Here is a 226,586-nt window from a genome sequence, read left to right as displayed (position 1 = left end):
ATTCCGTGAGATCTAACCTTGCTAATCAATCTCCCATGGGGAACCTTGTCGAACGCCTTACTGAAGTCCATATAGATTGCATCTACTGCTCTGCCCTCATCAATCCTCTCTGTCACTTCTTCAAAAAACTCAATCAAGTTTGAGAGACATGATTTCCCATGCATAAAGCCATGTTGACTATCCCTAATCAGTCCTTGCCTTTCCAAATACATGTATATCCTGTCCCTCAGGATTCCCTCCATCAACCTGCCTGCCACCAACATCTGACTCACTGGTCTATAGTTCCCTGGCTTGTCTTTACCGCCCTTCTTAAACAGTGGCATCACGTTTGCCGACCTCCAGTCTTCCGGCACCTCACCTGTGATTATCGATGATACAAATATCGCAGCAAGAGGCCCAGCAATCACTTCCTTAGCTTCCCACAGAGTTTGAGGGTACACCTGATTAAGTCCTGGGGATTTATCCACCTTTATGCATTTCAAGACATCCAGCACTTCCTCCTCTATAATCTGGACATTTTGTAAGGTGTCACCATCTATTTCACTACTTTCTATATCTTCCATATCCTTTTCCACAGTAAATACTGATGCAAAATTTCACTTAGTATCTCCCCATTTTCTGTGGCTCCACACAAAAGCCACCTTGCTGATCTTTGAGGGGCCCTATTCTCTCCCTAGTTACCTTTTTGTCCTTAATGTATTTGTGAAAACCATTTAGATTCTCCTTAACTCTATTTGCCAAAGCTATCTCATGTCCCTGTTTTGCCCGCCTGATTTCCCTCTTAAGTATACTCCTACTGTCTTTATATTCTTCTAAGGATTCAATCAATCTATCCTGTCTATACCTTACATATGCTTCCTTATTTTTCTTAACCAAACCCTCAATTTCTTAAGTCATCCAGCATTCCCTATACCTACCAGCCTTTCCTTTCACCCTGACAGGAATATACTTTCTCTGGATTCTTGTTATCTCATTTCTGAAGGCTTCCCATTTTCCAGCCGTCCCCTTTACCTATGAACATTTGCCCCCAATCAGCTTTTGAAAGTTCTTGCCTAATACCATCAAAATTGGCCTTTCTCCAATTTAGAACTTCAACTTTTAGATCTGGTCTATCCTTTTTCATCACTATTTTAAATCTAACAGAATTATGGTCGCTGGCCCCAAAGTGCTCCCCCACTGTCACCTGCCCTGCCTTATTTCCCAAGAGTAGGTCAAGTTTTGCACCTTCTCTAGTAGGTCCATCCACATACTGAATCAGAAAATTGTCTTGTACACATTTAACAAATTCCTCTCCATCTAAACCCGTAGCACTATGGCAGTCCCAATTGAGGTTTAGAAAGTTAAAATCCCCTACCATAACCACCATATGTACAGATCGCTGAGATCTCCTTACAAGTTTGTTTCTCAATTTCCCTCTGACGATTAGGGGGTCTATAATACAATCCCAATAAGGTGATCATCCATTTCTTATTTCTCAGATCCACCCAAATAACTTCCCTGGATGTACTTCCAGGAATATCCTCCCTCAGCACAGCTGTAATGCTATCCCTGATCAAAAACGCTACTCCCCCTCCTCTCTTGCCTCCCTTTCTATCCTTCCTATAGCATTTGTATCCTGGAACATTACGCTGCCAGTCTTGCCCAACCTTGAGCCATGTTGGTGGAGGGTTTATTTTCAGACTGGAGACCTGTGACCAGTGGAGTGCCACAAGGAGCGGTGCTGGGTCCAAAATTTTTCATCATTTATATAAATGATTTGGATCTGAGCATAAGAGGTATGGTTAGTAAATTTGCTGATGACACCAAAATTGGGGGTGTAATGGACAGCAAAGAATGTTACCTCAGAATACAACTGGATCTTTATCAGATGGGCCAATGGGCTGAGAAGTGACAGATGGAGTTTAATTTCGATAAATGTGAAATGCTCCATTTTGGGAAAGCAAATCTTAGCAGGACTTATACACTTAATGGTAAGGTCCTAGGGAGTGTTGCTGAACAAAGAGACCTTGAAGTGCAAGTTCGTAGCTCCTTGAAAGTGGAGTCACAGGTAGATAGGATAGTGAAGAAAACGTTTGGTATGCTTTCATTCATTGGTCAGAGTATTGAGTACAGGAGTTAGGAGGTCATGTTGCAACTGTTGGAATATTGCGTGCAATTCTGGTCTCCTTCCTATCAGAAAGATGTTACAAAACTTGAAAGGATTCAGAAAAGATTTACAAGGATGTTGCCAGGGTTGGAGGACTTGAGCCATAGGGAGAGGTTGAATAAGCTAAGGTGGTTTTCTCTGGAGTGTCAGAGGCTGAGGGGTGACCTTATAGAGGTTTATAAAATCATGAGGGGCACACTAGGATAAATAGACAAAGTCTTTTCCCTGGGTGAGGGAGTCCAGAACTAGAGGGCTTAGGTTTAGGGTGAGAGGGGAAAGATATCAAAGAGACCTAAGGGGCAACGTTTTTCACTCAGAGGGTGGTACATTTATGGAATGAGCTGCCAGAGGAAGTGGTGGAGGCTGGTACAATTGCAACATTTAAAAGGCATTTGGATGGGTATATGAATAGGAAGGGTTTGGGGGGATATGGGCCGGGTGCTGGCAGGTGGGGCTAGATTGGGTTGGGATATCTGGTCGGCATGGACAGGTTGGACCGAAGGGTCTGTTTCCATGCTGTACATCTCTATGACTCTATGGCTCTATAACCAGTCTGAGTCAAGATTGGAATATGTACAGACTCTAACCTCATGCCTTTAAAGCATTGTCTGAATTGAGCTGTCACCTTTTTTTAAATAAAACCTTGTGTTATCTTGGGAAATTGAAAGAGGTTTGGGGATTTACATATTAATGAACCAAAACCTGCAACCCATTCTAAAAGATGAAAGACTTAACAGCAATCTAGGTTTGTTCAATATACTGCATCAGTTGTATGACAGTCTGTAATTGCTATGATATCCCTGTCCCATGTTTCTAACCATGCCCTGAGTTCATCTGCCTTCCCTGTTAGGCCCCTTGCATTGAAATAAATGCAGTTTAATTTATTAGTCCTACCTTGTCCCTGCCTGCCCTGACTATTTAACTTGCTTCTGTTCTCAACTGTACCGGTTCTAGGTTAATCTCTTTCCTCACTATCTTCCTAGCCACAGAAACGTCTGTCTGAACCTCAGACAAGAAAGTTCCCTAACACGATCGAACGCTTGGATCCCAACGTACCCCTCATTACATTAGAGCCAGTCTCAATACCAGAAACTTGGCTGTTCGTGCTACAGTCCCCTGAGAATCCATCATCCCCTACATTTTCCAAAACAGCATACCTGTTTGAAATGGGGATAGCCACAGAAAACTCCTCCACTACTGCCTACATCTCATTCCTTCCCTGGAGTTAACTCTTCTATGTGACTGTATCTGTGATTTTTCCCCCTTCCTATAACTGCCATCTATCACATCCCCTTGCACTGACCTGACCATGTGCTTCCTTTGTCTGTTCCACTCCCTTTTAAAAGTGCTGTTGTTTTGACTTTTTTTTCTCCCAAGTTCCAAAACAATGCAACAGCATATAAAATAGTAATTGCTGTTCCTGGAATTCGAGGAAATCACCTTCAACACCTAAAATACCTCAAAAAAAGAGCAGCTGTTACAAGCAGAAATTTTTTCCATCCTCCATCTTGGATTACCCAGAATTCTTTTCCTCTTTCATTATCTGAAAACGCTGCTCCTCAATTCCTGGTTGCGCTACTGTCCAATGATCCTAATCTGTACACACTCAGCATGGATCAGAAACCTTTGGTTTAGGCTTCCCCACCTAGCCAAACATGGCCATCTACAGGTCTGAATAGGAGATGGTAAAGCGGACATTCAACAGAAGATAAACCAAATACTTTTCTTGTGGATTTTCCTTTGTGATATTAATGGTGGTTATTATTTAAACATTGTTCCTTTATTTCTCCCTTAACATTATTCCTTTAATTTTTGGTCAATACTAAGAAAAAAGAACAAAGAACAAAGACAATTTACAGCCCAGGAAGAGGCCCTTCGGCCCTTCAAGCCTGAGCCAATCCAAATGTACTGTCTAAACCTGTTAGTCAATTCCTAAGTATTTGTATCCCTCTGATCCCCACCTACTCATGCATCTGTCCAGACGCATCCTGAATGAATCTACCGTGCCTGCCTCTACCACCTCTGCTGGCAACGCGTTCCAAACGCCCACCACCCTCTATGTGAAGTACTTGCCTCGTGTATTCCCCCTTAAACTTTCCACCTCTCACCTTGAAAGCATGACCTCTGATTTACAAAGATGTTGCCAGGGTTGGAGGGTTTGGGCTATGGGGAGAGGCTGAATAGGCTGGGGCTGTTTTCCCCGGAGCATCGGAGGCTGAGACAGACTTTACAGAGGTTTATAAAATCATGAGGGGCATGTATAGGGTAAATAGATAAGATCTTTTTCTTGGCATAGGAGAGTCCAGAACTAGTGGGCATAAGTTTAGGTTGAGAGGGGAAAGATATAAAAAGACCTAAAGGGCAACTTTTTCATGCAGAGTGTGGTGCGTGTATGGAATGAGTTGCCAGAGGAAGTGGTGGAGACTGGTACAATTACAGTATTTGAAAGGCATCCGGATGAATAGGAAGGGTTTAGAGGAATTTGGGCTAAGTGCTGGCAAATGGGACTAGATTAATTTAGGATATCTAGTTGACATGGACAAGTTGGACCAGTGGGTCTGTTTCTGTGCTGTACATCTCTGACTCAATGATAACTGCCTTTCTGTCTTCCACAGCTCATCCACAGCCAGTTATTTCTGGAGGGAGAGATAGTGAGGTCGACAGATGCTAGAGAGTCAGAGTGAAAAAAGAGTGAAGCTGGAAAAAACTCAACAAATCAAGCAGCATTCAACGTTTTAGGTCGGAACCTTCCCTCAAGTCAGGGGAGGGGAAAGGGTTTGAAAGTAAGTAGAGGATGGGGTAGGGCTAGGGAAAAAGGTGGGTGGGGTGGCGATAGGTGGATGCATGTAAGAGGTGGCTATAATTGGTCAGTGGGAAGGGTGGAGCGAATGGGTGGCAAGGAAGATGGACAGGTAGGGTCAGGTTAAGGGCAGGGTGGAGCGGGAGGGCTGGGCCTCGGATGAGGTGGGGATGTGGGGAGATTTGAAAGCTGGTGAATTCTTTGTTGAGGCCATATGGTTGTAAGCTCCCAAGGGAGAAGATGAGGTGTTCTTCCTCCAGTTTACATTGTGTTGACAATGGAGGAGGACCAGGATGGACACGTTGTCGGGGGAGTGGGAAGTGGAGTTGAAATGGCTGGCAACCAGATGCTGGGGTTGATTGGAGCATACAGACCTTTGATGTTCCATGAACCAGTTCCCGAATTTGCACTCAGTCTCTCCAATGTAGAGGAGACCACATTGGGAGCAATGGATGCAGTAAATCACGTTGGAGGAAATACACGTGAATCTCTGCAGGACTTGGAATGATTCTTTGGGGTCTTGGATACAGGTGAGGGGGGAGAGGTGGGGGCAGGGTTTGCACCTCCTGAGGCCACAGGGGAAGGTTCCAGGTGTGGAGGAGGAGCTAGTGGAGAGTGTGGACTTAACAAGGGTGTCGCGGAGGGAAAGGTCCCTGTGAAAATCAGATAGGGAAGGGGAGGGAAATATCATTTTTGTGTTGGGGTGGTAGAAATGGCAGGAGATGATGCTTTGGACTTGGAGATTAGTGGGGTGAAATGTGAGGACCAGGGGACTCTATCCTTATTGTGGTTGTAGGGTTTTTGTTTGAGGGCAAAGGTGTGGGAAATGGAGGAGACACTGTTAAGGGCATCGCAGGGGAGGGGAAACTGTGGTCCTCAAAGTAGGAGAACATCTGGGCTGTCCTGGAGTGGAATCATCTCTGGAGAGAGCAAGAGGTGGTTGCAACCAGTAGGCATGGGGAACTGGAATCCATCATCAGCCCCTCCCCTGGGGAATATCACCTCAACCTGTGTGTTAATTCTCCTGTAATGCTACTACATCTTATTACAGTGCATTAGACATAGACCTTTCAATGGGAGAACTTAGAGGTTTCTACTTAGCAACCCCTGGTTAGACTGAAAAGAGTTGGACAAACACCACTGTCTTCAACATTACCTTGGGAGCTAAAAGCTCCAATAGAAATGACATAATCAAAAATGTCCTTTGATGTTGATGGATCTGAATCATGGGCCAATGAGCTAAGGAGTGGCAGATGGAGCATAATTTAGATAAATGTGCGGTGCTGCATTTTGGAAAAGCAAATCAGTGCAGAAGTTAGTTAATGGTAAGGTAATTACCATTAAGGGAGTGTTGTTGTTCAAAGAAACCTTGGAGTGCAAGTTTATAGTTCCTTGAAAGTGGAGAAAGTGTATGGTATGCTTGACTTTATTGGCCAGAGCATTGACTACAGGAGTTGGGAGGTCATATCATGGCTGTATAGGACATTGGTATAGATGAAGGTATTAGAAGTAATATTAGCAAATTTGCTGATGACACAAAGCTGCATGGCAGGGTGAAATGTGAGGAGGATGTTAGGAGGATACAGGGTGACCTGGACAGGCTAGGTGAGTGGACGGATGCATGGCAGATGCAGATTAATGTGGATAAACATATGGTTATCCACTTTGGTGGCAAGAACCTAAATGGAGTCAAGTTAGGTAAAGGGGCAGTACAACGAGATCTAGGTGTTCTTGTACATCAGTCAATGAAGGCAAGCATGCAGGTACAACAGGCAGGGAAGAAAGCTAATAGCATGCTGGCCTTCATAACAAGAGGAATTGAGTATAGAAGCAAAGAGTCTTTCTGCAGCTGTACAGGGCCCTGGTGAGACCGCACCTGGAATATTGTGCGCAGTTTTGGTCTCCAAATTTGAGGAAAGACATTCTGGCTATTGAGGGAGTGCAGTGTAAGTTCACGAGGTCAATTCCTGGAATGGCGGGACTATCTTACGCTGAAAGACTGGAGCGACTGGGCTTGTATAACCTTGAGTTTAGAAGACTGAGAGGGGATCTGATTGAGACATATAAGATTATTAAAGGATTGGACACTCTGGAGGCAGGAAGCATGTTTCCGCTAATAGGTGAGTCCCAAACCAGAGGACACAATTTAAAAATAAGGGGTAGGCCATTTAGAACAGAGTTGAGGAGAATCTTCTTCACCCAGAGAGTGGTGAGTGTATGGAATGCTCTGCCCCAGAAGGCTGTGGAGGCCAGGCCTCTGGATACTTTCAAGAAAGAGTTGGATAGAGCTCTTAAGGATAGTGGAATCAAGGGTAATGGGGATAAGGCAGGATACTGATTGAGGATGATCAGCCATGATCATAATGAATGGTGGTGCTGGCTCGAAGGGCAGAATGGCCTACTCCTGCATCTATTGTTTATTGTCTATTGGTTAGGCCACTTTTGGAATGCTGCATGCCATTCTGGTCTCCCTGCTATAGGAAGGATGTTGTGAAACTTGAAAGGGTTCAGAAAAGATTTACGAGGATGTTGCCAGGGTTGGAAGGCTTGAGCTATAGAGAGATGCTGAATAAGCTGGGACTGTTTTTAAGACAGAATAGCCTTTATTGTCACATGCACTTGAATGAGGGCTCAGTGGTTAGCATTGCTGCCTCACAGCGTTAGGACCCAGGTTTGATTCCGGCCTCGGACGACTGTCTGTGTGGAGTTTGCATGTTCTCCCCGTGTCTGTGTGGGTTTCCTCCGGGTGCTCCGATTTCCTCCCACAGTCCAAAGATGTGCAGGTTAGGTGAATTGGCCATGCTAAATTGCCGATAGTGTTATTGCCAATATGTAGATTAGATGCGTTAGTCAGGGGTAAATATAGGGTAGGGGAATGGGTTTGGGTGGGATACTCTTTGGAGGGTTGGTGTGGACTTGTTGGGCTGAATGGCCTGTTTCCACACTGTAGGGAATCTGATTCTGATTCTGAGTAATGTCACTTCTTGGTGCCATCTTAAGTACAGATACTTGAAGTGTTGTCACAGAATTTGAGATAGTAGAAAAGTAGATTAGCATGCAAATGCAGAGTTTAAAGGTCCAGAATGAGAATAACAAGTGTCTATGAAGTACTCAAGCTGCAGTCCTTATAGTCCTTTCCAATCTAAGCCTGTACGCACCAGGCCTCAGAGCACGAGGCCTTGCTACTTCCACATGCTGGCCTCCTTCCAGGACTCGCTCTGCTCCTCACTCCGGGGCTGGTCTACCTTTGTAGGGAGGATAGTTTAAGAACTAGGGCGGGGTAATTTAAGAAGTTTGAAGGAGGGCAAGGAGAAAACTGCTGTAAAGATGAAAACCAAGAAGGAGAAAGGAAAATGAAGTAGCGAGCAGAGGACGTCCAATTGGAGCATTTTATTCTGACGCCATTTTGAACAATTTTCCCTGGAGCGTTGGAGGCTGCGGAGTGACCTTGTAGAGGTTTGTAAAATCATGAGGGACATGGATAGTGTAAATAGACAAGGTCTTTTCCCCCCCACTGTGGGGGAGTACAGAACTAGAGGGCACAGGTTTAGGGTTAGAGGGGAAAGATATAAAAGAGACCTAAGGGGCAATTTCTTTCACACAGAGGGTGGTACGTGTATGGAATGAACGGCCAGAGGAAGTGGTGAAGGCTAGTAAAATTGCAACATTTAAAAGGAATCTGGATAGGTATATGAATAGGAAGGGTTTATAAGGATATGGGATATGCTAGCAAATGAGGCTAGGTTAATTTCAGATATCTAGTCGGCATGAATGAGTTAGACCAAAGGGTCTGTTTCTATGCTGTACAGCTCTGATTCTATGACTCTACAACTCCCTCAGGTACATCTGCTTAGACGCTGCAGTGAGAAGATATTAAATAATATCTGAGTTACATCCTAGCAGCTTTCTTAGTTCACCAGATACAAGGGAACAGATTTGTAGCATACCAGTGTAAAATAAATTATCTATCCTGCTAATTGTCATTTCCTGTCATTTTTTTTATGAGTAGCTTAACATGGCTTTTCAAAGCACAGTCTTTGATACTAACTTATAGAAATAGACATTCTCAAAGCTGGCTACATAGTTTGTTTGATGAGCCTAACACATAACAGGAATTTGGGTAAAGGCTGCTTGCTAACTTAAAATTAGCTGCCTTCCTCTTAATTCCGTCTTATTGTTCAAATTGATCCACATTCAGTATTTGTTTTCCCTAATTATTCACTAAATGTTCAAATGAGTTCTAGACTTTAACTATTACTTTCCTAGTTATGAAAGGTCAAAACATAAAACGTTGAAGTATGCATTTAGTTGCCTGTCCAAAAGACATCCATTTACTCCTACACTTTGCTTTCCATCTTCAAATCATCCCTTTAATCTCAAAAAAAGTCTCTCATATGGCATTTTATCAGAAGTTTTCTGACAGTTCAAATATACCACATGGCAGTCCATTCCCTTCAGTTCCCATTCGGCAACATCCAAACAAAATTCCTCTGGATTAAACAAGGATCAACTATTCTTTCTGAACCTGTGTTAGCCCCCTAATTAGTCCTTGCAATTTAGTCACTGATGGTATGAAATGAACTCATCTGAAGTTCTTTTTGTTTTGCCCTTTTATCAATTTGGATCAGGCAGATAAATTTTGCTTAACTTTAAACTCTTTATTCTATTATTCAAAATTTATAATTCTTGTCTCAGAAGAATTTGGTGGAGCACTAGGTTTCAGTTCATCATTCCAACAACTCTTAACTGTTGGTAAAGCTCCAAGTCTTGTCTATAATTTAAATCCTGTCTCGGCTTTTTGAATTTGTCTAACACCTCTGCCTTGTGCTGCTGGAGATGAAGCAATTAAAAGCTGGTATGATATGTGATCCATCTCCTACATCTAGCTTCCTGAGTCTCACAATGGAAACCTGTGCTTTCTCCCACGCTCTATTTAGACAATAATACTACAGTCAATCCTCTGAACAATGCTATAGTTAATCCATTGATTGTGACCGCAGTCAAGCCCTGAACACGACAATCGTAATCCTCAAAATACCACGATGGTTAATTGTCCTTTGAATTTTCCTTTCTTGTTCCGAATGTGAATAGTGTTCAGTGTCCTGCTGTTGCATCATTATTCGTGTTGCAGTTAACCTGACCACATCACCTCCTCTGTTCCTCAGGCCCCCAAAAAATTAGTCTGAGTATGGTTCCCACATGACGAAAGGGAATGGAATTGTGTGAACTGAGCATGTCCAATTTTGCAACCTCGATTTAATTACATCAATTACTTTTGATTTCTGAGTTTTGTGTGACCAAGTTGCGCAGGAGTTGATGTGGATTTCACGTGGTGCAATTTCAACTGTTGTTAAAGGGACCAATACTTAGGTTTGAGGGTAGATATAGCACAAGGGTCGCATTTAGATTCACATTGGAATTACCGCTGGGGGTGGTCTGAAGGAGAAGAAACAAACTTTCTCTTAGCATTCAGAGAAAGAAAACTGGCACTTACCTTCAAAGTGGGAGAAAATGAGGACTGCAGATGCTGGAGACCAGAGTTGAATAATCTGGTGCTGGAAAAACACAGCAGGCCAGGCAGCATCCAAGGAGCAGGAGAATCAACGTTTCGGGCATAAGCCTTTTTCCAGCACCACATTTTTAACTTACCTTCAAAGTGTTTAGTCCACTTCATCCCATTATTCCTCACACCGTCCCACCATTCTGCTACACATTGCCTTTACATTCAGCTCATTTTATCAGCCCCCACCCCCCAACTTACCCATCCATTGTCCACTTTCCTTGGCCAATGTGTTGCATGCTTCTTAGAGCCAAATTAATCAAAATCACTGAATCCAGCGGTAGAATATCTAACACTCAGTTACATCCTAGACCGTTTCTTCATCCTTCGTAGAAGAGGACAAAAACACAAATGAGAGAGAAAAGACTGGAGGTGGCAAGATATGGATAGTCAAGCTCACTGAGGCAGAGGAGGCTAGCATGGAGACAAGATACTCAGTCAGAGATGGAGAGTCAGGGAGCTGGCAAAAAACTGAGGGCTGGATTACACCTGGTCACGGCCTGACAGGTCATCTGCTCAAGGGTAGATTTCTGTTTTGTCTCCTGCATGTTCTTATCAGATCCACCGATGTCAAGCAGGTGTTCTTCTCTGACCACTGCCTCCTGCTGGCCGACGTCACAATACTGGATGAGCAAGAGAATATGGAAGCTAAACATTAAATTGTTGACCCCAGGAAACATTGAGGGGCTCAAAAGACATTACATAGGTTGAAGAACCATGAAGCCCCTCTTTGAGTCTCCAGCTGAATGGTGAGTAACTGTCAGGGAGAACACCAAGAGGTTCTTTATCCTCAAAGATGTTCAGAAGGTGAGAGAGAGGCACGCAAAACTGTCCAGACTCCAGAAAACCATGCAGACCCAACTCCTGCAGCAGATGATGGGGGTCAATGTCATGGAGAATCTCCAGGAGGTGAAGGGTCAGCAAGCCTCGCTCTTTGCCTCAGAGGCTTCCCCAAGATGATCTTCCAGTCCAGGGTCCGCACTGTGGGGCAGGATGAGATCTGCTTGCACTTCTTCTTCTGGAAGTTTCACAAGGAGAACTCTGTTCTCAGCAGCCTGAAGGAGGAAGATGACTCGGTAACGTCAACTCATCCTGAGGATCAGCAAGTCCTTTTCTGCCAGACTGTATGACACAAAACACACAGTTAGGGCTCCCAGTCATCACTATTCTCTTGAACAATGGCAGGCCGGAGAGACTGGACCAGCCGTTATCTTGGATGAGCTGACCAAGACCATCGAGTCCTTAGAAAAGAATAAAAGTCCTGGAAATGACAGCTTACCGGCTGAGTTGCATTCAGCTCTGTGAGACTTGATTGGCCAGGACCTGCTGGAGGGGTACAACAGTATGCTTCTGGCAGGGAGCACATGCGAATCCATGAGGAAAGGTATCATCATCCTCATCCACAAGTGGAAGGGGGAGAGGGAGGGAATTAGAAATTGGTGACCCGTTTCACTGCTGAATGCAAGTTACAAAATCCTGTCTAAGGTCATCGCCAACCTGATCAGGTCTGCTGTGGGATAAGTGATTCACCCCAATCAATTATGGGCTGTACCGGGCAGGACAATCTCTGAGAGCCTCACAGTCCTCATGGATACGATTGTCTGCGTGCAGGACAGGGGGGGGGGGGGGGGGGTGTGTGTGTGTGTGTGTGTGTGTGGACGCCTGCCTCATCAGCCTGGACCAAGAGAAGGCCTTTGTCTTTTTTTTCGGCCTTGACACTGATTCAGCTCCCTCAGATCCAGCTCTCAGAGTGAACAGAATCCCTGAGACTTCTGTTCTTATTTTTTTCATTTTTTCTTTTTTTTTGTGCTTATTTTCCCCCAGGACCATGTTGTGTGTGTGCAGGTGTGAGACACAGTGAGAGACACAAGGTGCACAAATCTTTATTCAAATTTCCACCACCAGGAAGAAAAGAAACACCCGAGTGGCCAGTGACAAGCAGTGCCCTTGACATCAAAGGGCAATGCTGTGTGATCAAACAGTGAAGGGGAGGGCAGGAATTAAATCATAATAGAGTTGGAGGGGGAAATAATGCACTCCACTCCCCGCAGTGCCCACCTCTCCCTGAACAACTCCAGGGTGTTGGTGGACACCACCTGCTCCTTCTCCAAGGACACCCGGGCTCTGACATAACCGTGGAAAAGGGGCAGGCAGTTGGCCCTAACAACCCCCTCCACGGCCTGCTGCCTGGACCTATTTATGGCCAGTTTGGCCAGGCCCAGGAGCAGACCAACAAGGAGGTCCCCAGAACTGCCTTCTGCCCTCCTTATCAGGTGCCCGAAGATCAGGAGCGTGGGACTGAAGTGCAACCAAAAACAGACAAGGAGGTTTTTAAGAAAATCAAAAAGGGAGTGCAAACGCCCACATCCAATATATACATGGTCCACGGACTCCACAGCACCACAGAACAAGCAGTTGGGCTGGGATTGGTGAACTACCACAATCTGCGGTTGCGGGGGACCGCTGCATGCAGCACCCTCCACCCCAGATCCCCGAGAGAAAGGGGGAGGACTCTTGCGTGGAGAGCCCTCCACTGGGGATCCCCACCGCCCGGTGGCCAATGAGCACGCCAAGGCGTGTCTGGGCGGTGGATGAGGGAGAAGAGGTGGATGGTGTGCAGCACCAGTCGATACAGGGCCCGGCCACTTTATGTCCCTAAAAGGGGCAAAACTAAAATTCCAGAGGCAGCTCAGGTTGTCCTGCGGGAAGTATGGGACCTTGGGGGGAATGTGAAATTCCGTCTGTGCAAAGAAGGCCTTTTTCAGGATATCACACACCCACATGTGGGATGTGCTGTCTTTGAGGAGGGACTCCACAATTGGATCGAACTGCTCAACAACAACATCGTTAGCGCACTCTCAACCAATGGGTGGCAATCTGAAAGCTTCCCGATCAGATCCGGAGTCAGGCAGGGCTGCCCACTCCCTCCTGTCTTGTTTGTATGTTGCTTGGAGCCCTTTGCTGATTCCATCAGGAAGGATGTGCGCCTGAGAGAGTGGACTATTCAGTCAGTGGGGGCCTGCAGGTCAATGCCTCCCTGTACATGGATGACAGTGTTGTTTACTGCTTGGATCCGCTGTCAGTGCGCAGACTGATGAGCACCTGCGACTAGTTTGAACTGGCCTTGGGGGCCAAAGTGAATCGAAGCAAGAACGAGGCCATACTCTTTGGGAACTGGGCCAACTGATCCTTTATCCCCTTCACCATCAGGACAGATTACCTGAAGGTGCTGGGAATACAGTTTGGAAGGACTCTGGCATGCACAAAATCTTGGGAGGTGCGCGTTGGCAAGGTGTAGCAGAAACTGGTCTTTTGGGAGCACTGCACCCTTTCCAATGTAGGCAAAAACCTGGTCATCAGGTGTGAGGTACTCTCTCTGTTGTACGTGGTGCAGGTCTGGCCCATTCCACAAAACTGTGCAGTTGCAGTCACCCAAGACATCCTCCATTTCATCTGGAGGTCTAAGATAGACCGGATCTGCAGGGACACCATGTACAAAACCCTGGCTAAGGGGGGGAAGAATGTACCCAATGCTGCCTTCATCCTGATGGCCACCTTTGTGTGCAGCTGCATCAAATTGTGCATAGACAATCATATGTAAACACTTAGTGTCACTGTGCATTGAAGTTCTATCTGTCCCCCGGTGATGTGAAGGATGGGACTGGCCTCATTGCTGCAGAATGCTCCAAGTAGTTGGACTGTTCCATATCACATTCCTTTGTGGCAAAATTTGCAAAGAAAAACACATATAACCACAAGTCTACAGGAAGTTGTCACCATCCTTGATCCTGTTCCCTGAGCAGACTGTCAAAGTCATTTGACCAAATGTCTCATCACCAGAATTTTCCAACAATGACCCAGACATTGTTCAGCTGGTGGTGAGAAGGCACTACTTGTAAGATCCCTCATGCATGCCTGGTTGGTCTGCACCACCATACGCTGCCCTCAAAATGGCTGCATTGGTTTGGTGTGGGGGGGAGGGGGAGTTGCTGTTGAGACTATCACGCACATCCTTCCGGAATGTGCCTTTGCAAAGGAAGCCTGGAGAAAGGCACAGTGGTTTTTGTCAGGCTCATCCTGAGAAGTTCCATGATGGACTCTGTGCTCAATGGTCTGTTCCCAGGGATGCACACCGAGACAAGCATCGACTGTGCCTGGAGGACCATCACCTCAGTGAAAGATGCTCTTTGGTCTGCCCGAAACATGTTGGTCTTCCAGAGCAAGGAGTTAACCTCAACTGAGTGTTGCAGACTGGTACATTCCAAGGTCCAGGACTTTGTGCTGCAGGACACACTAAAGCCTGGGGCAGAAGGGGAAGGCCTTCGTTTGAGGTCTTTCAGCTAAAGGTAAATGGGGTCCTGTACAGTTATTGGACCCTCCTACTACCTCAAATATACGTAAATGTTGCTATTGTCGAAGAGAAGTCTTTGGATTTTTTTTGGGATCGAGTCAAAGTTCAATGTTTTGTTTGTTTGCTTGATTTGCAACAGTGCAGAACCAAATCGCTTTTGTGTCAATGTACATATACAAAGAGACTTTTTTTTTGTCAATAAAGTTTATTGTTGAAATTAAAATGAAGCTGGATTACAAATGACTCACACATATTGATTTCATTTCATCGATGAGCTATGGCAGGATGGAGAATGATGGTTGCCAACACTGGGACATTGCCACCACTAAGTGACTAGATTTTCCTTTGAATGCCAGAGCCTCGATTTGTGCAGCAAGTAACACAGGACGTCCATGTTTCACAGGTTTTCAGAGGACCTCATTCTTTCTGAGGGTGTACTGTCATAGGATGTCCCACCATGCACCAGTGCTAAACCATGATGGCATGATTGTGTTGTTTGTTAGAGTGGTGGAAATAATTCTCTCCAGTTATGAGCACTAGGGGTATGTCAGAAACTTGGCCAGTATTTACAGACGTGTCACCCACATTATGGAGAGGAAGGAGGAGACAGTAATGAATTGGCGGCATGGGGAATTGTGAGAATGTCTAACATGCAGAGAAAGTAGCCTCCACTACAGAGCTTCTAACTAGCCTTTCAAATGAGTCCCTACAGGCTAGAACTGGAACTTTGCAGATTACAGGTATCCACTGAACTGCTACCACAGTAAGAATGATAGAGACTTACTGTAAATTAATCTTTACCAATCCGATTTGTAAGGGTAGGAATGATCAGGCATTGGTGGCATGTAGGATATGAAATTGGGAACTCCAATCAAAACTGACCTGGATGCACAGATGATTGACCTCCTTCAGTGCTGTAAACATTCTGAAATTCTGTGGTATTCATTAAACCAAAGTCATTGCTGCATGTGAGATTTTGCTGTGTGAAAATTAATTGGCACGGTGGCACAGTGGTTAGCACTGCTGCCTCACAGCACCAGAGACCTGGGTTCAATTCCTGCCTCAGGCGACTGACTGTGTGGAGTTTGCACATTCTCCCAGTGTCTGCGTGGGTTTCCTCCGGGTGCTCCGGTTTCCTCCCACAGTCCAAAAAATGTGCAGGTTAGGTGAATTGGCCATGCTAAATTGCCCATAGTGTTAGGTGCAGGGTAAATGTAGGGAATGGGTGTGGGTGGGTGCGCTTCGGCGGGTCGGTGTGGACTTGTTGGGCCGAAGGGCCTGTTTCTAATCTAATCTAATCAGTTTCCTTAATTACAGCAGAAACTATGTTTCTATAAGTAGGTAGGAGCTGGTACAATTACCATAAGACCATAAGACATAGGAGTGGAAGTAAGGCCATTCGGCCCATCGAGTCCACTCCGCCATTCAATCATGGCTGATGCGCATTTCAGCTCCACTTGCCCGCATTCTCCCCGTAGCCCTTAATCCCTCTAGACAACAAGAACCTATCAATCTCGGCCTTGAAGACATTTAGCGTCCCGGCTTCCACTGCACTCCGTGGCAATGAATTCCACAGGCCCACCACTCTCTGGCTGAAGAAATGTCTCCGCATTTCTGTTCTGAAATGACCCCCTCTAATTCTAAGGCTGTGTTCACGGGTCCTAGTCTCCTCGCCTAACGGAAACAATTTTCTAGCATCCACCTTTTCAAAGCCATGTATTATTTTGTACGTCTCTATTAGATCTCCCCTTAATCTTCTAAACTCCAACGAATACAATCCCAGTATCCTCAGCCGTTCCTCATATGCTAGACCTGTCATTCCAGGGATCATCCGTGTGAATCTCCGCTGGACACGTTCCAGTGCCAGTATGTCCTTCCTGAGGTGTGGGGACCAAAACTGGACACAGTACTCCAAATGGGGCCTAACCAGAGCTTTATAAAGTCTTAGTAGTACATCTCTGCTTTTATATTCCAACCCTCTTGAGATAAGAGACAACATTGCATTCGCTTTCTTAATCACAGACTCAACCTGCATGTTTACCTTTAGAGAATCCTCGACTAGCACTCCCAGATCCCTTTGTGCTTTGGCTTTATTAATTTTCTCACCATTTAGAAAGTAGTCCATGCTTTTATTCTTTTTGCCAAAGTGCAAGACCTCGCACTTGCTCATGTTAAATTCCATCAGCCATTTCCTGGACCACTCTCCCAACCTGTCTAGATCCTTCTGTAGCCTCCCCACTTCCTCAGTACTACCTGCCTGTCCACCTAACTTCGTATCATCGGCAAACTTCTCTAGAATGCCCCCGGTTCCCTCATCCAAATCATTAATATATAATGCGAACAGCTGTGGCCCCATCACCGAACCCTGCGGGACACCGCTCGTCACCGGCTGCCATTCTGAAAAAGAACCTTTTATCCCAACTCTCTGCCTTCTGTTAGATAGCCAATCCTCAATCCATCCCAGCAGCTCACCTCGAACACCATGGGCCCTCACCTTGCTCAGCAGCCTCCCGTGTGGCACCTTATCAAAGGCCTTTTGAAAGTCCAGATAGACCACATCCACTGGGTTTCCCTGGTCTAACCTACTTGTTACCTCTTCAAAAAATTCCAACAGGTTTGTCAGGCATGACCTCCCTTTACTAAATCCATGTTGACTTGTTCTAATCAGACTCTGCTCTTCCAAGAATTTAGAAACCTCATCCTTAATGATGGATTCTAGAATTTTACCAACAACCGAGGTTAAGCTGATTGGCCTATAATTTCCCATCTTTTGCCTTGTTCCTTTCTTGAACAAGGGGGTTACTACAGCCATCTTCCAATCATCCGGGACCTTTCCTGACTCCAGTGACTCTTGAAAGATCTCAACCAATGCCTCTGCTATTTCCTCAGCAACCTCTCTCAGAACTCTAGGGTGTATCCCATCGGGGCCAGGAGATTTATCAATTTTAAGACTTTTTAACTTTTCTAGCACTATCTCTTTCGTAATGGCAACCATACTCAACTCAGCCCATTACAATATTTAAAAGGCATCTGGATGGTATACAAATAGGAAGGGTTTAGAGGGATTTGGGCCAAGTGCTGGCAAGTGGGACTAGATTATGTTAGGATATCTGGTCATGGACAAGTTGGACCGAAGGGTCTGTTTCCGTGCTGCACATCTCTATGACTCTAGTTCAGTGGTTGTAAACTACTATGGGATGTCCTGAGGTTAACCACAGTGCCATGCTTAAAGAACTGTTTCCCTGTTCACATGCTGGAGCTCTGTTTGACTTTCTGCTATCACCTTGTTTAAATTTCCCAGGTTTTGTTTAGCGAAAACTGACAAGTAACCATTCAAATATGTTTTATTCTGTGGATTTGTCATTTATAGGAGTGTAATTTTTTGAACCACAGCACTATAACTGTTAAACTCAAAGTTAGCTAAAATAGTTCTGATGAAGCCCATGTGAACATATTTGGAGGACTGTGCAAAGTCTAGAAATAAGGATATATAAACATAAGCGAAGGTGCAAAAAAAAGGATGAATTGCAGAACTTCGAGCTCCAAACCAACAGTATATAAACTAAACAAACTGGGATTCTTTTTGTCAAAAAGAAAATTTTTGGAGGTGACCTGGTAGACCTTTTAAAATTATAAAGGGATTGAATGAAACAGATAATTTCACTTGTTGTTCAAGGCTAAAACTTGGGGCCATAAGTATAAAATAATTATTGATAAATCCAATACGAAATTCAGGAGAAACTTCTTCATGGAAAAGAGCGATAGAATGATTTGCTATCACATTGAGAGAAATGGCATCGATGCATCTCATAGAATGCCAGACAAGTGTCTGAGAGACAAAAGAGCAGAAGGACATGAGATTAGGGTTAGATGAAAATAAGCATGCAGCAGCTAATGTGGAGCAGATATAATTTATCCTGAATTCAATTTTGTACTCAATCTTTGCAGGAGTGCTTCCTCTGCATGGTGCAGTATTCTATAACTTGCTAAGACTCAGAAGCTGCTGGCTGGAATTTTAATAATTAAATTGCAGAATGCATTATGCTAGTAATGTTGTAGCACTTAGGAGGAAGGAGGTCCACAAGGTGATCAGCTCTGACTTAGAATGGCACGGTTAGATCATCAGGCAGTGAATTTATTCTGCTTTAGTTTTGCAGAGATGCCATTTAACTGAGGGATTGAGATGCGGTGTTTAAAAGCATTCAGATGTTTTTGCTTTTCTCTTCACATTTCCTGCTTTTTGTTACATAGGCTTTCATGTTTCTTTACCTTTCATTTTTCTTTCTTTCCCTTTCACTCCCTATGCTCTTGTTAAATATTTCCAGGAAAGGAGTTGTAGAGAATACCACAGCCCACCCATTCATCAAATTTAGGTTGACTGAAGTGAGCATGATTAATGCCTTGCCGTACAGTATTAAACAGAATGTCAAGCAGTCTTCATATTTATGCTCTCATCCCAACCCCCAACTTGTGCACATAATGCGTTAAAAGAAAAGCTGGAGGCAAAAGAGAGAAATAAGAAATAAAAATGAAATGAAGGAAAGAGTGACATAGAATGTGATGGAATTTTTTTGAGACAAATGCATGCAATACTTTCAATTTACTTCATTTGGTGGGAGTCAGAAAATATACTGTGTTAATTCAATGCCAACAGAAAATGCCCCCCTCCACACCCATTAATGCTGCCCAACTGGATATTAACAATCTGACACTAGATTGGAACAGTCTCCCCCTGGGCGCTAACAATCTCCCTCCGAACATTAACAAGCAGCCTGTGGACATGAATGGTCTCCCCCTTGTCATTAAACATCTCGCCCTGAATATTGACAGGAGTAGGAGGAACGATCATCACTTTCAAAGAAAGCATCATCCACTCAGATCGATGCTGATTCATTTACTGTTGTTGAGTTAGATTTGATAGTCCTTTTAATTTATTCATTTAATAGGAAATGGGCGTCACTGGCTGGCCTGCATTTATTGCCTGTCCTTAGTTGCCCTTGAGAAGGCGGTGGTGAGCTGCCTTCTTGAACTGCTGCAGTCCACCTGCTGTGGGTTGACCCACAATGCCATGAGGGAGGGAATTCCAGGATTTTCATCCAACAACAGTGAAGGGGGCGGTGATATATTTTCAAGTCAAGATGGTGAGTGACTTGGAGGAGAACTTGAAGGTGATGGTGTTCCCATATATCTGCTGTCCTTGTCCTATATGTGTTTGGAAGATACTGTCTGAGGATCTTTGGTGAATTTCTGCAGTGCATCTTGTAAACAGTACACACTGCTGCTACTGAGCATTGGTAGTGGAGGGAGTGGATACTTGTGGATGTGGTGCCAATCAAGCAGGCTGTTTTGTCCTGGATGGTGTCAAGCTTCTTGAGTGTTGTTGGAGCTGCACCCATCCAGGTAAGTGAGGAGTATTCCATCACAATCTGGGTTTGTATCTTATAGATGGTGGACAACCTTTGAGGAGTCGGGAGGTGAATTACTCACTGCAGTATTCCTAGCTTATGACCTGCTCTTGTAGCCACTGTGTTTATGTGGTGAGTTCAGTTGAGTTTCTCGTCATTGATAACCCGCAGGTTGTTGATAGTGGAGGATTCAGTGATGATAATACCATTTAATGCCAAGGGGCGATAGTTAGATTGTCTCTTATTTTTGACAGTCATAAACTGGCATTTGTGTGGCGCAAATGTTCCTTGTCACTTGCCAGCCCAAGCCTGGATATTGTCCAGATCTTGTTGCATTTGAACATTGATTGCTTCAGTGGTTGAGGATTCACAAATGGTGCTGAACATTGTGCAATCACCGGCGAGCATCCCTACTTCTGACCCTATGATGAAGGAAAGGTCATTGATGAAGCAGCTGAAGATGGTTGAACCTAGGACACTATCCTGAGGAACTCCTGCAGAGCTTGTTCTGCTACTTAATGTTGCTGAAGTCTACAGTGAGTTTGTGGGCATTTGGCAAAGACCTTGGGTCTGATCTCAAATGTTCTGTTCAGGGCATGTACTCCCAGTCATAGCTGCTGAAAATTTCAATCACCTTGGCCTGCAGGGTGACACAGACAGGAAAGAGGCAGCACAGAGAAGGTCAAGCTGCATGAAGACACAGGAAGAGAGGGAAGGACTCTTATCGGGAGGCCATTACCTCATGGTATCTTCAGGAAACATCAATCTCAGCAAGTAAATGTCGGTTGGATCTTCCTGGCTCCTGAACAATGTGGGCATTGACAGGCCAGTTAAGAAACAGAGTGAGGCCAGCAGAAATGAGATGTTCATAGCATCTTTGCCACGTCTTTTTGCACTTTGTTCCCTCAGCCAGAGCTAAAAGGCTCACTGTAGTTCTGTCTTGCTTTGCTGTTTAAAGCAGACACAAAGCCAAGTATGTTGTCATGATTATTAGCAGTGATCAGTCAAAGGGATGGGACATGTTGTTGTCCAGCGCCGTGCTGCCTCAATCACACACCTATTTCATATGTCACCCGCCTACTGTGCAAACCTACTGCTTATCTTCAACCAAACAACCACATCTTAAACTCTCCGGGTGAACAGTTCAACAAAGTCGAAGGAGGCAGCCACCAGTCAAGGGAACCAGCCAACCGGGCCCAGTAAGTCAATGGCAATATCGGCCATCAGTCCAGGAGCTTGAGCCTGACTGATTGGCCATTTGGGAAGATCAGAGCCAAGGGCGCCATATCACAGCACTCCAAGGAGTGGGGCCATGGTCAGTCCTGATAGTCCAGGACAACCAGTCAAGAGTTGTCACAGTGAGTCAGTCAGGGAGTTGGACATGGAGGTTGTCTGGTGACTGGTCATTCATTAGTCAGGGCTGTCCTTCCTTGTTGATGAAGAGAGTGACTCATAGGAAGACCTGGGAGTCTGCTCACTGAAAGTCAAGGGAGGATTTGTCAGGAAAGCTGAGGACCACATTTCTGGTGATTGAAGGCAGCGTACTGGGATACAGGGGGAAAATAATCATGAAGGAGGAGCAACTCAAAATATAGATATAATAAAGGATGGGATGAAAATGTGCATTTGGGGAGCGGGATGGGCAGAGCATGAAGGTGTCAGTGGAGTGACAATGCACCATGATGTTTGACATGGTAATGCAATGAGACTGGGCTAAGGCAGTAAAGTAGAGCGACGGACAGTTTAATAGATTAGTTAGGTGGGAATGTGGGGATAATCAAAACAATAGAGTTGACAGGGAAGGCAACCAGGAAGGGAATATGTACATTTGGGGATAGAGAGGTCACGTGAGAGGTTGAGTTTGTGACTCACTCAATGAAATGTGATCAATGTTTCCTCCCACTCTCAACCAAACATGGTAATGGAGATAAAAATGGCTGTTTCCACAACTGGAATGGGCAGGGTCAGGGTTTCATTCTGTGAGCAAGGGGGCTCCACTTCTGTCTGATATGAGGTCATTCAAAGGTCATGAGGATTAAACAGACCCCCACACAAGACACCTTTGACATTACACCTTGACTTCTTCGTGGGCCAAAAATTCTGACCCAAGTTCTGTTGACCACATCATGCAACATTATGCCTGTGAGGCAGAAGCAATACAATGATTCACTTGGCCCATATCAATCTTACTCTTTTCTATTTATATAGCCATCCAGATGCTTTTTAAATGGTGTAATTGTACCAGCGTCCACCACTTCCTCTGGCAGCTCATTTGTTCATGCACCACCCTCTGCGTGAAAAAGTTGCCCCTTAGGTTTCTTTTAAATTTTTCCCCTCTCACCCTAAATCTAGCCCTCTAGTTCTGGACTCCCCCATCCTAAGGAAAAGACCTGGTCTATTTATCCTATCCAAACACTTCATAATTTTACAGATCTTTTTAAGGTCACCCCTCAGCCTCCAATGCTCCAGGGAAAACAGCCCTAGCCTATTCAGCCTTTCCCAATAGCTCATTTCTGTTGGTTTAGGATGTTGAGAGATTTGGAGTAAAAATGAATGGTCGAAGTTACGGTACAGACCAACAGGAATCCGAATAAACAGCATAACAGGTTCCAGGGGCTGAGTGACCTCCAATCTCCCTTGCTCCAGTCTGTATAGAGTTGGCCAATCAGGAATCACCAAGTCTAAGGGCAGAATTTTCTCCACATGGGATGGTGAAATGGTTCTGGAATTACATTGAGAAGGAACAATCAAATTCTCAATGTCAAGGGCCAAATATCTTTTAATTGTGCTCATATCCACCACTTCCTCAGGAAGTTCATTGCACTTGTGAGCCACCCTCCGTGTAAATATTTTGTCCCTCATGACTTTTTAAAATCTATCTCCTCTCACCTTAAAAATATGCCTCCCAGTCTTGAAATCCTCCATTCTCGGGAAAAGACACCTCCCAGTAACTCTATGTATACCCCTCATGATTTTATAAACTCCTGTAAGGTTACCTCTCAATCTCAGACAGTCCAATGAAAGAAGTCCCAGCCTATCCAGCCTCTTGTTATGACTCAGACCTTCCTTACCTGGTAAATCTTCTCTGAACCCACTCCAGTTGAATACTATTCTAATAAAAAGTGAATGGATAATTATCAATGTGAGAACATATTTACACTGAAGTGCCATCCCTGACATCTATTTGCTCTCAGAAGATCTTCCTTTCCTTCCCTCTACATCTTGCGAGAGCCCCAGGTTCTACAAATGGGGAGAAGGGAGCCTGCCCAGTTGTGAAATACAGTGGTCCCCCCAAACCTGCGGGGGATAGATTCCACGACCAACTATGGAAACCCAAAACCCCAGATAGGAGCAAGCTCATTCATTTAAATGTGCAACATACCTTCCCAGCAGCCCCCTGATCCCTGGTTCCGGAAGGTTCCCTATAATATGTTCGGACCACGGAGAACAATTGCACCGAAACTGGGGTGGGGGGGGGGGGAATCGCCCTCTTTATGAAGGACGCAATTGATAGATTTGGGGGGGGGTAGTAAAAGGAATTTAAAGATATGGTGATATTGTGGAATGGTGACGTTGAGGCAGAAGATGTTTTCGACGGTCGATAAGTTTAAACGGTCTAATGGCTTACTCCAGCCTTTGTTCCTTATGATCTCTGAATTTTTCCAATAAATTTCCCACCACTGAGGTTTGGCTGACTGCTGCGTAATCATTCAGTATATCACTTCCTCCCTTTTTAAACAAGTTTACATTAGCAGCCGTCCTACAGCAAGTCTGTAGCTAGGGTGAATTGGAAAATGATGGCCTAGGTCTCTGCTATTTTCCTTTTTATGCTTCACTTAGCACTCAAGGACACATCTCTTTTCAGCTTAGCAATTTATATACTTTCAAAGATGTAAAATCACTTAGTATTTCCTCTCATTCTGTTTATCCCATCCACCATTGTATACCTCCTCCTCCTTAATATTTCAATATTTACATTGCTTTGTGAAGATTTTTTTTTGTTGAGAACCGTGCCCCCATTTTTCATCTCCCCATGCACTGATTATCGTTTGTGATCTCTAATAGACCTTATGCTTTTCTCAGGAGAAGATGTTAGATCAAGTGACAGCAACCATATGAAAGCCGTCAATCAATTCATTCAGAAGGCCTGGGCAGCCACACACAAGGTGTGGGTCAACTCCTTTGCCTGGATGACATTTTGCATTCACTGCAGCCTTAAATGATATTTCAGCGGAAGATAACAAATCAGAGGGTCATTAATTCTTGAACAATCAAATAATCAAATCTCCCCTATCACATTAAAACACGAAGCCCAGATTTTGAGCCCGGAATTCCCTAACCTCTGTTGGAGTATGTTGATTAAATTTGTCATCAGATGTTTTTGAATTAAGGATATTTGGAGGATGGTGATATTTATTGGCAGTCACAAAATAGAATCCCTACATTGCGGGAGCAGGCCATTTGGCCCGTCGAGTCCACACTGACCCTCTGAAGAGCATCCCACCCCTTATCACTGCATTTCCTGTGGCTAACCCATACACAATGGGAAATTTAGCATGGCCAATCCAACTTACCTGGACATCTTTAGAGAAGAAAACCAGAGCACCCAGAGGAAACTCATGCAGACACCAAGTGAATGTGCAAACTCCACACAGACAGTTGCCTGAGGGTGGAATTGAACCCAGGTCCCCAGTGCTGTGAGGAGAAAGTGAGGACTGCAGATGCTGGAGATCAGAGCTGAAAATGTGTTGCTGGAAAAGTGCAGCAGGTCAGGCAGCATCCAAGGAGCAGGAGAATCGACGTTTCGGGCATAAGCCCTTCTTCAGGAATAAGGAAAGTGTGTCCAGCAGGCTAAGATAAAAGGTAGGGAGGAGGGACTTGGGGGAGGAGCGTTGGAAATGCGATAGGTGGAGGGAGGTCAAGGTGAGGGTGATAGGCCGGAGTGGGGTGGGGGGGGTGGAGAGATCAGGAAGAAGATTGCAGATTAGGAAGGCGGTGCGGAGTTCGAGAGATTTGACTGAGACAAGGTGGGGGGAGGGGAAATGAGGAAACTGGAGAAATCGGAGTTCATCCCTTGTGGTTGGAGAGTTCCTAGGCGGAAGATGAGGCGCCCTTCCTCCAACCGTCGTGTTGCTATGATCTGGCGATGGAGAAGTTCAAGGACCTGCATGTCCTTGGTGGAGTGGGAGGGGGAGTTGAAGTGTTGAGCCACAGGGTGGTTGGGTTGGTTGGTCCGGGTGTCCCAGAGGTGTTCTCTGAAACGTTCTCTGAAACGGCTTATCACCCTCACCTTGACCTCCTTCTACCTATCGTATTTTCAACACCCCTCCCCCAAGTCCCTCCTCCCTACCTTTTATCTTAGCCTGCTGGACACATGCTGGACACACTTTCCTCATTCCTGAAGAAGGGCTTATGCCCAAAACGTCGATTCTCCTGTTCCTTGGATTCTGCCTGACCTGCTGCGCTTTTCCAGCAACACATTTTCTCTCCAGTGCTGTGAGGCAGCAGTGCTAACCACTGAGCCACTGTGCTGCCCTGTCTCTGCTGGAGATGTATGTGGGAGGATGGGATGATAGTTAGTGGGATCAACTGTGAAGTTTCCTTCTCCCCAATGACACAAAGCCCACCAAGGCTTACAGGCCATGGAGTCAAAATCAGATTAGCTATGCAAACACGTATAGAGATTGTCATGTGTGATGATTCCATTCCTGTCAATAGAGATGCAGGTAGCTTCTCAGTTTAATATTTCATCTGATAAAGAGTGCCACTGACATTTCAACATTACACCAAACAAGCAGCTCAGAAACAGGCGATGCTTGAGCCTTCACTATCTTTCCTACTTATTCTTCTCATACATCTCTATCCCTGTTCGCCCTCAAACTCATCTCACCTCCCTTTAAATGCACACCATACTACTTGCCTGGACTATTTCCTGTGGTCGTAATTTCCACCCTCTCACCACTTTTGAGATTAATGCATTTCCTCAGAATTCCCTGTTTGATCTCTTGATGACTATTTAACATTGATGTGCCTCCAGTTCTGCTCTTCTCTTATGAATAAACGTATCCCCTCTTTGCCTACTATGTTAAAGTTTTACATGTCTCTTTCAGGTCATCCCGCATCATTCTCTTTGTCTGGAGTAAAGAGACCCTTGGCCGTTCATTTGTTTTTGACACTCATAACCATGCATGTTTGGTAAGACACTTGCAATGTTGTTTTCCTGGTCTCCAGCATATCTACCACTGTTTTGTGACATGGCAACCGAAACTGTGCAGGGTCCTTAAAGTGTGATCTAATCAAGGTTCAATACAGACTTAAGACGCTGAAGAAATACACCTTAACATTTGACCTCATTATCCTGCATGATTCCTTTTGTCATGTGGGTATCAGATCTCTTTGTGTTAAATATTACCAGGTATAAAAGGCTGCCGCAAACCAGAGCAGTTTTGTATGAAGAAGCAATTCAGTGATTTATTTCAGACTGATAACTCAGTGCAATTTGTCCAGCTTTTTTTTAACATAAAAGCATTTCAATCAGCATCAATCCACCATTTAAGAGAAGCTCTATTTGAGATAATTAAAAATTACATTTAGAAACCCTATGGAACCCTATAAGGCACAATAATTAATTTCTTTGCAAATAAATGTTCCTGTTTGCAGACTTGGACCTCCCTCAAAGCCTTACAAACAAATGCAATTAGTGGAAAGTGATTGATTCGTCTTCAGTGAATGGGACTATGCTTGAGCCAGCTTCCAACAAAGTGTTTTTCTCACTCGCACAAGAACTCAGGGAAGCTTCTTTCATGCCAAATATAATTTGCAGTTCACCCTCCCCAATCCTTTATACCAGCGCTGCTGATGTCAGGGTAGAAATTCGTGGTCTATAGTTTCCAATGTATTAATTCAATGTGAACAGCAAGGGCCAAGGATAAGGTTAGTTTTAGAGGCATTTATTACCTTGATGTCGTGGTAGTGACATGAATGCCACTATAAATTTGAATGCCATTGCTGCAGTCTCACTTGTATTTAGCCCAAGTATTCACTATCGGAGAGACTATCGGAGGGAACCCATGAATATATCTACAATACAAAGTTCAATTTGAGATGAAACACTTGGAAACTAGGGATTGGACAAGCAAATAAGGCCATCTGGTCATCAAAAGAATTCTCTTGCAGCGTCCGAAGCCACAGGAGATAGAGACAAACTCTCTATCTGAGGAAAGCATTCTTTCAGTTATCTCCTGTCTGCCGTCTTGGAGGGATGTGTTTTGAAGAGGAGCAGTGGGGTTCTTCCTAGCCAGATTTATCCCTCAACCTACGCCTAAGACATGATCTGATATAATGCAGAGAAATGTGGAAGTGAATTTATACACAGCAAGATCCCACAAACAACAATGTGATGGTGACTCCATAATCTGTTCAGTGATCTTGTCTGAAGGTTGGGAATTTTAGTCTGGATTACACGCTGATATTCCTGGAATAGGGTTTGAAACCGTTAACATCTGGTTTATAATGTTAGCAATGAGATTATGGTCAGCAGTTTATAGAACTGAGAGGCAGTAATGTGTCTATACCGAAATGTTTGTAAGAAGGGTCAGTTTCTAATTATGTAGCAAACCAAATCCTTGTGTTTTTAAAACAAAATCAAACATGAATTGGGGTCAGTCAGTTAAAACGAAGTGTACAAATGATCATTGGAAGCAGATGGTGTAGCAACAAAATCCTTTCCTCGCTGACTGCTTCCAAAACAACAATGTTTAGTTATAATTAAATTTATTTCCTCTAAATTGGCACATTTCTGAGAGTTGCCCATTACTCGGAGGCTTGCTGTATACAACGGGCTAAAAACAGTATTGTTCCATCAGACAAGTGGACACTGAGTGGCTGAAGAAGAGTACCAACAATTATTTATTCGACAAACTTTAATTAGCAGCAGGTTTGTGAACACTTGGCTGCATTCTGACAATGGGGTCTAGGAATGTAACAGCTCCAAGTGTGATTCTGTGCCAATGAGTTTCTGCTGTTTCTCTGAGTGCCTCAGGAATGATATGTTCAAGTCACTGAGGATCATAGCAACCTCATGTCAAATAGACAAGGCAAGAGGTTGGGACCAGAGTTCCTGAATCACCCATTTGCACCAAATCTGACAGTTTGATGTGAGTTTATCTTTGCAACACATTCAACCTAACCTGGCTGGAACACAAGACACAATGTGAATTTGCAAACACATTCCTTTTATTCCAAACAGTCTGCAACTCTTCCAATAAAGGCAAAGTACAGGAGGTGGTGAAAGTCTAAAACAAACAGAAAAATGCTGGAAAATCTCAGCAAGTCTGGCAGCATCTGTGGAGAGAGAAACAGAGTCAAAGTTTTGAGTTTGATATGACTCTGTCAGAACTCACGGCTCTACTTTTTGTATCAGCCTTGACTGACTATATTAAGCCAGGAGGCTATAAGTTCAATTTGTACCCCAAAGGTGTTAGCACAGAATCGAGACTGACAATCAAGTGCAGTACTACAAGAGATTTTGCACTGTCTGTGGTTTTGTCTTTTGAATAAGACAATAAACTGAGGTCCAACGTTTTCTCTCAGGTGGAGCTCAAAGATCCTTTAATGCTTTTTCAAAGAACCAGAAAAGTCTTTCTGATGTCCTGGGCCAATATGTAGCCCTCAGCAAAACCCTTAAACAGTTCACGTTGTTCAAGTTGAAAATGCTGGAAATACTCGGCAGGTCATGCAGCATGTGTGCAGTGAGAAACAGGGTTAGTGCAACACTCTGGCTCAGTGGCTAACACTGCTACCTTGCAGCACCAGGAAACCCAGGTTCAATTCCACCCTCAGCTGACTGTCTGTAGGGAGTTGTACATTCGCTCCGTGTCTGAATGGGTTTCCTCCAGGTGCTCCAGTTTTCTCCGACAGTCGAAAGATGTGCAAGTTAGATGGATTGGCCACGCCAAGTTGCCATCATGTCCAGGGATGAGCAGGCTAGGTGGGTTAACCATGGGAAATGCATGGTTACAGGGACGTGGTGGGATGCTCTTTCTGAGAGTCGTTGTGGATTAATTGGGCCAAATGGCCTACTTGCACCTGTTGAGATTCGAGGGTTAATGGGCTGAGTCTTCAGCAGACTTGGCAACACCCTCCCCCATTGCAGGTAAAAGCCATAGTTATCAGAGGAGGCCTTTATTAAAGGCCTCAATTGATCCATGGTCTGATGGGGCGACCAGGTACTTGCCTGACACAGGAGTAAAAAAAACCGGAGAGTTGGATGAGGGTGGGCATAAACAATTTTACATCCTTCCTGCCTGCTATTGTGCCCTGGGAGGTGGAACCATGAGATTCAACCAAGGTTTCAGGTCTGTGGCCTTTTATTGGAAATAGAAATGTTTTTGGCAAGTCCAGGAGCAAGGAAAGAAATAAAGAAAAGATCTGTTATAGTGTGGAAGGTACTACTGACTGAAACATCAACAGATTGATAGTGTAAGGCAAAAGAGAGTGGCTAATGAGACAAACAAAAGTTGCTTTAGAGGAAGTGTAAATACAATACAAATGAAAACTATCACTGCTTCTGGGAATTTTACGTTTTCCTACCTTCACAACATTGACCCAGTGAAGCTCTAGCTGTTTGGGACAGTTTGAGATTGTGAAAGTCCACTCTTTGCTACCTTCGCTATTTCTCAGTGGAACCCAATCTCACAGTTTACTGAAATTAATGAGATTTTTTTTTAGTGGGAGTTTTCTGGGCCTGTACACTAGATCCAGTGGGTATGGGATGAGTTTGTTCATTGCTGTCAGCTGTCAAATATCTTTCTCTTTGACCAGAGATGTTTACTTCTAATGTCAGTTTCTACAAGTTTACATTTTTGATTGTTGGTCGTGTTTTTCTCACCCTTTCTGAAGTAACAATTAGAGGAATTTAGTGTTTCATATTTAACTATTTCTCAGGAACATCCTCCTTTAACCCCAAGGCAGCAGACTTTCTTCTTCCATAAACAGCCCTTCAAACTCATGATCCCCTCTGATCCCTGGGGTGGATCTCTTCAGAGGCCTGGTCAATTTTCACCCTTGAAACAGCATCACAAAAGCAGATTACCTGGTTCTTAACCCATCACTGTGTGTGAGACCTCGTGGGAATGTCTTGATGTGGACCTCTCACTGAAGACCTTACTTTAATCTTTGCACTAAAAGCCACTGTGTGTGATTGCAGTAGGAGATTGTAAGCCCTGTGTGATTACTGGTGCCTTGTGCCCCTCCCCACTCTCACAACACCCAAGAATGTCAGTATTGTTTATAAGATTGAGTCAGAGGCTCTGCCTGGTAATGAAGATGCCAAAGAACAAACAAAAGAAACAAAGAACATTACAGCACAGGAACAGGCCCTTCATTCCTCCACACCTGTGCTGACACATTTTGCCCTTCCATACTAAACCTGTCTTCACTTACAGGATCCGTATCCCTCTATTCCCTTCCTATTCGTGTATTTGTCCAGGTGCTTCTTGAATGCTGTTGTTGTGTCTGCTTCCACCACCTCCTCTGGCAGTGTTCTCCAGGCACTCGCAACCCAATGTGTGAAAACTTACTTCACACATCTCTGTTAAACTTGACCCCTCTCACCTTGAACCCGTGTCCCCAAGTCATTGACCCCTCCAGCCTAGGCAAAAGCCTCATATTTTCCACTCTATCCATGCCATTCACAACCTCATGAACTTTTATCAGGTCGCCCCTCAACCTCCTGCATTCCAATGAAAACAAACCCAGTCTGTCCAACCTTTCTTCATAGCTACAATTTCACATATCAGACCCATAAATCTTTTCTGTACCTTCTCCAAAGCTTCCACATCCTTCAGGTAGTGTGGTCACCAGACGTGTGCACAATACTCCAAGTGTGGCCTCTCTAAAGTTTGATAAAGCTGCATACGTCCCCTGTGAACCTAAATGAACGTTTGTTGCTTGCACTCACTGTGGGCACCAACATCAAGACTGAGCTTCCACATATGCTTTCGATAAATACTTCAACCCCCAACAATCTAGAAGCAGGCCATTCCACCCCCCTACACTATAGCCCTGCATCTCCCATGGCTCATCTACCTAACATACATATCCCTGGACACTATGTACAATTTAGTATGGCCAATCCACCTAACCTACACATCTTTGGACTGTGGGAGGAAACCAGAGAACCCATGCAGACACGGGGTGAATGTACAAACTCTACCCAGACAGTTGCCCAAAGGTGGAGTTGAACTTAGGTCCATGGCACTGTGAAGCAGCAGTGCTAACCACTGAGCCAATGTCACCCCATTCCCACACACCTCTTCAATTTACATCATCTTCCAACATTACCTCCTGAGCCAAAACCCTACAGCATACTCATGTTGACCATGGTGCTGCACTGCCCTTCTACTGTTGCCAGGGTGGCTATGACCATCGTTTCCCCCCCGACAACCCCCTCACACTCCACTGCAACACATGTCCTCCAATATATTATCATCTCTCTCCCACTGAGTTGTCCCCTTCAGCATTATGCTCTCTCTGCATCGCTGTGTGCTGCCTCCAACCTTCGCAAGTAACTTCCCAGTTTTAAGACCGTAAGACGATAAGACATAGGAGTGGAAGTAAGGCCATTTGACCCATAGAGTCCACTCCACCATTCAATCATGGCTGATGGGCATTTCAACACCACTTACTTGCACTCTCCACATATCCCTTAATTCCTTGTGAGATTAAGAATTTAGCAATCTCTGGCTTGAAGACATTTAATGTCATGCTTCCACTGCTCTCTGGCTGAAGAAATGTCTCCTCATTTCCATTCTAAATTGACCCCTCTCTAATTCAAAGGCTGTGCCCACGTGCCCTAGTCTGTCTGACTGACAGAAACAAATTCCTTGTGTCCATCCTTTCTAAGCCATGCATTATCTTGTAAGCTTCTATTAGATCTTCCTTCAACCTTCTAAACTCTAATGAATACAATGCCAGGATCCTCAGCCATTCATCTTATATTAGATGTGCCTTTCATTCGTGTGAATCTCCACTGGACATGCTCCAGTGCTAACATGTCCTTCCTGAGGTGTGGGGCCCCAAACTGGACACGGTATTCTAAATGGGGCCTAACCAGAGCATTATAAAGTCTTAGTAGCACATCACTGCTTTTACATTCCAACCCTCTTGAGATAAATGACAACATGACATTCACTTTCTTAACCACGGACTCAACCTGCAAGTCAACCTTTAGAGAATCATGGACTATCACTTCCAGACCCCTTTGTACTTTGGCTTTAGGAATTTTCTCACCGTTTAGAAAATAGTCCGTCCCTGTATTCTTGTTTCCAAAGTGCAAGACCTCACATTTGTTCACATTGAATTTCATCAGCCATTTCTTGGACCACTCTCCTAAACTGTCTAAATCTTTCTGTATCCTCCTCACCTCCTCAGAACTACCTGCCTGTCCACCAACTTCATATCATCGGTGAACTTAGCCAGAATGCCCCCAGTCCCTTCATCCAGATCATTAAGATATAAAGTGAACAGCTATGGCCCCAACACTGAACCCTGTGGGACACCACTTGTCACTAGCTGCCATTCCAAAAAAGAACCTTTTTATCTCAATTCTCTGCCTTCTGTCAGACAGCCAATCCTCAATCCATACCAGTAGCTCACCTTGAACACCATGGGCCCTCACCTTACTCAGCATCCTCCCGTTAGGCATCTTATCAAAGGCCTTTTGGAAGTCTAGATAGACAACTTCCAATGAGTTTCTCTGGTCTATCCTATTTGTTACCTCTTCAAAGAATTCTAACAGGTTTGTCAGGCATGAACTCCCCTTACTAAACCCATGCTGACTTGCTTTGCACCCACTGTGGTGAGCTCTGATAACCGCTCTGTGACAAGGACCCTGCTTCTCTCTCCTCTGACTGATTTGGATGGATAAATCCCTGATGATGAGAGACCAAACTCTCTCTCCCTTTAATAATGTTCTACCTTCCAAAGTGGACAGCGTCATATTTGCCCACAGAATATTATGTCTGCTAACCATTTATTACTCTCTCACCTTATCCACATCCATTTGCAGTGTCATACAGTTGGTGCCTCCATCCAAATCATGACTATAGATTGTATCGAATTGAGGCCACATCAGTGGTCTCTGTGGCACTCCCATCGCTAACAGAATGCCAATTAGAAAATGACAAATTTGTGTTGACTCTCTGTTTCCTATTAGTCAGCCATCATGTCTCCATGTGAATATATCTTCCCCAACACTACTTTATGGTGTAATGTAGCAAAGTGTTTTAGAAATCCAAACAGGTTCCATCTGCTGGTTTCCTTATATCCATCCTGCTTGTCACATAGTCAAAGAATTCTAATAAATCCGTCAAATGCATTTGATGGATTCTTAATACATTGGAATGTACTAAGATCTTCTAAAATTCCTGCAACTACCACCTTAATGAAGGATTCCAGTATTTTCCCAATGTTGGACTAGACAGCCTAGTTTCAGTCTCTGTCATTTCTTGAATAATAGTGTTACATGTGGATTTTCCAATCAATTGAGATCTTTGCAGAATCCAGCAAATATTGAAAGATTACAACCAATGTATCTACTATCTCTGTAGCCACTTCCTTTGAGATCCTACGATGTAGTTGTGAAAAATGATTCCTTTAGAGGGACTGCAACAAAGGTTCAGCAGGCTGATTGCAAGGATAGTGGGATTTTCAATGTGGAGAGATGGGGCGGAACAGGCATCTCTGCCTCCCACTCTTCCAAAATTCTATGGAAATCTCACTGAAACCTTTTAGCTGGCTTGACAAGGTTTTTGCGAGCTGGGAGGACCAGGCCATCATCTCAGAATAAGGGGCAGGCCTTATGAGGTCCGAACTAATGAGGGATTTCTTAAAGAGTTGCAAATCTTTGGAACACTGGACCCCAGTGGGCTGCGGATGCCCAGCCATTAGGCACATACAAGGCAAAGATTGATAATCACGAAGGCATTCAAAAAACTTGAGGATTCTGTGGGAAGATGGTGCTGAAGTAGAAAATTAGCCTCTGATGGAACAGTAGAACATACTCAAAAGTGCTGAACTATTCAATGCTGAGAAAAAAAAAGTCCTCAAGAGTATAAAACCTGAACAGAAAGGCTGAGGAATTGGCTACTCCCTTGTCTTCTCAGTTGGGGATTCATTTGCAAAAAGTCCAAAGGTTTGGGAAAACTGGCCTGAATCTTGCTGACAAAGTGCAGTCACATGGTGACCATCTTGTGACAAGTAACAAGTCAGATGATTGGAAAGATGCAATTATTTCATTAGAGGTCATGGTCAGCAGAATGGTTCACAACATGTGAAGCCTGCTCCAACTCCAATTAGAGATTTGAATCCTTAGCTTTGTTTGTAATTTGTTGTGACAGAGTTGGTTTGTGCTGAAAACACTTAAATATGTTTTCTTCTGAGAGAGAGGAAATATCAGGGGCTGGAAATAAATGTGTGCTGATCCAGGCTTCCTGTACGGCACAAGGTCTGATCCGTTTTATCCAAGGAGCATGACACAAGCTCAAAGGTTCAGCTGCCACAGGATGTATTTGTACAGTCAATGTTAATTTGCCAGGATGTGATGATAACATCCCCTTCCATGGAACACTAGCAAATCATGAGCATATACACATAGGTAGATGAAAAATGGAGGCGTGCAGCAGGACAAGAGGGAACACAAGTTCTCATTAACTTCCACTGCCAAGCATAGAAACAACCACCAACTAAAGCAGTGGAACAAGTGAGTCTAGATATTAGCATGAATTCATGTTCATGTTGGTACTTTCATTGGGTTCAGCGTTTGGAATATTTAGACAGTTTAAAACTTGTTCTGGGGTACATGGTAATGTTTACCATCTTCTGCCAATGTATCAGTTTGATTTGATTTGATTTGATTTGTTATCACGTAAGTGAAAGGCTTCACTTGTGAGTAGTACAGGCAGATCACAGTAAGCAAGAGCAGGTGTACCCGAGAACTCTGTGGGTAGCGAGGGAAGTGATTGCTGGACCCCTTGCTAAGACATTTGTATCATCGATAGTCACAAGTGAGGTGCCGGGAAACTGGAGGTTGGCTGACGTGGTGATACTGTTTAAGAAAGGTGGTAAGGACAAGGCAGGGAGCTATAGACCAGTGAGCCTGACGTCGGTGGTGGGCAAATTGTTGGAGGGAATCCTGAGGGACAGGATATACATGTATTTGGAAAGGCAAGGGCTGATTAGAGATAGTCAACATGGCTTTGTGCGTGGGAAATCATGTCTCACAAACTTGATTGAGTTTTTTGAAGAAGTAACAAAGAGGATTGATGGACTTCATTAAGGCGTTCGACAAGGTTCCCCATGGGAGACTGACTAGCAAGGTTAGATCTCATGGAATACAAGGAGAACTAGCCATTTGAATACAGAACTGGCTGAAAGGTAGAAGACAGATGGTGATGGTGGAGGGTTGTTTTTCAGACTGGAGGCCTGTGACACAAGGATCGGTGCTGGGTCCACTACTTTTCATCATTTATATAGATTATTTGGATGTAAGCATAAAAGGTGTAGTTAGTAAGTTTGCAGATGACATCAAAATTGGAGGTGTAGTGGACAGCAAAGAAGATTACCTCAAATTACAATGGGATCTTGATCAGATGGGACAATGGACTGAGAAGTGGCAGATGGAGTTTAATTCAGATAAATGAGAGGTGCTGCATTTTGGAAAAGCAAATCTTAGCAGGATTTATACACATAAGAGTATTGAGTACAGGAGTTGGGAGGGCATGTTGTGGCTGTACAGGACATTGGTTAGGCCATTTTTAAAAATATTGCCTGCAATTCTGGTCTCCTTCCTATCAGAAAGATGTGGCAAAACTTGAAAGGATTCAGAAAAGATTTACAAGAATGTTGCCAGGGTTGGAGGATTTGAGCTACGGACAAGCCAGGGAACTATAGACCGGTGAGCCTGACCTCAGTGGTGGGCAAGTTGTTGGAGGGAATCCTGAGACAGGTACAGCTGAGAACAGAAGTGAGTCAAACAGTCAGGGCAGGCAGGGACAAGGTAGGACTAATAAATTAAACTGTATTTATTTCAATGCAAGGGGCCGAACAGGGAAGGCAGATGAACTCAGGACATGGTTAGGAACATGGGACTGGGATATCATAGCAATTACAGAAACATGGCTCAGGGATGGACAGAACTGGCAGCTTAATGTTCCAAGATACAATTGCTACAGGAAGGATAGAAAGGGAGGCAAGAGAGGTGGGGGAGTGGCATTTTTGAGAAGGGATAGCATTACAGCTGTGCGAAGGGAGGATATTCCCAGAAATACATCCAGGGACATTATTTGGGTGGAACTGAGAAAGAAAGAGATGATCACCTTATTGGGATTGTATTACAGACCCCACAATAGTCAGAGGGAAATTGAGAATCAAACTTGTAAGGAGATCTCAGCTATCTGTAAGAATAATAGGGTAGTTACGGTGGGGGATTTTAACTTTCCAAACATCGACTGGGACTGCCATAGTGTTAAAGGTTGAGATGGAGAGGAATTTGTTAAGTGTGTACAAGAAAATTTTCTGATTCGGTATGTGGATGTACCTACTAGAGAAGGTGCAAAACTTGACCTACTCTTGGGAAATAAGGCAGGGCAGGTGACTGAGGTGTCAGTGGGGGAGCACTTTGGGGCCAGCGACCGTAATTCTATTCGTTTTAAAATAGTGATTGAAAAGGATAGACCAGATCTAAAAGTTGAAGTTCTAAATTGGAGAAAGGCCAATTTTGACAGTATTAGGCAAGAACTTTCGAAAGCTGATTGGAGGCAGATGTTTGCAAGTAAAGGGACGGCTGGAAAATGGGAAGCCTTCAGAAATGAGATAACAAGAGTCCAGAGAAAGTATATTCCTGTCAGGGTGAAAGGGAAGGCTGGTAGGTATAGGGAATGCTGGATGACTAAAGAAATTGAGGGTTTGGTTAAGAAAAAGAAGGAAGCATATGTCAGGTACAGACAGGATAGACCGAGTGAATCCTTAGAAGAGTATAAAGGAAGTAGGAGTATACATAAGAGGGAAATCAGGAGGGCAAAACGGGGACATGAGATAGCTTTGGCAAATAGAATTAAGGAGAATCCAAAGGGTTTTTACAAATATGTTAAGGACAAAAGGGTAACGAGGGAAAGAATAGGGCCCCTCAAAGATCAGCAAGACGGTCTTTGTGTAGAACCACAGAAAATGGGAGAGATACTAAATGAATATTTTGCATCAGTATTTACTGTGAAAAAGGATATGGAAGATATAGACCGTAGGGAAATAGATGGCGACATCTTGCAAAATGTCCAGATTACAGAGGAGGAAGTGCTGGATGTCTTGAAATGGTTAAAGGTGGATAAGTCCCCAGGACCTGATCAGGTGTATCCTAGAACTCTGTGGGAAACTAGGGAAGTGATTGCTGGGCCTCTTGCTGAGATATTTGTATCATCGATAGTCATAGGTGAGGTGCTGGAAGACTGGAGGTTGGCAAATGTGGTGCCACTGTTTAAGAAGGGCGGTAAAGACAAGCCAGGGAACTATAGACCGGTGAGCCTGACCTCGGTGTTGGGCAAGTTGTTGGAGGGAATCCTGAGGGACACGATGTGTATGTATGTGGAAAGGCAAGGACTGATTAGGGATAGTCAACATGGCTTTGTGCGTGGAAAATCATGTCTCACAAGCTTGATTGAGTTTTTTGAAGAGGTAACAAAGAAGATTGATGAGGGCAGAGCAGTAGATGAGATCTATATGGACTTCAGTAAGGCGTTCGACAAGGTTCCCCATGGGAGACTGATTAGCAAGGTTAGATCTCATGGAATACAGGGAGAACTAGCCATTTGAATACAGAACTGGCTCAAAGGTAGAAGACAGAGGGTGGTTGTGGAGGGTTGATTTTCAGACTGGAGGCCTGTGACCAGTGGAGTGCCACAAGGATCAGTGCTGGGTCCTCTACTTTTTGTCATTTACATAAATGATTTGAATGCGAGCATAAGAGGTACAGTTAGTAAGTTTGCAGATGACACCAAAATTGGAGGTGTCGTGGACAGCGAAGAAGGTTAACTTAGATTACAACAGGATCTTGATTAGATGGGCCAATGGGCTGAGAAGTGGCAGATGGAATTTAATTCAGATAAATGCGAGGTGCTGTAATTTGGGAAAGCAAATCTTAGCAGGACTTATACCTTTAATGGTAAGGTCCTGGGGAGTGTTGCTGAACAAAGACCTTGGAGTGCAGGTTCATAGCTCCTTGAAAGTAGAATCACACACAGATAGGATAGTGAAGGAGGCATTTGGTATGCTTCCTTTATTGGTCAGAGTATTGAGTACAGGAGTTGGGAGGTCATGTAGCTGTACAGGACATTGGTTCGGCCACTATTGGAATATTGTGTGCAATTCTGGTCTCCTTCCTATCGGAAAGATGTTGTGAAACTTGAAAGGGTTCAGAAAAGATTTACAAGGATGTTGCCAGGGTTGGAGGACTTGAGCTACAGGGAGAGGCTGAATAGGCTTGGGGCGGTTTTCCCTGAAGCATTGGAGGCTGAGGGGTGACCTTATAGAGGTTTACAAAATTATGAGGGGCATGGATAGGATAAATAGACAAACTCTTTTCCATTGGATGCGGGACTCCAGAACTAGAGGGCATAGGTATAGGTGAGAGGGGAAAGATATAAAAGAGACCTACGGGGCAACCTTTTCACGTAGAGGGTGGTATGTGTATGGAATGAGATGCCAGAAGATGTGGTGGAGGCTGGTACAATTGCAACATTTAAGAGGCATTTAGATGGGTATATGAATAGGAAGGGTTTGGAGGGATATGGGCTGAGTGCTGGCAGGTGGGACTAGTTTGGGTTGGGATATCTGGTTGGTATGGACAGGTTGGACCAAAGGGTCCGTTTCCATGTTGTACATCTCTATGACTTTATATAAAAGAGACCTAAAGGGCAACTTTTTCACACAGAGGGTGGTACGTGTATGCAGTGAGCTGCCAGAGGAGGGGTGGAGGCTCGTACAGTTGCAACATTTAAAAGGCATCTTGATGGGTATATGAATCGGCAGGGTTTGGAGGGATATCGACCGGGTGCTGGCAAGTATGACTGGATTGGGTTAGGATATCTGGTTGGCATGGACGAGTTGGACTGAAGGGTCTGTTTGCATGCTGTATATCTCTGTGACTCTATGACTTTATAAGGACATGCAGATCATAGGGTGAAATAAAAACTTGGGCAGAGTAAAGCATACAGGTTACACCAAGTGCTCACCAGATCAGCATTAATAAGATCAGCATTATTTGAAGTTAGGGAGTCAATTCACCGGTCTAATAATGGCAAGGAAGAAGTTGTTCTTGAACCTGCTGGAGCATGTGCTCAAGCTTCTGAATCTTTCATTTGTGTTTTGAGCCACATCGCTATTTTCTTTTACTATTGGTATACTGTGGCCACGGTGCATAAAAGTTGTGTTGCATCAATGAACCAAAGCTCCTTTGACAGAACCTCCAAAACCCCTAAGTTCCAGCACCTAGAAGAACAGTGGGCTATAGATGCATGGCAACACCAGATTGGAAATATAATTGCCATTCCTTCACTGGCACTGGAACAAAGTCCTGGAACTCCCTCGCTAACAGGACAGTGCAAGTACCTTCACCACATCAGCTGTATCAGTTCCAGGAGAAGTTCTATTCACCTTCTCAAGAGTAATGGAGGATTGGTAATAAGTTGCAGTTCTTGTACACAATGCCACAAGAACAGGTATTAGCAATTAGTGTTATTAGCAGCTTTCTGTGCAATGTCAGTGGGTGAGCATTTAAAGTTTCTCCGATCGCTGCTTGCCCTTTTGTGAATTCCTCCTCACGTTTGTGCTCCATTCTTCCCTGTCCTCAGTTTCCCCTTTGCCCACTCACAGATGGCCACCCTGTCCCTAGAAATTGTTATACAACCACTGCCTGTGTGTAACTGCAAGCAGATTTCCTGAAAGATAAGAGAGGTACAGAACAGAATGGAAAGCAAAGCAATAACAAGGTTTTACAGGATAAACAACAGTATTGTGAGGGTCAGATGCTCAACCAACATTTTCGCTATGGAACAACAGCGGACGGGCCACCATTCTGTTAAACAAGGGTGGAGAATTGGAGCTGAAATTTTTGGCAGTTCAATAACCGGAAAACTAGTCCGCGAAAATTGCAGTGCTTGCTTCAGTTTTCAGAAACCACGTTTTCTGGGAAGTACAGAACCTATTCAAGATTACACCTAACAGTGTGTGAGAAAACATTGGAATATTTTTACTAAAGCAGCCCCTTCAAAGATGTTTACTGAGTTCATAGGAAATAGTTTCAAGTCAGTTTGGCCTTTGAGAGGCAGGTCAAGAAACTGATGGCACTAGTTCAGCTTGTAACTGGACTGTTGAATGACTGTTGGGAGAAATCAGAACAAGGTCAGTAGCAAAGGCAAAAGTCCCATAGGATTTAAGAGGAAATTGTAAACTAGATGCTAAATTGGCTATTTCATAGAAAGCTAAGGGTAGGAATTGTTGGCACAACTTCTAATTGGACAGCAGTTCAGCCTGGAATCTTGCTTATAATATTTGTCATGCTGGTGGAGGAGATTCTCTGAAGAAAAATGTTGAAATTTGGTGGGAAAGCAAGATTTCAGATCGAGAGCTCTGCTAACTTGGGAAGCTGACAACCAGCAGTGTAACAGAGCATGTCAGGATGAAAAATGTGGAAATGACCCATGTTACTACTGGTAGTTGGTAAGTTATAGAAAGCTCTGATCAGACCGAACTGGAAGCACTATGCTCACTTCTGGCAGTGCAACTCAAGGAGGATAAATTGGATTTGGAACTGTGTGTCAGTGTAAATTCACCAATATTCTCTGAACAGGTTGAGTATAAAAGGTTAAAAGGTGGTTGAATTCTCTGTGTCAGCTGGGAGAACAGGTGTACGAACATCACATTTGTTCTTTAAGTAACTAGTAGCACCAGCATTGAGGCCATGAACATGGGAAACCAACTCTGCTGGGCCAGCCACGTGCTAAGGATGTCAGAGTTCTGACTACCAAAGCAAATAGTCTTCGCTCAGCTCAAGGAAGACACTTGAAGGGGCAGAGTATCAAGGAAGCACTTGAAAGACTTTGAAAGTTCATCTTGAGAAATGAAACATAGACATTAATACCCAGGACAACTTGCTCAGAAGAAACCAACTTGGAGGAATCGCCTGTATGAAGGAACACAAGTTTTCAATAACACTCGTTGGCAAAATGAGTGAAATGGCACATGAATGTGTGGCCAAAGAATTGGTGCAGGGGGCAGAGATTCAGATTTTTAGATCTTTGGGATCTTTTCTGAGGTGGAGGTGACCTGTTCAAGAAGGACGGATTACATCTGAACCCGAGGAGAACCAATATGTTGGTGGCCAGATTTGCTGGGTGGTGGGGGAGGCGGGGGGGAAAAAAGAGATGCTCAACAGCAGGAACACAAGTGCGAGGCTGGAAGGAGACACACTAATCAGAAATAGTAAGTTGAAGAGACAAGCTACAACACAACAGGAAACAAGGAGTGCCTGTTGGATTAAATTGCATCTATTTCAATGCGAGAGTGCTAACAGGTCAAGCCGATGAATTTAGGGCATGGCTAAGGGAGGGACAGGACTGATTGCTTAATGTGCCAGGGTATAGGTACTTTAGGCAGAACAGAGGTGGTGGAAAGTTGGTAGTGGGAGTTGCATTTTTGATTAAGGCAAGTATCACAGTAGTAGTCAGAGATGAAATAACTGAAGGATCATCCAGTGAGGTTTTGTGGGTGGAGCTAAGAAGGGGACGATGACATTATTGGGGTTGAACTTATGCCCCCAAATAGTCAACGGGAATTAGAGAAACAAATATGCAGGGAGATTGGGAAGACTTGCAGGAACAATAAGGTTGTCACAGCAGAGGACTTTCATTTTCCTAAAACAGACTGGGACTGCTGAAGCATTAAGAGCTTAGATGGGGTAGAATTTGTTAAATGCATTCAGGAAAGTTTCCTTAAGCAGTATATAGAGGGTCCTATTCAGGAAGGGGCAAAACTCGACCTATGTTGGGAAATAGGTCAGGACAGGTGACTGAGGAGACAGTAGGGGAGCATTTTGGGAACAATGACCATAGTTTTATTAATTTTAAAATAGTTACAGATAGGGAGAAAACTGGCCCACAGGTTCAAGTTCTACATTGGGGCAAGGCGAATTTTGATGAAAGTAGACAGGAGCTTGTAAGGGTTGAATGGATTAGTTTGTTTCCAGGCAGAGGGACCTCTGGCAGGTGGGAGGCCTGTAAGTGTGAGTTAGCTCGAGTTTAAGATCTATATGCTCCTATAAGGGTGAAGGAGAAGGTTGGCAGGAATAGGGAACCCTGGATGACAACAGATCTTGAGGCTTTGACCAGAAAAAAGGAGACATGGCAGATCAAAGGAATCCCTACAGGCGTACAGGGAATACAGGAATTTACTGAAGGAGGAAATCAGGAGGGCAAAAAGGGGGCACAAGATAGCCTTGGCTGAGAAGATTAGGGTGAATCCAAAGAGGCATTTTAAGTATATTAAAGGACAAAGAATAACTGGAGAGGAAATAGGGCCTCTTGAGGACTAAAGTGGACATGTACATATAGAACTGGAGGAGATGGGCGATGTCATCAGGGACTATTTCTCCTCTGTGTTTACCATGGAGAAAGTCATGAAAGACTTGGGAACTTGGTGAAGTTAATGGCGATACCTTGGGGACAGTCCATATCACAGTATAGGTGGTGTTGGATGTATTAAAATGTATGAAGGTGAATAAATCTCCTGATCCTGACCAAATGTATCCAAGAACACTGCAAGAGGCTAGAGAAGAAACTGCGGGGATCTTGCATGATATTCTTGCATCATCGCTAGCCATTGATGAAGACTGGAGGGTAGCTAATGTTGTGCCCTTTTTCAACAAGAGCTGCAAAGAAAAGCCTGGGAACTATAGACCAGTGAGCCTAACATCTGTGGTGGACAAATTCCTTAAGAAGATTCTGACAGCTAAGATGTATGTGCATTTGGAAAGATTGGATTAGATTAGGAGTCGTCAGCATAGCTTTGAGTGGGAGATTTCCCTAACAAATTTGTTAGAGTTCTTTGATGAAGTGACCAGGAAGTTTGATGAGGGCAGGGCAATAAACATAGTCTATATGGACTTCAGTAAGGCCTTTAATAAGGTTCCACATCATAGGCTGCTCTGGAAGGTTAGATCACATGAAATCCAGGGGAAGCTGGCAAATTGGATACACAAATAGCTTGATGGTAGGAAGCGGGGGTAATGGTCACACTGGAGGTCTGTAACTAGTGGAGTGCTTCAGAGTCGGTGCTGGGCCCATTGCTGTTTGTTATCTATAATCAATGATTTGGATGAGAATGTACAAGGCACTATTAGTAAGTTTGCAGATGTCACTAAAATAGGCGGTATCATGGACAGGGAGGAAGGCGATCAGAAATTGCAGCAGGACCTTGATCAGCTGGGGAAGTGGGCTGAAAAATGGCAAATGTAGTTTAATATAGATAAGTGTGAGGTCTTGCGTTTTAGAAAGTCAAATCATGGTAGGAGCTTCATGGTGAATGGTAGGACCTTAAGGGATGCAGTGAAACAAAGGGATCTTGGAATTCAGGTTCACAGTTCTCTCAAAGTGCAGTCACTTGGTAGACAGGGCAGTGAAGGTGGCTTTTGGCACACTGGCCTTCATCATTCAGGGCTTTGAGTACAAAAGTTGGGAAGTTATGTTGCAGTTATACAGGACATTGGCGAGACCGCTCTTGGAATATCATATTCAATTTTGGTCACCTTACGTAGGAAGGATGTTATTAAACTGGAAAGAGTGCAGAAGAAGTTTACAACGATGTTGCCAGGACTCAATGGTCTGAGTTATAGGGAGAGGTTGGACAAGTTAGGACCTTTTTCTTTAGAGAGTAGAAGACTGAGGGAGGACCTTATAGAGGGGTATAAGATCTCGACTGGCATGGATAGAGTGAACACACTCCATCTTTTTCCTATAGTTGGGGAATTGAAGGCATCAGTTTAAAGTTGGAGGGAAAAAGAGTAAAAAGGAACCGGAGGAGCAACTTTTTTTAAAACACAGAGGGTGGTATGCATATGGAATGAACTGCCAGCGGAAGTGGTTGAGGCAAGGTACATTAATAAGATTGAAAAGGTATTTGGATAAATTTGGCAGTATCCTTCTAAACCTTTCCTAGGATAGGAAAGGTTTAGAAGGATACTGCCAAGTGCAGGGATTTGTGGTTAGCATGAATGTACATTTTGGTTGGCATGGACCAGTTTGGGCCAAAGGGCCTGTCTCCTTGCTGTAGGACTCTATGACTCTAAAAAATAGCATGGAAAAGGAACTGGAGAAAGGCATGCCAGCGATCTTGAGGCCAAGGACTAATCGCACTTCCTGGAAACACTGACCAAATGTGCAATTGGAGATATGGCTCAAGGATTGAGCTCATTGGCCACACTAGGAACCACAGAACCCATGACCAGTGATATGGAACTTCTTAAGTGTATAATACTGTTCAGCAGTGAGTAACTGCTGATGACAATAATTGATGCATGACCTCCCTATTTTTATAGCCAATTTCCCTCACGATAAACAAGAAAATTAGTTTTCTAATTATCTGCTGTACATATGTACTAACCTTTTGTGATTCATGCACTAGGACATCTCAGAACTCTCACCATTTTATTAAGTTTCAAAAATATAAACCGTAAGTACAAAGTTAGCCTGGAGCACTATTCTTTTTTAAGAGCAAAATGATGGTGCTATTTTCTGGGTCTATAGATTGTGAAGGAACAAAAATGCCCTTTAGTAGAGTGATTTGCTCTTCTTGTTGGGTGTGGGAGTTTAGGGAGAGTTTACATGTTACTGAGAATTGTGTCTGCAGGAAGTGTCTTTAGTTGTGACTCCTATCAGATTGAATGGATCAGTTGGAGCGACAGTTAGAGGCAATGAGAAATTTACAAGAGCTGGGGGGTGTGATGGATGACAATTATAGGAAGGGAGAAAAGCCACAGATGCAGTCAGGTAGGAGAAAGTGAGGATTGCAGATGCTGGAGATCAGAGTTGAGAATGTGGTGCTGGAAAAGCACAGCAGGTCAGGCAGCATCCGAGGAGTAGGAGAATCAACATTTCGGGCATAAGCCCTTCATCAGGAATGAAGAGCAAAGATGGGTCCAGGAAAGGTGGGAGAGGTAGGCAGGTAGTGCAGGAGTCTTCCGTAGCTATCCCCATTTCAAATACGTATGCTGTCATGGAAAATGTAGGGGGTGATGGACTCTCAGGGAAACGTAGCATGAACAAAGAAGCTTCTGGTATCAAGACAGGTTCTAATGTAATGAGGGTTAGGATTCCAAGCGATCAATTGTGATGGGGCACTCTCTAGTCAGAGGCACAGTCAGTCATTTCGTGGCCAGCAGCAAAAATTCAGAATGGTGTTTTGCCTCCCTGGTGCCAGGATCAAGATAGTCTCAGAGAGGGTGCAGTATGTTCTCAAGGGGGGAGAGGGACCAGCAGGAGGTCATTATACACATTGGAACCAATGGCATAGGAAGGGAAAAGGATGAAATTCTGAAGGGATAATATAGAAAGCTAGGCAGGAATTTAAAAAGCAGGTCCTCAAGGGTAGTAATATCTGAATTACTCCCAGTGCTTCGAGCTAGTGAGGGTATGAATAGTAGGATAGAGCAGATCAATGTGTAGCTGAGGAGCTGGTGTGTGGGAGAAGGGTTCATGTTTGTGGATTATTGGAATCTCTTCTGAGGTGGAAGTGACCTGTACGAGAAGGACGGATTGCACCTGAATTGGAAGGGGACTAATATACTGGCAGGGAGTTTTGCTAAAGCTGCTCAGGAGGATTTAAACTAGTAGGGCTGGGGCGGGGCAGGGAAATAATGAGGAAAAAGATCAATCTGAGACTGGTACAGTTGAGAAAGATAGTGACTCAAACAGTCAGGGCAGGCAGGGACAAAGCAGAGGACTGGGTTTAGGTGGAGAGGAATTTGTTAAGTGTCTACAACAAAGTTTTCTGATTCAATATGTGGATGTTCCTACTACAGAAGGTGCAAACCTTGACCCAGTCTTGGGAAATAATGCAGGGCAGGTGACTGAGGTGTCAGTGGGGGAGCACTTTGGGGCCAGCGACCATAATCCTATTAGTTTTAAAATAGTGAAGGAAAGGGATGGACCAGATCGAACAGTTGAAGTTCTAAATTGGAGGAAGGCTAACTCTGACGGTATTAGGCAAGCAATTTCAAAAGCTGACTGGGACAGTTGTTCACAGGTAAATGAATGGCTAGAAAATGGGAAGCCTTCAAAAACGAGATAACAAGAGTCCAGAGACAATATATTCCTGTTAGGGTGAAAGGAAAGGCTGGTAGGTGTAGGGAATGCTGGATGACCGGAGAAATTGAGGTTTTAAGAAAAAGAAGAAAGCATATATCAGGTATAGACAGAAGAGATCAAGAGAATCCTTAGAAGAGCATAAAGACAGTAGGAGGATATGTAAGTGGAAAATCAGGAGGGCATAAAGGGGACATGAGATAGCTTTGGTTAAGGAGAATCCAAAGGGTTTTTATAAATACATTAAGGACAAAAGGGTAACTAGGGAGAAAATAGGGTCTCTCAAAGATCAACAAGGCAGCCTATGTGTGAAGCTGCAGGAGATGGGGGAAGATCCTAAACAAGTATTTTGCATCAGTGTTTACAGTGGAGAAGGACATGGAAGATATAGAATGTGGGGAAATAGATGACATCTTGAAAAATGTCCATATTATGTTATCCATAAAAGTGAATAAATCCCCAGGACCTGATCAGGTATACTCCAGAACTCTGTGGGAAGCTAGGGAAGTGATTGCTGGGCGCCTTGTTGAGATATTTCATAGAATCATAGAATTCCTACAATGCGGAAACAGGCCCTTCGGCCCAACAAATCTACACCAACCCTCCAAAGAGCAACCCACCCAGGCCCATTCCCCTACCGCATTACTCCACATTTTATCCCTGACTAATGCACCTAACCTACACATCCCTGTACACTATGGGCAATTTAGCATGGCCAATCCACCTAACCTGCACATCTTCAGACTCTGGAAGGAAACCAGAGCACCTGGAGGAAAGCCATGCAGACACAGGGAGTTTGCACAAACTCCAGAGACAGTGCCGGAGGCTGGAATTGAACCCAGTCCCTGGCGCTGTGAGGCAGCAGTGCTAACCACTGCGCCATCATGGCACCCAAAAAACAAATTTTTAAAAGTGGTATCATCGATAGTCATAAGTGAGGACCGGATGATTGGAGATTAGCTAATGTGGTGCCACTATTTAAGAAAGGTGGTAAGGACAAGTCAGGAAACTATAGACTTGTGAGCCTGACATTGGTTGTGGGCAAGTTGTTGGAGGGAATCCTGAAGAACAGGATTCACATGTACTTGGAAAGGCAACAACCAATTAGGGATAGTCAGCATGGCTTTGTCTGTGGGAAATCATGTTTCACAAACTTGATTGAGTAACAAAGAGGATTGATGAGGGCAGAGCCACATACGTGATCTATATGGACTTCAGTTAGGTGTTCAACAAGGCTCCCCATGGGAGACTGGTTAGCAAGGTTAGTGCTCATGGAATACAGGGAGAACTAGCCTTTTAGATATAGAACTGGCTCGAATGTAGAAGACAGAGTGGTGATGGAGGGTTGTTTTTCAGACTGGAGGCCTGTGACCAGTGGAGTGCCTCAAGGATCAGTGCTGTGTCCACTACTTTTTGTCATTTACATAAATGATTAGGATGTGAAAATAAGAGGTAAAGTTTGCAGATGACACCAAAATCGGAGGTGCAGTGGACAGAGAAGGTTACCTTAGATTACAACAGGATCTTGATCAGATGGGCCAAGGAGTGGCAGGAGTTTAATTTGGATAAATGCGAGGTGCTGCATTTTGGAAAAACAAATTTTAGCAGGACTTATACACTTAATGGGAAGGTCCTTGGGAGTGTTGCTGAACAAAGACACCTTGGAGTGCAGGTTCATAACTCCTTGAAAGTAGAGTCACAGGTAGATAGGATAGTGAAGGCGGCGTTTGGTATGTTTTCCTTTATTGGTCAAAGCATTGAGTACAAGAGTTGAGAGGTCATGTTGTGGCTTCCAGGACATCGGTTAGGCCACTTTTAGAATATTGCATGCAATTCTGGTCTCCGTCCCATTGGAAGGATGTTCTGTTCATAAAAGTTTACAAGCATGTTGCCAAGCTTGGGAGGATTTGAGCTATAAGGAGAGGCCGAATAGGCAGAGGCTGTTTTTCCTGGAGCATTGGAGGCTGAGGGGTGACCTTAGAGAGGTTTATAAAATCATGAGAGGCATGGATAGGATAAATAGACAAAATCTTTTCCTTGGGGTGGGGGAAGTCCAGAAATCAAGGGCATAGGTTTAGAGTGAGAGGCGAAAGATATAAAAGGGACCTAAGGGGCAACTTTTTCATGTAGAGTGTGGTGCGTGTATGCAATGAACTACCAGAGGAAGTGGAGGAGGCTGGTACAATTGCAGCATTTAAAAGGCATCTGGATGGATATGTGAATAGGAAAGGTTTAGAAGGTTATGGCAATGCTGGCAAATGGGACTAGATTAGGTTAGGATCTCTGGTCAGCATGGACGAGATATTCGTTTATAGCCTCATGTCCGCTCCACAACTAATTTTCTACCCATCTTTGTACTATCAACAAATTTAGCTAATGTACCTTTGATCACTTCATCCATTTGTAAAAATTGTGAAAGGTTGAGGCTTCACTATTGAATCATATGAAACACCATCCAGTACATCTTGCCAACTAGAAAATATCCTATTTATGGCAGTGTCAGTCAATCTCCTATCCACGTCAATATGTTATGCCCTGCACCATGTGCTTTTGTTTTCTACACCAACCTTGCTTGTTAACTACCTTCTGGAAATCCAAGAATAGTCTATCCACTGATCCCCCTTTATCCATGTACATTACTTCTTCAAAGAAATCCAATAAATTGGCTGAACATGATTTTTCTTTCACAAGACCATGTTGACTCTGCCTTATTACTTTGAACTTTAAGTGCCCTGCTCTGACAAGTTTAATCTTGGGTGCTGACGTCTTCCCTATGCCATATGTTAAGGTATTGACCCATAGTTTCCTGTTTTCTCTCTCCTTCCAGAACCAAAGATTTATATATGTCACAGAGATTTATACTAAACAATGTTTGAGAATGATCTGGGTACAGCGGCTAAGATTTCCAGTACCTTCCCAAGGTGGCCATGTGCAGCTCAAAGGTTGGGCTCTGAGATTGGTTCCTGAGGCAAGCAGGACAAATACCTAGATTTAACAAGATGACAAGCATACTATTCATGTATCACTGGATTAGAATGTTAAAAATCACACAACACCAGGTTATAGTCCAACAGGTTTAATTGGAAGCACTAGCTTTCAGAGCGTTGCTCCTTCATCAGGTGGTTGTGGAGGACACAATTGTAAGACACAGAATTTATAGCAAAAGTTTACAGTGTGATGTAACTGAAATGATACATTGAAAAATACTTTGATTGTTTGTTGAGTCTTTCATCTGTTCGAATACCATGATAGTACATCTCCAAATCATGGATTTGGATGCACAGTGTTCTGTTGATTATAGAACAGACGAAGACACTTAGACCTGGGATAGCAGCTATTGTCAGAGGCAGGGTAATGAGAACATTAATAGATTCAGAACTCATTGCATGTGTTAGTAGCCATCACACTATATCACTAATGGTGCCATGGAATAAGGGACTGAGCAGAATGGTGGCAGCTTGGCTGCAAAAAGAAAAATTCTACTCTGCCAAATCACAAGGTCAGAGTGTCCTGATAGCTATTGTCTAACCAGTGACTGTTTAAATCCACAGGTAAAAGACCAAGAATGTATGGCAGATGATCACTTTTTGAGAATATTCAGGACAAAAATCAATGCTTACTTATTCTCATTAAACAAGTTAAGAGACATGGAAATAGAATGAGAAGGTGGGGCTGAGGTAGAGGATTAGTTAGCCTTGTTGAATGACAGATCAAACTCGAAGATCAAAGTGACTTAATGTAATTCTTTGTAACATTCTTATGCAAGAAGAGGCCCACTTTTGACAATGGTAACATTAGACTACATACAGTACATAAGCACATTTCTATAGAAATGAAACCAGCCACCAACACAATGTTAAAGAAGAAAACAAAGGCCTACTTTGGATACTACAGTGATCTGATACAAATTAGCAAAGCATCTCTTGCCCATATAAACCTGGAGTCAATTCCAATTGAAAGTGCTTCAATTGACTAGTACATATAGCTATACTGTCAAACTTGACAGCCAAGTAGCACATGAAAGAAATAGAACCGAACTATTTGGGGGAAAAAAAACAAGATGATAGCATCCTGTGACAAATAGGGTTGATGGTTTTTCAGGATGAAATTGGGATGTAGTCTTTAGACATCTTTGCCCCAAGGCAATAACTCACTAAATGACTGAAACTAAAACAATTAAAATACCAAGTCACTGTACTCGGTTTTCAAATTGGAATGCAAAGATATTTAGGAGCTGCATAAGTTTCCAGTAGCCTGGACGAGAGTTACAAATGTTCACATGATGGCATTTGAATAATTCGGCATGTAGAGAATTAAACGACTTCATGGAAATTTTAGCACAAGTGAATGCAGGTCATTATAGCTAAGCTAGACCTAAAGTTTAAGCAGAGTCAATCCGATTTAGTCCTTACAACAAACTGTGGTTTATCTGATCTACTCCTAATGATAAACTAGGGTTATTCCGATACAATCCTAATGCTGATCTGGACTTACTTTGATCCAATCCTATACTTGAGCCAGAGTCATTTCAAACCAGTCTCAATGTCAAAACCGAGTGAGACTGATTCAATCCGAATGTTGACCCAGAGTCATGTCTGATCCAATGCTAATGTCAAACTATGGCCAGTGTAATCCAGTCCTAAGGTCAAACTGAAGTCAGTCTGATCCAGATTTCATGTTGAATCAGAGTCAAATCAATCCCATCCTGACATCCAACCACATTGTTTTTTTCCCTGTTCAATATGGACTGCACACAAGCTGTCCCTTCCCACAGGAACCTACCCCACTCCAGACGACTTGACTTCAGAGCTTTATATTACGAATAGTAGGACTTCTGGAATTTGCAAGGCAGTCCCGAAAAACCTAGGGCGAGATATGAAATTAGATAGCTCCTTCAAAAGGATGGCACAGCAGAAAGGGTCAAATGCCTCCCCATGCTGTAAGATTTTATGATTCATCAGTTAGTGACAGTTTGACCCTTTGTCTAGACAGGGTCAATCACCTGCAGCATAATCTGAAGTCCAGGTGAGAAAGTATCTCAAATTAACAAACAGCCAATTTTTGGGCCAAACCAAACCAAAAGATTGAAAGGAACTGTTTTGGGCCCTTCCACTGCAAGGGTGAAACCATGCAGTTTGTCCAAAGTCCAAATACATGAGATCTTTGAGTGAGAAATTTGGTCAGCTGCTCCCATTGCTTAAAACATCAATTTTTAAAGGCTTTGTTTAGATTCCAGGTTTTATTGAGTGACATAAAAGGGAAACTGTTTTGTAGTGGAAATTATCCAGGTGACCAGTGAAGAGGTTATACAACATATACAACCAACTGATATTTTTGTAGCACTGAATCTCATTCCATCGAATAATGGAACAGACTGAGACAGACACCCCTTAGGTTTTAACTCCGGATCTGATCTTTACTGGACATGCATTTTAAACTACTAAGTCACTGCGTTCAAGACTTTTGGGAACATTATAAAACAAAGTTAAAAATCACACAAAACCAGGTTATAGTCCAACTGGTTTATTTGGTTATAGTCCAACGGTTCCTGGTGTTGTGACTTTTAAACTTTGTACACCCCAGTCCAACACCGGCATCTCCAAATCATGGTTTATTTGGAAGCACTAGCTTTTGGACCACTGCTCCTTCATCAGGTGGTTGCCAGGAAGGAGCAGCACTCCGAAAGCTGGTGCTTCCAAATAAACCTGTTGGACTATAACCTGATGTTATGAGATTTTTAACTTTGTACATACACCCCAGTTCAATACCAGCACCTCCAAATTATAAAACAAAATGTGACACCAAGTAACATACCGAGAGCCAATAAAAACCTTAGTCAAAAAGGTAAATTTTAAGGAGCTTTAAGTGAAGGTGAGTTAGAAAGGCAAAGAGTTTAGGAAGGGCTTCTAGAATGTAGGACCCAGGTAACTTAAGGCACAGCTACCATTTAAAATCTGAGACACAAGGAACCAGAATTAGAACTTTTATCTCAAGGGGCTTGAAGACATTTTAAAGATGGTGTGGGGCAAAGCCATGGAGGGATTTGAAAACAAGGATGAAAATTTTAAAATTTGAATGATGCTTGATTGGGAGACGATGTAGGTAAGTAAGGTAGGATTAATGGGCTAACAGGACATTGTACATCTTAAGATGCAGATGGTGAAGGTTTTGAAAGTTTAGATGCTCTTAGTTTTATGCAGGGTGCAATATAGGAGATAAATCAGCTGTACATTGGAACTGTCAAATCGAAAGCTAACAACGATATGAATGAGGTTTTTAGCAGCAGATGAGAAGGACAAAGAAGGGTGATGTTATGGTGTTAGCAATGAACTTAGTGTTGGCATGCACAGGTCATCACAAGGTCATTTTGGGATCAAATGTGACACCAAGATAACAATCAATTGGCTTAATCTCAGTGTTCCCAAAGAAATGGATGGAGTCAGCAGCTCAGAAATGAAATTTGGAGTAAGGGCAGAAAACAATGGCTTCAATTTTCCCAACTGAGAGAAAATTTCTACTAGGTCACTACTGAATATCAGAGAGATAGTGTGACAGATTAGCAAAAATGGATGAGTCAAAAGTATATTATTTGTGTAAATATAATACATTTAGATGTGAATATAGGCGGTATGGTAAGTAAATCTGAAGATGACAAAGTTGGTGGAATAGTGGACAGCGAAGGTTACTTCGGAGTACAACTAGACCTCAATCAGATGGAGTGGGAAGTGGCAGATACAATTAGATAGACGTGAGGTGCTGCAGTTTGGAAAGGCAAGTCTGGGCAGGACTTATACGCTTGATGGTAGGGTCCTGGGGAATGTTGCTGAACAAAGAGACCTTGGAGTGCAAATTCATAGTTCCTTGAAAAAATGCAACCATAGGTGGACAGGATAGTGAAGGCAACATTTGGTCTGCTTACCTTTATTGGTCAGTGCACTGACTATAGGCATTGGGAGGTCATGTTGTGGTTGTCCGTGTCAAAAAAAGGAGAGATATTAGGACTGGGATTATAATGATCACAAAACTGAACAACCTGGGGTCCATTTCTCTAGAAAAAGGTTAAACAATGACTTAACAAGTCCTTACAATTATGCAGATAGTAGTAATAAAAATGTGTCGCCACTTTTGGCAAACACAAAGCTAGGGCCCGTTAAAGTTAAAATAAACACAAATAAATCCAAAAAGTTATTCAAGAATAAATGCTTCATCCAAAACATGATGACAATATGGAATTATAAATCAGAACTGAAAATAGTTGAGATGAACAGCCTATATACATTTAAGAAGCCAGATAAACACAAGAGAGAATGGAATAATAGGGAATGCTGATAAGGTGAGATGAAATACAGTGGGAGAAGACTTATGAGCCTTAAACACTGGTGTAGACCAGTTGGGTTAAATGGCCTGTTTTTGAACTGTACATTTAAATAACCACACGCACAAGATTCCATAGAGATAATGTGATGTCAGTTTGAAATAACATTTGCATGATTTTTATTAGCTTGTAAACATGGATTGCAAAGTATTTCAATACTCATTAAAAACAAAATAGAACAAAACACAGATAAATTAGTGATCATTGGAATACAGCCAGAGAACAAAGCGGAAACATTAACAAATGAATCATTAATCACTTATCAAAGACACAGACACACGAACTGACCCCACCACAAGTAAAAGGAATAAAGTGTACAGAATTCACCAACATTGTTCCCAGGATCCCTTCATCATCACTGAACTCCAGCACCTGAAGGTGCTCAGAGAGGACACTGTTAGAAGAGGAATAGATGTTAAAACTGCAGTCACTGTTCCAGAAAGCAGTCAATGAGGGATTCAGAAAAGCATGAAAAAATAAAAGAACAAATTCAAACAGACACTTCAGTCAGGGATCAGGTAGCTTCACGCATCAAAGAGGTTAAACCAACATTCGTATAATTCTTACCTCAGTATAATTCCTTTTAAATCAACCACAATAAGTTATATCATTTGAAATATTCGTTAATTTTTTCCTAAAAATGTTGATGAATCAAATAGAAAATTACCTAATAATACTCATGTGATGCAGAGCTGATCAATTTGAAAGAAAACCTTGTAAACACTAGCATGGCTTTGCATGGAATATATTTTGATTGTATTTATAGTGAGAAATATATATAAGCCAAGAAATAACTAACTGTGGGGTTTATAAAGAAAAATGGTTGAAAATACCTCAAAATCATAGGTCTTCATAACTAACAAATACTTGGCTTTGCTTAGGTGTTAGTACCATACGTCATTTTTAGTTTGCCTGAGATTCCTTGGTCAATTATTTCATGGACTCTGGTATACAAGAGCACAACACTCGCAACCCTTCAAGGTACATTTGGATGATGTAACAAGGTATTGCAAAGGCATTTCAGTTTCAAAAATCTTAACAAAGATAACTGAAATATGGAGATGCAACATGGAAACAAGTCATTTAATATTAATTGTTTAAAAAATTAAATACTTCTAACAATTGCTGAAAAAATTGTATAAAATTCATTAGATCCATTGGGTAGGTTTCAAAATCTGGATTTAATCTATCAAGCACACAAAGTGGATCAATCGAGGAAATAAAGAATCACATGAACTGGTTACACTCCTCAGAATCTCTCAGGAGAGGTTGAGGGAACCTTGAGTCCATTATTTTCCCAAAGATTCTTTAATATGCAATCAGATTACGTTTGTTCAATTCAGGAAATAGGACAAGATATTTCTGGGCAATCTGAAAGACAAAGAAAATGAAGCTAGCAAGATACAATTTAACGGGCATTTTATAAACCATTCCTCTCCTCCTCCTCCTCCTCTTCCACATTGAATAGGATACCATGTGCCTGTTCATCGATTGCACTCTGGACTTTTGTGTAACAAAGACTCAGGTTCACACACAATAGCTATTAACTGACTCTCAAACTCCTAATTGGGGGGGCATCTGCTTGATACAACTGGCAGTGGTGGACAACAAAAATAACATTCCAGCACCACTCTGATCTAAACAAAAATAACATGTATTTACATAGCTTCTTTAATGTAGTAAAGGTGTACAAGAGTTATCAAACAAAACATTGGAATGGAGTGAAGTATTAGGACAGATGACTAAAATAGGAAGTTTTAAGGAGTGTCTTAAAGAAGCAGATACCTTCCACATTACACAATCAGAATGGTTGCATGGGAGTGCCAGCTTGCATTTTGTGCTCAAGTAATTAGAGCCAGGCTTCAAATCACCATCTTTCACATGAGACTGAAATAACTGATTGAAACCAACATCAGGTCCAACCAGGATTGAATTTCTTCATGCAAATATGTTATATGTTCTGTGGTGGAACACAAGCTCAACCTTGAACTTGCCTTTAACTCAACTAGATTTTACATTACACATAACAGACAAAAACATGGCAAACTGTGACTGCCCTGGTGAGCACAACTGCAAAAAGTTACAATACAAATGAAAACACGTAATTATATTTTCTGCAGTTAACCTACCCTAAACTATTGTTAATACTGTCTGGCATTCTTTCAAAAAAAAGCAAGAAACCTTTTCTTTGATCATCTGGTTGATATACATCTCTCAACTAACACCACTAAGTAATGGCCTGGTCATTACCTCATTGTTATTGAAGTGTATAAATGGAGGTGTATAAATTGGCTGCTGTGTTCCCTATAGCACAACAATGATTGTAATTAAACTTATTCAATGAGCTTGAGAGCACTTCAAGACCTCCTAAAATTATATAAATGCAAGCTCATTCCCCTTTTCATATTCCTGCTACTTATCAATATCTTGCTCTGCACACTCAATTTTGATATCTATCATATTCATAATTACCCTTTCCTGAATCATGATTTGGAGATGCCGGTGTTGGACTGGGGTGTACAGAGTTAAAAATCACACAACATCAGGTTATAGTCCAACAGGTTTAATTGGAAGCACACTAGCTTTCGGAGTGACGCTCCTTCATCAGGTGCTTCCAATTAAACATGTTGGACTATAACCTGGTGTTGTGTGATTTTTAACTTTTTCCTGAATCAGTGATAGTTACAGGTAATGATAACCTGATCAGCAAAAACTGGTCTGGTAATCACACCCATCTTTTCCTTTCAATCGTGATGGAGAGGAGTTCAAATTTTCAAGGCAAATGACAGGAACACGATGCACACTTTAAAAAACAGAAGCCAACAGGGACAAATCCATGGGATGCAAGAGTCTGCTGCAGTACCCACCAGTCTTATCCTATGTTTCACAACAAACATCGCTCCAAATCTGTACGTACAAATTTCTATACTGCAATGCAATTGATTGGATAAAAATTTACATTCTAACATAAATCAGAACTGTATTCTACAATTGTGGACAGGTACATGAATACTAAAGGTTTAGAGGGATATGGGCCAAGTGCAGGTAAATGGAACTAGTTTAGTTTGGGAAACTTGGTTGGCATGAACAAAGTTGGACTGAAAGATCTGTTCTCATGGCTCTAATAAGGGATAAGAAAGAAGAGCCAGAATATGAATGATCTGCAATAAATCTTGCAGGGTTGTGAGAATTGCAAACAGTACAACACTATGTAAAATTGGAGATTTTTAAATGTATCATTTTCCCTCACGTTCCACAATTCTTCAGGCTTGCTAACTGCTACTACCAATTATAACTGAAGTAGGGGTTATTTTCTGTTATAGCAGATGATGCAGTCAGCTATTAGAAAGTTGCCTCTCATGTCTGGATTATAGACTGGGGAAAAAGGCCATTTTTGACCTCCAGTCTGCTCGGCAATTCAACTAAATCATGGTCAAACTGTATCCCACCTCCATTCTCTTTAATTTTAACTTTACAAAAATCTCTATCTCTAAACTTAAGGTAAGAGAAGTAAAATCTGTAGTACTTCAAGGTTTTTAAATACAAAGCAGAATATTTTGTCAGTCTGGCAAGGAGAGAGAGAAAAGCAATACTTCAAAGAGTGATACCTTTAGAACAATCCACTGATTTGCTCCGTGTCTGAATCAATGTCAATGTCATAAAAACAGGACCGAGTGGGCAATCCTGGCATGGTGCTCATCTGTAAGGAATCAAAAAGTAAACAAAAAGCTGAAATGAAGCCAAACAAAACTGAAATAAAAGCAATAACAAAATATATATCAAAACATTCATAGCATTAAGAAAAGCCATTTATGCTGTCATATGCTAGGACAGGTGCCATTTTTACAAACTTCATACTCCACTGTGAAGACAGGTACAAGAACACTCAAAAAGACTTCTATGATATACTCCACAACTACCTGAAGCAGTGTTCTGAAAGCTAGTGCTTCCAATTAAACCTGTTGGACTAAACCTGGTGTTCTGTGATTTTTAAACCTTGCACACCTCAGTCCAATATCGGCATCTCCAAATCATGATAAAATGAAAACACAATTACTGCAATACTGTACTCACCCTTAAGGAAGCTCTCTCAAGCTGGCAGGATCCCTAAAGAAATACTGCTAAGTGATTTCACAGGTCTGGAGATTCAAGAAACCCTTACATCTTCCTTCCCAGCATAATGGATGAACTTACAATCTTCAAATCAATTCATTCACAAACAAATCCACAATTTTTCATTCAAAAGTACTCTCTACTGGTACCAAAATAAAGGCAAAGTTGCCAGAGTCCCACAGATTGCTCTCTCATGAGACAGAGGGGACCAATGATGAGTTTAACCTGAGGGCTACCTCAGGTGAGGGGCAAACCCGAGAGGACAGGACCATTTATGGTGAAGAGTCTAGGAATAGTGAGGTAAGTAATTCACTTCCTGACTCCCCAGAGCCTGTCCACCAATAACAAAACACAAGTCAGGACTGTGATTGAATATTTCCCAGTTGCCTGGAGTGTCGTTGGAGCTACACTGTTCAAGAAGCTTGACATTATCCAGGACAAAGCAGCTTGTTTAATTGGCACTGCATCCACAAGTGTCCACTCCCTCCACCACCGATGCTCGTACAGCTGAAATGATTCCATTAAGGGTCGGTACACCCTCCCCAAATCACCCTTTATTTACACGTGCATAGTACATAACACCAAACCCAGCTTTCTCAAGAGCCGTGTAAAGAGGGAGTAGAACCCCCGACACTCCTGTTTATGTCGGTCATCTAGGACTCCTTGATTGTGCCGTAGAGTCATAGAGATGTACAGCAGGGAAACAGTACCTTCAGTCCAACTCATCCATGCTGACCAGATATCCCAAACTAATCTAGTCCCATTTGCCAGCACTTGGCCTGCATCCCTCTAAACCCTTCTTATTCATACACCCACCCAGATGCCTTTTAAATGTTGCAGTTGTACCAGCCTCCACCACTTCCTCTGGCAGCTCATTCCATAAACACACCACAGTGTGAGAAAACGCTGCCCCTTAGGCCTCTTTTATATCTTCCCCCTCTCACTCTGAACATATGCCCTCTAGTTCTGGACTCCCACAACCCAGGGAAAAGACCTTGTCTATTTATCCTACCCATGCCCCTCATGATTTTATTAACCTCTAAAAGGTCACCCCTCAACCTCCGATGCTCCAGGGAAAACAGCCCCAGCCTCTCCCTATAACTCAAATCCTCTGACCCTGACAACATCCTTGTTAATCTTTTCTGAACCCTTTCAAGTTTCACAACATCCTTCCGTTAGGAAGGAGATCAGAATTGCACGAAATATTCCAAGTAAGGCCTAACCAACATCCTGTACAGCCACATGACTTCCCAAGTCCTATACTCAATACTCTTACCAATAAAGAAAAGCATACCAAACACCTTCTTCACTACCCTACCTTACCTGCGACTTTATTTTCAAGGAGTTATGAACCTGGTCTCCAAGGTCTCTTTGTTCAGCAACACTGCCTAGGTCATTCCCATTAAGTGTACAAGTCCTGCTCTGATTTGCTTTTCCAAAATGCAGTACCTCGCATTTACCTAAATTAAACTCCATCTGCTATTTGGGCAAGTTGCTGGGGGGGGGGGGGGGGGGGGGGGGGGGGGGGAGTCCTGAGGGACAGGATTTACATGTACTTGGAAAGGCATCAGGGATGGTCAACATGGCTTTGTGCTTGGGAAATATCTCAAAAACTTGATTGAGTATTTTGAAGGAGTAACAAAGAGGATTTTTGAGGGCAGAGTGGTGGACATGTTCTATATGGACTTCAGTAAGGTATTCGATAAGTAAGGTAAGCAGATGGCCCACAGCAACTCAAGGATAACCAATTTTGAACTGTTACACCTTTTGAAATCTGTCCCATTTAGTAATATGGAGTGCCACGTAATGCAATGCAGGATACCCTCAAAGATGGATCGGTTTTCACAAGGGATGTGCAGTGGCCACTCCCACAGATACCATAACGTATAGATGCATCAGCAACAGGCAGATTGGTGAGAAAAAGGTGAAGTAGATTTCTCCCTCTCGTTGGTTCCCTCACTACAGCTTCAGAGTAAAAGCTATGTTATTTAGGACACATCCATCTCAGTTAGTAGTGGTGCCAGTGAGCCAGTCTTGGTAATGGATAGAGGAGATACCGAACCAGAGGACATTTTGCACTTTTGCTATCCTCAATGCTTCTTTCAAGTGATGTTCAACATGGAGGATTGTATTGATTTATTAGCTGACGGGAATACAGAGGTGGTAACGAGCAGGTGGTTTCTTTATCTATGTTTGATCTAGAGTCATAGAGATGTACAGCACAGAAACAGACCTTCGGTCCAACCTGTCCATGCTGACCAGATATCCCAAACCCAATCTAGTCCCACCTGCCAGCACCCGGCCCACATCCCTCCAAACCCTTCCTATTCATATACCCATCCAGATGCCCTTTCAATGCTGTAATTGTACCAGCCTCCACTTCCTCTGGCAGCTCACACCACACACGAATCACCCTCTGTGTGAAAATGTTGCCAGTTAAATCTTTCCCCTTTCACCCTAAACCTATGCCCTCTAGTTAACTCCCACCCCCAGGGAAAAGATGATTTGGAGATGCTGGTGTTGCACTAGGGCGTACAAAGTTAAAAATCACACAATACCAGGTTATAGTCCAACAGGTTTAATTGGAAGCACACTAGCTTTTGGAGCGCTGCTCCTTCATGCTCCAAAAGCTAGTGTGCTTAGAATTAAACCTGTTGGACTATAACCTGGTGTTGTGTGATTTTTAACCAGGGAAAAGACCTTATCAATTTACCTTATCTGCTCATAATTAGGAAGTTTGCATAATTTAATATATTTTCTAATTAACCCATTCAGTAATGAAATCGCACACTTCTGGAGCAAGTGGGACTTGAGACTCCAAGTTCAGAAAATGTTAGAATTCTGTAGTGATCAGTGACAGATGAAGGATAAAGGAATGGAATAACTTTATCTCAATGGATGAAGCTGGGTGGAGGGCTGTTTGCAGTCTGAAATTGGATCAGTTAGGTGGAATGGTCTATTTCTGGGTTGCAAAGATTACATATTTCAGAGTACAGTTCTTGCTTTCTTACAGTAACAAGGTGCACCACTTTTCCAGAACGAATTTAAGATTCTTCAACATTGGCAGTAGAGGCAAGAGAAGCAGGGCAAAGAGAGCAGGGAAGAAGGGCAATAATGCAGAGTTGCGTTCGTGAACTCTAATTCGCATCTTACACTGCAGTACTGACAAGATTTGCTGCACAGCTACTCCACCTGAATTTAAAGTAGTGCGACAGAAGAAAAACACTGTAAATCAGACTTTTAATTAGGACGGTAGCACCAGAATGGGCAATAACTCATGAAATCCATTAAAATTTTGACAGTTACGGGATCACAAGGTAAAAAGCACAAGAATCGCATAGCTTCAAAAAATCGTTTCAAAATAAAAATAATAAAAGAAATCCATGGCATTTTCCTGCACCACCAGCCTTCCAAATGACTAAAACTGTATCTTGCAACCTTTGACAATATCATATTTTTCATTCACCTGAGAGATATGGGTACCATTGCCATTTATTGCCTACACCTAATTGCCCAGAGAATGGGTGCGAATGACATGGCCATTTCAAAGGGAAGTTAAAAAGCAACTGGTGCAGGACTGGAGTCACTTATAGGGCACAAAAACAAAATTACTGTGAAAACTCAGCAGGTCTGGTAACATCTATAGAGAGAAAGCAGAGTTTCAGGTTCAGTGACCCTTTTCCAGAATGCGAAACATTAACTCGGTTTTCTTTCCACAGATGCTGCTAGACCTGCTGAGCTTTTGCAACAAGTTCTGTTTTTGTTTCGGATTGCCAGCATCCGGTTCTTTGGGGTTTTTCCTCCCCCACACATTGGTCATATCAGTTATGTTATGGGAACCATACCATACTATTTATGTACTGAATTATAAATCTAAAGGCCTAAGCTAATGAACAGATAAGAGTTCAAATCCTACATTTTAATTCTGTTAAATAAATCTGGAATAAAATGGTGGTATCACTAATGGTGAGCATGTCTCTATCAATTGTCATAAAAACCTGAAGCTAAGACTGAAATTGCTAGAGAAACTCAGCAGATCCGGAAAAAATGGGTCCACAATCACAAGTAGGCATTCCTGGTAAGGATAGCAAACCCCTCCCTGAAGGAAAGTTGTGAACCAAATGGGTTTATATAATGATGTGACAGCTTCATGCTAAATGTTCCTACTGCCATCTACAAAGAATTAATGAATTCAACTTTACAATTTACAGTGGCGGGAATGGAAATCATGGCCTCTGGGTTCAAAGCTCACTGTCAAAATCACTAACTTGCTATACCACACAAAAAAATACTTTTATGCTAATTTCTATCCCTTTAAATATGCTTTCAGTTGAAAACACAGAATAAAAGGTTTCAATAACAAACCAGGCTAAAAGAGGAATAACTGTTCTTCCAATATGTGATTGTAATTACTGCACTGTTGGAAGTAAATGCAATTTAAACTGATAAAAAATGTTAAAAGTTAAGATTATGAACATAAGGCTGCCATAAAATGGCAAGTGAGATGTGTGGCTCATCATTTTGAACTCACCTACATCCATCTCACTCTAATAGAGTCATAAACAATAAACATTGTGTTTATTGGGTGACCTCTCCAAGCCAATCACCATCCAGATTTGGAAATATATTGTTATTCCTTCAGTATGACTGGAATTCCCTCTCTAACAGCATTGTGGATCTACCTACAGCAAATGGACTGCAGTGATTCAGACGGCACTTCGCAACCACTTTCTCAAAGGCAATTAAGGGTGGGCAATAAGTGCTGCTGGACTCAGCCAGCAATACCCATATTTCAAATTAATAAGAAAAAAGAAGTCTCCAATTAAGTATTAGGGATACTGAGACCAACAGGCCACATACATTCTCCCATCTTGGTGGTATGAAGGTAGTGTAGCACATAAAATCCAATGAGTGCCATTTCCACCACCTTCACACCCGTCCTTAAGTCTTCAGAAATTAAACAGAGGCAATGCCAAGGAAGCCACTCCTCAAGCCTATTAAGGCTGTCGCGTGGTCAATTATTGTCCACTTAAGGGCCTCATTCTACTGCCAGTGTTTTCCCAGTGGAGGGAGTTTGTGACGGTGACTCGTGTGGCTCAGTGGTAGTGTCCTTCTGAGCCAGAAGGCCCAGTTCAAGTCCTACTTACTTCAGAAATGTGTAACACCACCACCACCACACATGTTGACTAGAATCTGTAATCTTTTCTGTACCAGTCACAGAAAAGGCCCACAGCAGTCGAGAAACTCAGCAGTTTGTGAGGGCAACTGGAATCTTTGAGGAGCCATATTTAGGCCCAAAGGCAATCTCTCAATAGAAAACCCTGCAGCTCCCTAACAAACTATTCTGGTCTCTAAAATCATTCCTAACTGGTGTCTACTAACGTGCACTCAAAGACACCCCAAACTTATCTGGGCTCCTTGGTGTAACATGGTTGAGAGCAAACAATCCTAGTGGCACGGCTAGGTCTTCAGACTCATTAGCTTACTGACTACCATCTCCATAAAGTGGGATTTCCTCTTGATCAGGGTTGAAGTCTTATGTCAAACAAATTCACACAGTTCCCAGTGTTAAATAGCTGCGGGACGCAATATCAACTTTTCTAATGAGATGGAGACTACGGTATTTCATTAAGTATCGCCATAATCTTTGGTTGCCCACCACATAATCCTTTCCCCCAGAACGGACTCCAGACAGTTACCAAATATGGTATTCTAATTGACCTTGGGATGAACCTCTTAAATTTGACAGGCTTCCTACCTTGGACCAAGGCATAAAATAATTATTGCTGAAAAATGTGCTGGAAAAACACAGCAGGCCAGACAATATCAGAGGAAAATCGACGTTTTGGGCATAAGCCTTTCTTCAGGAAGCCTTCATTCCTGAAGAAGGGCTTATGCCCGAAACGTCAATTCTCCTGCTCCTCGGATGCTGTCTGGCCTGCTGTGTTTTTCCAGCACCACATTTTTCAACTCTGGTCTCCAGCATCTGCAGTCCTCACTTTCTCCTAATAAAATAATTATTCCATACACCATCCACTCCCCAACCAAGGGTCTCCTCTTGAGGCTAACTTTTTGATTTGAAACATACTTTCAGATTATTGATAAACAAATGGTGATACATTGTTGGGCGTAGATGGGAATCTGGAGTAACTAGATCAACCACGATCTAACCAAATGACAGAGCAGACTTGAGGTGCTAAATGGCCTATCTCTGCTCATAATTAGTATGTTCGTATAAAGACATTTTCTAATAACACTATTTAGAGATGTTATCACATACCTATGAAGCAGGTATTTGTGTCGAACATATAGAATTGTTGAACCCTCAGAAGCAGAATTCAAAGAATTCATCAATATTTTCAATAATTATCAACCTCATTAAACCAGAAAATGTAAAATGTAATAAATTCCTAGATACCTCAGTTTTAAAATTAATACACAATAATAGGCGTATGTTAGCATAAGTTCTTTTCAAAAGAAAAGATACTTCGAGCACACAAAAAGACATCACCCAAAACACAGCTGCTGCAGATTGATGAGGTCATAGGAACATAGAAAATAAGAGTAGTCCATTCAGCCCTTAGAGTTTAATAATATCATAGCTGATCATCAAACTCAGCACCCTATTCCTGCTTTCACCCTATACTCTTTAGCCCTAAAAACTATATCTATCTCCTTCTTGAAAACTGTCAATGTTTTGGCCTTAACTGCTTTCTGTGGCAGAGAATTCCACAGGTTTACCACTCGGTGAAGAGATTTCTTTTCATTTCAGTCCTAAATAGCCAACCCACTAATTTTAAATTGTGACCCCAGGTTCTGGACTTGTTGGTCATCAGGAATATCCTCCCTGCGTTTACCCATCCAGTCCTGTTAGAATTGTAGGAGTTTCATTCTTCTAAATTCCAGAGAATTTAATCCTAACTGATCCACTATCTCTTGGCACGTCGCCCTGCCGTCCCAGGAATCAATCTGGTAAACCATCACTACACTCCCTTTGCAAACAGGGAAGGAGACCAAAATTGCACATAATACTCCAGGTGTGATTTGACCAAAGCCCTGTACAATTGCAGCAAGATATCCTTGTTCTTGTGCTCAAGTCCTTTTGCTATGAAGGCCAACAGAACAACTGCCTGCTGCCCCTGTATGCTTACTTCCAGTGACTGATGTACAAGATCTCCCAGGTTTTGTTTCACTTACCCCCTTGCCAAATCTACTGCCATTCAGATAAAACATTGCCTTCCTGTTTTTGCTACAAAGGCAGATAATTCCACATTATACTTCTTCTGCCACTCACTTGCCCACTCACTCAATTTGTCCAAATCACACTGAAGCATTTCTATATCCTGCTGACAGCTCACCTTCCCGTTCAGTTTTGTGCCATCTGCAAACTTGGATATATTACATTTAGTTTCCTCATCTAAGTTATTATAGCTGGGTCCAAGCACTGATTCTTGTGATACCTCACTAGTCACTAGCTGCCATGTAAAGACTCATTTACTTCTACCTTGTTTTCTGTGTGCAAATCAATTCTCTATCCTTCTCAATACAATAACGCCAAACCCATGCACTTAAATTTCACTTGTTAATCACTTATGTGGGGGCTTATCATAAGCCTTCTGAAAGTCTGAGTAAATCACAACCACTGGCTCCCCTTTATTGAGTCTACTAGTTACATTCTTAAAACATTCCAGCAGATTTGTCAAGCATCATTTCCTTTTTGTAAATCCATGTTGACTCACTTTGATCCTGTCATTGTTTTCCCCATTACTGCTATTAAATCTGTTATAATGGATTCCAGCATTTTCCCCACTACTGACATCAGGCGAACTGGTCTACAATTCTGTAATTTTTCTCAACCTCCTTTTTTTTTTAAAAATAGCGAGGTTACATTTGCTGCCCTTCAATCCATAGGAACTGTTTGAGAATCTACAAAACCTTAAAATACAATGCAACAATGCATGCACTATTTTTAGGACCACTTGCTTAAGTATCTTGGGATGTAGATTATTGGGCTCTGAAGATTTATCAGTCTTTAATTCTAACAATCATCAATAATTCTGATTATCCCCTTCTTTCTGAGGGATTGTCCAATGAAGCTATATGTGTTTAACTCAGAAATATCTTCATAAAGTACAGCGGTAATGTTTCCTTAATCAAAAACACCACTCCCCCTCATTTTTTTGTCTGCCTTTCTATCCTTCCAATAGTATTGAAACCCCAGAACATTGAGCTGCTAGTCCTGTCCTTTCCTCAGCCATGTTTCTGTAATAATCCCAGTCACACTTTTATCGGCCTTATCTGTAACACCCCTTGCATAGAAATAAAAGCAGTTTAACTCTTCAGTTACCTTGTTCTCTGATTTGCTCATGCTTGCCTTTTCTAAATAACTTACTCGCTTTAACTTCAGGATCACCACAACTGCATGGATGACCCAGCTCCAACACCCCAATGACTCCTTCACTATCAGCACATCTCATCCTTGCTTGCTGCTGATAGGCTCAGTGGCAAACAGAAAAAGATCCAGCCAGTGATTGCAGCAGCAGTTCCTCACTTCCCTCCCATTCTGGTCATTCCTGGGAGCGAATTTTCCCCAAATGATTTGCAGACTTTCAGATTTGTATGAACCCGCTGCCCTTGTATATTTTTAGGGCTACTTTATATCTCTCATCAACTTAAATTCATCCAAAATAATTCCCATCTCCCAACTAACACCAAGTGCCCATCAATCACGGTCGATGCAAGATATTGGCTCCTGAACAAAATTCTTATTCTGGTTTCAAATCTGAGATCTCTACTTCTAATCTTCTCCTGGTCTATCTTGCTGATCAAGCATTGACATCACCTAAGTGCCTTAAGAAATTTTATGGTCAAGTTGTTATCTATATGCAAGTTGCTAAAGCTTAAAATAGTGTTCATACAATTGTATTTCAATACATATACCCTTACCCTGACAGACACACTCCCCCCACCTGGACTGATAATTAACCACAAAGGAGCTCAAGAGTGGCACTTTAACAAATTTGCACAAAGATTCTACATTCCTATTCACACAAGCTCAAAACACAACAGGAAATCCATGAAGATGTATTCTGCAAACTCTCTTGAGATGTTAAGATTCTTTTCTTGTATTTATAACCTACTTAACCCAATGACACAAAAAACTGTAACAAAACTTGCATTTGAAAGCAAAGGTAAAGAAAAAAAATGTTAAGCCAAGGGAAGACAGATTAGGAATGAATCCAAAATGTGGTCAAACAGATGGGTTTTAAATATAAAGAGAAGAGGACTGGTCCAGATGATCAGAGAAAGAATTCCAGATCATACAGCATGGATGGCAGAAGTCAATGGCTACTTGTCTTGAGGCAAGGAGCACAAGAGGCCAGAACCAGAGAACTCGAGAGTTCAGATACTGCAGGATTAGAGGTTCATGAGATAGCAAAGAACAAGGAGATGGAAGAATTCAAACACAAGGATGGAATTCTTCATCTGAGGTCATGATTTGGAGATGCCGGTGTTGAACTGGGGTGTATAAAGTTAGAAATCACACAACACCAGATTATAGTCCAACAGGTTTATTTGGAAGCACTAGCTTTCGCACTGTTATGTTGGAGTAATAGGAACAAAGCACAATTGGGTCCAGGCATGAAATAAACCACAGGAAGCCAGACAAAGAATGAGCAAATCAGCAAATAATGCAGAAAACTAGAATGCCAAAAATGGTGCAGAAAATCAAGTGAGGAAGAGAAAGCAGCTCAAAAATGGTGATTCTAAATAGTTTGTCTGTGAACATCTGAAAACCTAGCTGATATCTTCATTCAACCTCAAATCAGCACCAGACTGAAACAAGAGCCCAAGTTGTTGGTGTGAACATAAAGCATCTGGCACGTTATTGTTGGATGCTGGGTTTCAAAATAATCCAGTATATGTCTCAATCTAGCAGAAGGAAGGTTAGTCTAATCAAGAGCAGAATTCCCATTCTCCCTCGAGAAAAGACTTGTTATTGCTCTATTCATGTGGTTAGTGATGAGAAGCAATCTTTAGTGACAGTAAAGAAGCACTTTCAAGGTCCAACTGAATCTGGGAAGTGCAAAGCCTGCAGCTTTTAGCTTGGCAGCCTCAATCAGAGGTGAGTGCTGTAGAAACTTGTCTGAGTAATGCAACGATTGACTATGTAATGCAACTCTTGGCATACAGGGAGTCATTCCCACCACACACAAATAATAGTGTGATTTGATATTACTTCCAATATTACCATTTAACATTCTACGTTACAAGCCAGTTGTGAGGGTATTGTTTGCTTACTATTTGCTGACTGAACAGAAGTCTGCAGGTCATTTGATAGGCTTTCATGCTCATCACTGAACAGCAATGCAGTTTATTGTGTTAAAAGGACACTGCTTGCATTGAATTAGACATTCCAACCTAATAAAAATCAAATGATTGGACTGAAATCCGTACCTAAAACTTTTTCCCATGACTTGGGGGTGCTGTGGAGTGTTACTTTGTTTAACTTTACAAAATTCACAGGACACATCTTGTGAGTTCCTGTTTACAGACTTGTACACAAAACTCAAAAAATCCTATCAAATTAAATTAGAACAATCACAAGAGTTCTGTTCTTTGCAAAATAACTGCAACAACTTCCATTTACCCTAGGTTGAAACACAGAAACTCATCACAACACGAGGAAGCTATTCAGTTCACTGGGCCATCCTGCGAAAGAGCTATCAATCAGTCCCATAGCCCTGTTCAGTTCCCACAATTCTGAAACATTTCTTTTCTAAATATATATATCCTTCTCTTTGAAAATTATGATTGAATCTTGTTCCTATGCCTTGAGCAAGGCATTCTAATAAAAACTCATCGTATTCACAATAATTTTTGCCAAACATCTTAAATCTCTGTCATTTAATTATTGAACCCTCTGTCAATGGTAACAGTTTCTTTCTATTTACTCTTATTGTAGGGTCTCACAACACTTAAACAGACCCTTTGGTCCAACTCGTCCATGTCGATGAGGTAGCCTAAATTGAACTAGCCCCATTTCCGTGCGTTTGGCTCACATCCCTCTAAACCGTCCCTATCCATGTACCTGTCCAAATGTCTTTTCAAAGTTATAATTGTACTTGCCTCTACCACTTTTTCTGACAGCATGTTCCATAAACACACCAAACAGGGTGAAACATTGTCCCTTAGGTTCCCTTTAAATCTTTCCTTCCTCATCTTAAACCTATGCCCTCCCATACCCTAGGAAAATATGTTGGCTATTCACCTTACCCATTGTCCGTCATTATTTCATTGACCTCTAAAAGGTCAACATAGAGTGATAGAGATGTACAGCAAGGAAACAGACCCTTTGGTCCAACATGTCCACGCCGACCAGATATCCCAACCCAATCTAGTCCCACCTGTCAGCACATGGCCCATATCTCTCCAAACCCTTCCTATTCATATACCTATCCAAATGCCTTTTAAATGTCGCAATTATACCAGCCTCCACAACTTCCTCTACCATTTCATTCCATACACATACCACCCTCCGCATGAAAAAGCTGCCCCTCAGGTCCCTTTTATATCTTTCCCCTCTCACCCTAAACCTATGCCCTCTAGTTCTTGACTCCCCCACCCCAGGGAAAAGACTTTGTCTATTTATCCTATTCATACCCCTCATAATTTTATAAACCCTTAAGGTCACCCCTCAGCCTCCAACACTCCAGGGAAAACAACCTCAGCATGTTCAGCCTCTTCCTGTAGCTCAAATCGTCCACCAGTCTGAAATACAACCCTCCACCACCACCCTCTGTCTTCTGCTTTTGAGCCAGTTCTGTTTCCAAATGGCTAGTTCTCTCTGTATTCTGAGATACAAACTTATTAACCAGTCTCCCATGGGGAACGTTGAATGCCTTATTGAAGTCCATATAGATCACATCTACCACTCTGCCCTCATCATCCTCTTTGTTACTTCTTCAAAAAACTCAATCAAGTTCACGAGATGTAATTTCCCATGCACAAAGCCATGTTGACTATCACCAATCAGTCCTTGCCTTTCCAAATATGTGTACATCCTGTCCCTCAGATTCCCTCCAACAACTTGCCCATCACCGATATCAGGCTCACTGGTCTACTGGCTTGTCCTTACCACCTTTCTTAAACAGTGGCACCACATTAGCCAATCTCCAGTCTTCTGGCACCTCACCTGTGACCATCAACGATACAAATATCTCAGCACTTAGCCTCCTCTGCTCCAGGGAAAGAAGCCCAGCCTATCCAGCCTCTCCTTATAATCCAAACCCTCCAGTCTTGGTAATATCCCCCTATAACAGGGTGACCAGAATTGAATAGAATACTCCAAATGTGGCCTTACCAACGTCTTGTACAGCCATAACATGACAACTCAACTCCTATGCTCTGATGATGAAGGTAAGCATGCCAAACAATGTGCTCACCACCATTTCTACCTATAAAGCCACTTTCAAAGAACTATGTACCTGCATCCCTAGGTCTTTCTTTCTGACAACATTCCACAGGGCCCTACCATTAACTGTCTAAGTCCTGTCCTGATTTGTCTTACCAAATTGCAACACCTCACATTTATCAGAATTAAACCCCATCTGTCATTTCTTGGCCCACTGGCCCAGTTGATCAAATCCTGTTGTACTCTTACCTTCTTCGACGTTCACTATAATTTTGGTGTCAGCCACAAACATACTAATCATGCTGCAGATAACCTCATCGACATTATTTTATATAAAATAAAGAGAGGACCCAGCACCAATCTTTGCAGCACACCGCTGTTTACAGGCCTCCAGTCTGAACAAACACCCTCTACCACAACCCTCTGTTTCCTACTACCAAACCAATTTAGTATGCAAGTGTTTAGCTCTCCTTTGATCTCATGTGATTAACCTTATTTATCAGTTTACCATGTAGAACCTTGAAGGTTTTACTAAAGTCCACGTACATAACGTCTACGACTCTGCCTCTAAACTACTGATGATTTTGAATACCTCCACTACGTCGTCAGCAAACATTTCTGCAGGTGGGCAACTATTGTAGCTCCTCTCATCTCTCCAAATACCAAGGATGAAGAATTTCAGTTATCACGTTACATAACTGGCGAATTTCATGAAATGGATGAGAGCAAGACATTAATTGTTTGTAATAAGAATGAACAAACTTGCATTTATATAAACGCCCACTTGTGTTCCTGACCATTATTAGCTCGTTATGTCTTGGCCCAGCAGCACCTTGATGTTAAAATTCTAACTTGTTTCAATTCTCTTATTGGTCTCACCATTCCTTAACTTTGTAACCTCCCATTTGTGCTCCTCTAATTCATCTCTTATATATCCCCAATTTTAGTCACTTTAGCAAAATGGCTGACTTCACCTGTTAGGCTACAACATCTGGAATTCTCTCATTTGCCCCTCCTCAAAATCTTCCTCCTTGCCCAAAGTATTGGTCACCTGTCCACTATTTTTCCTAATGAGCCAAAGCATTTCACAAAGCCATAAAGTATAAAGTATTTATGAATACATGACATTGTCACCAGAAAGTATTAATCTGTAAAGACTTAACTAATATACAAATTCAAAAACACTATTCAAAAGATGACTCATCACTAATACAATAAGATACCTATCAACTGTCTGCAATGTTCAGCAAGTTTAGCAATGTTTATAAACAAAACATCCAAAATATTTTTTTATTGACAGCCTAATCTGATTTTATTATAGATTTTATGGAGACTTTGCAAAAAGCTAGCATTGCCTCCTCTGGGAAACCCTGGCAATATTAAGCATCACTCTAGCCAACAGCAGGCTTTTCCATGGATCAAATACCCCAGGGAGAAAATCCTGCTAACTGAGAGCACCTGGCCAGAGGCTGGCAGTTCTTTTGAACTACAGTGCCACTTGAGAGGTTTTGACTGTGGCTGAGGCCCAGGATTGAGGAGCAACTTAGCCCACTGGTGAGTTATGACAGAAGGGGTTTTGTTGGATATCTGTCGCATGAAGAGTTATGAGCACATGGGGGATAGGTCTCTATGGCAAGGATGGCTCTCAGCAACTCTCCCACTCTTTCTTATGTCCTGTTCCTCAATCAGGCATTTGAACAAAGGGTCCCAGCCCTGCTCTCTGCAACAGCACAGGTAGGCTGCACTGACTGGTCAGTGAGATCACCCAAGTTGGCATTAATTGTCTACTTGAAGCCTCAATTGGTGACAGGACAGGAAGTCCAACTATGGGCTTTCGTGCCTCAAGTTAATTCTGGTACAGAGGGGTTAAGGCAACCTACCATGTTGCCCAATTAAATACCCCTCCCATTTCAAAATACATCATGAGGTGCGACATAAAAAATTAAGTGTGGAATTTTAAGTGTAGTTTTGATTCAAAAACCCACCTGGGATTTTGGTTTGTTTTAGTTTCTCCAAACAATTCCATTGAGCTAACCACAGATGCTCTAAACATGGAACTCTGGATGATAAACCATGGAAAAACTAAAAAATTTTAAATCGAAAAAAGAGCTCCATATATAGCACTTCACAATTTCTAGATATCCCAATGGCACAGCAAAATTTGTGGTTCACAAACACAAGCTCTTCCATACACTTATGTGAACAATATTGGATAATTAGTTCTCGGAATAAATATTGACAAGGACAACAGGAATATTCACCTGCTCCCTTTTGCGATAACTGTCCTGGGATATTTTATGTCCACCTATGGGTCAGACTTAATCTTTTTTCAACATGTTTGCCTGGATGACTGCAGGTCCTACAACACCTAAGAACTTTGACATCATCCAGGATAAAGCAGTTCACCTGATTGCCATCCACAAGCATTCACTCTCTCTACTACCAATGCTCAGTAGCAGCAGTGTGTATCATATACAAGATGCACTGCAGTAATTCACCAAGGCTCCTTAGGCAGCATCTTTCAAACCCACAACCACTTCCAACTAGAAGGACAAGGGTAGCAGATACAGGGGAATGGTACCACCTGTGAGTTCCCCTCCAAGGAATTCACCACCCTGATTTGGAAGTCTACTTCTGTTCCTTCAGTATCAATGGGTCAAAATCCTAGAAGTCCCTGCCTCTCGGCATCGTGGATCTACCTCCAGCAGATTGACTGCAACGGTTCAAGGAGGCAGCTCACTATCACCTTCTTAAAGACCATTAGGGGTGAGAAATCCAGCCAGCGATCCCCATGTCCCACGAGTGAAAATAGAACAACTCATCTTGAAGACTATATTCCTGACAGTTCAGCACTCCATATCAAATGCAGTACTGACCATCAGTTAGGACTTTATGGCCATTTTCTAGCACTATGTTCCACCAACTCAGCCACGGGTAACATTTTGTACATGATATTGGTAGAAAGAAACAAAAAAGGTGGTTTCCATTCACAGAAATATCTTTGCAGCAATTGTCAAGAAGAAAAATACCTAACAGAGAAAAAATAAAACAATAGGGCACTACAAGTCAAAGACATGCTTTTTTCCTTGATGATTCCTCTGTCACCTCTGAAGGGTACTGTGTCTATTATGCTCAGAGATTCAGACTGAAACAGGGCACTGGTTCAATACCATCTGCAGTTCATTATATTTTGATCATTAATGGGAATACAGGATACAAGTAAAAAGGCCACATAATTAGTAAAGTATCTGACAGATTGCTTAGGCAAGCTTTATTGCCTACTTAATGAGGCATTGGTGGATTACAACATAAAAATCTAGTTGCCGCTACAAACTTTGTCCACGCAAACTAGAGATTCTAATGAGGTACAGAAACTGTACACGATCCACTTCCAAGATAGACACCCAGAGCAGAATAGAATCCCTCAGCATGAGCCTTTTCTTACTTTCTGGAGAAAAGATTACTCACTGCCTTGTACTGCAGACACCAAGAAAAGTAACCACATATTGTCAAAAAAAGGTCAGACTGTGGGAGAGTTGCTTGGCTAGGTTTATGTTAAACTTAACTCTTCAAATGCTAGGACATAACTGTAGTCAAGGACTAGCCAGTAGTTTAAGCTGGCAATTCTCCGCACTGCTTTGACAGGCAATAAAACCACTTAGTCACTCAAACACCAGTAAGAATTCTTGCCAGATTTTTGTTTGGGTTGGGATGCGGTGTGGTGTGGGAAGGTTGTGTTTAGGGTCAAGACTTTTTGTATGTGGACACAAGTGGCAGTTAGTTTAGAAAAGGTTTTGGTGTCAATCTAAGCCTGCTGCATTGTACCAATTTATATACGTTGATATTGAGGAAATGAATTCTCTCTTGCATGTTGTAGATTTAATTTGAATGATAGTTAATAATTGAGAATATTAATGAATTCTATTTCTGCTTTTGTGTAAATCTAAATATCTCATATCCATCAAAAATGGGCCACTATGTAGCTGCATCACCTAATAAAGCAGTTAGTTAGAATGAAAAAGGAGCCTCTGAAAACCAAAACGTAGCTAAGAAAATCTCAAAAGTAGCCCTGTGGGGGGAAAAAAAAGTGTTATCTTGTGCCTTGCCTTTAACCAACACAGATGATGTAGTCTTTAATCACATTGTTATTTGGAGGATTGCACTGTGCACAAAGGAATGGCATATTTCTAATTGAATTTTGCCAGTAATAGCGACTTTATGTCCATGAACGGCTGATTAGGTCTCAGTTTAACTTGTCATCTGAACATCAAAATTCAATAAGCACTCTCTCTGCATTATATTGAAATGCAGCCTGGATTATATTTTCAAACCTTGGTAATGGGACTTGAGTCTAACATTATAACATGAAGGGGACAGTGCCATCAAAGAGTCAAACTGTCACTTAGTGATACTGGACAAGCTATGTTTTCTTCTAAGTGCATTGTGTTATCTAGCTAATCAACAGACAATTGGTTTTATTCTCCCTAGAGATGCTCATTGATGTTGCTATTAGAATTAGGAAGTTTATTTTGTGCATCATTGGATAATATTTGCATACAGATGTTTTTCATTAAATCTGAAACGAAGGAAACATTTGTTTTGGCTCATGACTATTAGTTAAATTCCTTAATTCCCTCTTCACCCACTAATCCTCTAACTTTCCCCTTTTTCTACCACCAGCTTTCAGAGCTCTCAATGGTTCACATTCTTCACCCATAAACATTCATCCACACTAACACAAATCACTTTGAAACATCCCAATTATGAATTAATCCAATGACCCCCAACTGTTTGATTCCATCTGGAGTCATGTGTTCAGAATGACCAGAAACGCTTTAAACATTCCTCCTTCTGTACATTAATTATCTGGAATGCATAAAGAAAACTGATTACTTCTCACCCACATTGAACTCTTCTGGTTTTGAAAGGTAACCATTCCAAGTTATAGCTTCACACTGAACAAGTTAAAAGGCTTTATGTTTGCATTACAAACCATGGTGAATTACGATGTCTGTTAAAGCAAAACGTGGTCAGTGATCAAGCTGCCTGAGAAATTCTGTTCTCCTTTCCCTATATTTGGCTATTACCACCACAATAGATTGGCACAAGCTAAAAACTGTTACTAGCTAAACAGACTTGTTATTATATGTATTAAGCAACAGTTCCTTTTCCCTTTCCCAAACGCAGCATGACACTCTCAGAACTGGATTCTTAGGGGCATGAACTATGATGAGGAATCAGTTGATCAGCATTCAACTCAGCTTTCATTTAGCTGAAGGCCAATTCTAACTTTCCAATTCCTAACAGTGTTTTGGATCTCTATCAGAATATGGTCTATACATAAATAAATTATTCTTGTGCATTGTAAACCAGAGAACAACACAAAGTTAGGACTTTATAAAGGAACAAGCAATATTCCTTTAAAATGAATGATAATATCTTATCGAGTACAAGTCCCTGAATTTAAGTGAAGTTTAGTTTACAAGAGATGTTTGTTTTAAATTATTAGTATGCGCGCATACTGGTGTTTGAATTAAGACAGAGACACACACTGCATGCTACTTTGAAAGCTTACTGAAAATGTTTAATTTGACCTTTTGCAGTTTCTTTGAAAAACTAAGCAAGCTTTAAGGTTGTGTAAACAATGTACAATGTCTGTCAAGGGACTCCACTATTTAGTTCAGAACAAATAATTTAACCAAACTCCAGAGTTCTTCTACAATAATCATCTTCATTCCTCAGTGGCATTTACTTTAAGTCGACATTTGCCAAGGTACAATTTGTTAACGTCACAGCAATGGTAAAATCAACATCAATATCAAATAAATCTGGGAATGGACGAATTGTTATCTTATCACTTATCTTGAGCCACATACAAGGTAGTCATAGAGATGTACAACTTGGAAACAGACCCTTCAGTCCAACTCGTCCATACCTCTTATCAGGTATCCTAAATAATCTAGTCTTACTTGCTAGCATTTGGCCCATATTCCACTAAACCCTTCCTATTCATATATCCATCCAGGTGCCTTTTAAATGTCGTAATTGTATCAGCATTCATCAAATGTTGTCCCTTCGGGCCCCTTTAAATCTTTCTCCTCTCACCGTAAACCTATGCCAGCCAGTTTTGGTACCACTACCCTGAGGAAAAGACCTTGGCTATCCACCCTAGCCATGCCCCACATGATTTTATACACCTCTAAGGTCAACCTTCAGCCTCTGATGCTCCAGGGAAAACAGCCCAGCTTATGAATTATGGTCCACCAGTTTCCACTCAAATGATATCACAAACATTTGTCTCATTAACAGGTTAAAATTATTACCAAGCTTTTCATGGTCCATTCTACACTGCACCAACAATATTCAAGTTGGTCCATTTGTTTTGCCCCTTTTGAAAACAAATCAACTTTACATCAGCATGTCACAGCTAAATGGATACAACTCTGACAACCAGATGTCTTAAACTTCAAATCGTACAGGGTAATCAATCAGAATCTCTAGATACAAATGGTAATGTATAGATTACATAAATTAGTGCTTATATGTACTTTGGAAAAGTATGACAGCAGTAGACAAAAGTAGAATGTATACCTCATGCAGTGACACTAAGACTACAAGTTACATGGATTCACCAATGTAATAGCAATGGTAAGGTGCAGCTGGCAGAATAATCACTTTCTCCACTAACTTTTGTATCTTTGTTTTAGAAGAAACATTTGCATCTTTGTAGTATAATCCACAACCTCAGGATATCCCAATGCAAAATGAAGTACTTTGAGTGCAGTCACTGCTGTAATGCAGGGAAGCCTCACAAACAGAAATTATGATAAAACAAAATCGGTGATCTGGTCATTAAGTATTGGTTGAGGAATAAGTATTATCGAGGACTTCAAAAAGTGTGCCCCTGCTCTTTTTCAAATGATGCCATGAAATCCTTTACAAATCAGATCAAGGAAGTACTGTATCAATGTATGGGATTGTTTTTGTCAAATACACATGCAACTGAGAGAAGGAAGCCAAAGGCCAACAAACACTAAAACAGAGTGCCATAGCATAGTGGTTGCAGTCACAATCTGGGAAAGGAATTGTGTTCAGTTATTGAAAAAGGGTAGAATTAAATCCAATCCTGACATGCTAATTGGGACACATTCGGAGAAGGAACCAACTACCAAAGCAATTAAAAAAACTAAATTAGCACAGGGTGACTTCAGAATATCAATAAGTTTTCAATGTCCAGACAAAGTAGACAGCCCAGTTTGAAAATGTTGCTCACGTATATCTTGAGCAGTAGGGCAGCACAGGTCTAAAAATTATACTGGGACATTCTAATGGATTGGTTAGCATCCCAGGTTGTGTTTCTGCTCTTACCAGTAGCAACATACACAAATTCAAGTGCACGGAACAGAAGCAAAAGGTTATATTTATATAGCACCTTTAACAGAATAATAGGTCCCAAGATACCTCACTGGAGTATTGTCAGATACCACTTGGTGCTAATATCTATTAGATATTATTATTACAGGTGATCAAAAGCTTTGTGAAAAACAAGCATTTTAAAAAGCATTTTTAAAGGAGGTGTCAGAGTTGGGGAGATTTAGGGAGTGGATTTCAGAGCTTGGAGATTGGACAGTTGAAGCTATGATTATACGATTTACCTAGGATTATAGGTAAAACAGGATGAGGACAAAGGTTTCACTTGAGAAATATAAGCAAAGACCTGAAAATGAAGAGTTCTCCCATTCAGATATATCTAACCACCTTGCAATGATATTCAATAATATACTCCCAATGAATCCTCAGATTCACTTTACATCATTCCCCAATCGTAGTAGCCAGCCACTTGCATCTCACTTGATCTCTCTCTCTCACATCCAGGAGAAAACAATCCATACAACAGAGTACAACAGAGTGTTACAAGGGGACATAAATTTAAGGTGAAGGGTGGAAGGTATAGGGGAGATGTCAGGGGTGGGTTCTTCACCCAGAGAGTGGTGGGGGCATGGAATGCGCTGCCCGTGGGAGTGGTAGAGTCAGATTCATTGGCGACCTTTAAGCGGCATTTGGATAGGTACATGGATGGGTGCTTAATCTAGGATAGAATTTCGGCACAACATCGTGGGCCGAAGGGCCTGTTCTGTGCTGTATTGTTCTATGTTCTATGTTCTATATAAGACAGAAAAGACCACTACAAAGTGATGCTGGTGAACAACTTTCAGCTCCTCACCCCCTTCACCTAGAGGGTCCTGACTAGACCCAACCCCGTTGATTAATATCAAAGGGTGCCCTTGAGTTACTGTGCAATGATATCCCAAAAGGAGGCTGTCGCCACTCCAACTTGAAGACATGGCCATTTGGTTGAAGCAGTTACCATGAAGCTGTTGATGTAGTGTGGTGAGGTGCAGCAACATGTTCATGTCAATTGATTAGCACTGACAAGCATGGCGAATTGCTGGGTTTGTGTCTGCATTACTTGAATGCATTTCTGCATTGCCTTTAGGCACAAGGTGTCCTTGCAGCAGTACTGCAATGAGAGTTGCTATCAGCTTCAAAGTGTGCAGAAACAGATTTTAAAGGGACTGGAGATGTGCCACGATAGTGCAGACAGGCTGGCATTATCTAATGCCATGGGATGTCGATGTGTAAAGCATGTGACTGTTGCCCTAGAGTATGCCCAAAATGTTGGTAATGTTACAGAGTCATAGAGATTAACAGCACAGAAACTGACCCTTTGATCCAACTCATCCAGACTGACCAGATATCCCAACCCAATCTAGTTCCACCTGCCAGTACCTGGCCCATTTCCCCCAAAACCAATCCATGTCTTTTAAATGTTGCAATTGTACTTGCCTCCACCACTTCCTCTGGCAGCCCACTCCACACATGCACCTCTGCGTGAAAAAGTTGCCCCTTTAGGATATCCAAGATATTGGTCCAATACAGTATCAGGAATTCTCAGCATGTAGTTTCTACCTGACATGGTAGAATAGGAACCTACAGGGAAGATTCAGTGCTAATGAAGGTGATAACAAGCAATAATACCTGCCAATAGACATCTCGCTGCTCATGAGTGAGAATCTTGTCTTGATATCCAGAACTCTGCTGGAAAATGCAGCTTGTTGTTCCAGAGGCTGAGAAAGGTCTTGCTGGATTTCTCATAGAATTCTTGCGGATTTCTCAATAGCCCACATTATTCAGGACATATGAAATTCTGCTCTGAGAAACATTGGTAACAACTATTAATGATGGAGTGAAGTCAGAGGGTCAGGTGATTCTAATGCAGTTGGATAATAAACTTGGGTGGGCTGGTCAGAATACTTGAAGGAGAAGCTGAATGGACTAGATTGTGATCAAAGAACCTGGCTTAAAACTCAATGCTTCTTTTGGTCAAAGTTAGCTCTAATTTGCTGTCCATGGATTCACAATGGATTTCATAATGCACAAATTCAGATTCTTGAGGATGATGAGGAGGATGAGGATGGTGAGGATGAGGATGAGGATGAGGATGAGGATGAGGATGAGGATGAGGATGAGGATGAGGATGAGGATGAGGATGAGGATGAGGATGAGGATGAGGATGAGGATGAGGATGAGGATGAGGATGATGATGATGATAACTGCTAAACATTAGTTAGGATCAGCCTATACAAATCTACATCTGGATTAGATAAAGCAAGGTCATTTACAATATTTCATTGTAATTGTTTTGTTTGAACAGGAACCCCAGTTTTAGCCAAAAATGAAAAGCATAATTCATTTAAAATGCTCTCTATTATTTTGAACTCAAGTCAGAGGATACGGTCACTTGCAGAGATTGAGGATTTTGTGTGCCAAACAATTCACAACAGATCATTAGCTTCCTTAAAACATTAAATACTAAATTTCTTTACCTTCACTAAAGAAAAGCAATAAGTACAGTGTATGCATAGAAAAATGAGAGAAATTAAGATCACCCTCCTTTACAGCAAGGGAAGGTTAAGGGAGGTCCACAGAAAGTTAATTTCTATGAATGTCACTTATCATACTCTCAATCTATGGAGTAATAGCAAGCACATACTAGTGTTTATTCAATATTCAATAAGACCATAACAAGGTCCATCATGTATCAAAAAGGTTTATATATAATTATGCTAGTTACATCATACAGGTCTCACACTTAAATTTCTGACACAACTTTATCACGTGAACGACCTTGTATCAAAATTGCCGACTCTCAAGCAGTGACTAACACCTGGGCAGATTGCTAGGAAAACAGACAGTTTATTTCTGCATGACATCTACCATCTTTGCCCCACCTCAGTCCTTCTGCTACGAAAACCCTCAATCCTGTTTTTCTTCCCATTTCAATATTCTCAAGGTCAGTGTATAATTTTGCACCCTCTATAACATTAACTGCATTCAAAACTCATTGCAACTTGCATCCAGCCCTGTGTACCTGTGCCTGGGGATCTAAGTGAAACTAGGAGTAAACAATGACTCTACTTTAGAAGGTCAGTTTAGAGTCCACATACCTCAACATTCCGGTAAATACCTGCACTCCTCTAAAGATAAAAATCACACAACACCAAGTTATAGTCCAACAGGTGAGAGTGAGAGGCGGGGGGGGGAGAAAGAGGGGAGCGAGAGAGATAGGGGGGGGGGGGGGGGGGGGAGAGAGAGAGAGAGAGAGAGAGAGAGAGAGAGAGAGAGAGAGAGACAGAGACAGAGAGGGGGTGAGAGAGAGACAGAGAGGGGGTGAGAGAGAGACAGAGAGGGGGTGAGAGAGAGAGAGAGGGGGGTTAGAGAGAGAGAGGGGGGTTAGAGAGAGAGAGGGGGGTTAGAGAGAGAGAGGGGGGTTAGAGAGAGAGAGGGGGGTTAGAGAGAGAGAGGGGGGTTAGAGAGAGAGAGGGGGGTTAGAGAGAGAGAGGGGGGTTAGAGAGAGAGAGGGGGGTTAGAGAGAGAGAGGGGGGTTAGAGAGAGAGAGGGGGGTTAGAGAGAGAGAGGGGGGTTAGAGAGAGAGAGGGGGGTTAGAGAGAGAGAGGGGGGTTAGAGAGAGAGAGGGGGGTTAGAGAGAGAGAGGGGGGTTAGAGAGAGAGAGGGGGGTTAGAGAGAGAGAGGGGGGTTAGAGAGAGAGAGGGGGGTTAGAGAGAGAGAGGGGGGTTAGAGAGAGAGAGGGGGGTTAGAGAGAGAGAGGGGGGTTAGAGAGAGAGAGGGGGGTTAGAGAGAGAGAGGGGGGTTAGAGAGAGAGAGGGGGGTTAGAGAGAGAGAGGGGGGTTAGAGAGAGAGAGGGGGGTTAGAGAGAGAGAGGGGGGTTAGAGAGAGAGAGGGGGGTTAGAGAGAGAGAGGGGGGTTAGAGAGAGAGAGGGGGGTTAGAGAGAGAGAGGGGGGTTAGAGAGAGAGAGGGGGGTTAGAGAGAGAGAGGGGGGTTAGAGAGAGAGAGGGGGGTTAGAGAGAGAGAGGGGGGTTAGAGAGAGAGAGGGGGGTTAGAGAGAGAGAGGGGGGTTAGAGAGAGAGAGGGGGGTTAGAGAGAGAGGGGGGTTAGAGAGAGAGGGGGGTTAGAGAGAGAGGGGGGTTAGAGAGAGAGGGGGGTTAGAGAGAGAGGGGGGTTAGAGAGAGAGGGGGGTTAGAGAGAGAGGGGGGTAGAGAGAGAGGGGGGGTTAGAGAGAAAGAAAGAAAGAGAGAGAGAGAAAGAGAGAGAGAAAAAGAGTAGAGAGAAGAGAGAGAGAGTAGAGAGAGAGAGAGAGAGAGAGAGAGAGAGAGAGAGAGAGTAGAGAGTGGGGGTAGAGAGAAAGAGAGAGAGAGAGAGAGAGAGAGAGAGAGAGGGAGAGGGAGAGAGAGAGAGAGTTTCCACGAGTTTACTGTGAGAGGGGGAAAAAGTTTAAAGGAGCATGTGAAGAAACCTTTTTTTTCCCTAAACAAAAAAAGTGTAGTAGATGCCTGGAATACACTGCGAGGGGAGGTGGCGGAAGCAGCTGCAATATCAAAGTTTAAGAGGGTCTTAAACAGATAAACACATCAACAGATAGAGAACAGAGGGATACAGATCATGTGCAGGCAGATGGAATTAGTTTAGAATAGCATCGTGATTGGCACACACATGGTAGGCTGAAGGGCCTGTTTCTGTGTTATCCTGTTCAATGCACTATGTTGTCAAATTTATTTTTGCTAATGCTCATGTGATATGCGATGAGAGATTTTACTGCATTAAAACATGCTACACAAATGGAAGTTGTTTGCGTGAACATGATCTGCCCTGTTAATCATGATGCTACTGTAGTCAGCTACTGGTAAAGTTAAATTCAGTACAATTCTCACATAGGAACGAGGTTAGCTGTACTTTATCCAGCTGCAATGGAACTTTAAATCAGGATACTGGCAAGAAAATCATCAGGCACAATAGATTTGAAGCACCCATGATCCAATGTCTACTTCAAGCACGGACCTCCTCTTCAAAAGAAAATCACTGGCCTCTGTTTTTGTATGAAAACAAACTCAGTACTAAACTGTACATCGGACAAACTGAAAATTGATGAATCAAAACAAAAGAAAAAAGGTATTATCTTTCATAACCTTAGGATGCCCCATATACTTTGCAGCCAATTTATATAGTTAGTAAGGTCCCTCAATCAGTAATATGACAACAACCAGATAATCTGTTTTAGATGTTGGTTGACAAGTAAAAGATTGCTCAAAAGACTGAGGAGAACCTCCTTAGCCTCATATCATAGTGTTATGTGGTCAGACAACAACTCGGACCGTACAGCACAGGGAGTGTTGACCTTGATTACAAGCCAAAGTTCTTGGAGGGAAGTCATGACATTCTGAGTTGGAAACAAGAGCATCAGCATGGAGATACCTATTACATGCCCATTAAATGGCCAGTGGTCACCCCTCTCATTTGTTGAAAATAATCCCTTATATCAATCAGAGGTGTTTTAAGTAATAGGGCTGTACAAAGGAGTGTGTTCAAAAAATGGTTGTGTTGGAGACCAGTTAAAATACTGAGTGCTATACTGATAAAGATGAGACTTCAGGTCAAACATGCCAATCTGTTTCAGGAGGAATTGATGTCAACAGTTTCTCTAGCTCTGGGGCAATTGTTCCAGCCAGAATCTTACAGCCATTGTTCAAATAAGATCATTAGCGCAGATATCACAGTTCTGTCCTTTTCTGGTTTGAAGGGAGCTGGTAATGGAACTGTTGCAAAAAAAAGGGAGCAGCTAATAAAACTAGCTTGGAACACAATTGCAATCTGCAGATAGCCTGTCTAATCGATCATTTTAGAGTGCAATTTCACAGCTTTCTGGTTTACCAGTTAGTTTCCCACTTAATGTATTTGATATTTTCTTTTCAGGTCTGCGTTAGAAAAGACAGAAATTGCTTGCTGTTACCACTACAGCGGAGGCAAATGGAGAATGCATATTTGTTCGAGGAATCATTGAGGATTAGTCAGAACAAGCGATATCTTGGGTCAATGGTTAGAAGTTGTGAACTGCAATACAACTGATGTAGAGCACAGAACAGTTTTGTAATGGCCATTTGAGTTAGAAACTAATGTGGCCCCAGATGCTCCTGTTAATATGCAGGGACAACACAGAAGGTCATTTGGCTTACAGTGCCTGTGTCAGCTCTTGGGCTGGAGCTATCTGATTAGTCTCTTCATTGTCAAACTATCCCCCTAGCTCTCAACACTTCACTTATCCAGAGTTCTGCACTGGTTTTCTTTTCAAGCATAAAACCAACTGCCTTCTAAACGTTTGCTTGAATCTTCTTTCACCACCCCTTCAGGCAGTGCATTCCATTCCAGAACTCATTGCAGAAGGAAATCTACAATTTCTCTTTGTTCTCGAAACATTTCTTGAATCTATACTTCCTGGTGACTTACTGCTCTCCCATTGAAAACAGCTTGACCTCATCTGCTTTATCAGAAGTTCTTACAATTTTGTCATTTCAAATCTAAAGTAGGAGTCACTATATATGATGCACAGCAATCAAATGCAAGTTGCCTCAAAATAGACAGCACTCAACTCAGAAAAAAAAAGGGTCTGTGCAAAGGAGAGAAAGAATAGCAATGCACTTGTTCAATGCATTGCATTTTTTGAGATTTGCTGGGCACTTGTACTGGGCTAGATTTACACTCCAGTCCATGTTGCGCAGGAGTATAGCGTCAGTGCACTTAAGATATGAGAGGGACTAAGCAACATCACTGTTGTTCCACTGTTGCGCTATTTGAAACAGCAAAAAAAATAGAAAACAACAGGTACTGAACTAAATGTAACAGCCAGAAGGAGCACACCTTTTAGTATTAAGTCAACGACCAGCATTTTTACTGGTGGTTGTGTTGTATGAAATATTACACACTCTTCTTTACAATAGCATTGGAGTTTTTTTTGGTACAAATCAAATTGGCTGGAAAGTATGACAATCATACAACAACTGAGACATCAAAATGTCTGGATCTAAAATCTTAATCTGCACATAATTTCCTGCATGATACACTCTGCATGTGATTTCAGAAACAGTTAGTATTGTTCATGGCCAATGGCCACATCATGAATGGGGACATGTGCTATATCATCACAAGGTCTGATCAGATGAGATTTATTTTAGTGACTAACAAAGAGGAACACTGGAACAGAAGATGACCATTCAGCCCAATGGCCTTGCTTCAGCATTAATCAGATTACAGTTGATCTATGACATTTACTAATCTTTGCTCTGCATTTAGATCCACACCAAACTGAAAACAAAATCTTCCAGCATAGTGTCTTTTGGGGGATAAAATTTCAGATTTCCACTTCCTTTTGTTTGGAAAAATGTTTCTTGATTACACACTGAACAGCGTAGTTCCAATGTCACAGTATTATGCCCTTATTCTGGGTTCTCCCACCATAGCAATACACCACCACCCATACTATCAAGTGTTTTAAATCATCTTAAAAATCTCCATCAGATAACTCTTCAGTCAGGAAGTATTACAATACCTACTTAAGTTAAACACAACGGTAAGGCATGGCAAAAATGCTTATACTGGACTCAAGTGTAATAACATTGGTCAAATCAGTCATTAAAATAAATAGGCCACCAGACCTTTTGTATGGTGGTGTTCCAAGATCAGGGAGACGGCAGATTTTTTTGTTTTGTCCCAAAGGCCAGACCTATTAGAAACCTCTTTACATGTTTGGGCACAAACCACGGATTGCTTGATGCAATCTTTGATTATTGCTCCTAAAATCAAAGTTAAATGACACAGGAAAATCACCAGCTACAAAGCAAATCCTACTCAGAGTTTTCAATTACATATTTAAACATGGGTTTCACATCAACCCAAAACTTTGCTCTGGTTCACTATCACTCTAGAATACAATGAAAATGGGTGTGGGGAGGATTTAAACAAATGAAGGGGGATTCATTCAAGGGGAAAAAGGGAAATGGAAAGGCTAGGCTAAGGGAGTTCGCCCAGTTTTTTAAGCCATAGTGAATCAGCAGGGAAGTCAGGGGGTATGACAATTAAATATTAAGAGGAAATGTAAATGAAGCAAGCAAGCAAACTTAGTTTTGAGGACTGAGACAAGATAATCTATAGTTCCTAAAATGTGGGTGTCAACTGGCAAGAAGCTTCAACGTTGCAAAGGCTCATCACAGTACTGCCTGAAGGAGTAATAAACTGGCATTTTTTGCAGACCCTTAAAATAAATTTTCCTTTGGAGATTGCCTTATGGTTTAGGAAGTGGTGATTGGGCCAACAATTTAATACAAAAATTGATAAAGACACATTTTACATGCTGCAAATTAAGGATAACATGGCCAATGTAAAATTACATATTAGCTAGATAGAGCACTAGACTAGTGTAGAGCAAATTTTTTTTATTCATTAATGGGATGAGGACGTCGCTGGCTAGGCAACACACTACATGCAACTGAGATAACAACACAGCTGTAAAGTACACGTTTGCAAGTCTTCCTCCAGAATGGGTAGCAGCAACACTTCAAAGTAACATGGGATGTCTATCTTGAGGAACCAAGGTATCATTCTCTCTAGCTGGATTGTCTTTCTAGACCACTTTTGGGAAACAAATTACTTAGAATTTACAACACAGAAACAGATCATTCAGCCCAACTATTCAATGTTGGTGTGTGCGTGTTCAGGCCAAGTACCCTTCTATCATGTCAACATCCATTCTCCCTCAAACATTATCTAGCTTTCCCTTAACTGCAACTAGTAAGTTCCACATTCTAATCACTGATTGAATAAGTTTAAGGTAGAGACTGATAATATTTCTGATTGCCAATGGCATACAGGGTTATGGGGATGGGATTGGTAAAAGGAACAGAAGTGCTTGATCAGCTGTGGTCACACTGAATGGCAAAATGGACTCAACTAAAAGAACTGATTGGTCTATTCCTGTTCCTATGACTACTTAATCTTTATGATTCCTAGTTGTGGTTCAGCCCAAGAAGCAACACAGCCTCTTCACAAATCACATTACCCATTGATTATTTTAAACACTTTTCACAGCTTTCTCTAGAATTAAATAGCCCAAGGCTACATGTTACAAACTCCCCTGATACCTACAGGAATGAAGAATTTAGTTATTATTTGCATCTTCTGCAGTACCTCCATCTCTTTTTTTTTTAATAATATGGAAGCCAGAGCAGCACTCTTAAATGTGGTAATTCAGATGAAATGTAGATGGGAGTGGGAAGGCACATGAACTAAGATGACCATTGAACGTATTATTCTGGATGGAGGAAGCTTGGCTGTTCTTGCAAAAGGTGTTGAAAGGTTTTGCAAGAACAGTTTCCCCCAGCAGTTGCCAGCTGCAAATTACAAAAATGTTCCAGAATTCTTCCATCGTCACAAGAGAACTTGCAAGAAATTCTGAACCAGAATTCTCAGGAAAAGCAGTTGAAATTTAAAATTTATCCTTCCAATTTATGGCACATTCCACAGAAATCTAGGATGAGTTTTCAGTGTCAAAGGTTTAGCTCCATACCTTGCATTTAAAATGGAAAAATAGAGAAATTTTAATTATTTTTCAATGGTGTCATCTGAAGCATTTTGACATCAAACCCTGATACCCACTTATGGCAGAATGTTAGAAAAATAAATAGTTTCCCTCACAAATTAAATATTCACTCACCTCCCAAGTGCACTTGGGCTACAATGTGAACTGTCGACAGAATGCTCTACATTATATTTTCTTACAAAGTACAAGATTCATCAAACAAAAATGAACTAAGTTTGTAATATGATATATGTAGTGTCTAAGCATCAGTTTTACATGCATTCCATTGTTGAAATTTAGGGAATGTGAACGCTTCCTGCAAAAACTCTATTTCCAACTAAGAATTAATAGGCAACTATAACATTGTAACAGCAACAATCTGCATTTTTGGATAGGCATATGGAGGATAGTGGGCTAGTGTATGTTAGGTGGGCTTGGATCGGCGCAACATCGAGGGCCAAAGGGCCTGTACTGCGCTGTATTTTTCTATGTTCTAATATCGTTAATATGACAAAATGTCCGAATTCGCAACTCAAGTGTTACCAATTAAAATGTGACGTCAAGCCACATAAGGAGACATCAGGATAGTTGATTGAAAGCATGGTCAGAGGTAGTTTATGAGGAGGATTCTATTGAAGAGAGCCAAAGTTTTAGGAAGTTTAGTGCACAATAATGGTGAAGGCACAGTTGACAATGATAGTGATGAAAGTAGTGCAAGAGGCCAGAATTGGAGGAACACAGATTTGGGGAGGTTATAGGATGTAAATGTTGCAGACATAAACGGATGACAGTGAAGGCATTTGAAAATACGAATGAGATTTTCGAAACAAAAAGTACTGTGGATGTTGGAAAGCAGAAACAAAAATAAAGCAATGGAGAAATTCAGCAGGTACTGCAACATGGTAAGACAGGTAGATAACGAACTCTAATATGACTGTTTTGGAATTGAAGAGATTTTTAGATAGAGACTTTTCTTGTGTAGGTGTAAATCTAGTTTAACAGTAGAAATGATGGGTGAATGCAACTTGGATTAAACAGAGTAAAGGTAGGTTAGCAAACATTTATTGAGAGAGTTAAAAATCACACGACAACAGATTACAGTGCAACAGGTTTATTTGGAAGCACTAGCTTTTGGAGCGCTGCTCATTCACCAGGTGTTTGTGGAGTATAAGTCTGTAGGATCTTATACTCCATAACCACCTGATGAAGGAGCATCGCCTCAAAAGCTTCCAAATAAACCTGTTGAACTATAACCTGGTGTTATGTGCTTTTTAAACTTTATACAACCCAGTCCAACACCAGCACCTCCAAATCATTTACAGAGTGCAGAGCAACCAGGCTTGTAGTTGAAAGGTCAAGTCAAGAAAAAAACAAAAGACACAATGAGGGTTTCAACTTCAGCTAAACTGAGATAGGGACAGAAAACAGCAACATTATGGAGGTGGAAGCTAGTGGATAAGAATTAATTGGAGGAATTCCAAATAACTTGCACTAGCCTGTATTGCAACAGAGTACCACAGCTGCAGTGACACCATTTATGAATTTAGAGAAGCCGCTTTCCACAAGAAATGTTTTCTTCCAAGCACAACAATCTATAACTTGTATGGAACATTCTTGCAAATGATCAACTATGGTAACTCTCTCGTCTCAATGGAAGAGAATCACAGGTTCCTATTTGACTCTACAGATTAGAGTATAAACCAGACTGACCTTCCAGCACAGTACTGAGGGGGTTCTGCACTCCAGGTGATGGGAGCTCTTCAGAAAAAAAAACATGCAACCTCCTCAGGCGATGCATCAATGACAACATTATTCTTATATAAATCAGGGGAGTCATTCCCAGTGCCTTGGCTAAGATTTACCTTTCAAGCAGATTCACCAAACAGATTACCTTATCATTGCTTATCCCAGCCTTACAGCACAGGGAAGACCTTACAGAATGGAGATAAGGAGAAACAACATCAGCCAGAGAGTGGCAAATCTATGGAAGTCATTGCCACAGAAGACTGGAGGAGGCCAGGTCATTAACTATATTTATTTAAGACTGAGATAGATAGGTTCTCAAGTATCAAGAGTTATGGGGAGAAAGTGAGAGAATGGGGTTGAGAAATTTATCAGCCTTGATTGAATGGTGGAGCAGACTCGATGGGCTAAATGGCCTAACCTCTGCTCTTATGTCTTAATGTGGGAACTTGACAGGCAAAAACTGCTTGCAGTGTTTCTTACATTACAACAGTAGTTGAATTACAAAAGTTTGATTCGCCTCAAGGTTGAGAAAGGTGATATCTAAACACATTCCTTTTTCTCTAAGGAACATCCTATTTACATTCAGATTGTTACTAAGTGCTCCCCTTCCAGTTAATAAGAACACAGGAAACCATTTCACTCATCTAATCTGGGCAGGTATTTCAAAAGAGCTGTTTATTTAGTCCCATGTTCTTTTCACAAACATTTCCCGTTGAAGGATCTATCCAACATTCTTTGACAAGTTATTAAATCTGCTTCCACCACTTTTTCAACAGTGAATTCCAGACCATGACAACTTTGAGTGAAGAAAAAAAAATTAATTACTTTGATGCTTTTGGCAACAGCTTTAAACCTGCCTCAACTGGTTCCTGCCAGTGAAAAGTAGTTTTTGCTTAATTACTCCATTACATTTAACTAATCTATTCCAAGTAATCCCAGCATGTCCACATTACTGAGTCTTCATCCTTAGTCCCATTCCAAAAAAAAGGCTTGACTTATTGCAATCAACAGTCTGTAATAAGAAAATAATTTGTATTTACTGAGTGCTTTTCACACCCTTAGGATATCTACAGGAAGTTATTTCTTGTTATTACTCATTTGATTCTTTACCCAACTATCTAAGAATGATGAGAAATCTCTATCCCAGTTGAGCAGAATGAGAATTCAGCCAGCCTATTTTAGCTGACTTACATGGTTTCATCCACATTGGCCTGTTTCAACAGCACACATCGAGAATGGATTACATACCGTGCCCACCAACGGATAAATAAAGCCCGCTCCAATACTGGCACGCACATCCCGAATTGGTAAAACAAATCCAGTGGGAACTCCCTTGCACTCAGGTTGATGTGATAGTGACAGATGGGTTTTCGCCATGCAAATTGGCAGCTCTCCAAAACCCTACATCAGGAAGAGAAAGAATGGTCACTAAGCACACCAGCAGAGGCAGGTGTTAACTACACAGAACAACATTTAGGACTGCCTAATCTGGATCTGTGCAAAAAGCAGAATCTTCACAAGATAGTAAATGACAGGAAAGATCAACACTTGCAATGTTTTACAATAGTGGTCAGTTATTTGTACTTTTTTTAAAAAAGAAAAATGCATTTGTTATCAATTATGGAGCATTGACTAAGGCTCAACTCCACAAAAATATATTTCAAAACAAAATTATTACTAGTGACAGAACATTAAAATAAAACAGGCCACCTGGCCCAACTGATCTATACCTTTGATATGCTCCAAACAAAATCAACTCCCACATTGCTTCTTATAACCCGAACTGCATATCCTCATATTGTTTTCTCCTTAATACATTTATATCCTTAGACGCATCTACACTATTATTGTCAATTGTCTCACATGGTAACAAGTTAACAAGTTATTTATCTTGAATTCTTGACAAGATTTTGTAATGATTATTTTACTTTAATGACCCCTAGCTTTGGTCCTAATATCACATTTTGCTTTAAAACTCATTGTGAACACTTCAAAGGAACGTCACAGAATAAACAATGATGAAAAGGCTTCACCATTTCTTGGAGCTAATATATAACTCTTCCAAAGATGATTTGTGAAAATATGGCAAGCTCTGTTATCCTTGTAGACCTCAAAATATTTCCCCCCCTATGCAAGTTTAGGGATGAAGATACATTTTCTTTCCCTTTGCTTCAGCTCTCCCACATGCTCGCTCTCCCTCTACTGTACAAATAGTGTCAAGGCCTTTAACTGCGACTCTCACTTCCTCTATACTGTACCTCAGCACTCCTCTGGTACTCCTTCCATAACTCCTGTTCCCCTCTTAACATATCAAAAATCTTACATTTATTTGATTCTATTTCTTCCTAATCATTTCTCTTAACTTTCTCATTTACTCTATTCACATTTCTCTGAGGTTCCTTACAATAATCTTTTGCTTCTAGGTGAGAAACTTTATGTTCAACTTCCAATAATTCCACTTAGTACGAATAAATATCCAGGATGTAAGTTTGCTCGCTGAGCTGGAAGGTTCGTTTTCAGATGTTTCATCACCATACAAAGTAACATCATTACTGATGTTATGTCTTGCTTTCTATTTGTGTGTTGAGGTTTCCTTGGGCTGGTTATGTTATGATCTGTGTTGGTGATGTTGTTTTCTGTTCTTTTTCTCAGAGGATGGTAGATGGGGTCCAAATCAATGTGTTTGTTGATAGAGTTTAAAGTTGGAATGCCATGCTTCTAGGAATCCTCATGAGTGTCTCAGTTTGGCTTTTCCTAGGATGGATGTGTTGTGCCAGTCAAAGTGGTGTTGTTCCTCATCTGTAAGTAAGGATAGCGATTGTGGGTCATGTCTTTTTGTGGCGAGTTGATGTTCATGTATCCTGGTGGCTAGTTTTTTGCCTGTCTGTCCAATGTAGTGTTTATTACAGTTCTTGCAACGTATTTTATAAATGATGTCCATTTTGCTTGCTGTCTGTATAGGGTCTTTTAAGTTAGTGAGCTGCTGATTTAGTGTGTTGGTGGGTTTGTGGGCTACCATGATGCCAAGAGGTCTGAGTAGTCTGGCAGCCATTTCAGAGATGTCTTTGATGCAGGGGAGTGTGGCTGGGGTTTCTGGGTGCTTTTTGTCTGCTTGTTTGGGTTTCTTGCTGAGAAATCTGCGGCTGTGTTCATTGGATATCAGTTCTTTTGAATACGCTGTGTAGGTGATTATCCTCTGCGCTTTGTAATTCCTCTGTGCTGCAGTGTGTCGTGACTTGTTGACATAACGTCCTAATGAAGTAATGCATTAGAACATTATTTCAATGAGCCACCACACATTGCAGCACAGAGGAATTACGAAGAGCAGAGGATAATCACTTACACAGTGCATTCAAAAAGAATGGGTACCCAATAAACACACAGTCTGTTGATTTCACAGCAACAAACCCAAACAAGCAAACAAAAAGCGCCCAGAAGCCCTATCCACTCTCCCCTACGAGGAAAAGTGAGGATTGTAGATGCTGGAGATCAGTTGAGATTGCAGTGCTGGAATAGCACAGCAGGTCAGGCAGCATCCAAGGAGCAGGAGAATCAATGTTTCAGGCATGAGCTCTTCATCAGGAATGAGGCTGGTGGGTCCGGGCTGAGAGACAAATGGGAGGGGGTGGGGTTTGGGGGAAGGTAACTAGAAGCAATAGGTGGATGAAGGTGAGGGAGATGGTGATAGGTCAGAGGGGGGGAAGTGATGGAAGGCTTCAAGAGGGCGGTGCCAAGTTGGAGGCTTGGGACTGGGATTAGCTCCCATCCCTGCCATGTTTTCACCATTCCCCCAGACTTTCGCTGCACGGAGGACAAATGCTTAGTCCTCAGTAAAAGGCCTCACCTTTATCCCTCTAAAGTCCCAGATTAATGAGTTTGACATGTGCTGCAACCTTGAACATTTCTCCTGCTGCCTCTGCTCCCACTTTTTCAACCAAGATATCCGCCCACCCTCCGAGAACCCCTCCTCTCAGCTCCAACACTCCCCATCCACCTGGACACCCTGTGCTGGCCTGCTACCTACCTCTTCATTTCAAACTGCTGCCATTACATCAATGCCTCAACCTCTCCAACTGCTTCACTCATTCCAACCTCCCGCCTTCACAACGTGCAGACCTCTACACCAATCCCAAACTCACCATTAAATCCGCAGACAAGGTGGAGGAGCTAACAGTAGTCGTGTGACACACTGACCTCTACACTGAAGCCAGGCACCAACTTGCAGACACATCCTCCTACTGCCCCCTTGATCACAACCTCACTTCTCAGCACCAAGCCATCATCTCCCAGACCATCCACAACCTCATCACCTCTGGGGATTTCCCATCCACAGCCTCCAAACTCATTGTCAGTGAACCCCGCAATGCCCGATTCTGCCTCCCTAAGATTCACAAACCTGACTGCCCCGGTCGATCCATCGTCTCAGTCTGTCCCTGTCCCACCGAACTCATCTCTTCCTATCTCGACACTATCCTGTCATCCTTAGTCCAGAAACTCCCCACCTAAATTCGTGACACCACCCATGCTCTTCATCTCTTCCAAGATTTTCGTTTCCCCAGGCCCCAACACCTCATCTTCACCATGGACATCCAGTCCCTGTACACACCAATCTGCCACGATGAAGGTCTCCAAGCCCTCTGTTTCTTTCTCTCACATCATCCCAACCAGTACCCTTCCACTGACACCTTAATCTGCCTGGCTGAGCTGGTCCTCACTCTCAATAACTTCTCCTTTCAATCTTCCCACTTCCTCCAAACCAAAGGGGTAGCCATAGGACCCAGCTATGCCTGCCTATCAGATATGTGGAACAGACCATCTTCTGCAGTTACACTGGCACCATCCCCCCCACTTGCATCTCCACTACATTGATGACTGTATCGGCGCTCCCATGAGGTTGAATAGTTAGTCAACTTTACCAACACCTTTCACCCCAACCTCAAATTTATCTGGACCATCTTGCAAATCTCTTTCCCCTTCTTGGACCTCTCCATCAGTCTCTGGTGACCAACTAACCACAGACAGCTACGACAAGCCCAGCTACTCCCACAGATACCTAACCTACACCTCTTCCCACCCTAACTCCTGTAAAAAGCCATCCCTTATTCCCAGATACTCCGCCTCCGCCACATCTGTTCCCAGGATGATCAATTCCACCTCAAAGTCCCAGATGGCCGCCTCCTTCCACGATCACAACTTCCCTACCCACATGGTTGACAATGCCCTCCATCACATCTCCTCCACTTCACGCACCACCGCCCTTGAACCCCACCCCTCCCAACACAACAAGGACAAAAGCCCTCACCAAGCTCTGACCTTCCACCCCACCAAACTCCACATACAATACATCTTCCTCTGCTACTTCCACCACCTCCAAACAGACCCTACTACCAGAGATTATATTAACCTCCCAACCCCTATCAGTGTTCCAAAAAGACCATTCCCTCTGCAACCCCGTCAGGTCCACATGCCCCACCAACCTACACCCTACTCTGGTATCTTTCCCTGCCACCGCAGGAAGTGCAAAACCTGCACTGACACCACTCCCCTTACCTCCATCCAAGGCCCCAAGGGATCCTTCCACATCTGTTGGAAATTTACCTGTACCTCTACCAATATCATATTCCAATCCCAAGCCTCCAACTCGGCACCGCTCTCTGAACCTGTCCATCATTTCCCCCCCACCGACTTATCACCTTCTCCCTCACCTTCATCCACCTATCGCTTTCTCGCCTACCTTCCCCAAAACCCCATGCCCTCCCATTTATCTCTCAGCCCCGACCCACTCTCCCATACATCAAAGGGCCTCAGAAATGACTGCCGGATTACTCAGACCTCTTGGCATCATGGTAGCCCACAACCTAGCCACAAAATTACATGACCCACGATCACTGGTATGCTTACATACGGATGAGGAAGGAACCACTTTGACTGGGACAACACATCTATCCTAGGACAAGCCAAATACAGACACGCACGAGAATTCCTAGAAGTATGGCATTCCAACCGGAACTTTATCAACAAATACACTGATTTGGACCCCATCTACCACCCTGAGAAAAAGAACAGGAAATGACATCACCACAGGATATGACAGTCAACCCAAGGAAACCTAAACACACAAATAGAAGGCAGGACATAAACACCAGCGCTTCATGGAGGCTCACTGATGATGTTACCTAACATGATGATGAAACATCTGAAAACAAACCTTCCAGCTCAGCGAGTAAAATTGCATCCAGAACCTCAACCTGATCTACAAATCTTCTCAAAACTCGCTATGAATAAGCATTACACCTTGTCTGTGCAGGCAGCTTTTTGTTAAATAATTCTCACCTGACTGATGTACAGGTCCACTTTGGATTGGGCTTGAGGTGACAGCTCTATATCCTTGGCCCCATAAACCTTTTGTGCTATTGTACGAATCTTTTCTACAATAGGCATCTACAAAATGAATGGAATAAATTGTTAAGTGATTTATTTTCAAAGAATGAGTAAAAGTATTATGAGTTAAGCAGTATAATTTATCAAGAACCACAATCCATTTGTTTCTCTGCTGGTCTTAGCATAAAATTAAAAGATTTAGTTTTCCTCACCCATCATTATACTGAAACAGAAGTCTTGCAGTGATAGTACCTTTTACAATCTCAGGAAATCTGAAAGCACTTTACAGCCAATAAAGTACACTTCAAATGTTGTCATGGTTATAATGTAGAAAATATGGCAGCTAATGTACACACAGCAAGCCATTACAAATGACGACATAGTTTGTTTCAGGTTCTTGACTGAGGGACAAATTTTGGCTAGTATACCTGGGGAATTGCTCAGTCTTCTTCAAGTACCACCATTATGTTTTGCAAGAGTATCCCAGATTGGGCAAAAGTAAGATGTGGATTAGATTTATTACACGAGAAGCAAAATAGGGGAAATGAAACATTCAACACAATTCAATTCGAGATTTGTTGTAGAGAAAAACAAGCTTGTTTAAGTGTAGTGTGTGAACGGAGCCCATCTGCGCTCAACCTTGCAAGACCAGTATCCATCTCAGCATAACGGTAGAAGAGTATTGCAATATTCAACCTGATTGTGAAGATTGGAAATTTGTTTGTCGGAACTAGGAAGTGAGGAGTAGGCAGTTAGGCCCTTCGAGCCTGACTCCATCATTTTCAACTCCTTTGTTGATCAAAAAATCTGTCCAGTTCAGCTTTGACAATATTTAATCAGGCTGTCCTCACAGGTCTCTGGGAAACATGAATTTCAAAGGCTAAGGATCCTTAGACAAAAATATCTTCATCTGCCTTAATTGGGAGTCTACTTATTTTTAAACTCCGCTGCCTTGTTCTAAAGTCCTCACAAACAGCTTCCTAGCATGAATTCTTTTGATTCTCAGAACTTTGTATTTCAATACATCATAAGATTCTTCTAAAGTCCAATGAGTAGGGGTCGAACCTGCAAAACCTTTCCTCATAATATGATCCCTTCTTTCCAGGAATCAGCAAAGTAAACCAATACAATCATAATTATACACATTACTCTTCGATTCGATCTCATTAAAGGTCCTGTAAAGCTGTAGCAACAGTTCCTTGTTTTTTTAATCAATTCCCAATAAAGGCCATTTGCTTTCTCAATCACCAGCTTTTTATGGCACAAGTTCCAGGATATCCTGCTCCCTCTGTATCACAGATTTCTGCAATCTTTCTCCATTTAAATAATATTAAGGTTTTATATTCTTCCTGCAAAAGTTCACAAGTTCATATTTTTCACATATACATCTGCAATTGTTTTGCCCAATGACTTAATTTATTTCTCTGCACTCTTTGCAAACTATCATGGCACATATGGTAGACCAGCCAATCACAAGTCCCACCCTAAAACAGGGCACTTCCTATTTTCACACAGTTGGTCATTCAAATCATCAACAGATTCTACTTGTCAGATCTTGGTAGCAGAGTCATGTGAAACCCAAAATGAACAAGGTAGACCAGGTAATAGAAAATATGAACTTTGCGCATTTCTTTGGATAGGTAAGACACTCTCTTTGGCTAATGGTTCCAGAACACCTTTGTGGAAAGTCAAGTGTCAGTTAGAATTGTTGCAAGTGGAGGTAAGTGTGTGTAAAAAGTACATAAACAATAATTATCAAGCCAAGTGGAATGGTCAACAAACCAATAAAAAAATCAAATCAATAGCACCTGTCAAAAGTGTCAAGACAACATGTCAAAAGGTCCCATCAAATGAGTGCATCAAAAGAATGCTGTCGAGGTATGTAAAAGTACTGTTTTATAACTCTTTTTAAAAAAATTGTCTGGTGTTTTTTAAAGAAAATCATACAGTTTCCTATTTCACTCATTTGAAATATGACTAGGGGTTTCTATTAATGGATTATTGCTGCATGAATGTTTTCACATGCTCCATTAACAGAGTCGGGTGCCTGTCAATTAAATCACAGTTTGACTGGCAATCACACGTGGTTGTAAAGTCTTTGGAAGAGGAATTTTGAATTGCAATGTTTGTTTCAATAAAGGACGGTTCACTTTAATGAACCGTTAGTTCTTAGAAGGCTTTACGTAGACAAATAAAAATATTAATTTTTAAAAATGCAGTGGTGTCTACAAACGCACTTAAAATTTTACTACATTCTTGAGCTCTGATCATTGTGGATGCTGGGTGAGTTGGCATGATAGGTGCAAAGGTAAGGTGGTGTTGGGGACATGGATTAGCAAAAGATGGCACAAATTTTTATAGGGACAATAAAGGACCGAAAGCATAGTTGGTCCTGCTGGATAGATAATGTTGAGTAGATGTAGGCATGCGGTGGCATGGATGATAATGGGGAATGTGTGCATGCGTGTTGGATTGTGTTTTGAGGGGGTGAGAGCGCTGGAGACCAACCAATAGGCCCCTTGCTCAGTTCACATCCACATGGCATCCCTCTCATTATTTCTGGGATCATTTTCCTACAACTTGTAAAACAGTTCCCCTCCTCTATATCGTCCATCCTGCCGCTGGGCAGTCATTTTTAAAAATTACACCTGCAAGCTGAGCGACAAGAATTTGGGGAAATGAATTGGAGCCATAAGTGTAGGGAATTTATCAGGAAAAGGCTATAAATAATTTGAGAGGCAGAGCTGGGAATTCTTCTGACACCTTGCATGCAAACCCAGATCTGTGTGTCATTTTCACAACTTACTTTGTACCTGTTGGGTCATCAGCACATTTAGATACCATACATTTGTTTCCTTCATTGAACTCATTTGTGATGACAATTAATAATTGAGGCCCCAGCACGGATCCCTGTGACATTCCATTAGCTACAGTTTGTCACTCCAGAAGTGACTCATTTATCCCTACAAACAACTTGAGAGCTAATCAATTCTCTATCCATGCCAACTTCAACACATTACAGTAGGAGTTCTTATCTTGGGCAGCAATCTTTTATGTAGCATCATACTGAATGCCTTTTGGAAATCTAAATACACCAAATCTACTGAGTCCATTATATATTCTGTTTGTTATTTACTCAAATAAGTCTAATAAATGAGAACATGATTTCTCTTTCACAAAACCATGCTAACACTGGATGGTTGTATCATGATTTTCTAAATGCCCTGTTATTACATCCTTAATAGTGAATTCAAGTATCTTTCTCTGAGCAGATGTTAAGTGACTTCAGGTCCACATTTTAAGAGTGACTTTAGAGTGCTACTAAATTTCACACCAGTATTAATTTTGCGACATTTGATGCATCAACAGAATCCATGCAATACACCATCTGTTGTGCATCACTTTATAACAAGGCTCTCAGTTGTTCAAACCCTCCCCAGCTTTGCAATTCCCTCCCAAAACTTGTCACAGTCTTCTCTGTTGACATCTTGCTTAAAACTCATCTTTTACCAGCCCTTAAACCATCTGTACTCTCTTCTAGCAAAATGTTAAATTTTACTTCAGCTACATTGTTGTGAAGCAACATAAACTTAAATCGTTGTTTAAAAACAGAGCGAGATCTGAACTGTAGTTATACGGAAACATGTAATTTGGAAATAAAATACCTTATAAATGATAGAAAGAGAAAGAGAAAGAAAGTAGTCCAGCATTTCTAGTTTTCTTAGTACTGTTATAAAACTTTGTCATTATTTGTCATTGAGATCCATGCAAAAGAGCAGATGGGGCCTCACTGGTGATAATTATCTGAAAGTCACCTCCTCCGACAATGTAGAGCTCCTTTTGTACTGCAATCAATTATCATTTTGTGTGCTCAAGTCTCTGGAGTGGGGCTAGAACTATAGGGCTTCTGATTCAGAGGACAAAGTTTTCTTTAATACTCATTTTAGGACCAACATTTATTGCCCTAGCCTCATGCTTTTGATTAAGTTGTAAACTGCTTTCTTGAACTGGTGCAATCCACCCACACAGAGCTTCTCACAGGACTAGACAGGCTAATGTACTAAGGAAGAGGGTGAGGGACAACTAGATTTGGGTAAAATTTAAAATCCTGTTGATCCCATACTGATGCAACATTTTTCTTTCTTTGAAGCAATACCAGATTCACTAACCTGGCTACTGGCTGGCAGTCAGCCAATGAAACCTCACAATGCAAAGCAAGTATTCAATGTTATTGTTCACACTTCTCTGCTAACATAATTTGAGTAAGTCCTCAGCTGATAACATTGACCCAATAGTCAATTAAGAAGATGCCTCAAATTATTTACAGCCTTTTCCTGATAAATTCCCTACACTTGTGGCTCCAATTCATTTCCCCAGATTCTTGTCGCTCAACTTGCAGGTGTCATTTTTATGCATCCCAGCAGCAATATGGGATTTTCACATAGATTCTGTTCTCAGCAGTCATGTCAGACACCTCACTTTTGTTTTGTATGTCAGAATGAGAGATTTTTATTTCAACAGTGTCTTTTGAGATTTCAGGACATTTCTAAATGGTTTACAGCCAATGGAAGTACCTTCAAGTACAGTCACTGTAATGCAAAAAACACACATACCCTAACAGTCAATTTGCACACAGCTAGCTCCCACAAATCATGAAATGACAAGATAATCCAAGGTAATAATATTGGTTGAGGGATATTGACAAAGACTGGGGAGAACTCCTCTGAACTTCATAAAATAGTTCCATGGGATCATTTACTGTTTCCTTTGAGGGTAGTGAGAGCTTTGATTTAGTGCTCAGTTCAAAAGAGAGTAGCTCTGACAGTGCAATATTTCCTCAGTTGAGCAGGTGAGTGTCAGCTAGACGGTGCACTTGAGTTTCAGTATGAAACTTGAACTCAACTTTCTGATTCAGAGGCAAGAATGCTGCCATTGAGCCATGATTTGGAGATGCCGGTGTTGGACTAGGGTGTACGAAGTTAAAAATCACACAACACCAGGTTATAGTCCAACATGTTTAACTGGAAGCACACTAGCTTTTGGAGCGACAATGCTCCTTCATCAGGTGATAGTGTTTGCCATTGAGCGATGTAGCCACCTTGTTCAGCTGGTCGTAAGATGACGAATCCATTATTCTTTTAATCAGACCAAAGCAGACACCTTACTTTATTTATCTTACCACTGATCAATAAAGCTTTTCAAACTGCTGCAGTTAACAGCTACCAGGTTCTCCATAGCACATAATGAAATGAAAAATTAACTTTAAAATTTTAAAAATGCAAGGGGAAGATTGAAAGAATTAATTGGATCATTGCTGAATCAGTGGATCCTTTATCATTTATAACAGTTTACAGTCTATTCCTTGGAAAACCACATTATTTTGTTTTTTTTAAAAAAACATTGCAATTTTAATTGAGTTGATTACTGTGAATATTTGAGTAATTTAATCTTGTGTAAAAAAGACTGCATAATTTCTGGCTGTAAGAGCTGCTCCTTTTTTTTGAGGTATTGTAGGTGTTGGAGGTGATTTCCTCAAATTCCAGGAGCAGCAATTACTGTTTTATATGCTGTTGCATTGTTTTGGAACTTTGGGAAAAAAATAAGTCAAAACAACAGCAGTTTAAAAGGGAGAAGAGCAGACAAAGAAATCACATGGTGAGGACAGTGCAGGAGAGAGAGAGAGAGAGAGAGAGAGCTGGACATCGGAGTGCATCTGGGAAAATTAACAAACAGTGAAATTCACAACTAATCTTGGAGGAACTGTTGGGCGAAGTTCACAGCACAGAATCAGTTAATTGTTGTTTTAAGTCTGTCCAAGAGAAAGGCTGCAGTAGTAAGTATAGTGGATTCTTTCTTGATTATGTGTTTTTGGAGATCAGTCTCTTGATTAAACTTAAAATATAAGCCATAGCTATTAATTTAACCTGGGACAGTGTTTGTAGAGGAATAAGACGGTGTTATTTTCTGGGTCTGTAGATTTTGAAGGAGCAAAAATGGCCTTTGCAGTGATATGAACTTCTTGTCAGATGTGGGAGTTTAAAGAGAGGTTAAGGGTTACTGCGGATTATATCTGCCATAAATGCTGTTGGATGTGAATCTTATCAGATTGAGTGGATCGGTTGGAGAGACAGATAGAAGCGATGAGGAATTTGCAACAGCAACAGTATGAGATGGATAGCAGTTATAAGAAAGGGGAAAAGTCTCAGATACAGCACATAGATGGGCTAACTCCAGGGAGAGAGAGAGGTCGGCACCTAGGGCAGGAGTCTTTTGTGAATATACTCATTTCAAGCAAGTATGTGGTTTTGGAAAATGTAGGGGGTGATGGATTCTCAGGGGAATGTAGCACGAACAGCCAAGTTTCTGGTATTCAGAATGGCTCTAATGCAACGAAGGATATGCTGGCTTCCAAGAGATCAATGGTGTTAGGGGGATTCTGTAGTCAGAGGTACAGACAGACCTTTCTGTGGCCAGAGAGAAAGCAGAATGGTGTGTTGTTTCCCTAGTGCCAGGATCAAGGATGTCTCAGAGAGGGTGCAGAATGTTCTCACTGGGGAGATGGGCCAGCAGGAGGTCATTGTCCACAATTTTCTGATTCAGTATGTGGATGGACCTACTAGAGAAGGTGCAAAACTTGACCTACTCTTGGGAAATAAGGCAGGGCAGGTGACTGAGGTGCCAGTGGGGGAGCACTTTGGGGCCAGTGACCATAATTCTATTCGTTTTAAAATAGTGATGGAAAAGGATAGACCAGATCTAAAAGTTGAAGTTCTAAATTGGAGAAAGGCCAATTTTGACAGTATTAGGCAAGAACTTCCGAAAGCTGATTGGAGGCAGATATTTGCAGGTAAAGGGACGGCTGGAAAATGGGAAGCCTTCAGAAATGAGATAACAAGAATCCAGAGAAAGTATATTCCTGTCAGGGTAAAAGGGAAGGCTGGTAGGCATAGGGAATGCTGGATGACTAAAGAAATTGAGGGCTTGGTTAAGAAAAACAAGGAAGCATATGTCAGGTATAGACAGGATAGACCAAGTGAATCCTTGGAAGAGTATAAAGAAAGTAGGAGTATACTCAAGATGGAAATCAGGAGGGCAAAACGGCGACATGAGATAGCTTTGGCAAATAGAATTAAGGAGAATCCAAAGGGTTTTAACAAATATATTAAGGACAAAGGGTAACTAGGGAGAGAATAGTGCCCCTCAAAGATCAGCAAAGCGGCCTTTGTGTGGAGCCACAGAAAATGGGGGAGATACTAAATGAATATTTTACATCAGTATTTACTGTGAAAAAGGATATGGAAGATATAGACCGTAGGGAAATAGATGGTGACATCTTGCAAAATGTCCAGATTACAGAGGAGGAAGTGCTGGATGTCTTGAAATGGTTAAAGGTAGATAAGTCCCCAGGACCTGATCAGGTGTACCCAAGAACTCTGTGGGCAGCTAGAGAAGTGATTGCTGGGCATCTTACTGAGATATTTGTATCATCAATAGTCACAGGTGAGGTGCCGGAAGACTGGAGGTTGGTAAATGTGGTGCCACTGTTTAAGAAGGGCGGTAAAGACAAGCCAGGGAACTATAGACCGGTGAGCCTGACCTCAGTGGTGGGCAAGTTGTTGGAGGGAATACGGAGGGACATGACAGACATGTATTTGGAAAGGCAAAGACTGATTTGGGATAGTCAACATGGCTTTGTGCATGGGAATCACGTCTCACAAACTTGATTGAGTTTCTTGAAGTAACAAAGACGGTTGATGAGGGTAGAGCTATATGGACTTCAGTAAGGCATTCGACAAGGTTCCCCATGGGAGACTGATTAGCAAGATTAGATCTCATGGAGTACAGAGAGAACTAGCCATTTGGATAGAGAACTGGCTCAAAAGGTAGAAGACAGATGGTGGTGGTGGAGGGTTGTTTTTCAGACTGGAGGCCTGTGACCAATGGAGTGCCACAAGGATCAGTGCTGGGCCCTGTACTTTTTTGTCATTTACATAAATGATTTTGATGTGCGCATAAGAGGTGCCGTTAGTAAGTTTGCAGATGACACCAAAATTGGAGGTGTAGTGGACAGCGAAAAGGGTTACCTCAGATTACAACAGGATCTGGACCAGATGGGCCGACAAGTAGCAGATGGAGTTTAATTCAGATAAATGCGAGATGCTGCATTTTGGGAAAGCAAATCTTAGCAGGACTTATACACTTAATGACAAGGTCAGAGGGAGTGTTGCTGAACAAACAGACCTTGGAGTACAGGTTCATAAGCTCCTTGAAAGTGGAGTCGCAGATAGATAGGATAGTGAAGGCGGCGTTTGGTATGCTTTCCTTTATTGGAAAGAGTATAGAGTACAGGACATTGATTAGGCCACTGTAGGAATATTGCGTGCAATTCTGGTCTCCTTCCTATTGGAAAGATGTTGTGAAACTTGAAAGGGTTCAGAAAAGACTTACAAGGATGTTGCCAGGGTTGGAGGATCTGAGCTATAGGGAGAGGCTGAACAGGCTGGGGCTGTTTTCTCTGGAGCATCGGAGGCTGAGGGGTGACCTTACAGAGGTTTACAAAATTATGAGGGGCATGGATAGGATAAATAGACAAAGTCTTTTCCCTGGGGTCGGGGTGTCCAGAACTAGAGGGCATAGGTTTAGGGTGAGAGGGGAAAGATATAAAAGAGACCTAAGGGGCATCTCTTTCATGCAGAGAGCGGTACGTGTATGGAATGAACTGCCAGAGGATGTGGTGGAGGCTGGTACAATTGCAACATTTAAGAGGCATTTGGATGGGTATATGAATAGGAAGGGTTTGGAGGGATATGGGCCGGGTGCTGGCAGGTGGGAATAGATTGGGTTGGGATATCTGGTCGGCATGGACGGATTGGACCAAAGGGTCTGTTTCCATGCTGTACATCTCTATGACTCTAAATAACTATGATGAGTGGTAGAATGTAATTGTACACACTGCATTCAATAATGTTGCAGTTAATGCCGCCGAATAAAGGGTAAAAGGTTAAACACAGTTTTTAATCTGATTCTTCCAATTTTCCACATTAACATGCATGTCAAACTCATCATTCTTCCTTATCAGAATCACAAGCTTTTAGCAGACAAAGGACATTTGGCTATCAAGCTACTATTCCCACAACAACGCACTCTTTTTCGAACAGTGACTATCCCAATACTCTTTCATGTACCATCGAGCAAAACTTTTCCCAATATTGAAATGGTAATTCCAATACATTTTGCCATTTAGTTGTATTGGCAGCCCAGCAGAAGTGTTCAGGTGATCTCCCAAAGCATGAAAAAACTTACAAAATTCATCAACATTCTTTTGAAGGTGATAACAGAGGAGATTGTGGTGGCATTGGTGGTGATCTTTCGGGAATCACTGGAACCGGGGAGGGCCCCAGCGGACTGGGAAAATGGCTAACGTAACAACTGTATAAGGTAGGGGAGACAAAAGACAGGAAATTATGGGCTTGTTAGCCTGACCTTGGTTAGAGACAAAAAAACTGCAGATGCTGGAATCCAAGGTAGACAAGAAAGATGCTGAAAACACAGCAAGCCATCCCCTTTATCTGCAGCTCCCCTTAGACCCACCTCAAGTCCCGTAAGCAGGGTTACACCAGAAACGTTGACCAAGCCAGACAGCATCAGGAGGTGGAGAAGTCAATGTTTCGAGGTATATCCCTTCTTCAGGATTTGGGATGGGTCTCAGGGGAGCTGAAGATAAAGGAGGTGGTGGGGGCAAGGTGGTGAAGTGCAGATAGGTGAAGATAGAGGGTACGATCTGGTTGGTCAATGGGAGGAAGGAATCTGGGTGGCTGGCAGGAGTGGAATGGAGAGGGAGGAGCTGGAGAGGGAGTCGGGAGAAGGGAAGGGAGGTTATTTGAAATTGGAGAACTCAATATTGAGTCCTCCAGGCTGCAGGCTGCCCAGGCGCAAGATGAGGTGTTGTTCCTCCAACACCTTGGCAACAGAGGAGGCCAAGGATTGTCATGTCAGAAAGGGAGTGGGAAGGGGAATTAAAGTGGGTGGTACTGGGGGTACAGATAGGCCTAGCGGAGATGCTTGGCAAACTGTTCCCCAAGTTTAAGCTTTGTCTCCCTGATGTAGAGAAGATCACATCGAGAGTACCTGATATGGTAAACTAGGTTGGAAGAGAGGCAGGTGAACCTGGCTCACTTGGAAGGACTGTTTGGGGCCCTGGATGGAGGTCGGTGGGATGGGGACAGGGGATGCTGGCAGGTTTTGCATCTCTTCCAGTTGCAGGGGAAGGTACCTGGGGGTTCAGGGGGTGGGTGGGGAGAGTGGCACAAACCTCAGACTGGTGAAGAGAACAGTCTTTGGGAAGGCAAAGAGGGTGAAGAGGGGAAGATGTCCTTCGTGGTGGGCTCTGTTTGGAATGGGCGGAAGTGTTTAAGGACGATGCACTGGACGCAGAGTTCCCCAGCGCTTTATCTTCACTATGGATGTGCAGTCCACAAACACGTCCATTTAAGGGTGGCCTCCAGGCCTTCAGCTCCTTCATCTCCAACAGAAGTTTCCAGTCTCTGTCAATACTTCCTCTGCCATGCTGAACTGGTCCTCAACCCAACAATAACCTTTAACTCCTCCCATTTCCTCCAAATCCAAGGGGTGGCCACAGGCTCTCAGATGGGCCCCAGCTACGCCTGCCTCTTTGTCGACTATGTCAGCATCTGTGTCAGCACTGTGCCACAACTCTTCCACATCAGCGCAGCACCCTCCACTCAGGCTGAATTGGAACAGTTCATTGACTTTGCGCACAACTTCCATCCTGCCCTCAAATTCATTTGGTCAATCTTGGACACCTCCCTCCCCATTCTTGACCTCTCCATTTGCATCTCCAGTGACAGTCTCCAGGCGCACATTTACTATAAACCCACAGACCCTCAACTACCTGGATTACACCACCTCCCACCCAGTATCCTGCAAGAACTCCATGTCATTCTCCCAATTCCTTTTGCCTCCACCACATCTGCTCATAAAAGGAGGCATTCCACTCCCAAGCATCCCAGATGCTCACCTATTTCAAATATTGCACTTTCCAACTCCCCCAGTCATCCAGACAGCCCACCACTGCACCACCCCATCCTCGTTCCATTGCTCTAAATGCTCCCCTCCTTCAAATATAAAAGGGACAGTCCCCCTTGTCCTCACCTCCCACCCCACCAGTCTCCACATTCAACGCATGATCCTTAAACACTTCGGCAAACTCCAACTAAACTCCAGAACCAAAGACATCTTCCGCAGGGACCATTATCTTTGCCAGTCCTTGGTTGCGCCACCTCCCCACCAAGCCCCCCTGAACTCTCAGGTACCTTCCACTGCAACTAGAAAATATGAAAAACCTGCCAGCACATCACCCCCTTCACCTTCATCCAGGGCCACAAACAGTCCTCCCCAGGTGAGACAGAGGCTCATCTGCCTCTCTTCCATCAGGTGCTCCTGATGTGGTCTTCTCTACATTGGGGAGACAAACTTAGGGAGCAGTTTGCTGAGCATCTCAGCCAGACCTGCAGGGGACAACCAGACCTCCCAGTCACCACCCATTTTAATTCCCCTTCCCATTCCCTTTCTGGCATGACCATCCTGGCCTCCTCCATTGCCACAACGAACCAAACTGCATATTGGAGGAACAACACTTCATCTTGCACGTGGCAGCCTGCAGCCTGGAGGACTCAACTTTGAGTTCTCCAATTTCAAATAATCTCCCTTCCCCAACACTATCTCCAGCTCCACCCCCTCCCTTATACTCCTCCCAGCGACTTACCAGATTTCTTCCTCCCATTGACCAATCAGGTCATACCCTCTGCCTGTCTTTACTTATCCCCACTTCACCATCCAGCCCCTGCCATCCCCTTTATCTGTAGCTCTCCTTACACGCACCCCCAGTCCTGAAGGAGGAATGGTTACACCCAAAATGTCAATTTTTCCACCTCCTGATGCTGCCTGGCCTGCTGTGTTCTTCTAGCCACCTGCTTTGTCTAACCTGACCTTGATTGCTGGTAAGATTTGAGAGTCCATTATTATGGATGGGATTGCAGAGTACTTGGATGTGCATGGTAAAATAGGACTGAGTCAATACAGCTCCATCAAGGAGAGATCATGCCTGACAAATCTGTTAGAATTCTTTGAGACAGTAACAAGCAAGTTAGATAAAGGGGAGCCATTGGACTCTGTTTGGATTTCCAAAAGACTGTTTGATAAGGTGCTGAACAGGAGGCTGCTAAGGCAGTCCATACTGTTCAGAGTAAGGTACTGGAATGGAGAGAGGACTGACTGACTGTCAGAAGCAGAGTGTGGGGGTAAAAGGGTCTTTTTCATGACAGTCGCTGGTAAGTAGTGGTGATGTTCTGCAGGGCTCAGTGTTTGGAATACCACTATTCATGTTATACCTTAAAGACTACAGAGGCTACAGAAGGAATTGGAAAGGCTAGGAAAATAGGCAAAGTGGCAGCATATGGAATACAGTGTAGGCAAGCATAAGGTTACACACTTTGATATGAAGAATTGAAGCATCGACTATTTTCTAAATAGGGAAAGCCTTCAGAAATCTGAAGTCCAAAGGGACTTAGAAGTCCCACTTCAAGATTTTCTTAAGGTTAACATACAGGTTCAGTTGACAGTTAGGAAGGCAAATGCAATGTTAGCATTCACTCCAAGAGGGCTAGAATACAAGAGCATGGATATATATCCGAGGTTGTATAAGTTTACGGTCAGACTGCATTTGAAATATTGAGTATGCGTTTTTGGTCCCATATCTGCTCCAATATCTTATGCTTTTCTGGTCTCCTGCTTTAGTAGAATCATACCAAACGTCACTCCAATACTGCACATCCGAGCACAGTGTTTCACCCAACAATGGCATGGGTCATATGTGCACCCTTTCATAAGAACAATCTTCTCAACTTGTTTCAGCTCCTTCAAAGCACTGTGTATGTAAACTCCACAAATCTCTGATCCTACACGCACTTTAAATCTGTGACAATTCATTTTGCTATGTTAAATTTCACCAGCCATAGTACTGCATACTTCTCCAGTCTATCTACTCAATGTTCATTAAACGTAAAAATGATGGTATTTTCATTCACCATTGATGTTCACTTTTAAAGTCTAACTTGCTCATTGTCTTTTATATGACCCGATACAACTAGGTAGGAAAATTTCAAGATGCCCTAAAAAGAATTATAACAGGGTAAAATGTTTGTATTCATGTATTGTGAAGGTTCCGATGGGATACTTCTGATTGCGTATAAAGTGAATAATCTTACATTTTATTGCATAAATCCATATAATTACTTTCACTTTCAGGTATCTGAAAAACATAAAATTTCACTCCAGGAATATGAAAACAGCCTTCTCCTGAGCTTGGACCTTTTTAACCTTTTTATCATTTTCTTGGGAGGAGGGGGTGATTGCTTTGGTTTCTTAACTTGAAAAAATAGCAAATGAGTCGAGGCTTAGGTGAGCAACAAACCTGCAGAGGAAACCCAATAAACTAGGAAGTTCTATTTATCAAAGACTGCTCAAATGCAGAAAAAACCATAGACGAAAAGAAATAGACTCAAGTTAGAGGGAATTATGTTCATTTTGTAGATACCTCTATCCAGACTAGAATCAAGCTGGGTCACATTCTGGTCCTCAAGATACAAGGAAAATATTCAAGCACTAAAATCACAGCAGAGGAAGGAAAAAAAAATCCCATGCCTGATCCTCCACGTTTAAAAAAAACTTGTATTTCTATAGCTAGCTTGCAACCTTAGCTTGTTCCAAAACACTGTAGTGTCAATGCAATCATGTGAAGTGTAATTACTGTGAAATTTACGCACTGCAAGGCCCCACAAACAGCAAGAGGTAACAAAAAGATTGCATTGCCTCTAATGATGATGGGTGAAGGATAGATATTGAGTTGGTTTCTTAGGAGAACTTCTCTGCTTTTCTTCAAATAATGTCATTTGAGAACATTCAGAGTCTCAGTTTAATGTCTCATACTAAAGATAGTGACCTCCATCCATTAATACTCTTGTAGTACATTTTTAGGAGTGACAGCTCAGATTGTGTGCTCAAATCTGAGTCCATAACTTTCTCATTCAGAGGCAACTGCTACACATCAAGCAAGGACTGAGTAATTCCTTTGTTTGTAGCACAGCCGCTTTCATCCTGGATTAAATCTAGCTTGTATGGTTAGGTTGTCACTATCTCCTTAAAAGTGCACAATTGTTACAAAAATCTTTACAGCCATGGTTTAAAAAAAGTGCTAAAAGAATGAAAGCCTTCCTGTTACTGAGGCCCCAGGGCTGAATTTTCTAACTGAAGCTCCACCTACTGTCTTTTTGAGTGATTGTATGTTTTCCCAGGATGAAAGGTCAAATAAATGTGAAAATATTTCATTCAGCTTTGTTAGAATTTACTTTCATATTAAGAAACATTCTGGCAACAAATCAGAATGAAGTAGTCGGGAATGAGACTGAGTAAGACAAAATAATGGAGAACCGATTGCTGATTTTTAAATTTTCCTTTTAGAGAATCCCTACAGTGTGGAAACAGGCCATTTGGCCCACTAAGTACACACCGACCCTCCGAAGGAGTAACCCACTCAGACCCATTCCCCTACCCTATTACCCTACATTTACCCCTGACTATGCATCTAACTTACAAATCCTTGAACACCATGGGGCAATTTAGCATGGCCAATTCACCTAACCTGCACATCTTTGGATTGTGGATGAAACTGGAGCATCTGGAGGAAACCCACGCAGACACAGGGAAAACGTGCAATCTCTAAATACAGTTGCCCAAGGCTGGAATCGAACCTGGGTCCCCGGTGAGAGCAGTGCTAACCACTGAGCCACTGTGCCGTCCCATTTTGAATATTTCAACATTCCCATCACCTCACTCTATCCAATTGTTAGACAGAGGTTTAGCATAACCTTATCATGGATTATTTTTCTGTCTATATTCTGTCTAATTCCTGGAGTGCTAATAGGATTTGTCTCAGCCCCTCATTTTTCAAGTAGTGAGACCCAGCTGTACAAGTTAGGCAAAAAGAGCCCCACCCCCGGATCATACTACAGTGCTTCCAGTTTATTAAAATACCTTGTATCTTCACATTCTTGGTTGCAATCTATGACTGCAACAGATACTGTTAATGTAGCAGTCATGCATCATTGTACACCTGCACACAGGGCAGTTTTATTGTCATAACCTGCAGCTCTACACCAGGTGTTAGAATTCTTCTTTCAGTCAGGGGATATGGGTTCAACACCCACTCGATAATGTATCACAGACTGTCCAGTGCAATATCAAGGAAGCTCTGCATTGCAGGAAGTGAAATAGTAAACAGAGGCCACATGTTCTCTCAGATGCATGCAAAAGAACCCATAGCACTATTCAAAAGAAGGAGAATTCTTATTGTGTCCCCCAGTCTACTTGTGATTACATATGTTATTAACAGTTTCACTTCCTATTTATCTTTCATAGCCCATGGGGTTCAGTGATGGTTATGCTTAGCACTTTTGGCTTATTGGTGACTCAATTCCACAACAGTACTGCAGAGTCATTAACATCAGTAACTTAAGATATTTGCAGTATATATGAGAATTTTGCAAGTTTACTTTATACCTGCAAATGTGACTCCACAATGCTTTCCTGAAATAGCAAGTTAGAAATAGAACATAGAACATCGAAAGCCCTCGATGTTGCGCCGACCGAAGCCTACCTAACCTACACTAGCCCAATAACCTCCATATGCTTATCCAATGCCCGCTTGAATGACCATAAAGAGGGAGAGTCCACCACTGATACTGGCAGGGCATTCCATGAACTCAACCAGCTGAGTAAAGAATCTACCCCTAACATCTGTCCTATACCTATCACCCCTTAATTTAAAGCTGTGTCCCCTAGTAACAGCTGACTCCATACGCGGAAAAAGGTTCTCACTGTCAACCCTATCTAAACCCCTAATCATCTTGTACACCTCTATCAAATCTCCCCTAAACCTTCTTTTCTCCAATGAGAACAGCCCCAAGTGCCTCAGCCTTTCCTCATACGATCTTCCTACCAGTTGAAAGCAGGTCTTGTTTTATTCTTACTGATGTACAGCAAATACATTTCAGGCAATTGCCAGCAGTTTGCCTGTGGTTTTCCTACCACCATACCCCTTAATTTGGCTACTATATTCATTGCATCTCATAGGGGAACATTTGACACTTATTTAAATAGAGAACAAGTTTTAAAAGAAAAAGGTTCTTACCTTTAGGTCATAAAGGTAATTGAAGCTACTCTTCTGGTCTGCAGCCTGCCTGACAGCCTCAGCCAGCTGTAATGACCCTCTGCCTCCAATGGACCAGTGATTGCATGGCACAGCATCATAAGCTCCAGAGCATTTTGCAATTTGACAGGCAAGATTAATCTCTGCTTCAGTATCAGTCCTATGCAAAGAAAGACTGATTATACAGTGCTTTTCACAATCTTAAGAGTATCATAAACGACTGAACCAAATTACTTTAGAAGAGAAGTTACTGGTGTTGTATTAGAAACTTAATTTGTGCACAGCAAGATTCCAAAAACAGCAATGTGATCATAATCAAATGGTCTCTTCTTGTGATGTTGGTTAAGTGATAAATATTGGTCAAGCTACAATGAAGTACCATACTCCTCTTCCACTAGTGCCAAGGGACCTCTACCCATCTGAAAGACAGCACTTCTACTGCCTTTCATTACCTCAATTGTTCAAGCAACACACCTAATGCTCTTACAGGGAACCTTAAATTCTTCTTCATGCATACCCATTATCAATTTTAATGCTAAAAAGGTATTAGATCTGGAGACGAACTACAGCTCCTGAATGAAACTTGGACTACAAGATTTAAAATGTTGAGGTCAGGGACACGAGAGTAGGCTTCCATTCTCTTCCATACAGAAGAAATGATCATGAATGATTAAAGGAGTTGATAGGGTAAAAAGAGAGAGAGAAATTATTTGGTCTGGTGGAGAGTCCAAAATAATCAGACATAACCTTAAACTCAGAGCTCAGCCGTAAGGAAGTGATGCAATGTTTTACACAATGTTAATACTCTCGGTCCCTCTCCATTAAAAAGTTGCTGAGGTTGGGATGAACTGAAAATTTCAGAGTTTAAGATTGATCACATTGTTGTTAGGGAAGGATATTAAGTGATATACAGAAGATAACAGTCCAAAAGTGTGACGCTAAGGGTTAATGAAGGGCTTATGTCCAAAACGTGATTTCCCTGCTCTTCGGATGTTGCCTGACCTGCTGTGCTTTTCCAGTGCTACACTTTTCAACTCTGATCTCCAGCATCTGCAGTTCTCCCTTTCTCCGTAAACAAGGCAAGGCAAATAGAGCTAAGATGATCTAACCAGCCATGAGCTAGCTGACCAGCCTACTCATGATGCTTTATTCTGTGCTGAAATGGTCTTCAGCCTTGGTCAGCACTTAAGTCAAAAGATGGCGAGTCTGTCAATGTTCATTTGTTAGTACTCAATTTCTGCTGGACCACAGACTACACAGGGCGAAAGTAAGGACTGTAGATGCTAGAGATTACAGTCGTGAGTGCAGTGCTGGAAAAGCACAGCAGGTCAGGCAGTATCCACGGAGCGCCTCTTGTGTTGGGAAGTGGGTAGGTTGAGAAGAAGAAAGACAGACAAACAAGAGCCTCTTTAAAAGCCAAATAATTGTGGATGTTGTAAATCAGAAACAAAAGCAGAATTGCTGGAAAAGCTCAGCCCATCTGGCAGCATCTGTGAAGACAAAACAGACTTAACATTTCATGTCCAGTGACCCTTCCTCAGAACTGATGGAAGCTAAGAAAATGCCAGGGAGGAGGTAAGGAGTAAATGAGAAGTGGGGATAGAGCCCAAAGACAGAGTAGCAGTTGCACAGATAAACATGGGTAAATAGCTATTAACAGTCTCCATTAAAAGCTAAGAATAGGTAGCGCGTACTACCTAACAGACTATATGATAACAAGGCCTTGTATGACCTAGGGGGCTAGGTCATGGGGAGAGTTCAGGCCCTAAAATTATTGAACTCAATATTGAGTCTGGAGAGCTGACGGGTGCCCAAGCAGAAAATGATGTGCTCTTCCAGCTTGCGTGGAGCTTCACTGGAACACTATAGCAGGCCTGAGACAGAAAATGTTAGCCAGGAAAAAGTGTGGTGTGTTAAAGTGGCAAAGATTAACTCAGTGCAAGTTGGAAGAACAACAATTAATTTTCCACTTAGGAACCCTGAAGCCCTCCGGACTCTATATAGAGTTCAATAATTTTAGGGCCTGAACTCTCCCACGTCCTAGCCCCCTATACCACTCAACAGGCCTTGTTATCGCTGTCTGTCATTACATACTACCTATGGTTAGCCATTAACCATCTCCAATAACAGCTATTCACCCTCCTAGCCAGATCCTTATCTACTCCTTTGTCTGTTCATCTCTTTGGGCTCTATCCCCACCTATTTTGTTTACTCCTTACCCCCCCCCCCCCCCCCAACCATATCTTCTGCATATAAATTAACATTTTCCTAGGGCCTCTAGGTTCAATTTCAACAGGTCATGCTTGATGTCACAAGATTAGAAAGTGACCTGCTCCAGATCTGGCAGCCTGATTCCTCACTGGCACAACTTTCCAGTACTTCAGTGCATATAGTATCCCACGACAACAACCTAACCCATTTATTAAGATCTGAAGCAAAGGTATAAGATTATCCTGTAAACAGTTAGCCTTTCAGAAAGGTAGTCACTGATGAATGAAAAGTTATCCAGTTCTGTGTAGTCTATAACGTTAGCTGTTATATTTAGAATCATAGAGATGTACTGCATGGAAACAGACCCTTGGGTCCAACATGTCCATGCTGACTAGATAGCCGCACCTACCATCACCCGGCCCATATCCCTCCAAACCAGTCCTGTTCACATACCAATCCAAATGCCTTTTAAAATGTGGCAATTGTACCAGCCTCCACCACTTCCTTCTGGCAGCATTGTCCACACATGCACCATCCTCTGTGTGAAAAAGCTGCCTGTAGTCTCTTAAATATCTTTCCCCTCTCACCTTACACCAATGCTCTCTAGTTCTGGACTCCCCCACCCCAGGGAAAAGACCTTGTCTATTTACCCTATCCTTGCTCATGACTTTATAAACCTCTATAAAGGTCACCCCTCAGCCTCCAACACTCCAGGGAAAACAGCCCTAGCCTATTCAACCTTTCCCTATAGCTCAAATCCTCCAACCCTGGCAACATCCTTGTAAACCTTTTTTGAACCTTTTCAAGTTTCACAACATCCTTCCGATAGGAAGGAGACCAGAATTGCATGCAATATTCCAAAAGTGGCCGAACCAATGTTCTATTCAACCATATTTTTGTGCATGCCTAACAATATTTTAAAACTTGGCTTCAGTTAACACATGCCGCGATTTCCTGAACTTGTGTATTGGCATGTTTGCTCCCCATTAGTCAAATGCAAACTCTGCTGGCTTTGCAGCAGCTTGAATAGGCGATTAAACCTGACAATGAGATTTCACACATTACAGCAAATAAAAATCCCAGCCTGGCATCCTATTACATTTTAAAGATAAATAATATTTCAGTAACTTTCTTAACAAATCAACTAACAAATTATTCCAGCCAGCCAGTGTGACTGATTCTTCAGGTTAGCTTGAAATGTACTTTTCATACAACTAAGTTAATATCTGCAGTCCGACTGATCTACCTCACTTTGAATTAGCGAACTAAACTTGTGCATCTCTTGCCCCTTTTTATTTTATAAAGTTATACTTTTCCAAACAATCCCCACAGTAAATCCTTCCCTTTACATTTGTTGCTCTTATTTCCATTTTTCCCAAAATATACTTAAGCATTTTTGTGGAATTGTAACTAAACTAAGCAGTGATATTTAAACAAGACCAAAATGCTCTTGTCCCAATGTTATATTTCGCAATACTTCAAAACCACGTCGCACTCAACAAGACAAACAGCGTACTATCATTCCTGAGTTATATAATTGTTTGACTCATGAGAATAACTTTAAATCTCAGTTTAAATTTTAGTTTTCACTAGTTTTTTTTCCCCATCACGCCTATAAATCCCCTGTATATCTTTAACAGTTATTATCACAGTATGTACTGCTCTCTATTTTGGAGCATTACAGAAATTTGATAAAGCTTGCAATTTGTTTCAATACCTAGATTGTTTAGAGATCAGAAGCAACAGGCATCTAAGGGCCTTAGCATTCCACTCAACACCATCTCCTCAGTCTCAACTCAATACCTTCCAGTCGCTTTTTTTTTCTATTTTTGAACCAAATTTTTAGTTTGATTTCCCATGTAGCTAGGATAGTCTTACCACCAACAAACGCAGAATTAAATGCTTCTGCTGGGTTCAGACTTCAACGTGGAAAGATAAACTGTGGCCACCAGGGGTTGTGTCAGAAATTAAAGTGCGAGAAACTCAGTATAGGTTTCAAAGCTGAACTGCATCAATTGAATGCCCTGGTTCTCAGATTAAAACTCAATGTCCAATGTCTTGAGCTACTACTAGTAGCACTGGAAAATTATTCATAAATTGCTAATTCAACTTTTCTAAAGTAGTTCAAAAAATCTTCACTCAACCTATGAAGTTTCTAATCTTCATTTATACTATAAGTGGATTGCAGAGTAACTTTTTTTCCCCAGTTCAGTGAGACCCATTTCTAAAGGCATTGGATAATTCCATGAGAATCCACCCTTGTGAAGTTCAAAGTCACATCTTTCTAATTATTAGATAACATTCCTTTTAAAGTAATGAATTCCAATGCTGTTTTCATCCTTGAAATCAGATCAATGGATAATTGAAATTGCTACTTTAACAGAAAACAACTAACCAGTAATTATCAGAGGCAGATTGCGAGGAAAAGGCTCCATTTATAGTTCACCATATCTCCAGCATACATCTATAGTAATTTTGTTAAAATGAATGGATTTAAACTCTCGGTTTATAGTCAGAAATGTGCATTTATGTAGTGCCTTTAAATTAAGTAAAATCCCAGGGTCCTACACTGGATTGTTACCTGACACAATGGCACACACATCGACATGCAAAGGCAGATAACTAACTTTTTGGCTAATTAGAAAGGTTATAAAGAGCAATTTTAAAAAGGCAACCATAGAGGCTGACTGGTGCGGGAGAAAATTCCAGAGTTTAGGATCGAGACAGCTGAAAGCAGAGTGCAGTGACAAAATGAGGGATTGCACAAAAGCCCAACTCAAAAGAACATATGGGAGAGGCAGGGGTATTTATGCACAAATCTTTGATAGTGGCAGGACAGTTTAACAAAGCAGATTATAACACGTGGAATCGCGGGCTTTATAAATGATCGCAGAAAGTATAAAACCCAAGATACTGTGCTAAACCTACTTAAAACATTAGCTTGGTCCTCACTGGAATATTGAATGCAACTCTGGACACTATATTTTAGTACGAACTTTATGATTTTAATTTTGAAGACAGCTCAGGAGGCTTTTACTGGAATGGTTCCAGGGATGAGATCTCACGGATATACTGGTGAAGTTGGGGCTCTCCTCCGAGAAGGAGAAGCAAAGAGGAAACTTCATAGAGACATATAAAATCGTAAAGGATGTGGATAAAATAAATAAAGAGGAACAGATTCCAATGCCTGAAGACTGAATTACAGGAGAACATAGATGTCAGTCATTAGCTAGAAGTGTACTAGAGGGAAAGTATCAGAACTGACTCAGGAAAAGTTCAGATTTGGAATGTACTGCTTGCAAGGGTGCAAGATACAGATATAACTATAAGCTTATGAAAGATATTGGAAACAGACCCTTCGGCCCAACTTGTCCATGCCAACCAGGTATCCCAACCCAATCTAGTCCCACCTGCCAGCAACTGGCCCACATCCAGTCATATACCCATCCAGATGCCTTTTAAATGTTGCAATTGTACAAGCCTCCACCACTTCCTCTGGCAGGTCATTCCATACACATACCACCCTCTGGGTGAAAACGTTGCCCCTTAGCACTCCCCCACCTCAGGGGAAAGATTTTGTCTATTTATCCTATCCATGGCCCTCATGATTTTATAAACCTCTCTGAGGTCACTCCTCAGCCTCGACGCTCCAGGGAAAGCAGCCCTAGCCTATTCAGCCTCTCCCTATAGCTCAAATCCTCCAACCCTGGCAACATCCTTGTCAATCTTCTCTGAATCCTTTCAGGTTTCACAACATCTTTCCAATAGGATGGAGACCAGAACTGCATGCAATATTCCAAAAGTGGCCTAACCAATGTCCTGTATGGCCACAACATCACCTCCCAATTCCTTTACTCAATACTCTGACCAATAAAGAAAAGCATACCAAACCACCTTCTTCACTATCCTAACGAGCTGCTACTCCACTTTCAAGGAGCTATGAACCGACACTTCAAGGTCGCTTTGTTCAGCAACACTCCCTCGGACCTTACCACTTAAAGCTATGCCCCCTTGTAATAGCTGACTCCATACGTGGAAAAAGGTTCTCATGGTCAACCCTATCTAAACCCCTAATCATCTTGTACACCTCTATCAAGTCCCCCCTAAACCTTCCTTTCTCCAATGAAAACAGCCCCAAGTGCCTCAGCCTTTCCGCATATGATCTTCCTACCATGCCAGGCAACATCCTGGTAAACCTCCTCTGCACCCGTTCCAGTGCCTCCACATCCTTCCTATAGTATGGCGACCAAAACTGCACACAATACTCCAGATGCGGCCGCACCAGAGTCTTATACAACTGCAACATGACCTCAGGACTCCGGAACTCAGTTCCTCTACCAATAAAAGCCAGTACGCCATATGCCTTCTTCACCGCACTATTTACCTGGGTGGCAACTTTCAGAGATCTGTGTACATGGACACCAAGATCCCTCTGCTCATTCACACTACCAAGTATCCGACCATTAGCCCAGTACCCCATCTTCTTGTTACTCTTACCAAAGTGAATCACTTCACACTTACCTACATTGAACTCCATTTGCCACCTTTCTGCCCAGCTCTGCAGCTTATCTACATCCCGCTGTAACCTGCCACATCCTTCCTCACTGTCAACAACTCCACCGACTTTTGTATCATCCGCAAACTTGCTCACCCAACCTTCTAGCCCCTCCTCCAGGTCATTTATAAAAATGACAAACAGCAATGGTCCCAAAGCAGATCCTTGCGGAACACCGCTAGTAACTGCACTCCAAGATGAACCTTTACCATCAACTACTACCCTCTGTCTTCTTCCAGCCAGCCAATTCCTAATCCAAACCTCCAACTCACCCTCAATGCCATACCTCCGTATTTTTTGCAGTAGCCTACCATGGGGAACCTTATCAAACGCCTTACTAAAATCCATATACACCACATCTACCGCTTTACCCTCGTCCACCTCCTTAGTCAACTTCTGAAAGAATTCAATAAAGTTTTGAGGCACGACCTGCCCTTCACAAAACCATGCTGACTATCCTTGATCACATTATTCCTATCCAGATGCTCATAAATCCTATCCCTTGCAATTCTCTCTAAGACTTTGCCCACAACAGAAGTGAGACTCACCGGCCTATAGTTACTAGGGTTATCCCTACTCCCCTTCTTGAACAAGGGAACCACATTTGCTATCCTCCAGTCTTCTGGCACTATTCCTGTAGACAACGAGGACATAAAAATCAAGGCCAATGGCTCTGCAATCTCCTCCCTTGCTTCCCAGAGAATCCTAGGATAAATGCCATCAGGCCCAGGGGACTTATCTATTTTCACCCTTTCGAGAATTTCCAACACCTCTTCCCTACATACCTCAAAGCCATCCAGTCTAATTAATTGTGACTCAATATTCACATCGGCAACAATGTCCTGTTCCTGATTGAATACTGACGAAAAGTATTCATTCAGTGTCTCCCCAATCTCTTCAGCCTCCACACGCAACTTCCCACTACTATCCTTGACTGGACCCATTCCTAGCTGAAAATGTGTTGCTGGAAAAGCAGAGTGGGAGGGGGAATTAAAGTGTTCAGCCACGGAACGGTTGGGTCCTCTGGGACACCCCCACCAACCAACCCAACCACCCAGTGGCTGAACACTAACTCCCCTTCCGCCAAGGACATGCAGGTCCTTGGCCTCCTCCATCGCCAGACCATGGCAACACGACACCTGGAGGAAGAGCACCTCATCTTCTGCCTAGGAACCCTCCAACCACAAGGGATGAATGAATGCAGATTTCTCCAGCTTCCTCATTTCCCCTACCCCCAACTTATCTCAGTCCCAACCCTCTGACTCAGCACCGCCTTCTTGACCTGCAATCATCTTCCCGACCTCTCCGCCCCCACCCCCTTCACCTTAACCTCCTTCCACCTATCGCATTCCCAACACCCCTCTCCCAAGTCCCCCTCCCTACCTTTTATCTTATAGCTTGGCACACCCTCCTCATTCCTGAAGAAGGGCTTATGCCCGAAACGTCGATTCTCCTGCTCCTTGGATGCTGCCTGACCTGCTGCGCTTTTCCAGCAACACATTTTTGATCTTTAAGGGGCCCTATTCTCTCCCTAGTTATCCTTTTGTCCTTAATGTATTTGATAAAACCCTTTCAATTATCCTTAACTCTATTTGCCAAAGCTATGTTCTCCTTTTTGCCCTCCTGATTTCCTTCTTAAGTATACTCCTACTGCCTTTATACTCGAAGGATTCACTCGATCTATCCTGTCTATACCTGACATATGCTTCCTTCGTTTTCTTAACCAAACCCTCAATTTCTTTAGTTATCCAGCATTCCTCATACCTACCAGACCTTCCTTTCACCCTGACAGGAATATACTTTCTCTGGATTCTTGTTATCTCATTTCTGAAGGCTTCCCATTTTCCAGCCGTCCCTTTACCGGTGAACATCTGCCCCCAATCAGTTTTTGAAAGTTCTTGTTTAATACTGTCAAAATTAGACTTTCCCCAGTTTACAACTTCAACTTTTATATGTAGTCTATCCTTTTCCATCGCTATTTCAAAACGAATAGAATTATGGTCGCTGGCCCCAAAGTGCTCCCCCACTGGCACCTCAGTCACCTGCCCTGCCTGATTTCCCAAGAGGAGGTCAGGTTTTGCACCTTCTCTAGCATGTCCATCCACACACAATCAGAAAATGTTCTTGCACACACTTTACGAATTCCGCTCTATCTAAACCCTTAACACTGTAGTAGTCCTGGTCTGTGTTTGGAAAGTTAAAATCCCCCAACATAACTACCTTATTGCTCTTACACATAACAGATCTCCTCACAAATTTGTTTCTCAATTTCCCTCTGACTATTAGGTGATCTATAATACAATCCTAATAAGGTGAGCATCCCTTTCTTATTTCTCAGTTCCACCCAAATAACTTCCCTGGGTGTATATCTGGGAATATCCTCCCTCAGTACAGCTGTAATGCTGTCCCTTACCAAAAACGACACTCCCCCCTCCTCTCCTGCCTCCCTTTCTATCCTTCCTGTAGCATTTGTATCCAGGAACATTAAGCTGCCAGTCCTGCCCATCCCGGAGCCATGTTTCTGTAATTGCTATGATATCCCAGTCCCATGTTCCTAACCATGCCCTGAGTTCACCTGCCTTCCCTGATCGCCCTCTTGCATTGAAATAAATGCAGTTTTATTTAGCAGTCCTACCTCGTTCTCTGCTTTGTCCCGGTCTGCCCTGACTGTTTGACTCACCTTTGTTCTCAACTGTACCCGTATCAGATTGATCTCTTTCCTCACTATCTACCCCTCCAACACCCCCAAACTTACCCTCCTGAGCAGCTCTAGCTCCCTGCCAATATATTAGTCCCCTCCAAATTAGGTGCAATCCGTCCTTCCTGTAGAGGTCACTTCTATCCCAAAAGGGATTCCAATGATCCAAAAATGTGAATCCTTCTCCCATACACCAGCTCCTCAGCAATGCATTCATTTGCCCTATCCTCCTATTCCTGCCCTCACTAGCTTCTAGTACTAGGAACAATCCAGATATTACTACTCTTGAGGACCTCCTTTTTAAATTCTTGCATAACTTTGTAGTCTCCCTTCAGAATCTCAACTTTTTCCCTTCCTGCTAGCCCCTCTCCCCTTTGAGAACATTGTACACCGTCTTAGACATCCTTGATCCTGGAACCCAGCAAAGCAACACACCATTCCGATTCTTCACAGCTGGCCACAGAAACGTCTATCTGTACCTCAGACTAGACAGTTCCCTAAACATAATCCATCTCTTGGAACCTGACGTACCTCTCTTTGCATTAGAAACAGTCTCAATACCAGAAACTTGGCTGTTCGTGCTACGTTCCCTTGAGAATCCATCACCCCCTACATTTTCCAAAACAGCATACTTGTTTTAAATGGGGATAGCCACAGAAGACTCCTGCACGACCTGCCAACCTCTTACCTTTCCTGGAGTTAACCCATCTATGTGACTGTATCTACAACTTTTCTCCCTTCCTATAACTGCCTATCATATCCCCTTGCTCTTGTTAATTCCTCATTACCTCTGTCGGTCCAACCAATCCATTCGATCTGATAGTATTCGCAACCAACGGCATTTATAGTAGATATAATCGTCAGTAACACAACCACCCCCCCTAAACTCCTACATCCAACAAGAAGTGCATATCACTCTACTAAAGGTAATTTTTGCTTCTTTCAATCTACAGACCCAGAAAATGGCACTGTCTTATTCCTCTACAAAACATTGCTCCAGGTTAAATTAATACTTATGACTTATATTTTAAGTTGAATCAAGAGACATCTCAATAAAACATATAAATCAAGAAAGAACCCACTCTACTCACTACTGCAGATGTACTGTAAGGCTACGCTTAAAATATCCACTGTTTCTGTGCTGTGACCTCTCCCAAACAGGTTCCTCCAAGATTAGTTGTGAATTTCACTGTCTGTTAATCTTCCCAGATGCACTCCGATGTCTAGCGATACATGAATTCAATAGCATAGGCAGTAACTGTGCAGGTCCACTGCTGTGTCTGTTAACAATGTGGGCTTCTTTCGCTCTCTCTCTCTCGCACTGACCTGACCATGTGCTTCCTTTGTCTATTCCTCTCCCTTTTAAAAGTGCTTATGTTTTGACTGTTCTTTCCTCCAAAGTTCCAAAACAATGCAAGTGCATATAAAACAGTTATTGCTGCTCCTGGAATTAGAGGAAATCACCTCCAACACCTAAAATACCTCAAAAAAGATGCAGCTGTTCGAGTCAGAAATCTTTCCCATCCTCCATCTTGAATTACCCAGAATCCAATGCAGAGAAATGAGAAACAAAGGACAATGAAACTAACCAGGTTATTCTTCCAAAAAGCGCACTCAGACTCTACAGGTTATTTCTATGCTTTACTTTTCTACGATCCAGGAAGAGGCGAAGCCGACATTTGAATGTTAGGAAGAAAGTGTTTAAATTGGATGGAATACCTGGAGTTAACAGACTGGCGACCACGGATGTGAACGGAAGTGATACTCAATGGGGCTGTTCAATCAAACAACTGGTTCTGATGATGTAGCATCAACCTGTTAGTGAATTTAATTGGCTATCAGCAATATACCTGTTCAGTTTGAGAAAAGATTGAGTGATGAGAAGCCCCTTCATTAATAGATGTTTACATTGATTGGACACCTGGACAGTTCTTACAGAGGTGGAGAACCTGTAGCTCGAAATTCTGTTGAGGGGACAAGGCCTCCATAGTGTATTAAGTGCTTCCCCATTGAGTCCCAAATCACAGGACTTACTTGAATACATTCACAGCAACTACAACCGGAATCCCAAAAAGCTGAGCGATCTCTATCTGCTTTTGCAAATTACAGCACCCATCAGTCACCAGTTTCAGGTTCTACAAAAACAATGACAAGCCTTAAACAAAGAAACTTAAAAGGTTAAGTACAGAAATGCTCAAAACGCTGAGCAGGTCAGCAAGCACCTGCAGACAGACAAGCAGAGTTAACATTTCATCAGAACTGAATTCAGAAAACAGAGTCTGTAAACAAATATACTGGCAGGAAAAGTACACCTATAAATGGCTTCAATGCAGCTGGATTAGGGACGGTCAGCTAGTTTCACAACTTGTGCTTTTACATAAAATGAGAGCTTCCACAAACTTAGCTGGCATTCATTCCTCAATTGTGAAACCACATCTTATTAAATCTTTCAATGGTTTGGACTTATTCGGCCTATGTTAATTTATACAAAAGGAATAAATCAATCAAGAACATCTGAAGGAGTTAGAGCCCATGAGATTATGTAATCCTAACTGGTATTAAAGCACCTGCATACGTAGCTAAGGCATTTCTCAGGCCATCTTGTTTCATTATGCTTGGAAATTATTCGAAGATACAACTGCTCCAGAGAAAGCTCGTGAATAGAGAATCCCCTCTGGAGATGAGTGGTACCCACTGGTTCCATTCAGTCCATCACATCACAAAAAATAAAAAGTTTTATTGTATCAGAAATAATGCTACACTAAATTTCTTACTCAAATTATTTTGGGATTTAGATTAATTCCAAAACAAGCGGCAAATTCTTATTACTTACAACATTTTCTTTATTTTCACCATCTCAAATCTGATACTAACATGCCTGAAAATTATATTTGCACCTTAGAGTTTACGGTTTGAATATACGTTGAAATAATGCAATATGTTGAATATCTAAAAGTAATTTGTATGTTTATTTGGCGTAAAAAATAATATAAACTTATCCTTCCATTACTTTGCACATAATTCCCACAGATTTCTTTCATAGCACATTCCCAAACTTGTGATCTCTAACTCTTAGATGGACAAGCAGACACATAGGAAAGTCAACAACCATTCTGACTTCGAAATATATCGTCACCGGTGCTTGGTCAAAATCCTGGAACTCCTGACCCATGAGCACTAAGAGAGCTCCATTCATTAGACAGACTGCAGTTGTTAAAGAAAGCACATCACCATCTCTTTAAGTGAAATTTGGGACAAGGTATTAAATGCTGACCTTGCCAGTCAAGCTTTCATCCCCTAAAAAGGATGAAAGAAAAATTAAGACGCCAATGACCTCAATAAATATTGTTCAATACTGGGGCAACACAGTGGTTACCATCGCTGCCTTATGGTGCCAGGGTCCCAGATTAGATTCCAACCTCTGATGACTTGTCTGTGTGATGTTTGCACATTCTCCCAGTGTCTGTGTGGGTTTCCTCCAGATGGTCCAGTTTCCTCCCACAGGCCAAAGATGTGCAGGTAAGATGGATTGATCAAACTAAATTGTCCATAGTGTCCAGGGATGTGCAGTCTAGGTGGATTAGCAAATTCTTATTACTTCTATATTACTTAAGTGTTAACGAAACAATGTATCCTTGTTTGACATTAAATCCATAATTTGATAGTTAAGAATCCTGGTTGATAGATCTTTTGGCTACAATCTGATGTGGATAAGGTATATAAATTGGTCATCTTTATAAGCTAATAAAAGCATTTTTATTTTACATTACTGCTTTTAGATTAGTGGGACGGGGGCAATGATACACTCCTCCAACTGCAGTCATAACAAGTGCACATACAAGATTCTGGATTACATTACTACAGGAAACCTGAAGACTCTTCCGGTCTTTGTGACGTATACATACCTCCTCAGTGTACTCTTTTGATAGAGGTTTGCCTGCAGTGACCTGAAAGAGAACAAGTTAGTAACACTTGTTAACTTAAAGACAGATTCTCACACAGAAGTTCATGCCTGAAGTTATATTTTATACAAGCTATTTTTGGGTGAAATGCAAACAAAACAAAAACACAAAAATAAAAACAGTAGAAGTAGTACAAAAGAGGTAGCATTTCAGAATACCTTTCGCGACCATAGGAGATTCTAATCACTTCATAATCAAATCAAAAATGTCTAAATAATTGTTAAACATTGGCCATCACACGAAGAACTTGTGCACTGTTCCTCAAATTGTGACATCAGATTTCTTGATCCAACTTTGGGCAGATGGGGGCCTTAGTTTCACACCTCAATGGAAGTGTCAACATTTACAGTGCAGCTATCAACATTGACTGTACGGATTTGGATGTCAGACTGGATTGTGCGCTCAGGTTCTTGAAGTTGTATTTCAACATATCACCTTCTGATTTGGAGAATCACTTAATCATGATGTATTACAGCCTTGGACTATTGGGTACAAACTTCTATCATATTTCTCCATTGAACCTGAGCCATTGGGTGATTCCTAGTTCACAAACAAATTCTGACCAGCTTAAGTGAATGACAATACATTCAAAGCTTTACTTCCTTTCTCCAGACATCAATTTCTGCTCAATGCATCTTGTCTTGGTTATTTGACTATGTCTATGTATGGGAAAAGAAACCTTCTGTTGAAGACAGATCTAACTGGATAGAAGAACAGACTAGGGGGCAGAATGGTGCATTCTCGTTACTATGTTTACACCATCTACTCACATTGGGGCCTCCACCATGCATTTTCAAGGCACGGATTGTTGCCACAAGCACTACCACATTAGGCTTAAGGTCTGATGTTCTGCACTTGATGTTGAAGAACTTCTCCATCCCAATATCAGCACCAAAGCCTGCTTCAGTCACTGAAAAATAAGACACAAACAACCTAGAACTTCAAAATGTAGATTTGTGTATGCAATCAAATGTCATCAATTTGCCCATTAATGAAATTATAACTCACCTTTATCTCAAGTTCCTTCCATCTGTCTTGAATCTATATCGTTTTATATTCTTTAGAGAAAAGCTTATTGATTTTGGGCCTAAAATTAATAATCGAGTTGCCCATATTGTATTTTATGGAGTACGTTCTGCAATTCTGCCATTCTGTGTAGAGGGGCTTTCTAATTTATCTCCTAAATAGCGTATCTCGATTTCAATAACAGTACATATTAGTCCAGTTGTGGTATAACCAAAATTTTGTAAGCTGTAGCAAGATTTCCTCCATTTTGTAGTCATGAAGGCCAACATCAATTAGCCTTTCGGATTATCCTTTCAGCCTAACTTATACATTTTAGTAAAATAAAATGAAGAACCGCGGATGCTGAAGATCTGAAACCAGAACAGATAATCCTGGAAAATCTCAGCAGGGTCTGGCAGGCTCTGCATGGAGAAAGTAGAGTTAGAGTTGAGTGACCCTTCTTCAGAATCCGGTTAAAGTTAACTTTGCTTTCTCTGCAGAGTCTGCCAAACCTGCTGAGTTTCTCCAGTAATTCCTGTTTGTGTTCTATGCCTTTGTGATTAGTATACATAAGCTCCTAAATCAGTCTGGCTCACCACTGTTTAGATCCACATTATTTAACCTTTTTAATTCAAAATGGACACCTCACACTGGGTGTTCAAATTCATTTATTTTGGGTTTATTACCCATTCACTTAATCTATTAAAATGCTTAATTATTTTACTGTTCCTGTCTAATTCTATGTCATTACAATCTTGAATATACAATTCCAAATCATTAATGAAAACATTGAGGAGTTGAAGCTCCAGGACATATCCTTGTGCGACACCACCAATTAATTCCTTCCAGTTTGGGTATTTGCACATTTTATTCCTAAATTTCCTTTTTACAATCCTCAACCTAATCTAACATTGTTATGCAGAATGTTCTCAAACACCTTCAGAATTGCATAAAAACTATAGACATGATTATTTCCTCCTCTATATTTTAGGTACAGCCTCAAAAAAAAGTTAAATATGTAAGACATGACCCACCCTCAATAAACCAATGTTGCACTTCTTAAATTAGTTCAAATTTCTTTAGAATTTTAGAATTAGAATCCCTATAGTATGTAAACAGGTCCTTCATCCCAACTAGGCCACACCAATCCTGCAAAGAGTAACCCACCCAGACCCATTCCCCTACCCTATATTTATTCCTGACTAATGCACCTAACCTACATATCCCTGCACACGGTGGGCAATTTAGCGTGGCCAATTAATCTAACCTGCACATTCTTGGACAGAGTGGTCAAATGTTACATTTGTTACCAATACGATGTAAAACAACAACAGAATAAACACTAGTGTTCTAATATATATCACACACACACACTCATACCCATTTTGGCATATGCATTGACAAATTATATCTGTAAACATATTTATGACAATATATTGTAAAGTCAATTAACAATTAAACTATTTCTACACTAAAAAAGTAAAGCATTCACAATAATTGCCTTTAAACAATTTAAATAGTCAAGTGAGAGTTCAATGCTAAAAGTCCGAATTAAGCAACTTTGGACAACCACTTTTGCAGGTGACTGGATCACAGATATATTAATGCTGTTATGCACATCGTGTGGAGTTTTAATTTTCACTGCAGATTTTCAAGGGTTACCAAGATTCACCAGTTCATGCATCATCATCTTCAATTCTTGCTAAGACAAAAGGAAGAGTCTCCTGTTTTCGCACAGGGTTGAGGGAATAATTTGAATGTGAAGGAGGAGTCACCAACATTTAACGTTCAGATATCAATGGCTTGTTATTTTGTGCAAACTCCAACTACTGTTGCATTACAACATTCCCACCCATTCCTTTGTTAGTGACTCAAGTATAGCCAAAATTTTGAATTTCCAGGGAAACAGTTGCTAAGATTGGATTGTGAAGTCTAGAGGATGCAAAATGACGTACTGTTGATCAACAGGATCGCCTCAATATTAGTATCCTCCCAGGTGAATTCTCTTTGGCTCTAGATTGGGAAAAATACAAAGTAACGACGTATACTTACATAGTGTCTTTGTCATAGTTAAACATCCCAAGGCGCTTCACAGAATATCAGAATTATGTTGCAGAAGGCCATTGGTTCTGCAGTTGCTCTGAGTATTTTGACTTGGCTCCATCTCCAGCCTTATCCCCAAACTCCTGCATGCTGTTTCTTTTTTAAATAATTATCCAATGCCCTCTTGAAACCTCAAGCGAACCTGCCTCCTCCACACTTCTAGACATTAATACAATGAATTGTCTGAACATGGTATGCAAAGTGTTTTTGCCCTCACTCCCACATGTACTTCTTTTGCAAAGTACTTTTTTAAAGAAGTGTTTTCCGGTTCTCGATGTTCAGTGGTTGAGAATGGTTTCAGAGTGAGTACATTTTCTTCCTCTTTACTATGTCAAGAGTTTGCCTCCCCAAGGAGCACATCACTACTTTTCCCAATGTATCCACACAACCGAAGTTTTCATCTCTGAAACTATTCTTCTAAACATCTTCTATACTCTGTCCAATGCATTCACGATCTTTGTAAAAGCGTAGTGTCCAGAGCTGTACACTATCGTCCATCTGACATCTAGTCAGTGTTCTATGAAGGTTCAACATGACCTGCCTGCTATTGTGAATTAGACCCCTATCAATGAAGCGAAGTGTTCAAAACAAAAGAAGTTCTAGATATCGGAATTAAAAATCACACACCAGGTTATAGTCCAACAGGTTTATTTGCAAGCACTAACTTTCGGAGCGCTGCTCCTTCATCAGGTGGTTGTGGAATACAAGAGCATAAGACAAAATTTATAGCAAACCTTTACAGTGTGATATAACTGAAATCATATGTTGAAAAAGACCTGGAATGTTTAAGTCTCTCATCTTTTAGAATGAACATGTTGGTTTCAGTTCTTTCATACGTAATTCGCAGAACTTCTTTAAAGTTACATTCTCAAGTGAACTTTAACAATTGGTGTCATGCCAGCCCTAAAAATGCATTTAAGGTCTGAGGTGCCCTATGCCAATGTTCAGACTGATTCTAAACTAAGAAACGGGTTTGCAGAATCTTACATGGATTCATGCAGTTTTTGAGCAAAATGAAATGTAATTCTGCAAGTATAAATTCACCCCCACAAACTTTTGTGGGGCGGTGTCGGTGAGTGTGTGCATGTATGTGTACATATGTGTGTGTGTGTAAAGGGGAATAAGTCTGTGCGAAAATGCACGTGTGTGGGAGTGTGTGTGTTTGTGCATGAGTGTATACGCATGCGTAGGTAGGAGCATGGGTGTCTGTGTCTTTCTGTGAGTGTGCATCTGTCGGTGTCTGTTCATGTCACACTACAGGTGACCACATTGCCCAACAGACACCATTCCTACAGACCCATATTCCCACGCAGACCCTCTCTCATATGCTCACACATAGTCCCACACACTCAGGCACACACATACACTCTCTCACACACACTCATAACATCCCCCACCACACACACACACAATCATACAAGTTTGTGGGGTGAATTTGTACTTGCAGAATTGCATTTTATTTTGCTCAAAAACAGCACAAATCCATGTAAGATTCTACAAATCCATTTTTTAGATTAGAATCAGTCTGAACATTGTGGCACAGACAGCTTCACACAGGGCACCTCACACCTTAAATGCATCATCTGGACCGACATGACATCAATTGTTAAAGTTCACTTGAGAATGTAACTTTAAAGTTCTGCGATTTACATCTGAAAGAACTGAAACCAACACGTTCATTCTAAAAGATGAGACTTAAACAATCCAGGGCTTTTTCAAAACATAATTTCAGTTACATCACACTATAAACTTTTGCTATAAATTCTGTGTCTTAAGATCTTATACTCCACAACCACCTGAAGGAGTAGCATTCCAAAACCTAGAGCTTCCAAATAAACTTTTTGGACTATAAACTGGTGTTGCATGATTTTTAACTGTTTAAATTTCAACTCAGTTTGGCTTGCTTAGATGACAGACACATGTTGCTAGAAACAAGATTCCATTCAGTTTCCTTCCAAAAGTAGGATTTCCTTTCCAGTCCACATATCTCATTCTTATCCTTTTGCCATCTACTAATTCCGAGAATGCTGAACATGTCTATGGCTGGGCTCCCTTGAAAATTGGCAGCACGCATACTTGGGTCCTGTATAAATTATCAATTTTAGGCCAGAGAAAGGAGCAGCAAGATGAAAATTCTGAAGCACTTAAAAAAAAATTACAGAGGAAAACTAAGATTTTTATATAGCTTTTCAACAACACTATTTAAATCAGCACCTCAAACATCATGGTTAATCACAGTGCTTGCACAGCACAGACCAACAGACAGACCTCAAATATGAGGACAAACTTGTTCACTTTGAACTAGTACCACATGGTGTGTCGAGTTTGCTAGATGAAGTAAATTTCTAATTCCATAAAATTGTTGAGATGGATTCTACTCAAATGTACCATCCTTATCACAGTTAGTTTGTGCACTGCAACATATCCTCCTCAGCCAGTACAGTCATTGTAAGTCAGATCCGTTCTTGGAAAGAAAGCTCATTATGTGCAAAAGGAAGGAAGTAGCAATTGTAACTCCATACACTGGATGCTTGAGACCATTTATAAAGGAAATGCCGTAGGAAAATGGATCAGCTCTGTGCTGAACTTGCACTCGAGTGGATCATGCAGCTGTTCACTCCTCAGTAAATTGCAAATATCTGTCATCAAGTTCCTTTTTCTGTCTGAAGCCTAATTCATTCCCATCACCCCTAACCTTGCTACCATTCGTTGGCTCTCAATTCAGCAATGGCTCATTTTCACAGTCAAACCCCTTCACACCCTCCCTAATCCTTATTTAGGTAACCTGCTTGGTCCCACAGTCTTCAGAGTTCTTTGTGCTCAATCCTGGCATTCGGAGCATCTTGATTTTAATCTCTCAATTATTTTAAAAGTATTCTTGACAATGAATTCCAAAATAGAATTGACAAGTCAAAAGAGACAGAAGTAGAATGACATTGTTCCAAAAGAGATTTTCCAGAAAAAAAAAATCAGCTTTTGTGCATTTGAAAACTCTTGCAAGTTAATTATTTACTTTTGTAAATTGAGGAAATCAATGGGAAGAAAAAAAATCTACAAAAACAAGACAGATGAACACTGGTTAATCCAGAGAACAATAAGAATGGTTTGGCCTGCGTTACTCATAGGGAAAAAGGTGCACAAGCACATCAGTTATAGAGATGTACAGCACAAAAGCAGACCCCTCGGTCCAACTCGTCCATTCCTGGCTCAAAGGTAAAATACAGAGGGTGGTGGTGGTGGAAGGTTGTTTTTCAGACTGGAGGCCAGTCACCAGTGGAGTGCCACAAGGGTCAGTGCTGGGTCCACTACTTCACGTCATTTATATAAATGATTTGGATGTGAACATAGTAGGGGTTGTTAGTAATTTTCCAGTTCAAACCAAAATTGGAGGTGTAGTAGACAGAGAAGAAGGTTACCTCAGATTACAGCAGGATCTTGATCAGATGGGCCAGTGGACTGAGAAGTGGCAGATGGAGTTTAATTCGGATAAATGCGAGGTGCTGCATTTTGGAAAAACAAATCAGAGCAGGATCTCTGCACTTGACGGTAAGGTCCTAGGGAGTGTTGCTGAACAAAGAAACCTAGGAGTGCACATTCATAGCTCCTTGAAAGTGGAGTTGCAGGTAGATAGGATAGTGAAGAAGGTAATGATATGCTTTCCTTTATTGGTCAGAGTATTGAGTACAGGAATTGGGCGATCATGTTGCAACTATACAGGGCATTGGTTAGGCCACTTTTGGAATATTGCATAAAATTCTGGTCTCCTTCCTATCGGAAAGATGTTGTGAAACTTGAAAGGGTTCAGAAAAGATTAACAAGGATGTTGCCAGGGTTAGAGGAGTTGAGCTACAGGAAGGGGCTGAATAGGCTGGGGCTGTTTTCCCTAAAGCGTTGGAGGATGAAGGGTGACCTTATATAGGCTTATAAAATCATGAGGGATATGGCTAGGATAAATAGACACGGTCTTTTCCCTGGGATGGGGGAGACCAGAACTAGAGGGCATAGTTTTAGGGGGAGTTGTAAAAAGGGACCCGAGAATGGTGCGTGTATGAAATGAGCTGTAAGAGGAACTGGTGAAGGCTAGTACAACTGCAACATTTAAATCTGCATGTGTAAATGAGTAGGAAGCGTTTAGATGGATATGGGCCAAGTGCTGGCAAATGGGACTAGATTAGTTTAGGATATCTGTTCGAAATGGACGAGTTGGACCGAGGGGTCTGCTTTTGTGCTGTACATCTCTATAACTGATGTGCCTGTGCACCTTTTTCCCTATGAATAACGCAGGCCAAACCATTCTTATTGTTCTCTGGATTAACCAGTATTCATCTGTCTTGTTTTTGTAGATTTTTTTCTTCCCAATGATTTCCTCAATTTACAAAAGTAAATAACTAACTTGCAAGAGTTTTCAAATGCACAAAAGCTGATATGTTTTTTTTCTGGAAAATCTTTTTTGGAACAACTGTCATGGAACAGTTCTGTATCCAAATGGCCAGTTCTCCCTGTATTCCTTGAGGTCTAACTTTGCTAACCAGTCCCCTATGGGGAATCTTGTCGAACGCCTTACTGAAGTCCATATAGATCACACTATTCCTGAAGAAGGGCTTTTGCCCAAAACGTCAATTCTCCTGCTCCATGGATGCCACCTGACTTGCTGTGCTTTTCCAGCACCACATGCTTGACTCCATATAGAGCACGTCCACCGCTCTGCCCTCATCAATCTTCTTTGTTACTTCTTCAAAATACTCAATCAAGTTTGTGAGACACGATTTCCCACGCGCAAAGCCACGTTGACGATCCCTAATCAGTCCTTGCCTTTCTAAATATGTGCAAACCCGGTCCCTCAGGATTCCCTCCAACAACTTGCCCACCACAAACATCAGGCTCACTGGTCTATAGTTTCCTGCGTTGTCCTTACCACCCTTCTTAAACAATGGCACCACATTAGCCAATCTCCAGTCTAGGGTACACCTGATCAGCTCCTGGGAGTTTATCTACCTTAATGCTTTTCAAGGTATCCAGCACTTCTTCCTCTATAATATGGACATTTTTCCAAGAAATCACCATCCATTTCCCCACATTATTTATGTTCCACACCCTTTTCCACCATAAACACTGATGCAAAATAATCGTTTAGTATCTTCCCCCATCTCCTGCGGCTCCACGCAAAGGCTGTCTTGCTGATCTTTGAGGAGCACTATTCTCTCTTTTGTCCTTAATATATTTGTAAAAACCCTTTGGAATCTCCTTAACTCTATTTGCTATCTCATGTCCCCTTTTTGCCCTCCTGATTTCCATCAGGAGCATAGTCCCACTGCCATTATACTCTAAGGATTCTCTTGGTCGCTCCTGTCTATACCTGGCATCTGCTTCCTTCTTTTTCCTAACCAAAACCTCAGTTTCTCTCGTCATCCAGCATTCCCTACAAATACCAGCCTTTCCTTTCACTCTAACAGGAATATATTGTCTCTGGACTCTCGTTACCTCTTTTGTAAAGGCTTCCCATTTTTCAGCCATCCCTTTACCTGCGAACATCTGCCCTAAATCAGCTTTTGCAAGTTCTTGCCTAATACCATCAAAATTAGCATTCCTCCAATTTAGAACTTCAACTTTTAGATCCAGTCTATGCTTTTCCATCACTATTTTAAAACAAATAGAATTATGGTCGCTGGCCACAAAGTGCTCCCCCACTGACATCTCAGTCACCTGCCTTGCCTTATTTCTCGCGAGTGGTACAAAACTTGACCTTTATCTAGTAGGTACATCCACATACTGAATCAGAAAATGTTCTTGTACACATTTTACAAATTCCTCTCCATCTAAACCTTTAACACTGTAGTAGTCCTGGTCTATGTTTGGAAAGTTAAAATCCCCTACCATAACCACCCTATTATTCTTACAGATACTCTGAAGTGAAGGTTCAACTCCTGCAACATTAACATAACAAATAATTTGATATTCTTCCCTTTCTTGTTGATTTGATTTTTTTTTTAAAAAGAACAGGCTTCTGCTTATATAGCAATTTCATGGCAGATGTCCCAAAGCACTATGCAGCTAATGAAGTACTTTTGAAGCGTAATCACTGTTGGAATGGAGAAATCGCAGCAGCTAGTTTGCGCACACCTAGCTCCCGCAAACTACAATGGGATAACTAACCAATTAGACCATAAGAAACAGGAGCAGAAGATGGTCATTTAGTTTTGATTTGGAGATACCAGTGTTGGACTGGGGTGTAAAGTTAAAAATCACGTGACACCAGGTTATAGTCCAACAGGTTTAATTGGAAGCACACTAACTTTTGAAGCGACACTCCTGATGAACTACCACTTGGAGTGTCGCTCTGAAAGCTAGTGTGCTCCCAATTAAACCTGTTGGACTATAACCTGGTGTTGTGTGATTTTTAATGTCATTTAGTTTAATGATTCTGATCTGGCATTCACTGATATCTGATAATGCTCAACTCCAGTTTCCTGCTTCTCCCCCAAAACCCTGGATTCCCTTACTTGATTAAAAATTGCTCTATCTCAGCCTTGAAAATGCTTTATGACCGAGCCTCAACTATCCACAGATTCAACTAGCCTTAGAAGAAATTGCTCCTCATCTGTGTCTTAAAATGTACGATGCCTTATTCTGAGATTATGCCCTTTGGTCCTAGATTCTCCCACAAGGGGCAGCAACCTTTTTACACTTACCCTGTCAAATCACTTAAGAATTTTATATGCTCCAGTAGGGTCACCACTCACTGTTCTGTATTCCAATGAGTACAGGTCCAATATATGCAACTTCTTCTCAATACAGTCCCTGCCCTACCTGGTATCAGCTCAGTGAACAGTCTCTGGACAACCTCCAATGCAAGAATATTGCTCCTTCAATAAAGAGTCAATAAAGGGGCACAAAACTGTTCAAACTTTTCAAGCTGTGGTCTTATATGATATTAGCAAAACCTTGGTGTTTTCATATTTGCCTTCCCTATTAAAGTGCTGAACTTGGCTGCTAGCATTTTGTGCTTCATGGGTGAGGATTCCATTGGTTCCAAAGATTTCTGCAGTCTTTCTAAAGGATTCTGGGTAATCCAAGATGGACGATGGGAAAAATTTCTGGCTGTAACAGCTGCTCCTTTTTTGAGGTATTTTAGGTGTTGGAAGTGATTCCCTCGAATTCCAGGAGCAGCAATTACTGTTTTATATACTGTTGCATGTTTTTTCCTCCAAAGTTCCAAAACAAAGTCAAAACAACAGCACTTCTAAAAGTGAGAGGAACAGACAAAGGAAGCATATGGTTAGGTCAGTGCAGGAGACAGAGAGAGAAAGAAACCCACATTGCTAACTGACACAGCAGTGAACATGCACAGTTACTGCCTTTGTTGTTTGAATTCATGTATCGCTGGACATCGGAGTGCATCTGGGAAAATTAACAGACAGTGAAATTCACAACTAATCTTGGAGGAACCTGTTTGGGAGAGGTCACAGCACATAAACAGATAAGTGAATATTTTAAGTGTGGCCTCACAGTAAGTCTGCACTAGTGAGTAGAGTGGGTTCTTTCTTGATTATGTGTTATTTTGAGATATGTCTGTTGATTAAACTTAAAAATATAAGCCATCAGTATTAACTTAACCTGGGAGTAGTGTTTTGTAGAGGAATAAGACAGAATGATTTTCTGGGTCTGTAGATTGAAAGTAGTAAAAATGGCTTTTAGTAGAGTGATATGCTCTTCTTGTCAGATGTGGGAGTTTAGGGAAAGTTTACGGGTTACTGAGGATTATATCTTCAATAAATGCAGTTGGTTGCAATTGCTATCAGATTGAATGCATGGAAAGACAGTTAGATGTAATGAGGAATTTAAAAGAGCAAGGGGATGTGATGGAAGGCAGTTATAGGAAGGGAGAAAAGTCGCAGATATAGTCACGTAGATGGGTTAACTCCAGGAAAGGTGAGAGAGGTAGGCAAGTAGTGGCTATCCCCATTTCAAACAAGTATGCTGTTTTGGAAAATATAGGGGGTGATGGATTCTCAGGGGAATGTAGCACAAATAGCCAAGTTTCTGGTATTGAGACCAGCTCTAATGTAATGAGGGGTATGTCGAGTTGCAAGAGATCAATTGTGTTAGGGGATTCTCTAGTCCAAGGTACAGACAGACGTTTCTGTGGCCAGCAGCGAAAAGTCACAATGATGTGTTGCTTCCCTGGTGCCAGGATCAAGGATGTCTCAGAGAGGGTGCAGAATATTCTCAAGGGGGATAGAAACCAGGAGGTCATTGTACACATTGGAACTAACTACACAGGAGGGGAAAAGGTTGAGATTCTGAAGGGAGATTACAAAGAATTAAGTAGGAAGTTAAAAAGGAGATCCTTAACAGTAGTAATATCTGTATTAATCCCGGTGCTATGAGCTAGTGAGGGCAGGAATAGAAGGATAGAGCAGATGAATGCCTGGCTGAGGAGCTAGTGTATGCAAGAAATATTCACATTTTTGGATCATGGAATCTCTTTTGGGATAGAAGTGACTTGTACAAGGAGCTCGGATTGCGCCTAAATTGGAAGGATAACAATATGTTGACAGAGAGATTTGCTAGAGTTGCTCAGGAGGATTTCAACTAGTAAGGTTGCGCGGTGGGCGGGGGGGGGGGGGGGAGAGGAGAGAGGGAAGGAATCCCAAGGAGATAATGAGGAAAGAGATCAATCTGATACTGGTACAGTTGAGAACAAAGGTGAGTCAGACAGTCAGGGCAGGCAGGGACAAAGCAGAGAACAAACTCAGACTGATAAATTAAATTGCAATTATTTCAATGCAAGAGGCCGAACAAGGAAAGCAGATGAACTCAGGGCTTGGTTAGGAACATGGGACTGGGATATCATAGCAATTACAAAAACATGGCTGAGTGATGGACAGGACTAGCAGCTTAAATGTTCCTGGATACTAATGCTACAGAAAGGACAGAAAGGAGGCAAGAGAGGAGAAGGATTGGCAGTTTTGATAAGGGATAGCATTACAGCTATGCTGAGGGAGGATATTCCCGGAAATACATCCAGGGAAGTTATTTGGGTGGAACTGAGAAATACGAAAGGGATGATCACCTTATTGGGATTGTATTATAGACCCCCTAATAGTCAGAGGGAAATTGAGAAACAAATTTGTAAGGAGATCTCAGTTATCTGTAAGAACAATAGGATGGTTATGGTAGGGCATTTTAATTTTCTAACATATAAAGGGACTGCCACAGTGTTAAGGGTTTAGATTAGATTAGATTCCCTACAGTGTGGAAATAGGCCCTTCAGCCCAACCAGTCCACACAAACCCTCCAAAGAGTAACCCACCCAGACCCATTTCCCTCTGACTAATGCACCCAACACTGGGCAATTTAGACCAGCACATCTTTGGACTGTGGGAGAAAACCCACGCAAACACGGGGAGAACGTGCAAACTCCAAACAGATGGTCACCCAAGGATGGAATTAAACCTAGGACCCTGGTGCAGTGAGGCAGCAGTGCTAACCACTGAGCCACCGTGCCGCCCCTTTTGAGCTTCTTGTACTTTTCTTGTGGAAGCGGAGGTGGAACACCGACCTGCCAAAGCGCAACAGACCCAGACCCATTCCCTTAACACTACAGGCAATTTAGCATGGCCAATCCATCTAATCTGCACATTTTTTTTTGGACTGTTGGAGGAAACCGGAGCACCCGGAGGAAACCCATGCAGACACAGGGAGAGTGTGCAAACTCCACACAGTCAGTCAGTCACCTGAGGCGGAAATTGAACCCGGGTCTCTAGCGCTGTGAGGCAGCAGTGCTAACCACTGTGCCACCATGCCGCTTTTAGATGGAGAGAAATTCGTAAAGAGTGTACAAGAACATTTTCTGATTCATTACGTGGATATACCTACTAGAGAAGATGCAAAACTTGACTTACTCTTGGGAAATAAGGCAGGGCGGGTGGCTGAGATGTCAGAAGGGGAGCACTTTGGGGCCAGCAACCATAATTGTATTAGCTTGAAAATAGTAATGGAAAACGATAGACCAGATCTAAAAGGTGAAGTTCTAACTTGGAGAATTACTGCCAATTTTGATGGTATGAGGCAATTACTTTCAAAAGCTGATTGGGCGCAGATGTTTTCAGGTAAAGGGATGGCTGGAAAGTGGGAAGGCTTCAGAAATGAGAATAACGAGTGTGCTGGGAAAGTATATTCCTGTTAGGATGAAAGGAAAGGCTGTAGGTATAGGGAATGCTGGATGACCAAAGAAATTGAGGGTTTGGTTAAGAAAACGAAGGAAGCAAACGTCAGGTATAGACAGGATAGATCGAGTGAATCCTTAGCAGAGTATAAAGGCAGTAGGAGTATAGTTAAGAGAGAAATCAGGAGGGAAAAAAGGGGACTGGCAAATAGAGTTAAGGAAAATTGAAAGGGTTTTATCAAATACATTAAGGACAAAACGGTAACTAGGGAGAGAACAGGGTCCCTCAAAGATCAGCAAGGCGGCCTTTGTGTGGAGCCGCAGGAGATTTGGGGGGGGGGGGGGGGCTGGTGGGGATACTAAGTGAGTATTTTGCATCAGTATTTATTGTGGAATAGGACATGGAAGGTATAGAATGTAGACAAATAGATGGTGGCATCTTGAAATAAATGTCCATATTACAAAGGTAGCGGCACTGGATGTCTTGAAATGCATAAAAGTGGATAACTCCCCAGGACCTGATCAGGTATTTCCTAAAACTCCATGGGAAGCTAGGGAAATGATTACAAATATCTCAGTAAGAGGATTAGCATCATCGATAGTCACAGGTGAGGTGCCGGAAGACTAGAGGTTGGCTAAAGTGATGTCTCCGTTTAACAAAGGTGGTCAAGACAAACCAGGGTACTATAGACCAGTGAGCCTGACATTGGTGGTGGGCAAATTGCTGGAGGTAATCCTGAGGGACAGGATGTACATGTATTTGGAAAGGCAAGGACTGATCAGGGATAGTCAACATAGCTTTGTGCGCAGAATATCATGGCTCACAAACTTGATTGAGTTTTTTGAAGTAGTATCAAAGAGGGCAGAGCGGTGGACGTGATCTATACAGACTTCAGTAAGGCATTCAACAAGGTTCCCCATGGGAGACTAGCTAGATTAGATTAGATTAGCAAGGTTAGATCTCATGGAATACAGGAAGAACTAGACATTTGGATACAGAACTGGCTCAAAGATAGAAGACAGAGGGTGGTGGTGGACGGTTGTTTTTCAGACTAGAGGCCTGTGACCAGTGGAGTGCCACAAGGATCTGTGCTGGATCCACTACTTTTCATCATTTATATAAATGATTTGGATGTGAGCTTAAGAGGTATAGTTAGTAAGTTTGCAGATGATGCCAAAATTGGAGGTGCAGTGGTCAGCGAAGATGGTTACCTCAGATTACAACGGGATCTTGATCAGATGGGCCGAGATGTGGCAGATGGAGTTTAACTTAGATAAATGCGAGGTGCTGCATTTTGGGAAAACAAGTCTTAGCAGGACTTATACACTTAATGGTAAGGTGTTAGGGAGTGCTGCTGTACAAAGAGACCTTGGAGTGGTCCTTGAAAGTAGAGTCACAGGTAAATAGGATTTGGTATGCTTCCTTTTTTGGTCAGAGTATTGAATACAGGAGTTGGGAGATCATGTTGCGGCTATACAGGACATTGGTTAGGCCACTGTTGGAATATTGCGTGCAGTTCTGGTCTCCATCCTATTGGAAAGATATTGTGAAACTTGAAAGGTTCAGAAAAGATTCACAAGGATGTTGCCAGGGTTGGAGGATTTGAGCTGTAGAGAGAGGTTGAATAGGATTGGGCTGTTTTCCCTGGAGCATCAGAAGCTGAGGGGTGACCTTATAGAGGTTTATGAGGTCACGAGGGGCACGGATAGGATAAATAGACAAAGTCTTTTCCCTGGGGTGCGGGAGTCCAGAACCAAAGGACAGAGATTTAGGTTGAGAGGGGAAAGATATAAAAGGGACTTAATGGGCAACTTTTTCACGCAGAGGGAGGTACTTCTTTGGAATGAGCTGCCAGAGGAAGTGGTGGAGGCTGGTATAATTGCAACATTTAAAAGGCATTTGGATAGGTATATGAATAGGAAGGGTTTGGAGGGATATGGACCAGGTGCTGGTAAGTGGGACTAGATTGGGTCGGGATATCTGGTCCAACTTGTCCACGCCGAGCAAAGTGTCTGTTTCCATGCTGTGCATCTCTATGATTATGACTAAGTCAATAATATTCAGCTCCTTTATTCTTCGTACTAAAATGTATAATTTCACATTCCATCTGTCACTTTCACCTCCTTTTTGTGTCATCCACAAGCTTGGCTATTTGTCCGTTCACTTTCCTTATACAAGTCAAGAACATATACGGTCAATAATTGTGGCCACAGCACTGATTCCTATGACAACTAATTTCAGGTTGCCATCCTGAAAATGCACTGCTATCCCTACTGTCTGATTATTTAGCCAATCCACTATCCATGCTAACACATTAACACCAACACATGGGTTCTTCAGTAGCCTAATGTATGGCACTTTATCAAATACTTTCTGAAAATCCAAATAAATTACATCCATCGTTTCTTTGTCATCTATCCTGCTTTTAATGTCCTCTTCATGAAGCCATAATGATTTTGCCTGATCGTTTTATGTATTTCTAAATGCTCTGGTATCAAATTCTTTAAAATTTCCTCTAATATTTTCCCAAAAGTAGACTTTAAGTTATTGTTATGAAGGTGTGAGGGGTCTCCCCTCTCGAATGTTCACAGATTACTGCACAGAATAAATCTTTTGTGTTACAGGTTTAAATTAGCGGGGTGGGGGGGGGGGGGGGTTTACCCTGTATCATAATACTTATAGTTACCGGTTTTCAGTTTCCTTCCTTTACTTAATAAAGATCTTGCATAGGCAGTTTTTGTATGTCTTTTCTAGAATTTAAGGATTGCTGAAAGATTAAGTTGTGTTTTTGTGCTTAAGCGATGAAGAGTGGCCAGGGCACTAAGGTAATAACCTTACTGTTTCCATTAGTGTCATGAGGTATTTTATATTTACTTTAAGCACAGAGAGTGCCTCAATTTAATGTTTCATCTGGAAGATGGTACCTCTGACAGAGCAATGTTCCCTCAGCACTGCACCAGGATTCGTAGCCCGATTTGTGCGCGCACATCTCTGGAGTAGAACTTGAATTCACGACTTAGATGTGAGCACTAGTAATTAAGCCAACTGCTTTGCCAATCGTCACTGCAAAACTCTCACTTGCACTGTTACAAGATTGCACGAATACCAACAATGTAGTTCCTTGTGTGATTGAGTCATGGCCTCTGCAAAAACCACCAGACAGAAACTATGTAGGGCTCCAGATCGTCAGAAAACAATATCTAAATGTTAAGAAATGCGATTGCTGATTAGTTTTACAAAGACCAAATGCTGATGAAGAAAATCAATATTCAGTGAGCTCCACTCAAGATATCTGCACAATGAGTATCCTCTCAGTCTTAGAAACATTTATCCTAAAAGCTCATGAAGGCCAGCTTGAACTCACCATGGCTTTATCTGATCTAACCCTGTCCCACAGCCAGTGATTGCCCATTTGTCTTTTGAGCTGTTGGTTTCTGGTCAAACTCTATACATTAAAGGACACAGGCAGCAGAGATTTGGATGAAGATTACAAAAAGCAGATTGGGAGACCAGCTAAGAGGGCACTGAATGCTTGACTCTCGAGGTAACAAAAATATGGATAATAATTTAATCTGCATTTGATTTGATGGAAGGATAGAGGCAACATTACAGCAGTAGAAACAGGCTTAGCAATTGTGCAGATATATGACTGGAAGTTTATTTCTATGTGTCATGAATTTAAACATTCACTTTTCCTGCCAGGGCTGTTCTGCATAAAAGCAGAGTGTACCATCTACAGGTGGTCTCCCTAAAGCACTTCCAACAGCACTCTTCAAACCCACAACCATTACAAACACGTAGACACGACCATCTCCAAGTTCACCTGCAAGCCGCACACCGTCTTAACTTGGAAACATAAAGCTGTTCTTTCGTCATGAAGCTGCCTAAAAATATTGGAACTCCCTTCCTTCCTATAGGGATGTGAAGGCACCTATACCACATGGGTTGCAATTGTTAAAGAAAGCAGCTCTCCATCATCTTCTCAGAGTATTTATGGATGGGCATTAAACAATGACTTTGACAGTGGCATTGACATCCAAAGCACAAGTTTGGAACAAACAACTAAGGTCTCAAACAGCCTGGTTCAGCTTCTGAGGGAGAGCAATGAGTTAAGGACAAGGGAACACAGTTTGTCAAGGGAAGTAAAAGCATTAGGAAGACTGATGCTATTACTTAATTTGAGAACATTTCGGCTCATCCTTTATTGCACCATCTGACAATTTACTCCGAGAAAGTGGATGTGTAGAAGATGCAGTAATGAGGTACAGCTGAATGGCATTGGCATATATGTGGAAATTTGCATTGCTTTTCATTTTCCAATTTAAAATACACTGAAGGTAAACTGTTGTCAATTCCCAAATATTTACTCTTCAACATATCTCAACACATCACTCATGTAAAACATGACAACCAATTTCGCTTCCCTTCTATTGCAAGCCAGTTGATGACATTTAACAATTACCTTCTCACATCACCTGTAATAGACATGAATTCATTGGAATGACAGTGATTGTGACAAGGTCAACCAGCTGGACCTCTCAATGAGTTCCCCGATTGGATTAGATTAACAGCTTCAATCAGGGAGCACTGGCTAATGTATAAAAAGGATGAAAACAAAAATAGAAGTTGCCAAAAAAGTTCAGCAGGTCTCATAGCACGTGTGGAGAGAAAGGAGAGTTAATGTTTCAGGTCCAGAGAACAACTTCAGAAGTTCAGTTATTTTTGTTTGATTTTCAGCATCCACAGTTCTTTTGCTTTTTTGTTTAATTTATAAAAAGGGTAAGTGTCAGAGATACTGACACTCTGGTGCCTGACTCTGTGTGAGGCAACAGTATAATCAAGGACTATGTAAATAAAGGGTGACTTGGTGATGGGGTACCAGCCTCTGTGGAATTTTTTCAGGAACTGAAGCAGGCCATCAAGCCCCTCCAGTCCATTCGAACATTCAATTAGGATAAAAATAATTAACTTGTAATTTCACCTACAAAAAAAATTATACTCTATTTTGTCTTTTTTTCAATTAACCTAATTCTGATTGCTTTTTAGGAGAAGAGTTCCAGATTTCCAGTAACCTTTCTGTTTAGGAATGCTTTTTGACATCCAGCCCTGAATAACCTAGTTCTAATTTTAGGATTATGCCACTTGTTTTGGCATCCCCTTCCACAGGGAAGAAGGTAGATGCAAAGAAATGATCAAATCATTTAATTATCTTAAACATCATTTAAATCTCTCTTTAATCTTTTATACTTGAGCAAATACAAACCCAGACTACACAATCCAAGGTTATAACTTAATTTTCAGTCTTGGCATATTTCTGGTGAATTTGTGATAACCCCTTGCAAGGTCAATACTTTCTTCTGTGACAAAGATGCCATCTCATTTCCAGAATTGGGCCTAATCAGAGTTTAATACAACTATAGCATAACATCTATTCCTTTGTAGCCCAGCCACCATGAGATAAAGCTCAAAATTTCATTTCCTCATTAAAAGTGTTTCAGAACTTGCATTGTGCAAACTTACTTATATTACGATTGAATGATTTATGTAGTTGGAGACCTAAAACATTCTAGGAAAAACTGAGGACTGCAGATACTGGAGATCAGAGTCGAGAGTGTGGTGCTGGAAAAGCACAGGTCAGGCAGCATCCGAGGAGCAGGAGAATCGACGTTTCGAACTTAAGCCCTTCATCAGGAATGAGGCTTGTGGGTCGGGCTGAGAGATAAATGGGAGGGGGGTTGCAGAAAGATAGCTGAGAGCGCGATAGGTGGATGAAGGTAAGGGAGAAGGTGATAGGTCAGAGGGGGAAAGTGATGGACAGGTCTGGAGGGCCATGCTGAGTTGGAGGCTTGGGACTCGGATAATGTGGGGACAGGGGAAATGAGGAAGCTGTTGAAATCCACATTTATCCTGTGTGGTTGCAGGGTCCCAAGGTGGAATATGAGACGTTCTTTGCCCAAGCGTTGAGTGGTAACGGTTTGGCAGTGGAAGAGGCCCAAGACCTGCATGTCCTTGATGGAGTGGGAGGGGGAGTTGAACTGTTCAGCTACAGGGTGGTGGGGTTGGTGGGTGCGGGTATCCCAGAGATGTTCTGAGATGATCCACAAGGAGGCGTCTTGTTGCCCCGATGTAGAGGAGACCACACCGGATGCAACAGATGCAGTAGATGACATTGGTAGAGGTACAGATAAATTTCTGACAGATGTGGAAGGATCCTTTGGTTCACTGGATGGAGGTGAGGGAAGTGGTTTGTGCACAGGTTTTGCACTTCCTGCAGTGGCAGGTAAAGGTGCCAGTAGTGGGGTGTGGGCAGCTGGGCGTTGTCGAACTGACGAGTAATTCTGCGAGTTGGCGCTTGTGTGTAGAGGGCAGTATGCCACACTACTACTGCGTCTGTGGGTCTGATGGTGAAGTTGGGGATCGAGTGGAGGAAGTGGAGGGCTGCGCGTTGTAAGGGTGGGAGGTTGGAGTGGGTGAGATGGTTGGACAGGTTGAGACAGTCAATGTCACAGCGACAGTTTGAAATGAAGAGGTCAACGCCGGCATGGGGTGTCCAGGTGGATGGAGTATGTTGGAAACGGGAAAAGGGGCCCTCAGTGGGTGGGTGGGTGTCTTGGTTGAAAAGGTGGGCATGGAGGCAGAGGTAGAAACATTCAAGGTCGCAGCGTGGGCAGAGACAGAGGAAGAATCCACTCTCAACCCAAAATATTCTGTCCTGCCACAGTTAAGTTTTCACCATTTAGAGAATATTCTGACCATCTTTCTTGGGTCTGAGGTAGATAACCTCAAACATCCCACTAATGAACTTTTAATCTATTAGTTTTGTCCACTCACCCAATCCATTGATGTCTCTATAGGGCAACATGAGGATCATGATACAGCAATCTACTTACCCACAAACCCTTCCTTGCCAACAAGCTTCAGTGCCAACTTGTCAGCTAGAATTGAAGAACTACCATGTGCAATATTTGCAAAAGGTCCAGCGTGCACAAACACAGGGGTCCCCTTAGGGTGGATGAGAGAAACAAATGAAGAGAGAAGTGTTCAAAATCAAGAGAGACACATAGTATCAGCAATAACAACCATCTACAACAGAAAGAATTTCAAAACTTCTTTCTAACTCTGAAGCACAGCAAACTCGCAGCAACAACACCCACCAATGTTCCCTCTAAGATGTGTAAACCATAACAATCTGGAATGTAGCATGTAGCCCAACAAACAGGACAAGCACAGCAAAAACTAGAGGGAACACTGACACCAGCCCTTATTATCTGTACAAAATACATGATTTGTCACAGTTAGATTTATAACTCTGGATTAGAATCCAAAATAGTTGTACAGTGGTTATAAATATTGAACAAACCTGAAAGAAGGAAACTTCATTGGTTACTTTTGATAACAATTTACATTTGGCCAGTGTAAGGATAATATCTTGATATTTTATTTTAGATTGTGGACTAAAACAGGAAAATAACATTAAGGATTGTAGAAGAATTGTTGCACTTTTTAGAAAGCAAGTAATCTGACTGTTTTGTTGAGGGTTGGGATTTAAAAGGAGCTTAGTGTTTAAACTAGTGGAGGAATATGGCAATAGTTCATAACTGCTTAACTCTGTTGAAGTCTATTTACTTGTAATAAGGTGTCAGTTTTGTGAAATGTATAAACATGGTCTCTTCTTTGTCGACCTCGGTATGGAAGTCCTAAATTGGAGAATTTTGCATGCTTTTTAAAATCTCTTGTAACAACTCTGGGAACAGTGAGGCTTGATATCCAGCACACTACTCCAATGAGGTGTAATTGGAGTAGCTCCTATAGGACACAGAATCCTCTAAGGTGAGAATGCTATCAACTGAACAACAGCTAATATTGGTGTAGAAATGAACCCTAGAGTTCAGTTTGCACTTTTATTGCTGTGTTAACTTAAATTGTTACTTTTAACAATTGATGAATTTGTATCCAGAGAACCCTTTGCTACTTCTATGCTATGCTACTTAAGAGTTTTAATTTTTACAGGAGCGGCAGCCTCTTTATTCCTCTCTCCAAAATACAAGTGCTGATAGTAAGTTAAATATCAAGTTGATTGATCAACAAATTAGAAGTAGAAGGTCATTCCCGATATGAACCGAGATCTGTGTCATGTGGCAGACCTGGGGTGAGCAGAGAAATATAATTGAAAACGATGCACCATCTCTGAGAGAGGACAAAGTAAACCAAAGGAAACTGAGTTGCTATGTTCTGTCCTCCCATTGTACGTCTGAACTGAAAATATACTTAGATTTTCAAGTTTCAATCAGATTCTCACTCATGATACCACTTAGCTCAGCTGAGGAAACAGATGGGGGCACATGCTGAATTGACATTGACAGTTTGTAGATCTTCACATCCTTCCTTTGGAGAATACGATTAATTTGTGGAATGGTTTGCAGACCAATCACCAGTCTGCTTTGTGAACTCTCAATGGTTTTAACCTGCTTAAGGCCAATCCATAGGATACTCCATCCTAAACAGTGCAAGGGTTTTAGTCGTTTCCACAACTAATCTATAAAGTGCCTTCAATGTAGTAAAATGTGCCAAGGAGTTTCAAGATGTAATCTGACATCAATCACATGAGGAGATGTCACAATAGATGATAAAAGCAATGGTCAAAGAGGTATATTTCAAGGAGAATCTGAGGGGAGGAGGTAGAAAGGCACTTGTTTAGCAAGGAAATCCTTGATTTCAGGGTTGGCACACTAGAAGACACCTCCAACAATTGAAAGGTATGGAAATTTGGATTGGTCATGGGACCAAATTGGAGAAATGCAGAGATTTTGGACATGTCACGGGCCTTTGTATGTCTTCAGAAGGCCACAAGGACAAGGAGGAACCTTCATTGCATCTTTGTTATCAACATTGGTTGAAAAAGACTGAGTGCAAAACAGATTAATCTATGACAGACTTCCCCCACAAAATTATATTCTAGTTAGTTAGTTCATAAATTCTCATTCACCTCCTTTGAGTATTTCTCATGCTCTTTTTAAATGACCTTTATTTTTGCATAGATCCATACAATTACTTCATATATACAAAAATAATAAATGACTTCAGCTTCAAAAATAACCAGCTTGAACTTGTTTTCCTTCTGTGACCCTTAACAGACCCCTCAAGCGCTATCTGTGAACATATGAGCCATCCCTTCACTAGAGAAAGCACCATAATGCAAAGTTCTCAGCCTCAAAACATGAAAATAAAAAAAAAGCAAGAGACAGAGATAAAGAATAAGAGCCCTCAGGTTCCAGCAAGAGAGAGAATAAGTATTAGCTGCGAAAGCCCATTTACTAAATATTTACAATTGGTGTACATTCAAAGACTTTACCTTTTGCCAGTCCACTAGAGTCCACAGGCTGACCTAGACTCCAGTCTGAGAGTAGGCTTGAGTGCCTGCCTTGATGGCTGAGCATTCCAAACATATTTATGCAGATAAGGCTTTACACTTTAAGATCTGTACATTTACCTACTGTTTGGATTTTTTTTCTGTTTTTTAAATTCTGGTCTTGTAACCAACATGGGACTGGAGAATGGCCACTTTGTACACTTTTCACTGTGCTCCTGTATTCGTATACTTGAGTTCATGTGACAATAAAATCTAATTCTAATTCTTATAAAGGCAGATTTTTGCTGAGTATGGAACAAAGATGAATAAAAAGACTTGAGGCACAGAATAACCATGGTGTGACTAAATAGCAGAATGGTCTCAAAGCGAGAAATGGTCTAACCATGTGCCTATGTACCTTATTAGCTGTTAATCATTGCTCAAACGAATAACTCTCAGCTTGGAGTCAGAAGGTCAGAATTCAAACTTATGGGAGGATCTTGACAATATAATTTGGAATCATACTACTGGTGCAGTACTGAGCACTGCACTGCCTTTTAAGATGGCAAGCTGACTTTTCTTTTTTTAGGTGAACATAGAAGTTTCATTGACATTATTCAAAGAACAACAGTATATTTATCCCAGAGTCCAGGCCAAAATTTATTTCTCAGCCAACTTCACTAAAACCAAATTATCTAACCATTACTCCATTGCTGTTTGAGCGACCACATTGCGCACAAATTGGCTGTTGAAATCCTGTGTTAGAATAGTAATTTCACTTCAAAATGAGTTAACTGGCCAGTTACATCCTAGGTAAGGAAAGGCATTACATGTTGCTTCTTTTCCAAACTCAGTGGGGAGGCCCTCCTGGGATTAGGTCTATGAGCGTTCTTTATGTTCTTACCTCCAGAGTTTGCATCAAAGTTGGTTTGAGAGCATCTTTCATCAGAACGGCTAGTGCACCAGTAACCCCCTGCACAAAATTAGCAGAGAAATTACTTATTAAAAAAAAGTGTGGTCTTCAGATGGACAGAAGTAGACAAATTCTCAGATATGGACTACTTATGCAACAAACAAGTTCAAGTTCTGCATTTATAGCTTGAGAATTTGAAATCAGTCTACAAAAATCAATCTGGAAATGGAATCAATCAGAACCAATACCATGCAACTGTGAATTTTCTACAAACTCAGTTGGTTCACTAATGCTCTTAAGAATGATGAAATCTGCATTCTTATCCAGTTAGACCATTATAGGGATTCCAACCTCTCATCAACGGAACTGCACTCAATTTTGAGGAGGGGCGTTCCAAAAACCCTCAACCCTCCGAGGGGTAAAATGTTTATTCGTTTTTGTTTTAAATGGGCAGGTGGGCTTTATTTTAAACTATAACCCCTAGCTTTTCCACATCAACCCATTCAAGTCCCCCCCAGGATCAGTGTTGGAGTGGATTTCCTCGAATTCTGGGAGTAGTAATTACTGTTTTATAAGCTATGCATTATTTTGGAAATTTGAAAAGCAAAAGCAATCAAACCAACGGCACTTTAAAAAGGAGGATGAGAGACAAAGCAGTGACCACGTGGGAAGTGACACATTTAAAAGGTATTTGGATAGGTATAGGAATATGAAGGGTTTAGGGCATATGGGCCGGGTGCTGGGAATAAATTAATTTCGGACATCTGGTCGGCATGGACGAGTTGGACCAAAGGGTCTGTTTCCATGCTACAGAGCTCTAAGACAACTGATTTTTGCACTGTCTTTTACGTAGCTTAACCTATCTAATGAAAATCTGGAATTCGGAAGAAGCAGAGAGCAGAAGAGTCTAAGGGGAAAAAAAAAGAGTGAACAACATTGCAGAACTCCAGAAGCTCATGGGTGAACAATTGACTAGCCATACTGACAGAAGCAAACCAATGAATTGTGGTGAATTCTACCATCCAGCCATAGCTGAGCCAGTAGCACACTCTCCTGAGTTAGCAGGACATGGGTTCCAATCCACCTCCAGAAGCCAATGCAAAGATACACTTCTGTGAAGTACACAGGCAGGACTACACTGTCAGCAGCAACTTTTTTTTTAATTGAATAGCATTAAGGCAGTGTCTGTTATTCTTCCCTTTGTAAAAGCGGGGTCACAGTTTAAGGATACAGGATAGGCCATTTAGTACTGAGACAATGAGTGGTCAGCCGATGAAATCGTTTACACAGAATACAGCTGACGCCAAAACATTGAATGTTTTCAAGAGAGAGTTAGGTATAGTTCTTAGGGATAAAGAGACCAAAGGGGATGGAGAGAAAGTGAGAACAGGGTACTGAATTGGATATTCAGCCATGATCATATTGAATGGTGGAACAAACTTGAAGTGCTTAATGGCCCATTCTTGCTCCAATTATCTATGTTTCTACAAAAAAAAAGTGTCATGGGATTTTAAATACACCTGATCAGGCAGACAAAAATGGAAACAGAGTCAAATGAGTCATAGAATAGTGGACACAAAAGTTTAGAGGGAATATTAATATACTGTCTTAGAAACAGACAAGTCAGAGGGATAGAAGGGAATTCCAGACTTTAGAAGCAGAGGCAGAACCACCAATAGTAGAAAAATTAAACATTAGGGATGTGTAAAAGGCCAGGGTTGACAGAATCCTGAGATCTTGAGGGGCTGGAGGCAATTAGAGGTTGGGAAGATATGTTCTATAATAGGCTGTTTCTTCCCTCCCACCAACCTTTCAGTAAATGAACAACCCCTCAACAGAGGTACAAAGCTCCAACCTTTGAGAGTCTACAAAGAAATAAAAATTGATGGGATTCCAAAAGTATTAATCTTCAGTCAGTCAGACTTCAGTGCTGGAAATAGTGAGAACTGCAGAAGCCGGAGGATCAGAGTGGAGCTACAAAAGCACAGCATATCAAGCAGCAGAGGAGAAAGGGAGTCAACAGTTTAGGTCAGAACCTTTTATCAAGACTGGCGGAGGGAAGGGAGTTGCAAAATAAATAATGGGAGTGGGTGGGGTTGGGGGAAGAGGAGGGAGGTAATTGTAATTAGTCAGTAGGAAGGGTGGAGCAGATAGGTGGGAAGGAAAGAAGATGGACAGGGAGGATCAGGTTAACAGGGAGGAGTGGAGAGGGAGACCTGGACTTAGGATAAGATGGGGGTTGGGGAAGTTTGGAAGCTGGTGAATTCAATGTTAATTGTCATTGAGAGTATTTTCTGATGGTGCCTGACTTTCTTTTAAGGTTAAGAAAAATACTGAATTTAAGTAAACAAGAAAAGTCACCATTGGCAACCTATCCTGTTGGACTCAAACTATTCTGTATTTAAAAGGATCATTTAATTATTTGGAACACAAACAGCAAGTTCATTACAATTTTAAAGGAATATTTACTGGAAAATACATTAATACATTAAATATGTAAGAAGACAACCTTTTTTTAGTTTCAGATTGGCTCAGTTGTAGAAAACACCTACCTCCATGTCAAAGTGATATGGGTTTAACCAACACTCTAGATTTAATGGCTAATCTAGGCTGGAAATGCCAAGGGAGTAAAACACTGTCAGAGGCACCAACATTTGGATGAAACAATAGACTGAGACCCTCCGCCTGGAAGAAGAGGATGTGAAAGACTCCATAGCACTATATCAAAAAAAGGGTACATGGAATGCTCCTTGCTGTGCTAGCCAATATTTAATCCCTCAAAAAAAATTATTCAAACAAATAATCTGTTCATTGTTGCTTTGCTGTTTGTAGGAGCTTGGTAGGCAAACTGATTACCACATTTCCTACATTAGAATAATAACTACAGTATTAGCTGTAAAGTGTCTTGGAGATTCCCCAAGTTTATAAAAAGGTGCTGTGTAAATACAAGTCCCCATTTCTTTCGTCCACCAGATCCATAAACTGAGTTCATTCAGAAATGACCTCTTTCCAATGATAATTACAGAGCTAACTTTTGTAATCTGGCATTATCACCTCCCTTGCATATAGTCATTTATATATAAATATCCAGGCATTTGACAACACCATTGGTACATACCAGATCTTCTGCAGTAACTGGTTGTCCTTTCCGGTCATTGGCTACCACAATTCTACCAAGCCGAGTTTTCATGTCAGCCAGGCCATTGGTCAGGGCAAGGATTGCCATGATTTCACTGGCAACAGCAATATCAAACTGACACTTCATGAGAAGAAAGACAAGTTAGAACAACTCAAGGTCATACCAGCTACTGTATATCTGCCAGAGTGATCGAATAGAGTCAGTTAAACTGGTTTTATTTTGTTCATCTGCGGCCATTCCTGTTCGTTTTTCATCTGTAGACTTACAACAATCAATTTGCTGAACTCAGGAGAAGGAGAGGAATCCTTGGCAAAACATATAGATTATGTACCAGGGAATAACTCAATGCAAGGCAAGGTGACATTGTTGAGTCATTACTTTTAAAGTCACAGATTCAGTCCTCATTTTGTTTTGTAATAGTTACCATGATCAATTCCCAAACTGTAAACTTTTTTAATTCAAACTCTTTAATGCTGCAGCAGTGCCCTGTGGGCCAAAAGGTCCAGGCTCAAGTCCCCTCTACCCCAATACGTATGTCTTAACATGTTCAATACACTGATTTTAAAAAAAACTGTGACATTAATTAGAACCAACTGTCCTCCTGACAATCAACCCTCTCAAGCCTAATCTATGATTCAATTAGATCATGCTTGATCAGTATTTTAATTTCATCCATCCCCATGACTATATTATCACCTAATTTCAGATCACAGAAAAACTACACAGACAGAAAAACTCTATGATAACACAAAACAAGTTATTGTTCAAGGGAGATCAAGGGAAAATTTTAATAAAAGGGAATACAAGATTATGGCAGGTTTAGACAAGTGGACCAAGAAAAGCTGTTGCCATTAGCTCATTGTACAAAGACGTAAAGGGCACATATTTAATGTTTTGGTCAAGAAATGCAGAGGAGTTGGAGGATATCAAAAGAGGGAAATAGAGTAACAGGACAGTGGGTATAAAGCAGGGAATGGGAAGAAGAGTGTATTCACTAATCTTAAATACACTAATAATGCTCTACAGATAATCAGTGTGAATGTAATAGACCAAATGATTCTTATGCTATAGTGACTCTCGATTCGAGGGCAGTTAAAGCCATTTCCCAAACAGATTGGCTGCATTCATTTATCCACATATTGTCTGATCTTCATACAGTTACAACACCCTGGAGAGATCCATCTAATCAAAACACTGCCCAAGAAATGGGAAAGCTTTGATCAAATGTCCATTTGGCACCTCAGCAAGTTTTATGCCATAAAGATAGTGGATTGTAAAATTAGGAGGTATGAACAGACACTAGATTGGAATCTAACTAGTCTCCGTGGAACAGCTGGATTTAAATTAATCATCACATTTTACAACACAGGAGGCCATTTGGCCCATAATGCCATGCCAGCTCCTTAAGAGAGCTGTCCACTTACCCCAAGTCACTTTCCTCCCTCTCCACAGATATGCAAACCTTACCCTTATGTTGGGCTTTCTTTTTCCATCAATTGTTCTGTAACAACCTAATAACATTTCATTTGTAGCCAGTTGGTGGCAGTGTTAGTTACACGTTGTGCAGTTTGTTAGGAATTCTGCCAAGCCTTAATCAGATAGTGTCATACAGCATAGAAAAAGGCCCTTCAGTCTACCATATCTAAATTGACCAACAAACACCAAGTACACTGGTCCCAATTAGTGCACTTGGTACATAGTCTATTATGCCCAAGAATGATTTGAAGTATTTTTCTTGCATCTCTGAGAAAACACCTTTTATCAAAAATTTTAAAACAAACAAGAATAATCACTGGTTATCTTGCAGTGTTTCTTTTCTGCCAAGACTCTGATAGCGTACAACTGGTTCAACTTTAGGTGCAGATGCATGGCATAACATTATGCCTCTCACCACGTCCACAGTGAAGAAACAGTGAACCCGGCCCCGTACCGACAGGGAGCAGAGTGAGTAGACTTCAAAACCTGAAGTCAGGATCAGTTGCATCATTGGAGAAAGTTCACCTGGTACATAGCCTTGGTAAGGGCACTTGTATGGGCAACCTGTGAGTATGTCAGAAGCAGCTAAAATGAGACCAGCCTGGTGTCACACAGCATTACCAGCTCATTCCATCCACTGCCTTAATTACCTAATGTTTCCAATAAATACAAAGATATTTTAAGTGTCACAACTCAAAGTTAGTATAGTTCATGATTGGTATGCAAAAAACAGTAAAACAGTCCATACCTCGCGAGCAAATCCTTTCTCTGTATTTGACTGCCCGATTGTTATTTTCCTCAAGAAACGATCATTTGTATCAAGCACTGGGGGGACAAAAAGTTTACAATACAACTTAAAGGATATAACCAGGTAAAGAGTTAATGTGGAAGGCTTGAATGAAGGTGTGGGGTGGGGGAAAACAGAGAGAGAGGGGGAGAGAGAGAGAGAAGAGAGAGAGAGAGAGAAGAGAGAGAGAGAGAAGAGAGAGAGAGAGAGAGAGAAGAGAGAGAGCAGGGAGTTGGTAAGGCCGCCCAAGAGATGATTGAGCTGGGCAGTATACAGTATAGTACACAACCTCTGTCTCAGATAGATGTAAAAGATCCCATAATACTAGTTTAAGGAAGGAATGCTCTTTCCAGGTCTTGGCAAGTACTTATTCCTCTGCCAGCACCACTAAATACATGATCTAGTCATTGGCAATTGGATGTTTATAGAATCTAACTCTGTACAAATTGGCAAACATATTTCCTATATTTGAGTAGTAATTCCACTTCAGAGTACTTTGGATCATGAGTGTAGGTTTGCTCGCTGAGCTGTAGGTTTGATATCCAGACGTTGCGTTACCTGGCTAGGTAACATCAGTGGCGACCTCCAAGTGAAGCAAAGCTGTTGTCTCCTGCTTTCTATTTATATCTTTCTCCTGGATGGGGTTCCTGGGGTTTGTGGTGATGTCATTTGCTGTTTGTTTTCTGAGGGGTTGATAGATGGCATCTAGATCTATGTGTTTGTTTATGGCACTGTGGTTGGAGTGCCAGGCCTCTAGGAATTCTCTGGCATGCCTTTGCTTAGCCTGTCCCAGGGTAGATGTGTTGTCCCAGTCGAAATGGTGGTTTTTTTCATCCGTGTGTAGGGCTACGAGGGAGAGAGGGTCGTGCTTTTTGTGGCTAGCTGGTGTGCGTGTATCCTGGTGGCTAACTTTCTTCCTGTTTGTCCTATGTAGTGTTTGTGGCAGTCCTTCCATGGAATTTTGTAGATGACATTGATTTTGTCCATGGGATGTACTGGATCTTTTAAGTTTGTTAGTTTTTGTTTGAGAGTGTTGGTGGGTTTGTGTGCTACTAGGATTCCGAGGGGTCTCAGTAGTCTGGCTGTCATTTCTGAAACTTCTTTGATGTATGGTAAGGTGGTTAGGGTTTCTGGCTGTGTTTGGTCTGCTTGTCATGGTTTGTTCTTGAGGAATCTGCGCAATTTTTTTTGAGTATCCATTCTTTTTGAATACGTTGTGTATGTGGTTCTCCTCTGTTTTGCGCAGTTCGTCTGTGCTGCAGTGTGTGGTGACTCGTTGGAATAGTGTTCTGATACAGCTTTGTTTGTGTGTGTTGGGATGGTTGCTGATGTGGTTAAGTATTTGGTCAGCGTTTGTCAGTTTTCTGTATAAGCAGGTTTGTAGTTCTCCATCGCCCTTTCTTTCAACTGTGACATCCAGTAATGCGAGTTTGTCGTCAGCTTCTTCCTCCCTGGTGAACTTCATGCCTGTGAAGGTGTTGTTGATGATGTTAAATGTCTCTTTTATCTTGTTTCGTTTTGTGATGACAAATGTGGGTGGCACGGTGGCACAGTGGTTAGCACTGCTGCCTCACAGCGCCGGAGACCCGGGTTCAATTCCCGCCTCAGGCGACTAACTGTGTGGAGTTTGCACATTCTCCCCGTGACTGCGTGGGTTTCCTCCGGGTGCTCCGGTTTCCTCCCACAGTCCAAAGATGTGCAGGTCAGGTGAATTGGCCATGCTAAATTGCCTGTAGTGTTAGGTATGGGGTTGATGTAGATGTATGGGTGAGTACGCTTCGGCGGGGCGGTGTGGACTTGTTGGGCCGAAGGGCCTGTTTCCACACTGTAAGTAATCTAATCTAATCTAATGTGTCATCTACGTAGCAGACCCAGATTTTTGGTTTGATGGTTGGTAGGGCTATTTGTTCTAATCTTTGCATTACTGCTTCTGCTATGAATCCTGATAGCGGAGATCCCATGGGTGTGTCGTTGGCTTGTTTGTAGACTATGTTGTTGAAAGTGAAGTAGGTGTGAGGCACAGGTCCACTAGCTTCATGATGTTTTTGTTGGTAATGTGATTGATGGTGGTTGGTGTGTGTGTGATCGTCTCTTCTAAAAGTGTGGTAAGTGTTTCCTTTGCCAGGTCGATGTTGATGGAGGTGAACAGTGCTGTGATGTCGAATGAGATCATTGCTTCGTCTTCCTCTATTTTGGTGTTTTTGATGATTTTTAGGAATTCCTGGGTGGAGTGGATGGAGTGCTGTGACTCTTCTACTAGGTATTTCAGTATTGCGTGCAGTTCTTTGGCCAGTCTGTAAGTTGGTGTTCCTGGTAGTGCGATTATAGGACTGAAGGGGGCCCCTCGTTTATGGATTTTTGGTAGTCCGTAGAATCGTGGGGTGTTGGTCCCGTTGGGTTTCATTTTCTGGAATTCTGTCTTGTTTAATTGTCCAGAATTGTGTAATTTTCTTAGGAGATATGTAATTTTGTTTCCTAGTTGTGGGGTCCGGTCTAGCGCCACCTGTTGGCAGATGTTGGTGTCTGTAAGTAGTGCATTGGCTTTCTCAACGTAGTCCCTTCTGTTCAGCGAGCAAACCTATACCCTAAATCTCAACCTGAGCTACAAACCTTACGCTTTGGATCATTTCACAGTATATTTGCTGGATTTTCCTCCCATTCATACAGTTGAGGGCTGATACATACTGGAATAATAGTTACTCAGCATTCCTAATCACCAACCTAACAGATTCCTCCTTTGATTTTAAAGCTAGTAAATCATTTCACAAAATGAGATAATTCTCCCCTCTAATCATTTCACCTGTTTCTGATTAAACAAAAAAATTATGTTAGCTTTTAAAATATCTCTCACCTCGTTGCCAGGTAATTGTAGAAGGATCAATGTCCAAACGAACAAATTTTGAGACTTCTTCTGGTGCCAACTGGCGCGGGTCCTTTTTCTGGATCCCTAGTCGCTGCAGTGGAAAAGACAAATATTGTGAAACTCAGCTGATTGTCATAGATCAGTGTGTCTACCATGTGTAAGTATTTTTTCTTTACACAAAACCTAATTGACAGAAATTCAAAAAGCAAGCAAGCAATCAGGTGTACATTATAACTAAATCAGTTCAGCTCCAGTCACAAAGTAAATGGAACAGATTATTATATTTAACCAAGATGTTTGAACTAATATTACAAAGTTAAAATACAATTTATTAGGACAAGGCGTGGGATAAGTCCTATCTGATGGGCTATACCATATTAGCCTAGAACTTATATCACAGCTGGAACATGACAGCACAATGAAATCCCTTCACCCGGATCTGACATTGAACAGATCATATATGATCTTTACTATAAAACTATTTATTCAGCTTGCTTTCAGATATTATAACATCAATATCTAACAGGAATCTGTCAGTCAGTCAATCTCAGGCTTGAACTTTTCAAGTAACTAGATTCAACAGTTTTCTGGGAGAAAGCATTCCTTGAATGACGCTGGTGTCCACTATCAGCCCTGGAAAACCTAGCTCTAAAGGTTGTGTCTCACTGTTGTGGACTTGCAGGGAATGAATAAACTTGCCTAACTAGCTCAGCAAATGTTTTGGAGAATTTGAAATATCATTAAATCACTTTGAAGGTTCCTATGTTCAAGGAATACAAGCTCATACTCTGCATCTTTCCACCATAGTCCTTTGAGTCCATGTTACTATTGTACTGAAGAAGCTCAGCAGATCTGGCAGCATCTGTGGAGACGAATCAGAATTAACACTTCAGGTCCAGTGACCATTCCTCAGAATTGATGGTAACTAGGAAAAAGTTGTTTTTTAACGCAGAAATTAGAGTGGGAGGAAAGGGTAAGGAGTTAATGATAGGTGGAGATGGAGCCAAAAGAAAGAGAGAGAAGAACAGTTAGACAGACAAAGGAGTCCCCACGAGTAGCTATTCATCCTCCTATGCTGATCATTATCCAGTCCTTTGTTGATCCAACTCTTCTCCTCTCTTTGGGCTCTATCCCCACCTATTGTTTGCTCCTTACCTCCCTCTCCCCGTTCTATCTTCTACATAAAGACCAACCTTTTCTTAGATACCATCAGTTCTGAGGAAGAGTCACTGGATGTGAAACATTAACTCAGATTTCACTGCACAGATGCTGCCAGATCTGCTGAGCTTTTCCAGCAATTTCTGTTTTTGTCTCTGATTTTCAGCAACCACAGTTCTATTGTTTTTTACCATTGTGCTGAATGTGTAATGTATCCACTCCAAGAATAATATTTCCTTCCTAGGATTGATCAATTCTATTTAATTCACAGACGCTAAAAGAAACAATACATGGGGTGCCATCTATCAGGCAATTTATCAGATCAAAGTTTGAGAAGATTTGTAGTTCGGGTCATGACAAGCAACATGAGCTCAACTGAGACAACACTACTATTATAAGACAAGCCAAACAGAGAACAGCCAGGGAATTGCTAGAGACATGGCACTCATCCACAGATTCCATCAACAAACACATCGACCTGGACCCAATATACCGGCCACTGCAGCGGACAGCTGGAACTGACAACCAGAAGCGGCAGAGACAAACCACTATAAATGCCGGAGGAAACATCACAGATGCATTTCACAGGAGGCTCCCAAGCACTGAGGATGTCACAGACAGGGACGAAATGTCTACAACACAAATTCCCAGCTCGGCGAACAGAACCACAACAATTTATCAGATAGCATATTCACACAGGACTACTTAACAAGCCTTTCCTGCGAGTCTTCCATGTAAAAGAAACACAAATATTTTTTAAAAATTCTTCTTTGCAATTGGTCCAAAATGTTCAGGATCAGTTTTATGATGTGCCAGATGTACAAAAACTATTTTTAAATAGTAAGAAAATGAACATACATAAAGTAAAAAGGGTGTGGGAATAAATGCAATTATTACAATTTACAAGCTAACGTGCATCACTTTACCCACCTGTAATGTGGGAGAACCTGCTTGCCATGACTTGTTTCATGTACCATAATTTAAAAAGGGTGCAATGGATAGGCCAAATCATTATAGAGCAGTCAGTCTGACTTCAGTGATAGACAAAATACCGGGATTGATATTGAGACACAAGATTAATCGGTTCCTGTCCAAGTAGCAATTAATCAGAAATATGCACCATGATTTTGTTAAGGGAAGGTCCTGTCTTCCAAACTTGAATTGAATTTTTTGAGAAAGTAACGAGGAGAATTGATGAGGATATTGTAATGGATGCTGTCTACGTGGATTTTAATAAGATATTTGACAAGGTCTTACATGTCAAACAGCAAATAAAAAACCTGTATGGAATACAGGAGAATGTGTCAATTTGATTCAAAACTGGCTCAGGTGACAGGGAACAAAAGGTTTTGGTCTAAGGATGTTTTTGGAAATGGGAGCAGTGGTGCTCCACAGGGCTTTGTTTTATGTCTCTTGCTGTTTGTGGCATATATCAATGATGCAAACTTAAATGTGGAATCTACGAGTGCGAAATTTGCAGGTGACACAAAAATTGGACAGGCTATTGATAAAGAAGATGGGTCTCACTCCAGTACGATTACTGAAGAACTAATCTTGTTCCTAGCCAAGCCATCCAGCTCATCTATAATACTTTGATCTACGCAACGAGTAAATTTGCCCAAGTAGATCTTGTGCACAAAAAGCAGAACAAATGCAACCTGGTGAATTATCATGCCTGTTCGCAATCAGCAAGTGTCAGTGTAATCAAGGGCCACTCCCTCAACGATAATCTGCTCACTGATGCTTAGTGTAGGCTACGACAGAACCATTAAACTCAGAGCCTTGTTGTAGCCTTGGTCCAAACGGTGACAAGAGAGGTGAACTCCAGAGGGAAAATAAAAAGAGGGCGACTGTCCTTGATACCAAGGAAAGATTTGACAGACAGCATTATCAAGGAGCCAAAGCAAAACTGATATCAATGGAAACTGAGGAGGAAACTCTCACTGGTTAAAGGAAAGAGGACTGTGATTGTTGGAGGCCAATCATCTTGGCCAAAGGACATCACAGCAGGAGTTCCTTCGGATGGTGCCTTCGGCCCAAACACCCTCAGCTACTTCATCAATGAACTTCCTTCAACAATAAGGGTGGAGGTGAGGATGACTGCAAGATGTTCAACACCATTTGGACTGCTTCAGCATCTGATACAACACATGTGCAAACATAACAAGATCTGGACAACATCCAAGTTGGGGTCTGATACATGATAATACCACGTAGGCATAAAAGTGCCAGGGAATGTCCATCACGAACAGAAAACGTAATCACCCTTTGATTTCCAATGATATTACCTACGCAGAATCCTTTATTATTGGCATCTTGGGGGTTAACATTCAGAGACTACACTGACCAGAAGCTGAATTGAGTCAGCCATGTGAGTAAGACAACACTAAGAGCAAGTCAGAGGCTAAGAAATCTGCAGCAAGTAACTCATCTCCTGATTCCACAAAGCCCAAGTGTGAATCCTCAAGACACATCAAATCGAGATGAATACTCTTCACTTGTGCAGATGAGTGCAGTTTCAACAACCCCCATGTTGCTCAGCACTATCCAGAAAAAACATGTTTACTTGACTGGTACCTCACCAAACATCAATATTCAAATCCTCCATCATCAATGCACAATGACAACAGTGTGTACCAATTACAAGAGGCATTGCAACAACTCACCCTGGCTCTTCAGAATCCTTCCAAACCCACAACCTCAATCACCTAAATGGGCAGTAGACAAACAGAGACTGCTACCTGAAAGTTCCCCTCCAAGCTATACACCATCCTGAATTGGAATTATAGTACTGTTCTTTCACTGTCATTGGATCAAAGTACTGGAAATCCTCCTCTAACAATACTATTAAGTATGCAAACACCACATGGAATGCAGCTTATCATTACCTTCTGAAAGGAAATTAATGACGGGCAATAAATGTTAGCCTCATCTCATGAGTAAAAACAATTCCAAGGTGTGAAATAATAGAAACAGCTGATGATCAGAGTCCGTCAAACCTGCTCCACCATTCAATTCAGAATCTTAATCCAACATGGACCTGCAATCCTAATAGTCATAATCAATGAGTCAATCAAGTCTTGAGCTTGACATTTTCAATTAACTCCCGGTATCAACTGCCTTTTTGGGGAAAGAATCATAGATACCCGCAGTCATTAAAAATTTAAAATGAGAAAGTGACATCAATTTTCATTTTATTCTCACTTATTTTATACACATTCACCAGAGAGAGAATAATTTCTCTGAACATCTTGTAACACTTCAAATAGATTGCCCTTAAATCTTCTAAATTCAAAGAGAAAAAAACGCAGCCTATACACAACCAGCCCTGGTACCAGTTCTTATAAACTGTTTGTTCAATGATAGTTTACAGAACAGAATAAGCTTAAAATTAAAAACTTGGGGCAACGACTGAAAATTAAAAATGCTTTACTTACTGTTAACCGAGCAAGCTGGATGGAAGAAAAGTTTCTCTTTCCATTTATAGTGGGAACCAAACGATTATACAAAGCCTGGAAAGATGACACAAATTAACACTTCATTGTCTTAATTTAGTATTGCAAATCTAAACATTGTAACTCCTAATTATCAAGTCAAAAACTACGCTGATCAAAAAAAAAAGCCAATTTCCCAGCTCACCTGGTTTGACTGACTGCCTTCATGCAAAATTCTTGCATCTATAGCTGCTGCCAGCAAGTTATTAGCAGCTGTAATTGCATGAATGTCCCCGGTTAGATGGAGGTTAAACTGTAATGTGAGAAACAATGTGACTAAAACACATAATGGAAGTCAATTTTAATATAATTGATGAAAATGAGTTGAAGACTCACATTTTATCAGGTTCATTTTTGCACTGATTGCATCATGTGTACCTAAGCAACTCCCATCAATTGCAAAATCTAGTGTTAGGTAGATAAGCATGAAAAAGTATATGGAAGAACCAAAGAAATTAATCAGAAATTAAGAGATTGATGGAAATGTAAAGCTGGCTATAGTGTGGTAGCTGAGACAAAAAACAAATACGCTTAAGGGGAAGCTAGATAAGGAGCAGAGGAAAGAATTATCTGTTATTAGGGAAGGATGAAATACAAGATGCAGTTAAAGAGTAGCAAACTTCAACTGGGTCAAATAGTCAACTTGCATTTTGCTAATTCTATACATTGTATACAAATCTGTTTTTTCATAACTTTGCTCTATGGGAAAGGGATGACATCAGCTGATGAACAACTGAAATGATTAGAATTTCTGTTCTTTTACCTCTTCCATAGGGATGACCTGTGCATATCCACCACCTGCAGCTCCACCTATTCAAAGACAATCATCACTTTACTTATATTGAATTTCAATACTGGCTTCCCATCTGTTTAATTACATTACATACAAGTGGAATGGTTATTTTAATTGGTTGAATTGTAAATCTTCACTTGGTAGTGCACATCAGAGGTTACTGATTCAAACCACACTCCAAAGACTTTAATGGCACTTGCAGGTCAAAAGTGAAGAAATGCTGAAGAATCTTTTGGATGAGACAGTGTTCTGGCTCATAGTGACAATAATGTAAATGCTACTGATTAGTTTTAACTAATAATCCAGTTATCTGAACTAATAATTAACAGAGAACACCAACTTTTATATAAAACAAAAAGAAACTGTGGATGCTGAAGATCTGAAAGCAAAAACAAACTCCTGGAGAAACTCAGCAGGTCCTGCAGTATTTATTGATAGAAAGAGTTAACATTTCATATGCAGTGATGCTTCTTCAGAACTGATAGTAATTTGGAAAAGGTGATATTTATGTTGATAACAGAATGTGGGGACAAAAGGAGTAAGCAGATAGGTGGAGATGGAGAAAGTTAGACAGACAAGGGGATGATTGATAGTGAGCAAGGGAAGGAAAGTACACAGCAACAGGAAGCATGATTAGTGAAACCAGATTGGCTGTGTTGAAAATGCAACAGTTACCCATTTTCTTCCTCACTATCCAGGCTCCACATATATCTTCCAGGTAAAGCTATGGTTTACCTGCACTTCACTCAATCTAGACTACAGAGTTCACTGGCACAATCTGGTCTACACTGGGGAGAAGAAAATTAGACTGGATGACCAGTTCGCAGAATATCTATGCTCTGTCCATAAAAATGGTCCCAAGTTTCCAGCTGTTTACCACTTCAACAGCCCACTGTTTCTTGGCCAACAGTTGTGTCTCAAGCTTGCTGCCGTGCTCCAGCAAGGCTTTACAAACCAGAAGAACAGCACCTCATCTTCCACTTGGGGATCCTCAGCTTTCTGGATTCAATATCAAATTCAATAATTTTACAGCCTGAACACCACCTTCCACATTCTTTACCTATACCCAGGTCTTGTCGAGGCATGGACTGGCTTTTGGCACAGCCAACCTATTTTCACCTACTCTTGGTATCCATTATCAACTTTTCTTTCCCAAGCTCACCATCAACCATCCTTGGGTCTTCCTAACTCACCTTCTCTCAGAGCTCCAAATCCACCTATTTGTTTATTCCTTCTCCCCTACACCGTCCCAATAACGCCCACTCTGTTATAAAGATCACCTTTGCGTAACTACTATCAGTTCTGAAGAAGGGTCACTTGACTCAAAATATCTTTTCTCCAGCAATTTCTGTTTTCGTATTAACTTTTAAATCTTGAAAGAAAAGATAGTGTCAGTAAGTTATCATAAAGCTGTTACAGTCTCAAAAATCCAATGGCATCACTAAATTCCTGTGGGAAAGCAAAACTGCTATCCTTACCCAATCTGGCCTCCATGCAACAGAAGTTCTCATCAGCTTTGCTGATTCAACTGCCCTAGTAGTTTGTATCGCATTGCTATAGAGATTCAAAAAGGTGGCCTGCCCACAACTTGACTATATATCTACAATATATGATTATATTAGAACAAGTGGCAATGAACATTCGCACTGCACAAATACCAGGCAATGACCGTTTCCAAATAGGGACAATCTTGGTTTTATCACTGGGACTGGACTATTAATCCAGAAACTGGATTAGTGTGGTCAAGTCAGGCAGCATCCGAGGAGCAGGGAAATCGACGCTTCGGGCAAAAGCCCTTCATCAGGAATAGGCGATTCAATCCAGAAACTCAGTTCATTTCTGGGGACCTGCGTCCGAACATCACCATGGCAGATCTGGAATCTGAATACAATTTTAAAAAAATCTAGACTTCAGAATCTACCAATGACTGTAAAAGCACTGCCGATTGTCGGAAAAACCCATCTGGTTCTCTAATGTCTCTTAGGGAAGGAAATCTGCCATTCTCTGTAGGTCTGGCCAACATATTACTTCAGACTCAAGCAATTGCTACAAAGTCTCAAAGAAATGAAACTAGATGGAACATACCTAGGCACTGGAAATGACAACAGCAAAAATAGCCCTGCCAACCGTGCAAACTCCTCCTTACTAACATCTGAGGGCTAGTGCCAAAATTAGGAGAACTGTCACACAATCTAGTCAAGCAAGAACCTGACAGTCACACTCATGGAATTTTACCTTACAAACAAATGTCCCAGACATCAGCATCACCATCCCCGATTATATCTTGACCCACCAGCGGAGATGGCAGTAGATGGGGGAGATGGCTATAAATGCTGTTCGATGTGAATCTTATCAGATCGAGTGGATCGGTTGGAGACACAAATAGAAACGATGAGGAATTTGCAACAGCAACAGTATGTTATGGGGGGGAAAAAAAAAAGTCTCAATACAGTCACATAGATGGGTTAACTCCAGGAAGGGTGAGAGCGGTAGGCAGCTAGAGCAGGAGTCTTTTGTGGATATACCCATTTCAAGCAGGTATGCTGTTTTGGAAAATGTAGGGGGTGATTGATTCTCAGGGGAACACAGCATGAACAGCCAGGTTTCTGGTATGGAGACTGGCTCTAATGCAACAAAGGATATGCTGGCTTCCAAGAGATCAATTGTGTTAGGGGATTCTGTAGTCAGAGGTGCAGACAGACCTTTCTGTGGACAGCAGAGAAAAAGCAGAATGGTGTGTCATTTCCCTGGTGCCAGGATCAAGGATGTCTCAGAGAGGGTGAAGAATGTTCTCACGGGGGAGAGGGGCCAGCAGGAGGTCATTGTTCACATTGGAATCAATGATATAGAAAGGGAAAAGGTCGAGATTCTGAAGGGAGATTACAGAAAGTTAGGCAGAAATTTAAAAAAGGAGGTCCTCAAGGGAAGTAATATCTGGATTACTCCCAGTGCTACGAGCTAGTCAGGGCATGAATAGGAGGATACAGCAGATTAACTCATGGCTGAGGAGCTGGTGTATGGGAGAAGGATTCACATTTTTGGACCATTGGAATCTCTTTTGGAGTAGACGTGACCTGTACAACAAAGATGGACTGCACCTAAATTGGAAGGGGACTAATAAACTGGCAGGGAAATTTGCTAGAACTGCTTGGGAGGATTTATATTAGTAAGGTGGGGGGGGGGGGGTGGGACCCAGGGAGATGGTGAGGAAAGAGATCGATCGGAGATGGGTACAGCTGAGAACAGAAGTGTGTCAAACAGTCAGGGTAGGCAGGGACATGGTAGGACTAATAAATTAAACTGCATTTATTTCAATTCAAGGGGCCTAACAGGGAAGGTAGATGAACTCAGGGCATGGTTAGGAACATGGGACTAGGATAACATAGCAACTACGGAAACATGGCTCAGGGATGGGCAGGACTGGCAGCTTAATGTTCCAGGATAGGATAAAAAGGGAGGCGACAGAGGAGGGAAGTGGTATTTTTGATAAAAGATAGCATTACAGCTGTGCTGAGGGAGGATATTCCTGGAAATACATCCAGGGAAGTTATTTGGGTGGAACTGAGAAAAAAAGAGAGAGATGATACCTTATTGAGATTGTATTATAGAGCTCTCCCCCAGTAGTCAGAGGGAAATTGAGAAACAAACTTGTAAGGAGATCTCAGCTATCTGTAAGAAATAATAGGGTAGTTATGGTAGGGGATTTTAACTTTCCAAACATCGACTGGCAAAATGGGGACATGAGATAGCTTTGGCAAATAGAATTAAGGAGAATCCAAAAGGTTTTTACAGATATGTTAAGGACAAAAGGGTAACGAGGGAAAGAATAGGGCCCCTCAAAGGTGCAGCAAGGCAGCCTTTGTGTGGAGCCACAGAAAATGGGGGAGATACTAAATGAATATTTTGCATCAGTATTTAGTGTGGAAAAGATTATGGAAGATATAGACTGTAGGGAAATAGATGGTGACATCTTGCAAAATGTCCAGATTACAGAGGAGGAATTGCTGGATGTCTTGAAACGGTGAAAAGGTGGATAAATCCGCAGGATCTGATCAGGTGTACCCGAGAACTCTGTGGGAAGCTAGAGAAGTGATTGCTGGGCATCTTACTGAGATATTTGTATCATCGATAGTCACAGGTGAGGTGCCAGAAGACTGGAGGTTGGCAAACATGGTGCCACTGTTTAAGAAGGGCGGTAAAAACAAGCCAGGGAACTATAGACTGGTGAGCCTGACCTCGGTGGAGGGCAAGTTGTTGGAGGGAATCCTGAGGGACAGGATGTACATGTATTTGGAAAGGTAAAAACAATGACTGCAGATGCTGGAAACCAGATTCTGGATTAGTGGGGCTGGAAAAGCAGTAAAATCAACATTTCGGGCAAAAGCCCTTCATGAGGAATACAGGGCTTTTGCCCAAAACATCGGTTTTGCTGCTCCTCGGATGCTGCCTGAACTGCTGTGCTTTTCCAGCCCCACTAATCCAGAATGTATTTGGAAAGGCAAGGACTGATTCGGGATAGTCAACATGGCTTTGTGCATGGGAAATCATGTCTCAAACTTAATTGAGTTTTTTGAAGAAGTAACAAAGAAGATTGGGGAGGGCAGAGCAGGTGTGATCCATATGGACTTCAGTAAGGCGTGCGACAAGGTTCCCCATGGGAGACTGATTAGCAAGGTTAGATCTCATGGAATACAGGGAGAACTAGCCATTTGGATACAGAACTGGCTCAAAGGTAGAAGACAGAGGGTGGTTGTGGTGGGTTGTTTTTCAGACAGGAGGCCTTTGACCAGTGGAGTGCCACAAGGATCGGTGCTGAGCCCTCTACTGTTTGTCATTTACATAAATGATTTTGATGCGAGCATAAGGAGGTACAGTTAGTAAGTTTGCAGATGACACCAAAATTGGTGGTGTAGTGGACAGTGAAGAGGGTTACCTCAGATTACAACAGGATCTGGACCAGATGGGCCAATGGGCTGAGAAGTGGCAGATGGAGTTTAATTCAGATAAATGAGAGGTGCTGCATTTTGGGAAAGTAAATCTTAGCAGGACTTATACACTTAATGGTAAGGTCCTAGGGAGTGTTGCTGTAGAGACCTTGGAGTGCAGCTTCATAGCTCCTTGAAAGTGGAGTCGCAGGTAGATAGGAAAGTGAAGGCGGCATTTGATATGCTTTCCTTTATTGGTCAGAGTATTGAGTACAGGAGTTGGAAGGTCATGTTGTGGCTGTACACGGCATTGGTTAGACCATTGTTGGAATATTGTGTGCAATTCTGGTCTCCTTCCTATCAGAAAGGTGTTGTGAAACTTGAAAGGGTTCAGAAAAGACTTACAAGGATGTTGCCAGGGTTGGAGGATCTGTGCTACTGGGAGAGGCTGAACAGGCTGGGGCTGTTTTCCCTGGAGCGTCGGAGGCTAAGGGGTGACCCTATAGAGGTTTACAAAATTATGAGGGCCACAGATAAGTAGACAAAGTCTTTTCCCTGGGGTCGGGGAGTCCAGAACTGGAGGGCATAGGTTTAGGGTGAGAGGGGAAAGATACAAGAGAGACCCAAGGGGTAACGTTTTCATGCAGAGGGTGGTACGTGCATGGAATGAGCTGCCAGAGAATGTGGTGGAAGCTGGTACAATTGCAACATTTAAGAGGCATTTGGACGAGTATATGAATAGGAAGGGTTTGGAGGGATACGGGCCAGGTGCTGGCAGGTGGGACTAGATTGGGTTGGGATATCTGGTCAGCATGGCCAGGTTGGACCGAAGGATCTGTTTCCATGCTGTACTTCTTTATGACTCTAATAGTATGCAGTTGGGAAGGAGTTGCTCTGGGAGTCTTCAACTTGGATCCCGAGGTCCCATGAAGTCACATAGCTTCAGGTTAAACAAGGGCAAACAAACTTCCTGTTTATCATGTACCACCTTCCCTCAGCTGATAAATTGATACTCCTACATGTTGAGCAGCACTTGGAGGAAGCATGGAGGATGAGAAGGGCACAAAATGCACTCTGGTTGGGCAATTTCGATACCCACTACCAAGAGTGGCTCGGCAGCAGTACTATGGATCAAGCTGATTAAAATGGGCATCTGTGGGACATCAACAGCAGCAGAATTGTTTTCTAGCACAATCTGTAACCTCATGGCCCAGCATGTTGCCCTCTCAACCACTTTCATCAACCCAGAGGATTAACCTTGGTTTAATGGAGTGTGCAGGAGGGCATGCTAGGAACAACACCAGGCAGACCTGAAAATGAGATATCAACCTGGTGAAGCTACAAAACAGGACTACTTGCATGCCAAACAATATAAGCAGTAAGGAACAGACAGAACTAAGCAATCCCACAGCCAACAGATCATACCTAAGTTCCAGTCTTGCCACATCCAACTGTGAATGGTGGTGGACAATTAAACAACACACTAGAGGAGGTGGTTCCATAAATATTCCCATCCTCCATGATGGACAAGCCTAGCACATCAGTGCAAAAAATAAGACTGAGGCAATTGCAGCAATCTTTAGCCAGAAGTGTTAAGTGGAAGATTAATCTTGGCTTCCACCAGTGGTCCACAGCATTACAGATGCCAGTCCTCAGCCAATTCAATTCACTCCACATAATATCAAGAAACAGTTGGAGGCACTGGATAACGCAAAGTCTATGGGCGCTGACAACATTCCAGCAAACAATATTGAAGATTGTGCTCCAAAATTTGTTGCTCCCCAAGTCAAGTTCTTCCATTACAGTTACAATGGCATCCACCAGACAATGTGGAAAATTGGCCAAGTATGTCCTGTACATTAAAAAAAAGGACACATCCAATTATTGCCCCATCACTCTAGTGTCGATCATCCATAAAGTGATGGAAAGTGTCTTCAACAGTGCTATCAAGCAGCACTTGCTCAGCAATACCCAGTTTGGGTTAAGCCAGGGTCACTCAGCTTTGACCTCATTACAGCCTTGGTTCAAAATGGACAAAACAAAAAACTTGAATCCCAGAGGTGAGGTGAGTGTGATAGCCCTTGATATCAAAGCTGCGTTTGACTTAGTGTGGCATCAAGGAGCCCAAGCAAAACTGAAATCAATGGGTTTGGGTGCAACTATCCACTGGTTAAGAGTCATACCTGGCAGACAGGAAGATGGTTATGGTTGTTGGAAGTCAATCATGAGCTCCACAAAATCTTTGCAGGGGTAGTGTCCTAGGACCAACCATCTTCAGCTGCTCCATCAATCACCTTCCTTCCATTATAAAGTCACAAGTGGGTACATTCGCTGAGGATTGCACAATGTTCAGCACCATTTGCAAATGCGCAGAAGCTGGAGTAGTCCAAGTTCAAACGCAACAAGATAAGCCAAGTCTTGGGCTGACAAATGCCAGGCTGTGACCATCACCAATAACAGGCGATCTAACTACTGTTCCTTGACATTCAGTGGTGTTACCATTACTGAATCCTCCATTATCAACATCCTGGGGAGGTTGCTATTGACTGGAAATTCAAATGGACTCACCAAACAGAGTGGCTATAAGCGCAGGAATACTGCAACAAGTAACATCATCTTATTCAAATATTCCATTATCTATGAGGCAAAAGTCAGGAGTGTGATGGAATATTCACCACTTGCCTAGATGGGTGCAGCCCCAACAACATTCAAGCAGCTGGACACCATCCAGGACAAAACAGCACGCTTGATTGGCACTTCATCCACACCCTCCACCACTGACGCTCAATAGTAGCAGTGTGTACTATCTATAAGATGCACTGCAGAAATTCAGAGATCTTCAGACACACCTTCCAAACCCACAAAACACTTCCATCTAGGAGGTCAAGGGCAGCAGATACATGGGAACACCCTCACGTGCAAATTCCCCTCCAAGCCAATCACCATCCTGACTTGAAAATATATCACCATTCCTTCACTGTCGCTGGGTCAATATCCTGGAATTCTCTCCCCAAGAGCATAGTGGGTCAACCCACAGCAGGTGGACTGTAGCAGTTTAAGGCGGCAGATCACCACCACCCTCTCAAAGGCAACTAGGGACAGGCAATAAATGCTGGCAACATTCATATCCCACAAAACAAAAAGAACAAAAAAAACCCAACCACATCCCACTTTAATTCAATATGCTGCCATCACGGAATCCCCTACTATCAATATCCTGAGGGTTACCATTGACCAGCAACTCAACTGGACTGGACAAATAAACAGTAGTTTCAGGAGTCGGTCAGAAGTTAGGAATCCAACATCAAGTAACTCACTTCCTGACTCCCCAGAGTATACCCACCAACTACAAAGCACAAGTCAGTGTATTCTTTTTATTCATTCCCAGGATGATGGCATTGCTGGCCAAGCCAGTATTTATTGCCCATCCCTAATTGCTCACAGGGTAATTAAGAGTCAACCACATTGCTGTGGGTCCAGAGTCACATGTAGGCCAGAGCAGGTGAGGATGGCAGTTTCCTTTCCTAAAGGCTATTAGCAAACTAGATGGGGTTTTTCCAACAATCGACAATGGATTCATGGCCATTATGAGACTCTTACTTCGAGAGTTTATTGAATTCAAATTACACCATCTGCTGCGACATGATTTGAACCCAAGTTCCCAGAATATTACCTGGGTCTTTGAATTAACAGTCTAGTAATAACAGCACTAAGCCATTGCCTCCCCTTGCGATGGAATATTCCCCACTTTCCTGGATGAGAGCAGCTCTAAAAAACTCAAGAACCTTAAAATCATTCAGCACAAAACAGCCCACTTGATTAGCACCACATTCACTCCATCCACCAATGGCAATCCACAGCAGCAGTGTATATCATCAACATGGCGCACTGAAGAAATTTGCCAAAAATCCTCAGATAAATCTACGAACTTCCATCCAGAAGGGCAGAAGATAAATGGCAACACCAGCACCTACAAGTGCCTCTCCAAGCCATTCACTGTCCTGACTTGGAAATGTATCAGCGTTCCTTCACTATTCCTGGGTCAAAAACCTGGAATTCCTTCCCTAGCAGTATTACGGATGTACCTACAACACATGAACTGCAGCAATTCAAAAAGACAGCTCATCACCACTTTCTCAAGAGCAACTAGTGGTGAACAATAAATGCTGGCCAGCTAGCAACACCCATGTCCCATGGGCGAATTAAAAAATGAAAACATGGCAGCTAATTTCTGAAGAGTAGGTTCCCTCATACAACAAATAAATTAAATAATCTCTTTTGGCAAGGCATAAATATTAATCAGACCACCAGAGAAAATACCAATGATCATCTTCAAATAATGCATGGGCTCTTTTAGGTGCATCTGAGGGAGTAGTTATGGTTTTGGGTTTGCATCCCAACAAGATGCTAGTCATGACAGTTCAGCATTCCTTCTGTCTGTGCTGGGAGCTTCAGTCAAATCTACGGAACAAACCTTGAAACCACAACTTTCGACAAGAATGCATTACAAAATATTCATCTAAAGCTCAATCAATGCAGACATTTCTGAGATAACTAGCATCAATTTTATTTCTTTTCAAGATAAACAGCAAACTTACTTTTGAACCAGGAGAACTACAATAATATCTTCAAAAGCAAGGTTCTCCAGGCACACTAAAATGTAAGCAGGAGAAGATCCAAAAGAAACTGCTACTTGGGTTGTATTACTCCGATTGAATCATTCATGCCTATCTGGTAAATGAACTACCCTACATTATTTACTCTATAAAATCACAATTAACGTACTCCATTCTTATTAGCAAAATTTATTATAAGCTGGTTACCTTTAACACCAAATGTTGGTCCCTGAGATGGTTGCCGCACACAAGCAAAGGCATTAGTACCCAGATGGGCTGCTAATGCTTGAACCAATCCCATTGTCACTGTACTCTTCCCCTCTCCTAGAGGAGTTGGTGTAATTCTGTAAAAATAAAACACAGCAGTTACTCATACTTTGCAAATTGAGCAATTACAGCATCAAAAGTCTTGACTTGTTTGGGAGACACATCCAATGAGGTCACTTCTGTATCTCCTCTGCACTTCATTTCAGTTACAGGAGAAAGCAAATAGCTCAAAAGATGCAGATTAGCAGCAGTGAAGTAACAACAGTGGTCTATGTCAGCAAAGGAAGTTGGACTAGAAATGATTAAAAATTAAAAATTAGACGTGACAGTTAATGTCTGGATCGACTGCAAAAAAGGGAGAGAGAGGGGGAAGAGGAGAGGGATACGCAGAGGAAAAGAACAAACAAAGAACTCCAGGTACCAAATCTTGGCTGACACTTCAGCGCAGTACTGAAACAAAGTGCTGTTCTGTTCTTTCAACTTTCAGATGAAATGTTAAACTGAGCCTCATCTGCTTTCTCAGGTGGGCATGAAAGATCCCATTAAATAATTCAAAGGGCAAGTTAATTCTTGCTAGCTAAATGTTTATCCTTGAACCAACACCTCTAGGAAAAAGTTATGAGGCACTGTATTGTTTGTGGGAGCTTGTCATGCAAACTAATTGCACAATTTCAACATTACAATTGTGTCTGCACTTCAAAAATGTATATAATCGTCTGTACTGTACTTTGAAACATTCTAAGTTTGTAAAAGGGGTGCCTGTTAGTTGCACAGAAATTTTAGTTATAAATCTTCCAATACTTCATGCTCTATATTGATGCAACATTAAGATTAGCTTCCATAGAGATTTTGTTTTAATACTGTACTTCGATTTAAAATTAGCTCTTAGGGTGCTCTAATGTTAACTATTTTTAATCTAACAGATAGCCCAATCCCTGGTACCATTCTGGTCAGTCTCTTCTGTATCGTCAAGAACTTGACATCCTCCCTAAAATCCAGTATCCAGAAATGAGCACAATAGGTCAACTAATCAGTGATTTATAACATCTTAGAATAATGTTAATCCTTTTTATCCAATGGCATTGTTTAAATAGCAAGGATTCAATATTCTTATCAAGTAGTCCTGCCACTTAAACAAACTCCAAGTATACTATATGTCTCTCTGTTCGTGCACCAAAAATCCGAGCTTATACTGGCTTCTCACTCAAAAATTAATTAGGTAGATGTTGGGAGGAGATAGTCCCCTATCTCTCTGACATGTTCTGAGACACTAGCATTACACAGCAAGAAAAGCAAATCAGCACCAGATTCAAGAACACAGAATGAAAAAAGTAAAAAGACTGATGCATCTTCTCTCACTCAAGTTGTGCTAAATACCTGATAATCAGCAGCAAAGCAGTGGACAATCAAATTAAAACTGGACAAACTTATAACACAATTCCATTTTAATAGAAAGACACAATGGCACAGTACAGGAAGATATCATTGTGAACTTGAAGGAATCATTTCAGCCACACCTTGACATTAACATGTCTTTGCTCCAGCCCAAGACCTTCATTTTATTCCTGAAAGCTATTTGGGCACCTAAACTTGCATTTATAAGGCATATTATCAAGTTGGTTGCACTGAAGTGTCTGGCATTCAGTTTTATAGTTGACCTGTTCAGGGTATTCATGACCTTTTTTGTCTCTAAAATTGACCAGCCTAATTCATTCTTCACCTATTTGCCAGATTTTATCCTCCACTAACTTGACATCACCCAAATCTCAGCTGCCCATATCCTAACTGTAATCAAATCCAGCTCATCCATCAACATGCTCATTGAGCTATATTGACTCCCAGTCAAGCAACACTTTGATTTTAACTTCTCACCTTTGTTTTCAAAAACCTTCACTCCTCCTTGTTTCTCTAATCTCCTCCAGCCTCTACAACTCAATGTGAAAACCATGCTCCTCCAACTCTGACATCTTATGCATCCCAATTACCCCTTTAATTGGGATAGTTGCATCTTCAGTTGCCAATGGCCCTAAGATCTGGAATTCCTACCCTAAATCCTTCTGTTTCTCATAAGACACTCCATTAATCCTACTTATTGTTGGGCTAAGTGCCAGATTTTATTTTACAGTGTTCCTGTGAATCACGGAGTGGTTTTAGTACATCAAAGTTGCTATACACATCCTTGTTATGCAAGTTTTCTTTATCATTAAAATTAACAGAACAATGATAAAACAAAGATCTATGAAAGCTGGAAATGTGAAACAAACAAAAGACAAATGCTGTAGAAACTCAACAGGTTTCCACAGATGCTGCCAGGCCTGCTGTTTTTGTTTGAACATCAATGATGTCCCTGCTGTGCTGTACCCTTTTGCTTGGTTATGTCTAGCTCTTTTTGAACATGCAACTAGATTTAAATTGCAGTCAGTAAGAATTGTAGCTTCATATCTATTAGTCAGGGATCCCCTTGAAAGGAGTGATCACAGTATAGAGTTACAGCACGGAAACAGACCCTTCGGTCCAATTCATCCTTGCCAACCAGATATCCCAACCCAATATAGTCCTACCTGTCAGCACCTGGCCCATATCCCTCCAAACCCTTTCTATTCATATACCCACCCAGATGCCCTTTAATGTTGCAATTGTACTAGCCTCCACCATTTGGACTGAATTTAAAATACAGCTGGATAGTGTGAACATAAAATCCAATACCAGGATCCTGTGCTTGAATCAGCCTTTCTTCAGGAATTGCCCAAAACATCGATTCTCCTGTTCCTTGGATGCTGCCTGACCTGCTGCGCTTTTCCAGCAACACATTTTCAGCTCTGATCTCCAGCATCTGCAGTCCTCACTTTCTCCTCGATATTAATAACATGCCAGTAAGTGATGAAGAGACAAAGGTAGGTGAGGACGTGGAAACAATTATTATTACGGAAGAGTTAGTGTTGGGTAAGCTAATGGAGCTAAGGATAGAAGAGTCTCCTGGCCCTGATGGAATACATCCCAGGGTACTAAAAGTGATGGCAGGAGAAATAGCAGGTGGACAGGCAGTAATTTTCCAAAATTCGCTGGACTCTAGGGCAGTCCCAGAAGACTGCAAAATAGCAAATGCAACACCACTGTTTAAAAAGGGATGTAGACAAAAGACGGGGAATTATAGACCAGTGAGCTTAACCTCTATAGCGGGGAAGATGCTAGAGTCTACTATCAAGGACGAAATAGCAAGGCATCGCGACAGGAATTATCCAATCGTACAGAAGCAGCCTGGGTTCACGAAGGGCAGGTCATGCTTCACAAATCTTTTGGAATTCTATGAAGACATTTCAAGCAAGGTGGACAATGGGAAACTAGTGGATGCTGTGTGCCTAGATTTCCAAAAGGCCTTTGACAAGGCTGCTGCATAAGATAAGGATGCATAGTGTTAGGAGTAGAGTAGTAACATGGATAGAGGATTGGTTGCCTGACAGAATCTATGAATCTATGACTTGAAAGAGTGGGGATAAATGAGTGCTATTCTGGCTAGCAATCAGTGACTAGTGGTGTGCCTCAGAAATCGGTGTTGGGACCACAATTATTTACAATTTTTATAGATGATTTGGAGTTGGGGACCACAATTGCCAATGATTAAGATGAGTGGCAGAGCAAAGTGTGCAGGGGACTATGAAACTTTGCTAAGGAACATAGATGGATACATTGAGTGAGTGGGCAAAGGTCTAGCAGATGGAATACAATGTTAGTAAACGTGAAGTCATACATTTTGGTAGGAGTACCAGCAAAATAGAATATTACTTGAATGGTAAAAAGTTGCAGCATGCTCATTTGCAGAGGGACCTGGGTGTCCTTGTGCATGAATCGCAGAAGGTTGGTCTACAGGTACAACAAATAATTAGTAAGGCAAATTGCTAAAGGGGTTGAGTTTAAAAATAGAGAGGTAATGTTACAGCTGTAAAAGGTGCTGGTGAGGCCACACCTGGGCTAGCGTGTGCAGATTTGGTCTCCTTACTTAAGGAAGGATGTACTGGCATGGAGGAAGTGCCGAGGAGGTTCACAAGGTTCATTCCGGAGTTGAGGGGGTTGGCTAATGAGGAAAAGCGGAGTAGATTGATATTCATTGAAATTCAGAAGGGGGGGAATCTTATAGAAACATATATTATGAAGAGAATCCATGAAATGGAAATAGATGGGATGTTTCCACTGTTAGGTGAAACTAGGACAAGAGTGCACGGCCTCAAGATTAGAGGAAGCATGTTTAGAACTGAACTGTGGATGAATTTCTTCACCGAGAGGGTTGTTAGTCTATGGAATTCCTTGCCCAGGGAAGTAGTTGACACTACTTCAGTAATCGCTTTTAAAGTTAAGGTAGCATTTTTATTACCCCAGTATTTGGTCAGTTATATAAGGCTAACTTTGTGCATTTACTGGAGAGGATAAGGCAGGACCTCCAGCGATGGGGAGACCTTCCAATTTCCTGGCTGGGTAGAATAGCACTAATTAAAATAAATGTCCTGCCCCATCTCCTATACCCTATGAGAATGCTTCCGGTGATGCTGCGGAGGCTGGCACTACGTAAATTATATGGCTGGTTGGGTTCCTTTATCTGGAATCACAGATGGCCCCTCATTAAGCTGAAGAATCTACAGCTTCCACAGGCAAGGGGAGGATTGGACTTCCCAGATTTTTAGGAAATATAAGTTAAGTTCCCTATTAAGTTACATTGCGGATCAGACAAGACCCAATCAGCTATCAATCTGGCTGGACTTTGAGCCTTCTCAAGTAAAATACCCACTTATTAACCTTTTATTTTCGGACAAGATGAAAATCATTACGGATCACTGTAAAAACCCTATAATACTAAACACAATTAAAGCTTGGAATATAATGCGGCAAAATGAAGGCAACTCACATGAAACATCCCCCTATGCGCTGATAGTGGGAGCATGGGGATTCCAATCGGGGTTTACAGATGCCACTTTTAAACTCTGGAGATCCAGGGGTATCTCATGTCTAGGGGACCTATTTAAAGATGGGGTCCTGATGTCTTTTGAACAGCTGCGTCAAATTCGGATTACCTAATGGAGACCTCTATCGATACTTCCAAATTCGAGATTATACACAGAAGACGACTACGTTATTAGATAGTCTTTATAAATCAGATGGAGAATGTAGAGTATTACAACCAACGGGGGTATCCTCCATCAGTACTATTTATCATTTACTACATGATGAAGTATCGGGAGATATGGACAATCTGCTTAAAACATGGGGTCAGGAATTGGGACTAGAAATCTCTATAGACACGTGGAATGACATTTGGGAAAACGCCAGAAGAATCACCATCTGTAACAGAACTCAGGCTATCCAGCTGAAGATACTTCTAGGGCCCATATAGTACAGGATCGATTGGCAAAATTTAAGGCAGGAGCATCTCCAATGTGTCCCAAACGTAAAACAGAGGTGGGCACTCTTATACATTGCCTATGGACCTGTCATAAGATTGGTAGATACTGGACTAAAGTAGCAAGTACCCTGACAGAAATTTTAGGAACGGAAATTAAAGTGGACCCTGTATCTCTCCTTTTGGGCTTTTCGAACTTTCCCTCCCTGGATATGCATGGGAAGAGACTATTTTCTATTCTCTCTCTTTCTGTGCAAGGAAAAATATTTTGTTAAACTGGGTGGCTGAGGGCCCCCCTGGACTTTCAAATTGGCACAGATTAATTATGGAGTGTATTCCCCTTGACTTCCTTACAAATATGGTGCACCGAAAGACCGAATTATTTTATAAAATGTGGCAGCCCTTCTTGAATTATATGAATACAGATATTTCGGCTATCCTAACAAGGGCTTTTATTTAATTAAGATTACGAACCTGGCTGGCCCCTTGGGAGAGGAATCCCGCACAAATACGGGTTTTGTTACATTTCATGTTAACACATCCCGAACATGTATCTCACTACCAAATTTCTATGATATCTGTTTTTTTTTGGGTTTTTTTCTCTTTCTCTTATTTGAAGAATGTAAGAGACTTAAATATACACTCTGGTTAGTTGTAGGTTAGATTAGTAGTTAGTTGAGTTTTGTTTTTTTTCTTTCTCTGTATTTTTCTTTTGTTAAATTTTGGTTATTATATATTTAAGATTTAATTGTATATCAATGTTTGTACTTGAGTTTGTTTATTTTTGTAAACTTGTAAAAATGTTAAATTTCTAATAAAAATATCTATATTAAAAAAAAGTTAAGGTAGATACTTTTTCAAAAAAATAAAGGAATTAAGGGATCGGATGAAAACACAGTAAGTGGAGCTAAGTCCATGAAAAGATTAGCCATGATCTCGCTGAGTGGCAGAGCAGGCTCGAAGGCCGGACAGCCTACTCCTAGTTCTTATGATGTTCTAAGGTGCATGTAGCACCTTAGGGGGTATGAATCAGTGAATAAACAATTGTTTCTGCCTGCAGTAAGTGGAGCATAGCAATACAAATGTTTAATCGCTATTGCTTCTAGCTAAAGAAAGACTCTAACCATTATATAACGTATTGTCAGCATTGCCTTTCAATTGTTTTCTGCCATTATATTTCTCTATCGTTCCAGTAAATACATTCATGCCATTAGTAACACGGCAGTGAGTTCCACATTTTTACTACTCTTAAATAAATTAGCTTCTCATTACTTCTTTACTGGCAGTATTAACAAGTTAATAAGACATAGGAGCAGAATTAGGCCATTCGACCCATCCAGTCTGCTCTGCATTTGATATATTCCTTACCCCAATTTTCATACTTTCTCTCCATAGCCCTTCAACCCGTTACCAATTCAAAATCTGTCCAACTCCTCCATAAACTTCCTCATTGTCCCAGCAGCCACCGCACTTTAGGGTATCAAATTCCACATGATTCACAATCCTTTGGGAGAAGTAGTTTTAAATTTAAAATAGTTTTTCAACTCAGTCTTAGGAAACAGGGTAGCAAATTTAAAACTATCACCTCTCACCCAAGAATGCCCCAAAAGAGAAAGCATCTGCTCCACGTCTATTTTATCCACACCTTTTATCATCTTGATACCTCAATTTGATCTCCCCTCATTCTCCTAAAATCCAGAGAATATAGGCCTAAACTGTTCAATCTCTTCATACAACAAAGCCCTCATTTCTGGGATCAATCTAGTGAAACTCCTCTGAGCTGTCTCCAATGCCACTACATCTTTTGCCAAATAAGAGGACCAAAAGCCTCACAATACTCCAGGTGCAGTCTCACCAATATCTTTTATAGCTGCAACAATACTTCATTTCCTTTGTATTCTTTAGCTATAAAAGCCAACATTCCATTTGTCTAGTTTATTATCTGTTGTACCAGCATGCAAGTGTTCTGTGACTCATGAATGATTATGCTTACATCCCTCTGTACCGAAGCATTCTAAAGACTCTCCCCATCAAAATAATATTTAGCCTTTCCACTTTTGCAGCTCAAATGTATAACCTTGCTTTTCTCCACGTTAAAATCCATCTGCCACATTCCGACCAACTCTCTTAACCTATGTATATCCATTTATAAGGTTCTAATTTCCTCATTGCAATTTACCATCCCGCCTATTTTTGTGTCGTCCACAAATGTGGCTATAGAGCCTTCTATTCCTGTATCCAAGTTGTTAATGTAGATTGTAAATAGCTGGAGTGCACAGACTGAACCTTGTGGCACCCTGCTAGTTACATCTTGCCATCTAGAAAAAAAAATTATCTTGTCTCTACGTCTTCTGTCCATCAGCCAGTCATCTATTCAGGTTAATAAATTACCCCTAATCCCATAAGATTCAACCTTAATGACTCTCTAATTTACAATTCCCAACTCTGATCTTACTACTGGACACACCTCCACATCTACCCTAATGAGCCAGTTGTAACTTTGTAGATTTTCTCCATCTTCTTGATGGAGAAAGAGCCCCAGCCCATTCAATCTTCCCTGAAGGAGGAACAGTGTTTGCAATTCTGGTTTCCTTCCCATTATAAGGAAGTTGTGCAACTTGAAAGGGTTCAGAAAAGATTTACAACGATGTCGCCAGGGTTGGAGGATTTGAGCTATAGGGAGAGGCTGAATAGGCTGGGGCTATTTGCCCTGGAGTGTCAGAGGCTGAGGGGTGACCTTATACAGGTTTATAAACATCATGACAGGCATGAATAGGGTAAATAGACAAGGTCTTTTCTCTGGGGCGAGAGAGTCCAGAACTAGAAGGCACAGGTTTAGATTGAGGGGGGGGATAATTTAAAAAGGGACCTATGGGGCAACGTTTTTACACAAAGGGTGGTGCATCTATGAAATGAGTTGCCAGAGGAAGTGGTGGAGGCTGGTACAACATTTAAAAGGCATCTGAATGGGTATATGAATAGGAAAGATTTAAAGGGATATGGGTCAAGTGTTGGCAAATTGGACTACATTAGGTTAGGATATCTGGTCGACATGGATGAGTTGGACCAAAGAGCCTGTTTCCATGCTGTACATCTCTAGGACTCTATGACTGAAGTGTTAGAGCATGTACTTTAAAAGCACTAACATAGATTCTTGAAAAATAATTCACACCAAGGCTTCATACTGACTGGTATTAAAATAAAATGTACCTACCCGGCAACCAACACGTATTTTCCATCTGGCTGTTCCTTCAGTCTGTCCAAGGGAGATAATTTGACTTTTGCTTTATTCCAACCATAGGCTTCTATTTCTGACTGGAGCAGGCCAATCTCTTTGGCTAGGACATCAATCGGTTTTGGAGTCTGCGCTCTGGATATCTCAATGTCACTGAAAACATTTTGAGTGAATAAAAAAACCAGCAAATGAATTTGATTTAGAACTAAAATGCACACACACCAGAAGCAAGTACTCCTAATATTATTAATTTTTTGTGGCTAGATTAGATATTAGGTAGTGAATACAATGTTTTGTTGAACCATACCAAAGGGATAGAAGGTAAGTTAATTTTGATTGCTTACCTGGGGACAGGTGAGATGGGCTGCAATTTGAGAGGGCGAAGATTCCACTTTTTGTGCTGTTGCTGTTTTAGCCATCTGTTGCTGCTTTCAACTGTATTCTATGTGAAGTATACCAATAAATTAAGTGTTTAGACGAAAAACAACAAGCCCATAAAAACCTGTTTGTTCAGTTACACCAATTATTTGTGAAATACTTGTCCATTTACAAAGGGGTGAAACTGGTCTTTTCACAATGATGTGTTACAGGAGGTATCTTATGATAACAATAGCTTTTTAAAAATTCACTCATGGGATTTGGCTGTCATTGGCTGGCCAGCATTTATTGTCCATCTGCAGCTGCCCTTGAGATGACTGCTGCAGTCCAAATATTCTAGGATCATCCACAATGCCATTTGGCAGGGAATGAGGTGGTCTCATTAAAACACTTTTTTGGGTCATCACAAGGTAGAAACTGAGTGAATATGCCCTCTGGCTAGAGAATCTAGAACACTAAAGAATCAATCATATAAGGCTGAGATATGGAGATATTTCTTATTTAAGAGGATTATGAATCTTTGTAATGCTGTACCCCAGGGGACTGAATATTCAATTCGTACATTTAAGATTGAGATAGATTGATTTTTGGTCTCTAAGGGAATTGCATAGGTTGAATCCTGCTCCTTTTTTCTTAAAAAATGTTCTAATCAGTAACACCACCATCTCCTGCAAGCTGTTAGCCACAAGAAGGTTGAACTTGTGGCTAATGAAAATTGAGGTCACAGAAGTGTAGACCACAAGAAATAACACAGGTACAATCATCAGAAGCAACCCAAAGCACATTTCCAATAACCTCTCATGTGACTTAACTCACAAAACAAAAAAAGTTGAGCTTGAAGCTAGTGCTGTAAATTGCTTATATAATGGCTTTTAAGTCAGAAGTTAGAGCCCAGCCAGATTGACAGCTATATTTCCTGCCTTTAATGATACTATAATTTTATTAACTGAATTTAGTTTCTCCCATCTGACAGAATCAGATTGCAATAATGACACTGAAGCAAGTAGAAGACAGCCATTCTATCCACAAACCTGTTCTGTCAGTCAGTTGGATTATGGTTAATTTATATCTTAATTCTACTTATCTACATTTGTAATGTTTACCAACAAAAATCTGTCAATATTATGTTTGGAATTTGCAATTAACCTACCTCTGTGAGAAAAAGTTCTCTCTGACCATACCTCTGCAATTCTCATCCAAATCATTTATAAAAATAACTAACAGTGGACCCAGCACTAATCCCTATTGCACATGGCTGGTTGCAGCTTCCAATTTGAAAAACAACCCTCTACCACCACCTTCTGTCTTCTACCATCAAGCCAATTTTGCATTTAATTGGCTCTCTCTCCCTGGACCCCATGAGATTTAACCTTACTCGGCAACCTAATACATGGAACCTTGTCAAAGGCTTTGCTAAACTTCATGTGGATAATATCTACTACACTGCCCTCATCTACTTCCTTGGTCACCCCTGCAAAAAGCTCAATCAAATTTGAGACACACCATTTCCCTTGCACAGAACCATGCTGACTATCCCAAATGAGATCTTCCCTAAAACCCCATATTACAACCCTATTACGCCTGTAGATCTTGTCTCTTAGAATCCCCGCTAACAACTTACCCACAACAGATGTTAGGCTCACCGGTCTGTAGTTCCTAGGTATTTCCCCACAGCATTTCTTAAATAATGGCACAACATTATAGCCACATTCCGATCTTAGGGCACCTCGTCCAAGACTATCAATGATACAAATATCTCTGCTAGGAGCCCCACACTTTCCTCCCTAGCCTCCCAAAAAGTCCTGAGATACATTTCAACAGATCCCAGGGATTTATCTACCTCAATGCATTTTAAGAGTTCCAGCATCTCCTCTTCTGTAAGCAGGTCTCTCTTCAAGACATCACCATGTATTCCCCCAAGTTCCCGAGGATCTATACCTTTCTCGACTGAATACTGACAAGAGGTATTCATTTAGGAGCTCACCCATCTTTAGTAGCTCCCACATAAACAACCTTGTTAATCTTTAAGCGGCCCTATCTCGTTAGTTACCTTTTTGCCCTTTATGTATTTGTAGAATTTCTTTGGATTCTCCTTTACCTTATCTACCATAGCCATCTCATGTCCCCCTTTTGTCCTTCTGATTTCTTAAGTGTACTCCAACACCCTCTGTATTCAAGGAATTCAGTTGATCCCAGGTGCCTATACATGTCATCAGCCTCCTCCTTTTTCTTGACCAGAACCTCTAACTCTAGTCAACCAGGGTTCCCTACTCCTGCTAGCCTTTTCACTCTAAGAGGAACATGCTGTATAATAGAATGTATCTGTAAATGCAAATGCATCCCATAGACTTAAATGCGTGCGCGCGTGCAGGAGAGAGAATGAGAGTGTGTGTGTGTGTGTGTTTGTATTTGTGCAAGCTTGGTAAAGTGTGCGTGAGTGTGATGGAGTACGAGTCTGTAAGAGGGTGCGTGGGCGAGAGTGTGGAGGGTGTACACGTGCGTGTATGAGAGAGGGTCTATGTGAGTGCACGTGTAACCTCATTACCTCTGGAGATCTCCCATGCACAGCCTCCAACCTCAGTCGGAGAACCCTGCACCACCTGATTCTATTTCCTACTAAAGAGTCACAAACCTGACTTCCCTAGTTGACCCATTGTCTCAGCCTGCTCTGAACACCTTGATACCGTCCTGGTGCCCTTAGTCCAGGAACTCCCCACCTACATTCAGGACACCACCCACGCCCTTCACTTCCAAGACTTTTGTTTCCTTGGCCTCCCATGCCTTATCTTCACCATGGACATCCAGTCCCTGTACACATTTATCTGCCACGACAAAGGTCTCCATGCCCTCAGTTTCTTCCACTCATGCTGTCTCAACCAGTACCCTTCCAATGACACCCTCATCTGCCTGGCTGAACTGGCCCTCAACCTTAACAACTTCTCCTTCCAATCCTCTCGCTTCCTCCAAACCCAAGGGAGGGCTATGGGCACTCACATTGCCCCCAGCTATGCCTGCCTCTTTGCCAGTTATACAGCCACAGGTCGCAGCTACACCGACACCATCCTCCACCTTTTCCTCTGCTACATCAATGATTATCAGTGCTATCTCATGCTCTAACAAGGAGGTTGAACAGTTCAATGTCACTAACACATTTCACCCCAACCTCAGATTCACCTGGACTATCTTGGACACCACCTACCCCTTTCTGAACGATTCCATCTCCAGGGACCGACTAACCAGGACATCCACTACAAACTCAGACTCCCACAGCTACCTGGACTACACCTCCTCCCAAGCAAGCCTCCTGTAAAAATACCATCTCTTATTCCCAATTCCTCCGCCACATCCGTTTCCAGGATGACCAATTCCACTGTGGAAAATTCCAGATGGCCTCCTCCTTCAAAGGCTGCAATTTCCCTTCCCATGTGGTTGACAGTACCCTCCAGTCCCCACACCTCTGTCCTTGAACCCCACCCCTCAACACAGCAAGGACGGAACCCCCTGGTCCTCACCTTTCACCCCACCAAACTCTCTACACATGGCATCATCCTCCCACCTACAAACAGACCCCATCACTCGGGATATATTTCTGCCCCCATCCCATCAGCATTTTAGAGAAACCATTCCCTCTGCGACTCCCTGGTCAGATCCACACCCTTCCACCAGCCCACACACCACTCACTGCACTTCCCCTGCCACCACAAGTAGTGCAAAACCTGCACCCACACCTCTTCCCCTCAAATCTGTCCAAGGCCCCAAAGGATCTTTCTACATTCAATAGAAACTTACCTGTACTTCCACAAATGTCATCACCTGTATCTGTTGCACCTGATGGGGTCTCTACATCGTGGAATCAGGATGCCAACTTGCAGATTGTTTCAGAGAATATCTCTGGGACATCCGCACCAACCGACCAGCGGCTGAACACTTCAACTCCCCCTCCCACTCCACCAAGGACATGCAGGTCCTGGACCTCCATCGCCAAACCCTAACCATCCAATGTCTGGAGGAAGAACAACTCAACTTCTGTCATGAGACCCTGCAACCATATGGGATTAATGCGGATTTCACCAGTTTCCTCATTTCCCCTCCCCCCACCTTATCCTAATCCCAAGCCTCAATCTCTGCACCGCCCTCTTGACCTGTCCATAGTCTTTCCCATCCATCTGCTCCACCCATCACCATCTCCCCCACCTTCATGTACCTATTGCATTCTCAGCTAACTTTCCCCACCACCCCCACCTCGACTCTGGCATAAGGGAGATAATGCACCATCCTGGAGTCTCGATCATGGTCACAGAAACATCAGTCTGTGCCCTTGACTAGCCCATCCCTACAATTAACACCTGTTTGGATATTGCAAGACCCTCGTCTACAGCAGAGTCAGTTGTGGTATCACAGACTTGGCAGCTGGTGTCCTACTTCCTTGAGAGGCTATTCCCCCCAAAACAGTATAACTGTTTGAGGGGGCAACAAGCACAGGAAACTCCTGCATTACCTGCCTGCTTCTCCCAGTGGTCACCCATCTGCCTGACTGAACTTGTGGTATGATCACATTGTCATAGAGGTGTACAACACAGCCTCAGCCTCCGACACTCCAGGGAAAACAGCCCTAACCTATTCAATCTCTCCCTATAGCTCAAATCCTCCAACCCTCTCAACATCCTTGTAAACTTTCTTTAAGATTAGATTCCCTACTGTGTGGAAACAGGCCCTTCGGTCCAACCAGTCCACACCGACCCTCCTAAGAGTAATCCACCCAGACCCACTTCCCTCTGACTAACGCAACTAACACTTTGGGCAATTTAGCATGGCCAATTCACCTGACCTGCACATTTTTGCGATTGTGGGAGGAAACCGAAGCACCCAGAGAAAACCCACACAGACACGGGGAGAATGTGCAAACTCCACACAGACAGTTACCAGAGGCTGGAATCGAACCAGGGACCCTGGTGCTGTGAGGCAGCCATGCTAACCACTGAGCCACCGTGCCACCCTTTTGTTCACATCGAAATCATTTGTATGAATGACAAAAAGTAGAGGACCCAGCATCAATCCCTGTGACACACCACTGATCACAGGCTTCCAGTCTGAAAAGCAATCCTCCACCATCACCCTCTGTCTTCTACCTTCAAACCAGTTCTGTATCAAAATGGCTAGTTCTCCCTGTATTCCATGAGATCTAACCTTACTAACCAGTCTACAATGAGGAACTATGTCGAACGCCTTACTGAAATCCATATAGATCACGTCCACCGCTCTGCCCTCATCAATCCTCGTTGTTACTTCTTAAAAAAAACTCAATCAAGTTCATGAGACATGATTTCCCACGCACAAAGCCATGCTGACTATCCCTAATCAGTCATGCTAATTAGAGATGTACAGCATAGACACAGACCTTTCTGTCCAACTCACCCATGCCAACCAGATATCCTAAAGTAATCGAGCCACATTTGCCAGCACTTGGCCCATGTTCTTGTAAACCCTTCCTATTCATACACCTATCCAGATGCCTTTTGAATGTTGTAATTGGCCACTGTAACTAGCATCTGTCACAATCTCTAAAACCTTCATTGTTAATTTATCACTTAGTTCTCGTATCATCTTGTCAATCGACACTGTAATATCAAAGATATCATTCGTGAGTTGCTAAAACAAGCAACCTAGGTTGCATTTTTAAATGTCTACGTTCATAGCCTCCTTCTTTCAATTGTCATGAATATCTTGCTTTTAAGAAAACCTATAGAAATACAGTCTCCTATTCGACAACACTTATTTCAGACATCAGTACTTAGTAATATATGATTACTGAGAGTACATAGATCAGTATGATGGAAAAAAAAAGTCTTCAACCTCTCATTTCTCCAGTCGCTGAATTAAGATACAGAACTGGAGGAAGAGGACCATCTGATCGAGATAGAAGAGATTTAAACATTACCAAACCTTAATCTGCATTGCTGCTGTCAGGAGACCAATTCCATCATGTGATGACCCAGGTTCATCTTGCTGAAAATCCTGGTGATTGGAACTTGAAGTAAAACCTGCAGCTGGAACACCACACAAAACAGGTCACTTATTTATAAACTGAGATATACAATTTCTTCCTTAAAAGTCCTGTAATGATCTTGAACCAGAATCAAGTCTATCCAGGAGCATTTGTAAGGGAACCAGTCCATCAGCTTTTCACCCAAAGTGTCTGCCTTGTCCCAGTGGTCAATTTACAAACATTTCAAAGGGGGAAAAAAAACTCCTATGTTTTCAAATTTCCTTTGCACTCGTACCTTAAAGCTCAACAAAGACAATTCTTTAACCTTTTTCTTTCCTTGGGATTAAGAATTCTCTCATCTTCTGTAACAAACAGCCTCAGTGAGTTACGAAGTCAGCTGTAGGTCACTGGTAACATTCTTGGCTATAAAGTGCTTTGCAAAGTTCTGAACTCAAGCAAGATACCATATAAATAGAAGTCTTTACCAAATCACTTTTCATCAACTGCTTAGTCCACAACCAAACTTAAGGCTGTTGCCTCTCAGCCAGTTCAAACTGCTCTTTACCTGGTAAATTGTAGGCGATTATGGTTGTGTCAGCTTTTAACCAGTCTTCTCCAAGTCCCTCTGGTGCGGGACTGGTCACCACCAACACATCACTTTGATGGCACTACCACAAAAGTTAAAAAAAATCTTTTTTAAAATTGTTTACTCAGCAGTGGTCAAGAATTGAGAGAATTCAGGAACTTAATTTTTAAAAAGCCAGTATCGGTGGAACATTGCATTGTTAGTGGGCAAGATATTGAACAGAGGTCTCCTTTTCCTCCTTCAATGATTCAAGGATGGGATAATCAAGAACTGATCAGGGTCAAAGGCATTCTTTCACACAAGTCACAACATTTATTATAGTCTCCATATAAATCAAAACTTTTTAAAATATAGTTGGATTTTACAGTAACAATTGGAGATGATGGCATAGTGGCAATTTTACAATATCAGTAACCCAGAACCTCAGGCGAGGTTCTGGAGACAAAAGTAATTCAAAAAAAAAGTTTAAATATCTGAAATTTCAAAAACCAGCCTAATAGAGTCAGAGATGTACAGCACGGAAACAGACCCTTTGGTCCAACTCGTCCATGCCAACCAGATATCCCAAGCCAATCTAGTCCTACCTACCAGTAACCGGCCAATATCCCTCCAAACCCTTCCTATCCATATACCCATCTAAATGCCTTTTAAATTATACTAGCCTCCACTACTTGCTCTGGCAGCTTATTCCACAAGCACGACCCTCTGCATGAAAAAAAGTTGCCCCTTATGTCTCTCATATCTTTCCCCTCTCACCCTAAACATATGCCCTCTAGTTCTGGTCTCCCTCACCCCAGGGAAAAGACTTTGCCTATTTACCCTATCCATGCCCCTCATGATTTTATAAACCTCTACTAGGTCACCCCTCAACCTTCGACGCTGCAGGGAAAACAGCCCGAGCCTATTCAAACTCTCCAACCCAGGCAACATCCTTGTAAATCTTTCTGAATCCTTTCAAGTTTCACAATATTTTTCCGATAGGAAGGAGACCAGAACTGCATGCAATATTCCATAAGTGGCCTAATCAATGTCCTGTACATTCCCAACAATGACCTCCCAACTCCTGTACTCAATACTCTGACCAATAAAGGAAAGTATATCAAATGCCTTCGTCACTATTCTATCTACCTGCAACTTTACTTTCAAGAAGCACCCATGTAACCATTGTTGATTTATTGTAAAAAGTAACTTGCTTCACAGAAGGAGTTGCCTCTGGACAATTAGGGATGGACAATAAATGTTGGCCTAGGTAGCAACGCAACCAAAATTATAGACTATTCAATTGGCGACATACTCTAAACTACAGTAAGGAAATTCCCCACTTAGCTTTGAGTATGAACAAAAGTTTCTGACTACAATTATATCTTACACCAGCTCTTAAGTATGCTTTATTCTCAAGGAAATAGTCAGTGTACTCCCAGCATCTCAAGACTTGCATCATTGTTCCATTCTGAACCTGGTAACTTCTAATCCCAAAACTGATATTTACTGTGGGTTATACTGAAGCTTCCTTTAAATCTTCATGAACTGTCACTTCAATCTGAGCATAAGCTCGCACCAGTGTTTGTCACTGACCAATAACATCAGTATTTTCTCAGAGATTCAGTGATATCTTAGGAAACCTGCAATCCTACATCATAGTGTCTTCAATTGATTGTTCTAATGGCATTGGGAATTATGTAAGCCTTGCATCCAGGTAGAAATGCAAAGTATTTATCTTCTAAACCCAAAATTCCACTCTCTCATAATTAAATGGACTGCTTAAATTGTAATTGTTTATAAAACCTGACAGTCATAACACCTCTCCCTGTGAAACTAGAAGACTAACGGTCCACCCACAGATAGCACAACTACGCATGCCATTGTCAAGAGATGTGAACAACTTGCACCTTCAAACCTATAAGTTAACTGGAGTTCACTGTCCTTAAATGAACCAACACAACCAGGCTTGTTGTCAGGCAGAGTTCAAAGTTTACAAGACTCTTCTTACACTAGTTTACCTAGAATTAAAGATGACAATTCATAACAAATATATAAAAACCTTGTGCATATAACAACAACCATGCTCTGTTTACAATGCATTTGGAAAGGTGCATGGACAGGAGCAACATAAATGCAGGGTTTCTTTCTCCAGAACAGGAACACAAGACTCAAATCATATTTCCGTTTCTGTGTTGTATCTCTCTAATAAGGAAACTAACAAGGCTCAAGAGGCACAATCAATATTGCAACATCCATTCTAAGCTGACATGGCATGCAAAATAATAGCATGCTTAAATTTCTTTTTCCAGATGTTATTTTATTGAAGCCCAAGTTGTGCCACTGTTGAGAGTTTGGAGGGCTGCATTGTCGGTCTTTAAACCACACTCTCCACTGACTACAATCTTTCAACCTCAACTCCATTAAAAAAATTAAAATATTAGGCCATCATTTTGAGAAAGTTTAGAGCCTTAAAATTTGTCCTTAAACATTTAGACTAAAATGTAACTTTGAATTACAGAACACATTTGCTGCACACTAGAACATGGACATGCAGGGAGGGTAAAACAATTAAGAACATTTGCCTTAACATCAGTGAATCTGCATAAACAGGGCGAGTGATAACATTCACAGTTGTTCCTTTGAGAAATTAATAACAATGTTTGATTATGAACTTGAAACGAAACTCTATCAATTAACTTCTGTCCCAAATTACTTTCCTTCACTATTATAAGTCTAGTTCAGAACATGCAGTGCTTTTGTTAACTTTTTGTGTTTGTAACAGTACAGCCTTTGTAAGCAGTGTCTCAAAATAGTTTATGATAGCACAACGGATTAGCCTGCTAGGGCTCTTGAAGAGCTGATGTTCTACTCTCCTGGGTTATTAGAACCCAGTTAGTTTAGCTTATAGGTACCAGTGTTATGTTGTAACAGTGATGCTATTAGTAAAGGAAGATTAAAATTAAACTAAACTGTTAGGTTTGTTTTATTCCAGACTACCAAAGGTACAATCTCCGGGTCGAACTAAGAGAGGCTTACAGGTTGGGCTCATAAGGAATTCCCTGGACCGCCTTAAATCTGTACTTTATCAATTTGGCACTGCGAACAGAGGTCCAACAAGGGAAACGTTTGTGTAAAACTGGAAAAAACAGGCTCCACCTAAGGGTCGGACTCGAGACCAATGGGTTCACATGATAAGATTACACCTCAATCGCTCTTGGTCTACATCTTTGTGTGCTGCTTCCTCCATTTCATTCTCAAGGTACCCTGACGGAACGCTAAATGAGATCGTTTAAGTATGTACTAAAAAAAGAAACTGTCAGGGTTTAGAATGTTGAGAACGTTTTGCAGAAATCACTACCCTTGCTGTTCGTTGTTGGGTTGTTGATTAGTGAAAGGTTCAGGTCGAGGTTATCTTCAAAAATGTGAGAGAGAGACAGACAGACAGACACACACAGCGCTGATTCCCTGCAGCTTGCAGAAAGTTTAACCCTTTGAGATTCGTTTTGGATGCACATTTGCTTGGTGAGTGAACGTTTGTGTTTTGTGGGTTGGAGCCCACGTAAATCAGTAGTTTTGTGAAGATTAAAACTAGGTAGGATACATTTGGGTGCGACCCTAGCTAAGATGGAAGACAACTGTCCCCTAACAGAAATAATAAGTCTGTACCCTAATTATGAGAAACAATTAAGGAGAATATCGGCTGCAGCCGCTCAACAGTATAAGGATTGGCCTCTAGGAGGCACACATGATTTGACTCTACTCATTAAAATTCAACAAGGGATTTGGGAAAAAAGAAAGAAAAGTAAGCAGAGAGAAGGCATATCAGTGTGGAAAAAGGTAGCTAGGGAAAAACGGAAAAAATCCATGCAATCATCATGGAGACAAACTGTATTAAAAGTAGAATTAGTCCATTAACTGAGGATGGAACTGAACTAAATTGGATAGAACTAAAAGCAAAATGTGAAGCAGATGACTTAGAAGCAAAATTGGAATTGGCTAGGGAGAAAATAAAATGGAAAGCAAAGATTCAGAACCTATGCTGAAACGTCAAAGAAAAGGAAAACTGGTGAATAAACAACAGACTGCAGCCACGCAGGATGAGACTGACAACAAAGACTGTTCCTTACACCCGACCCGACCCTCTCCTAAAAACCCATTACTAAAGAACCCTGATCCACCTGCGGATGAGAAATGGGCACTGATTTGGAGGAGGAAATATTTTATGCCTCTCGTCCTGTGAGCTGACCTCCTCCGGTTCCCCCCTCAAAACTCATCCACAGTATGGCCAAGGCAAACACGATTCACAAAACAAAAAGTTGCCTGAACTCCCCTCCCTACTCTGAGGACGGACGTGCCAAGACCCGTGCCCTTCCCTGAACTGTTCAGCTGAATAAGGATTCAGCTTACCATGAACCCGTTGGCCACCACAGTGGGAGTGAATTAAAACGTGGAGGGAACACAGAAGAGACTCCTTTGATTTTCACTCTCCCAATACTAATAAATCCCAAAGATATTGATAAATTGCAATCAAGGTTTCAGGACCTTCAGTCCTTGCACTCACCCTGATGTGGGAGGGCCAAAGAGAAATTTCCCAAATAGAAGAGTTCCTAACCCACAGGCCCTGAACCCAGGACAAGCCCAATTTGTGGATCTTTATCAACCATGGAAACCTCATGAACTCTCAAGAATTATCAATAAGGCTCCAGATTATGGAAAGAATCCAGAAGGATTTGTTAATTACATTAAGAGGATTAGGACCATTTATAATACTGCCTCCCAAGACCTACTTCCCCTTTCCCCTGAAAAATGTGCTGAGTTCTTAGAAATTGTAGTGTAATAATCATACATGGCTTGTAGTCCAGCACCTGACCGAACCTATCAAATCAGATTGGATTATTACCTGTCTCCACCAAGCAGTGTGTCATGCAGTTGATGTGGGTAAAGTCTTAACATGTAAACCCAGCTCAGGCAAAGGGGCTGAGGAGTTCCTTACCCGTTTTAAGGAATGCTATGGTGCTTACTCTGGTGACGCTAACAAACCACAAAGGTGATCACTCCAACTTAATGCCCTATGTATGACTGTCTTACCTGATCAGTACAGAAAGCTATTAAAAACCACAACGTTCACTGGCAAGATACTGAGGTTGCACAATTCAGCCGAGAGGTCTGTTACTTCTGGGAACTAAAAGGATCCCAACAGTAAGGCTACCATCAGCAAGGTCAAAAACGAACTTGCCCAAACTACAGGAGCTAAACCTAAACTTAGGATTCAAAATAGACCTTAACGTCTGTGCAGTCAGTCAGGCTATCAAATGGAACCCTCATACCATCATCCAGTATGAGAGGACAGTAGGACTGGTACCATGTATTCACAACATCCCAATGGATCTTGGAGTCCTCCTATATATCCTCCATGATGCCCCTTACTCCCTTCACATCCTCTCACTACTCTTTAGAACCTCCCCCCACCCACTAGAATCCCCCAACAATCACACATTTGTTTCAACTGTAATCAACTAGGACATTGGTCCAAGAACTGCCCTTTCCCAAAGCAGCCCCCGGTTGATCACCAAAGTGGAAGCAGCTGGCAACCTCTTGGTCACCCTTCCCAACTTAGCATACAAAACCTTTCCCCATCCTTGACACTTGTGCTACAGCTGTTTTTGCCCTGCAACAAGGCTCCTCTTGGCACCCTGTTGCATTTTATTCTACTAAGCTTGACTCTGTTGTTCAGGGTATGCCTTCCTGCATCCAGATTCTCCCTGCCATCCAAACTATAGTAGTGGCTGCCTCTAATATAACTTTACATCAAAATGTAGGAATCCTGAAGAAGGGCTTATTCCCGAAACTTCGATTCTCCTGCTCCTCAGATGCTGCCTGGCCTGCTGTGTTTTTCCAGCACCACATTTTTCAACTCTGGTCTCCACATCTGCAGTCCTCACTTCCTCCTAGTTGATCAAAATGTAGAAGTCCTTACCTTCCATTCTGCGTTTCCTGCTTACCTCTAAACATACTCAACACCTCACTGCGGCTCGTCTCTGTTGCTATGAGATTTCATTTCTTCAGAATCGGCTTCTCTATTTTAAATATTACTCTAACATTAACCCCGCTACATTCCTGCAGGAAGACCCTCTTGAACTACCAGATCCTCCCAGTGATCGTGTTCACATAAACGACCTTGTTACTAAATCACATCCTAATCTTATGGATCAGGTTCTTGTTAATGCAGACCTTACACTTTATGTCGCTGGTTCTTCTTCTATCTCTCCAGAGGGCAAACGCATGTCAGGATATGCGATTGTCACTTTGCCCCATACCGTAGAAGCTTATTCTGTCGACCCACCTTGTTCCGCCCAATAAGCTGAATTCCTTGCTCTCACCCGTGCCTGCATACCTGCTGAAGGAAAGTCAGCTAGTATCTACACTGATTCCCATGATGTGAATGTGCCCATGATTTTGATCAACTCTGGCTTCCTTGCCTCATCAGGAAACAGTGTTCTCAATGCTACCTATGTTACTAATCTCCTCAGTGCTATTCAATTTCCCTCTCAATTGGCAATTATCTAATGTTCTGCGCTCTTCTCTGATGCTTCCAATGTCACTAAAGGCAACAATGCCACTGATGCAGATGCTAAGAAAGCAACTTTTGAGCAAAAAGACATGGTTACTCAAATGACGAATAGGAAACCAAAGGGAAACTCTCCTATTTCCTCTTCTGACACTTGACCATGTCTGACAGAGCAAATACGGACCCATCAGGGGGATGACTCTGATGAGGAAAAACAAAATGGACGAACTATGGTTGTTATGCAAATAGCTTTAGGTTATGCTGGTAGGACAGACATGTTTGCCTGACTGTCTTTTGCCTATTTCAGTTGATTATGTTCGTACACATGTAGGTAAGGAGGGAATGGTGGACAGAATTCTCCAAACTTGGTGGAATCCCCACCTGCAAGAAAAAGCAAGACAAAAAGCTGCAAATTGACAAATTCGTCAAAAGCATAAACCCAGGAAAGGAGTAAAGTGTCCACCAGGTGAAACTCCCTTACCACGTGCACCTTTTGATACTAACCAGTTAGATTTCATAGAATTACCTAGATGTCATTGTTTTAAGCATTGCTGGCTGACAATCAATGCATTTAGTAAATGGATTGAAGCTTATCCTTTTACTAACTGCACAGCAACAACGACTTGTAAAATTCTACTAAGGGAAATCATACCCAGATTTGGAATACCAGTTACGGTCTCTTCCGATAATGGCCCCCACTTCTGTGCAGAACTAAAGAAGGCACTATGTAGGAGCTTGAATAGGAATTAAAAATTCCATTGTGCCAACCATCTCCGAGCAGCGGTTATTGTAGAAAGAGCCAATAGTACCTTAAAAGGTCAGCTAAGCAAGTTGGTAGAAGACTGCAAGTACTCCCAATTGCCCTTGTTAATAATGAGAACCATGACAGAAAAAAAAAGGGATTCTCAGCTGCTGAACTGATAATATGGAAAGCCCTGAGGACTCCATAATCTGCATCATTAACTGCCCAACAAATTGTTAATGTGCATGTCATGGCAGAAGAGATGCACAGGTACCTGATTAAGCTAACCAAAGCATTACAGTCTTATCATCAACAGGTCAAAGAAGCCTGTTGAGTACCAGGGAAGGAAGAGAGAGCTCCAACGTTTAAAGATATTAACCCTGGTGACTACGTACTATTTAAAGACTAATCATGAAAACTTGGGGCCCTGCTGGAAAGGCCCTTATCAATTTCTTTTGACAACTGAAACTGCAGTAAAGGTAGAAGGACGTTCTTGTATCCCCCTCACAGTCCTAGGTTTAATACTGATGAAAACTCAACCCAAGTACATGCGCCCAAATAAGATCAGCTAAAACTCCAATATGACTGCATAAATGAAACCTGTACTAATACCATTGGAAGTCATGAATGCAGCTACTCAGCTAAAACTCATTTAAACTACTCACATTGTGTATCCAAACATCACTATCCACCTTATTGTCATTCTCGCAACACTCTATATGCCAGTCATCATGAGATGGCACAATTCCATAACCTCATCCGCTCCATCAACTGAAAACTGTTATTTTGAAATGTTTGTCTGTTCCCCTCTCAAAATGAACAGTACAGATTGCAGTATTAAACACACAATGCCGAAATCACCAAACCCTAAGGCACCTATTGCCATGAGACTGATCACCTATGCTTTCTTGAAGGAATCCTCACCTATCTGACCTACCACCACTGACAGAAATACCTTTACATGTTTCCTGTATTCAGTAGCTACTGTAATTAACAAGACAAGCTGGAAAAATGAAGACAGACCAAAAATACTATGCACTCCCAATCCTTCTCCTGTTACTAGTGGTTTCTTTATTCAAGCTAAACCTGCTGATTCATGTGTTATTTGCTCACTCTTCCATCATTCTGATGTATAATGTATGAATAGGACTCACCCACTTATGCAAATCTCTCATTTGTAATGGAAAAACCCCTTTGGTACAAGAAGCGTGTCACTGTGTGAAGTGCACTAACAAACAAAGGAATCAATGTTAACGTTGTTCCACTGTTAGAGTGGTGCGTTGAAAGACTTTCTGGTACCCACGACATGGGGCAAGTGAAACAAAAACTATGTAAAAATATTATCAAAGACACTGGTCGTACTCCTACTCTCTATCCATTAATACACCTTGACAACAGAACGTTTGATAGCACCTACTGTTTACAAGATTCAGCTCTCGATCCGAGTGGACTCATCATTCACTCTCAGATGTGCACCCTTGGAATGCCTTTTAGCCTTCATTGGCTATGCAAAAACAAAGCCTACCCATATTTACCCAATGACTGGTGCTGACGTTGTACCCTAGTACACACCTTACCACTTTTTACCCTCCACCATGAACTACCTAAAATAGATGATGAATGGAACGCCGATCAACAGGTGAATCAGTACAGAACAAAAAGTAGAGGAAAAACAAAACAGGACTTAGACAACGTCTTCCATCAACAAACCTGGTGGTCTAGGTTGCTGGGAGGAGATCTTATTCTTGGCTGGGGTGTTGAGATGGCCCTCAATCAGATACCTGACTTTGCGTATGACATCGAAAAACTTGCCAACTCAACTGCCCACGCTTTAAAGCTGGTGAACAAAGTTACAAGAGACTCGAATGATGACGCTTCAGAATCGGCTAGTGCTAGATTTCCTGCTTGCTAAAGGAGGGGCTTGTTCGGTCATTGGCCTGTAATGTTGCACCTACATCGATGATTTCTCAAAGGACATTTTGGATGACACATATTATCAACAAAACAAGTCAAGACGCAGGGAAGATATCTGCCCCACCGTCATCACATTCATGTGGATGGAGTGTTACTTGCTGGCTACGGTCGCTGTGCGAATAGATCGGATGGGACGTACTGATAGTCCTTGGTCTCACCTTAGTAATATACATTGTCATCGGCTTATGCATGAAATGGACCGTACGTTTACTCCTTGAAAGTGGAGTTGCAGGTAAATAGGATTGTGAAGATGGCACTTGGTATGCTTTCTTTTATTGGTCAGAGTATTGAGTACAGGGGTTGGGAGGTCATGCTGCAGCTCTGCAGGACATTAGTTAGGCCACTGTTGGAATATTGCGCACAATTATGGTCTTCCTATCGGAAAGATGTTGTGAAACTTGAAAGGATTCAGAAAAGATTAACAAGGATGTTGCCAGGGTTGGACGATTTGAGCTACAGGGAGAGGCTGAACAGGCTGGGGCTGTTTTCCTTGGAGCATCAGAGGCCAAGGGGTGACCTTTGAGGTTTACAAAATTATGAGGGGCATGGATAGGGAAAATAGGCAAAGTCTTTTCCCTGGGATCGGGGAGTCCAGAACTAGAGGGCATAAGTTTAGGGCGAGAGGGGAAAGATATAAAAGAGACCTAAGGGGCAACTTTTTCACACAGAGGATGGTACAGGTATGGAATGAGCTGCCAAAGGAAGTGGTGGAGGCTGGTACAATTGCAACATTTAAGAGGCATTTGGATGGGTATATGAATAGAAAGGGTTTGGAGGGATATGGGCCGGGTGCTGACAGGTGGGACTAGATTGGGTTGGGAGATCTGGTCAGCATGGATGGGTTGGACTGAAGGGTCTGTTTCCATGCTGTACATCTCTATGACGTTGCTTTTCGCCTAAGCCAAAGGGGAACCTGGTTAATTGATCCTTGTCTACCCCTGTAGCTCCATGCCCGAACTTCCATGCTGAAATTCAGTATCTTCCAGATTCTGCTCTTCCGGATAACGACTTGCCAGAGGAGGCACTTGACTTATTAAGGATTCAAATCAACTAAATAGACTAATTATACTTATATAAGCTATGTAGTTGTCATGAAATGACAAAAAAAAAGAGGGGGGGGGGTGAAAAAGTTTATAGCCTTAAAACTTGTCCTTAAACATTTAGACTAAAATGCAATTTTGAATTATAGAACACATTTGCTGCACACTAGAAAATGGACAGGCAGGGAGGGTAGAACAATTAAGAACATTTGCCTTAACATTAGTGAATCTGCATAAACAGGGCGAGTGATAACATTCACAGTTGTTCCTTTGAGAAATTAATAACCATGTTTGATTCTGAACTCGAAACAAAACTATCAATTAACTTCTGTCCCAAATTATTGTCCTTCACTATTATCACTAGTTCAGCACTAATGCAGTGCTTTTGTTAACCTTTTGTGTTTGTGGCAATAAAGCATTTGAAAACTTGTGTATAAAGACAGTTTGTTTATGATAGTACAGAGTAGCCTGCCAGGGCTCTTCAACAGCTGATGTTCTACTCTCCTGGGTTATTAGAACCCAGTTAGTTTAGCTTATAGGTTACAACAGTGTTATGTTGTAACAGTGATGCTATTATTAAATGAAGGGGATGATTAAAGTTAAACTAAACTCTAAGAGTTTTTTTTAATTCCAGACTACCAAAGGTACGATCTCCGGGACAAATTACAAGCAGAGGTAAATCTTATTACTGTAACTACCAGACTGAAAAATTACAATGTGGTGATAGACTGGAAGAGTATGAAAGAGAAGAAAGCTTCAGAATTTTTTTTTCCCCCTCTCTTGAATCATTCACAGCTAATGCAAACACTACTTTTAATTCACAGGATATGGGCTTGGCTGGAAAGCAAAGTTTATTTCCTCCATTCTTACTGCCCCCTGTGTGGTAGTTTTTGAATTTCTTGGAATTACTGCTGCTTGTGGTTAAAATGCTGTTAATCCTACAATTTTCAGCTGCTAAAGCCTCCCCGCCATCACAATCCTAGCTTGTTTTACCAGTACACACACTTCTTCCTCTTGGCCTGAAGGTTGTCTCCATGGTATACTTGCCAATTATCCAATGGCAAGGAAAAGGACTATCAGGTTGCAGGGTGGAGAAAAAAAGTTGAAGATGGGAGTGGAAAGAAAAGCTTTGGAGGTGGTACTAAGTCTGGTGCTTTAAAGAATACGCATCTGGGACAACTTCAATTTCCAAATTTACTGTTTGTAACACTGGAGAGATTTCTGAAATCCTTGTTTTGTCATTTCATTTCCACAGATTTAAAAAAATGAATAATTCATTCATAATTTGCAAATAGTTTTTCAATGAAATGGAGGAAAAGTCCCAACCGTTAAAAAAAAATTCTAACTATCTCTGTTGAGAGGGAAATACACCAAACTGTCTAAAGTGAGAACTAACGTCTGTACTAGAAAATAAAACTTGGACACTCTTTTAGATTTTCACATCCATAATGCAAGCAACTCTGCTAAAATGAAAGCAAGTTTTTGAACTGAAAAAGAGTTTGCATTTGTGCCTTAAGCTTGGCAAAACAACCTAAATATCCTTCATGGGAGCATAGTCAGACTTAGGACAAATCATCCAAAAAGGTCGGGAGGAGGATAATTTTAAGTAGCATTCAGGTTATGGGTGGAGGATATTCCAGAGATTAGAGTGCACACAGGCGAAAGCAGAACCAACAATTGTAGGACAAAAAATGGTGGGTTATACATGACAGGTTAAAATTGAAGATGAAGTGATAAGAATTCTCTCATGGTTGTAGGGCTGGAAGAGGCTACAGGATAGAACAGGCCATTCCTTGCAATGATATGAACAATGAAATCATTTGAGGCATTGTCAGACCAGAAACTAATGCAATGAGCTCAAGGGTGATACATTAATTAGAGGTGACGAAGTGCAAGAGAGGGACAGCAGATTTTTGAATCAGCTCACAGTATGCAGAATACTATCATCATTTTTTTTCATGGAAAGGGGCCGGGTTAACCCCCTTTTGAAACTTTAGGGTCCGCAGTGCCTAGCTTTCAAGTTTTGTAATAACGCTTACTTAGAAACTGTATTGTTTCACGCAAAGTCAATTGAAACAGGTTTGCTAAAATCTAAACTTAAAGTTTGTTAATTTTTAATTACTTGCCCGACAGAACATTATGAATTGTCACTATGAATTGTCAGTATTCCTTCCAAATTACTAAACTCCACAAATAATGAAAGAATTCAGAATTTAAACAAAATGATCTAGTGTCCAGGGATTCATCAGCCGGTCTCAAGCGCAAAGCAGCATTACATGCAAGTTGAATTTTTCAAATTCAAAGTGTTCAACAATGTCCTCAATTGCAAATTAATGCCAAATATTTTCAATTCTACATCAAATAAATTCATCAGAAAAATGGGTAGTTTTACATTTGTCAGACCTTAAATCTACAATAAATGGACTGGGAAGTCACACTCAACATGGACTTGAGCATATCATTCAACTTCACAGCTTTAGATATGGTTGACTACATCATCCTTTTCCACCTGGTTAAAAATGAAGAGAAACAGGAGCAGAAATAGACAACACAAACTTCAATCGCGATCCACCTTCAATACAATTATGGCAGATCCTCAAAACAACTTCACTTTCCTTCTCCAGTTCCTTATATCCTTGATTCCCTGAGATCAAAAACCTGCGTCTCTCAACATAAATATATTCAAAGATAGAGCAGAGAATTTCAAAGATTAATAGTCACGCTCTCTCATCTCATTTTGGTGTTAAATGATCACCTCATTACTGAGGTTATGCCTCCTAGATTTCCAGTCGGGGAAGGAATCTGTGTTTCTCTGTTAAGTTCTTTAGAATTTTTATGTTATAATGAGATGGTATTTCATTCTTCGAAACTCCAGAATATATGTGCAATGTCCGCAGTCTCTAGTCATTGGCCAATCTTAATCCATTTTAGCCAACTAATTTTAACTAAAATATCAGCTGAGATGATTTCCTTTCCTATTCCAGTGCCATTACCTCTGGTGTCCACCACAGGCCCCCTCGGATTTCTCATTTAGAGGCTGTCAAATGGGAACAATATCAAATTTTCACATATATACAACCGACGGTCAACTTTATCTCATCACAAACTCTCTCGAATCCTCCACTGTTTTTATCAGATGGCTTATCGGACTCCAAACTGTTCAATTGCCTGGATGGTGCACTTCCAACAATACTCAAGAAGTTCAACATCATCCAAGACAAAGCAGCCTATCGTATTAGAAATCCATCCTCCAACTGTAACATTCACTCCCTTCACAGTGACAGCATAACAAGATGCATTGCAGTATTTTCCACTTTCCATACCTCTTCAATACCTCTTCCACACCACTTTCCATACCTGAAATCTACACAACCTAGAAGGACAAGAATAGCAGATGCTTGGGAACACCACCACCTACAAGTTCCATCCAAGTTGCACACCATTGTGACTTGCAACTACATTGCTGCTCCTTTATTGTCAGTGGACCAAAATCCCAGAACTCATTAACAGCACTGTGGATACCTATAGCACATGGACTACATTAGCTGAAGCTCATCAACACCTTCTCAAAAGCAATTAAGGATGGGAAACAAATGCTGGTCTTGCCAATGCCACCCACATCCCTTGAACAAGTGAAAAAGAATTATTCCAAAGCAGCTTTTATCTGCCCTTTCCCTCGCTCCAAACTTTGAGGATACCTGAACAGACTCTTCATTAATAAGTTATATTTTATTAACTGGGCACAAAAAACATTGACTACAGCAAAATTTCAGGTATAGGAAAAGCACTTGCATTTTTCCTCTCCAGAGATATCCTATAATTCTCTGCAACAACTAAACAGAGCTTCAAGAAAAAAATAGAGGTAAAAAAATCATGTGAACTGAAAGAATGATTTCCACAAATTTTCCCTTTTTTTGCAACATCTTAAATGATTTTCTTGTAGTGCATTTCTGAAATTCAGCTAAAAGGAAATTGCATAAAATAGCAATTGAAAACATTGAGAAATATATTTCACATGGTAAAAACTACTTACTTGGTTTAAGCAATTCCTCACAGAATTTTGTTAACTCTTTTTCTTTGAAGTTAGTTTTAATGAACTATTTGACTGAAACTTCTAAGTAGTGTTTAAACAACAACAAATATTCCTGGAAAAGTTCAGCACGTCTGGCAGCATATGAAAGAAATCAGAGTTAATGTTTCAGAATTCACTGAACTGGAAGCGAAAGGTTTCAGTTTTTATTAGTGTTTAATTTTAAACTGCTTTCTCCTACTTTCAATACCTCACAGGTTGAATGAGGGTTCTTACCAGTTCCATGATGTTTGTGTTCTGCCATTGGCAGTTCACAACTACCATCCCTTTCATCTGTAAAAGTTTCTGCAGGGCTGCTTCTCGTGAACCATTCTCACCTACAATTAAGACCTTCTTTCCAAAAGCACACAAATCTGTAAGACAGGTGTAAAAGGAGTCAATGCACAGTCATGTTTGAGGAATGAAGTGATTCCATGTGGTCTGCCTGCACTTCTCACCTGCTTGTTCCAGTAATTCTATTATTGCACTTGCTGCCGGTGGTACAAAGCATTCATTAAAATTCCCACGGACTAGTCTTCCTAAATTAACATCTGTAATTCTGGTAAGGAAGGACACATGAATAGATTGTTACAAACCAGAATTTTGTTGCAAATCAATTTCCACACAGAACATAGACTCTACGCAACAATAGAGAGTTTATATATTTTCCTGGATATTCACTACAATCCTAGCATGGAGCAGAAAGAAATGTGGGCCAGTCACAAATGCTGTATTTTCAACAGCAGAGCAGGCATTCCAAATGATGTGGGTGAACCTACATCATGGAGACTGCAATGATTCAAGATGGGACATCCCAACTAATTTCTCTGAGTAACTAATGTAGACACTAAATAACGGCTTTGCCCGCAATGCCTGCATTGAGAGAATGTGTTTTGAAAATGAGTTGGCACCACTCCTCTATGAGATTAGCAACCTTCATGCATTTAACTGACAAGTGGTTTTCATCTCCAGACGCCCCTGCTCCCAATGACTGCTTTCCATCAGTCATCACCTTCAATTTATCAAAAATCCTGTTCTCTAACTTGAATCAAGAGTCATTCACCCATCATCCCTCTGCTCATTGACCTATATCAGCTGCTATTGCAGCACAAAATGATAGAACAGTTATACCACAGTAAAAAAAATATTGGCTCACTTCAAAAGCAACTTAGTTTCTTCCACACCCCCACCATTTCTCTGCAGCCTTGATATCTCTCCCCTTCAGATCTCATCCAAATTTTATTTGAAAAGTACAACTAAATCTGTTTTCAACACTCCGGCCATTCCAGATCCTGACCATTCTTACATAAAAGTTTTTGTCTCCTGTCACCTTCAGTTCTTTTGTCAAAACACCTTCCAATGCTGGCTTCTCTAAGGAGAAGTGCTTTGATTTTAAATCTTATCCACATAAGCAAATTTATCCTAACTTCATGATCTTCCCCAGTCCTACTTGATTCTGCACTACCTTGCTATGCTTCTCTTATCCATTCTCCGGTCACTTCTCAAATCATGTTTGCAATCATCTGATCTCTGTAATTTAATATTAATATGTGTCTTAAATTCTATTTGTATCTGCCCCCAAGGCTTGCCTCTCCAATGAATGTGAAGCTCTCATGATGCACCAGCAGATGCTAGTGGAGAAGGCTTATATAATGCTGAAAATAGAGGACACTTACCCATCAACATCTTTCTCAGGAAGCACTGCATTTATTGCTGCATCACTCATGATAAGGTTGTGGGGCAGAACCAAGCCCCTGATTTTAGGATCATCATTTAGCTTCATGATCTCATCTAAAAGCTGTACCATCAAGAAAAATACAATTACTCAACTTCTACTTATAATGTGGACTTGAGCATCAAAGTATTTCATAATTACATAACCAAGCAGAATTTGCTATCAAGCTGGACAGGCAGAAATTAAGACAGATAACCAAATGCTGAGTCAAGCACACTGGTTTCAAGGAGAGCCGTTAAGAGGAACTAAAGAGACACAGGTGTTGGGATGAAACTGTGTAGCTTACAGACACGCCAACTAAAGGTTCAGCCAGCAATGGTAGGGTAAAGGAAACAGCGTGACCAAAAATGAAGGAACAGTTTGTGAATTATGGGGCTAAATTAGGATCTAGAGATATGGAGGGATGAAGTTATGGAGGAGACATTTGAACACAAGGCTTAGAACCTTTAAATCAAGTTGCTGCCTCACTGTACTAACGTTTAACAGTAAACTCAGAGGCAATTAGTGAACTGGATTTGGTGCAAGCTCAGGTTTATGGAGGGTGGAAGGCTGCCAGGGCACAATTTGTAGTGGGAAGCTTCAATTTAAGATCAAGTTTATAAAACAGCTTTTCTACAATTTTAGAGGAATTGAATTGAAAAGTTTATGTTAACTCCATATTGAACCTTGTTGAACCAAGGATGATACCAGAATCAAGAAGAAATCCTTTGACTCTTTCTTCCGGAACGGAGAGTTCTGAGAGGTTACCTGAGGTCTTTAAAGTTATTATCAGGTAAATGAAGAGATATTGTCTTTTGCAGGAGTGTCCAAAACTAAGAGAACATTCTTCATCCAGTGTGCTGAGTGAGTAAAATTTACTATTACAAAAACTAGTTAATGTGAAGGTGAATGTTTATATGGGGAAGGCAATGTAGGATAATGTGGCAGGAGGATAGTGAAGAGCATAAACACCAGCAGAAATCTGTTAGGATACATAACTTGGTTCCATGCCTTACAATTTATGAAATTTTAAGTAAGCTGCACAAGCCTTGATTAAGAATAGAAGTAATTTTGCTCTTTATTACTGAGCAATGGTGAACTGTTCATCCATATTACACCCAATTTTCAGGCGTTTGAAGAAGTCTAAGAAGTTAACTTATAAAAATAAGGATGAGAAAATTCAGTTACCTCCCCTGTCGCAGTTTCTTCTGGTAAACATATATGAACAACATGTAGGCCAACCTAATTTAAAAAAAAGATTTTAATACATTATAACATTCGCCAAATAATCAATTTGAATATTTACAGCACTTTGAACATAGGAGTAAAAAAAAACTGAATTCCATGCTAGGCTTCAGAATATAATTAAGCCTGATTAATCCGCATGCAATATGAAGGAGTGCTACATTACAGAGGATCCTATTAGAATGAAATATGGCATCAACGCCCCATTTAAATCTCTCAAAATCATGCGCCATGTGAACAATTACTTTCTGAAGAGGAACAGAGGAGTTATCTGTGGTGTCCTAATAAATATTCATCACACAATCAACATCAAAAAAACAAAATCTGACCATGATCACATTGTGTGGGACCGTGCTGTGCATAAATTAACCATTGAATTGCCCACATTATCACATTTCAAAAGATTTTAATGGTTGTAAATTAGGCTTGCAGATATCTTGTGGTTGTGAACAGCTCTGAATAAACAAATTCCTTTTTCTTTTTTGTGTAGAACTTTTACTCTTTCATTCAGTCTACATTTGATCATTTCTGCTTTTTAAAATATACTTTTCTTGGAAAAATAGATATTTCAATATCACAAGTACAAAACAATACAATCTGGATTAGTAGTGCTGGAAAAGCACAGCAGTTGAGGCAGCATCCGAGGAGCAGTAAAATTGATGTTTCGGTAAAAGCCCTTCATCAGAAATACAGGCAGAGTGCCTGAAGGGTGGAGAGATAAATGAGGAGGGTAGGGGTGGGGAGAAAGTAGCACAGAGTACAATAGGTGAGTGGGGGTTGGGGATGAAGGTGATAGGTCGGGGGGGGGGGGGGGGGGGGGGGGAGGTAGCAAAGAGTACAAACAAACTAGCAAAACAATACAATTCAAAACAATACCAAAATAAAACCCAACCCACCATCATGTACAAATGTATAAACATATAAAGAAAAGTACAGATTAAAAAAAATCAAACTAGCTATTTTAACTAAATAAATAACCAATAAACTAATAAATAGTAATAACTCAGCCCAGCCAAACAAAATGCTCATACGTTCACAGTTCCTGAGTATTGGACTCATAAAACACAATCGTTACAGCTATATAAACACCCTTGTTAGCGTGGCAGATAAATTTGTGTCCAGGTATTCCAAAAAGGGCTGCCATAAGAATTCTCAGTTTTGTGGTGTACCATATTTGTGAGAAAATCCAAGGGAATATGTTCCATAACAATCTTCCGCAAACTCGACAGGCACAGGTGGTTTTCGGATATCCAACCTAGCAAAATATTCTTTGTACAGAACATGAGAATATTGAAAAGTTTTTTTTCTTATGCACTTCTATAGGGAATACAATGGGCAGGCCCAGAAGTAGAGAGATAGAGTCCTTCTCCACCCTTACACCCCAAATCCTCTCCATTGCACCCGCCACAGCATTCCAATATGTTGAAGCCTAACACAAGACCAGAGACAATGGGTAAGAGCACCAGTACAGACCTTGCAATTGGGACATGCTGAAGATACCAGTGGTTTAAATTTTGACAAATGGTCCGGAGTCAAGTGGACCCTGTGGAGAATGTTCAATTGTAAAACATGGGGCCTATTGCAACTTGATAGCTTCCTTGCATTCTCCCAAATATCATCCCATGCCTCTGAGGAAACTTCAACACCCAGCTCTCTCTCTCCCACACTCTGCAGAGTCGATTAAGGGGGCACGCCCAAACGATGATTATAAAGTACTGACAAAGTACCCCCTCTCTATGTCAGATTTGTACGGATCAGTCAAAAGTGTGTTTTTTTTAATAAAATCCCTAACTTGGAAAAAAAACGTCTTTATTAAATAACTCGTACTTCCGTACTAACTGATTGAAGGACATCATTACGTTTCCCTCAAATAAATCACCCATGCAAGACATACCCTAAGCTGCCAAACGTTTAAACCCTGAATCTATCATCCCCAGTTGAAAACAAAAGGTGTAATCTAAGATGTTTTGCCAATACTGCCTTCCCTCTGCCGAATGGCCTTCCATGCTTTAACAGTAATGACAACTATTGGGTTATGGCAATATTGTCTAACTGTCTCATTTTATCCAAAAACAGCAAACTGCTAAGGGAGCACCTTACCTGGGAGGCTTTGATATCTAGCCATAATAGAAAAAGAGGATCCCCACAAGCCCAAGCACTCACGTAGGACAAAAGCGAGCTTAGTTGGTAACTTTTAATGTCCACTAGGACAAAGTGAGGACTGCAGATGCTGGAGACCAGAGTTGAAAAATGTGGTGCTGGAAAAACACAGCAGGCCAGGCAGCCTCCGAGGAGCAGGAGAATCGACGTTTCGGGCATAAGCCCTTCATCGTCAATTCTCCAGCTCCTCGGATGCTGCCTGGCCTGCCGTGTTTTTCCAGCACCACATTTTTCAATTTTTAATGTCCGGAAGGTCCACTTCTCTCCTCCACCCCCCCCATTCTGTGAGGCAGTTGCAATTTAGCTAATTTAATGAGGGGCCACATACAATGCCAAATCAAGGAACTGAACGAGCTGTTCAGCCTCCTGGATGTTTGCTTATTGAAAATCAGGGGGAGCATCCGTATAGGGTATAGCAAACGGAGAAGAATATTCATTTTAATAAGCGCTATCCGATCCAACCACAAGACGGGAAGTGCCTCCCATCTTGGTAGGTCTTGTTAATTTTATCAAATAATTGGATAAAATTGGCTTTGAACAGCCAATCCAGAACTGGAGTAATGAACAGGCCCAAATACACAAAACCCCCATGACCACCTAAATGGGAATCTATAGTCGTCCTCAAGACCTAGCTCCTTCGCAAGACCACCCATAGGCATAGCCTGATTTCACAAAATTAATCTTGCACCCTGAAAAAGCACCAAACGCGCAAATGCATTGCATCGCGCGGAAGGTACTGAAACTGCTGGATTTGTCAAAAAAAACTAGGACATTGTCTGCATACAACGAAATCTTATGTAACTTGGACCCCACTTCTGGAGCTGATATATTGGGATCTCCACGAATGGCCTCCGCCAAAGGTTCAATCACCAACCTAAAAAGCAATGGTTAAAGGGGACAGCCCTGCCGGCTGCTCCTAAAAATAATAAAATTGCTTTATCATACCCAGTTGGTGATGACCACCACAAGAGGGCCACCGTACAGAACCTTTACCCATCTTATAAAGACTTCGCCCAAACCAAATCTCTCCAGAGTATAGAAGAAGTATGCCCACTCAACTCGGTCAAATGCCTTCTCTGCATCTGGAGAAATCACCAATTCCTGTATTGATATTGTTGACATGCTTGAATTACATGGAGCGGCCTCCTAACATTATCGGAGGATCTGCGACCCGTTATGAAGCCAGTCTGATTCTCTTTAATAACAGAAGATAACACAGTCTCCAACCTTAATGAGAGAGCCTTAGAGAAGATTTTAAAGTCCACATTTAAGAGTGAGATGGGTCTGTACGAAGCTCAGTCGTCCGGGTCCTTCCTTTTTTTAAGGATAAGTGAAATATTGGCCTCTCTCAGAAATGGCGGGAGACAATCATGACTATATGAACCATTGAATATGGAGCATCGGGCCTAACAGTATACTTCTAAATTCCTTATAGAATTCAGTGTGAAGTCCGTCAGGACCGGGCACCTTTCCATGCTGAAGTTGCCTCACAGCTTCCTGCACTTCTTGCTCTGATAAGGGGATATTCAGAAAGGACTCTTGTTCAGGAGTCACGCCTAGGAGCTTCAGATCCTTAAAAAAAATTCAATTTTGGCCTGCCTCTCCTCACAATCCTCGGATTGTTATAACTTAGAGTAAAATCTCTAGAATGCCATATTAATCTTTTTAGAATCACATGTTAGGCTCCCAGACCCTTCTCTAATTGCTGTAATGGCTTGTGGGCACTCCTTTTCCTGGCGAGATACATTAAGTATTTGCCTGGCTTGTCACCATGATTATATAACCTTTGCTTTGCAAAAGCCAGCTTCTTCTTTGCCATCTGCGTGAGCACAGAATTCAAAGCAGACTGCAGCGCTGTAATCCTCTGCAGTTTGACCAACGAGGGTCTAGTCAAAGTAAGCCTTCTCGGCTGCCTTCAACCGTGCTTCTCCCCTTTCTGTCACTTCCTACTGGCAGAGTAAGAAATAACTAAACCCCTAGCATAGGCTTTGGCAGTTTCCCAAAGGACGGATGAACTACAAACAGAGCCTAAAGTTGATGTCTAGGAATGCCCAAAATTCCTTAGAGAAATACTCCACAAACTTATTATCCTCGAGGATAAAGGGATACATTCGGCAGTGCCTTGAACCCATTGTAAACGTCCTTAATCATAAGGTACACTGGAGCATGATCAAAGATGGTAATATCATCAATCATACAATGTGCCACCAAATCGAAGATTACAGCAGGGGTCCCAAAAAAAAATCAATGCTAGTGTGACATCTGTGCAGATTGGAGAAAAACGTAAAATCCCTGCCTGTAGGGTGGAGATGCCTCCAGACGTCCACCAACCCTGACTCCCCACACAGATCCACTAACAGCTTAGTTTGTACAGAGGGTATCGAGGGACCATTGGGCAACCTGTCTACTGTGGGATACATGAGACAGTTAAAATCTCCCCCTATAATGATGTGCTGGGACTCGAGATTTATCAGTTTAGAAAAAGCATCTACCAAAACTTTAAGGGAATGAGCTGGAGGTCAATAAGTATTTAGAACACCATATTCTTCCCCATTTATCATGGCTTTAAGAATTACAAATCTCCCGTGTTTAACAACTTAAATGGGAGATTCTTCCTAACCAATATAGCCACTCCCCTACTTCTGGTATTAAATGATGAAAAATAAACTTGGTTAAAACTATTCTGCTGTAATTTCAGATGCTCCTTGTCATCTAACTGTGTCTCTTGTAACAAGGCAATATCCACCTTTTCCTTTCTAAGGTTCAAGAGTACCTTCTTCTGCTTAATTGGGGAGTGATTTCCCTTTATATTCCAGGTACACCATTTAATCAAGTCATTAGCCATAACCTTCTACAATAACATTTAGATTCCAGAAAGGAGGAACCCGAACCACAAATCGCTGAGCCTTAGTGTCACATGATCCACCATGTATAAAAGCTACAAAAGCTAAAACCACTAGATTTAACAAACCTACAAAACTATTAAAAATTAAAAACGAAAACCAAAAATACCTATCAACATAAAAAGCGCCAACAGCACCGAATGGGGGAACTCACCCTCTGCCCAGAGGCGGCAACTACCTATCCCAAACTACCCAAATGTAGGCATCTAAACATCCCAGCCACCTTCACTTCTCCCAGCTAGAGCCACACCATAAACACAAGCAGAAGAAAAAAAATGAGTAAACACAGCATAGAATACCAATATGAATAAAACATCTTTTTTTAAAAAAGGAATAAATACCCCATCCATCCTTTGGTACATCCTAACTTAGAGCGTGAAAATGTACATCTCAACCACCGCCAAACATAGTTTAAACCAAATTATCAATATTTTTTCCTATCAATATATAAAAAAAGAAAATTAAAGCTACAACCGGACTTCCTCTGTTCCTTTTACAAAACGATAAACATATACCCAAACAACATTATTTATACATACTAAAATTGTTCAAATTAGGTTAATTGGTCCACAAAGTCTCTTGTCTTCTCAGACGTATGGATCCATGTGTGGGCAGCACGGTGGCACAGTAGTCAGCACTGCTGCCTCACAGTGCCAGAGACCCGGGTTCAATTCCCGCCTCAGGTGACAGACTGTGTGGAGTTTGCACATTCTCCCAGTGTCTGTGTGGGTTTCCTCCCACAGTCCAAAAATGTGCAGGTTAGGTGAATTGGCTATGCTAAATTGCCCATAGTGTTAGGTGCAGGGTAAACGTAGGGGAATGGGTGTGGGTGGGTGTGCTTCGGTGGGTCGGTGTGGACCTGTTGGGCCGAAGGGCCTGTTTCCACACTGTAAGTAATCTAATCTAAGGTGATCTGAAGCACCAGATACCGCGGAGTACTGAATCCCAAGCTCCCTCAGTCTTCTCTTGACACCAACGCAAGATTTTCGTTTCTGGATCACTGCCGCTGAAAGGTCCTGAAAGAACATGATCTTAGAGCCCCCTGGATTCTGGAAGCTTCCATGACACACTCCTTATCCCGGTAATGATGGAACTGCACTAGGAGAGGACGATGACCCAGACCCAATCCCCATGCAGTGACCCGATGAGCCCTCTCTATCTTCAATCCTCTCATGCCAGCCTCCAAGTCAAGGAATTTCAGCAGCTAATCCTCAACAAATTCCACAGGCCGCTCATCTTCCTTACCCTCAGGCAGACCAATGATCTGAATGTTTTTTCTCCTGCCCCTGTTCTCGAGATCATCCACTTGGTTGCGCAAATTAGGGACCTGCGTCTCTAGGGCTTGGATTCCATCTTTGGATGAATTGGCATCAGCTTCCACTACTATGACCCTGTGCTTCACCTTATCCGTCCTCTTCTTCAGGTCTCCCAGCTGCTGCTCATGCTTCTGCAGCGTGAGAAAGATTGGAGCCAGCTTCTCTTTAATCTGTTTCCCCAGCATCGCGTGAGATTTCACAAGCTCGTTCACCAGGGCCTGGAAAGTAACCGACTCAGAGGATCCTGCAGGCTGGGCCACAGGTCGGCCTTGGACACTCCTCCCTTTATTGGCATCTCTGGATGGCTGGAAACACAGGTAAGGTAACTTTTAGAAGTTAGTTGGGACTCCAGATTTTTCCAGAGTCCCAAGATATCACGATGGTTCGGGTTGGGCAGGTTGAAGGTTCGTCCGCTTGTGCTGCGTTGTGGAGGTCTGTAGTGTGATCTTCTTAGATCACCACCATCTTGGATATCCTCTTTCTGCATTTTTAACCATTTAAAAACATTTACAGCATAAAATCAACAAAAACTAAAACAACTGCAGATGCTGTAAATCAGGGGCAAATTTAGAAGTTGCTGGTAAAACTCAGTAGGTCTGGCAACATCTGTGAAGCGAAATCAGAGTTAATGTTTCAGGTTTGGTGACCCTTCCTCAGAACTGTTCTGGACCTAACCTAAAATGCTAACTATGATTTATCTTCGCAGATGCTGCCAGACCTGCTCAGCTTTTTCAGCATCATCTCTTTTTGTTGGGGAAAAGCAACAAAGTTCCTTAGACAGCACATTTCAAACCCCAAGACATTACTATCTAGAAGGACGCGGGTAAGACCCATAGAAACACCACCAATTTCATGCTCCCCTCCAAGGCGCTTACTATCCTGACTTAAACATGTATTGGTATTATCTTATAGTTGGAGTGTCAAAATTCTGGAACATCATTCCCAACAATATAATGGGTCTACATACACAAAATTGATTGTAGCAGTTCAAGACAGTAGCTCACTACCATCTTCCCATGGACAAGGCATTGTTACAAATGGTAGTGCACCGAGTGAAACCCATATCCCATGAATAGAAAAAAGTTAAAAGAGATCAGACGTTGGGAATTCTGTAATTAACAACTCATCTCCTAACTCCCAAAGGAATGCCCATAGTTTACAAGGCATAAGTCAGGAGTATGACTAAATGCTCTCTATCTTCCTTCATAAGTGCAGTTCAAATAATACTCAAGAAGCTCAAAGTTATATAGGATGAAGCAGTCCACTTGTTTGGCAGTCTATCCACTATCAGTACACTACAGCTGTAGGATGTACAATTTACAAAGGTGTATGGCAGCAAAACAAAACTCCTTCTGCAGGATATTCCATACTCAAAACTTTCTACTACCTAGAAGAATAAAGGCAGATGTATGGGAACACTGCTGTTTGACTTGAACCATATAGTTGTTCCTTCACTGTTGCTAGGTCAAAGTCCCGGAAGTCCCTCCTTAATAGCACTGCAAGCGAAATGACATGACATGACATGACAAAGAACTGTCACAAAGCTAGTCTCTTTTTTTAAAAAAAAAGCTGTTCCTTAGCTCAAGGAGACTCTATCCTTGATTTTTTTCAGAGGGGCAATAAACCAGGCCAAGCTCCAATCAGTCTTGCTTGGTGCAGAGATGAAAAAGGATTTTGAGAGGCCTTTTGTCAACAGATGAGATGAGATGACCTATATAAAGAGAGGGGAGTGGTCAGCTCTCTAGCTGAGCTGAGCAGTTTTAGTTCAGTCTTGAACTGACAAGTTCAAAAGAGAGCGGTGTGGAAACTCATTCTTTTCTGCCCTTCAACTTCAATCTGTAAGCATATATTCCATTTATACTGTTTTCTTTTAAAAAGGTAGTTTGCTTATTGGGACTGTTATATATTCAGCACAGCATAATTAAGTCTAGTTAGATAGGGGGCGTTCTGTAGGGGTTCTTTATGTTTCATTGCGTAATTTTGTGCACAAACTTTTGTCTGTTTTTAAAATCTAGTAGTCAACCTAGCTATCTTACTCCAGGTAATTTTCACTGTACACTTACCAAAACAAATTGCAAAGTTATGGTCTGGGGCTGCCAGCTTAAGAATGTTTTGAGTGGTCTGGCCTAGTCCATAACAGATTGCAGCAGTTCAAGGCAGCTACTCATCACCATCTTGTCAAGAACAATAAGTGGTGACCTTGGCACTGATGACTACATCCTGTACAGAGTCACTTATAAACTGTTCACAAAGCTGTTCTTCAGAGCATACCAGTCAACATACACTTGCATGTTGGACCATTGACATATGTATCAGGATTAAAGCTTACTTTTTATATAATTTTTGTATATACCTACAAAGGTATAGCCTCCTATCGAGAGGTTTGGTAGTCAGCCTCTCATTATCACTTCCATGTCAGTCAGTCCCTTTGACATTTCCCTGACTCTACTAACTTTCCAGAATTTTTCTCCAGACTGCCACTAAATCTCCATCGATGATTACATCAGCCCTTTTTAAAAAAATGGATGTTAGAATTAAAAGGTTGATTATACATCGGTGATCCCGGTTATGATAAATGAATAATCTCCCATTCTAATATTACAACTTCAAACATCTTCCATTTCTTTGCCAAACCTGATTATTCGGTCTCAGTTATTTCTTGTTCACTCATCTTGCCCAATTTTGCCCTCCCCAAAAATCAGATACTTTTGTTCTAGCAGTGGTTTAAATCCATGGTAGACATGGCATAGAATAATAAAATGATTTTCCTTATCTGTTTTCAGAGGGAGGTGGCAGATACTAGAGGGGCAGGAATGTGAAAAGAAGGTTAAAGGAAATTTGACAGAGGTTTCAAAGTCATGACATGTCTGGTCAGTTTAGAAAGACAGAGACTGTTCCCATTGGTGGAAAGATAGAGAACTAGAGAGCAAAGGCAGGAGTGGGACTTGTTGAGTTGATCTTGCAGAGATTTAGCAAGGACATACATGCTGACTAGCCTCATTCTCTAATGCAACTATTCTTTGATTTTCAGATGATTTAAAATCATTTTCTGGTACTCGTACCAAGTTTTAAGACTTCTAAATCTGTTCATGCCATCTAGTGGCTAGCATGAAGACAAGACTAGAATCATAAAATCCACAGTGTGGAAGCAGGGCATTTGGCACATCAAATCCACCATAGGCAATTTAACATGCACATCTTTGGATTGTGGGAGGAAACCCTCACAGATACAGAAAGAATGTGTCTGCACAGACAGTCGCTTGAGGCTGGAATCGAACCCGGGTTCCTGGTGCTGTGAGGTAGCAGTGCTAACCACTAAGCCACATTGCTGCCCCAGATTAGGGGTTTCTCCTGCTGTAGTCCAAGACCCTCAAAAGATGTAACTTCAGTTGTTAAAGGTATAGATGCTGTTATGCTCAAATTCGAGGTTAGATTCCTCCATTTGTTGTTATGGTTTTATATGGGAGTTTCTCTGTAGCTTCCTTTTCTTTGGTTCATCACAGGGTTAATTTAAAAGCAGACCTTTCCCTTCTGGAAAACCTTCTCACTGACAAGGCATTCTTGAGTTAACAAAGTATGGAGTTTATTATTTAAACACAAGAAGAATTAATTAAATAACAAACATAAGAAATGAGTCCAAAAAGATAAAAGTTAAATAAAAGATATACAGATAAATTTTCAAACAGCAGATACTTAAACGCTGCTGCAGCACTGCAAGTTACCAGTTGTATTGATGTAACTAATTTCAATTTCAAGATTCTTAGTTTTGGACTTTGGTTGAGATTCTGTTGCTATGTCTAGTTTTGACTGCGATCCAATTCTAACATTTAGGCAAGAAAGGATCCTTTGTTGTTTGACCTCCTAGTTGACTTCTAGCATTCAAAATTCAAGTCGCTTCTCCCTGCAATGCAGGGGTAACTAGAAACATAGAATATAGGAGTAGGCCATTCAGCCATTCAAATCTGCTCCACCATTGAATATAACCATGGCTGATCATCCAACTTAGTACCCGGTTCCCCTTTTATCCCTATACCCTTTGATTCCTTTAGCCCCAAATAATTATACCTGGTTCCTAAGTAAAAACTGAAAAGCTGCAGATGCTGTCAATCAGAAAATAAACAGAAACGGCTTGGAAAGCTCAGCAGGTCTGGCAGCATCAGTGGAGAGAAATCACAGTTAACGATACAGGTCAAGCGACTCTTCCTCAGAAGTGATGCAAACATGCGCCAGAGACAACAACAAGAGGGTGAGTGTACATCTTCTAATTACCTCTTGAAAACATTCAAGATTTTGGCCTCAACCATTTTATGTGGCAGATACTTCCACAGGCTCACCACTATCTAGGTGAAAACGTTCTCCTTATCCTTGTCCCAATGGGCCAATCCTTAAACTGTGACCCCTGGTTTTGGATCCCCCAGTCATTGGGTACATCCTTCTTGTATTTATCCTGTCAGAATTTTATAGGTTTCTATGAAAGCTTCCCGCATTCTTCTAAAGTCCAGTAAATATTAGTTCAAATCATAATAGTTCAATCGCTCTTCATTTTGAGTCCAGACATTCTAGAGCACAACTCTACGATTGTGATCTTCTCAGCGTGCTGTCACTCAAACCCAGGTTGGTGTACACAAAGTTCAGTCCCGCTCGCCCATGTTAAGTGATGAAGCTAGCTTTTTAATACCTGCCTGTGTGTGTTATTCAGAGGATAAATACAAAAGATACATTCAGTTTGGGGCATAATCAGAAGGTAGCTTACTGGGGAGCAGCAGGTTATCTGCTCCTTGATATCTTTGCAGACGAGAGATCGCAGGCTATTTTGATTTGAAGTTTGAAGATCCTGTCACATCTTTAGGTGAGATATACTGTGAATCTCTCTCCAGCCAGTCACTTAATTTACATCTACAGCTTTTTTGGCAAAAAACACATTTTAGAATTGCAAGTTTAAAACGTCCGTAGTACTTTGGAATTCTGATCCATAATCATCATCATAACAATACTGATGCCCAACACATTTGCTACATTCTCACATGGGCTATTCTTATATTCCACTTGACCTATTGATTTTAATTTCTAACCAATAGAGAGACTTTAATACGTCAACCAACTTTCAGTAGAACAATGCAGTTTATAGGACAACTTGACCTAAGTTACAATTACAAAAGAATGGGACAGGTTGATGGAAGACGACAGGGCAACACTGTACCTACTCTCTAGCATGCCATAAATTGGCTACAGACATGGGAATCAGGCAGCAGAATCTTCCATCTAAAAAGTAGGAGCAATAGTTTCCAAGAAGTCTGCCCTTGAAGGGCCCACATCTTAAAGGGATATGGCTGTCAGAGCAGAATTGAATACATAAGACTTGAATCTATCTTAATACTCCAAAATTTCACAGCAAGATTTCACAACTAAGGTGGAGAGCAATTGTAGGCACTGGGATACACTAAAGGAGTAGGTGAGTGGGGCAAGGAGCTGATGAAATGTTAAACGGTACCTGCAATAGAATGATACTGGCCCAAGTCCTATACCAAACGTAAGACATTCAAACCACAATAGCTGCTGCTAGTGCATGGATGAAGAGATGTCAGTGACCAGTTTGAACATTTTGGACTATCAATCTATGAGAATCGGGATACAGAGATTGACAATCCTTTCCCAGAAACAGACCAGTGGACTTACCAGCAGAAATGTTAGCAGACATACGGAACTTATTTTCAGTAAGTGAGAGGAAGACTGAGAATCAAACTACTTTTTTCAATTAAGACAGGAAACATTCCAAAATTGTTCTATGGTTAGGAAGATCACAAATGCAGATCAATTTAGTAAAAGAGAAATAAACTGAAGTTACTTGATTCAGAGAATGGTAGGAACCAAAAATTGTCAAAATTCCAACTTACTAAAGAACCAGAAGGAAAACAAGAAGTTTTTTTTTTCTCCTCTCAGCAATTTATAATGATCAGACAGATGCACACTGCCTTAGAAGCTGATGGAAGCAGATTCAATACAAATTTTCAAAATGGAATTTGAACAGTAACTTGAAATAGAAAACATGTGCAGGCTAAGAGCAGTGAACAAGACTACTGGACGGCTCCAAAAGACACAGGGATCATGAGCTGAACAGCCCCTTCCTGGTCTATATAATACCATAGTAGAATTGTATGAATTATAAAATACACGAACTAACAGAGAGAAAAGGAAATTGGGTAAAACTTGTGATAAATAAATGTTCAAACAATCAACAATTTACATTTTGAACATACTGATGAAAACTCACCTCTGCTGCCATCTTTTTGACCTCCAATATATCATTATCAGTAATCTAATGGGAAAATAATCATTTTTTTAAAAATTGGATATGGCAGGGGATATCAAAATCACCTGTTAGAAAACATGCACAAACCACAAACACAACTTCACCTGAAAGTTATTAAACAAGGTGATGAAGCATTGGGATGGTGATCATTCAATATACAGAATATCACATACTTACCTATACTAATTCAATAAAAGTTTGCTTCTCAATATACAGAGTATAAAATTTCTGTAATCAAGAAACATAGTCGGTTCTATTGGAAACATATACACTATGGTGAGACAGATCACCCCTTCCTTTTTCAACCCTAAAGCTTAGGCAATAATGAAAACGAGTCATTTTATTAACATGTACACGTGTCAAAAGTGGTTCAGTGAGTAAGAATTTTATCTCAAAATCAGAAGATTTTGGGTTCAAGCCCTACTCCAGAAACTAGTTATCTACACTGTAGAGGGGTTCATCTTCCAAATTAAAAAGTAAACTAATGCACAAATGTAGCCATGAAACTGTTGAACTGTCATATAAAATCCCAAGTTTCACTGCTACCCTCACTTGGTCTGGCCTAAATGTAACTCCAGTCCCATAACCAACACAGTGGCTCTTAATTGCTTTTTGAAGTGACCCAGAAAACCATTCAAAGGTAACTTTGGATGAGTAATAAATGATCAGCTTTGCCAGCTGTTCAATAACAGCAACAATATGGTTCTGTGACCAAATTAAATCATGGATCAGGGTGGGACAGGCTAAAAACAGAATCCATTTTCTGATTGTTGACCAAAAAGAAACCTAAAAGTAAATTTGAATGTATCTTGAAAACAAACCTGAAGAATGGCCAGTCCTGGGTGAAAGCGCGGCTCATTTTTCTGTAAATCTGCCAATTCTGTTTTACAATTCAGGATTATTTGCCTAAGGGAGAGTTCAACAGAAATATTCAGTTAGCTTTAACAGTATTCATTAGAGAAAAATAAGTCTTGCATCAACAATTAAATGCACAACACACCTCTCAAGAAATTGGGTTTATTTACCTTTCAATCAATGTACTAACTTTATCCACACCTTTGACTGTATCTACACAATTGTAAACACACTGTACAAATTTAGAATTGGTATCTAGAAGTAATTCTTCACTCCCCTGAAGTTGCAGTCAGAATGTTGCTTGCTTCCAATGTAGATTACAACTTTAATGCTAGTGGAAAATGAAAAATCTCACAGATAATATTCTATTGTAAAAGTGCTACATAGGCAAATAAGTTAAGATAGATTTTAAATCGCTACACTTGGAATGGTCAGAAGTCCCATTAAAAAGCTCCTATTTACAATGGTCACCATTCTTGATTGTTCCCCTATATCATAAGTAGCCAGGATTGGGTGGGGGGCAAGAGATGTATCCCTTCCACTGCACCTCTAACCCCCACATTCCCTTATCCAACCTTAACCATATCCCTGGTTGGAAGAACTGGTCATGTCCACGCTGCATTTCCCACATTAACAGCGATTCCAGTTCAATAGTAGTTAACTAGATGTAAAGCACTTGAGGTCATGACCAGAAGGATATAAATGTAAACTATTTCAATCTCTTTCCCTGTTAAAGAAATCGCTTTTGCAATCTTCTTTGCAATGATAATGATTTGCTTTAAGGGGAAGTATGCTTTTTATTACACAATTACTTGTTCAAGGGAACCCTGTCTAACTTCCAACCACCAGCATTAAACTCTCAATTTGCCAATGGAAAATCTAATCACTAACCAAACGTACAGCTTTGTTTCTTGTTCCTAAATCTCCTCTACTTCTTCCTGAAGGCAAATCCAACTCACTCTTCAACTAGTTAGCTGTCCCTTGCTTCAAAGATGGTGCCTGAGATTTGCATGTTTTTACCATGGGTTTTCATGAACAAGCTGATTTTTGAATTTCAACTTCGGGTTCACAAGATGTTCCAGGAAGCAACTGGATTGCAATGCAGGATTTGCTTCAGTTTTTCAATAAAAAATAAAATGCTAGAGAAACAGATGTAGAGGTGCTGGTGTTGGACTGGGATGGACAAAGTTAAAAATCACAACACCAGGTTACAATCCAACAAATTTATTTGGAAGTACAGAGTTAACATGGAGTCCAATATGACTTCTCTGAAGCACTGAGGGGTGGGTGGAAAAATAATGTGAGTTTATGCTGTTGGAGAAAGATGGAGATAAAATGATGAATGACTTTATTGTCATGTGAATTTTACAGCAAGAATACAATAAAATACACTAAGAAGCTTTCATCTGTCACCATTTTGAATAATTAAAGAATAAGGATTTTTTAAAAAAAACAGCTTAAAGACAGTCCATCAGTACTGAGCCAGTTTATCAGCAACGAGGCTTACACCACTATCCTTCCTCAACCACTTCGCTGTCATCTACACCAGACCCAACTAATGAAGTTGTCAATCTTCAGGCACCATCTTTTAGAGCTGGGCTGATACTCCTCCGCCACCGTCTTGCCACTGCCTGCACCAGACCAACCCACATCAGAGTTGCATCGCTCACTGCTTGGCCTGTCTCAATGTCACTGCGATGTCCTTCTGCCATCAGCACTGGACGCAACCAAAGTCGTCAATCCTCAGGTGCCATCTTTCCCCACTGGGCCTACCACACTGACGAGGTAATGGTGAAAGAGAGACCAGTCAGAGAAAAAAGTTAGAGGGCAAGGAATTTAGAAATCAGATGTCTAGAACAAAAGACAACTGGAGCAAATCTGATTATAGAGAACAAAAAGCAATGGTCCAGTGTAGATGTTAATAGACTATAAGTCAGCTCTGACAAAGCGAGAACACAAAAACAAGATACAGACACTAGAGAAAGAAAATACACAATAGAGGACAGGTTTCATGGTCTGAGGTTGTTGAACTCAATGTTGAGGAGCTGTTCCTTGAGTTGTGATGAGCTCCACTGGAATAGTACATCAATCATTCTTAGTATAGAAATGTAAGCACAAGAGCAATCTGGGAGGGAGAGGAGTTGATAGGGTGATAGAGGAGTGAACCAGTGTCACAGTCAGAACTCCTCTGAAACACCGATGGTCAACAGTCACTTTGGTCTGCTTCCTTTTCATTCCTTGTTTGCAACCACTCTTTATTGAAATGCTAAGCAAGCAGAAGGTGAGAATTCTGCATGCAGACTGAGTGGAGATGTTCTGCAAGGTGTTAATTCAGTATGCATTTGGTCTACACAATGAAAGAGGAGGCTCTAGTGTGAAAACAGTCGCCTAGATTGAATGAAGTACAAGTAAACTACAGCTTCGCCAAAAAGTACTGCAATGCCTTGGACAGTGAGAGGAGATAAAAAGCCCAGTGTTACATTTTCTGTGATTGCATCCAGTGCTGATGATGGCAGAAGAACATCACAATGACATTGAGACAGGCCAAGCAGTGAGAGATGTGATTGCATGGGAAGATGCTCTGGGAGGGAGATGAGTCATTAGAGTGACACAGGTTTGGACCAGAGTGTCACAGAGGGAACAACCCCTTTGGACTGTTTAGACGATTTGGTCTGCTTAGTTTTCTTTCTTGATGAAGGGCTCCAGACCGAAACATCGATTTTCCTGCTCCTCGGATGCTGCCTGACATGCTGTGCTTTTCCAGCAACGCACTCAACTCTGATCTCCAGCATCTGCAGACCTTACTGTCTCCACATCATTTAGATTTTGAGACTGAAAACATCATGGCACTTAAATGGTCAAATTATCACTATTTTGAATGGTAAACTTCTTCCAATCATTAAAATCAGTGCCCCAATCCTCCAAAAAGACCTTCAAAGTATCTCTGAAGCATTTCTTCCACTTTGCCTGGAATGTTGACTTTTTGAGAGTTGAGTTGAAAAGTGTGGTGCTGGAAAAACACAGCAGGCCAGGCAGCATCCGAGGAGCAGGAGAATCGAAGTTTCGGGCATAAGCCCTTCTTCAGGAATGAGGCTGGTGTGCCAAGCAGGCCGAGATAAAAAGGTGGGGGGGGGGGCGTTTTGGGGGAGGAGCGCTGGGAATACGATAGGTGGAAGGAGGTGAGGGCAAGGGTGATAGGCCGGAGAAGGGGTGGGGGCAGAGAGGTCGGGGAAAAGATTGCAGGTCAAGAGGGCGGTGCTGAATTCAGGGGTTGGGACTGAGATAAGGTGGGGGGAGCGGAAATGAGGAAGCTGGAGAAATCTACATTCATCCCATGCGGTTGGAGGGTTCCTAAGCGGAAGATGAGGCGCTCTTCCTCCAGGCGTCATGTGGCCAGGGTGCTGGGAGTGGAGGTTGGGTTGGTGGGGAGTGTGGACCTGAGGAGGGAGTCGCGGAGGGAGTGGTCTCTCTGGAACCCTGACAGGGGAGGGAAATATATCCCAGGTGGTGGAGTCTGTTTGGAGATGGCGGAAATGATGGAGGATGATACGATGTATCCGGAGGTTGGTGGGGTGGAAGGTGAGGACCAGTGGGGTTCTGTTCTGGTGGTGATTGGAGGGGTGGAGTTCAAGGGCGGAGGTGCAGGAAGTGGAGGAGATGCAGTGGAGAGCATCATCGACCACGTTGGAGAGGAAATTGCAGTCTTTGAAGGAGGCCATTTGGGCTGTTCGGTAGTGGAATTGGTCCTCCTGGGAGCAGATGCGGCGGACGCGAAGGAATTGGGAATATGGGATCTCCTCCACTTCCTGCACTTTCCACCTCATCTCCTCCACTTTCCGTACCTCCGCCCTTGAACCCCACCCCTCCAATTGCCACCAGGACAGAACCCCACTGGTCCTCACTTTCCACCCCACCAACCTCCATATACATCGTATCATCCTCCATCATTTCCGCCACGTCCAAACAGACTCCACCACCAGGGATATATTTCCCTCCCCACCCCTATCAGTGTTCCGGAGAGACCACTCCCTCCGCGACTCCCTCGTCAGGTCCACACGCCCCCAACAACCAAACCTCCACTCGCGGCACCATCCCCTGCAACCACAAGAAGTGCAAAACTTGAGCCCACACCGCCCCCCTCACCTCCCTCCAAGGCCCCAATGGATCCTTCCATATCTTCGCAAATTCACCTGCACCTCCACACACATAATTTACTGTATCCACTGCACCCGATGTGGTCTCCTCTGCATTGGGGAGACAGGCCGCCTACTTGCGGAACGTTTCAGGGAACACCTCTGGGACACCCGCACTAACCAACCCAACCGCCCTGTGGCTGAACACTAACTCCCCCGCCCACTCCGCCAAGGACATGTAGGTCCTTGTCCTCCTCCATCGCTAGACCCTGGCCACACGACACCTGGAGTAAGAGCGCCTCATCTTCCACCGAAGAACCCTTCAACCACACAGGATGAATGTAGATTTCTCCAGCTTCCTTATTTCCCCTCCCCCCGCCCACCTGATCTCAGTCCCAACCCCTGAATTCAGCACCGCCCTCTTGACCTGCAATCTTCTTCCCGACCTCTCTGCCCCACCCCTTCTCCAGCCTATCACCCTCACCTCCTTCCACCTATCGTATTCCCAGCACCCCTCCCCCAAATCCTCCCCACCTTTTATCTCAGCCTGCTTGGCACACCAGCCTCATTCCTTAAGATGGGCGTATGCCAGAAATGTCGATTCTCCTGCTTTCGGATACTGTCTGGCCTGCTGTGCTTTTCCAGCACCACACTCTGGTCTCCAGCATCTGCAGTCCTCACTTTCTCCTTTTTGAGAGCTGAGAAAACACCTGCCCAGTCTATCAAAGTTGATTTTGTCTGAATGATCGTGAAGCCAAATTCAAGAAGGAAACTAAATGCTTGTTCCACTGGATCCAAAGGGATGTGGCAGAAGCATTGCTGAAGAAATTTTTTGCACTCTTGTGATTCTTCATCTACGAGAAATAGGTCAGCTATTCCTCTGTGAAAGACATTCAATCTGAATTCTGCTTAACCCCTTCCACATAAGCAAGAAATCATGCATCAATAATCAGCATTGATTTCACTCTATCAGACTGACCAAGGATCTTTGCATGGGAACTCAAATCCTCCCCTCTTACCCATGGCTCCAGACTCACTCCCCTTTCTTCCCTCAGATCTCTTTCACTTCTTGGTTCCCCTTTCATCGCTCTGTTCTTCTGCAGATCTCTACAATCTTTTCCTGGACTCCTTTAAATCATGTCCTGACCTCGATAGCCTTTCTGTTCTTAATTCCACTAATTAACTCAGTCGCTACACCCTTTTAACTCTTATCTACTCCTGAACATCCTTCCTACTATCCCAGCAGCTTTTTAATATTTCCATTCCAACACACTATCTTCCCAGGACCCTCTTAAATGTTCCCTTCCACTTCCCTGAATCATAAGAAATATAAGCCAGGAATAGACTATTTGCTCCTTCATACCTACGCCACATTCAATGCAATCACAGCTGGTCTTCTTCCCCAATTCCACTTTCCCTCAATATCCCTTTATCCTTCTATTCCAAACTCCACAAAACTTCTCAATGACAGTGTTCTTTGCCTTGGGAATGCCAAGGTTTGCTTACACATCTGAGTCCTAAATGGCTAAACAGCTCATTCTAGGCAATCCATTCTAAGATGCAATCCAGTGAAAATATCTGTTACACTCCCTCTAACAGATATATTTCCTTCTTAAAAGGTCAAGATTGTGCACAATTCTATAGGTATGTTCTCACCAAACACAAATGCAACTGCAGGAAGTCTTCTTCACTCTTTCTTAATGGGTGGTCATACCTGTGTGTTAATTTCATACGGAAGGACCACTGAAGTTCCTTTGAGTACCAGCATTTCCCAGTCTTTCACAATTTAAAAAAACATAGTGCTTTGCTATTTTTCCATCCAAAGTGACTGACTTCACACTTCTCTCAATGACAGCACATTGTTGCCCACTCACTGTTCACATCCTCTACATTCATGTCACAGCTTGCTCTTTTGTCTATCACAGAATCTCCCAACCTTACCTGCCCGATGGAATTCCTTTAACCACCTCCTTTACCACCATGTAGAATCTTTTAATGCTTTGTCCTCACCCACTAAAAAGCCTCCACACTCTTTGCCCACCCTCCTCCCAGGACCTTCCTTTTAGTGTTCTTCTCTTGCCATTCTGGGCTGCTGGAATCTCCTTTCTTCCCTTTCCCCAGTTCCCTTTAACCCAGCCTCTTCTAATGCACAGATCCCTTAAACTGCCTTCTCCCTATCCAGCATGCACCTTTAAACCACTCTCTCCCAGGCTCCTTTAAACATCCTCTCCTCACCTGAGCCTCTCTCGCCATTGCCCCAGAGTCCTTTAACACTTCACTGGAGCCCACACTCGGATCCCCTTCTCCACACAACCAAAACCCCTTTAAGTCTGTATTACCGCACACCCAGAATAGTTTAAACACCCCCCCCTCCACATCCAAACCCACTTGACCCTCATTCCTCCAGCACCAGACCCCCGCAAACCACCTCTCTCACTCCCTCACCGGGTTCTCTTTAACTCCTTTTTAACTTCCACCTTTACTCCCCAGATTCCAACCCCCCCCCCCCCCCTCCCCCCCCTCCTCCCGGGTTCTATCTTCCAGCTTCCCCATCCCGGGATCTTCCCCAACCCGAGAGAAGACCGTTCAAGCGGTCCCCTCACACTTTCCCCCTAACCGCCATCTCTCAGGTCCCTCTGCCCCAGGTCACACCGGAAAGGTCCCAGGCTTACCTAACGCTCCTCTTCACCCTGGTACCGGATCCCGGTGCCAGTTCATCCTTGATGCCGATGGCCGGTACCCGTTGAGCACAGCCCCGGAGGCCGGCCGGCAGCCCACACCAGGTGGCTCCGCCGGCTGTGACCGCCGCCGCCGCCGCCGCTGCCCCCCGGCCTCTCGTTGCTAACGACATCCACATGGTTCAAACTCGAGCTCGCGGCGAACAAAAAAAAACTGAAGTAGCTCGAGCTTGCGCACCCGAAACTAAACCCGCCCCATTTCCCGCCGCTTCAGCGGTGGACACACCCCCATCCCCCAACCCGCCTCTGGCCACGCCCCCTCGCTCCTCGTCCCGCCCGCTGGACCTCCCCTCCGCCATCAACACCAGCCCTTAACCACGCCTCACCTCAAGTCCGCGCACTATTCCATACCTTGACCCCGCCCTAATCCCAAAATCCGCCCGTCACCACACCCTCTAGCCCCTGGCCACGCCCACCACCAGGGGAATTGGGTGAGTGGCAGGAAACAGAGGACGATGGTTAAGGGATGTTTTTGTGACTGGGAACCTGTGTCCAGTGGCCCCTTCCTATCAGCAGCTTGTCTAAATGATTTGCACTTGAATTTCTTCGGGTTGATCAGGAAATTTACAGCTGATACAAAAGTTAGTGGGGAGGTAGACAGTGAGACTGAATATAGCCTGAGATTACAGGAGGATTTAGACAGGCTGATAGTGGCAAAAGAAATTCAACTGAATAAATGTGAAGTGGTGCAGTTGGGGAAGGACAAACCCTTGTTCTAGAATCAACATTAAAGGAGGGATTTGATTGCACTGGAGATGGTGCAGAGGAGATTTACCTTGATGTTGCCAGGGCTGGACAGGTTTATGCACAAAG

General features: G+C 41.9%; 1 protein-coding gene across 1 annotated transcript; it reads right to left on the bottom strand.

Annotated features, from left to right (window-relative positions):
* Positions 1-54,133: 54,133 nt before the first annotated feature.
* mthfd1l (methylenetetrahydrofolate dehydrogenase (NADP+ dependent) 1 like) lies at positions 54,134-225,959 on the bottom strand. The gene is made up of 28 exons (XM_072581340.1): positions 225,708-225,959; positions 218,869-218,953; positions 218,009-218,053; positions 205,302-205,355; positions 204,076-204,197; positions 202,858-202,958; positions 202,637-202,773; positions 188,004-188,106; positions 187,396-187,499; positions 181,419-181,516; positions 181,054-181,227; positions 172,391-172,527; positions 162,613-162,659; positions 161,995-162,102; positions 161,793-161,867; positions 157,186-157,288; positions 154,296-154,372; positions 152,051-152,191; positions 148,924-148,992; positions 145,561-145,672; positions 126,164-126,303; positions 125,337-125,378; positions 123,466-123,566; positions 111,950-112,127; positions 95,635-95,742; positions 90,550-90,702; positions 57,651-57,742; positions 54,134-55,413 (listed from the first exon to the last, which is right to left on the bottom strand). Exons 1-27 carry the CDS (start codon positions 225,890-225,892, stop codon positions 57,653-57,655), a joined length of 2,889 nt encoding a protein of 962 aa, XP_072437441.1. The 5' UTR covers positions 225,893-225,959; the 3' UTR covers positions 54,134-55,413; positions 57,651-57,652.
* Positions 225,960-226,586: the final 627 nt, after the last annotated feature.

The sequence above is a fragment of the Chiloscyllium punctatum genome, chromosome 11, assembly GCF_047496795.1.
Source record: "Chiloscyllium punctatum isolate Juve2018m chromosome 11, sChiPun1.3, whole genome shotgun sequence".
Lineage (NCBI taxonomy): Eukaryota > Metazoa > Chordata > Chondrichthyes > Orectolobiformes > Hemiscylliidae > Chiloscyllium > Chiloscyllium punctatum.
Note: the sequence above shows the minus strand (reverse complement) of the source record. Positions and strands in the feature narration are given on the sequence as shown.

Bases quoted from the DNA above. Each gene is read 5' to 3' on its own strand.
- mthfd1l (XM_072581340.1), bottom strand. From the start codon at position 225,892: ATGTGGATGTCGTTAGCAACGAGAGGCCGGGGGGCAGCGGCGGCGGCG. The intron at 218,054-218,868 runs GTTTGTTTTCAA...TTTTCCCATTAG, and splicing joins CAGGACTGGCCATTCTTCAG to ATTACTGATAATGATATATT. The intron at 152,192-154,295 runs GTATGGACTGTT...CTTCTCATGAAG, and splicing joins AGAAAGGATTTGCTCGCGAG to TGTCAGTTTGATATTGCTGT.